Source organism: Pan troglodytes, chromosome 23 (genome assembly GCF_028858775.2).
Source record: "Pan troglodytes isolate AG18354 chromosome 23, NHGRI_mPanTro3-v2.0_pri, whole genome shotgun sequence".
In the NCBI taxonomy this organism is placed as follows: Eukaryota; Metazoa; Chordata; class Mammalia; order Primates; family Hominidae; genus Pan; species Pan troglodytes.
This window is the reverse complement of record NC_086016.1, coordinates 44,787,862-45,032,468: the sequence shown is the minus strand read 5'-3', so window position 1 is coordinate 45,032,468 and position 244,607 is coordinate 44,787,862. Positions and strand designations below refer to the sequence as shown.

The 244,607-nt window shown below is 48.3% G+C and overlaps 2 protein-coding genes and 1 pseudogene across 16 annotated transcripts; all 3 read left to right on the top strand.

The window, feature by feature from the left end:
• Positions 1-23,917: 23,917 nt before the first annotated feature.
• Positions 23,918-170,173, top strand: PACSIN2 (protein kinase C and casein kinase substrate in neurons 2). 12 transcript variants are annotated; one of them, XM_001171540.6, is made up of 11 exons: positions 23,918-24,125; positions 127,833-127,969; positions 146,373-146,529; positions 148,775-149,010; positions 151,134-151,289; positions 155,372-155,547; positions 157,630-157,750; positions 160,761-160,882; positions 162,920-163,042; positions 163,600-163,796; positions 168,477-170,173. In XM_001171540.6, the coding sequence occupies exons 2-11, from the start codon at positions 127,910-127,912 to the stop codon at positions 168,587-168,589; spliced, it is 1,461 nt and encodes a 486-aa protein (XP_001171540.1). In that variant the 5' UTR covers positions 23,918-24,125; positions 127,833-127,909; the 3' UTR covers positions 168,590-170,173. The 12 variants fall into 12 exon arrangements, with proteins under 12 accessions (XP_001171540.1, XP_054532142.1, XP_054532139.1 ...); XM_054676164.2 differs by lacking the exon at positions 23,918-24,125 and adding an exon at positions 48,639-48,696; XM_054676161.2 differs by lacking the exon at positions 23,918-24,125 and adding an exon at positions 76,331-76,528.
• Positions 170,174-182,561: 12,388 nt separating this feature from the next.
• ARFGAP3 (ADP ribosylation factor GTPase activating protein 3) lies at positions 182,562-243,535 on the top strand. Of its 4 annotated transcripts, none has more exons than XM_016938760.4 (16): positions 182,562-182,818; positions 192,488-192,606; positions 199,092-199,164; positions 204,583-204,714; positions 205,753-205,836; positions 208,444-208,531; positions 213,079-213,138; positions 216,376-216,422; positions 217,652-217,791; positions 222,188-222,316; positions 222,780-222,902; positions 229,100-229,231; positions 231,155-231,278; positions 232,900-232,990; positions 240,906-241,027; positions 241,276-243,535. In XM_016938760.4, exons 1-16 carry the CDS (start codon positions 182,750-182,752, stop codon positions 241,294-241,296), a joined length of 1,554 nt encoding a protein of 517 aa, XP_016794249.2. In that variant the 5' UTR covers positions 182,562-182,749; the 3' UTR covers positions 241,297-243,535.
• LOC134809699 (cytochrome c oxidase assembly factor 1 homolog) lies at positions 186,079-186,655 on the top strand (annotated as a pseudogene).
• Positions 243,536-244,607: the final 1,072 nt, after the last annotated feature.

Below are 244,607 nucleotides of genomic sequence, written 5' to 3'. Positions count from 1 at the left end.
CTCTTTTAGTTGCGTTTCTCTTTACTTGACTGTGATTTTTTTTTTTTTTCCCGAGACAGAGTTTTGCTCTGTCGCCCAGGCTGGAGTGCACTGGCACAATCTTGGCTCACTGCAACCTCTGCCTCCTGGGTAGTAATTCTCCCACCTCAGGCTCCCAAGTAGCTGGGATTACAGGCGTGTGCCACCACACCTGGCTAATTTTTGTATTTTTAGTAGAGATGGGGTTTCGACCATGTTGGGCAGGCTGGTCTCAAACTCCTGACCTCAGGTGATCTGCCCACCTCGGCCTCCCAAAATGCTGGGATTACAGAGGTGAGCCACCACGCCCAGCTTACTTGACTGTGATTTTGAAGAAAACAGGCAACTAGAAATATTCCTCGGTAATTTATCTTTACAAAGGCCTTTGTCTAGGTGCTCCCAGGAAGACCTGTTTTCTTTTCTTTTCTTCTCTTTTCTTTTTTTTTTTCTTTTCAGACAGGATCTCGCCCTGTCACCCAGGCTGGAGTGCCGTGGTGCCATTGTGGCTCAACTTCCTGGGCTCAAGTGATCCGCTCACCTCAGCCTCCCGAGTAACTGGGACCACACAGGCACACACCACCACCCCCAGCTACTTTTTAAGTTTTTTCTGTAGAGACAGAGTTTCACCACGTTGGCCAGGCTGTTCTCCAACTCCTGGGCTCAAGCGATCCTCCTGCCTAAGCTTCCCAAAGTGTTGGGATTACAGGCATGAGCCACCACGCCTGGCTTCAAAAAGACCTGTTTCTACCACTTCGGTTTTGTGGATGAGTCTGTTGTAAATTGAAGTAGGTGAGCACAGACAGGTCCGGCTGTGTGCCTTTTATGACGTCAGCAGCTGGGTTTGCTACAGGGAAGCGCCGTGGGCAGCCAGGAGCTGTGGGAGGAGCGATGGCTGCGGGACAGGCTGCGCGAGCGTGGTTGTTCCCGTGCAGTCTCCCGGTAGCCCGGTGACTTACAGGAGTGTATGGAGAGGACCTGAGTTGGTGGGTAGATGGACAGATGCATTTGAGTAATAACTCATGAGTTACAGTGCTGTTCTTAGGAAGGGTCTTTTTTTTTTTTTTTTTTTTGAGGTGGAGTTTCACTCTTGACACCCAGGCTGGAGTGCAATGGCACAATCTAGGCTCACTGCATCCTCCACCTCCTGGGTTCAGGCGATTCTCCTGGCTCAGCCTCCCAAGGAGGTGGGCTTACAGGCGCCTGCCACCACACCCAACTAATTTTTGTATTTTTAGTGGAGACGGGGGTTTCACCATGTTGGCCAGGCTGGTCTCGAACTCCTGACCTCAGGTGATCCTCCCGCCTCCGCCTCCCAAAGTGCTGAAATTACAGGCGTGAGCCACCGCGCCCGGCCAGGAAGGGCCTTTTACTCATGGTCGTATTAACACGTATTTGCTGAAGTTTCACTCGCTGTCTTGAGTTTATCTTTAAAGCTTGCCACCTGTTTTTGTTGCGATGCTAGTAACAGGAGTTTGTTCTCCCAAATGGCACCAAGGGTATGTCCTTCAGATAAGGGTCTTCCCTGACTTGCCCAAGCTCTCTCAGTGCCCATGCATGGACGTGTGTCAAGTGTACATGCCATATTGTGTGTGTGTATATGAGTACATATATTTAATGGTGTTTCACTGCCAATTAGGGAAAAATAGGTCTTTTCAACACAAATGGTACTTGGCTGGACTCCAAATAAACTACAGTTGGTGGGCTTTTCAGCCGTTCCTTCTTCGTGATCTTATTGGTATGTGTGTTGTGTGTGTTCCCTGGTGTTTAAGTTTTGTTTTGTTTTGTTTTGTTTTTGAGACAGAGTCTTGCTCTGTCGCCCAGCAGGCTGGAGTGCAGTGGCGCAACCTCAGCTCACTGCAATCTCTGCCTCCCGGGTTGAAGTGATTCTCGTGCCTCAGCTTCCCAAGTAGCTGGGATTACAGGTGTACACCACCATGCCCGGCTAATTTTTGTATTTTTAGTAGAGATGGGGCTTCACCATGTTGGCTAGGCTGGTCTCAAACTCCCAGCTTTAGGTGATCCGCCTGCCTCAGCCTCCCAGAGTGCTGGGAATACAGGTGTGAGCCACTGCGCCCAGCCGTGGGGTTTAGTTTTAATGTGTTTGCTGTTGATGGCGGGTGTGGGATGGAGATCCCCGAGTCAGACTTGGCCTTGTGGCCTGGCTCTGCTGTTTATTAGCTGTTTCCCAAGCCTGTCCCTGGGGTCGTTGCACCTTTGTTTCCCACTGTATAAAATGGGGAGTTCTGTGGCTGGGCGCGGTGGCTCATGCCTGTAATCCCAGCACTTTGGGAGGCCGAGGAGGGTGGATCATCTGAGGTCAGGAGTTCGAGACCAGCTTGGCCAACATGGTGAAACCTCATCTCTACTAAAAATACAAAAATTAGCCTGGAGGCTGAGGCAGGAGAATCGCTTGAACCCAGGAGGCGGAGGTTGCGGAGAGCCGAGATGGCGCCATTACACTCAAGCCTGGGCAATAAGAGCAAAACTCCGTCTCAAAAAAAAAAAAGGAGGGGAGTTCTGTTTGCCTCAGAAACAACCAGTACCACCGCACAGGGACCCTGCCCGCCCGCCTCGCTGGCTCTGGCGAGCCCTCTTACCTCCCAGGAGGGGGCGTCCTCTGCACAGCTGGCAGCTCCACCCCGGCTCCTACACACAGAAGTGAAAGACACCCCGTTAACTGTTCCCAGCTCTTCCACCGGTTTTTACAACCCGGTTCTCAGTTACATTGTGTTGTTTTTGCCTCCCTCTGGGAGAAGGGTGGAGTCCCTGGTTGGGAACATTGGCCTCTGAGGCTCCGGGGCCACGTAGTCCTAATGGAAGAGTCACACCAAGTGGTTAGTTTGCTGGTGACCCAGTTGCTAGGTGAGGGTGAGGCTCTGCCAAGTGGATTTATGTCATATAGTGACTGTCTCATTAATGATTTAGTGATGTCATGTTCTGGGCAGATGTTTCCTCTGAGCACTTCCAGGACACGGGTGGGAAGGGTGTGGTGTTGGCAGCTGGCCTCGGGAGGCTGTCGGGCCAGGAACAGCCCCATTCAGCGCTAGCCTGGGCCTAAGCAGTGAGCCCTGCTGGGAGCTGTCCAGGAGCCATTGCTGTTTTCTTGTCAGCCCCCACACACTTGATGGGGTGGGTCCCAGGCCAGAGGGTTGCATCCTGTGGTCGTTTTCACCAAGTTTGATAGGCTTGGTTTTTCCCAATATAAACCCATCCTCGACTGGGCACAGTAGCTCACGCCTGTAGTCCCAGCACTTTGGGAGGCTGAGGCGGGTGGATCACCTGAGGTCAGGAGTTTGAGACCAGCCTGGCCAACATGGTGAAACCCCGTCTCTACTAAAAATACAAACATTAGCTGGGCTTGGTGGTTCATGCCTGTAATCCCACCTACTTGGGAGGCTGAGGCAGAAGAATCACTTGAACCCAGGAGGCGGAGGTTGCAGTGAGCCGAGATCGCACCATTGCACTCCAGCCTGGACAATTGAGCAAGACTCCATCTCAAACAAAACAAAAGAAAACCACCATCCTTCACCTCCTTTGCACACGGGCTGCTCCCCGGGTATTAGTGAGGGCCTGGTGACAACCTTCTCACTGTCTCCCTTCTCCTCCTCCGCCTCCCACCTGGGCTGCCATGGAGACCCCATCAGTCTGGACCCGCATCTGGTTGCGCTCCACCAGCTGCTAGGACTTTCCTCACAGGGGGCCATTTCCCCTCCACACAGTGGTTCTTCAGGGCGCTCCATAAAGCCTCCTATGCTTGCCACCCATTGGCCTGTTGGCTCACACTGCCACACATCATGTCCACCAGTGCCAAACACACGCAGCTCCTCTCTGAGTGCCCCCAGGGGCCAGCGCACTCTCCACCCTCCCCTCTGGAGCCATTCCCAGCTGTGCTGCGGCCGCCTGGCCCTCTCCCCGCAGCAGCCCTGCAGCCCCTGTGGTCTGGGGAGGCCAAGGTCTCCTGCAGGGCCCTGCCTGCTGGTAACGGCACAGCGACTGGGCACCCTCAGGCTGTTTATGTGTCACCTAATGTGAACTGTGCCCCAGCGGAGGGCCCTGGGGCACGTGAGGACCCTTTGTGAGCAGGTGGGAGCACATCCACCTTTGATTCCAGTCTCTCATTGTGGAAAACGAGGGATTTTGATCTTCACTGATTTGCCCCAGCCTGAACCATATTAGATCTCACATCCTGTGAACAATGGCGGCCTCCTGCTTTTGTCCTGAGAAGCATTCGGAGCGCTCCTCCAGTGACAGATGCAAACCCACCTTGCTCATGCTCCTGCCCGGCCGCTGGCGCTCTGTCAGCAGGAACAAGTCTAGGGGCCCATGGCGTTCCCTCAGGCCCAGGCCCACCCTGCCTGCCACTTGGCCAACATTCCCCCACAATTCCAGTTTAACTCACCTAATCTCCCCTCCCCCTCCCACCGCTCCCCTCCCCCCTCCCCTCCCCCCCTCCTTTCTTTCCTTTTTTTTTTTTTTTTTTTTTTGAGACAGAGTCTCACTCTGTTCCCCAGGCTAGTGGCACAATCTCAGCTCACAGCAACCTTTGCCTCCTGGGTTCAAGTCATTCTCGTGCCTCAACCTCCCAAGTAGCTGGGATTACAGGCATGCGCCACCATGCCCGGCTAGTTTTGTTTTGTTTTGTTTTGAGACGGAGTCTCAGTCTGACACCCAGGCTGGAGTGCAGTGGCGTGATCTCAGCTCACTGCAAGCTCCGCCTCCCAGGTTCATGCCATTCTCCTGCCTCAGCCTCCCGAGTAGCTGGGACTACAGGCGCCCGCCACCACGCCCGGCTAATTTTTTGTATTTTTAGTAGAGACGGGGTTTCTCTACTAAACACATCTACATCCTGACGTGTTAGCCAGGATGGTCTTGATCTCCTGACCTCGTGATCCGCCCGCCTCAGCCTCCCAAAGTGCTGGGATTACAGGCATCAGCCACCGCGCCCGGCCTAGTTTTGTATTTTTAGTAGAGATGGGGTTTCACCATGTTGGCCAGGCTGGTCTTGAACTCCAGACCTCAAGTGATCCGCCGGCCTCCATCTCCCAAAGTGCTGGGATTACAGGCATGAGCTACCGTGCCCGGCTTCCAGCCAAATGTTTTTGAGTGATGGCATCAGTGTTCTTAGAGACGTGCCTCTCTAAGGATGATGGAGCTGGTGAGAGGCTAGAGGGAGATCTGGCAGTGCAGGCCAGAATGTGAACTCAGGCGGTGCCCTAGGGACGGGAGGAGGGGAGTTGCGCACAGGGAGCCTGCACACCGGGTGGAAGGGGACCTGCAGAGACGAGCAGTTCTCAGTGGCCCAGTAGGGGGCGTGTGTTAAACGGGGTTTGAGCCCTGAATGTAGAAGGAGGTAAACTGCAAAGCTGCAGTAACAAACGTGCTTTTCAGAAGCTGTTCAGAAAGGCCACGCTACTCATGGTTATGAATAATGCTGCCTCGAGGCCATGGCTGAATAGCAAGAACATCACCAGGCAGCTTCCCTTCCTGCATCTTGTACTAGTTAAAATGAAATCAGAACTTTTTGTTTTTTTGAGACGGAGTCTTGCTCTGTTGCCCAGGCTGGAGTGCAATGGCGTAATCTTGGTTCACTGCAACCTCCACCTCCCAGGTTCCAGTGATTCTCCTGTCTCAGCCGGGATTACAGGCGCCCGCCACCATGCCCAGCTAATTTTTGTATTTTTAGTAGAGATGGGGTTTCACCATCTTGGCCAGGCTGGTCTTGAACACCTGACCTGGTGGTCCACCCACCTCGGCCTCCCAAAGTGCTGGGATTACAGGCGTGAGCCACCATGTCCAGCCTGATAGCTCTTTTTTTTTGAGACAGGGTCTGGCTCTGTCATCCAGGCTGGAGCACAGTGGTATGATCACAGCTCACTGCAGCCTTGACCTCCTGGGGTGATCCTCCCACCTCAGCCTCCCAAGCAGCTGGGATTACAGGTGCATGCTACCATACCCTGCTGATTTTTATTTATTTTATTTTATTTTGTTTTTTGAAACAGAGTCTCACTCTGTCACCCAGGCTGGAGTGCAATGGTGTGGTCTCGGCTCACTGCAACTTCTGCCTTCTGGGTTCAGTCGATTCTCCCACCTCAGCCTCCTAAGTAGTTGAGATTACAGGCACGTGCCACCATGGGCGGCTAACTTTTGTATTTTTAGTAGTGACAGGGTTTCACTATGTTGGCCAGGCTGGTCTCAAACTCTTGACCTCGTGCTCCACCTGCCTCGGCCTCCCAGAGTGCTGGGATTACAGGCATGAGCCACCGTGCCTGGCTGCTAATTTTTTATTTTTTTGTAGCGACAGGGTCTCACCATGTTACCCAGGCTGGTCTTGAACTCTTGGCCTCAAGCAATTGGCCTGCCTTGGCCTCCCAAAGTGCTGGGATTACAAACGTGAACCACTGCTCCCCTGAAGTAGTATCTCATTATGGTTTTGATTTGCATTTTTTCTGACAGCTGATGATGTTGAGTATCTTTTCATGTGCTTATTGGCCATTCGTATGCCTTCCTGGGAGAAGCCGTTTTGATTGATTTATTTTTTTTTTCTTGAGACAGGGTCTTACTCCATCACCTAGGCTGGAGTGCAGTGGCACAATCACAGCTCCCTACAGCCTCAACCTCCCAGGCTCAGGCGATCCTCCCACTTCAGCCTCCTGAGCAGCTAGAACTACAGGCATGTGCCACCATGCCCAGCTAATTTTTTGTATTTTTTGTAGAGATGGGGTTTTGCCATGTTGCCCAGGCTGGTTTCAAACTCCTGGGCACGGCTGGGCGCGGTGGCTCACGCCTGTAATCCCAGCACTTTGGGAGGCCGAGGCAGATGGATCATGAAATCAAGACCATCCTGGCTAACACGGTGAAACCCCGTCTCTACTAAAAATACAAAAAATTAGCCGGGTATGGTGGCAGGCGCCTGTAGTCCCAGCTACTTGGGAGGCTGAGGCAGGAGAATGGTGTGAACCCGGGAGGCAGAGCTTGCAGTGAGCCGAGATCACGCCACTGCACTCCAGCCTGGGTGACAGAGCGAGACTCCATCTCAAAAAAAAAAAAAAAAAAGAAAAACTCCTGGGCTCACATGATCTGCCCACCTTGGCCCCCCAAAGGATTACAGGCAGGGGCCACTATGCCCAGCCACATTTTTAAAGGGGTGATTTTTGTACTGCTCATAGGAAATCATGACTCCTCTCTAATTCTGTGGTAGAAGGCATCATTGCCTCTTCTATAAAGCCTTTCCTGGTGACTCTAGTCTCCAATGGTCTCTCCTTTCTCTTACATTTTATTATTATTTTAAAAAATATTAGAGATGGGGGTCTTGTTATGTTGCATAGGGTGGTCTGGAACTCCTGGGCTCCAGGGATCCTCCCATCTCAGCCTCCTGAAGTGCTGGGATTGCAGGCATGAGTCACCACGCCCAGCCTCTCTTGCATTTTAAAGCATAAATCAGATTCTATCAGAGCCCTAATGCCCTCCAAAAGCCTCCCCTGGAACATAAATAAAATCAAGTTCCTCGCCTCTCTGGCCTCCCCCTCCACCCCCTCCCTTCTGCCCTTGCTGGTTTTGCTGGAGACACAGCAATCTTCAAGCGTCATGCCCCTCCCTGCCTCAGGGCCTTTGCACGGCAGGCCCCTCTACTAGAATTCTCTTCCCCCATCTCTGCAGGCCTGGCTCTTTTCATCACTTGGAGCAGCCTATCCTGTCTGCCACCTTCCCAGAGAGGCTCTCCTTTTTTTTTTTTTTTTTGAGACTGAGTCTCATTCTGTCACCCAGGCTGGAGTGCAGTGACATGATCTTGGGTCACTGCAACCTCTGCCTGCCGGGTTCAAGCAATTCTCCTGTTTCAGCCTCCTGAGTAGCTGGGATTACGGGCACCACCATGCCTGACTAATTTTAGTATTTCTAGTAGAAACGGGGTTTTACCATGTTGGTCAGGCTGGTCTCGAACTCCTGACCTCAGGTGCTCCACCTGCCCTCAGCCTCTCAAAGTGCTGGGATTACAGGCGTGAGCCACCATGCCCGGTCCCAGAGAGGCTCTTCTGGTGGTCCCTCTGGCCCCACTTTACTACCACCTTCTTCCGTTTTCTCCAAAGCACTCATATCCCTGAGATGATCCGGGTCAGGCATGTGCCTCTGTGCTTTCTCCCCGGCACAGCCTCCAGCTCCGCGTGCCTCTGCCTGGCCCCAGCCTGACACATGTGTGCAGCACTGATACGTGATGGCTGAACGACTGTGGGAACCAGGCCGTCTACTCATTTGGGATCGTCCTTGTCCTCCTGCTGTGTCGCTCTTATTGCCTGGGTCTTTGCTATCCACCCCCAGGCTGAGATAAGGAGGAACTGGAGGGCAAGGGCCGAGTTCTGTCCTCCACGCCCAGGCAACGCTGGTCATTTGTCGAAGCATTTATGGACAATGTCAGAGCAGCAAAAACGGAGGGAGAGCAGCAGGCGGGCGAGGGATGATTGGGAAATCAAAGACATTTAGTCTTAAGAAGGGATGATTTAGGTGTAACACAAAGGATTTCAGGGACTGTTAGGTGATGAGGGGCAATTCGTGATGTGCATGTGTTTCTGGGGGCCGAGGTGAGGAGCAGAGCACAGAAGGAATGGGCGAGGGGCGCTGTTTCCACAGAGGGAGGGAGTGCTGGAGACAGGGAAGCCCCTTTGGCCTTTTGGGGTCTTTCCAGCACAGCCGCAGAAATCACACTCAGACAGGTGTAGGTGAAGGGCTCAGTTACACTCACGGGCCCCAGAGAGGAAGGCCAGCCCCCATGTAGGGGGCTGGATGGGAGGAGCCCACAGGGAGCAGGCCCACCTAGCAGGTGCGGGGCCAGGAGAGCTTGAGGGCCTGAGGACCCACAGGCAAGTGCCTTTCCTGGGGGGTCAGGGCGGACGGCACTAGCCAGAGACGTGAGCAGATCTCACTGGTGTGTTTCAAAGTGACTGGGTGACCCTCAGGGGAAGGCTGGAAGGGAACCTGGAGCAGGGACCAGGCTTATTCCACGGGGCTGCCTGGCTGCCAGGGTGGGGTGCTGTCAGCCTGTGTGTGGGCATGTTGAGGTGTCAGGGCAATAGGAAGGGTTAAAAATGGGCTAATCTCTTGCCGGGCACGGTGGCTGACGCTTGTAATCCTAGCACTTTGGGAGGCCGAGGTGGGCGGATCACGAGGTCAGGAGATCGAGACCATCCTGGCTAACATGATGAAACCCCGTCTCTACTAAAAATACGAAAAAATTAGCCGGGCGTGGAGGTGTGTGCCTGTAGTTCCAGCTGCTGGGGGTGCTGAGGCAGGAGAATGGCGTGAACCCGGGAGTCGGAGCTTGCAGTAAGCCAAGATCGCGCCACTGCACTCCAGCCTGGGCGACAGAGCAAGACTCCATCTCAAAAAAAAAAAAAAACAAAAAGGCTAATCTCAGCCGGGCGCGGTGGCTCATGCCTATAATCCCAACATTTTGGGGGGCCGAGGCAGGTGGATCACCTGAGGTTAGGAGTACAAGAAGAGCCTGACCAAGATGGAGAAACCCCGTCTCTACTAAAAATACAAAATTAGTCAGGCGTGGTGCTGCATGTCTGTATCCCAGCTACTCGGGAGGCTGAGGCAGGAGACTCGCTTGAACCCAGGAGGCAGAGGTTGTGGTGAGCCAGGATCACACCATTGAATTCCAGCCTGGGCAACAAGAGCGAAACTCCATCTCAAAAAAAAAAAAAAAAAAAAAAGGGCTAATCTCGAACTCCTGGACTAAAGCGAATCCTCCCACCTCAACCTCCCAACGTGCTGAGATTACAGGCATGAGCCACCATGCTTAGCCGAGTGTTAGGGGCCAGGGGATGTCTCCATTAGCGTTGCCTGGGCATAGAGTGGTCCATCTTGTGAGGTAATGAGTCTCCTGTCAAGGGCAAGTTCAAGCAGAGGGCAGATTCCCCCAGGGGTGCATAGAAGGGACACATGGAAAAGATGTCCTTTCTGCCTCTGAGTGCCCTCAGCTGAAGGTATGTGCTGCACTGACCCAGCTTTCAGGGGAGACCCAGATTTTGCCCTGGGACTTCTGGGATGGGGAAAGAGCCACTTCAGGGGCAGGGAGGAAAGACAGCACCAGCCTGGGAACTGAACGGCATGGAGAAGCCAGGGCGAGGACAGGCCAAGCTCCGTGGCCCTGAGAAGGAATTTCTGCTCACTTGTTGCTTTGTTGAATGTTTCTCCCCCCAGAGCAGGGCTGCCCCATGAGGGCAGGAGCTTGTCACCACAGTCCCCTCAGTAGCCCCAGTGTGCAGAATGGTGCTGGACACCTCCAGCTAAAAAGCCTGGGCTCTGTAATTAGGAGTCCGTGGAGGCGCTCCCTGCCCACCTACTGGCTGTGTGAGCTCAGGTTGGCTCCTTCACCTCTCTATTTCCTTACAGATGGTGACACGAGGGTAATGGCTATTCCTACCTCCCAGGTGGCTGAGCTTGTGCACCTGTGCCTGGGTCTGGTTGCTTTCCTGCTATTGTTAGCAGCCATGAAGGCATACCTGCTGTTGGGTGCTGCCCCTCCCCTCCCATGGTTCCCCGGGCAGGCAGTTTTCAGACCCTGCCCACCACCTGCCGGCTTGTGGAGAACAGCCCAGCTGGTAGAGCTGGAACATGGGCCAGTGCCAAGGGAGGGTGAGCTTGGGACTAGCAGAACCCTGGGCTGGAAGAAGGCTGAGTCACAGCCATAAGGTCAGGGGTGTGTCGTGGTGACAGGACATCCACTTCCAGCCTGGAGGGTGCCATGTCTCACATTTGGCACATTTGGGCAAGTGAGCCCAAGCAGAAAGGCTTTGGCAAAGAAAGGAGACAGGAGGGCAGCTGGAAAATTTTGACTAACGGCTGTCAAGGAATCCCTTCATCGTGAGAGTCTTTGGAGTATCAGCCCCCAATCTATACCTGGCCCGGCCCCATCACTCAGCCTGGAGTGGCCTTCCCAGCTACAGGCACTGAACCTTCAGGCGTCCCCGTGCTCCTCACCATCTTGCCCCAGGGCCACAGCTCATGCCATACCTGTTCCCGGTATGTGGGTCCCCTCCCCATTCCCTCACCTGCTGAACTCCTGCTCATTCCTGAGACCCAGTTAAAACACATTTCTGACTGGGCGCGGTGGCTCACACCTGTAATCCCAGCACTTTGGGAGGCCAAGGCGGGCGGATCACGAGGTCAGGAGATCGAGATCATCCTGGCTAACACGGCGAAACCCCGTGTCTACTAAAAATACAACAAAATTAGCTGGGCGTGGTGGCGGGCGCCCGTAATCCCAGCTACTTGGGAGGCTGAGTCAGGAGAATGGCGTGAACCCGGGAGGCGGAGCCTGCAATGAGCTGAGATTGTGCCACTAGCCTGGCAACAGGGCGAGACTCCATCTCAAAAAAAAAAAAAAAACAAAACATTTCCCTGAGGCTTTTAGCCATCTTCTGATGTAGCCCCTGCCACTGTCCTCTGCCTGCCCTTGACATTTCAGGCTTTGGATAGCACCCAGGCTGGATAGGCCAGCCTGGCCAACATGGTGAAACTCTGTCTCTACAAAAAATACAAAAAGTAGCCCGATGTGGCGGTGCGTGCCTGTAGTCCCAGCTACTTGAGGGGCTGGGGAGGGAGGATTGCTTTAGTCCAGGGGTTCCAGGCTGCAGTGAGCCAAGATCGCACCCCTGCACTCCAGCCTGGGTGATAGAGCAAGACCCTGTCTCAAAAAAAGAAAAGAACTATCAAGCTGTGAAAAGACATGGAGGAGGCAGGGTGCTGTGGCTCAAGCCTGTAATCCTGGCACTTTGGGAGGGCGAGGCAAGCCGATCATTTGAGGCCAGGGGTTCGAGACCAGCCTGGCCAACATGGTAAAACACCATCTCTACTAAAAATACAAAAACTAGGCCAGGTGTGGTGGCTCATGCCTGTAATCCCAGCACTTTGGGAGGCTGAGGCAGGCCAATCATTTGAGGTCAGGGGTTTGAGACCAGCCTGGCCAACATGGTAAAACCCCATACTAAAAATACAAAAATTAGGCCGGGCGCCGTGGTTCACACCTGTAATCCCAGCACTTTGGGAGGCCGAGGTGGGTGAATCACCTGAGGTCAGGAGTTTGAGACCAGCCTGGCCAACATGGCGAAAACCTGTCTCTACAAAAAGTATAAAAATGGGCCGGGCGTGGTGGTGGGTGCCTGTAATCCCAGCTACTCAGGAGCCTGAGGCAGGAGAATCACTTAAACCCAGGAGGCGGAGGTTGCAGTGAGTTGAGATGGTGCCACTGCACTCCAGCCTGGGCGATAGAGCGAGACTCAGTCTCAAAAAGAAAAGAAAACATATGGAGGAAACTTAAATGCATATCACCAAATGAAAGAAGCAAGCTGAAAAGCTACGAATACTATGATTCCAACTCTGTGACATTTTGGAAAAGGCAAAACTACGGAGACAGTAAAAAGATCGGTGGTTGCCAGGGACTTGGGAGTGAAGAGGGAGAGGTGAAATCATGAGGCACAGGGAACTTTTAGGGTAGTTAAACTATGTATGATGTAGTTATGCATGGGTCAAAACTCACAAACTATACAACACAAACAATGAACCCTAATGTAAACTGTGGACTTGAATTCATAATAATGTATCAATATTGGCTCGTCAATTGTAAAGGTACCACCCTAATACAGTATATAAAGAATAAGAGGTGGCTGGGTGTGGTCGCTCATGCCTGTAATCCCGGCACTTCCGGAGGCCGAGGTGGGCGGATCATTTGAGGTCAGGAGTTCGAGACTAGCCTGGCCAACATGGTGAAACATCCCCTCTCCACTAAAAATACAAAAAGTAGCCGGGTGCCATGGTGCATGCCTGTAATCACAGCTACTCGGGAGCTGAGGCAGGGGAATCACTTGAACTTGGAAGGTGGAGTTTGCAGTGAGCCGAGATCATGCCACTGCACTCCAGCCTGGGCAACAGATTGAGACTCCATCTCAGAAAAAAAAAAAAAAGGGCTGGGCATGGTGGCTCACCCTTGTAATCCCAGCACTTTGGGAGGCTGAGGCAGGCGGATCACAAGGTCAGGAGATCGAGACCATGGTGAAACCCCGTCTCTACTAAAAATACAAAAAAAAATTAGCCGGGCCTGGTGGCGGGCACCTGTAGTCCCAGCTACTCGGAGAGGCTGAGGCAGGAGAATGGTGTGAACCCGGGAGGCGGAGGTTGCAGTGAGCTGAGATCGCGCCACTGAACTCCAGCCTGGGCGACAGAGGGAGACTCCGTCTCAAAAAAAAAAAAAAAAAAAAAAAGCAAAGCTACCTAACTGCAGTTTGACAAAGAGAGCAGGTCATGGGGTGCCCGTGCTCCTCAGAAAGGGGTGCTGCGTTTAGGTATCTCCAGGAAGGAGCACCGTCTGCCAGAGTGGGCATGCTGGCAGGTGGTGGAAGCTGCAGGAACTGAAACACAGAGACGGAGAGGGCATGGGGGCTCAATGGGCAAGGGCATCACAGAGCAAGCCCTGGAAACACGCTGCTGACATCCAGCCTGGCTCCAAGGCCAGTGCTCAGGGGAGTGAGGAGGGCGTGGCTTTGCAGCCACACAAGACCTACATAACCTTTACCTCTTTGAGTCTCAGTTTCCCTAACTGCAAAGTGGGGAGATTGTGAGGAAACCTGAGGTGCCGTGTATAAAACACTGAGCATGTGGCCGGCCACCGTGGAGGGAATTATTTGGGTGGCAGTCAGTGGGACCCTCCCTGCATGCCCAGCACAGGGTCTGCCCCCATAGGCAATTAACTAACCCACCAGCTGTGCAAATGAGTGGAGGGTGGCTGTGTCATAGGCCTGGTCCTAGCCTGGCTGCCCACTGCCTGGGCACACAGCAGGAATGCCGTGACCTGTAATTAACCTAGGCCAGGCTTGGCAGGCAGGCAGGCTCTCCCTGGTGCCCACATGATACTGCCATCAGCCTTAATGAGTGCACGTGCTGCAATCTGAAACCTGAGCCAGGGGCTGGAACCAGTTGCACAGAGAATAGAATTGTCACAACAGGAAGGGTGTGTTCAGAGCCTGCTGGAGGAGCGGCAGGAGGGGGCCTGGGCCTGCGCTTCCGCACCTCATGCCACCCAGAGGCTGCCAGGACCCCGATGCCTAGAGAATGGCTGCTGGCTGCTGGCTGCTGGGAGAGTGCCCAGGGCTGGGTACTTGATTCAGGCCCAAAGTACTGATTTCAGGTACTTTGGGAGGCTGAGGCAGGCAGATCACGAGGTCAGGAGATCGAGACCATCCTGGCTAATATGGTGAAACCCCGTCTCTACTAAAAATACAACAACAACAAAAAAGCCGGGCGTGGTGGCGGGTGCCTGTAGTCCCAGCTACTCGAGAGACTGAGGCAGGAGAATGGCGTGAACCCGGGAGGCGGAGCTTGCAGTGAGCCGAGATTGCGCCACTGCACTCCAGCCTGGGCGACAGAGTAGGACTGTGTCTCAAAAAAAAAAAAAAAAAAGAGGTGGTTTTCCCACAGCCTTCAGGAGCCTGTGCTCCAGCCCTTTGCTCCCAGTGTCCCCAGCACCTTTCCTTCCACTGTGCCCTGCTTATTTTCAGGACCTGCTCAAACTCCTCCCAGAAGCCTTCCAGGGCCCGCCCTGTGCGGCTCCAGTCCCTCTAGAACACTGCTTATGACCTCTCCTCTGGCCCCCCATCTAGCACGAGTTGCTTCAAGGTGGGCAGTATTTTTCATTCATGCCCAGCATGGTAGCTCGCATCATGTGCCCACTGAATTAAATAGAGGGAGAGATGGGGTTGGTAAAGAATACAGGAGCAGAACCGGGCATGGTGGCTCAGCCTGTAATTCCAGCACTTTGGGAGGCTGAAGCGGGCAGATCACTTGAGGTCAGGAGATTGAGACCAGCCTGGCCAACATGGTGAAACCCCCTCTCTACCAAAAATATAAAAAATGAGCCGGGCATGGTGGCAGGCACCTGTAATCCCAGCTACCCAGGAGGCTGAAGCAGGAGGGAGGTTGCAGTGAGCTGAGATTGTGCCACTGCACTCCAGCCTGGGTGACAGAGACTCTGTCTCAAAAAAAAAAAAAAAAAAAAAAAAAAGAATACTGGAGCAGGCGCCAGAAGGCCTGAGTTTGATTTGAGAGGGGTCTCTGACTCCTAATGGCTGGCAGACCTCGGGCCACTCGCCTGACTTCCCTGGGCCTCAGCTTCCTTCGCCTTAGAAGAGGCTAGGACTCACCTTTGGGGGTCTTCTGGCTTAGATGTTCTGTGGTCCCAAATGCTCCACAGGCTGCCCCCTGCCCTGTCTCCCACCTGCCCACTCCCTGCCCCATACTGAGCTGTGAGGTGAAGCCACCCCCCAGGCCTGTTCACCTTCTGACTGCCCATGTGGTCGGCTCTCCATCCTTCATGCACCTGTGGGTGAAAGGGAAGATTCCTTCCTCACACACTTCCAGCATCTGCCTCGTGCTGCGCACAGCTCTGGGCCAGATGACTTACAACCATCAGTCACCCATGCCAGCTTGGACCTGCCATCTGTGGCCCAGACTCAGAGAGAAGAGAACTTGATGCAGAGTTGGCCTCACCCACCCCCTGCCTCCAGAGGGGTTGCCTGGATTGGAGTGTGGGTTCCCATGGGCCTCAGACTTGCTTGGAAGCTCAGCAGAAGAAGGGGGGACAGGGAGACAGGTGGGGGTGGGAATGGAGGCTGGGAGGTGCAGAACGCTGTGGGAGTGGAATGCAGGCAGCAGGTGCCACCCCACAGGATGGGGAGATGGGGCCTCATTCTTCTGTGAGTGATAACGCCAGTGGACTGGGTGCTAGCTGAAGCCGAAAGTCAGCTCCCCAGAGACATGTCCATTCCTGGGAGGCAGCACCCCTTGGCTCCAACTCCCCTTGGGGCAGGGAGTGTGGGTGAGAGGGAGCTGGGGCCTGCCACACACCTCAGCGGCTTGCTCTCCTCTTTCACAGACTAGGAGGCGGCTCTGGGTTAGGGCCATGACAGCCCGGGCCGGGAACCAGCATTGGTGGAGCTGGTAACTTACTGTGTGCGGTGACGGGCGTGCGCACTGAGCACTTTCCCCATGTGACTGCAGTGAGTTCCAGCAGCACCCCATGAAGCAGGGGTGAGCTATCGCTCCCTGTCCAGATGAGGACATTGAGGCTGAGAAGTGAGTGGCTTGCCCAATGCTGTGTGGCTTATAAAGGATGTGTGTGTGTGTGTGTGTGTGTGTGTGTGTGTGTGTGTGTGGCAGGGGCGTGGGGGCGGTGGGATTCCAATTCCTCTCTGTCTTTGTCCCAGGATGACGGGAGGGGATGTCCTTTAAGCTCTTGGGCACAGGTTTATGGAACAACTTGCTGTTTGTGTGTGGTTTTTTTTCTTTCTTTCTTTTTTTTTTTTTGAGATGCAGTTTTGCTGTTGTCACCCAGGCTGGAGTGCAGTGGCGCGATCTCGGCTCACTGCAACCTCTGCCTCCCGAGTAGCTGGGATTATAGGCACGCACCACCATGCCCAGCTAATTTTTTTGTATTTTTAGTAGAGGTGCGGCTTCACCATGTTGGCAAGGCTGGTCTCGAACTCCTGACCTCGTGATCCACCTGCCTTGGCCTCCAAAAGTGATGGGATTACAGGCGTGAGTTTGTTTTTGAGATGGAGTCTCGCTCTGCCCCAAAGCTGAAGTGGAATGGTGCAATCTCGGCTCCCTGCATCACTGCAACCTCCGCCTCCCGGGTTCAAGTGATTCTCGTGCCTCAGCCAGGATTACAGGCGTGCGTCACCATGCCCAGCTAATTTTTGTGTTTTTACTAGAGACATGGTTTCACCATGTTGGCCAGGCTGGTCTTTTTTTTTTTTTTTTTTGAGACTGAGTCTCGTTCTGTCGCCCAGGCTGGAGTGCAGTGGCGCGATCTCGACTCACTGCAAGCTCTGCCTCCCGGGTTCACGCCATTCTTCTGCCTCAGTCTCCCGAGTAGCTGGGACCACAGGCGCCTGTCACCACACCCGGCTAATTTTTTGTATTTGTAGTGGAGACAGGGTTTCACCGTGTTAGCCAGGATGGTCTCAATCTCCTGACCTCGTGATCCACCCGCCTTGGCCTCCCAAAGTGCTGGGATTACAGGCATGAGCCACCGTGCCCCGCCTCAAGGCTGGTCTTGAACTTCTGACCTCAAGTGATCCGCCCTCCTAGGCCTCCCAAAGTGCTGGGATTATAGGCATGAGCCACTGTGCCTGGCAGGTATTTTATTTTTATTGGTATACAATTTATAATGTATGTATTGGTGTACAGGTTATTTTACAAGTTCAAGTTAATAACATTTATTTGTTATAGGGCTGGGCGCCGTGGCTTATGTCTGTAATCTCAGTACCTAGCACTTTTTTTTTTTTTTGGCAGAGTCTTGCTCTGTCGCCCAGGCTAGAGTGCAGTGGCATGATCTCAGCTCACTGCAACCTCCACCTCCTGGGTTTAAGTGATTCTCATTCCTCAGCCTCCCAAGTAGCTGGGACTACAGGCGCCCACCACCACACCCGGCTAAAATTTGTATTTTTAGTACAGATGCAGTTTTGCCATATTGTCCAGGCTTGTCTCGAACTCCTGGCCAGTGATCTGCCTGCCTCGGCCTCCCAGAGTGCTGAGGTTACAGGCATGAGCCACTGCGTTTGGCCAATCTCAGCACTTTCAAAAGCTGATGTGGGAGGATCGCTTAAGACCAGGAGTTCAAGATCAGTCTGGGCAACGTAGTGAGACCCCATCTCTGCAAAAAATATTTAAACCATTAGCCAGGTGTGGTGGGACATGCCTGTAGTCCCAGCTATTTGGGAGGCTGAGGCTGCAGTGAGGTATGATCACACCACTGCACTGCAGTCTGGGTGACAAAGCAAGACCCTGTCTCAAAAGAAAAAGAAAAAAAAAAAAAAGAATGTAAGGCACATATGTAATCTTGTACCCACATTTAAAAAGTATAAAAATTCTCGGCATGGTAGTGCCTGCCTATAGCACCAGCTACTCGGGAGGGCTGAAGTGGGAGGATCACTTGAGCCTAGGAGTTTGAATCCAGCCTGGGCTAACATAGCAAGACCCTGTCTCTCTCCAAAAAGTATAAAGAAATGGTAAAATTATTTTAAAAATTAGGAATGCAAAAGGTTTATGGAAAAAAAATAAAAAAAGAGAAAATATTTGTTATAAAGTTAATCAGGAAGGGCAATGTTACTTTTTTGATGCATTTACATTTTGAGACTGCTGCAGTGTTTTAAAAAGTAGCCTCATTCACATCTGTAATCCCAGCACTTTGGGAGGCTGAGGCAGGCGGATCACGAGGTCAGGAGATCAAGACAATCCTGGCTAACACACGGTGAAACCCTGTCTCTACTAAAAAATATAAAAAATTAGCCAGGCGTGGTGGCAGGTGCCTGTAGTCCCAGCTACTCGGGAGGCTGAGGCAGGAGAATGGCGTGAACCCGGGAGGCGGAGCTTGCAGTGAGCCGAGATCGCGCCACTGCACTCCAGCCTGGGCGACAGAGCGAGACTCCGTCTCAAAAAAAAAAAAAAAAAAAAAAGTAGCCTCAGTATCTCATTTTACCTTACACTAAGGCAATCTGGATTCACAGCAGTTGCATCCAATAACTTTTAAAAAATTTAGTTTTACAATTACAGGATGCCTTTTAATTTATCTAATTAGGAGCTGGCAAAAGGTAAGATGATTGGCTGGATTCAGAATGGAATCTGTTGGCTTCTGGGACCTCCTCATCCTCCTGCATAGCAAGGACTCAAGGAGGGACTATTGCCAGAGTTTATATCTTCATCCCAGAGTAGAAAATACTTTAAAATGTATCACATAAAGCCTGGGCATTGTTAGGTTTTCATTCCAAATTTTAAAACAGTTACTTTGAAATTGTTGACACTGGCCCACTTTGGTACAAATGGTAACACTGTAAACCCGAATCCTCCAAATGAGCTTTTCCACTTAGTAAAATAAGATAGAAGTAGAACCAACTGAAGAACTTGCAAAAAAATTGAGTGATCCCATGGCCGGGCGTGGTGGCTCACGCCTGGAATCCCAGCACTTTGGGAGGCCGAGGCAGGCGGATCACGAGGTCAGGAGATCGAGACCATCCTGGCTAACACGGTGAAACCCCGTCTTTACTAAAAAAATACAAAAAATTAGCTGGGCGCAGTGGCACGTGCTTGTAGTCCCAGCTACTCGGGAGGCTGAGGCAGGAGAATGGCGTGAACCCGGGAGGCAGAGCTTGCAGTGAGCCGAGATAGCGCCACTGCACTCCAGCCTCGGCGACTGAGTGAGACTCTGTCTCAAAAAAAAAAAAAAAAAAAAAAGAATGGAGTGATCCCAATTCAGGGCACCTGGGCAGTGCCCAGTGCCCACTTGGGAAGCCCTGTTTGTATGCTGCTCCATACCTACCTTTGTCTGGGAGCAGGCTCCAGCCGGGCATGGCAGGAGTGGAACATTGTACTTGCTGGTACAATTTGACGTGAGCAGACATGTGCAGCCAGAATGGAACAAAACAAAACAAAGCCAGGGAGATTGGGGTAATTGCCTCCTAATCAATGACACATTTACAAAGAATTCAGATCTTTACACGTACTTGGCAGGTGAGCATGTCATTCAGAGGTATGTCCAGAAATGTGTTCCTCCAGCCGCCATAGTTAGCGCTTTGATATGGCCAAAATATTAACAGTTGGTGCACAGCACGTGTTCTTAGGTTTGTTTTCCATTTATTTATTTATTTATTTATTTATTTTTGAGACAGGGTCCTGCTCTGTTGCCCAGGCTGGAGTGCAGTGGTGCTATCTTGGTTCACTGCAGCCTCAACCTCCTGGGCTCAAGTGATCCTCCCACCTCAGCCTCCTGAGTACCTGGGACTACAGGCCTGCACCACCACGTCTGTCTAATTTTTTTTTTTTTTTTTTTGAGACCAGGATCTCATGATGTTGCCCAGGCTGGTCTCCAACTCTTGGACTCAAGTGATGCTCCCGCCTTGGCCTCCCAAAGTACTGGGATTTTAGGCGTGAGCCACCACGCCCAGGCTTTTCTTTTAGACACGATTAAAAATTTAAAAAAGTGAATATAACCTGAAGCACTTTTACAAAATCAGGGGCCCTTGAACACACTGAACAATGACCTGTGCCAGGCCCCATGCTGAATATTGCAGAGCGAACTCACAAATCCTCACAGATTCTCTAAGCTAACAATCACTAGGTTTTGTGATTATCCCCGTTTTACAGTAGGGAAAACCAAGGGCTGGAGTAGTGAAGTCACTTGCCAGGGCCGCAGAGCTCCTTGCCGCTCGGCTGCCTTACTGCCTTGTTTCCCCTGGCTTCTCTTTGTGCCTGCAATGCAGCCAAGTGGAACCCTCCTCTCTTCCTGGACAGGAGGAGTTCTTGCCTCCTGATCTTTGCTCTCTGTAATCTTCCACTCATCTTGGCTCAGGTAAACAGCACTGTTTTCAATACCACTGCACCCTCTTCTGTTCTAAACTCTATGTCCTTGCCAGATCTTTCCAGGAACATCAGCAGGACCCAGGTCCACCCCGAGCCACCTTCCCTGCCTGGCACGTTCTAAATATTGGAATTATTGAGTGAGTGAATGTCTGTAACTGATTTTGATTTTTTTTCTTGAAAGACATGTATCACTGTACAATCCATAAATCACTGTACTTATCACACTGAAAATACACGTATCACTGTATTTTCAGCAATACAACTATATCTGGATGTTTTAAATTTTTTGAGAATATGATATTCTCTGTGCAAGTATGTTTTAGCCCAGACTGTCTGTTTATCCAGGCTGCTTAGTGGGAAATGGTTAATAAAGGACTAAACTAAAGCCGGTCAGTCTCAGTCCCAGGCACTCTGTGGCAATGGTCACATTTTGGGGGAAGGAAGGAGCAGCTGACAAGGCATGACCACATGTCCACCGTTCAGACACAGCATTCACAGCCGTGTGCCCGGAACAGCTCTCCATGCTTTGACTCCTTACCACAGCCCTGTTGCTCTTCCTAATCCCCATATCACGGAGGGGACACAGAGGTGCAGAGAGCTGCAGTGACTGGCCCAAGGCCCCTTGGCTGAAAAGGGGTGGAGGCAGGATTGGGCTCCAGGCCTGTTCAAATATGACTGAAGGAGGAGGCTGGATGGAATGTTGTGAAATGTTTGTGGGGAACAAAGTTGGGGTGCTCACATGTGGCAACGGGGAGCTATCTTTGGAAAAATACCCTGATAAGCTGCCAGGACAGAAGGTATAAGGCCCAAAGAGTTCAGGCAATGATGTCAAGCTGCTAGGTGCAAGACAAGGAAAGGAATTTTGTGTTTGTCCTGAGAAGGAGGAGGAGAGAAAAGAAGAGGGGGAGAGTGCAGAAAACCAAAGGCATGTGAAGTGGCCAGAGTGTGGCATGGGTCACGTGACCAGGTGGTGACTCCTGGGGCCAGGCAGCCAAAAAGGCTCACGAGGCATCCTGTCTTGTTGCTGGGCAGTGCCAGGCTTGATGCCTCTCTCCAGCTTCCAGTCTTCAGGAACCCCTGCTAGACTCAGCAGTGCTTGGAGTGCAGGGGGATTCGTGCAACTGGATAAGGGGATGATGGTGAGACCAGTGAGCATGCGGTGTGTGGAAGAGCAGGAGGCCTGATGACAGACGCTTGTTCAGAAACCTTGGGAGAGGCTGCGTACAGTGGCTCGTGCCTGTAATCCCAGCACTTTGGGAGGATGAGGCAGGAGGATTGCTTGAGCCCAGGAGTTCAAGACCAGGCTGGGCAACATGGCGAGATTCTGTCTCTACAAAGATTTAAAAAAATAATTAACTGGGCATGGTGGTGCGCACCAGTGGTCGCAGCTACTTGGGAGGCTGAGGCAGGAGGATGGCTTGAGCCTAGGAGGTCAAGGCTGCAGTGAGCCATCATTGTGCCACTGCATTCCAGCCTGGGCATCAGAGTGAGACCCTGTCTCAAACAAACCAAAACAAAAACCCCAAAAAATTTGGGAGAGGCTCTGTACTTTTTTTTTTTTTTGAGGTGGAGTCTCACTCTGTTGCCCGGGCTGGAGTGCAGTGGCGCGATATCAGCTCACTGCAAGCTCCGCCTCCCGGGTTCATGCCATTCTCCTGCCTCAGCCTCCCGAGTAGCTGGGACCACAGGCGACCGCCACCACGCCTGGCTAATTTTTTGTATTTTTAGTAGAGACAGGGTTTCACCGTGTTAGCCAGGATGGTCTTGATCTCCTGACCTCGTGATCCGCCCGTCTTGGCCTCCCAAAGTGCTAGGATTACAGGCGTGAGCCACAGCGCCCGACAAGGCTCTGTATTTTTATAGGGCATGGAATTGCGATGTAAGCGGAACTTACCCAGATATGAAGGTGCTGAGAGCTGATGGCTGAGTTCTATCTATACAAATGGTCCACAGGTATTGTGGGTGGCAAAGAGGTCCCTGTTGGCTCAGTCCTGGAGAATGAGGAGAGACTTCTTGGCAGTGGCTTGTCCTGGCACTGTGTGTTGGTTCTTTTTTTTTTTTTTTTTTTTTTTTTGAGATGGAGTCTCGCACTGTCGCCAGGGCTGGAGTACAGTGGCGTGATCTTGGCTCACTGCAACCTCCGCCTCCCAGGTTCAAGTGATTCTCCTGCCTCAGACTCCCAAGTAGCTGGGATTACAGGCACATGCCACCACACCCAGCTAATTTTTTGTATTTTTAGCAGAGACAGGCTTTCATTATGTTGGCCAGGCTGGTCTCAAACTCCTGACCTTGTGATCTGCCCGCCTCGGCCTCCCAGAGTGCTGGGATTCCAGGCGTGAGCCACCGTGCCTGGCCGGTTCTTTTGTTTCTTTCTCAATTATTGTCATAAGGACAATGCCACAGAGCAGTCTAGAAAGTAAACAACCACTAGATTTCTTTGTGGACTCTTTTCTCATACCTATCTATATGTAGCAGCAATTCTACAGTTTCTACCATTTTGTATCTAGCTTTTTCTTTTATTATTATTTTCTTTTATTTTACTTTTTAGAGAACTGGGTCTTGCTATGTGGCCCAGGTTGGCCTCAAACTCCTGGGCTGAAGCGATTCTCCTGCCTCGGCGTCCCAAGAAGCTGGGATTCCAGGTGCATGTCACCATGCCTGGCTCTATCTGGCTTTTTCTTTTAACGTTTTAGTTTAAGCATTTTCCCATAGTGCTACACAGTCATCATTATTATTCTCAAGGGTTGGGCTGACCTGGGTTTCTAATCCTGGCTCTGCCATTTACTCTCTTTACTCCACATCACCCCCAGCAAGTTACCTGGCTCACCCCTCACCTGGGGGTCCTCTCACCATCCTCTCCACCTGGATGACATGAAGCAGTGCTTGGACAGCGCGTAGGACAATGCTCAGGAAGTGCTCTCCATTTTCCTTCAAGAGTATTTCCCTCTGCAGAACGGGGCTAATACCCTATCATGCAAGGTGATTGTGAGAATTGGAAAGAATGCGTGTGCATTGCCTGGTGCCTTGCCATCCAAATATATTTTATTAGAGAGAGCAGCAACCTACGCCCCCCCAACCCCCCGTTTAAACTAAGCGGGTCCACGTGGAATGACGCTTTTGGCGCAAGTCGGAGGAGCTCCTAACGACATTAGCTTCTTTGAGTCCCTTGGGAGAGGAAACTTTCTGAAAGACTGTAGGATTACCTTCCCTGAACTTCCGGTCAGGTGCGGTGCTGCCCTGCCGCGCCCTCTTACCCCTGGATGCCGACGAAACCGCAAAACTCCAGCGCCGGGAAGCGCGTCTCAAGGACCACCACCAGCGAGCGGCTTTGGGAGAGTAATCTGCGCCACCCTCGCAGCCCATTAAATAGGCACTCCCCGTTTGATTGACAGGAGAAGTCACCAATGCGCGTCCTGGGGCTTTCCCTCGTCCTCACGCGGGGTGAGCCGCCTCTCTACTCATCTGGCCCAATCGGGGGCGCCGGGGAGGCTGTGGGGCGGGGCTCGGTGTCCGGTAGCCAATGGACAGAGCCCAGCGGGAGCGGCGAGGGCGGTGCGGTCGCGGCTGGCGGCAGAAGCGGCCGCAGGGGTCTGGGCAGGGCTGGGCAGTGCTGCCGGAGCAAAAGCGGGAGCGGGAGCCCGGCCGGAGCTGGGTCTGGAGACGCCGTGGCAGCCTGAACGGAGTGTGCGACGGATTGGGAGGTGAGTGGCCGCCGAGGTCAGGGGTCGCCGCGACGGTTGGGGCGCCGCGGGCGGGACGCGGGGGCGCTGGTCCGCGGCCGGGCCCGCGCCCCGTCAGGGCCGCCGCGCCGAGCTCCGCGCCCTGAGGGAAGCGGGTCGGGCCGCGCGGAACTTCCTGTCTCTGTGGGAGGGGGCGAGTGCTCGGGGCCCGGGGGGCGCCTGGAGAAGACATCTTGGGGAGGACAAGGGCGAGTGGGGTCGGCTCGGGGAAGGGGCGGGGGCCCATGGGGGCGGCGCTGTGGGAGCGGGGCAGTTTTCCGGGGTCCGGGGCCTGCTGGAGAGGGAAGTGCAGGAGCAGGGCCGTCGGGGGTTAAGAGCTGCTAATGAGTGGGGGAGGTGTAGACAGCTGCAGAAGGGGGAGCTGGGGCGACTTTTGGAGGGACGCGATTTGGGAGAAAGCTGGGAATCCGAGACGTGCAGAGGTTAGGCGAGGGTGCCGGAGCAACGCTGGAGGGGAGGCGTGGCTGGGACGCGCCGGTGAGAGGGCAGGGCTTAGTCCTGGGGTGGCCTGGGGGGCGACGCAGGACACACGCGGGTGCGCTGATTTGGGGCGCTTTGATGAGCGGCCTCCATTTCCTTCCTTCCCATCCTCCGTGTCCCAGCTCTGTGTGTGTGTGTGTGTGTGTGTGTGTGTGTGTGTGTGTGTGTGTCTGAGGAGGGTGGGGGGAGCAAAGCCCTTACCGCAGCACGTCCTAGGGCTGGGGCCAAGCAGGAGAGGCCGGGGAGATTTGCCCTTGTGACCCTCCTCGGAGTTTCCCCAGACTCACTGAATCAGAAATCCGAACTCCCTTACTCCTCTAGGGCTTTCAAGCCTGGCCAGGCATCCTGAGAGGTCCGCAATTGGAGAGGTAGTGATTGCTGCTGCTGTTGAATTTCATTGATTCATTGGGTTTCGGCTCCATCAGAGAAGGTCGATTTTCTTTTCAGAAGGAGTTGGTTGGTCAGGGGAGCAAGCTGTGCTACTGCTTTGGGGCCCACACGGCTGCAGCCTTTGACGTATAACAGGACCTGGGGATGCCACTCTTGGCTTGGGTGCCTGAGGGAAGGTGGCCTTTGGCTGGGTGTGTGCACCATTCCTGGATCCTGTCTTCTCTTTTTCCCTCCGCCTGTCCGATGTTTTTGTGGTTAAGGGGGTAGGCTGCTCAGAGTCTCCAGGGCTACTTGGTACACTGTTTACCAAATACTGCCTGGCTGTCTTGATGAAAATCAGGAAACCAGCTCAAAGAGTTTGAACCTCCGCTGCAGATGGTGAGCTCACACCTTCTTCCTTCCCTCCTTTTCGGTGCCTTCCTCTGCGGTTATTCCCGTGTGCTGAAGTTCTGTTTTAACCCTCCTGGGATTGCCAGGTTGGAGCCCAGGGCAAGGGAACCGACCAGGCGGGCAGTGTTGAATGCCAGCCCTCCTGTTCTTGCCCAAGATGTTGTCGTTCCACTTGATTCATGAGCCTGCCTGCATGCAGCCTCCTCATGGAGACATTGAAGCTGTGCCAGTGCAACTTGGATCTCTCTTGATTCACCTGGAAAACTTTCACTTGTGTGGACTTAAACTTAATTCTAGAGTTTGGTAGCCTCTTTGGTGAAGTTATGCTGGTTGAGATATGAGGCCACTACATCAAAAACATTGGTGTGTTTTTCTTTTGACAATAGTCTTAAAGCTTTAAAGAAAGTGGCCATTAGGCTGGTGATATTTATTACTTGGGAAAGTAACATAACACAGAGAAGTAGATGGGTGATTAGGTCTGCACTCTTTATCCACTTTTTGGGAGAAGAATAACAACTCATTTGAATGGAAATGGTATCCTTAGCTCGTGCTGCTTTGGGACTTGGAACTTTATCACTTTTAATCTCAAATGTATATGAAGTTGTGATGTGATATTTAAATAATCTAGGCTGGGCGGGGTGGCTCACGCCTGGGATCCCAGCACTTTGGAAGGCCGAGGCGGGCAGATCACCTGAGGTCAGAACTTAGAGACCAGCCTGGCTAACATGGTGAAACCCCGTCTCTACTAAAGATACAAAAATTAAGGCCGGGCGTGGTGGCTCACGCCTGTAATCCCAGCACTTTGGGAGGCCGAGGCGGGCGGATCACCAGAGGTCGGGAGTTCGAGACCAGCTTGACCAACATGGAGAAACCCCATGTCTACTAAAAATACAAAATTAGCTGGGTGTGGTGGTGCTCATACCTGTAATCCCAGCTACTTGGGAGGCTGAGGAAGGAGAATTGCTTGAACCCAGGAGGCGGAGGTTGCGGTGAGCCAAGATCCGGCCGTTGCACTCCAGCCTAGGCAACAAGAGCAAAACTCCTGTTTCAAAAAAAAAAAAAAAAAATTAGTCTGGCGTAGTGGTGCACACGTGTAATCTCAGTCTCAGCTACTTGGGAGGCTGTGGCATGATAATTGCTTGAACCCGGGAGATGGAAGTTGCAGTGCACTGAGATCACACCACTGCACTCTAGCCTGGGTGACAGAGTGAGACTCTGTTTAAAAATAAATAAATCTAAAAGTATGCATATATTTAAAAAAAGTTCTGGATTTCCACCAACATAGCATTCTGCAGGGAGATAACATGAACTTTTCCCTAATCCTGGATACCCATCCACATCTCTGATGGCCAGGCATTTCTGGAGTGGGAGCAGAGGGGCATTTGTCCTTGCTTTTTTTTTTTTTTTTTTTTTTTTGAGAGAGAGTCTCTGCCCAGGTTCAAATGATTCCTCTGCCTCAGCCTCCTCAGTAGCTGGGATTACAGGCGCCTGCCACCTTGCCTGGCTAGTTTTTGTATGTATGTATGTATGTATGTATGTATTTATTTATTTATTTTGAGACAGAGTCTCGCTCTGTCGCCCGGGCTGGAGGCAGTGGTGCGATCTCAGCTCACTGTAACCTCTGCCTCCCAGGTTCAAGTGATTCCCCTGCCTCAGCCTCCTGAGTAACTGGGACTACAGGCATCCACCATCACGCCTGGCTAATTTTTGTATTTATAGTAGAGACGGGATTTCACCGTGTTGGCCAGGATGGTCTCGATTTCCTGACCTTGTGATCCACCCGCCTCGGCCTCCCAAAATGCTGGGATTACAGGCACATGCCACCTTGCCTGGCTAGTTTTTGTATTTTTAATAGAGATGGGGTTTTACCATGTTGGCCAGGCTGATCTGGAACTCCTGACCTCAGGTGATCTGCCCACCTCAGCCTCCCAAAGTGCTGGGATTACAGGCGCCTGCCACCTTGCCTGGTTAGTTTTTGTATTTTTAATAGAGATGGGGTTTCACAGTGTTGGCCAGGCTGATCTGGAACTCCTGACCTCCAGTGATCTGCCCGCCTCGGCCTCGCAGATGTCCTTGCCTTTTGTTTCTTTTCTATACCTTGAAAGTCTGTGCTGTGTTAAGGGCGTCATGCTCAGGCTTACTGATTCTGAAGGGGTTATCAGTGGATGATTCCGGATGTTGTGGAATATCAAACAGATCGAAAAGTTTCTTTAATAATAGTGATGGCACCTTGTGTTTAGAGTTCGCAGTGGCATTTACCAGATGCTCTCTGGCCACCTTCATGTGAACCTCCCAGCTGACTCGGGCCTGCTTTATCTGCCATCAGATTGTAATGGCAGCTTTGTGGAGGCCGCCCTGTAGATTATGCGATTAATGACCACATTCATGTGAGCAATAGTGCTGGCTTAGTTTTTTTCCTGTTAGGTTGTTTGGAATGGTAGCTGCATACCTGAGGGCAGTGCAGCAATGCCTTAGTTACGAAGGCAGTTTGCATTCCACAGGTAGAGTCTTTCCTTATGGCCAGGGCACTGATCCCTCACATACCAGAAAGTATCATTCGTCCCTGCCCCAGACAGACTCCAGATGCGTCCCAGTGGTGGTTCTTGGGATAGTTTTGTAGGAATTTCTGCAGAATTTTAGTGTTCAGATGAGTATGCTCTGTCTGTGGACTGGAGACAGGCTTCAAAGAATTCTCAAATTATTCTGCACAATACATCATTTTTTGGTATCTCTGCAGTTCCAAAGGTAACTACTTGAGGGACAGTGGCCACCAAAGAGCACAATTTTTGACATTTTGATGAAAAGCACACATAAAACAAATAAAAACCACCTTTCCTTAAGTTACCTATTGAATTGTGCTTATTCCCATAAATGCATGTTCATCTGTTTGCTTAATAAAACTTAAAGCACCATAGAGTCTTTCTTGTTTCCTAGAATAAGGTCTTTTTTCTTTTCCTTTCTTGTCTTTTTTTTTTTTTTTTTTTGTTGAGACGGAGTCTCACTTTGTTGCCCAGGCTGGAAGTTCACTGTGGCGTGATCTTGGCTCACTGCAGGCTCCGCCTCCCGGGTTCATGCCATTCTCCTGCCTCAGCCTCCCAAGTAGCTGGGACTACAGGTGCCCGCCGCCACACTTGGCTAATGTTTTGTATTTTTAGTAGAGACGGGGTTTCACCATGTTAGCCAGGGTGGTCTTGATCTCCTGACCTTCGTGATCTGCCCGCCTCTGCCTCCCAAAGTGCTGGGATTACAGGCGTGAGCCACCGTGCCTGGCCGGTCTTTTTTATTTTCAATTAAAAAAAAAAAAAAATATATATATATATATATATATATGTATTTTTAAACAGAGATGGGATTCCGCCATGTTTGCCAGGCTGGTCTCAAACCCCTGGCCTCAAGTGATCCTCCCATCTCGGGTTCCCAAAGTGCTAGGATTACAGGTGTGAGCTACCGCACCCGGCCTATTTTCAATCCTAAAAAAATCATTTGCGTGTTTCTTGATTTTGGACACTGAACTAGACGGAGATGAGAATATAGAAATAATAAAATGGGGCTGGGCGCTGTGGCTCACACCTGTAATCCCAGCACTATGGGAAGTAAAGGAGCAGATCACTTCAGGTCAGGAGTTCGAGACCAGCTTGGCCAACATGGTGAAACCCCATCTCTGCTAAAAATACAAAAATTAGTCGGGTATGGTGGCGTGCGCCTATAATCCCAGCTACTCGGGAGGCTGAGGCAGGAGAATCACTAGAACCTGGGAGGCAGAGGCTGCAGTGAGCCGAGATTGTGCCACTGCACTCCAGCCTTGGGTGACAGAGCAAGACTCTGTCTCAAAAAAAAAAAAAAAAATTAGAAAAAATAAAATGATGTCTCAACTTTCAAAGACCTCGCAAGAAGCCTTAAAAATGATAAATAAGGCTAGAGATTTTGCTGTACCTTTGGAAAGTGCATGTGTGGTGGTTTATAGTACATATTCTGTGGCCAGATAAAATTTATATGATTATTTTTCCTCCCAAGAATATGAGATGACAGAGGGGGAGGAGCGTGGATGGAGACTAGGAGCCTTGGGCTCTTGTCCAGCCTTTCCCTGACCAACCCTGAGGTCTGGGACAATCAGCACAGAACTCCAGGTCTCAGTTTTCATATTTGTAAAATGAAGGACTTAGAGGACCTTCACCTTTTGCAAATCTGATAGCAACTGTGACCCCTTCCCACGAAGGGGGACAGCTTCATAGGCGTGGACCCAGATTAAGAACTGGATTATTCCATCTCTAAGCTCCCTCCCACCTGTGATATTCTGTAATCCTATTTTCCTGGTCATCTTTGAGCTAATAATAATGATGACTTGTATTTATAGAAGATGCACATTCCAAAGCACTTTCACCTCTCATTCTTTTGTCCTCAAAACATTTCTGAGTGGTACAGGTGGCAATAGATATTCCTTCCTGTGATGAAGAAAGTGGGCCAGGCTTGGTCAGCACGTTGATGGAGCAAACAGCCAGAGGCCGTCCTGGGACCAGAACTGGGGCTCCTGGTTGCCATCCTGGGGCTTTTCCATTAGGTTTTGCTTCCTTGGTGGTTGTCATTATGAGTTATGTTTGGCAGTTCAAATATCCCAGAATGTGTCACTCGTAGAGGAAACTATTTGTTCATCTGCCGGAAAGGACTGTTTTTCTCTCTGAATTTGGATCACTAAACACCTTTCTGTATACGAAAAGGCTACTTATTTGTTTTTGTTATTTTTTCTTGCCACATTTTTCATAGGGACAGTTTGTAGGGCTTGAGTGTTTTGAGCAGACTTATTTAATGCTTATTGATGAAAGAGTACATTAAAATGACTACTTCTCAGTTGCTTAGCACTTGAGAAAGTTGTGAAATAAATGTTAAGTAAAAATTCCAAATGTCTGACTTGTCCTATCCAAGTATGTCCTCACAGATGAGATGCTTTCTGCAGTCTAGGAGGCCCCTCCCTGGGCCCAGAGCCGCTGGGTGGGTTTGAAAGTTGGGTGTGGATTGTGCCAGTGGCCAGGACTGTCCAACAGTGGCTGCTTGTGGCCTTCTGGCTAGATTCCTAACATTTTATGGACTAATTTTTTTGGTTTATTGAAAGAGTACACATTCTCAGCTATATAAAGAGCTCATATATGTAAAAGAACACTGAACTTAGGCCGGGCGTGGTGGCTCACGCCTGTAATTCCAGCACTTTGGGAAGCCGAGGTGGGCAGATCACAAGGTCAGGAGTTTGAGACCAGCCTGGCCAATATGGTGAAACCCCATCTCTACTAAAAATACAAAAACTAGCTGGTCATGGTGGTGCGTGCCTGTAATCCCAGCTACTGGGGAGGCTGAGGCAGGCGAATGGCTTGAACCCAGGAGGCGGAGGTTGCAGTGAGCCGAGATTGTGCCACTGCACTCCAGCCTGGGTGACAGAGTGAGACTCTGTCTCAAAAAAAAAAAGAAGACCACTGAATTTTAGAGCCTCACAGATGTTAGGTGGCTTATTTCTGATGAAAATAATCATAATAAAGATGTTTTTTATTTTTTAAAAGAATACTTCTGATGTATTTCTGAAAGCTGTTTTGAATACTCAGACATGGAAGCTGATAGTACTGCACACAGCAGGCATCACTCAATGTGGAGTGTGTGTGGAGAATCCACCTGTCTTCCTGTTATGTCATATGTGATGTGACTATTGATAGAGTTGCAGCCAGCTGGGGCACTCCATTAAGCTGCCCATGGAAGTACCTGCTTTTTATTTTCATTTCACTCCCTGGACTGAGAGTGTTTGGAGGATATCTCAGTGGCTCATGTGGAGGGAGCATCTGTGGGTGGAAGGCAACAGGCAGGGTGGGTCAGAGGGAGTGGTCCTGGCCACTGCATGTCTGGTGCCCCTGGCCACTGCATGTCTGGTGCCCCTGGCTCTGCCTGCAGCTCTGGAATCCTGAGATAAAGATGATGGCTGCTCTGTAAAGGCAGCTCAGTATAGGCAGCAGGCCTGGAAACTTCTCGTTTCATTGTGGCGGTACCAGATAGTAGTGTGTACAAAGTACTGCACGACAGAGGAGGGCGGGTCTGACTGTCCTCAGGACACTGCAGAGAGCTGACCTTCAGGGAAGTGACTTGGGAGGGATTGTGCCAGAGCCACAGGTGCTCTCCAGGTGGGGCTGACGTGAAGGACCATTCTGGGCAGAGCTACAGAGCTCTGAAGAACAAGGAGTGGCTGGGAGAGAGGGCTCACGCCTGTAATCCCAACACTTTGGGAAGCTGAGGTGGGCGGATCACTTGAGGCCAGGAGTTTGAGACCAGCCTGGCCAACATAGCAAAACCCTGTCTCTACTAAAAGTACAAAAATTAGCTGGGCGTGGTGGTTTGACTATGAACCCAGGTACTCGGGAGGCTGAGGCAGGAGAATCGCTTGAACCTGGGGGCAGAGATTGCAGTGAGCCAAGATAGTGCCACTTCATTCCAGCCTGGGTGACAGAGCGAGACTGTCTCAAAAAAAAAAAAAAAAAAAAAAAAAAGAACAAGGGGTGTGTGTGAGAGGGGCTGCTAGGGGCAGGGAAGGCTCCAGGTTATGACCTGCCTTATATTCTCCTGGAGGACAGTTCACTGGGGAGCAGTTTCTGGGTATTTAAAATACTGGGATGAAGATCTTCAGAGAAGCAAGATGTCAGTTGAGAAGTCAGGGATGCAGATGGGGGAGGGGTGATTCAGGTGACTCAATTTCACAAAGGTCACCTCTGTCTCTGGGAGTCTCAAGGATTGCCATCTGTGTTCCTAGGAAGCAGTGGCTCCACTCTAATGAGAAGGGCTTTTCGAGTGGGAATGGCCTCAGCCTTGACTCATTCTCTTAACCTGCATTTACGTGTTTGGTTGAGAATGCAGTAGCTGTGTGGGTTCTGCTTCTCTTTCTTTTTTCTTTTTTGAGACGGAATTTTGCTCTTGTCGCCCAGGCTGGAGTACAATGGTGCGATTTCGGCTCACTGCAACCTCCACCTCCCAGGTTCCAGTGAGTCTCCTGCCTCAGCCTCCCAAGTAGCTGGGATTATAGGCATGCGCCATCATGCCGGGCTAATTTTTGTATTTTTGGTAGAGATGGGGTTTTACCATGTTGGCCAGGCTGGTCTCAAACTCCTGACCTCAAATGGCCCGCCTGCCTCTGCCTCCCAAAGTGCTGGGATTTCAGGCATGAGCCACCGTGCCTGGCTGTTTCTCTTTCCATATGGTTTATGCTTACAGATCCTTGAGGTTAATATGTCACTTTCACTGTTAGTTCCTGCAGAAGAAAGGTAATTTTGCAATAAGGTTTTGGAGGTTAGGAACATGGTTTTGGAGTCATACAGCCCTTGGGTGTGGGTTCGAGCTCCATCACTAGGTGACTGTGCGGCTTTTGGCCAAATGCTTCAATGTCTCCAAAACTTGAGTGTCTTAGTCAGTTGGGGCTGCTATAACAAAGATGCGGTGGCTTGTAAACAACAGAAATTTCCTTCTTACAGTTCTGTAGGCTGCAAGTCTGAGATCAGGGTACCAGCATGGTTGGGTTCTGAGGAGGGTCCTTTTTCGTGTTGCGGATTGCTGACTTCTTATAGCTTCACATGGCAGAAAGAAGGCGAGAGAGCTCTCAGGTACTTTTTATAAAGGCACGAGTGGCTGAGTGCAGTGGCTTATGCCTGTAATCTCAACACTTTTGGAGGCTGAGGCAGGAGGATCACTTGATGCCAGGAGTTCATGGCCAGCCTGGGTAACATAGTGAGACCCTATCTCAACAAAAACTAAAAAAAAAAAAATTGTAAGGACACTAGTCCTATTCATGAGGGCCCTGCCTAATTAGCTTCCAAAGGCCCTACTTCCTAATGCCATCAAACTGAGGGGTAGAATTTCAACATATGAATTTTGAGGGGATCCATACATGCAGTCCTTTGCACCAGGATACTGAGAGCCCTTCCTCATAGGATTTTGGCGGGGCAGCATGAGGTGATGGACCCCAGGAGCCCAGCATGTGTGCCTGGTCACAGTGCTCATTCAGTCACTCTCCTATCACTCTACGTAAGTGAATTTGCCAGCAAACTATACCTTTAAAGTGCCCAAAGTGATTTTATCCAGTTCTATTTAAAAATCCTTCCAGAACTTTTTGGACCTTTCCTTGGTGACTCGGGGTCACGGGTGTAGTCACAGGTCATTGGTGTGGGTGAGGCCTCCTGCCCTGGCCCTGCATGGACTCCCCTCATATCCTGGCACTTACAGGGCCTGTCTTTCTCCCCACCACCTTTTGTAAGCTGCTGTTGGCACCTGGCCCTTTTGTTGGGGTAAGGGCCTGATGATGGTCATATCCTCCCTGGGTTTTGAGGGCAGCCTTGCCATGCAGAGAGGCCTTGCTCTCTTCTGGGTTGGTTATTCTCTGCCTGAGTTTAATGTGATGGATTCTAGAAAGCCTGGCCCTGGGGTGAAGGGATGTTGCTTGACTACACGTAGTGACTCAGGATTGGAAGGGAGTACTGGTAATGATAGCTTATCCCTAGGTGATGGGAAATAGGACTTAGAAAGCAAATGATAAAGGTGTGAGCACTGCTCACCTGTGTGAAATTGTATTAAGATAACATGCAGCAGTGATAGTTAAGGCTTTAGAATTATAGGAAGTTTCTCCTTGTTTTCCACACAGTACCATTGCCCTTTTACTTTTAGATTAATGTTTAAGTAATAACTTTGTAATTAAAATAAGTATAAATAAAAAGAGCTTGGTTGTCTAGGCATTTGCATTTTACCAAGAAGCTTTCCATAGCCCTCATTTTGTTTTCAGGACAGCCTTGTTGATTTGTTTCCCTTTTCATCGTTTAGAGGAGAAAGAGAGTCAGAGCTAAAGGGGTCAGTGGTTTTGCCTGAGGCCACCTGCCAGGACCCCATATGGGCCTCTGAGCCCAAGCCCAGAGCGCCCAGGGAGGCCTGTGACGGGGCCTCTGCCTGGACCTGCAGGGTGGTCTTTAGATAGGATCAACTGTGTATTTTGAAGTTTCCTATTGAATGAAATGAAATCTTCTTAATGTAAAGTGATACCCAAACTGTAGTTTGTGAACATTTTCATATTTTAAACTGCATTTGTCTTTCATTATATTAAATTATGTTGTCGCCAACTGAGCGTGCCAAGATCATGAATTGTGGTCTTCAGAGGAACCACAGAGCAGGCAGTGCTCCCTGTACAGACCTCCAAGCCCGCTATTAGTGGGTTCTGTAGCTGTCTGATTGGCTGGAGCTGGCTGCCTGCTCGCCACTTAGCTCGCACGTGGTGATGCTTTAATTAAGCAATTGCGACCTTTGCTCCTGCAAATGTGTCATCAGATAAGGAGACTGGGCATGTGCCACCTAGGAGGATGTGCGTGGGGGGGTGCAGAGTCAGTGGTGAGGGGCTGTCTGCACAGGCCCCCGTGTTCTGAAGTTTCTGAGGGACCATTCAAGAAGCTTTACATTCCTGCCCATTTAATTCTTGCAACCAGATAGTGTTCTCTCCACTTGATCCATCAGTAAACCTAAGCTCAGAGAGATTCAGTGGCCTTCAGAGGGTCACCATCAGAGCTGGTGCTCTGCCTACCGAAGCCCACACTCATTTCACCTCCTCTGGCTGGCTGGAATAAGTAAGTTGTGAATCACTCTCAGATGTGAACATCTTTAAAAGATAATTAATCTTTCTCCCCCACCTCTGAGAAACATAGACATGAGGGAGATTATGTGTGTCCTTTGCTTAAGACGGGATCTATGTCTGTAACTAACTTGGTTTCAATAATCTGAAAGTTTACAACCATTTACACAGCAGGGAGATAAGGGCACAAAAGGGAGAGCTGCTGGGGTGCGGTCAAGGCCGTGGGTGACTCGCTGGTACACCCACCCCATGATGCATCCCACGTGGGACAGGAGGAAGATTCCAGAGGCCCCGGCTTGGGAGTGCCTCATCTTCGGCAGATGCATTTTGAAAGGCATCTTATGCTGTTAAAGAGCAGGTAGACAAGGGAGAAGAAATTGTGTTTCTGTAGAGCACTGCACTTTGTAAAATTGCGAAAGGTCTTCACATTTTGTCAACGTTGTGATATCACATAAGAGCATTTGCTCAGGTATATTAGAGCAGATATTTGTGTTGTTTTTTTATTTTGAGACGGAGTCTTGCTCTGTCGCCCAGGCTGGAGTGCAATGGCGCGATCTTGGCTCACTGCAAGCTCCGCCTCCTGGGTTCACACCATTCTCCTGCCTCAGCCTCCCAAGTAGCTGGGACTACAGGTGCCCGCCACCACGCCCGGCTAATTTTTTGTATTTTTAGTAGAGACGGGGTTTCACCGTGTTAGTCAGGATGGTCTCTATCTCCTGACGTGATCCGCCTGCCTTGGCCTCCCGAAGTGCTGGGATTACAGGCGTGAGCCACCGCGCCCAGCCGATATTTGTTTTTATGCTTGGGATAATCATCACTTTTGTGTCAAATGACTTCTTTTTTGCTTTCTTTAAATCTTTTAAAAATTGAAGGTTCAACATAGAAAACAATGTTCTGAGTAAAAAACTCCCTTTGTAGTTTACCTTCCACGCACAAAGCAGTTTTTGTGTATCTTGATCAAGTAACCTATTCCCTGCCAACTTTGTACCAAGCTTCAGAAGAGGCAAGAGAGGTACGTTGTCTCTGTCCTGCCTCAAGGCAACACTTCGAGGTTGTTAGTTTGAATGTGAGGAAGCTGTAGGTAGTGAGATCAGGTGCCTAGTTCAAGGCCATCCAGTTTGTAGATGGGAGAGATCTGGAGCTTGAACTGACCTCACTGTTTCCTTTTCAATAACTGACATTGTTATAATTGTATTATTCAGATTCACTTAAATATTTTCTCAAGTATTTTCCATGTTTTACCTTCATCTTCAAAAAGATTATTAATGGTTATATTATCCTGTTGACGTAATGAGATTAAAACATTCCCTAGTGCTGGGCATTTTAGGTTATTTCCACTTTTTTGCTAATGTAGATGAATTTGCAGTTTATAATTTCATCCTTTTTCATCTGTGTAATTAGTTCCTGGGGATAAATTCCCGAGAATAGAAATCTTGTATTAAAGGGTATGAACACCTTAAGAGTGTTTTGAAAGCCTGTCTTGCTGCTTGTAAGTGTATTTTTCTGATATTTTGGGTGAAAAAATGGGGATTCTTTCTCTTTAAAGTGCCTGCCTTGGCCTTTAGAACTTCCAAGTATCTGTGAGATAAGAAAGTTCTGTGAGGGTTTCTTAAATGAGTCACATTTCCTTCCTAAGTTTCTGGATATCATTTTACTTGAATTGGTTGCCTTACTTTGATGAGCAAGGAACGCTGTTTTAGAAAATCCTTACTACTTGATGATTAATCCTTGGAGCTAATGTTCCACGTTCCCAAGGTTGTGAGTGCTTATGGCCACATTCCTGCATCAGCTCAGCCATCGCGGTAGGTATCTCACAGACCTTCTCTAGCTTTCTTTTCCTCACTTAAGGGATGCATATTGGAAAGACTCTGCAGGGTTCTTTCTGCCAGGCAGCCTGGGGGTCGTGTGGTCCTTTAGAGTTCATCTCTAGCTTCTAGATGCTGCTCTCATGGGGGTTCCTGGCTCTGTTCATCTCCAGAGACAAGCATCTCAAAGGGAACCTGGGAAGTTTATAGCACTGGTGCTTGCTCGCCTTGTTTGCTTGTTTGTTTTTCTGTTCTGGTCTGCTGTGGAACTTGTCACCATGTTCCCATGGACTGACTTTCCTACCCTCCACTGTCCTTTAGGTATTCACTCTCAGACTGAGCGGTGTCCTGTTTTCCTGGTGGCTCATTTGCCAGGGTCTGCAAAGGACAAGGTGCTTAGCAGGGACAGAGAGGGGCTCCAGGTGGGGAGCAGTGGTCGGGCCAGCCGACCTTAGTGCTTACCCCTGGGTCCCCTCCCTAGAATTCCTGCGATGCCTCCACCATGTCTACCCTCTTCCCCCAGGGGCTGTTTCCCTTTTAGTTCTCTTGCCTTACTGTGGGCAAAAGCTTACTTTTCTTGGTTCCTCTTATCCCAGCTAAGAAAAGCTGATGTTCACAACAAAATGAAGAGACTTGACTACACAGGAAGGTAGACATAAGAGGAAACAGTCACAAATAGCACAGGCATACAAGTGTCTTGCTTCCCAAGCACAGGCAGGTTTTTGTGCCCACACTTCAGGGCTCGTCTGACTGCACTGGCTCTGCCAGGCGCTGCCCAGCTTCCTGCTTCCCCTCCCAGTCCTGCTGCTTCTGTCAGTAAAACAAAATTTTAGAGTGATGCTTTGCTTGATGCTTTGGGGGCTGCATTTTTATCACAAGTGTGGAAATTGTACTTTGCCCTGGTTTCTACAGATGCCTAAACATGTCTAGGTTGCTGTTGCCTTGGCAACTGGCTGAGCTGTTGGTTGTGTGTGTGGTGAAGGTTCTGGCAGGGGCTTCATGGAAGCCTCTGGTCATCCTTAGAGCTTTTCAGCTAAGCTGGCGGTTACTCCCAAGCCCAGAGCCATATGCTCTTAGCTCCCCTTTGTCGTTTGGAGCTTCCCATTTTATTTCCCTGAGAAATCCCTGCTCAGCTGCCCTAGACTTGGGTGGGTGGTATGGCATGGCATGGCATGCACTGATAGGGCTGATTTATTTCGAGACTGGATTTTTGGTAACACAAGACGTGATTCCTTAGCAGCCCTTGGCCTAAGTTTTATTTGAGGTCGGACAGGGCCCAAGGGCTGCTTGTGCTCTCCCTTCAAGTGCCTTCTGCTTTTTAGGCCTGGAGTGCTTGTTGGGGCCCAGAGCTGGGCCTTGCCTGAGAGTCCCGCAAAAGCGGGGCCTTCCAGTACTCCAGAGGGGTACTCCTGACCACCTGTAAGCCATGGGAAGAAAGTCAATGTGATTGGATCACGGCAGTGCCACACAGTATGTCTCCTTTTATGAAGACTGAGTGAAAGGATATAATCAATTCCAGTTTTATCCTTTGTTATTTTATTTAATGCTTCTTGTATTTCCTTTTGGATTTATTTCTTTTCTTCTTAGTCTTGCAAATGTGAGTCTGAAGTTGGGGCTGACTCATCACCTCCCCTTATAGCTCAGACAAGTCACCTTCCTTAAAGTTTTTTGGGTGTACGCTCATTTCCAGAATTGCTATTTTGGACCCATGCTTTTCTCTCTGCTGCCTCTACTAGGAACTTGCAGGTTCACGAAATTTAGAAATAGTTTAACATAACATGAGCTCTTACTAGTAAGTAAAGAGGTGAGTAGGGAGAGAAACCTCCAATCCTCCAAACCCTCCAGAAGCCTCATGTTAGCAGTGTGATTGGTGGAGGTGGAGACAAACTCAGTCCATTGGGAACTCGTGGGGTTACCAGGTGGGAGAGGGGAGTTCTCTCCTTGGGGTAGAGTTGGCAAATTACCAGTCCCCACGAAGGCTGCAAAGCCCTGCTACCCACTCCCTGTGCATCCTGCTGTCCAGGATGGCTGGCTTTTGGGGTCCTGACCTGGAACCCGGGTTGCTTTTCCCCATAGGAGGGCCTCTGTCTGGAGCACAGGTTCAGGGAGAAGCCTCTGGCATGTTTTGGTCTTGGGCCGGCCCCCTCCGTTGGGGCTACAAGTGCCCGCAGTGAGCTGTTATTAGTAAGGAGCTCCGCAACCAGATTGCCTGGGCTTGAATCCCAGCTCTGAGATTGGTTGTGATACCTACCTCACCTTTGAAATGGGGATCATGATAGGATTGTTGTGCAGATGGGATGCATGAATGTGTGCCCTGCACTTGTGATGGCATTGCCCTTAGAGAACTCCATTGTAGCACAGCCATCGGTGCCTCTGAGCCTGCCAACCATCTTGCCTTGGGACTCTTTGATTCCCACTTTACAGTTGAGGAAATAGGCTCAGAGAAGCTTAATATATCTTCAGATCTGGGTCTGTCTCAGGGTTCTCTCTTCAAAGCACTGGTGGTCCCCCACAGTGGCCCTGTCTCCCCAGCAAGTTAGGGAGTGACTGCCAGGGGACTGCTCCATCAGTCCTGTGCCCACCAGGCATAGTCTGTAGACAGCATTTTTTTTTTTTTTTGAGATGGAGTTTCATTCTTGTTGCCCAGGCTGGAGTGCAATGGCATGATCTTGTCTCACGGCAACCTCTGCGTCCCGGGTTCAAGCGATTCTCTTCTTCAGCCTCCCGAGTAGCTGGGATTACAGGCATGTACCACCACGCTGGGCTAATTTTGTGTTTTTAGTAGAGACAGGGTTTCTCCATCTTGGTCAGGCTGGTCTTGAATTCCCAACCTCAGGTAATCCACTGGCCTTGGCCTCCCAAAGTGCTGGGATTAGAGGCATGAGCCACCACGCCTGGCCTGTAGACAGATTTTTTAATGCCTCCATACACACACATACACACACACATTAGACATTTATATGTTACTGAAATGGGAGAGTTCCCTGGACCCCTTCGAGGTACTTGGGACAGGGGTGTGGCTGGTTTGCTTAAACCACTTACAGGAGGGGGAGCATGCAGGTGAGCAAGTACAGGGGCCGAGGCGAGCACTTTTGGGCTCCGGCCCCACAGCAGTGTCTAGGGTTGTTACAATGCTCTTTTAGCCCTCCTGTCTGAGGACGGCTTAAGTGTTAAACAGCTTAAGAGTCAGTGTGACAGCCTTTTTGGGTTCAGCATCCCGAATTATCTGGCGTCAAGGAAGAATCAGGTCACATGGACTTGAAGGATGGTGAATGCGGGATTTTATTGAGTGATGGAGGTGGCTCTCAGCAGGATGGGGAGCTGGAGATGGGATGGAGTGGGAAGGTGATCTTTTCCTGGAGTTTGGCCATTCTGCAGCCGATCTCCTCTTCAACTGCCCCCAGCTCAACTCCTCTCGACTTCCTCTCTTCTCTCCTCTGCCACTCTTCTGCTCCTGGAGTCTGGGGTTTGGGGTTTTATATGGGCACAGGATGATGGGGGACATGGTGGGCTGAAAGGCAACATTTGGGTGCGAAAACAGGAATGCTTGTTCTCATTTAGGGCCTTGGGTCCAGGCTTGAGGGTGGGGCTCTCACCAGGGACCCTGCCCTTCTGCCTCCTGTTTGTATCATTACTATATATAAATGATGCTGTGATTATGATTAACAAAATACCAGTTTACTTTAAAACTTGAATTTACAGTAGCCTTTTGTCATCTGGAGTTTCTAAATCATTGAATGTGAAAAATACTATTATTTAGGGATCTAGCAACCTTATTGATCTTTAAAAGGCTTAAGTTCAGAAAAAGTTTATTGTTGCCCTTTTCTTGCTCTGTGTTTTGGTGTCTGCCCTTCTGTCTGTCTGGCATCTGTGCGAGTCATGCGTCAGGGCATGTTGGGGAGATGGAGGCCAGTGTGGCTGGGTTGAGTTATAAACTGGAAGCAAGGTTGGGAGCCCAGAATCCAAACCAGGTTCAGACTGGGAGAATATCTGAAATCCCTGCAGCAGCAAAGAAGGTTCCTATATCCACGGTCCCTGAAGGAATTTTGCTGGGTCCCCAGGTTCTCTGGGAGCATTGATGTGTCTCACTCTCATGGTACCAAAGACTTTCTGTTTTTATTCATCAACTTCCTGTATTTCCTTCTGCTCCCTCCTTAACCTGGGGTTGGCTCTAGTTTCAAAGTTAATTCTCAAATCCAAACCTCAGACTTAAAGGCTGGTAACTGCCCTTGGATATGTTTGGGGCTGGCTCCTGAGAAACCTCTTTTCCAGGAAAGCTCTGGCCTGTTAGATTTTGCTCTGTAATTTTACTGCCTTGCTCACCTAACGGTGGTCATTGGTGTTCTGAGACACATGGGTGGAACTCAGCAATGTTTCTTCACTTGTATTTTTGTTTGTTTGTTTTTTGAGACAGAGTCTTGCCCTGTCGCCCAGGCTGGGGTGCAGTGGTGTGATCTCAGCTCACTGCATCTTCCACCTCACAGGTTCAGATGATTCTCCTGCCTCACTCTGCCTCCCGAGTGAAGTAATAGCTGGGACCACAGGCATGCGCCACCATGCCTGGCTAATTTTTGTTGACCTGTATTTGGATCTTATATTTACATGAGAATTTCATGCAAATAGATTCTTTCCCCCTAGAAATGGACTCAGACATTTTTGCATGCAATTCAATGTATTCATAAATCCCCATTCATTTTTATTTATTTATTTATTATTTATTTTTTTTTTTTTTGAGACGGAGTCTCGCTGTCGCCCAGGCTGGAGTGCAGTGGCGCCATCTCAGCTCACTGCAACCTCTGCCTCCCGGGTTCAAGCGATTCTCCTGCCTCAGCCTCCCAGGTAGCTGGGACTACAGGCGCCTGCCACCACGCCTGGCTAATTTTTTCTATTTTTAGTAGAGACAGGGTTTTACCATGTTAGCCAGGATTGTCTCAATCTCCTGACCTTGTGATCCGCCCGCCTCTGCCTCCCAAAGTCCTGGGATAACAGGCGTGAGCCACTGTGCCTGGCCAAATCCCCATTTATGTATTCAGCAAATTTTTGAATGCCTGCCATGTGCTAGGCACGGTTCTAGGCACTGGAGTTACAACAGGAACAACGTAGTCCATGATCTTACATTCTGGTCAGAGGAGGCAGAGCGTGATTAAACACCCCCAGCCTGGTGTAGAGGGAAGGCCAGCCTCAGTGGACGGGAGGGTCCAAGCCTCATCCCCTCCTGCCAGGGCTCTGCTTGTTGCCAAACCTCCCAGCCCCCTTCTAGCCTTCACTTCCCTGAACTGGTTTCTGACTTCACAATCGTTATCAGAATTATTTTTTAAAAATTTAATGTTTATTGAGGCTCATTTTGTGCCAGGTGTCCTATTTTTCCTTGCGTGATTACACTTATTCTCATGTCAACTTTGTTTTGCAAGTGAGAAAGCTGGGCCTAGGCCTCATACCTAGGAATGTGATGTGTGGTTTCGATCAGCATGCAGCTTGAGGCTGTAGAACTCAGTAAGCCAGGCCTGAGGACACCATCAGAAATACCAACAAAAAATTCAGTGTGTCCATTTTGGCCTGGACCGTCTCTATTCTCTGCTTTTTTTCCCCCTGATTGAGACAGGGCCTCACTCTGTCACCCAGGCTGGAGTGTAGTGGTGTGATTGTGGCCCACTGCAGCCTCCAACTCCAGGGCTTAATGATCCTCTCACCTCACCTTCCCAAATTACAAGTGTGTGCCATCATACCTGGCCAATTTTTTTTTTTTTTTTGAGGCAGAGTCTTGCTCTGTCACCCAGGCTGGAGTGCAGTGGCTCGATCTTGGCTCACTGCAACCTTTGCTGCCTGGGTTCAGGCAATTCTCCTGCCTCAGCCTTCCCAGTAGCTGGGATTACGGGCGTGTGCCACCATGCCCAGCTAATTTTTGTATTTTTAGTAGTGATGGGGTTTCAGCATCTTGGCCAGGCTGGTCTTGAATTCCTGACCTTGTGATCCACCCATCTTGGCCTCCCAAAGTGCTAGGATTACAGGCGTGAGCCACCGCGCCCAGTGTCATACCTGGCTAATTTTATTATTATTTTTTTTGAGACAGAGTCTCGCTCTGTCGCCCAGCCTGGAGTGCAGTGGTGCGATCTCGGCTCATTGCAAGCTCCGCTTCCCAGGTTCAAGCCATTCTCCTACCTCAGCCTCCCAAGTAGCTGGGACTACAGGCGCCCACCACCACGCCCAGCTAATTTTTTGTATTTTTAGTAGAAATGAGGTTTCACCGTGTTAGCCAGGATGGTCTTGATCTCCTGACCTTGTGATCCACCCACTTCGGCCTCCCAAAGTGCTGGGATTACAGGCGTGAGCCACCGTGCCCAGCCAATACCTGGCTAATTTTTAAATTTTTCTGGAGACTGGGGAAGGGGGCAGGTCTCACTGTGTTGCCCAGGCTGGGCTTGAACTCCTGGCTTCAAGTGATCCTCCTGTCCCGGCTTCCCAGAGCGCTAGGATTACAGGTGTGGGTCACTGTGCCTGGCCACTGTTTCTTTTAACAATCAAATTGCCTTTCTCAAGGAGGAAAACATGGGTGGAATGTGCTTTAAGGCCTCTGTCTGGTGGACATTATAGGCACTTGAAGTTACCAAATCTGTATATTTACTGTTGGCAAAATTGCATGATCCCATCCTTATTTCCAAATAATTGCCGCGTGAATGACATTGGAAATGCACATTTAGTTTTTGACTGAGTAGTTGTATACACACTCTGGTTTTTCCACACCAGACACTTGCTCTCTTGCTGTGACTGCTAAGGTCCTGCCCAGTGGACAGAGTAACTTCCTGAAAAGTTGCTTTAAAAACCTTGTCTCCTCAGTGGACGGAGGGTGCAATGAAACAACATTTGTCATCCTGACTCAGTCCCAACCAAGCAGAACCTTTATTGTGACTGGAGGTTTGCAAGCTGCCGTCCTCCTGGCACCAAAAGCAGCCTGTTCTTTAAATATTTGCATTGAATAACTTTGTAGCTCTGCTTCCTTCTAAGGCTTGCCACACTTCATGTCAGAAGCAGAGCTCCTCCTCTGGAGTTATTGTGAAACGTGACTGAATGCCAGGGTGCAGTTTCTCTGCAGTCAGCTCACTTTATAGAGGAAGAACTCGGCTGCTTCAGCTCAATGCGAGTTAAACGTTGCAGTGTCCAATCTTGCTTCCTGGCAGTTGGGGCCCGGAGCAGCCCCGAGGCTGGGAGGGGGGACATTGTCCCCTTTGACTATGTGATTGTTGGAAGCAGGGTCCTGAGAGGGAGTCCAGGAGGCAGCCTAAATGGAATTTCCAGTCTAAACAGGCAAGGCACAGTTGCGGGAGTCCTGGTGTAAAGTCCAGTGAGACAGAGACTGGGGCTTGGGGTGGGATGGGGATTGCTGACAAGAGAGAAGGATCTCTGGGCCAGGGAAGAGGCAGCTGCATTCGCTGGCTGCGAGGCTGTGGCTCTAGGTGTGGATATGCTAGGGTGCTCCCCACAGCCCCCAGACCTTTCATATGTCAGCATTCCCGTAGGTGGGGCATGTGGGACCCCTGCCCCGGGCCCTTTTTCCAGTGTGACTGTCCCTATAGGGTGAGGAATCTGAGGTATCAAGAAGTGGTATCTCCCTAAAACTTGTGCCTCTCCCTTTAGGCCATGCACAGGGACAGAGACCCTGGAATTCCCTGCCCCAGTAACCCCCAGACCCCTTACATGGCCTGCATGGGTCGCCTCCCTGGCGTGTCCTGCTGAGGGTAGGCTGTGCACTGTGTGCACGTGCCTCCAGCCAAAGGTGGCTGAATGGTGGCCATGGGCAGGGTATGTGTGGACAGAGCTTGGGTGTGCAGGCTGGGGTGTCCCCATAAGCACGCCCGAGGGTCTTTGTGGCGCAGGACACGGCTCTGGATTCATGTGTGTGCCTGGTTTCTTGAATGGTAAAGTTCATGCTTATTTTCTGGGTGTGTTTGGGGTTGTCCCTCCCTATCTGACACATGGGGCTTGGGACCATGCCTGGAGCCCCAGTTGCATGGGGAGGTGGGGTTAAGAGCAGGCCTGTCCCCCTGCTCAGCCCTTCTTACCACCAAACCAGCCACACTTGAGCAGGAGCGCACTGCACTGTCATTTTACCCAAAGTTTCCCTCTAGGGCTTTGCTGATGACATCTCTTGGCTTTTGTTAGCATTCTGGCGCAATATCAGAAGGATTCCAGTCTACATCGTGGTCTTCTTGAGAGCTCATATTTGATTTCCGCTTTAGCTCACTGGACTTTAGCCTGGAGGAATCCCACTGAAGAGTTTTTAATGTTGACTTATGGAACTTGTCCCAGCAGCAAACCACAGATACTGTGGCTTGGGGGTGAGCAGCTCTTGTGGAAACAAGGCACTTCCCTTCTTCAGCTGCATAGGAGTGCTTCAGGAACCTTTTGGGCCACATTCTTCTTGTGATTTCTTGACTTGCGGGAGGGCAGGGAAGTGATGTCTGGGTCCCACAGCGCACATGGCTGTCCCTGGTGCCACCCTTCCAGGAGGAACTGCCAGGTCGGACGTGGAGATGAACCCGGAGAGTGTCCTTCGGCTCTGGTCGGCCTTCAGGGGCATTCCTGCCAGTCTCAGAAGATGACAGTCTGCAATCGTGTTATCATCAACGTGGAAAAAATAAGGGCAATGCAGTTTTCATGTGTGTAAGGTTAGCAGCTGCCCTTTCTTGGGAAGGACTCTTTCTGTATAAAATTTTGACCATTGTATCTTTTACATTTTAAAATGTCCTATCTTTCCATGTTGATGGAAAGAGCTGGTAGTTTCTAAAGGATATTCTTACTTGGCAAAATAAGAAGTAAGCAGTCTTATGTTATTCTGCCTTCAAATTTGAAACAGTTTTATTGAGTTATAATGAACAGGCGATAAGTTTTGGCATATGAATACACTGTTAAGCCATCATTGCAAAGAAGATAGTGAGAAGTCCATCCTCTGAGGGTTCCTCTTGCTACTTGGGGTCCCTCTGCCCCCACCTCTTGCAGGCCACCACTGCTCTGCTCTTTGCCACTGTAGAATCATTTGCATTTTCTAAAATTTTATGTAAATGGAATCATACAGTATGTATTCTATGTATTCTTCTTCTTCCTTTTTTTTTTTTTTGAGATGGAGTCTTGTTCTGTTGCTAGGCTGGAGTGCAGTGGTGCAATCTCGACTCACTGCAACCTCCGCCTCCCGGGTTGAAGTGATTCTCCTGCTTCAGCCTCCGGAGTAGCTGGGACTATAAGTGCATGCTGCCATGCCCGGCCAATTTTTTTGTATTTTTAGTAGAGACGGGGCTTCACTGTGTTGCCCAGGCTGGTCTCAAACTCCTGAGCTCGGGCAATCCGCCCGCCTCAGCCTCCCAGAGTGCTAGGATTACAGGTGTGAGCCACCACTTCCGGCCAGTATATATTCTTTTTACAGTATGTGTTATTTTTAGTCTGGCTTCTTTCACTCAGTAAAATTACTTTGAGATTGTTGTAGCATTTATCAGTTAGTTTCATTTTTTAAAAAATCCAATGCATGGGCATGCTACAATTTGTTCATTCACCTATTGACAGACGTTTGGGCTGTTTCCACTTGGTGTAATCACAAATGAAGATGCTATGTTGTGAAAAGATGTTACAGAAAAATAAGGTGCTATCAACATTTGTGTGCCAGTCTCTGTGGGGACATCTGCTTTCTTTTTATCAAAAATTTAATGGAGACAGAGTCTCCCTATGTTGCCAAGACTGATCTTGAACTCCTGGGCTCAAATGATCCTCCTGCCTCAGTCTTCTAAAGTGTTGGGATTACAGGTGTGAACCACTGCACTTGGCCAACATCTGCTTCCACTTCCCTGGGGTAAATACCTAGAGTGGAATGGCTAGGTGCTTTGGTGGGTGTACGTTTAACATGTCCAGACACTGCCAAACTTTTCCAAAGTGCTTTGCACGCATCACCAGCACTGGGTTCTAGTTCCCCCACATCCTCACCAACACTTGGTACATGTAGTCTGTTTAATTTTTGCCATTCTGGTAGGTTTAATTTGCATTTCCCTAGTGATTAAGGGTGGTGACTCTCTTTTCCTGAACCTATTTGCTGTCTGTGTGTCTCCCTCAGTGAAGTATCTCTTTAAATCACTTGCCTGTTGAAAAAGCTGAGTTGTTTTATTAACTTAGTTTTGAAATTTTTAAAATATATTTTGGATACAATTCCTTGATCAATTATATAATTTGAAAATATTGACTCCCTGTCTGAGGCTGTCTTTTCATTCTTTTAACAGTATCTTTTGAAGAACAGAAGTTTTAAACATTTGCTGAAGTCAATTTGTTCTTTTACGGCTTGTGCTTTTTTGGTTGGTGTCACAGCTAAAATCTTTGCCTAATCCCAGGTCACAAATGTTTTCTCATGTCTCGTCTAGAAATTTTATAGTTTTATGTTTTACATTTAGGCCTGTGATCCATTTTGAACTTTTAAAATGTGTTGCGGTGTGTGAATTGAAGGTTTTTTTTTTTTTTTTGTCTGTGGATAGCCAGTTGTTTCAGTACCATTTGTTGAAAAGTCCCCAAAATTTGGGGGAAAATTTCTAATTGGTGAAACCCAGAGGTCTGGGAATTGTGGTTCTGGGCCCTTGGATCTCTTCATGACTGTTTACTGTTCTCAGCTTCGTATGGCATGGCTTTCTCTTTATCGCACCTGGGAGTTCCCAGCTCCTGACAGCAGGAGCTCTATCATTGGATAGGGCTGGGAAAGGGACTGGGCGATGCCCACTGGATTCCCGCACAGTCTCTCTCCTTCTTCTCTGGGCCATACAGAGGCTTCTGGTTGGTGGGTTCTGGGCAGTGTCTCATTTCCAGAGGTGACTAGAGGCTTGCCAGGACAGAGAGGTGGAGGGAGAAGAAGCCTTCTGTGCCTGGATGGGTGGGGTGGGGCTCAGGCTGAGAAAGGTGGGAGGGGCTGTTCCCCATTCTGCGAGGGCTGACAGCCTTGAGACCTGCAGCCAGCTGAGACCCAGGGAACTGGGCTCTGCTCTGAGCCACTGCTTGTCCTTGACCAGCTTTATGACTGGGGTGGATGGGGGCGGGAGGGGTTAACACAAGTTCATTCTTTTCCTTTCAGTCACAAAGTGGCTCTGAGCAGTCTCCAAGTCTATACCATTGTACAGCAGCTTCCTAGGAGGTGGTAAAGTCTCCATCTGCTTTTTGATCTGGGGGCAGTGGGTTCTGACTCATAAACTGCTGGTACTACTAGTCCTAGCACTAGCAGTTCCACCAGCACCTAAAAGTGATGGAGCTTTCTTCTGCTTTCTTCTGCTGTAAGCACTTTGTGTATAGAACCCGTTGAGTCCTCTCAACAGCTTTGTGAGGTGGCTGCTGTCCATTTTACAGATGAGGAAACTGAGGCACAGAGAAGGTGACCATCTGGAAGAAGTCTTTGGGCTGTGCTTTTTGTTATTGAACATTGAAGGATAGATATGGTTTAGCATTTTTCATTAGCTCTTGAGCCAAATAGAGTGGTTTCCATGGCCCTCTTCCACATCTTCATGTTCTTATTGGCAACGGGGAGGGGTCGGACTGTCTGAGATTAAAATTCTTGAGTGGTTCTCTGTTGTTATCACAATAAAATCCAGACTTGTGGTCTGACCCCTGCTTACCCCTTGAGTCTCATCTCTTGCCACACTCCTGAACTTCTTGCATTTCTCCCATGCAAATCTTGTCTACTGCAGATGCCATTTTTGCCGTCTTTGCCTGCTGAACTCATCCTTCAAAACTTGGCTCTAATTTCACCTTCCCCTCCCTCCAGGTGTTTTGCCCCTGGGCCTGCAGAGTGGATGGTCCACCCCCGTCCCCATACTCCTCATGTATGGTATGACCGACCTGTTTGTCTTCTGTGGGGCTAGGAGCTGGGTAGGCGGAGGGCAGGGGACTGCATTTTGTATTGTAGTGTGCAGTTCTTAGCTCTGAAATGGCACATCATAGGCAAGCAGGCTCTGTGGGATGAACAATGCAGGCATGAGTGACATGAGGATCTGCAGTCCTAAGACTGATTCATTCTTTGGGAGGAGTATCCCTTCTTACCCAAAGCCAGTTGGTTTGTGGCCGTCTGTGATTGCAAGTGCCCAGGGCTGCCCTCATGTGGAAAGTCACGTTGACTGACTGCAGAAATTAGCTGTGTTTAAAAATCATTCATTTTTAAAAATCATTCATTTTTTAAACCTGTTTAAATGCTTGAACTGGCTTACATCTTACATATATACACACACATATATACACACATATATATATGTGTGTGTGTATATATATGTGTGTGTATATATGTATATATAAATATACCTTCTTTTTTTAAACCTGTTTAAATGCTTGAACTGGCTTACATCTTACCTATATATACACACATATATATACATATATGTGTGTGTGTGTGTATATATATATATATATATATTTTTTCCCCCTCCAAGAGAATGAGTTTTCTTTTCTTTTTTTTTTCTTTCTTGTTTTGTTTTTTTGAGACAGAGTCTCACTGTGTCGCCCAGGCTGGAATGCGGTGGCGCGATCTCAGCTCACTGCTGCAATCTCTGCCTCCCAGGTTCGAATGATTCTCCTACCTCAGCCTCCCAAGTAGCTGGGACTACAGGCACCCACCACCATGCCCAGCTAATTTTTTTTGTATTTTTAGTAGAGACGGGGTTTCACTGTGTTGGCCAGGCTGGTCTTGAACTCGTGACCTCATGATCCACCCGCCTCGGCCTCCCAAGGTGCTGGGATTACAGGTGTGAACCACCACACCTGGCCTTTTTTTGGGGGGGGGGGATGGAGTTTCACTGTTATTGCCCAGGCTGGAGTGCAATCGTGTGATCTCGGCTCACTGCAACCTCCACCTCCCGGGTTCAAGCGATTCTCCTGCCTCAGCCTCCTTAGTAGCTGGGATTACAGGCATCCACCACCACACCCAGCTAATTTTTTGTATTTTTAGTAGAGATGGGGTTTCATCATGTTGGCCAGGCTGGTCTTGACCTCCTGACCTCAGGTGATCCACCCACCTCGCCTCCCAAAGTGCTGGGTTAATGGGCGTGAGCCACTGCGCCCGGCTGAGAATTGAGTTTTCTATTGTATTAAGAAACGAACTAGACCAGGTGCAGTGGCTCATACCTGTAATCCCAGCACTTTGGGAGGTCAAGGCAGGAGGATTTCGTGAGCCTAGGAGTTTGAGACCAGCCTGGGCAACATAGTGAGACCCTGTGTCTACAGAAAATTTAAAACTAGCCAGGTGTCATGGTATGTGCCTGTGGTCCCAGCTATTCAGGAGGCTGAGGTGGGAGAGTTGCTTGAGCCTAGGAAGTCAAGGCTGCCGTGAGCCATGATTGCGCCACTGCACTCCAGTCTGGATGACAGACTCACTCCCAAAAACAAAAAAAAAATTTCTTTGACCACCTTTCAGATCATGGATTTAAGTTTCTGTATTTTTTCCCAAATGCATGTGATGTCATTGTAAATTTTATGGCAAGCTAAAAAAATAATTTGAGTTTTTGAAAATGTTTCTTTGGAATGTGTGGGCTGGGGCCAACATGAATTAGATTGGATCAAGTTTGGTATCCCTTCTTGAAAGAGAAGGAAGTTTGGAGAGCAATGTTAACTGAACTGCATTTGGTACAGAGAGCTATTTAGAAATGTTTTGCTACATTTCACTGAAATCTTCATACCTGTGGCTACATTATTTTCTTCCCGAGCTGCTGTAGTTAGGAGCAGTTATACTTTTGGCCAGTGGACCCTAAGCCTGGACTTTTACAGGTTGCTGAATTTGAACCAGATTTTCAGTTCATTGCATAATGTATTTTTTTCTTTAATTACTAGGACGCAGGATTAACTAATCTTGGGAAGTAGAAGGTTGAGTTGTACCTTGATGAAGATGAGTTCAAGCTCTATTTGGTTGTGGTCCTCTCCTGCTCCGGCCATGACGTGCCCCCCACCCCTCACTCACACATCCCACAGCTGTCTGTGTCCTCGTGGGCTTTGTAACTGTGAGGGTCCTAGCAGTGCCTGTGAATGAAAAGTGTTCAGAGACTATCTTCTCCTTGTCTTTGGTGCCTGGGACAAACCTACATTTTCTAAATGGTTTTGCTTTTGTGTTCTCTGGAACAGGCATTTATGTATTTATTTATTTTGTTTTTGAGCCACAGTCTCGTTATGTTGCCCAGGCTGGAGTGCAGTGGTGCGATCTCGGCTCACAGCAACCTCCACCTCCCGAGTTCAAGTGATTCACCTCAGCCTCCCAAGTAGCTGGGACTACAGGGATGTGCCACCACACCTGGCTAATTTTTGTATCTTTAGTAGAGACGGGGTTTCACCATGTTGGCCAGGCTGGTCTTGAACTCCTGACCTCAAGTGATCTGCCCGCCTCAGCCTCCCAAAGTGCTGGGATTACAGACATAAACCACTACGTCCAGCCTGGAACAGGCATTTTAAAATGTGTTCTGGAGGTTTTATGGCTCATGCCTGTAATCCGAGCACTTTGGGAGGCGGAGGTGGGTAGATGATGAGGTCAGGAGATTGAGACCATCCTGGCTAACACGGTGATTAAACCCTGTCTCTACTAAAAATACAAAAAATTAGCCGGGTGTGGTGGTGCGCACCTGTAGTCCCAGCTACTTGGGACACTGAGGCAGGAGAATCGCTTGAACCCGGGAGGTGGAGGTTGCAGTGAGCCGAGATTGCATCACTGCACTCCAGCCTGGGCGACAGAGTGAGACTCCTGTCTCAAAAAAAAAAAAAAAAAAAAAAAGAATGAATGTACCAGTCTTCTGAACATGGTGCCATGGGTGTGTGTGTGTGTGTGTGTGTGTGTGTGTGTGTGTGTGTGTTGCTCCTGGACTCAGGGTGGGGTGTCTCAAACCACATGCTGGGTGGCCAGTGAGGTCCCTCGGGCAGAGCCACCTGCGTGTAGGGGTGTCATCTTATCTAGGGGCTGGAGATGAAATTTTTATCTGCGGGAAGCTAAGCAGCCCATATAATAACAGTGATGATCAGTGTTGGGGCACCCAAGGTTAGTGCTGTTATCACTTTTTTACACATAAATGAAATGGAGGCTCAGAGAGATAGTTAAAATATTTGTTCAGGGACACATGGGTGGTAAGTGACAGAGTCAGGGTTTGAACCCAGGTCAGTCTTGGTGTTTTGTGTATAGATTCAGACACACCCCCCAGCAAGTCATCAAAAATGTCTTCTCATTGACTACACATCAAGGGTGGGTGGAGTGGACTCTACAGGCTGTCTGAGGGGTGTTAGTTAGGGAAGGTGTCAGTGGGAATGGAGTATCTATGTATGTGTGCGTGTAGGTATGTGTGATTTACATCCAATAAACTTTACTCAAGAAGGGGATCTTAGGGGCTTTATTATATAGGCAGTGGCTATCAAAGGCTTTTAAGCAGAAGAGAAAGGTGAGACCACATCTAGGTTTCGGGAAGGTTTTTTTAGAATGGGTAGAAAAGGATAGAGATTAGATCTAGAGAGACAAGTGTTGATGCAGTAGCTGCTGCCCCTTCTTAGGGTCTTTGCACATGGGGTTCCCACTTCCTGGAATGTTCTTTGTCTTCAGGTCATAGCACAAAAGCCCCCCCTCAGTGGTCACTGATGTTGCTCTCTGCCCTGAAGTAGCCCTCTGCTGTGTCTGAAGTCATTGTGTTCCCATGTGGATTTTAGTGTGTATCTTCACCCCCCATTAGAGTGTCACTGTCATGCACGTGCACTCAGCAGCGTGCAGGGCCCCAAAAGGCCTCCGTGAACTGTGGAGGAGTGAGCCCCTGAAGTGGCGGGTGGTGAGATCGAGCCTGTCTGCTGGTAGCCATGCTGGGAAGGGGTTGTGGAGGGAGAGGGGAACCAAGGTCATTTCTTTTAGGTGTTTGATTTCGTTTGGCCGGATGAATGCTGCCCTTGATTGATACTCACGAGTGTTTTCTTTGGGGGCCGCTGCGCTTTTCCAAACAGCCAGGGTGCTTACCAGACTCGCTGACCACGCTGCAGCCCAGCGTCGTGGCTGACGCAGTGGCACGGTTTTGCTTAGCTTGAATTGCTTTTCCTTTTCTGTTGGTCAAGTTCTCTTTTGTTAGTGATCATTTACCTCTTTTAAATCTCCTAGCATAGTTCCTGGTCTTCCTTTTCTTGTTTTTCCCTTGCCTAATGCTTACTTTTTCTGTGTTAATTCTGGGAAAAGGGAATCACCTTGAGGGTGCTTGGCTAAAACTACAGAGCAAGGGGATCGTTGTTTGGAAAGTCAAGTGTGAGCCTCCTGACCTGGGGCATTGGCCCAATCAAGAAGACCTCGATGTTTCTTTGTGTTGGGGGTGTGGGGTGAAGCCAAGTGGCCGGTGGCTCTATAGTGGCCCTGTAATGGACATCAGACCTGCAGTCAGCAAGGGGTGGGCAGGGCGGGCATGGGAGGGTGGAGAATCACTTCAGTTGGAGATGAGACTGTGGAGAACCTGGGTTTTGCTCAGTGATTCCTGGATGGGGAGGGGTTAGGCGTCTGGGAGACTTATCAGATTTCCAGGACATTTTCAGACCTTAGCCCTCCCTCTGAATATAATGTGGTGAAGAGGCAGACAGAAGGTTAAAAACCAGCTGGAGCTGGATGACATGTGAATGTCTCTGTGTGTGTGTCTGTTGGAGGGGCTGTTCTTTGTCCTGTTATCTTTATGTTTTGCAAATGTTTCAAAACCAGGTGGGTCCTTCTCAGGGGTTGGCCGAGCGAGGGCTGGAGGCAGTGTCTTCAGTTGCACCTAGGTGCTGTAAAGGTGACACTCCTGGACCTGGACCTGGGCCTGCATGTGGAGAGAAGTGAGGCCAGTGGGGGGCCACAACGGAGCCTTGGAGTGTGCCCATCTGCTGCCCTTGTGGGCAGAACGTGGAGCCCATCAGGAATGGCTTATGGGAGACAGCCAGTCTCTGGGGTGAGCACCCCATCCAGAGAGGTGCACAGCTGATGGAGTCTCGCTCTGTCGCCAAAGCTGGAGTGCTGGAGTGCGGTGATGCGATCTCGGCTCACTGCAACCTCTGCCTCCCGGGTTTAAGCAGTTCTTCTGCCTCAGCCCCCAAGTAGCTGGGATTACAGGCATGTGCCACCACTCCTGGCTGAGTTTTGTATTTTTAGCAGAGATGGGGTTTCGCATGTTGGCCAGGCTGGTCTTGAACCCCTGACCTCAAGTGATCCTCTCACCTTGGCCTCCCAAAGTGCTGGGATTACAGGCGTGAGCCACCACACCCAGCCCATACACACTTACTGATTTCATTTTTTATAGAAAGCAGCCAGCTTTCCTGACCTTTGGTTGCCAAACAGGACAAGCAAATCCACATATATCCATCTCTAGGGTTTAGTTTAGAATAAGAAAAACTAGGGGTAGGGCCTACTTTTGTTTTCCAACCTCTCCCCAGCTGCTTTTTTCAGGTAAGTAGTTGCCTCTTTTGGGGTCTCATTGTTACTAAGCTGGGTGTTGATGTGCTGAGAAGGAAGACCTGTGCTCTTAGTCTTGGGGATGTTTTCTGCCCTCCTTGTGTTAAGATAATCTTGTAAGTGTCAAAGGCCACAGCTCTGCAGCCTTTTGGCACAGGTGAGGTAAGAGAAATTTCATTTTCCTTTCCTTCTGGTTTACCCTGCTCCTTATTCCCAGATGCCCTGAAGCACCGATTAAAGGGAGTAGTTTTTGCACCAGGAACCTTTGCAGCAGGTGTTGTCAACCCGCTGGCCTGGGTCAGGGCAGTGCAGATCACAGTCCTGCTTTTCTCCTGGCCATGTGGGTTTTCACCTCATCTCCAGATCCAGTCTGGGGAGATGCAAGATGGGACCAGTGTTTTACTAGGTTCACATATCAACATCAGGGAAGCTTCAGGGAGGCCGAGGGCCTAGAGCATTTCTTCTGGGTGGGAAATTGAGAATTCTGAATTCTGTACTCATTATTAACTTTTCCTGGTCTTTAAACAAATTATATAGTTGTTTCTTTTCATTGAGGGCAGGAAGAATTTTATTTAAAAAGTGCTAAGTGCTAGGCAGTGCGTGGTAGCTCACACCTGTAATCCCAGCACTGTAGGAGGCTGGGACAGGCAGATTACTTGAGTTTGGGAGTTTGAGACCAGCCTGAGCAACATGGCGAAACTCCATCTCTACAAAAAAACATAAAAATTAGCCAGGTGTGGTGGTGCACACCTATGATCCCAGCTGCTCAGGAGGCTGAAGTGGGAGGATTGCTTGAGCCCGGGAGGTTGAGGCTGCAGTGAGCCAAGGTTTCATCATTGCACTCCAGCCTTGGTGACAGAGCCAGACCCTGTCTCAAAAAAAAAAAAAAAAAAAAAAAAGTGCTAAGTGCTGTGCCCATAGCCTGTGCGTAGCTTCTTCAGCCCAGGTTTACACTAGTTTATTTCCTGACCTGACATGACATCTGATCAGTGGTCATTAAGTATCTGTCTCATGAGATGGAGACTGACCACCAGTCAGTTAACTGAAGAACAAAGACAAAGATTCTTAAAAAACAATACATAGTTTAGGGATGTAAAAAAAATGATAGGCATGATGGTGTGCTCCTATAGTCCCAGCTACTCAGGAGGCTGAGGTGGGAGGATGGCTTAAGCCCAGGAGTTCAAGACCAGCCTGGGCAACATAGCAAGACCCTATCTCTTAAAAACAAAAAATTGATATATTCTCATATGTCAATCTTTTATTGTCCTTTTCTTTTACTTTCAGTTTACTAATTAGAACTGCTGGTTATTTTTTTGCATATGCCACACCAATAATTTATTGCCTTCAATATCTGTTTTTTTTTTTTTTTTGAGATTGAGTCTCACTCTGTTGTCCAGGCTGGAGTGCAGTGGCACAATCTCGGCTCACTGCAACCTCCGCCTTCTGGGTTCAAGTGATCCTCCTGCCTCAGCCTCCCAAGTAGCTGGGATTACAAGTGTGTGCCACCACACCCAGCCAGTTTCTTTTCTTTTCTTTTTTTTTTTTTTTGAGATGGAGTCTCACTCTGTTGCCTGGGCTGGAGTGCAGTGGCACATTCTCGACTCACTGCAGCCTCCACCTCCTGGATTTGAGCAGTTCTCTTGCCTCAGCCTCCTGAGTAGCTGAGACTACAGGTGTGCGCCACCACAGCCGGCTAATTTTTGTATTTTCAGTGGAGACGAGGTTTTACCATGTTGGCCAGGCTGGTCTCGAACTCGTGACTTCAGGTAATCCACCCGCCTCAGCTTCCCAAAGTGCTGGAATTACAGTTGTAAGCCACTGTGCCCGGCCTAATTTTTGTATTTTTAGTAGAGATAGGGTTTCACCATGTTGGCCAGGCTGGTCTTGAACTCGTGACCTCAAGTGATCTGCCTGCCTAAGTCTCCCAAGTGCTGGGATTACAGGTGTGAGCCACTGCTCCTAGCCTTGTTGTTTGTTTTTTTGAGGCAGGGTCTCTCTCTGTCGCCCAGGCTGGAGTGTCGTGGTGTGATCATGCAGCCTTGACCTCCTAATGACCATGACAAGCTAGTGTTTTTGATTTTTAGTAGAGACAAGGTCCTGCCATGTTGTCCAGGCTGTTCTTGAACTCTTGGGCTCAAGCAGTCCTCCTGCCTTGGCCTCTCAAAGTGCTGGGATTATAGGCATGAGCTACTGTGTGTGGCCATTAATTAATTTAATTAATTTTCTTAATGACAATTGAGAACTTAGAAGCAACATGAATGTGGAATTATAGATTTTACAAATTTTCACCCAATACTCTATACTTGTTTTGCCATACCTATAATTTAGTTAGCAGATTGTTTCTTTCTTTCTTTTTTTTTTAATTAACAACTTGTTTTAATAGAAACTTGTTTTAATAGTTTTAATGGAAACAATGATGCGCTTATTTCATAGGTTTATATAGTTAAGTGCATGTATGTGTATTTATACTATATGTGTATTGTATGTATGTACGTATGTGTAATAAATGTGTGTATGTAAATTTACAATGACAAGTACAGTTGGCATAAGCAGGGGTTTGCAGACAAACGTGTTTCAGCACACTGGGCAACATACGAGTCTGTCGCATGTGGTCAGGATGCCAGGGGGATCCATTAATCCATTAATAACTTAGGGATTTTGTCCTCAGGAATCTCCCAGCCTAGAGGAGGCAATGTCTGTGTTTAAATAACTATAACCCAAGTTAGAAAGCGGCAGGTGCCTTAAGAGAGAGCATATACTCCCAGGAGGAAGGAGCCAGAGAATTCATAGAGAAGGAGGTATCTGACCTGGGCCAATTACTTCTTTCTTTGTTTTTTGACTGTTTTTATATTTAGTTAAATATCTGTATATTTCTTTTTTCTTTTCTTTCCTTTTTTTTTTTTTTTTTTTTTTTTTGAGAGGGAGTCTTGCTTTGTTGCCTAGGCTGGAGTGCAGTGGCATGATCTCGGCTCACTGCAACCTCCACCTCCCATGTTCAAGTGATTCTCATGCCTCAGCCTTTGGAGTAGCTGGGATTACAGATGCCTGCTACCACGCTTGGCTAATTTTTGTATTTTTAGTAGAGATGGGGTTTCACCATGTTGACCAGGCTGGTCTCAAACTCCCGATCTTAGGTGATCCACCTGCCTCTGCCTCCCAAAGTGCTGAGATTGCAGGCATGAGCCACTGCACCTGGCCAAATATCTCTATATTTCTATAACTCTATAAATAAAAACACAAACAGATGAACCATCATTGGGCCTTGGGCAGTGGTATGGACATTTGAATTGTTTTTGAAGTTCCTATGTCTCAGCCAGTACAGGTGCTGGCTGTTTCTCCTAGGCAATGGAGCTTTGTAGTACCCCTGTTGTCTGTGCTATACTGCAGGGGGATTGGTCAACAGGATGCATTCCTTTCTGTCACAGTTCATTATACTGGTCAGAGTTCTGAGGTCACCAGCTAACCTGAGCATAACCAGTTCCTTGGAAGACATTGGGTGGAGTGACCTCATAGACTCATAGGAAACCTGAAAAGAAGCCAGGGGAGAAACCATTGTTTTGAAGGAGTAGGGAGATTTCCCAAAGCCCAGCTGGAATGCTGTTGCCAGGAGGAGGAACCAGTTAAGGGGCAGGGACCAGCCTTTTTGGAAATGCTTTGTAGAATGCCCTAGGGAAGAGGAAATACATAAACCAAGGGCCAGGATGCAAACATACTTTTGAATATGTCTCAGATCTGAATCCACCTGAACGTCTGCAGGCCAAAAAGCATAGCACATCATTCATAGGAACTCCAGAAATGTTGCCCGACTGCCTCCCACAACTTACCGTCAGTGCGGGCATGGAAACCTTCCTACTTTCTGCTCTGTGTGGGTGGCTGAATGTGAGTGAGGAGAAACACTGTCATCTGGGAGTGAAGAGCCCAGCTTTGCAGTCATTCAGCAGGATGAGGGTGGACTTTTGGCTCTGCCACCAACGCAGTGTGGGCCCTGTGCTCTTCTTGTGTTGCGTGTAAACGAAGACTGATATTTTCTGTTAGATTTCTCAGCGTTATAGGTTATTGGATTTGTTACTGTGTGCTCATGCCAAGAGAAACAGAAGATGTATAAACAGCTAGGTGGTAATCAACTGTTGACTGCTTGTTGTAGCAGAGCCTTCCACAACTTTCTCCTGACCCTCACAAATGCATGTTTTAAAAAAAGGGAGGGACCTATTGTAGGCATTATTCAGCAACTTGTTATTTTCACTTCTCTTGAGCTTACACAACCCTGAATTTAAGCTCTTTTGATAACAAATAATTGAAAAAAGTGCATGGCAGGTTGTAGGTGCTCATTGTGGGATGAATGAATGAATGAGCCAGTGAGTGAATGTTGTACTCTGGATCTCTCTCCAGGTCAGTAGTTTTTAGTAGTTATGCCACACTGAATTGCTCTAGTCTTTTTCAGACTTGTACTAGCAATGTATGAGTACCCCTGTATTAGTTCGTTCTCACATTGCTATAAAGAACCACCTGAGACTGGGTGATTTATGAAGAAAAGAGGTTTAATTGACTCAGTTTCACAGGCTTAGCAGGAAGCATGGCTAGGAGGCCTCAGGAAACTACAATCATGGTGGAAGGGGAAGCAAGCGTGTCTTACCATGGCAGAGCAGGAGAGAGACAGAGAGCGTGAGGGGGGAAGTGCCACATGCTTCAGATCTCCGAGAACACACTTACTGTCATGAGAATAGCGAGGGGGAAATTCGCCTCCATGATCTAATCACCTCCCATCAGGTCCCTCCCCTGCCACACAGGGATTACAATTTGCCATGAGATTTGGGTGAGGACACAGAGCCTAACCATATCAACCCCTTTTACTGGGCATTTCCACCAGTGCTAGATGTTGTATTGTTTTTGCTAATCTCATGGCTGAAAATGGTATTATAGTCTTAATTATTTTTAACTAAAAATTGTTTTTCACCATTCTGTTTCTATGGAGCACTTTTATTTTAATTTGTGTTTTCCTGAGTACTGGTGAGGTTGAGCACCATTTCACGTGTTGATTGGTCATTTGTATTTTTTCTTCTGTGAATTCCATACCTATATCCTTTCTCCGTTTTTCCATCTACTGGATTGTTTTGAATTTTTAGGAACTCTTTGTATATTAGGGCTATAAATTATTTGTTGTGTGCATTGCAAATGTGTCCCCAGCTATTGTTTCTATAGTTTGTTTTTACATTGTTTAGGTGTGTTTTGCCATAAAATTTTAAGATTTTTTGCAAATTTCTATTTCTATTTCTTTGTAAAAATGTTTGTTTCTTCTTCCATCCATGGTCTAGATAAAATTACAGATCAGTCTCATATGAATGTAATATGTGTCTATTAATGCATATATATGTTTATATATATTTGCAACATTTTAAAGTAGGTTTCTAAATCAAATAATAATTTGAATACAGTAGTGTATTAAAAGATTAATTTTTCATGACCAAACAAGGTTTACTCTAGCAATGCAAAGATAGCATAACATGAGGTATTGTGTCGGCTAGAGAAACTTCTAGCTCAGGGATTAGAGCATGGTTTGCCCCAGTCCTGCCATTTACTAATTCTCTGACGTTAGCCAAATTAGTTAATCTCCCTGAGCTTCAGTCTCCTCATCTATAAAATTGGCAGGACAATTACAGTACTGCTGTATAGGGTTGATGGAAGGACGAAATGGGGTATCTGTGAAATGATTAGACCTGGGTTTGGTGCATAATAAGTGCTCAGTTAATGTTATACATCACAATTCACTGTATCACATTAAAAAGAAAACCCATGTGGTTATGTTAGCATATTTAAAAGGCATGTAATACAATTCTGCCTCTCATCTTAATGAAAATCTAAAACAGTCATAGAATCTACATAAATACAGAAATAGGTGCCAACACCCAGCAGCAAGCCTATTAAGTGGCCATTCTGTGACACTCCAGGCATGACGGGGAGGCCTGCATTTAGCACTGTTGCCTCAAATCTGTGAACCCCCAGATGATCCTGTGGACTTGTCAGGCTTTTGGGGAGAGGAGCCAGTCTGTCGCCTGGGCTGGCCAGTGTTGCCTCTGCTCTGTCTGGAGCAAGTGTGCATTAAGGCCTGCACTTGCCAGTGGCCTTTCACCAGGGTGTAGCTTCTGGCCTTGCTCTATAGGAACCAGGAATTCCTGGGGTTGGGCTGGGAAGAGGATCGTTAAAGTGATAAGCCTGGAGGCATTTTGAGAACTACCTGTGACATTTAGAGTGAGGAGGGTCAGCAGTGGGTGGGTTAGCCTGGCAGGTGCCAAGGTTCTGTACTCCCTCTAGGTGAAGAATTAGCACAGGCATAGTTTCTAGCCCCCTTTTCCTCTCCTACATGCAAAATAAGATGATGAATGTTCTCCAAATGAGAGAGGAGGGGAAGACCTCAATGCTGTGAACTCTGTAGGGTTTCAGCTCAGATTGGACCTTCCAGACTGGCCTGGAAAGCCATGGGGGCCAGGGTGTCTCAGCATTGGCCCGCTTTTAGCCTGGTATTTGTTGAACATCTATCAGTGGGTCTTTTTCTTGTGTCTGTCTTACAGCATTTCTCTCATCTACCCCTAGTTTAGAAATGTTTTCTTAGATAACTTAAAATGCATGTAAAATAAGAGGTGATGGATATATAAGTTTTGGAACATACTAATAAATGCCTGGGAGCCAACCTCCTAGCTGGAGAACTAAACCACTGTGCACCACAGGGAAACTCCTAGTGGGTGCTCCCTGCCAGGGGGTAAAGGCATTCTAGAATAGTTCATCATTCCTGCACCTTTTTTTTTTTTTTTTTTTTTTTTTAAGAATATTGACAAGGCTCTGGTTAGAAAAAGGAAAAAAAAAAGAATACTTATACACATGTATCTGTAAATAATATATTCTATTTTTGTTTATGAATTTTATAAAAAGAGACTCATAAGTAATCTGCAAATTTCATTTTTCATTCATTTTTACTGCTGGATAATTTTTCATTGTGTGCATGCTATATATATATATATATATTTGTATATATTTTTTATTTTTGTAGAGACAGGGTCTTGCCCGAACTCCTGAGCTCGAGCAATTCTCCTGCCTCAGCCTCCCAAAGTGCTGGGATTATAGGCATGAGCCACCATGCCCAGCCCCCTTTCTACCTTTTAATAGATATATTTTAGTTTTATTTGTCTTATGAGTAAACCACAAGAATGAGGACTTTCTCTAATGGATTTCTGTATCCTGTAAAAGTACTAAAACTTGTGGTGAATATGGTGGGAGCTTCCTCCATGCTAATAACTGAGTATTGGCATTGGGTTTAAGGGAGTCAGTAGGTTAAACTGATACAGATTGGACCTTAGAGAGGGTGATGTGAGTGTCAGAACAAGACCAAAATGCCACCCTTGTTACAATGTAGTAGAAGTGGTGGACTAGAGCTCATCTGCAGTGCAGGCAGGTGGGCTTGCTGACTCTCCCTGACCCACATTCTAGGCCCTGGCACAGTCTACTCAAAGGTCAGCTGGGTCTGCAGAGGAGATATCCTTGCTCCAGCTGGCTGCCTTGCATCAATCTGGGGTGGAGAGGAAAGGAAAAGAGGACTAATTCCCAAAGCTTATGTTGTTGTTGTTGTTCCTTCTCCTCGTCCTCCTTCTCCTTCTTTCTCTTTTCTTCCTCTCCTCCTCCTCCTCCTTCTTCTTCTCTTTTCTTTTCTTTTCCTTTTTTTTTTTTGAGACAAGATCTCACTGTGTTGCCCAGGCTGGAGTGCAGTGGCACAATCTCAACTCACTGCAACCTCCACCTCCCAGGTTTAAGCAGTTATGGTGCCTCAGCCACCCGAGTAGCTGGGATTACAGGCACACACCACCATGCCCAGCTAATGTTTGTATTTTTAATAGAGGCAGGGTTTCACCATGTTGGCCATGGCTGGTGCTTATGATCTTTTAATGGATGGTCTCTACCCAGACAAGAAGCCTGTACGTGGTACCTGCCTTCTGCCCCTACTCACCAGGAAGAGCACTCTCCTCTACTGTTCTCCAGTGGGGAGGAGTTAGGCGTGGCTTAGACCAGGAGCATTGAGGGAATGGAAATCATTGGCAAAGGGGAGCTGGCATCCTTCCCTACTGTTTAGAAGTAGATCATATCTAATTAACAGGTGAATGCTCTGGGTATGGCACCTGCTATTTGGTGCCCATGGGAAAGGGCCTTGGGTAGACGGTTCAGGCGCCAGCCCCTTGGTGGAACTGGCTTTTGTTTTTCATTGTACCTAGTCATGGTACACTGGATGGCGGATAACCGGAAGCAGAGTCGACATAGGGATACGGAGGGAAGGAGACTTACATAGATTTCAGGACAACAGTGAGCTGCCAGGCACCAGGCCAGGTGCTTTATCTCATGTAATCCACTTGGTAACATGTGAGGTGGGAGATGCTGGTCCTTTTTATACAGTTGAGGAAACAGAGGCTCTGAGGTAAATTGAATTGCGATTCCACAGCTCGTGGGCTGTGAGCTGGCATTTGTATCAGGCTACAAGTTAAGGCTACGCTTCTGTTCTTGGTACTTGGCATCCACACCTGAGCTATGTGTCCCCAAGGATGAGGCTGCCATTTCTCTCATGGGCTTTTCTCTTTTCCTCTTTTAGCATATGCTGTGCCCCTAGACCCTAAGCCCTGTGCTAGGTGCCAAGGAAACAAGGGCAATGAGGGATGATGGAGACGGGAGTGGGGGATGGGCCCAGGCCTAAGACTGGAGTGTAGCAGGCCTGTTTCTGTGTCAGTTACAGGGGAGAGCAGCCAACCCAGTCTGGGTTTATGGGGCAGGGGGCCATGCGTGGCACAAGTGTGGGGCTTGCCACACCTGGGCGGAGACAGGCAGGCATGTTGGCTGGAGAGCTTGCTTGCGAGCTTTGCAGCTATCAAACGTGTAAATTCCAAAGTGTATATGTAGAGTTTCTGATTGAATGAAACATTTGAAAAATGAATGGGGAAAGCATCTGGAGTCTTTTTCTCAATGAGAAGTTAAAGGACGAAGCTTCAGTGGAGCCTTGTTGACAAAAACAGTGTGGTACAGATTCCCAGTTGCATAATTCAGAGCACTGGGGAAGTTTTGACCTGTGTTTTGCTCGTCAATTCCTGAGCAAGTGGAAATAATGAAGTTGCTCAGGAGGGATTGCCTTGTGGGCAAGACCTGTGACAGAGTCTGTCATTTTGAACCTTCTGTTCTGGAAATACTTTTTACAGTGTCTTCTGCCTTTTTTCTTTTTAAAGATTGTTTTAAAAACACCACTTCTCGCTTTCTCTCCTTATCTTTCAGTAATTTGTTGCAGGGCATTTTGGATAGGAATATTTCACAGATATTCTTGTTTGAGCTGACGGTCATGTCCCAGATGTGTTTGCTGCAGTATGTGGGCAGATATGTGACTGCCCTGTCAAAGGTCTTACTTCCGTATTGACCCCAGCCATAAAAGTCATGATAAATCTGGTTCACAGTGAACAGTCCTCACATGCTGTTCGTAATTAGAAAATCCAGGTGTGTGCTTTTATTTCTAGAATTTTGTCCTGTCTGAAATGTAGGAAGATGCTGTTATAAAGAAGCACATTCAAAGCCATTTAAAAGCACGGTTGAGCTGGGTGCAGTGGCATGCATCTGTAATCCAGGTACACAGGAGGCTGAGGCGGGAACATGGCTTCAGCCCAGGAGTTGAAGTCCAGCCTGGGCAACATAAGAAAAAAAAAAGTAAAAGCATGGCTGACTTTTCTTAGAGTGAGGCAGTAGACTGTGTGCTTCCTGGCGTGGTGTCCAGGTCGGAAAGCCCAGAGGTGGAATTCTCCTTTGGCCACTTTGGGCCCATCCTGGTGCACAGCTACAACTTCAGGTTTCCTAGTGCACAGTTCTGATCATATCTTTTTTTTCTAGATGTATAAGGAACTATTTTTCTAAAATGGTGGTGGTTTAAAATATATATATATATATATATTTAGTATTTATTGGTCATTCTTGGGTGTTTCTCGGAGAGGGGGATTTGGCAGGGTCATAGGACAATAGTGGAGGGAAGGTCAGCAGATAAACATGTGAACAAGGGTCTCTGGTTTTCCTAGGCAGAGGACCCTGCCGCCTTCCGCAGTGTTTATGTCCCTGGGTACTGGAGATTAGGGAGTGGTGATGACTCTTAAAGAGCATGCTGCCTTCAAGCATCTGTTTAACAAAGCACATCGTGCACCGCCCTTAATCCATTTAACCCTGAGTGGACACAGCACATGTTTCAGAGAGCATGGGATTGGGGGCAAGGCCATAGATCAACAGCGTCCCAAGGCAGAAGAATCTTTCCTAGCACAGAACAAAATGGAGTCTCCTATGTCTACTTCTTTCTACACAGACACAGTAACAATCCGACTTCTCTTTCTTTTCCCCACATTTCCCCCCCTCCATTGGACAAAACCGCCATCGTCATCATGGCCTGTTCTCAATGAGCTGCTGGGTACACCTCCCAGACGGGGTGGCGGCCGGGCAGAGGGGCTCCTCACCTCCTAGACGGGGCGGCTGGGCAGAGGCACCCCCCACCTTCCAGACGGGGCGGCGGCCAGGCGGAGGCGCCCCCCACCTCCCTCCCGGATGGGGCGGCTGGCCGGACGGGGGCTGCCCCCCACCTCCCGGACGGGGTGGCTGCCGGAGAGAGATGCTCCTCACTTCCCAGACAGGGCGGCTGCCGGGCGGAGGGGCTCCTCACTTCTCAGACGATGGGCGGCCGGGCAGAGACGCTCCTCACTTCCCAGACGTGGTGGCGGTTGGGCAGAGACACTCCTCACTTCCCAGACTGGGTGGCCGGGCAGAGGGGCTCCTCACATCCCAGACGATGGGCCGCCAGGCAGAGACGCTCCTCACTTCCCAGACGGGGTGGCGGCCGGGCAGAGGCTGCACTCTTGGCACTTTGGGAGGCCAAGGCAGGCGGCTGGGAGGTGGGGATTGTAGCGAGCCGAGATCACGCCACTGCACTCCAGCCTGGGCAACATAGAGCACTGAGTGAGCGAGACTCCGTCTGCAATCCCGGCACCTCGGGAGGCCGAGGCAGGCAGATCACTCGCGGTCAGGAGCTGGAGACCAGCCCGGCCAACACGGCGAAACCCCGTCTCCACCAAAAAATACAAAAACCAGTCAGGCGTGGCGGCGCGCGCCTGCAATCCCAGGCACTCGGCAGGCTGAGGCAGGAGAATCAGGCAGGGAGGTTGCAGTGAGCCGAGATGGCGGCAGTACAGTCCAGCCTCGGCTCGGCATCAGAGGGAGACCGTGGAGGGAGAGGGAGAGGGAGACCGGGGAGAGGGAGACCAGGGAGAGGGAGAATATTTTTATCATGGTGGTTTGTAATGCCACCTCCTTTCATTGTTTTTAGCTTAGCGTTAGCCTGCAGAGCCTCAGAAACTGCTGAGTGGTGAGAGGTGGTGCAGGGGTAGGCTGGAGCAGAGAGGGCTGTGGAGAGGCTGGGGGCAGGGCAGGGTGGTGCAGGGAGCCTGGGTCGCTGTCTGACTGCACAGCTGTGGGTGGCGTGGGGAGGCGCTGCAGGCCAGCCTCCCATCTCATGGTCAGCACTGCTTGTTACCACAAGCACTCCATATCTGGTGGTGCACTGCCATGGAGCACCTCGGGTGACGTCAGCTTACACGGGGCCCTGCCTTCCTTTCCAGGTGCTTGCTTACTTAAAGATTTTAACAAATCATTTGATTTCTTTAGGCTTCATCTTCCTTGGCTAAATTTTAAAAAGAAGACCACATTGTCCCTGACTCCTTTTTGCAAAGGACGTAATGAATGTTCGTTAAACTTTTGTATTATTATTTCTATAATAAACTTTTTATTTTACAAGAATTCTATATGTGCAGAAAAGTTGCAAAACTAATAGAGTTCCTGTCTACCTTTTGCCTGACTTTCTCTAATGTTAACATTTTATGTAACCGTAGCTTATTTTTTGAAATTAAGAAATTAACATTGATGCAGTATTACTGAATAAACTATGGACTTTCTTTGGATTTCACCAGTTTTCCCACTGATGTTTTCTTGCAGTTCTAGGATCCCATCCAGGTCCTTGATGATTTTTCCTAGTATTAGATTGGTGGATGAATTTGGGGAGAGTCCCACAGAGGTGAAGTGCCCTTTTCATTACATCATCTCAGGAGTCACCTGATACTGCCATGACTCACCAACGTGATGTTAACCTTGCGGGTTTACTTTAGTCGTTCTCCTTTTTAAATGTGATTCAGGTGGCACTGGTTCCCCAAAAGATTGCTGATCCCTTCAGGCCAGGGCCCTGCTCTGCTTGCTTTGTGCCTCTTCCCAGCGTGAGGACTTGGGCTGTGGTGCCAGTGTCGAAGGGGGCATGCCAGGTCAGGTGGAGATGCATTTGGGTTCTGTGATTTTGTGAGCATTCTACAGTTTTCACATCACAGGTGAAACAGGACTGGCCATGTGTTGATACTTGTTGAAACGGGGGGTCATTCTAGTTTCTTTTCTTTTTTTTTCTTTTTCTTTTTTTTTTAAGGGCCAGCATCTCACCCTGTCACTCAGGCTAGAGTGCAGTGGTGGGATCATGATTCATTGCAGCCTCACCCTCCTGAGTAGCTGGGACCACAGCTGTGCACTATCAAGCCCAGCTAATTTAAAAAAATTTTTCGTAGAGATGGGTTCTTTCCATGTTGCCCAGGCTGGTCTCGAACACGTGGACTCGAGCGATCCTCATGCCTCGGCCTCTCAGAGTGCTGGAATTACAGGCATGAACCACTGTGCCTGACCTAGTTTCTACTTTCTACGTAGAAACTACGTAGGAGAAGGGAAAACTATTTCCAATCTACAGCGATAATCAATCCCATATTGCTTGGATAATGCCGGTGTTACAATGGTCACCGTTGCCAGAGTTATTGAGGTGGGAGGATTACTCATCTGAAATGTATTTGGTTCTTCCCCAAGGCCTCCATAAGAAGAAAAACTTGCATCTAAACCAGTGTTAAGTGGTACTGCTAATAACAGGGTAATAATAATATTCCGTAACATCTTTCAGGGAGAAAAATCACTGATGTGCCATCAGAAAAGAATTCCAATTGAAATGAGGTTACAGATTAGTTGGAATACATTTATAGAATACAAAGAAAGTTTACCATGTAATGTCATGATCATTTGTTGAAAAGAAATTTGTAAAATGAGATACACTTTTAAGTTTATAGTTGGTATTCTATTTATAATTATCTCCATATTTCAAACTGAGAATGGAAGCTTTTAGAAGTTAGTGACCATGTCTTTTAAGTTGTATTTATGTAACACTTGCCTAGAGGCTTTAGATGTATACTTACTACGTGGCTGTATTAGTCAGAGCCAATAGGGTGGATGGATGGATGGATGGATGGAGATAGATAGATAAGAAGCAGTTTATTAGGGGAATTGGCTCACATGGTTGTAGAGTCTGAGAAATTCTATGACAGGCTGCCTGCAAGCTGGAGACTCTGGGATGCCGGTAGTGGGGCTCAGTCCACATTTGAGGGCCCCAGAACTAGAGAAGCCAGTCATGTAGCTCTCAGTCCAGTGCTGAAGGCCTAAGAACCCAGGGGCCGCTGGTATAAGTCCAGGAGTCCAAAGGCTGGCAAGCTTGGGGTTCCGTGGCCCAAGGCAGGAGGTGAGTGCATCCCAGCTCCAGGACATTGATAGACACATTTGCCCTTTTCCTGTTTTTGTTCTTTTCAGGCCCCCGGCAGATTGGATGGTGCCTGCCCTTATTGATGGTGGCTCTTCCCCACCTCATCCACTCACACTAATGTGCTAGTCTCTTCTGGAAACAGCCCCATGGACACACCCCAAAATCAGGCTTTACTAGGTTTCTAGGTTTTCCTAGGTATTCCAGTCAAGTTGACACCTAAAACTCTAAAACTAACCATGACACATGCCAAGTATTGAAAATCTCGAATAAGGGTTCAAATGCTACCTATTTCTTTTCCCATCTTACCCATTTTCTTTTTCCCCAGCACTGATCCAAAATATAGAAGGAGAAGGGAGAAGATAATGGTAGCGTCCTGGAATGCTTGGCACCACGATTTCATTTTCTTACATATTTATACCCTTCCTGGTTTCACTAAGGGTTTGAGTTGGTTATTAGGGACTATGAAAAAAAAGGTGGCAGACTTGAACTCTTCCTTTGCCTTCCCCAAAACAACAACAGTGAAACAGATGTTTAGTTCTGGGAGGAGCCGTTGCAATCACCCACAGCTGTCTTGCAGTGTCACGCTGTTTGTGGAGGTCCAGGACACACTCGGCCGTCAGAGGGAGCCAGGGTTGCAGCTTCCCGCGCTACCATTGCTGTGCAACTGTGGGCAAGCCACTTCCCCAAACCTGTAGTTTTCTCATCTGAAAACTGGCGCAGTACTCCCACCTTGCAAGGTTATCATGAGTGTATATCCTGAGTATATCATTGTATATAAAGATCTGAGGAGCGTCTATAAAATGTCATAAAATATGCACTTAGTAAAGTACCTAATTTGATCATCCATTTGCAGGGTTTCTTTTTTATTTTTGAGACGGAGTCTCGCTCTGCGGCCCAGGCTGGAGTGCAGTGGCGTGATCTAGGCTCACTGCAAACTCTGCCTCCCGGGTTCATGCCATTCTCCTGCCTCAGCCTCCCAAGTAGCTGGGACTACAGGCGCCCACCCCCACGCCCGGCTAATTTTTTGTATTTTTAGTAGAGATGGGGTTTCACCATGTTAGCCAGGATGGTCTTGATCTCCTGACCTCGTGATCCGCCCGCCTCGGCCTCCCAAAGTGCTGGGATTACAGGCGTGAGCCACCACGCCCGGCCCATTTGCAGGGTTTCTAAACACCAACTCACAATGCCAGTTTCACTATCATGCTAGACGATGAAACACCAACAGTATAATTATTCTGTTACAAAGTTAAAGATCTTTAGTTTAAGGCTTTTCATTGATTCTGGGGTTGTATTACCTGTCTTTTGGTGTTAAACTGTCTGAAATGAAATAATGGGAGTGATAGGTCTTTTTCTTTTTTAAATGTCCTTAGGGGGCAAAATAAAGTTGGCGGCCTTGTGTTGGCTGCCTTTCCTGCCCTCAGGAAAAAGCCCTGATCAGTAACATTGGGATCTTCTATCTGGTCCCTGCTCTCCTTTGAGGGGGGAGGAAGCCCCAGCCAAAGAGGGGAGGCCACAGCCAGAGGTGCAGCAGGACACGGCCCTTGTTTACGTGATTCAGCTCAGAGTCCAGCCTTCCTGGGCATCTTCCCACATCTCTTCCTGGCCCCCTGTCCCAGCCCCACCTTCCACATTCCCTGCCTAGGTCTGTTACGGAGCACCTGTCACCCTGCATGGTCCTCTGGGTACTCGTCCGTCTACCCTACCAGACTCGAAGCTGCTTACGGACAAGTTCGTTTAAGTTAATTATTTAGTTTGTAACTTCCAGAGCCTGGACAGTGCTGAAAAATGTTTGTCAGATGGCTGAATTAAACTATAAATAGATGAGGGGAAAAAAGTCACACCGATAAAACATTAACATAACATGCCCCTGACTTTATTCCTGAAAATACCCACAGACTCACCAGGAACCTTGCTCACATTCCTTTTGAATTTCAGATCTTTCTTGGATCATCTTCCATTTTTAATGTGTTGCCCAGAGAAGGCTCGAGCTGTTGCCAGGACCATGAGGCTGCGTGACATCTTAACTGAGATGTGCTAGAAATCTAGATGTTGCTTCTCCTGTGGCATTTGGGGATTCTATAAAATGCATAAGAAAAAAATTAACATGTTCCCTCTATCACATTGGTGCTTTCAAGTTTTTCCTCAATTGGGCTGTCTCCATTAATTAGTCTCACTTCACTGTTAAAAAAATCTTTGGACAAGTGCCAGAGAAGCAAAGAAGCTTATGTAAAGGGTTTTAACATTTTCTCCTTTGCCAAAGATAGAACTGATACTTAGCTTTGCTTTGTCCTGGGACCTTCTTCTTTGATAGAGAATGTTAGACATTTGGCTTGGTTTATTCCTTTTTATGTACACGTGTTGGATGAGTAAAGACAAGTGGCTTTTTTTTTTTTTAGATGCAGTCTCACTCTGTCGCCAGGCCGGAGTGCAGGGGCACGATCTCATTGCAACCTCCGCCTCCCAGGTTCAAGCAATTCTCCTGCCTCAGCCTCCCAAGTAGCTGGGACTACAGGTGCACACCACCACACCCTGCTAATTTTTGTATTTTTCATAGAGACGGGGTTTCACCATTTTGGCCAAGATGGTCTCGATCTCTTGACCTCGTGATCCGCCTGCCTCGGCCTCCCAAAGTGCTGGGATTACAGGCGTAAGCCACCGCGCCCAGCCCAAGATGGCTCTATTTACATCTTGGTTCATGAAACATATGAAAGGCTAACAAGTAGGATTTGCAAATAGCCACTACCCTGTTCTCAGCCAAAAGGAAAATATGAAAAAGATTGACCTATCACATTTTCACATAATTTATGATTATTTATTTATGATTATATATTTATTTATGATTATAGTAGGTTTCTAGAATTTAAGATTTACTTATTTGAAGAGAGAAACTAACGCCTTAAATTATCATATTAAATTTTACTGGTTTACTGTCTAGCAGCCATTGGAACCTGTTGCTGACACCTGCCACTTCCAGGTCACTGAACTGTCATTGTCATGCCTTTCATCGCCGTGCTAGTGGGAAGAACCCAAGCTAGCCTGGTTAGAAAGTGGACTATTTGGATCCTCTACCAAAGTCATTGGTAGAGGATCAGTTATTCCAAGAATTGAGGCCCAAGAAATACACTTGGGCTAAAATGACACAGAACTTACTTTAATCTTTTGAATCTGAGGCACTTTGTGGTTCTTGATTAATGTCAGTCACCACTGTATTGCAGATGCAGACGCTGGGTAGGAAGGAAGCTCTGTTACTAGACTTCTGCTGGGGGCTTTTCTTCCTTTTCTCCTGTTTTCTCACCTTCTTTTCCCCTCCTTCTCCCTCCTTCTTCCTCTTTATTGAGGTATTAGTTTACATACAATTGAATGCATCCTTTTAGGAGCTTTGACAAGTGGAAACACCTGTATGACTCAGTCAAGACAGAATATTTCCATTGCTCCAAAATTTCCTTGTGTCCCTTTGAAGTCAGTCCCCCACCCTGCCCCCTGGCCCTGGCAAACATTAATCTGTCACTGTAGATTGGTTTTGCTTGGTTTCGAATTTCATCCACATAGACACACACAGTGGGTGCTATTTTGCATCTGGCTGCTTTGCTCAGCATGATGTTTTTGTGATTCATCCATGTCACATCTGTCAGTAGCTCATTCCTTTTTATTGCCGAGTGGTTTTCAGCTGTGCGCCGATGCCACACACAGTTGGGTTTTGATGTCCTCTATAGAGATGTGTGACAAACCTAGGTGCTACAGGAGTGTGTGCATGCCCTCCCCATCTTTCAGCAGCATATGAGGAAGGCAGAGGGAACTAGCAAATAAATGAACCAGATTTGGGGGAATCTTCTTTTTATCCAAGCCATGGGTCTTGCTAGTCCTTGACTAGTTTGGCTTCTCAGAACAACACTATTCTAGTTACCCCTGGCTTGGGCCAGCCTGTAGGATCTCGATGTTTGCCTTTCTGGAGATGGGGAGTTACAAATTCCTAATGGAAAAGGCTTGTGGTCAGAGCAGCTCCTTTTGGTCTTTTGTCTAACTTTGTCGTCCCTGCTGCCGATGGATCACCTGGCTCTGTGTTTGGGGCATGCAAAGTTCAGGGACCCAGGTACATAGGAACTGTAGAGCCTGCCCTGTGCCAGGCTGCCAGGTACCCCACCTCCTATGCCAGCCACCTGCCACTCAGGTCTCCTGCCTTGCCCTTGCCCTGTCCTGGCTCAGCTGTTAGTTTTAGCCTGCTAGGGAAAGACTGAGGCGAGCGCAGAACTGCAATCTGTGGTATTCTATTAACAACCCAATTACTGTGTGCCCATGATCACTTTAAGAATCACCTTTTTTTTTTTTTTTTTTTCCAGACGGAGTCTCGCTCTGTCGCCCAGGCTGGAGTGTAATGGCACGATCTTGGCTCACTGCAACCTCCACCTCCTGGGTTCAAGCAATCCTCCTGCCTCAGCCTCTCGAGTAGCTGAGATTACAGGCATGTGCCACCATGCCCAGCTAATTTTTGTACTTTTAGTGGAGACAGGGTTTCACTATGTTGGCCAGGCTGGTCTCCAACTCCTGACCTCAAGTGATCTGCGCACCTTGGCCCCACAAAGTACTGGGATTACAGGCATGGACCACCGTGCCCAGCCAAGAATCACCTTGTAAAACACAATGACTGCCGCGGGCTGGGGAAGGGGTTGGGAATAGAGGGATGATAGCTAAAGGGTACAGGGTTTCTCTTTGAGGTAATGAAAATGTCGTACCCTTGATGGTGGTGATGGTTGCACACACCTGTGAATATACTAAATAACATTGAATTGTGCCCTTTAAATGGGTGAACTGTGTGACATGTGAATTATATCTCAATAAAGCTTTTTTTTTTTTGTAAGGCAGTATAGTATTAGAGCGATGACAGACCAGTAGAGAAGTGGTGAAAAAAAAAATTGTAGAAATTTTATTGTTTCCAAATGACACGACCTTTTGCCAAATACCTTGATTTTCATAGCAGGTCCCGTTCCATGGGAGGCACGGGTGTGGTAGAGAGAGGAGGGACTTTGTATCAAGTGGACCTGACTGAATCCCATTCTGCCCTTATTAGCTGGGTGACCTTGGGCAGATTGCTTATGTTCTGTGGTGGTTTCCTTCCCTGTAAAACAGGGCTAGGAGTACCTATCTTATAGTGTTTCAAATGAGCGTGGTAAACGTGGTACAAGCAGTCATTTTTACCATGCGACAATCATATAACAAAAGGCCTCAGATAGAAGCAGCAGCCTTGCTGGATCCTGTCCTGTCTTTGAGTCCTGCTAGGCTGATAAACTGGCCTGCTGGAGCTGCACTGACCGCTGGGCGAAAGAATCCCCCTGGGAAGTGCTGCCCTGCGTGTTGTTTGCCGCCTCTGCAGGGGGCCTGAGCTGATGGGTGGCGCTGCTGGTCTTTAGTTAACTTGGTGGACTCTGTTTCTGAATTTTCTTCCGCCTTAATCCACATGGTTTGAGTAGGCTGGTTGCACACTCTTGGAGAACCAGCATGAGACGTCCCTTGTTTTATTTATTTGCACTTCTGCTCAGCCTGTACATTGTGGGCCGGGGCAGGGACCTTGGCTGCTTTGACTGTGGGACCCTAAGCACTGTGCCTGGCATTAATGTTTGTTGAATGAATGTCCAATGGTTTCCAGTCTTTGATGACAGAAGCCAGATCAGAACTGGAATTCCAGCTTAGGCTCTGCATGCCAGAGGCCAGCAGGTGAGCTTCCCTGAGCGGCGTTTCTGTCCCAGCATCACCTAAAGAGTGGTCGGGCAGCTGTATCACTGCCAGGGACAGGAGAGCTGCCTGAGTCAGTCTTGTGTTCTGCCATAGTCCACGTTTCCTGCCTGGAGTCCACTAGTGAGATGTGGCTGACATGGGCAGGGAGAGGGTGTCTTTAGCCACACTGGAGATCTGGTCTGATGACTTCCTAGTCCCACTACTATTCAGTTCAAAGTCAGTTTTCTTTTTCTGCGCCCCCCCCCCCCCCCTTGCTCTTGTGACTGGGTACTTGGGGCAGGACTCACAATGCCTCCACCCACCCCAGGCATCCAGGCTGCACTTTGCCTGAGGGCATGTGAGGGTGGCCCTGTGACCTGGACTGTGAATGGCTGCTGGGCTGGCCTTCCCTTGCCCTGTGCTGGATGTGGCCCTCACCCCCTACCCCAGACCTCACCCTCCACCCCCCACCCCCAGTTCTGCCTTGGGCCTCTTCTCCTTTTCCAAGTTCAGCTTTTCATTAAGCAGAAACTATCCAAGACCCAGTTCTGATCGTTGAGGGAAGTCAAGTTGGAGGGGCAGTGTCGTGTAGCCTGGCTTACAGGCTGGCTCTCCTTGCGCCAGCTGTGGGACACTTAGCAAGTTGCATAACCTCTCATCTGGGAAATGAAGATAACAGTGCTTACCCCCAAAGAGCTATTTTCATGATTTAGCCAGAAATAAAGTAAGTGCTGTGTAAATGTTTATTGAGCAGCCTGTGTTTGTTGGATTTAAAAGAAGAGAGTGAGTCTCTTAAACAAAAAGCCCTCCCATAACCAGCAGCCCTAAGTGGGGCTCTGGGACAAAAAAAAAAAAAAAGTTTTCTGGTATCCTGACTTGGGGGAGGGAACAGGTAGACAATTTTTGTATTTTTTAGTACAGACGGGGTTTCACCACGTTGGCCAGGCTGGTCTCAAACTCGCTTCCCCAGAACTCAGGTGCTGCTTCTGTCTTAGTGGACTGAGTGCTTGCCAGCTGTGGCGGGCGTGGCACTCTGCTGTTCATCTTCTGTGATGGTGCCGTGGATTTAACTAAGCCAACCACAGGATATAGTGAAATATGTGTTGACTTCTCTGCTTTTTTGGTGACGGGCTGTGTGGGGAGGGGTGGTAAATAATTTCTCAAGTAGTGTACATTATTATCATATGTCAAGTAATAGAGTCTCATGTTATGTGGTCTTTGCTTTTATTGGTATTTTTCCATTAAGGAATTTCTTTTTCTCTTTTTTTTGAGACAGGATCTCGCTCTGTCACCCAGGCTAGAGTGCAGTGACGTGATCTCAGCTCACTGCAACCTCTGCTCCCTGGGGTCAAGCGATTCTCGTGCCTCAGCCTCCTGAGTAGCTGGGATTACAGGCATGTGCCACTACACCTGGCCAATTTTTGTATTTTTTAGTAGAGATGAGGTTTCACCATATTGGCTAGGCTGATCTCAAACTCCTGGCTTCAAGCAATCCATTTGCCTCAGCCTACCAAAGTGCTGGGACTACAAGTGTGAGCCACTGGCCCAGCCTAAGGAATTTCTAAACACAAGATTTTCTTTTTCTTTCTTTTTTTTTTTTAATTGATCATTCTTGGGTGTTTCTCACAGAGGGGGATTTGGCAGGGTCATAGGACAATAGTGGAGGGAAGGTCAGCAGATAAACAAGTGAACAAAGGTCTCTGGTTTTCCTAGGCAGAGGACCCTGCGGCCTTCCGCAGTGTTTGTCTAAACACAAGATTTTCAAAAGAGATTTTTAACCTACTTCGTTTTGTGTTATAAGGTAAGACTAGATGGCTGTTTTTAACTGAACATTTTTGAATGAATATGAGTAGCAAGAACACTGGTAAATAGTGTATATCCACTTAGCACAGTTTCCCCTTGCAGTATGTTCTTTTACCAATTACGTATTTTCCCATCCCTACATACATCCGCTTGGGCCATGTTGAAAGGAGGAACCGCCCTGAACTGGCCCCGCCCTGGCCATTACCACTTAGATCCTGGCTTGCCAAGGGGAATGGGGGAGTGTGCATGTGTATCTTCTAGGAGGGCACCTGGCGGAAATTGATCCCTTGAAATATTTGTTTCCTGTCTGTTTTTGCAGGTTGGTTTCCATATCTACTCTTTCCTGTAGTGTCTGTATTTTTTGTTACTGTATGAGATTTTAAAAAGTGTTATTGAATAATATGCATACCTAAAGTGCACAGATCTCAAGTGTACATATCAGTGAATTTTCACAAGCGCAGCACACCCATAGCCAGTTTAAGAGCCATAGCACAGCTCCAGAACCCTCCTGGCACCCCTTCCTGCCTGCCTCCTCTTTCTCTTCCCTGTCCTGGCTTCGAAGGGTGTAGATTAGTTACGCCTTTTCTTGTGCTGGATCCAAAGGGAACCGTACAGCATGTATTCTTGTAGGCACAAGCATTTTAAAATCTTTCTCTCCTCACCTAAAGCTTTATTGTTTTTTTCTTCACTTTAAATTCTTTGTAAAAATTGAAGAAGCGAGGTGTTTTTATTTCCATGTAATCACACTTGCGTATTTGAGTGTCCTAGTTCTTAGGAGACAGTCGTGCTGCTGAGAGACCATGGGGTCCCCTGCCTGTCTCCAGGGGACTCCGTGTCCCCAGTCCTGTCTCCTGCATGAGGCTTCCTGTTCATCTGCTGACAGGCATTGCCTTGTTGTGTGTAGTCACAGAAGGAAGTTGACTTCCACATGTAGGGACAATGTAAGATTATCCTGTGCAAGCAAGTCCCTGTCCCACTGACTGCTGTGACGCCCCTCAGATGCAGAGAGAGCATGCTGTCTTTTTTCTCTTGTAAGCAGGAGGATCCCAAATACAAGAAGATATTAGAAGACTCATGTATGGTGTAAGTTAGTTTGTATATAATTTGATTTTTTGTGTGTGGGGGAGGGGGTAGTATGAATTTTGTTCTCAGACCTCTTCTCCCTGATTTTCCGTGGAAATACTGAAATTTCTCTTTGGCCACTTACTGAAAAGAGAGCTCTTCTGTGATGGCCACAGCAGGCAGGAGCGTGCAGTCTGGGAACCTGGGACTGTACAGCGAATGCAGCAGTGTAGGGGAATGACCTTATCTCGGCAGCCAACAGGAAATGATTAAATGTGCTGGGAGAATTCAGCTGAGAGACAGAGGTCAGACATGCCAGCAGGGTTGGAAAGAGGCAGGTACGGAAGCTGAGCTGCAGAGTTAGCCGGGATCTGACAGAAAAATGTGAGTGTGCTGTGGAAGGCTTGCATTTCCTTTAAGGTAGACCTCTTTGAAAGTAGAATTTTCACGGAATTGTTTTCTTTCTCACTGAGTGACTGATTTAACAGAACTCTCACCTTCTATGCAAGCGCACCTAGTTTTAGAGCTCCTTGACGGAAATGTTCAATTAGTTCATTATTAACTGAGCAATGCAGAATGCTTTATCCAGGGTGCTTGGAGAAAATGTCAGAGTAAGTGTTTGATTTTCTTGGAGAATAGATTTCGGCTTAAACAAATGAAGGATTGTGTTTTATAATTTTTGACTCTGGTTTTAGAACATACGTGCGTGTTTCCTTTCAAAATAGATGCAATAACTTTGCACCTTTGCTTTGGCATGTTTTAGAATAGCTGACATACTTTAGCTGTATTTTTTTCTTACCGAGTAGCTAAATGAGTTACTTGAGTTAGCTGTTAATAGAGGGCTTTTCCCCCTACTTTAAGGCCTTAATGTTTATTACATGCTGCCATTTTCTTTCTTTACAGCCAAATCTAATCTACAAACACATAAGTGGGACTTGAGAGAGAAAACAAATTATCTTTTCCAGGAGACTGTAATTGCTGTTTCATGACTGTTTACTGCAGTCTCTGATCACCTGCCACCGCTCCAGGACCCCTCCCGACCCCCTTCCCATCCTCCCCCTCAGTTCTTCTCATTTCTCATCCCAGCTGGACCCTGTGCCCTCGTCCCCCTCTGAGGGCTGTCACTAGACACTGTTTATATTTTTGTCGGGTAACAAAATGTAAAAGTCTTATTGTTTTAATAACTGAGCAGCCTTATGTACGTATTTAATTGTTTCTTAGAAGTCATATTCTGGAATTTTTGAAAAACAGTGGCTCCCCTTTATGGCTGTGGTGCTGTAATTTTATTAGATTTTTAAAATCCTGATACTTAAGTGACCCATCACTCAGTGAATTATACTTACTGGATTACTGATTGCCATTAAAAAGGCAGCATCCTTTCTCCATCCTCCAGAAAATACTGTGCTGGTGCAGCCTGTGCCTCACAGGAAAACATGCTTTCTTGTTAGGATGTTACTTACTGTGAAGTGTGTGTTTCAAATACTTTTAAGATTGCATAGGAAAGGTTTCTAGAAACCCCCAAGGTATATAGTATGTCTGTCCGACCTTAATCGGGCCCATCAGTTTTGTCTTTGCTCTTGTAGCTCTGAATATCTCTTTCTTCAGATCCCTTCCTTCTTGTCAGTAAAACATCCTACTGAATTCTGGATGAATTTTAAATGCTGTATTTATGAAAACAGCAAAGAGGTTTCATAACTTCAAACCAAAGCATTTTTACAGGTATGAGATTTATGCCAATAAGTAAAAATACGCCTTCCTTTTTTCTTTTTAAACAGTGTTAGTCCTTTCAGACCGTTTGCCCACCCACACAATTCTGTTATTCATTTGGTGGCATAATGCAGAAGGTGGGAACGCAATATTTAGAGCTGTAATGGCTCTTGGACTTAATATTCCAGGATCCTCACTTTACCAAAGGAATTGGGATCCAGAGGTGACAACTTGTCCAAGGTCACTCGTCTCGTTGGTAGCCGAGTGAGTCTGAAACCCTGGTCATGAGACCAGGGTCATTACTCTTTCCATTACAGTAATCTGCTTTCTTCGCATTATTATCTTAAGATGAGTATCACTTAGCTAAGAGTGTTTTTTTTTTTCTACTGATGAGTCCATTTATATTTGTTTCACTTTCAAACACTCAGCTTTTATTCAATAACTTTTTTGCTGTAAGTACCATTTGCATAGATGTATAGTGAATTACCTCAAGTACAAAGAGCATTGACATTTCTTAAAAATCAACAATTCTCTATATTATAAAGTTTTGCTTGCCTCTCCCCTAGCTCAGGGGAGAGACAGTCAATTGTTACTGATAGAAGCGGGCCTCACGATGGGATTGCTTGCCAGATGAGAATGCCAAACTTAATACAATCACAACTAATACAAGAAACAGACAAGCACTCAATTCTTCTTTGAAACAGGATTCTTCAGGGTGTGAAAGGGAAACCCCAAACCTTTAGCATTTCTGTCTTTCAGCCCCTATAAGGGAATACTGACTCTGTCTTGAGCTGAACTGAAGAGGTATTGGAATATGAAAGACTTTAAAATAATACAACATAATATAAATAAAGGAGAAAATGATTTAATTTATAAAAATGGAATTTACTCACAATTTTCCAGAATCATTAAAAATGGTCTCTGCTAAAAATTCAGTTTGAATCCTCTGAAATTCAGGTGTGGGAGTTAGTTATAAACAGGTATGCTGAGAACAGTGGGTGACTGTTCCTAGACCTCGGTGTGCCATCACTGTCTGTCCAAAGTCACCTTAAAATACCTTGGGGAGGTTCACAGGATAGCGCTTATTTGTATTTTCTAAAGTATTTAGAATATATGCCTTGAAGAATTTCTGAAACAAAAGCACTTCAGGAAAACAGGCACTTTCATAAATATGTTAATTGTATTTGAAGTTGAATTTAATAACTTTACAACTATTTTAATTTATGAAACTGAAGAATGAAGTGGAATACATAAGCAATATTTTTATGCAGTGTGTCAGAACTGTCTTCCCTCCTGGTGTTCTAGTGGGCACTTTCTGTCAGTCTCCTTAAAGAGGTGCTGCTTTCATTTGGTGAGCCAGGCGACATTATCCTGGGGCCTGGAGAAGAAGTGGGGCTGCAGGCTCAGGAGCCGCAGTGGCTTAGTTCGCTTCTCCCATAATTTAGTTACCTTTGTTCCCCAATTAGCATTTTATACTTACTATTATATTTTCAGTATATATTAAGTATAGACTATTCCAATCGGCTTCCTTTTCTTAGTGTATAATTGACCTTCTTATCTTCTGCAGTCTATAAGTAACATTTGATATGCTTCCCTCCCTGGCCTCTAGCTTCTGCCCACATTAGTATAAATGTTGCTGTGTTTGTGAGATTTAAAGATGAGAAAGAGATACCAGACTGTTGCAGTGCTGGCATTGCTCCAAACTGAGAAGGGGTTAAACGGCAGCCCCCTGGGGCTGCTGTTGGCTTAGAAATCTCAGAGTTTGTGTTGTTGGTGTTTGGGCCTTTTTCATGTCCACCTCTGCCCAGGGCAGCTCTCCAGACCAGATTCTAGAAGTGGCCTCAGAACCTTCTCTAAGACTATGAAGAAACGTCCCCCAGTATCCTAGGCCCTTAGAGTTTGGTAAAGAGGAGCATGTATGTGTGTGTCAGTATGGTGAGATAGTAATTAGACAAGGGTTATTGATTTGAATGAATGAATGAATGAATGACATTGTTTGCTTTTCCTTAGTGATTACTTTTGAAGGCACTATAGTCACATTTCACTAGGTGGTCTAAATGCATTTGCATGTCACAGTTCTGCCTTGACACCAAGTAACAGGTTGTGTCTACCTGACGTCTCCTCCAGCCCTGGGGCTCTGGCCTAAGTTTTTTCTTATTTGACTCTGTCATATATGAATCATAAGACATAAATCTTTATGTGGGCTCATGGTACATATTTTATTTTGAGAAACTTAAAGAATCTAATAGGAAGTTAGAATTAATTTGAAATGTGTGCCAGTGGTCATCACAATAGTATGGCATTTAGATTATCTTTTTGTTAATGTGAAGGGTGCTATGAATTTCATACTCAGTCATGTTTCCCATCAGGATTTGTTCTACAGTGGAGTCCTTGAAGGAGAACGAGGAAGAATGATTTTGCTGGAAAATGCTTACTTGACGAAATGTTGATGTAATTAACAGGACAAAATGTTGAACTTCCCAATTTGGAACTCTCTCTTTGACTCTTAAATTCCTAACATAGATTGGTAGTGCTAGTTTAACAAAATAAATGAAGCACATGACAGTTTTGGGGATAATGAAATGACTTCTCTATCTTCTCTGCTATGAACTGACACATGAAGAAAAAATAGCACAGGGCGTAGTAGACTGATCACCAGTATCTATTGATTTGGAAGACAGAAACATTTGTTACTACTTTCCCATCTATAGGGATGGTCACCTCAGGTTCACTTAGTCAGATCCTACCATTACTGTGCAGGAAGAATGTTAGAAAGCAAGACTGTAAAGCCATGAAGGAAAGCGGCAAGACCACTTTTGGTGGATAAATCTTTCATACTTCACATTGAACTCGAAGACATTAAATTGAATCTTAGGTGTACCCAGTGAACTTCTGAGGTTGAAGAGTTTGCATTTGGGATGGTGGAAGTTGTCATGATGATGAAAAGTCATGATGTGAGGCTATGTAAACTGTACTTGTCCCAGCACCTGACAGCCTTTTTTTTTTTCCCCCTGATGCTATCTCCAGGTATGACAGCTTTTATTGGTAGACATGCAGGCACCTGAGTGAGCTCTGGGCTTATTTCCAGCCGTCCGTTAGATCACTGCCTGGAGGGACAGTTCACCTGGATGCTGGCTGGCTGGATCAGTTGATTTGTTTTTTCGTTCGTTCGTTTGTTCGTTTGTTCATTCATTCATTCATTCATTCATTCAGTTTACCTTCTTGGTCTCTTGTCCACGCAGTTCACATCAGGCACTGTGCTAGACTCTAGGGATCCATAGACAGTTAGGATTGAGTTCTGGTCTCTGAGGACCTCACAGTCCAGCAAGGTAAAGAGACTTCTAAGCAGCAGGGTGGTGAGTCTTAAAGAGCTATTGGGACCTTATTCTGCCATGAAGAATGGAGGAGACTGGGGGAAACTCCAGTTTGATGATGAGTTTTAGAGGGAGTGGTTTGTCAGGTACCCAAGAGAAGCAGCGGGAGCAATATATGCAAAGGCAAGGAGGTCAGAATCTGCCAGACTTAGGAGCTTGTTGTGGCTGGAGTGCCGTTTATATGTGGACATGCTTCAGGAACATCATATTTATCAGATCCAAACCAGTTATTTTTCATCCCAAACCAGTTTGTTCTTAATTCTATTTTTCTCTTTGTGGCATTATCACCTACCATGCCTCCGAAATTTGAGACTTTGAATCCCTGCCCCCATCCCCCATTCCCTGGCATCATCCATCACTATGTCCTGTCTGTTTTTCCTCTTGGATATATTCCTCTTTCCTGGTCTTCTTTTTATTTTTTTTATTTTTTTATTTTTTAAAGTAGTCTTTTTTTTTTTCTTTTTTATTGATCATTCTTGGGTGTTTCTCGCAGAGGGGGACTTGGCAGGGTCACAGGACAACAGTGGAGGGAAGGTCAGCAGACAAACAAGCGAACAAAGTTCTCTGGTTTTCCTAGGCAGAGGACCCTGCGGCCCTCCGCAGCGTCCGTGTCCCTGGGCACCCGAGATTAAGGAGTGGTGATGACTCTCAACGAACATGCTGCCTTCAAGCATCTGTTCAACAAAGCACATCCTGCACCGCCCTCAATCCATTCAACCCTGAGTGGATACAGCACATGTTTCAGAGAGCACAGGGTTGGGGGCAAGGTCACAGATCAACAGGATCCCAAGGCAGAAGAACTCTTCCCAGCACAGAACAAAATGAAAAGTCTCCCATGTCTACCTCTCTCCACACAGACACAGCAACCATCCGACTCCTCAATCCTTTCCCCACCCTTCCCCCCCCTCCACTCCACAAAACCGCCACCGTCCTCATGGCCCGCTCCCAATGAGCTGTTGAGTACACCTCCCAGATGGGGTGGTGGCCGGGCAGAGGAGCTCCTCACTTCCCAGTAGGGGCGGCCGGGCAGAAGCGCCCCTCACCTCCCGGACGGGGCGGCTGGCCGGGCGGGGGGCTGACCCCCCCCACCTCCCTCCCGGACGGGGCGGCTGGCCGGGTGGGGGGCTGACCCCCCACCTCCCTCCCGGACAGGGCGGCTGGCCGGGCAGAGGGGCTCCTCACTTCCCAGTAGGGGCGGCCGGGCAGAGGCGCCCCTCACTTCCCCGATGGGGCGGCTGGCCCGGCGGGGGGCTGACCCCCCCACCTCCCTCCCGGAGGGGGCGGCTGGCCGGGCAGAGGGGCTCCTCACTTCCCGGTAGGGGCAGCCGGGCAGAGGCGCCCCTCACCTCCCGGACAGGGCGGCTGGCCGGGCGGGGGGCTGATCCCCCCACCTCCCTCCCGGACGGGGCGGCTGGCCGGGCGGGGGGCTGACCCCCCCACCTCCCTCCCGGACGGGGTGGCTGGCCGGGCGGGGGGCTGACCCCCCACCTCCCTCCCGGACGGGGCGGCTGGCCGGGCGGGGGGCTGACCCCCCCACCTCCCTCCCGGACGGGGCGGCTGGCCGGGCGGGGGGCTGACCCCCCCACCTCCCTCCCGGACGGGGCGGCTGGCCGGGCGGGGGGCTGACCCCCCCACCTCCCTCCCGGACGGGGCGGCTGGCCGGGCGGGGGGCTGACCCCCCCACCTCCCTCCCGGACGGGGCGGCTGGCCGGGCGGGGGGCTGACCCCCCCACCTCCCTCCCGGACGGGGCGGCTGGCCGGGCGGGGGGCTGACCCCCCCACCTCCCTCCCGGACGGGGCGGCTGGCCGGGCAGAGGGGCTCCTCACTTCCCAGAAGGGGCGGCCGGGCAGAGGCGCCCCTCACCTCCCGGATGGGGCGGCTGGCCAGGCGGGGGGCTAACCCCCCCACCTCCCTCCCGGACGGGGCGGCTGGCCAGGCCGGGGGCTGACCCCCCCACCTCCCTCCCAGACAGAGCGGCTGGCCGGGCAGAGGGGCTCCTCACTTCCCAGTAGGGGCGGCCGGGCAGAGGCGCCCCCCCCCCACCTCCTGGACAGGGCGGCTGGCCGGGCAGGGGGCTGATCCCCCCACCTCCCTCCCGGACGGGGCGGCTGGCCAGGCAGGGGGCTGATCCCCCCACCTCCCTCCCGGACGGGGCGGCTGGCCGGGCAGGGGGCTGACCCCCCCCACCTCCCTCCCAGATGGGGCGGCTGGCCGGGAGGGGGGCTGACCCCCCCACCTCCCTCCCGGACGAGGCGGCTGGCCGGGCAGAGGGGCTCCTCACTTCCCGGTAGGGGCGGCCGGGCAGAGGTGCCCCTCACCTCCCGGACGGGGCGGCTGGCTGGGCGGGGGGCTGACCCCCCCACCTCCCTCCCAGACGAGGAGGGAGGACGCTCCTCACTTCTCAGACGGGGTGGCTGCCGGGCGGAGGGGCTCCTCACTTCTCAGACGGGGCGGTTGCCAGGCAGAGGGTCTCCTCACTTCTCAGACAGGGCGGCCGGGCAGAGACGCTCCTCACATCCCGGACGGGGCGGCAGGGCAGAGGTGCTCCCCACATCTCAGACGATGGGCGGCCGGGCAGAGACGCTCCTCACTTCCCAGATGTGATGGCGGCCGGGAAGAGGCGCTCCTCACTTCCTAGATGGGATGGCGGCCGGGCAGAGACGCTCCTCACTTTCCAGACTGGGCAGCCAGGCAGAGGGGCTCCTCACATCCCAGACGATGGGCGGTCAGGTGGAGACGCTCCTCACTTCCCAGACGGGGTGGCTGCCAGGCAGAGGCTGCAATCTCGGCACTTAGGGAGGCCAAGGCAGGCGGCTGGGAGGTGGTTGTAGCGAGCCGAGATCACGCCACTGCACTCCAGCCTGGGCGCCATTGAGCACTGAGTTAACGAGACTCCGTCTGCAATCCCGGCACCTCGGGAGGCCGAGGCTGGCGGATCACTCGCGGTTAGGAGCTGGAGACCAGCCCAGCCGACACATCGAAACCCCGTCTCCACCAAAAAAACACGAAAACCAGTCAGGCGTGGCGGCGCACGCCTGCAATCGCAGGCACTCGGCAGGCTGAGGCAGGAGAACCGGGCGGGGAGGTTGCAGTGAGCCGAGATGGCAGCAGTACCGTCCAGCTTCGGCTCGGCATCAGAGGGAGACCGTGGAAAGAGGGGAGAGGGGAGAGGGGAGAGGAGGGAGGGGGGAGGGGAGAGGGGAGAGGGGAGAGGGGAGAGGGAGCTCTATCTACCACACAGTCCTTCTCTCCTGGTCTTCTAACCATTTCCCTTTCTCCAGACTTGAACCTCCAGAACTGCGATGTCCAGTGTGGTAGCCACTAACCACATGTGACTGTTTACATTAAAATTGACTAAAATTAAAAAGTCATTGAGACCAGTCTGGGCAACATAGTGAGTCCTCTGTCTCTATAAAAAATAAAAAATTAGCCAGGTGCAGTGGCACATACTTGTAGTCCAAGCTTCAGAAGGCTCAAGTGGGAGGATCGCTTACACCCAGGAGGTTGAGGCTGCAATGAGCTGTGATAGTGCCACTGCACTCAGCGTGAATGACAGAGGGACACCCTGTCTCAAAACAAAAAGTCAGTTTCTCACTTGGACTAACTACATTTTAAGTGTTAATAGCTGGTGGCTGCCATACTGGACAGCCCAAGACTAGAGGCTCGATGGGCTGTTCTCCACTCTCTGTCCAAGGGAACCTTCCTTTATGCGCTTTTTGCTTTCAAGATAGGGTCTTGCCCAGTCGCCTAGGCTGGAGTGCAGTGGCATGATCTCGGCTCACTGCAACCTCCGCCTCCCAGGTTCAAGTGATTCTCATGCCTCAGCCTCCCAAGTAGCTGGGACTATAGGCACATGTCACCATGCCTGGCTAATTTTTTGAGTTTTTTGGTAGAGACAGGGTTTCACTATGTTGGCTAGGCTGGTTTCGAACTCCTGACCTCAAGTGATCTGCCTGCCTCAGCCTCCCAAAGTGCTAGGATTACAGGCATGAGCCACCGCACCCAGCCTCATGCCTTTTAACCTTTGTACGTGCTGTTCTTATTCTCTCCAGAATACCATTCTTGCTCTAAGCATTCCCCTCTTCCCTGGCTTTCCTTAGGTGAATTTCGTCTCTTTTTTCCTCCAGTGTCCTTGTAATCACACAATCACGCTTGCCTCTGAGAGGGCACATATATGTTTATCGTGTGTCGAGACATCATAGTATAGTGGTTAAGCCTTGGGGACAGATTGTCTTAATTTCAAAACTAGCCGGTTACTTGCCAGGTGGCTTTGAACACATTACTTAACCTCTCTGAGTTTTAGTTTCTTCAGCTATAAAATGAAGACAATGGTTTTTTCCTCATGTTAAATGAAACCCTTAGCACTGCATTTAAATATATAGCTCTCAAATTGTAGCTGAGAGCTCTCATTCTAGATAAATTCCCTTCCTCTGTTCATCAGCCATGCTAAAACCATATAATGGTTTGTTAATGCTAATAATGCTGTTACGTTTCTTCTTTTCTGATTGTTACACCTTTTAGTTATTTTTCTTATTGCAGTGGCTAGGCCCTTCAATGCAATTTGCATAGACATGTAATTTTTTATTATTCCTGTAATTTCTATTGGCTATAGTTCTTCTGGTGAGATTTTTATTCTCTCTTGTTTTGATTGCATTTCATCATGCCCATTTTCCATTGCATTTTTTTTTCACTCTTAGTTTAGAAATTAAATTCTCAGCCTGCTCCTTTAGTGGTTATCCTAGATATTTTTGTGTACTTAACAAAATCTTAAGTAATATCTTTACCCTTCTCTTGAACAATGGAAGGATAGAAAACATTTTAACTCCATATGCCCTCTCAACTTGTCCAGTTTTTTTTTTTCTGATTTTTTTAAATCCTGCAAATTTGCCGTTGTCTTTTATACAGTTAATGCTATTTAGATTTATCCAATATATTTATGTGCATATTTGCTTACCATTCCTTCTTGTGCTTCAGGGCTTTCCATCTGAAATAATTTCCTTCTTTTAAAAGTATATCCTTTAAGGGCTGGGCATGGTGGTTCACGCCTGTAATCCCAACACTGTGGGAGGCCGAGGCCAGTGGATCACTTGAGGTCAGGAGTTCAAGACCAGCCTGTCCAATATGGAGAAACCCCGTCTCTACTAAAAACACACAAAAATTAGCTGGGCCTGGTGGCACACACCTGTAATCCCAGCTACTCGGGAGGCTGAGGCAGGAGAATTGCTTGAACCTGGGAGGCAGAGATTGTAGTGAGCCGAGATCGCTCCACTGCACTCCAGCCGGGGCGACAGAGCGAGACTCCATCTCAAAAAAAAAAAAAAAAAAAAATAGGCCGGGTGTGGTGGCTCAACGTCTGTAATCCCAGCACTTTGGGAGGCCAAGGTGGGCGGATCACGAGGTCAGGAGATTGAGACCATCCTGGCCAATGTGGTGAAAACCCGTCTCTACTAAAAATACAAAACAAATTAGCCAGGCGTGGTGGTGCGCGCCTGAAGTCCCAGCTAATCAGGAGGCTGAGGCAGGAGAATCGCTTGAACCAAGGAGGCAGAGGCTGCTGCAGTGAGCCAAGATCGTGCCACTGCACTCCAGCCTGGGTGACAGAATGAGACTCTGTCTCAAAAAAAAGATAAACTTAAAAATAAAAAAAATAAATAAAATAATAAATAAATAAATAAATTTCTTCAACAGGAGAGTCATTAAGATACCTGGTTTGCTGTGCTGCTGAAAACAGAATTATGCTCTGTCATTCCTTGACTCATTCATTCCAGTTGTGTTTATTATGTGCCTGTTACGTATCAGTGGTAGGAACACGGGCAAACAAGGCAAAATCCTGGTGCATAAGGAACTTACATTCTCGTGAGTGGAGAGAGAAAATAGATAATTTGGCAGGTGAGGTTGAGTGTTAAGAAAATAAAACAGAGTTAGGGCTGGAGTATCAGGGCTGGGGGAAGGCTTTCTTAAGAAGAGGGTAATGTTTGAGCAAATATCTGATGCTGGGAGGCAGCAGATCCTACAGATGTGGGAGGCAGGTATTCCCGGCAGAGGGGAGGCAGGTGCAAAGGTAAGCCGAGTCTGGTGCATTTGGAGAACCACATGGAGGTCACTGTAGCCAGAGTCCAGGGTGGGGATTGGAAGGAGCGAGACTGGCGCTGGAAGCAGGGGCTAGAATCACATGGGACCTTGTAATCAGGGTGGGGAGTATCAATAACTATGACAGTTGACAATAGCTGTTAGCAAGATTTGAGTTTAGTAGATTGAACCAGGGTAACTGAGACAGAGGTGGTGTGAAGCGGCCACATTCTGGCTCTGTTTTGAGGTAGAGGTGATGTTATGTGGACATGAGAGGAGGAGAGGAGTCAGGGATGACACTGGGGCATTTGTCCTGAGCAGCTGTGTCCTGGAGGAGCCCAACCGGGGGATGCAGGAGCAAGAGGTGGGTTTCGGCCAGTGTGTCGGAGAGGCCCGTGAGCCTCCCAGGGGGAGATGCTGAGCCAGCAGCTCAGGCCGTGCCGGATCTGGAGCTCAGGGAGAGGCTGAGTGAGGAGGCATCAGCACGTGGATGGAATTTTAGGTCACAGGAGGGAGAGGGTCACCCAGGAAACTAGTGTGCACAGAGAAGAAGAGGCTGAGCCCTGGGCACCATGGGTGTGCACAGGGTGATAAGGGCACCAATTGGGTGCTTTGCAGGACTGTCCGGAATTACTTGTCTTGAGAGAATGCAGTTAATACTGCAGGCCGGTTATCGTGACTAGAAGATAAGGCTCGTGGATTCCTTTACCAGAAAAGCTTGGATTTCATGCTTACCTAAAGGGAAGGTGCCCACGTGCTGCCTTATTTTGCTTTTGAATTTTCAAAAGCAACTCAATCAGTATATTCTTACGGCAGAACAATTAAGTGATACAGATATGCAAAAGCCCAGACTTTCATGTTCCACCACCCAGAGATGTTCATTCAAGACTCAGGACAACCTTCCCTGACCACCATCTGTCCAGGTAGACCCTGTCACTCTCTGTCCCCCACTTGGCTTCATGCTTTCCCCCAGCCCTTAATGCTGTCTGCCGCTACATTACCTACTGGTGTGGCTTTGAAATCTCCTGACCCCTACTGGAATATATACAGGGGCCTTGTCACTTCTACCCATCCCGGGACCCCACAGGCCCAGCGAGGTGCCTGGCATACGGTAAGTAAGGCTGCATTACATTTCATTGAATGGAAGAATTCACATTTTTGGTACATAGCCATCTGGACTTTTTTTCTAGGTAATTACCCACTCTTAAACATATATTTTTAGATAAAGCCCAAGTGTTCAGCTTTTTAGACGTAAGAATGCTACTTATGGCTTTGAATGTTACTGTAAGCTAACTTTGCACTAGTTGGCTGGGGCTGCTGTTTTCAGTCAGTTTCAGCAATGGTGGCTGCACAGGCCTTCAGAGCCCGTCCTGAGCCTGTGCCTGGACAGCAGCGTCAATCGTCAGTCCACCTCATGCTGTCTCCTAGGAGGCTGTGCAGCTGCAGGCCTTCTTTCCTCAACCAAAATGCTGTGCCTGCCCACCTGCCCACTCCCTTCCCTCCCCCACTCCCCTCCCCTCCCCTCCCCTCCCCTCCCCTCCAGGTCCCCTCTCTCCCTCTCTCCTTCCCTCCCTCCCTCTCAGCCTAATCTGGTATGACTTTGTCTTATCTTTCCTAGTATTTAGACAATTTGTTCCTTTGTATCTTGGAGGATTGTTCCAGGACCCTCCAAAGGATACCAAAATCCATGGATGCTCGTCTCTGATATAAAATAGTGTTGTATTTGCATATAACTTATGTATACTCTTCAGTATTCTTTAAATCATCTCTAGATTACTTATAATACCTAATAGAATATAAATACAATGTAAATAGTTATACCGTATTGTTTAGGGAATAATGACAAGCAAAAAAAGTCTGTACATGTTTAGTACAGATGCAGCTACCCACTTCTTTCCCCCGTATATTTTCGATTCCTGACTGGTTGAATCCACAGATGTGGAACCCTTGGGTATGAAGGGCTGAGTGTGCTGTGAGCTCCTGGACCGCAGGGCCTGCATGGTGTTATTCACTTGTTTTCATTTCCATCCCCTAGCTCTTAGCAAGGTTTCTGGCACTCAGAAAGTAAATGTTTTTAGAATATTGGGAGAGATAGATGTAAAATAATTTGTAAAATCAATTTCCTTGGCTTGATATTTACTCCGTTTATTAGAATAAATTAAACATTTTATTGAAAATATTTAAGAATTTGGGACACAGGCTATGTCTTGAGACAGCCAAACTGACAAATTTTTATGAAGGACAGGCTCTTTCTGCCTGTGTGTGTGTGTGTGAGAGTGTGTGTGTGAGAGAGTGTGTGTGAGTGTATGTGTGTGTGTAGTGGGGGTATTGGGTATTGTAATGAAGTCAAGAGAGTAACCAAGACATTTTCTTCAGGGCTTCTCAGATAATATTATTGTATATTGTAATTCGGCATTTTATCATAAATAAGAATTGTCATTAATTTTTCCCCTTTATAAGTGGTCACTGGAAATGTTTATTAGGCAGCTAGCATCACAAAATGTGTGTGTGTGTGCATGCACGCGCGCGTGTGTGTATGAGGCTTAACGTTGAAGGTCTTTGTTTTGTGTTTCTAGAGTTCTCAGTGGCACAGCTGAGAATGGGTGTGTAAGTCCTGCTTGCCAAAGCCATATCCTCCCTGTGTGGGGTGGAAGTTGCCAGAGAGGCCAGGAGGAGTCAGACTAGGAGCAAGAAGGCTGGGAAGGCTGGAGACTGACATTTTCAGGCACTCACATATAATGTGTCATTTAAATTCCTACTCTGTGTAGGTCAGCCACCTTTATTCCCATTTTGCTGGTAAGAAGGTAGCTTAGAAGTTAAAATGTGCACCTATTATTTAAGAAATGTTTTGTCCTTATAGAGACAGGATCCCACCTTGTTGCTCAGGCTGGTTTGTAACTCCTGGGCTCAAGCAATCCTTCCACCTCCGCCTCCCAAAGTGCTGGGATTACAGGCGTGAGCCACTATGCCTGGCCCACTCCCCTTGTTTAAGGGAAACTTTTGCTATTAATTTTATGCTTGATTTAAGCCTATTAGTTTCAGATTGTTGCCTGACAATTGAGTTCCCTGTTTGTTTTTCCAAATTACTGGCTAGTTCATTTTATGTGAACTTTTTTTAGAAATAAAAGCACTGTCAAGTTAGAATTCATTTATCAGTTTGTCACACGAAACTGGCTCCATATTCTTCTCTACAGTAGAGTGCTTTGGCTCTAGCTGATACCTTTGAATGAAATAGAATATTTTCTTGAGAAAGCGGCACCATAGTTGAGTGCATAGATGCCCAGAAAATATTTGAAAACCAAATCCTCTCGTGGTTTGTACTTAAAATTTTTTTTTTAGAGATGGGATCTCACTGTGTTGCCCAGGCTGGAGTACAGTGGCTACTCACAGGCACTATCATAGCTCACTGCAGCCTCAAACTCTTGGGCTCAAGTGATCTTCCTGCCTCAGCTTCCCAAGTATCTGGGACTATAGATAGTCATGTGCCACCACACCCAGCTCGTGTGGCTTTTTAAACTTCAAAGGCACATATTTATAGTACTGGTTGAGAAGGTATTTAGGTAGTTCATTTCTAGATAGCGCTTCTGATGGGTGTGACCTCTTCTTGTCCATGCTTACCTAGCATTCTTATGGTGGGCTTTTATCAGGACATTCTACTTTTTATTGCTGGTAGGTAAATGGAGCAGAAGTCACTCTCGTGGTGGAGTAACTAGTGACTTGGGCTGGTGTCTGATCTTCAGCGCCCTGCCATTTGTCAGTCCCCTCTCCCCTCCTTCACAGCCACAGCAGCTTCCCAGGGTTTGCCCTCCAGGACCAGCGGGACCCTGCACTGGGCTGGTTTCTACCTCCCCTTTGTCACACAGGTTCCTCTACCTGGGATGCCTTTCCTTGCTGCTCCTGCTGAAGAATTCCCACTGAAACATCAGCCCTGGGCACCCTCTCTGGACCCTCTATGTGTCCCCGTAGCATGTTGTGCAGAACTGTTTCCTAGCTCTTGGCCACTGTGTTGGAGGAGGTTGTTCAAGTGTCCATCGACCCTGTGAGAATGGAGTGCCCCAATGTGGGGGCACCTGGCTTACGGGCTCAGGAGCTGGGCTGCCGTGGAGCCTGGCCCCAGTCACCTTCTCCCTGGCCGATGGTTGTGGAAGGTCCCCATACTCCAGGCACTGTGCCAGGTCCCAGCCGGATGCCATTTGATCCATGCAACCTGTCAGGCAGATTGGATTCTATTTTACCGATGAGCAGTGTCAGGCGCAGAGCTCTTAGGTATTTTGCCTGAGGCAGCTGGATCATTAAGAGGTCCCCCCCCCCACCCCCAGGGTCTTGTGAAGACTCATAGATGCAGATTTCAGAGACCTTCCAGATTTGTGCATCCAGGCTAGCGTGTTCTTTGGTGTTGTCCCCTCTTGCTGTTTCTCATATTCAGCTTGTTCAGACCAGGGCTTCAGCTCCTCTTGAGGATTCCACTCATCAGACTGTTGGGTAGGGAAGAGCCTCTGAAACTGCCGCCTCCAAGCATGGGAAGAGGCCGCTCCTCTTTTGTGGACAAAGGGCCACAGAGGCCCTTTGTGTGACAGGAAGTCCTGCTTCTAGAAGGGGCTGCCTGAAAGTGGAGGGGTTGAAAGAAGCTGAAGCGTTGACCTGGGGCCACTCTGACTCATGAATGTTGTCAATAATGCCCTTTGTCTGTCTTGGGAACCTGGCACAGCAGACCTCGAAGGTGGCCTGGAGCATTCCTCTTCTCCCTCCTTCCTGCTCACTCTGCCCCCTGTGAATGCCTCTATTTTCTGACCTGAACAAAGGGCAGCCTCCTGACCCATTCTATATTTTTTCCTTCTATTTATGCCAGGAGAATCTTTCTGTCTCATCTGGGCCTGTGTGAGTTTTCTTTTTTAGGGTTTAAGTGCGTCTCTTGAGTTGGAAAACTTGCAGCTTAAGGGAGAGCTGTCCCACTGGGCAGGTGCCTCTGACGGAGAGGAGGCGTCGTCGGGAAGTATGTGGCCGTGGCTGCTCTGGCATGATCCTGAAGACTGACACGAAGGGGAATGGAGCCGCACAGAGAATTTCAGGCATCAGAGGGGAAGCGCAGGCACCCGGACCCACGGCCCAGCTCCCTGCAACATGGTCCACATGTCTCCTGTATTTGTGGCCATCTGTCAGTTGTTAAATACTGTGGTTAGGATGTGAGGACACCAGAAGCGAGGGAAGTGGTGGCAGAGATGAGCTGACACGTCCTCATGTGCTCTGAAGTCCTGATCCCCAGCTGGACGAGAGAGGATCATGTGTGTGCGCATGCCTGTGTGCAGGGATCCTAAGATTATGTTGGAATAACACTGCATCAGTCCTGGGCAGGCAGCTTTGTGTGTTGTGTAACTGGGGCTTCTTGCTGTGGGGACATGGTGGCAAATCAGTGAGCACTTGTTCTTTTTGTTTTTTTTTTTTTTTTTTTTTTTTTTTTTGAGACGGAGTCTCGCTCTGTCGCCCAGGCTGGAGTGCAGTGGCGCGATCTCGGCTCACTGCAAGCTCCGCCTCCCGGGTTCACGCCATTCTCCTGCCTCAGCCTCCCGAGTAGCTGGGACTACAGGCGCCCGCTACCACGCCCGGCTAATTTTTTGTATTTTTAGTAGAGACAGGGTTTCACCGTGTTAGCCAGGATGGTCTCGATCTCCTGACCTCGTGATCCGCCCGCCTCGGCCTCCCAAAGTGCTGGGATTACAGGCGTGAGCCACCGCGCCCGGCCTCTTTTTGTTTTTTGAGACAGAGTTTTGCTCTGTCTCCCAGGCTGGAGTGCAGTGGTGCGATCTCACTGCAACCTCCATCACCTGGGTTCAAGTGATTCTTGTGCCTCAGCCTCCCAAGTAGTGGGTGAGCCCGTGGTGCATTGCTGCTCTCGCCAGGCTCAGAGGCCAATGTGTGCCTCCTTCCTGGATGCAGTGGCACTCAGTGAGTGCTTCCACTCCTGCCCCCAGGGACAAATCCTTTGGCTTTATTAGCTTTGTCCTTACTTCCCCCTTAGACTGTGGCGGGTTTTGGGTACCCATACTTCTGGAGACCCTACCCTGGATTAGATTAGGTATGTTATGCTCACATGCAGTTTAAACACTTCTTTATGTTATAAAAGTAATTGGAAGGATTCTTATTATTTTGCTTTTGAAACTATTTGGCTATGAGAAGTTGATTTCTCCTCCACCTCCTCTAATTCATTTGTGCATTTGTTCAGAGGGAACAGTGTGCGTGAAGGGGTGGAGCTGATAGGAGTGTGGTGCTTGTGTTGGTAGACACAGGTGATTAACGGTGGCCAGAGCGTGTATAGTGTGGCCAGGAGTGTGGTGTGAGTGGTGAGGCTGGAGGAGCAGTAGTTACATCCTGGAGGCCCTGCTGGCTTCGGGAGGAAGTAGGGGGAGGAGTTTGAGTAGAGGCAAAACCTGATCTTTCCAGAAGACATTCCAACCACCATGGTAGAGTGACAGTAATGTCATGGAGAATGAAGGGAGTCGGGGACTAAACAAGTGGCTGCAGGTTAGTTAGGACGTTGTTAAGGATTAGGCAGGAGGCAATGGTGGCCTTAGTGAAGGTAGCTATCATCATGGGGACAGAGCCAAGTGGGAGGATTCAAGAGATATTGAAGAGCTGATGTAGTCTGGTCTTGGAAGCTGATTGAATGTGGTAGTGGTGAGGGGGGTTGGGTGTGGGAAGAAGAGGAGTTTCTGGCTTGAGAAGCTGGGTGAATGAATGGTGGGACCATTTCTGACGTAGAAAACCCAGGAACAGGAGTGGGCTCATAGGGAAGGGGATAGTTTGCAAGGACTGTGTGATGGCCAAGTGGAGGCATCCAGTAGGCAGAGATGCGGGTCTGGGCCAGACAGCAGATCAGGGGCTTGAGGTTAAAGGTGGTTTGGTGTGTGGGAACAGAAGAGGTAAGAGAGAGGGCCTGGGACAGAACCTGGGGAGCGCCAGCAGCCAAGAAACAGGCAGAGGAGGTTGGGAGAAGGCACACTGCAGCCACTACAGAAATGAGCTGGTGAGTGTCAGCTCCCTCCCCAAAGACTCCTCTTGCCCTCGTCCCCCACTGATTTGCTTCTGTGAGTTTGGTAATTGCCAGTGCGTACATCTAGTCACTGTGCAGACTCATTTGAGCATCTACCTCATGCTAAGCACTGGGGATACGGAGATGACACAGCCCTTGCCTCTTTTTTTTTTTTTTTTTTTTTTGAGACGAGTCTTGCCCTGTCGTCCAGGCTAGAGTACAGTAGTATGATCTTGGCTCACCGCAACCTCTGCCTCCCAGGTTCAAGTGATTCTCCTGCCTCAGCCTCCTGAGTAGCTGAAACTACAGGGGCATACCACCACACCTGGCTAATTTTTGTATTTTTAGTAGAGATAGGGTTTCACTGTGTTGGCCCGGCTGGTCTTGAACTCCTGACCTCAGGTGATCCACCCATCTTGGTCTCCCAAAGTGCTGAGATTATAGGCGTGAGCCACTGCGCCCAGCTACAGTCCTCGCCTTATAAGTTGATGTGTAGTGGATGCGCTGTGCCACTCTGCCTTTTTTGCTTATACCCAATTTCGGATGGAAAATAGCTCACCTGCTAGTTCTCTGTAACGGATGTGTTGTGTCCTTTCTGTCAACTCGTCATTGTTTTCTTAGCTTTGAGCAGCTGACTTGTTTCCAATTTTTGCTGTTATAAATATTGCAGTGATGAACATTTTGTCCAAGCTATTTTTTCTTTGAGTTTTTTTGCTTGGGGCATGTTCCCCAGAGTGGGACTTAAGGGTCAGAGGTTGGTAACTGTTATCTGCCTTGTTCTGTATTTTCAGATTTTTCCATGAAGCCTATTAGCAATGTTAGAGTACATTTCTGTTTTCCTGTAGCCCCACCAAAACTGGCATTGTCATATTAATTTTCCTTATTTTACAAGTTATTTCCATATTTTAAAGGAAGTTGTGCTTTTTCTTCCTGCATGGGAATTTGTTGCATTATATTTAGCTAGGTTACATTGCAGTAACAAGCAAACCCCAAGTCTCAGAGACTTAACCTAACACAAATGTCTTTCTCACTTGATCTGTGTGTCCCTTGTAGGATGGCTGGGGGTGCGGTTCCACAGAGTCCCTCAGGCCAGGCTGATTCAGGAGACAGCACTCTCTGAGAGCTGCCACTCGAGGCCTGCTCAGTGGACAACACAGTAGACAGGAGAGGCTGGGGGCTTTGTGTGGACTTTTCACTACTGATGTGGCCAGGACTACCAACACAGTCTGGCTTAGCAGGTAGAACTTAGTGAGCATTCCTGTCTCTGCCCAGCCATCTCCTCTTCTGTTTGTTCCTCTCCAGCAACTTCTTTGTCCAGTGGAATTGGATCCTCTGTCTTCATATCGGCTCTTAATGTATTTTAGGTAATAAGATTTTTATCAATTGTGTCTTTTTCTTTCTTTGCTTTCCATATTGTATTGTGCAAAAGTTTAACGTGAGTTTTGGACACATTCATGTTTTCCTCTGATACCTTATTATCACAAATTTATCTTTTCTCAAAGCCAGAGAATAAGCTGTTTTTCTTTGAGTTGCTTAAAATGGATTTTATTTGGCTCCTTATGACACTTGAAATTCATCAAAATATATAATGTCAGGTGGTTTTAATCTAAGTTAATTAGGTCCTTGGTGATGCCTGTTCTGCAACATTAAAACAAAACAAAAGAAACAAAAAACACCCAACCCCAAGCAACACCTCTTCATGACAGAAACACTCAGCAAACCAGGAACAGAAGGGAACTTGACTGGATAAAGGGTATTAATCAAAACTTCCAGGGCTGGCAGTGAAAGACTGAAAGCTTTCTTCCTACAATCCAGAAGAATAGGACCTTGATGTCTGTTCTCACTCTTTCTGCTCAATATTGTACTGGAGAGTCTAACCAGGAACTTCGAAGTTAGACAAGAAAACAAAAGGCATACAGATTGGAAAGGAAAAGGTAAAACACTCTCTGTTCAAAGATGGCATGATCTTATATAAAGAAAATCATAAGGAATCACCAAAAAAACTCTTAGAATTAATATACAGGTTCAGCAAGGTTGTAGGATACAAGATCAATATACAAAAATAACGATATTTCTATAATCTAGCAAGGAATAATTCAAAAAATGGAATTAAGAAAACAGTTTCATTTATTATAGTATATAAAGAATAAAATAGGAGTAAATTTATGAAGAGAAGTGTAAGACTTATATTCTGAAAATTACAAAACATTGTTGAAATAAATTTAAAAGGACCTGAATAAATGGAAAGAGATCCTACATCCATGGACTGGAAGACTTCACATAGTTCAGATGGCAGTACTCCTCAAATTGAGCTACAGAGTCACAGCAGTCCCTTTCAAAATCCCAAAGCAACAAGCCAATTCTAAAATCCCTGTGGAAATGCAAGGGACCAAGAATAGTCAGAACAGTTTTGAAAAGTCAGAGAACAAAGTTGGAGGGCTCACACTTCCCGATTTACAAAAATGTATAAATCTACAGTATTCAAGAAACAGTGTGGTGCGGGCATAAGGATAGACATGGAAAAATGAGATAGAGTCAAGAAAACAAAACTAAACCCCTACATTTATGGTCAGTTGACTTTGGACAAGGATGCTAAGCCAGTTCAATGGGGGAAAGAAAAATCTTTTCAACAAGTGACGCTGGGACAACTGGATATCTGCTTGCAGAAGCATGAATTTGGATCTCTGCCTCATGCCACATATAAAACTTAACTCCAGATGGATCAGAGACCTAAATGTAAGAGCTAAATCTGTAAAGCTTTTTTAATTAAAAAAAACTTTTAAAAAAATTAGTCATAATAAGTGATGTAAAACTCTTAAAACATAGCATAAGTCTTTGTCACCTTGGATTAGGCAGTGTTTTCCTAGATATGACACCAAAACAATCAACAAAAGAAAAAAGTGGGTAAATTGAACTTCATAAAAATTAAGAACTTTTGTGCTTCAGAGGATGTTATCAAGAAAGTAAAAAGACAACTCAGAATGGAAGAAAATAGTTTCAAATCATATATCTGATAAAGATACCTTGAATACATAAAGAACTCTTGGCTGGGTGCATTGGCTCACATCTGTAATCCCATTACTTTGGAGGATCACTTGAGGCCAAGAGTTTGAGACCAGCCTGAGCAACATGAGACCCTGTCTCTACCAAAAAAATCGAAAGAATTAAAAAAAAAAAAAAAAGAACTCTTAAAATTCAATAATAAAGGCCGGACACAGTGGCTCACACCTGTAATCCCAGCACTTTGGGAGGCAGAGGCGGGCAGATCACCTGAGGTCAAGAGTTCAAGACCAGCCTGGCCAACATGGTAAAACCCTGTCTCTACTAAAAATACAAAAATTAGCTGGGCGTGTTGGCCCATGCCTGTAATCCCAGCTACTCAGGAGGCTGAGGCAGGAGAATCGCTCGAACCCAGGAGGCGGAGGTTGCAGTGAGCCGAGACTGCGCCACTGCACTCCAGCCTGGGTGACAGTGACAGAGTGAGACTCTGTCTCAAACAAAACAAAACAAAACAAAAACCCCAAACTCAGCAATAAGAAGACACACCAGTTTAAAAAATGAGCAAAGGATCTAAACCGACGTTTCTTCAAAGATAGTATACAAATGGCCAATAAGCACATGAAAAGATACCCAACATCACTAGTCATTAGGGAAACACGAATCAAAATCACAATGAGATATCACTTCCCACCCACTAAGATGGTTACAATAAAAAAGACAACATGTGTTGGTGAGGATATGGGAAATTGGAACTGTCACACACTGCTGGTGGGATTGTCAAATGATGCACCTGCTTTGGAAAGCAGTCTGGCTGAATGTTGGAAACTCCTGACTTTGGAAGTTTCTCATTATGACCCAGCAGTTCTACTCCTAGGTATCTACTCAAAAGAAATGAAAACATCTGTCCATACAAAGGCTTGTACACAAATGGTAATAGCAGCACTATTAATAGCGGAAAAGTGGCAAACAACCCAAATGTCCAGTCACTTGGTAATGGGCAAACAAATTGTGGTATATTCATACAGTGGAATATTACTTAGCAACAAAAAGGAGTGAAATACTGACACATGCTGCAACGTGGACGAACCTTGAACCTGAAGACATTCTGGAAAAAGTGAAGGAAGCCAATCACCAGAGCCACATGTTATGATCCCATTTATCTGAAATGTCCAGCATAGGCAAATCCATAGAGACAGAAAGTAGATTAGTGATTGCCAGGATTGGGAGTAGAGGAGGTGGGGGATGACTGGGGAAGGGTGTGGGGTTTCTTTTTGGGGTGATGAAAATGTTCTAAAATGATTGTCATGATGTGGCACAACTCTGTGAACACACTCAAAATCATTGTGTACATTTTAGATGGGTGAACTGTGTGAATTATTATCTTAATAAAACTGTTAGAAAAATAGCAAGAATCTCAAGTACTTCACCCATCATCCCTCCCACAGCCTCTCCTGGCTAAATAATCCCATCCCTTTGGCTATTCTTGACAGACACATTTGGGTCTTTTCCATTTGTATACCCAGAATTTTATTCTTTTTGAGCCTCCTAAATTGTGACTTCCAGGATTAAACACAAAATCCCAAGGTAGGGGAGGAGGTGGTGGCGGTGGCAGGGGCTTCACCAGCTTGAAGAGAAGCAGCTGGGTATAGGGAAACCCAGGACCTGGGGTGGCCCCTCTCCAGCATGTTAGTGAGGGCTCTGTGCCCTGTCCCAGGGCGGGGCTCATATTCTGGTGGCACTGCTTCTGGTGTAACTGGCTGACCTTGGAGACTGGGCTTCTTTCCCCCTCCCTTTCCATGAATGTAAAAGAAGGAGTGGATTGAGGAGGAAGTTTGAGAGCTACCTGGTGTAATCCGTATTCCTGTTGACAGGAACAGTGTTACTCATTCAGCAAACACATGCTGACCCCCTGCTTTGCACAGCGTCTGAGATTCAGAGATGAAGACAGTATAAGGTCACGATCTAATGACTCACTCTGCACTACATTTCTTTCCTTCTATTGTATAAAATATAAAAATCTATTTTTGGTGTAAAATGACATCCTAATTACTGAGTAGTTAAGGAGTTTGAGTTTTTAAGCCCGTGCATGCTTTCCACTTGGTTTTACTGTTTGTTCTGTAAGGCGCTGTGTAGGAATAGTACTAGGTAACATCTGTGGAGCTGATAGCAAGCATTGTCCCGCTCCTGCCTACAGCCTTCGGAGGAGCTTCCCTGCAGCAGGCTGCTGGATGCAGGGGGCCGGGGGAATAATTCCATTTTAGAAACCCAGTAATTGTGTCTGGTGCTAGGTAGAATTTTCCTTCATTCAGTAGTTTATTGAAGGCCGGGTAGACGCCGATTGCCACTAACATGCAGTCTCTAGAAGTCAGGGACTTTATCTTGCACACTGCCATCTCCTGTTCCTGGAACATCGCAGGTGCTCAAGATGTGTTAATTAGCGAAGAAGCAAATGACTAGAGGATGCAGTGATAATGACCTTTCGTTCACCCTGAGAACTAGGCTGGCCAGGGAGTGTCTCTCCCTCTTGTAGGTAAGGAAACAGGCTGGCAGGAAGTGACTGCATAGAGTTAGGCAGACTGTAAAAGCCAGAGCGGGCACAAGAATCCAGGTCTCCTGACTCCATCCTTCCATTGTGTGTTCTAGTCCCACCCAACTTTGAAAGCAAAAGTTGTTATATATTTCTGTTAAAAACGTTGCCCTGTGGGAGTGCTTCCCATTCCCTCTGTGGGGTTGGCTCCACTGGAACGGGGAGGGGAGGAGCTGTGGAGTTGCATCGTTCTGGTTCAGTTAGGCCTGCTCTAACTGCGTCACTTCCAATCATTCTTCTTTCAAATCTTTAGACTCTTGTACATCTTCTTACACTACTGTTTGAATTCTCATGTTAATATCAAATTTGAAAAAGTGTCATTTTTGTCCTTTTTAAAGTAAGTTTTTCTGTTTTAAACCTCTGGAACATCAACTGAGTATTTAGGTTAGGGAAGTGTTCAGCCTCCATCTCCACATTCCCAGGGTGCTTGCCAACCAGAGGCTAAAAAAATATTGCTGTAAAAATCAGTCCAAGGCAAGTCTGGATCTGTCAGCTGATGTGTTCCCATTGCATAAGATAAATGAGTTTTGGGGACACATCTAATTACACGCTGTTAGCTCCAGCTCTTCATTAAGTTGCATAGGTGAGCTAAGAGCTGATGGGCTGGACTGGGACGGGTGACCTTGGGGCCTGTCCTACCTTTGCTGCTGATTCTGATAGCCCAGGTGGTTGTCAGCTGGAGCAAGCGGTCTGAATGCCACCAGGATGGCTGGTCATCAGCTTGTTTCCTTTGACCTATAAAGATGTTGGGGAAAACATGGTCATTTTAAGGGTTACTATATGAATCTGCATATAGGATTTTTAAAAAATACGAATTTGTCACAGACAGCATTTTTACCTTCTCCACCTCGGGATCCAGCACAAACAGCACCTCCTCTCTTCCCTTCCCTTGTTGTCTTCTCTTGTTTCTTGAGCACTTGCTTTGGGTTAGATAAAAAGGGTCAAGCCCTTCCCTCGTGGAGCTCCAGGTGGAGTGGGAGAAAGGCTCTTCACCAGCCAGGCACGGGTAGCACACACCGGAATGCCACTGTGCCAGGCTGTCGAGAGGGAGATGGTGCAACCTAAATGGTCCTGTGGAACATGCAGTTGGCCTGTGCAGAGGCATTCTTCATGTTTGGACAGCCTCTGCTTGCTGTGGTCCTTGGCACACAGCACACACCTGGTGAGCTCTTCCCATAGAAAAAGATTGCCTACCTGCTTCTGAGCCACTGCTGCTGTGACTGACCTTCCTTTCCTCTAAGGTCATGGGAAAGGGAGAAGGTCAGGCTTCTTTCTGACGCTTCCTGTGTGTTCCAGAGGGGAGGCTTCCTTATGCAGTTTCTGCATCAGGGGCTTCCCTTTCTTCTTCAGGCCAATTTTAAGAATAAGATTAATTGGCATATCTTTCTGTGGGATCTTCAGAACCGTCTGTGTTTTCATCCTCGGGTTTTAGGAATTCACTGCCTAGCATTCTCTATTCATACCTTCTGCTGCTTCGCGAGCCCAGGAAACAACTTGGAAACTGGATCTCCAGTGGAGAGAGTGATTGATTTCAAAAGACCTTCCCCAAACTTACCTCAAGTGATTGCTTGGTTTGTTTCAAAAAGATTTTAAATTTTGCTCGACTTAAATGGCAGTCGTTTTTAGGGCTGTCATCTAGAATCTAGTATTTAACATGATGATTTTGTTTTACTCTGTACAACTGTGGGTAGAGGGCAGGGAGCAAGTTAGCTGGGAAAAATCAACCAGGCAGGCGCAGGTGAGACTTCTACCGCTGTCATTCCAGAGTTCTCCAGTGGGAGATTGAAGTCTTCTGGAGATGGGGTCCAGACTGCTCGAGCCAGGAGAAGGGTCCCCCTGCGGGGCTCCATGTCTGTGTGGCTGGTCTTCAGATCGTGTGACCCCCTAGGGATGCTGGACTTTGCTGTTCTCGGAGCTGCATGGGTGCCATGGAAAGGGCTGGGAGCCAGTGTCCCTGCTCCTCACCCACAGTGGGGCCTTGGTCGAGTCTGAGGGAGAGCCGAGTTAGGGGAAGTGCAGGATTTGTGGCCAGGCAAGGGGTGTGGTAAGTGAAAGCACCTCGTATGCTGACTCACATGCCTGACTGCTTGCACAGGGCTCCTTGAGAATGAGGCCGTGTGGAGATTCAGTGTGTGGTAGTCACTGCACACAACCTTGGTGATCGAGCCGGGACATCTAGGCAGGGGCTCAGAGGTGGACTTTGGTGGTGGGGCTAGAAGTTGAACAAAGAGGTCATTTTGTTTTGTCTTCGGTGCCCATTTAAGCTCACGCATCATCATTTCTACTGCCGCCTGCCTGGGCTCACCCACAGCCATCTCACCAGGAACTGCTGCCACACCTGTCTTTCTGTGCCTCAGACATGCCAGGTGGGCCTCTCTTGCCTTTTGCTGGGGCTGCCTGTGCTCTGGGGGCCCATATGGCTTACTTCTTCCCATGTTGTCTCAGGTGTCACCTTCTTTGGGGACCTTCTCTGGTCACTCTGTTTAGAAGCAGTCTCCTTTCTGTCTCCTCCCTATCTCATCCTCGCTTATTTCTCTGCATAGCACCTGCTGGGTCAGTCACCTGTGCCAGAACACAGACCCATGAGGGCAGGAGTTTTGGTCTGTTCTGTCCGCTGTTAGATTCCCAGCATTCAGAACACTGTGTGGCTGCACAGGCACCCAATATACAGGTGTTGAAAGAATGGAAAGTAGGCATTGGTGGGTAGATTACTAATGCATTCACAATGGGTGTAAATAGGTATATGCTAATTTAATTTACTGCCCCTGCCCCCCACTTTTTTTTGAGGCAGAGTCTTGCTGTGTTGCCCAGGCTGGAGTGCTATGGCATGATCTCGGCTCACTGCAACCTCCGTCTCGCAGGTTCAGGTGATTCTCTTGCCTCAGCCTCCTGAGTAGCTGGAATTGCAGATGTGTGCTGCCACACCTGGCTAATTTTTGTATTTTTAGTGGAGATGGGGTTTCACCATGTTGGCCAGGCTGGTCTTGAACCCCTCATCTTAGGTGATCCACCCAGTTGGACCTTCCAAAGTGCTGGGATTACAGGCATGAGCCACCATGCCCAGCCATAACCCCATCTTTATTTCTGCTTTGATATATGTAAAAGTCTTTTTTCTTTTTTTGCTTTGATACAAAATACATACTACATATTTTCACTTAAACCAGTCCATCCTCTGCCTTTGCCTATGCTTCATGTCCCCTTAGAATGTTTGAGTCTTCATAGGACTTAAAGATCACCTGCTCCATGAACAAGGGAACTGAAGGTCAGAGGGGAGGAGTCTTGTGCTAAGTCCGGGGTCATTCTGCTCCATCTCCTTCCACTGATACTGGAGCCAGGGAAGGGAACCAACATGGATTGTTCGCCAGATGAGAGACAGGTATTTCCCCGCATGATCTAAGTGAATCCTCAGAAGTCACAGGGTGTGCATTGTCATCCCTGTTTCATGAGTGGAATTCTGTAGGTTTTTTTTTTTTTTTTTTTTTTTTTTGAGATGGAGTCTCACTCTGCCGCCCAGGCTGGAGTGCAGTGGCGCAATCTTGGCTCACTGCAAGCTCCGCCTCCCGGGTTCACGCCATTCTCCTGCCTCTGCCTCCCGAGTAGCTGGGACTACAGGCACCCGCCACCATGTTCGGCTAATTTTTTGTATTTTTTTTAGTAGAGACGGGGTTTCACCGTGTTAGCCAGGATGGTCTCGATCTCCTGACCTTGTGATTCACCCACCTCGGCCTCCCAGAGTGCTGGGATTACAGGCGTGAGCCACCGTGCCCGGCTGGAATTCAGTAGTTTTCAACAGGAAGAATGAAGTGATAGAATGTACCTGGGTAACGTGGCCAGTAAGACTTGATGGCTAGGTCATCTCTCAGGGGTGCCATGGAGCCCCTGGGATGCCTGGGACTCTCTGAGCTCTCCAGGTCTCATGCTGTCTGAGGGTGCTGCTTGTGGGGCCACCTGTGTTCCCTCGGGACCAGTGTGTTTCAGTGTCTGGCCCGTGAACCTGTTCTCAAGTTGACCTTGTCTCTGTGGAAACACTTTTTCCTCGAAGCCAGTGTTTGGGATTTTGGTAACAAGCCAAATTGAAATCTCAGTGATTATAGGACTTGATGAATAATTTGTGTTGCAAAAGATTGAAAAATCATCCCTCACGAAGTCCATTTTAAGTGTTGCCTAAGTACAGTTACTTCATTAAAACTGCTCACCAGCTGGTGGCAAAGCTTATGTGGAAACAAGTTTTTCTGGTGCTCTGACTCTAGACAAGACCATGAGTCTGGAGCATGTCCACAGTAGGTCTCTGCACATGTGGAAGAGGGGCAGTCTGTGCAGGAGAGCCTTCTTCCCCCCACCCCGCCCCATGGGAAAAGGAGAGAAATGGTGAGTTAGGTCAGGGGAAAGGGGAACAGGGAGGAGGCAGGTCCTCGATAATCAGGAATATGGCACAGACACTGCTGGACTCTGAGGTTTCCTAAAAAATTCATGCCCTGGGCTGGGCACGGTGGCTCATGCCTATAATCCCAGCACTTTGGGAGGCCGAGACGGACAGATCATGAGGTCAGGAGATTGAGACCATCCTGGCTAAAACAGTGAAACCCCGACTCTACTGAAAATACAAAAAAAAAAAAAAAAAAAATTAGCCGGGCGCGGTGGCGGGCACCTGTAGTCCCAGCTACTCAGGAGGCTGAGGCAGGAGAATGGCGTGAACCTGGGAGGTGGAGCTTGCAGTGAGCCGAGATTGCGCCACTGCACTCCAGCCTGGGCGATAAAGCGAAACTCTGTCTCAAAAAAAAAAAAAGAAAAAGAAAAAGGAAGAAAGAAAGAAAAGAAAAGAAAGAGAAAAGAAAGAAAAGAAATCCATGCCCTGGCTCCATTTTTTCTTTCAGTGACCCTCACTGAGGAGCTGTGGGTACCGTGATAGGCACTAGGGAAGGCAGGTGACTCGAGTATGATCTGATCTACCAGGGTTAACAACTTGGTTGGGGAAAGAGGAATGGGGGCCAAATAATGGCACCATAGAGGAACTATAACGGGACAGTGGTGGGCAAAGGGTCACTAGAACGGTGGGGGGCTCCTTGGAGGAGATGACACTCAAACTGGGCCTTGCAGGGTAGGTGGGAGTTGACCAGCAAGGCGGCAGTCTCAGGTGGCAGTGTGCTGCACGTGTGGCTATCAGGGCCAGCCCATGAGGGGCAAGGCTGCTGGGCAGGCTGGGAAGCCAGAGTGGGGAGGCCCCAGGAGGTGTTCTGTGTGCAGCTGCCACATTGAAAGGTGTGTAAGTGTAGTTGGAGGATGTGCAGCTGAGGCAGCGCCCAAAGGAGGTGGTGTACACAGAAGCCAAGAAGGGAAAAGAAGGGAAAAGGCGATCTGCACACACACAGTGCCTTGAAGGTCTTGCGTTTCCCGTAGAAATTGTGCTGTAGCTCTTTACCAGATTGACTGGTATTTGGGCACACAGTTGAGCATACTCTGGGCCTCGGTTGTATGTTTTGAATTTAGTGTGGTTTTTATTCAAAGCCTCAGTGCTCTCTGCACGTTTCCATACTCCCATCTCAACTCTAAAACTTATAAGTTGTTATTCAGATCAACTTGCTGGTAAAATTAGAGAAAATTTCAAAGCTTCTTTTTACTCTCTTTGTCTCACATTTCTCCAATGGGGAAAAAGCCTGGAAGACAAGTGTGTTAAAGAACTGGCTGTTCTTGTAAGTATTTGAGGAGAACAGTGTGAGTCATTGTAGCTTTTCACTGGTATTTGAGTATCCGGTTTATTTTTAAACAGTTCTGTGAACTGGAGTTTCTTCCATGGTTTCTGTTACCATGGCGCCATAATATTTCCTCGTCTGCTTGTTCATACTTTCACACACTTCAGCATCACATTTACAATTCCTTACAATCAGAATATCTTATTCATAATTTCCAAGAATGTTTCTCCAGCTGCAATAGCATTTTTCTCCAAATGGGAAAAGTCCGTTGTTCTGCCACTTGCAGATGCTGGGAAGAAAGAGGGTCTGGTTCTGTGAAGGACGGTGCAGGGTGCGGGGGCTGTGAGGGCCCCGTCGGGGTTTGAGTGGGTGGACCTATGTCATCTGTGTGGAGCCACTTCCCCTTTAGGCGCCACGGTTGAGAGTATAGGACGGACAGGCTGCTGCTTTTGCTTGGGAGGAGTTGGTGTTATACATTTTGGTCTAGACATCTAACAGACCACCCTTGGTTCTTTGGTCCCCTCAAACATGAACATGGGTGTGTTCTGTTGCTCTTATTTATTTTGTCATTTATTTTTGGACTTGAATTGAGGCTTCCACTTTGGGCAGGTCTCTTGTTTTGAGAATCTGCAGTCCAGAGAAAAACAATGCTGGGCTTGGCAGTCACTGGTGAAGTCGGCTTTGCCCGCCCTCCAGGCATGCAGGATTATTCAGAGAGGTACCTTTCTACATCTCATTGCTTTGAGAAATATATATTTCTTAAAGAGTTGTTCAGGATTTAAGGAAAGTTGGGGAGGTATATGGAACCATAGAGATAGTTTGTTTCCAATCTCTTAAAGTCTTAGACCTCAACTTTTCAGGGATAACAAGGTTTTCCTCTGACACATAAAGATAATAATAGACTAGGTTCTGAATATGTGCTTTGGACTTAATTATGGGAACTTGGCTTTGCCAGGTGTTTTCAAATTCTGCTGTAAATATAAATGCTGATTCAATGATACAGCAACTCTTGATACTTGAGAATTTAAAGTGCTGCGTAACTGATTGGACATTTCGTCTCCTAACACAGTTGGTTCCTCTGATTCAGAGAGGACCCCTTTTTGAAGATCAAAAGCAAAATAAAAGTGTGGAAAGTGTGGACTTCTAGTGGCATGTGGACAGAGGGGTGTCCTGGGGGCTGCCCAGGAGGCTCCAGGTGGGAAGTGCTTCTGACTTAGTGGCTCTACAAGCTGGCCATTGTGGAAGAATTGGCTTTTTCCTTTTTTTTTTTTTAGAATTGACTTTGTAAGAATCATCAAAAAATTGTTTTGCTCTCAGCTCAATAAACATTTGTAGTTAATAATCCGAGTAACTAATCTTTTTTCTCTCCTGTGTAATCCAAGATATGTCAGTATATGGTCTTCGTGAGTAAAATTGATACCAATAGTACATTATCCTAAAGGTCTTATTTGATATCCTTTTATCAAGTCAACACTTTACTGTCCCACCATTTCACTTGTAAAGATCCCCAAGTGTGTCGCTGTCAGTTTCAACAAATGTTAGAAAGGACCTGTTGTCATATGTGAGATACGCTTCTGGAATTCACTGTCTAGAGGGGAAAGCAGACTGTACACAGGTAAAAACTGAGGTAGTGGTATGTGCTTTGAGGAAATATAAAAAGAGTTAGAAGGTAACAGGCTAGAGTTGGTGGTGGTGGGAGGTGTGGCTAGATTCTCTAAGGGATGCCCCAAATGGTGTGAGGGAGCCGGCCATACGCTTGTCTCAGGGAAGAACATTCCTGGCAGAGGGAACAGCATGTGCAAAGGCTCTGAGGCAGGGTTGAGCTTATTATGTTGAAGAAACAGAGAGAAGATCCTGTGCTGGGACAGAGAAGGGCCAGCAGGTAAGGGAGAGTAGTGGGGGAATGGGTGGAAGGGCCGGCAGGGGCCGGGTCATGACGGGATTTGCAGTACAGCGGAGGAGTTAGGGTTGAAGTGATGTGATGGTTTAGAGAAGGGAAGTGACATGATTTGAGTATTTACAAATATTGCCCTGAAGAGGCTAGAAACTGGAAGTGAGGATAGATTTTCTGTTCTCTTTAACGTTGAGTTTCCATGGGAAAACATTAAACGTTTTCATTTTAGCTTTGAAAATTTAGGGTTATTAATACCACCTGTGTTCCTTATAATTGGGGGTTTTGTGACATTTTCTGGGCTGTTTTGGAAGAGGGATTGTGTAAGTGAATATACCCTGGTTGTTAACCATAATAATAACAACGTGATCTCTGCATGGCTCTGTTAAATTAAAAAATGTAACTATTAATAGTGTGTGAAATAGTTCTCAGCCTAGCCAGCAGCTGGAAGATTACATATTATGAGAAACTCATCAAGTTTAAACCACATGGGGATTTCTGTGTAGAAATATACCAGTTCCTCCTTCCTTCCTCGCTGTTCCTGTTTCAGGGCAGGCATCGGCTTTGTGGAGCCCTCTGAACCCTGGCTGGTTCCATTGACGCTGACTATGTTCCTCCACTACCTTCCCATCACCTAAGGTCTCTTCTATCTCGGACACCTCCTGCCTCTCCCACTCTGCACCTGCCCCATTCCCATCCAAGGTTCACCTTGGTGTCGCTGGCTTGGAAGCCATTTCCTCACTTCCCTGGGTGGAAAGCAGCTACTTCAGTCCTCCAACAATCCCAAGGAGTGGTAGGCAGTGTTAGTTTTGTTTTCTAGATGAGGAAACTAAGGTTCAGGAAGGTTAAGTAACGTGACCCTGGTTACCCAGCTGGTTTGCAGCAAGGCTGGGATTCATTCATTGCTGCTTCTCACATATCATTGCCTCGTGTAAGCCAGGTGCTGTGCCCAGCCGTGGGATACAACTGTGAACAAGGCAGGTGTGAGTTAGGTGTCTGCCTCCCTCAACACCTTGAGCTGTTTGAGCAGGCAGGCTTCTGGAATAGGCATGCAGTGAACACTGAGCGAATGAATGAGTGAATGAAAGAATTCCTGTAAACATTCTACTCTTGTTGGACCCGGGTTGGCATGCTGCCTCCCTTAGCATCCAGCCTGTCACTCTTCAGAGTCACACACACGTGACTCACCTCTGCCTTTCCTTGGTGTCTTTTGTTGCCTGTGTCTCATGCAGGAGGCAGCACAGCCTGGTGGCTCAGGGAGGCTCTGGAGCACCTGGTCTAGATTTGAATCCAAGCTCTGCCACTTACTAGTTGTGTGACTTGGGCAAGTTATTTAAACACTCTTCTGCCTCTGTTTCTTCATCTATAAATTTACTTTTGAACTTGAACTGTCAAAAACTTTCATTTTTTAATTCTTAAACTTTCCCACTGACCCAAACCAGATTGAGAAATTGGATAACCAAAACCATGGAGGTATTTTTGCTTTTTATGAGCGTGCCTTTTGTTATTTCAAAATGACCTACTTTCATACTTCAAATGCATTTTAGAAACATTTTGATTAATTTAAAAGACAATCATTTTCAAAATTAGTTTATTGAATAACGTTTTCCCTTGTTTATGTGGTGTGAACGTGGGTATCCATGTACTTCTTGGGTCAGGTTTGAGTGGGTGCCTCATCTGTGCTAGGCTCTGCGTGAGACACGAGGACAGGAGGGTCCAGAGAAGGTCTGAGAGCTGAGACAAAGGTGCTGAGTGTGTCCAGGGCCCAAACCCAGAGGTCCTGGTGCTGCTGCATGTTGTGGCTGTGGAATTGGGGCAGAGAGCACAGGTAGCAGGAAAGTGTATGAGTTAGGCTGCAAGTCACAGAGACCCTCAAAATAATAGTGGCTTAAAGAGAAGTTTATTCCTCTCATCTGCAGAGTCCAGAGGTGGCATGGCTGGTGGGCACACCACACTGTCAGAGACCCAGACTTCCTCTGTCTCGTTTTGTGCATGGCTCTGTTCCCAAGTCACCTCATGGTTCATGATGAGAAAAGCATGGCATTCATATTTAACACAGCGAACTTTGTGCTAGGATTGGGACACAAAAATAAACTCCATGTGGTTCCTGCCCTCAAGGATCTTAGTTCTCTTGGGAGAGACAGATGCCTGGATGACCGCCCTCCATCTGAGGTTAATTGGAAGGAGCCCTGTGTGAGAGGAACACAGGCAGGCAGGCCAGGCAGCAGAGCTGACATTTGGGAATAAAGGAAGTCTTTATGAAAGAGGTGGCATCTGATCTTGATCTTAAAGAATAATTAGTATCTTGACAGTCATCTGGAAGGCTGTTTGAGGGAGAAGGGTACTGTGAAGGGAGGTATGAAGACCTGAAAGGGCAGGGCTCTGTTTGGAGCCCCGGGTGGCGGGTCACTCTCCTGCCTTGTCCGAGTTGAAGTAGACCATCATTCTAGAGCAGACGTCACACAATTGGAAAGATGTCCCCAGCTGTGTGATTAGTATGACATCCATTCTAAAAGGTGAACAAAAGAACCTGGAAAGAAACCAGACAGGATCGTTTTGGAGTTCTGAGATACTCATTCTTTTGCCTGTACTTTGGAAGCAGGATCAAGCCATTCGTAGGCACGCCACTCCCACTGAACATTTCACAATCCACTGAGCCCAGTGCTGTCACTGTGTTTCAGTTCTCAGAAGCCATTGACAGCATCTTCAATGAGAAGTCCTGGGACCCAGAGTCAGAGCACTTTTTACTGGTTTTTTGCAAGATACAAATATTAATTGCTGTTGACTTTCCCTTTAAATTTTAGCCTCTGTGTGTGGGCAGGACTTGTAGCATAGATGAGACCTTGTGTTACCAACATTGTAAGTAATTTATGTGATGTGGACGTGCTTGGGAAGCATGGACTTTCTTTATGCTGACTGTGGCTTGTTTCACAGTGAGACCCTGATAATGAGCTCAAGCCCGGACACTGGGGTCCTGGTGCGTATAGTTGCACAGGGCGGCCGTCAGGCCTGGATCTGATGAAGTAGGGAGGATCTTTGCAGCCATGCTCACTGCACATACACACTCTTATAATTACTCGGCTTTAATTCACGTTTATTCTTCCATAATCTCCTGCTTATAGGAGGCTGTCTTAAAACATTTTAAACTCAGAGAACTCTAAGAGCTTGTTCAATCCCACTCTCTTCTTTTCATGTGAAAGTAGTTGGATGCTGAGAAGATAAGGGACTTGCCCAATGTCCCATTGCTGTTTAATGGCAAATTTGGGATGAGGCTTCTAAATTTTGGTACTGAGAGCTCTTTGTAAGTGTAAAAAATGACTTCAGAATTATCAAAAATGAAATTATGTTCAGTGTAGCTTTATTGATTTTGTTTGTTTAGAGGTATATGTATTTGTGTGTATTTTTCCTTAAATTTGGTGTTCCAGGTAGGGTATACCCAGTGATTCCCTTCACCAGCCTGATTACCTACAAGTGCCTCCACCACTATTTTGGGGTGTACTTCATTGTCTTCAGACATTAACACCATCTACTGAGTTTAATGAGCATCAGTCCATCAGGCCCAGTGAAACACTCTGACAACTTATATATTAAAGGAGTTTCACATCTAAAATTTCACAAATGAGGCTTATGTATTTGAAGTTTCTTAAAAATAAAAACAAAACCAACCTGATTTCTGTACTCTGATGCATGAAATTAGAAGCTATGTGAGGCTCACCTGCCTCCACAGCAACTGAAGTCTTGTTTTATGTGAACACCTTCTTTTCTTTCCTTCTTCTGTCCATTTCTGATGCATGTGTAAGATGGCAGGTGATATTTCATCGCCTACAGCACTCTCAGATTCAGCACGTGAAGAGACAGTGAATCACTTTAAGGACTTCAGAGGCAGCAACATTTTTTAGCCAAGGTGTTTCTTTGGGCCATTTTCCTCCTATGCCTCTCCGGGTGTGTTCCCGTCCTTTCTCAAGGGTTTATGGTTTGCCCCTTAAGTGTAGATTGAGGACATCAGATTGAAATCTTGCTCTTTAAACTGTATCCAGAGGTTCATCAACTCTCTTTGGAATGTGTGAGCCAGAGAGCCTCAGGGAAACAGTGGGACAGAAGTGGAAGCTGCATGTGCCATGACATCCCCAACCTGGGCTCCGCCTGAGGACTACCTGAAAACCCAAACATCTGGACATGAGGGCTCGGCTCAGTGGAGTATGGGACCATGACATGACGTTTTACAGCCATTAAAAATGACTGGGGCCGGGCACGGTGGCTCACGCCTGTAATTGTAGCACTTTGGGAGGCTGAGGCAGGCGGATCACCTGAGGTCTGGAATTCGAGACCAGCCTGACCAACATGGCAAAACCCCATCTCTACTAAAAATACAAAATTAGCCAGACGTGGTGGTGCATGCTTCTAATCCCAGCTACTCGGGAGGCTGAGGCAGGAGAATCGCTTGAACCTGGGAGGCAGAGGTTGCAGTGAGCCAAGATCACGCCATTGCACTCCAACTTGGGCAAGAAGAGCAAAACTCAGTCTCAAAAATAACTAACTAAATAACTAACTAAATAAATAAATAAAAGACTGGGGCCAGGCGTGGTGGCTCACGCCTGTAATCCCAGCACTTTGGGAGGCCAAGATGGGTGGATCACTTGAGGCCAGAAGTTTGAGACCAGCCTGGCCAACATGGCGAAACCCTGTCTCTACTAAAAATATTTTTAAAAATTAGCTGGGCATGGTGGCGGGCACCTGTAGTCCCAGCTACTCGGGAAGCTGAGACATGAAAGTTGCTTGAACTCGGGGGCAGAGGTTGCAGTTAGCTAAGATTGTGCCACTGTGCTCCAGTCTGGGCAACAGAGCGAGACTCTGTCTCAAAAAAAAAAAAAGTAACTGGAAGATACCCAGACAACAGGGAGAAATGCTGCTTATGCAGCTGAGGAAAGCAGACCACAGGATGGCTTGTTGGCTGCAAGGACAGTGAAGTCAGGCCATAGATGATGGGAGAAGCAAGGGCTAAATGAGGAGAGCGGAGGCTGGTGGGACAGAACTGGCCATGAGGAGCCCCTGTTGGCCTTGACAGCTCTGTGCTAGTCAACATTTGGACTTAAAATCATCATGGGCTTGGCAGTGTGGGGAGGGTGGAAAGAGGAGAGCCAGAGGTTCTCTTGAACAGGAATCGTGAGCTTCAGAGCTGCCGAGGAGCCCAGCCAGGTGTGGTAAGCAGAAGAACTGCACTGAGGTTGCTCTGTTGTTTGTTTTTCCTTAACCTCCTCCGAGCATTTTTTTTTTTTTTAAGAGATAGAGTCTCTCTATGTTGCCCAGGCAGGAGTGCAGTGGCTATTCACAGGCGTGATCATAGCTCACTGCAGCCTTGAACTCCTAGGCTCAAGCAGTCCTCCCACCTCAGCCTCCTGAGGAGCTGGGACCACAGGTGCACTCAGCTCCAGAATGATTTTTTTTTTTTCCTGTGGGAAGAAGAGGGCTGGTCTGTCATGTTGAGTGAAACAAGATGTGTTTTCCCCCCTCTCTTTTTCTCTTTTCTTCTTAACAGAGATATTGGAGAGTCTGTGCTGTGTTTCTTTGAAGTGGTTCTGTGTCCTCGTGGAGTTCCTAAGATTCCCCTTCCTCCCACTGTTTTTCTTCAGTTTGCAGTGGATAGTTCTGTGCCATGAGGTGGTTTGAAATCCTCTGGTTTTCGGTGATGGTTTCTATAGCAACAGTGAGTTGTGTCTGCCTGGAGATGCTGGCTGTTTTTTTAATCTCTGGAAGCACCTTTGAGTGTGTTCTGCCCCACCCTGCCCAGGCTGATGGGTGCTTCTGGAGGGCCTAGGACCTGCTGAGCTCTAGGCCTCAGTGTGATTCCCTTGAGGGAGGGGCCAGCCTTTAAGCCCAAGCATCTTGCAGTGCGCAAGCTGTTTCCCGTTGTTGAATCAAATGTACTACACCATGTTCCAGAGAGATATAAGTCACTTTATTTGCTGATTTCTTATCTCTTCCTTTGAGGAATGTTCACTTTTCCAGATGAGATCACTGGAAACAAAATGAGTTGTGCCAGATAGTTGAGCTCTTAAAAAACATCCCAGCTTTGCTAATGGTGCAAAGCACTATCTTAATGTGGGCCTTACTGCCTGAGCGCCCACTGGCTTATAGGGGGTGACCTGGGTGGTAGAGACAAGCAAGAGACCCCATTCTTCCAGGAGACTGACTGGACATACATGAATAGCCCGAGCTGAGCCAAGGCTGGTGACATAGAGGGCCCAGGGACCCATGGGCCGCAGCTGGGTTGTCAGGCAGCAGGAGGGCCTCCCGTGAGGCCGGTGGTAGACAGGCAGGGTTGAACCACACAGCCCCCAACCGTGGTTGCTAAACCCATGTGTGGTTTAGATTAACATGTGCAGTAGTGTTTACGAAAGAATTCTAACCATTAGAGTTATAGCACCTTCACATAAATGCTCTCATTATTTTCCATCTTTGAATCCTCAGTCTCCATAAATCAAAATTACCCAGGCTCTTCAACTTTTCTTGTCCTGAATTCATCCAGCAATTTACAAAGCAACTGCTTTGTGTTTGACACTGGATGCTGGGGCTGTAGCAGTGATCACAACTGACATTTGTCCCTGCCCTCCTAGAGCTGATACTTTTTTGTTTGTTTGTTTAAAGACGGAGTCTTGCTCTGTCGCCCAGGCTGGAGTGCTGTGGCGCGATCTTGGCTCACTGCAACCTCTGCCTGCCAGGTTCAAGTGATTCTCCTGCCTCAGCTTCCCAAGTAGCTGGAACTACAGGCATGCGCCACCACACACAGCTAATTTTTGTATTTTTAGTAGAAATGGGGTTTCACCATGTTGGCCAGGCTGGTCTTAAACTCCTGACCTCAAGTGATCCGCCAGCCTCGGCCGCCCAAAGTGCTGGGATTACAGACGTGAGCCACCGCCCTGGCCCTAGAGCTGACTTTCTAGAGGGTCAGACAGACAAGAAATAAAACATTTAAGTAAATTATGTAGCTCGTTAGGAGGTGGTAAGTGCTTGGGAGAGAAAAATAAAGCAGGGAGGGGGTCTGAGGGGGCTGGGGCAGGGTTAGAAAAGATCTCACTGGGGCCGGGCGCAGTGGCTCACGCCTGTAATCCCAGCACTTTGGGAGGCCAAGGCGGGCCGATCACGAGGTCAGGAGATCGAGATCATCCTGGCTAACACAGGTGAAACCCCGTCTCTACCAAAAATATAAAAAATTAGCTGGGCTTAGTGGCAGGCACCTGTAGTCCCAGCTACTTGGGAGGCTGAGGCAGGAGAATGGCGTGTACCCGGGAGGCAGAGCTTGCAGTGAGCTGAGATCGCACCACTGTGCTTCAGCCTGGGCGACAGAGCTAGACACTGTGTCGAAAAAAAGAAAAAAAGAAAAAAAAACATCACTGGGGTGGGGGCTGATACAGGCCTGTGGGGCAGGAGGGAGACCATTTCAGGGAGGAGACGAGCACATTCACTGTGCCTGGCAGTGCCCGGACCAGCAGAGGAGCCAAGTGGAGCTTGGTGTAGGGTGGACAGCAGTGGTGGCGGGTTGGAGAGCAGGGTCTAAGGACAAAGTAGCTGGGTGGAGGTGAGCAGATGCGGGCTGGGAGGACCTGGGCTTTTACTCTGCATGGGGGGCTTAAGAGCAGCAATGTGGTCTGCCTTGCATTTTGAGAGGGTCACACTGTTCAGAGTGGACTGAAGTCAGATTGTTAAATATATCATGCATTGAGAAAGCATGCAACAGTGCATACAACTACAGTTGTATGTACAAGTATGAAATTAATATGTTCTAATTTTTAAAAACAGTAGCACAGATACAAAACATTAAGTTACTGTGGGAAGCTGGGAGCCCTGTTAGAGGGAAGACGACTGCAGCCACACAAAGGAGAGGTGATAGTGGCACTGACAGTGGAGAGATGCAGGGGGTCTGGTCATCTCCTTGGCTTTTTGGAGGCAAGGCCGGTCCAGGAGGTGCTCATGGACCTCCCCCGCTCCCTAAAGCTGGGGCCTGGGGGTCTTGTGGGAACCTCCCTTCCTTCTAGTATGGGGCCATTCATGAAACAAAGTCGGGTATTCTCCAGGATTTTTTTTTTTTTTTTTTTAAAGAGACCATGTCTCGCTTTGTCACCCAGATTGAAGTGCAGTGGCACAATCGTAACTCACTGCTGCCTCAAATTCCTGGGCTCAAGCAGTCCTCCTGCCTCAGCCCCCTGAGTAGCTGGGAGTACAGGCATGCACTACCACACCTGGCTAATTTTATTTTTTAATTTATTTTAGAGATGGGATCTCACCATCTTGCCGAGGCTGGTCTTGAATTCCTGGCTTCAAGCAGACCTCCTGCCTCAGCTTCTCAAAGTGCTAGGATTACAGGCATGAACCACCATGCCCAGTCAGGATAAATTTTTAGAGGAAATAGTTGAGGCCGGGCGCAGTGGCTCACGCCTGTAATCCCAGCACTTTGGGAGGCCGAGGCAGGCGGATCACGAGGTCAGGAGATCGAGACCATCCTGGCTGACACGGTGAAACCCCGTCTCTACTAAAAATACAAAAAATTAGCCAGGCATGGTGCGGGCGCCTGTAGTCCCAGCTACTCAGGAGGCTGAGGCAGGAGAATGGCGTGAACCTGGGAGGCGGAGCTTACAGTGAGCCGAGATCATGCCACTGCACTCCAGCCTGGGCAACAGAGTGAAACTCTGTCTCAAAAAAATAAAAAAAAAGAAGAAGAAGGAGAAATAGTTGAAGATGAAGTAGCTTAGTGGAGGTGAGCAGATGCGGGCCTGCGGGCCAGGAGGACCTGGGCTTTTACTCTGCACAAGGGACTTAAGACCAGCAATGTGGTCTGCCTTGCATTTTGAGAGGGTCACCGTGTTGAGAATAGACTGAAGTCGGATTGTTAAATATATCATGCATTGAGAAGACATGCAACAGTGCATACAGCTACAGTTCTGCGGCCAATTATGAAATGAATATGTTCTCATTTTTAAAACCAGTAGCATGGGTACAAAACTCTGAGTTACCATGCAGCTTATCTATGATGCCAGATTAGTCCTTTCTAAAGTGCACCCTGCCCCACAGAAGCATGTGAGCTTCCGCTTTGTTGGGTGCTGGGACAGCCACAACACTCACTCCCTCTGCCTCTGCCGGAAAGACCCCTCCCCTGTCCTTCTCATGCCCACTGCCCATCTTCCTGCAGTCCTCAGAGAGGTCGCATTCTATCTCAGTAAGCCCGCCCCCACCCCCAGGTCTTTTAGAGTGCCCTACTTCTCTGTGTCCTGGTGCTTTTCACATCATATAGCTGTTTTTACTTTGCTGTGTGCCAATCTGCCCTAGTAGGATGTCAGCCCCAGGAGGGCAGGGACCCAGTCTGCCTTGTTCACTGCCCCTCCCCAAGTTTAGAAGAGTGCCTGGCACATGGTAGATGTTCAAATGGTAAATATGTCCCTTATCAAAGGATCCTCCCACCTTGGGCCCAAACATTGGCTTAGAATAAATCGTTATTTCCCAACCACTGAAGAATCTCCCCCCAGATAATGAAGAGGAAACGAGCTGCAGGTCAGCCTGTGCTCAGTGCAAGGCCTGTGGAGCAGCCAGAACCCAGCCAGCCAGGTGTGCTCGGGCCGTGGCAGTGAGGATGTCCCCCTCTGCCTACCTCTGCAGTTAGAGGATTAGAGCGGGGTAGCGGGGGCTTTCTCCCGAGGCCAGCTTTCAGGAGAGATGAGCAACATGGTCTTTTTACTGAGAATGTTCTTGCTTTATGAAAATAGCCTTTTGGCCTAAAAAATGACCTGTTCTTTTGTCTGGTTGTGGAATAAATTAAGGGTATTAAGGGGGAGCTGGATGTCCTTGTGAATACATCATTTGTTTACCTGATATCTGTTATCAAGCCCAAAGGGGAGGAAGGAGGTTATGCCAGCTTCCAGCCTGTGCCACGGTCACCTTAGCAACCTCTGTTAACCTCTGAGACTCTGCACACCATCTAAGGAATGGCTCTGACTCACTGTACTTACATACATTGTTGGCAGAAGTCACTGGAATCTGAGATCTGGAACTGTTTTCAATACCTCAGTCATTCCCGGATTCCCAGATTCCTGAGAAGTGCCCCTTAGAACAAAAGGGTTGGGTGGCTCACACCTGTAATCCCAGCACTTTGGGAGGCTGAGGCAGGTGGATCACCTGAGTTCAGGAGTTCGAGACCAGCCTGGCCAACATGGCGAAACCCCGTCTCTACTAAAAATACAAAAATTAGCCTGGCATGGTGGTGAGCGCCTGTAATCCCAGCTACTCGGGAGGCTGAGGCAGGAGAATCGCCTGAACCCGGGAGACGGAGGTTGCAGTGAGCTGAGATCGCGCCACTGCACTCCAGCCTGGGCAATGACAAAGCAAGATTCTGTCTTAAAAAAAAAAAAAAAGCTTCTAAATGAAGTTTCCAAAAGTTAGAAAAGCTATTTTCTGGTTCCTGATTGCTCCCTTTTCATAGCAGCCTGTTTGTGTTTTATGGGTACATAACCCTTGAGTCTCTCCAAGAATTTTCATCAGATTTCATTAGAATTTCTCTCTTGTTCCCTCAAGTATTTGTTTTCCCCTGATGTCAGTTTGAACTTTATGAAAGGATAGGGCTGATGGCATAGGAAGCTGAGCTGGTTCCCTCTTGGCCCTTCCCCTAAATGGGAGAGTGGCCACATCTCTGTAAGAGTCTGGGCAATGCCCCAGGTGGGTTTCCCTGAAAGTCATCTGTACTTGATGGCTTGGCTCCAAATGCAGCTTTTTTTTTTTTTCTTTTTCTTTTTTTGAGATGGAGTCTCACACTGTCGCCCAGGGTGGGCGACAGTGACACAATCTCGGCTCACTGCAACCTCCACCTCCTGGGTTCAAATGATTCTCCTGGCTCAGCCTCCCGAGCAGCTAGAACTACAGGCGTGTGCCACCATGCCTGGCTAAGTTTTTGTATTTTTAGTAGAGACAGGGTTTCACCGTGTTAGCCAAGATGGTCTCTATCTCCTGACCTCATGATCTGCCCTTCTCGGCCTCCCAAAGTGCTGGGATTACAGGCGTGAGCCACCGCACCTGGCCCAAATACATTTTTAAAAATGACCCTGGACCAGGCACAGTGGATCAGTTGAGCCCAAGAGTTCAAGACCAGCTTGGGCAATACGACGAAACCCCGTCTCTACTGGAAAATACAAAAATTAGCTGGGCGCATGCCTGTGGTTCTAGCTACTGGGGAGGCCGAGGTGGGAGGATCACTTGAGCTGAGGAGGTTGAGGCTGCAGTGAGCTGTGATCACACCACTGCACTTCAGCCTGGGCGGCAGACCGAGACCCTGTCTCAAAAAAAAAAAAAAAAAAGTGTGATAATTCATGATAATTGACCCTCACCCCTGCCACTCACAACTTTGCATTTCTCAACCCTGAGCTTGGCGTTCCTACCCTGCCAAGGCCTGTCTCCAGCACTGGCGTTTTTAGGTGGTTTTCTTCTCCCGGTGCACACCTGGCTGCTCTCTTCCAGCACGTCTTTCACCATGGGCGGTGCGGCCTTGTTTCTGCGTTGTTACAGCTTCCACCTCTTAATTCAGCAGGCCTTTGGGAGGAAGGAGAAGGAGGTATGTTTGCCTCCCTTGAATTTGTTTCTTTCCAAAAAGTGACACTAAAATAGCCATGCTGTAATGTCATTATTTTGGAAAAGAAATAAATTCAGAGGAACTACATGGGAAACATATTTTCTTACATGTTTTTGCCATTGTGATGGGAAAGAATCCAGAATAACTCAGCACACACCACCCCATCCTAAAAGTTTATTTCAAAATCACTTGTTGGAATTCGGATGGCATGCTTCTGATTCATCTTGCATGGCACCCAGGGTAGCCCATGAGAGTGAGTTCAGGTCTGGAGTGTGTGCAGGAACAGTCTCCCTCATGTGTAGCCCTTGTTCAGAGTTCACAGAACTCATTCAGCATTGAATTCCAGTATTGGAGCTCAGTTTCTTTTTTTCTTTTTTAGATTTTTTCTTATTTTTAATTTTTAAAGTTCTTTTAGAGACCAGGTCTCACTCTGTCACCCAGCCTGGAGTGCAGCAGTATGATCGTAGCTCACTGCAGCCTCCAGCTCCTGGGCTCAAGTGATCCTCCCACCTCAGCTTCTTGAGTAGCTGGGACTACAGGTGTGTACCACCACCCCTGGCTAATTTTTCTTTTTTTTTTTTTAGAGATGGTGGTCTCACTGTGTTGCCCAGGGTGGCCTCAAGTGATCCACCTGCTTTGGCCTTTCAAAGTGTTGAGATTTCCAGGCGTGAACCACCGTGCCTGGCTGAGCTCAGTTTCTTTTTCTTTCTTTCTTTCTTTCTTTCTTTCTTTCTTTCTTTCTTTCTTTCTTTCTTTTTTTTTTTGAGACAGATTCTTGCTCTGTGGCCCAGGCTGGAGTACAGTCGTGCAATCTCGGCTCACTACAACCTCCACTTCCCGGGTTCAAGTGATTCTCCTGCCTCAGCCTCCTGAGTAGCTGAGATTACAGGCGCATGCTACCACACCCAGCTAATTTTTGTATTTTTAGTAGAGACACAGTTTCACCATGTTGGCCAGGCTGGTCTTAAACTCCTGACCTCATGATCTGCCTGCCTCAGCCTCCCGAAGTGCTGGAATTACAGGCGTGAGCCACCACGCCCAGCCTGAGTTCAGTTTCTTTAGGAAGAAATAATCAGTCAACCACTGGGTGCCAGACAGTCTGAAATGTGCAAAAGAAGTGCCAGATGAGTCCCTGTCCTTGGAAAGACCGGGGATGACTCATTTGTCTGTCACTTTGCACTTTCTCAAAATTCTTTCACAGCTGTCGCCCCGAGCCTCTTAATACCCTGGGAGGTAATGAGAGCCCATGTTGTACTGCCTTACAGACAAGGACAGTGGCTCTCATAGGGGACAAATAGCTGAATTACAGAGGTGGAGCTGAGACTCATTTTCGACTCAATATCACACTGTCTTCCCAGGAACTTTACCTTCCAGATGAGAAGCCCCCAATTAATTATTAAATACACATTTTACATATTTTTTGCATTAATAAATTGATTTCCAAAGGCTCCAGCACTGTTTGGCATTAAAGAGCAGCTTGTCCCATACGTGTGCACAAGTATGGTAAAGGTCGTTGTAGTCGGCTCAACCTGGAAGAATGAATGAAGCAGAGCCAGGAAACATGCCCTACCTGACCTCCTTTTGAAGAAACAATCGCTCTCAGAAGCCTCTCAGTCTCCTCAGCTTATGTGTTTCGTCAGCTGAGAGGGTGCTGCAAGCAGATTCATTTTTATGGTTAAGGACATGTGTGTGTCAAAAAAAAAATTATAGTAGTACTTCCTGACAGGCCCAGCGCCTTTGGGGATGTGGTAGAGATCAGGGTCAATGTGGAAGCCCTGAGGCTCCAGCCTCCCTGGCAGGTAGTGGGACTCTGGAGAATCCTCCTGCCCTTTCTTCTTTTCGCTGCCAGGGATTGCCGGATTCTGGAAATGCCTGGTAGCTGGGCATGTGGTGTCTTGTTGGAGTTGGGCAGCGTGGAGTCTGATGGTCTGGGTTGAGTCCCAGCCTAGCACTTAAGAGCTGTGGGTCTGTGACCAGTGATTTGAATTATCTGTATCTTGGTTGCCTTTTCATCAAATGGAAACAATAATACATCTTTTATAGGATTTTTGAGATACAAAAATAATATATCTGAAGTTCACCTCACCCATCTGTTGGTGCTGAGAGGTACTGAGTAGCTGGTAGCTGCTTGGATGGTGGTTTATCCCACTTCTAGAAAATTTGTAGCTTGGGCTCCCAGGTGGAGCAGTCTTGCTTGGTTTGATGCAAACATGGCAGACTCCAGGCAATATAGCTGTCTTTGGGGGATGTAATTCAGTCATCAAATAGCTTTTGAACACTGCATGGTGCCATGAGGCAGCTCTTCTAGCTCCTTGGACTCCCTATGAGGTTGAGCATGGCTATTCTAGGGTGTGGCCTGTCTGCAGTGGCCCTGGTGTGCAGCTGGTTCCTACTCAGGATGGGGTCATGCCCACCGTAGCAACTGTTACCTGCAAAGGACATTTTTACTTTACAAAGCATTTTCACATCCTTCTCAGTTGACCCTCACCACGATTCTGCCAGGCAAGTGGGGATAATATTGGTGCAGTAAACATTATATTTAAATACAGTTGCCCTGGGACTGAGTGTTCCCGTGCAACAAGTGGCACCATTAAGGCATAAAAAGATAGAGCATAGCCAGGCAGTGGCACACACCCTGTAGTCCTAGCTACTTGGGAGGCTGAGGCAGGAGGATCCCTTGAGCCCAGGAGTTAAAGGCCAGCCTGGGCAACATAGTGAGATCCCATCTCTAAAAAGAAAAAGAAAAGAGTACCAATCAGTGAGGGAAATGCAGATTAAACCACCATGGCTTACTAACATCTTCTGAAAGGCCGAGATCGACAGACTGTGCCTGGAAATAGGACTATAGCAGTAGTTCATCACGGCACACTGCAGAGCAGTGCGTGTTCACTTTTTTTGGTTTGGTTGGTTTTTTTGAGATAGAGTCTTGCTCTGTTGCCCAGGCAGGAGTGCAGTGGCACAATAATAGCTCACTGCAGCCTTGACCTACTGGGCTCAAGCAATCCTCTCGCCTCAGCCTCCTGAGTAGCTGGGACCACAGGTGCGTGCCACCATGCTTGGCTAATTTTTTTAAATTTCTACTTTTTGTAGAGATGGGATCTCACTATGTTGCCCAGGCTGGTCTTGAGCTCCTGGGCTTAGGCATTCCTTCTGCCTTGTCCTCTCAAAGTGCTGGGATTATAGGTGTGAGCCACCGTGTCTGACCGATATTTAGTTTTTCATGTTATATGTTCTAGAAGATTTGAACTCAGCACTGAGGTGGTTAAGATCAGTGGTTAAGAGCATGACTGCTGTCAGCCTGCCTTTATTAAGGTCTCAACTCCGCTGCTTGGGCAAGCTCCTAACCCTTTGTATGCCCCAGGTTCCTTGCTTTGACAATGCCCATGGCGAAACCGCTACCCCATAGAGTTGTTAGGACTAAATGGAGTGCACGCATGTAGTGCATGGGGCGCAGTGTCTGGCACATGAGGAGTCGCCATGGGGGTGGGTATGACTGGCTTCTTTGCTGTTGAAGAAGGGAGGGCTGGTGGCAAGGTCACAGTGGCAGGTGGCAGCGTCACCAAAAGTGCTTATCCCAGTAGCAACAATGACAGGAAAACAAAAATCAAACCCAGCCCCAGTCACCAACATTTCCGAGTACCTTTGGGTGGCTTGTTGTGGTGATTCTAAGAACAATGGCTATCACTTTTAGGGTGTCAGATGTATGCCAGGTGACTTCGTCACTGCTGGGCCTTCTCCATGCCTGCGAGGAAATCGCCTTATTGGGTTGAGAGGCTGCCTCTTGAGAGCTGCTGGTGTGTCCCTGCACATGGATGCCGTTTGAAGTCATGGGAGTTCCAGAGATCAGTGCTGGGAGGGATGGGAGGAGCCATAGAGTGGACTGCAGGGTGTGCAAGCAGTTGGGGGAGGAAAGGGAGGCTTATCAGGGTGAGAGCGGGGAGCCAGGAGAGTCCCATACGCTGAGGCTGGTGCGGCGTGCCGTGGGAGGGGTGAGGCGGTTGGACAGGGCCCCTGCTGCTCATGTCCCGGAGCAGGGGCAGGAGAGAGGGGACTTGGGAGTTGTCATTGAGAACTCAGCTCGGTGCCTGCCCTCAAGGCCCCCCTTCCCCACCCCCCATCCCCACCCCCACCCCAGATTGTTGCTCTGTGAACATCAGAAATGAGTTCCCAGATTGGCCATGGTTGTACAATCAGTTGGGTTTTCTTTGTGGTGCAGATTCTTGTCCCCCAGGTCCTCCCCTTTACCTGCATTCCTTGTGACTGTGGAGCTGAAGGAAGTAGCAAGGACACTTTGAAGCCCAGGGTGCCGGCCAAGAACAATGCTCCCATTGAGGTAGGCCGTGCCACGGCCTGTGACCTGGGGGTACTGAGACCTTCATCTCATTTAACCTTCACTGAAACCTGGTAAAGCACAGCTCAGGAACTGGGGTTCAGAGAAATGACATGGCTTTCTGCGGTCACCCAGCTGGCCAGTGGTAGAGCTCGGATTTCCCGCCTTCCACCGTCCCAGGCCTTCCCCATAGGCACCTCGTCTGCATTACCTCACTGACTCTTCGGGCAGGAGACTTTCATTTCTTCCCCTCACAGTCTCTGTCTTTTTGGGTTTTCTATATCTTGCCTCAGTGTCGCCTTAGGGCTTCGGATATCTTTGCTAGATTCTGACTGCACAGTTCAGTGAGACCTTGTATAAGATGTGCTTAGAGGGTTCAGATGAAAGTGTAGTTGATTGTGAATTATTCCAGCTCAAGAACTGAAGTGGTGGTGCAGAGCTTCCTAAAGTAATTTCTGTTGGGTCTGAAATGCCTTGTGCATTTTATAAAAAGATTTGTCTTCCTAATTCTGTTTTACTTAATAAAGATGTATATAATCTTGGAGAATGTCTAAGTTGGAAGGTGACAGATTTGTGGCAGGGAGGAGCTGGCTGAGCATTAAGATGAACTCTTAAGTAATGCACATGGGGATAGTTGAGCTGATGTTATTACAGATTGAGCTGTGGCCACAGGGGATGCCCGTGGGGTACGCTTGTCCCTCATTGCACCTGAAGGCATTCTACAGGATGTCACTGTTGCTGAGTGCAGTGCTATGATGAGATCCTGGTCCCAGACAGAAGGAAAGTGAATAAGTATGGGCCTTTCCCAGCTCTGCCACCATGTAACCGGAGAATGTCCCTTCCCCTTGCTGGTTGCTCCTTGTTCCTTTTGGTCAGCTAAGAGCATATGTCCTGTCTGATGCCCTTGGCAGACCCAGAATCTTGGTTATATTACCTCTCTCCTCAGTGATTCAGGCTCTTACTCCTAAAGGCTGCCCACTGTGCTGAGCCTCTCCTTGGCTCCTGGCACTTAGTGGGCTCTTAAATCTTAGGCCCGGTGTGGTGGCTCATCCATGTAATCTCAGCAATTTGGGAGGCCAAGGCAGGAGGAACGCTTGAGCCCAGGAGTTTGAGACCAGTCTGGGCAACAGTGAGACCCCAGTTTCCACACATAAATTTTTTTTTTAATTAGCTGGGCCTGGCAGCACGTGCCTATAGTCCCAGCTACTCAGGAGGCTGAGGCGAGAGGATTGCTTGAGCCCATGAGTTCGAGGCTGCAGTGAGCTGTGTGATCATGCCACTGCACTCCAGCTTGGATGACAGACAAGACGCTTTGTCAATCAGTCAACCACCAGTCAGTCAATCAGTCAATCTTGTGCAGAACTGTGTCAAGACCACAGCTGCATCCAGACAGAATCTGAATTCCTCTGCCCAAGTGGCTCAGGTGTCAAGCTGCCTCTCAGTCCGGAGCAGGGGCCTGCTCTTCCCTGCAGCTGCTCCCATGGCTGGCCAGGCAGCCCAGCTGGTGGCTTGATTGGGCCACTTTGAGACTCACCTGAGCCCAAAGCCCTGATATTCCCTGAGAAGCCTAGAGCAGAGACCAGCTGCTCTGGGTAGAAAACTTTCTCCTGCTGAAACATGGGGTGAGGCGACTCCAGGAGGGCCCTGGCTAGCAGCATAGGATTCCATAGAAAAAAGGCTCACACCTGTAATCCCAGCACTTTGGGAGGGCAAGGTGGGTGGATCACTTGAGGTCAGGAGTTTGAGACCAGCCTAGCCAACATGGTGGAAACCCCATCTCTACTAAAAAAATACAAAAATTAGCCGAGCGTGGTGGCACATGCCTGTAATCCCAGCTACTGGGGAGGCTGAGGCACTAGAGTTGCTTGAACCTGGGAAGCAGAGGTTTTAGTGAGCTGAGATTGCACTACTGCACTCCAGCCCGGGCAACAGAGCCAGATTCCACCTAAAAAAAAAAAAAAAAATTACTGTGAGAGGTGGCATCAGGGCCCAGGCCAGGTGGCCTGTCCAGCCTCTGTGAATCCTAGTGGTTCAGATGACACGCTGCCCCTATGATTATGGAGCAGAGCCCTAACCAGTGTGGGAGAACCCCTCACTGGAGTTCTCTCCATGAGAGCCTGGTTAGGAGCGTGCATGCATCTTAGTCCTGCAACTGTCTCCTCACAGCGGCAATGTCTTTGGAGGACTTGGCTTTGAAGTACCGTTATCTGTTGTGGACTTTGTCTCTGTTGCTGCACAGCAGTGTGTTTACCTTTAGGAGCTCTGCAATCCACCAGATTAAGCCCTTTTAATTAGCAATCCAATTTTAGGTTGTAGGAAGCCTGATTTACTTAACTTTGAGATTGTTTTTGGAAAACATCTTGGTGTAATGGAGAGAATATTACCTTAGCAAGCAGGCAGAGCTGGTGTCAAATACTAGTCTCCACCAGCCATTACTTGGATAACCGTGGGCAAATTACTGAACATCAATTGTCTTGACTTTAAAATAGAGACAGAAGTAATGATAGTAATCATTTACTATGCAATAATAATAGTGGCAACAATAATTCATTATTTACTATGTTCGTAGCACTTACTAAGGGTGTATAACAGTACTTAGTAAGTTCGTAGCACTTACTAAGGGCCAAGTATTGTTCTAAGCTCTTGTATATATTTGACTTGCAGCAATTCTGTGTTGTAGGTTCCATTAGTGTCTCTCTTTTTTTTTTTTTTTTTTTTGGAGACAGAGTTTCGCTCTTGTTGCCCAGGCTGGAGTGCAATGGCACGATCTTGGCTCACCGCAACCTCCACCTCCCAGGTTCAAGCGATTCTCCTGCCTCAGCCTCCTGAGTAGCTGGGATTATAGGCACATGCCACCACGCTTGGCTAATTTTGTATTTTTAGTAGAGACGGGGTTTCTCCGTCTTGGTCAGGCTGGTCTTGAACTCCTGACCTCAGGTGATCCGCCTGCCTTGGCCTCCCAAAGTGCTGGGATTACAGGCATGAGCCACTGTGCCCGGCCTATTGTCTCTTTTTTCCAGATAAGGCAAGCGAGGCACAGAGAGGGTAGGTAACTTGCCCACTGTTGCCCACCTCATAAGTAATGGGTCTGGGATTTAAGCCTAGGTAGTCTGACTCTGGAGTCTGTGTTTCTTGCTCCAATTCCAGGCTGTGTCACAGAGAATCTTGAAGATTCATGTGATAACATATGAAACAGGACCTAGAACAAAGTCTTGTGCCTTGTTGGTGCTCAAAACAAGTTGACCATTCTGTCTCACCCCTTCCTGTTGCTAAGCTAAGGCTTTAGACTGTTGACTGTGGCAGTGAGGAAGGTCTTGGATCTCTGGCTGTGTGATCTGAACACAGGGTAAGGTTAAGAAAGGTGGGGTCACCTTTTTACCAAAAAGTCAGACAGTTTCATCTCGGCTGCGGACAGGTCATCACACTAGCAAGGTGTGGTTTGTGCTTATGGGAGTCCTTCAGTTTCTTCCCTCCAACAGGGGAAATAATTGCCGCCTTTACCCTTGCCTGGATTGTAGATTGCTGAGTCTGTTATTCAGCAGTGATCCATTTAGCTTTCCAGCTGAGCCACACACAGACAGTGTCAGAACAAACTGGTCTGAATTTGTGGCTTCAGTGGCGGAGTCAGTAAAGGTGGAGTTGAGTGGGGACAGTGCTCACACAAGTGGAATGTGGTAGACACTCTGGAGAGGGGAGTAGGGTGTCAAAGGTGGGATTACCTCCACTCACGTTTTATCCTGGGTCCTAGCCCTACCAGTTAGGTAGAGTAGGTCGGGATGGGCAAGCCCAGAGATCCAAGGACTCTGCCTTTTACGCACATGCATCCCTCGCCCCCATCACCCACCATGCACACACACAGACATACACATATGTGCCCAGAGTTGATTAGAGTCTACTGGCTTTCTGCCACCTAAAGGAAATATTATAGACCGCCCTGTACTGAAGGCAGTGATTAGAAACGGGAAGTTGTGAAATAGAGATGACTTGTTTCTTTACCTTGGGAATTTAAAAACCACTATGTTATATGTTTTTCATTTATAGGTTTGTCTACAGATTTTGAGCGTTCGAAGTTGACCCCTGACTAAGTATACTTTGCTGCTTCCTCAGCCTTTGAAGAAATGTCTGTCACATATGATGATTCCGTTGGAGTAGAAGTGTCCAGCGACAGCTTCTGGGAGGTAATGCACCTGCTTTCTTCCAGTGAATGAAGTGGCCAGGCCAATAGTGTCTGGCAGGCCCTTTGGTTTTTTTGGTGGAGGTTGGGAAATGAGGTGAACATACCCCCAAACCAGCCATGCATTTGTAGTCAGACCTAGATAGCAGCAGAAAAGGTTTGGACACTTGTTTTTAGGCAGTTCAGGTATGCCTTAGCCATCATCGAAGGCAGTGAACTTACCTACCTTGCTAGGAAAGGCTGATACTTAAAGAGGTTAGGGGTGTTTATGAAAGGTCTTGGGGATCACCTTCCTTTTTATGTTTGCCATGGTGTGAGTGGGAGAGACAGACACTAATTGCTCAGCTTATCCTACGAGGCACTTTACTGTTGAGTTTTATGTAGAAACAAGGAGGGCTGTGATTTGACATCATGCTGGACAGCACAGGCAAGTGGCCAGAGGGCCAAATGCCTTCAAACTTGCTGGAGCATCTGCCGCCAGTCTGTACCCATGAGTGGCCCTCTTCCTGATTGGATTATTTTTGTTTTTTTGTGGAGGCGGAGGGTGTTGTTCCTGAGTCCCACTTACTTTTCCTTCCTGCTAGTTAATGGAAAGTCCATCTTTTTTTTTTTTTTTTAACAGTTGAGGTCTCGAGAGCGCAGGCTGGAGTGCAATGGCACCATCATGGCTCACTGAAGCCTTGATCTCCTGGGCTCAAGCCATCCTCCCACCTCAGCCTACTGAGTAGCTGAGACTATAGGAAGTCAATTTTTGGTCTAATTTTGTCCCTGTGGCAAAACCCCTGGAGCTTTCTTGGCCTTCATGGAAAGAGGCTTTGCATGGCCGGGCGCAGTGGCTCATGTCTGTAACCCCAGCACTTTGGGAGGCCGAGGCGGGTGGATCATGAGGTCAGGAGTTCAAGACCAGCCTGGCCAACATGGTGAAACCCCATCTCTACTAAAAATACAAAAAATTAGCTGGGCATGGTGGTGGGCACCTGTAACCCCAGCTATTTGGGAGGCTGAGGCAGGAGAATGGCATGAACCCGGGAGGCGGAGCTTGCAGTGAGCCAAGACAGCGCCACTGCACTCCAGCCTGGGCGACAGAGCAAGACTCCGTCTCAAAAAAAAAAAATTATGTGTTAACTGAGTACCTGTAGTGTGCTAGGCAAGGGATGTGACAGACTGAGTTCCTGCCCTCCAGGAGCTGGCTTCTGCCACAGCAGAAGTAAATGTGGAAAGGCACAGAGCATGCAGGTCCTCTCTGCTGCCACCCCTTGGCTGGTGGCATCCTTCTGGAGGGGTGAGGGGGGCACCCAGCTCAAATTTCAGCAGCCGGAGAGGCACATCTGCCTGGGAAATATTTCACTTAAGACAGCAAGAGTGACAGGAGCAGTGACAGCCAAACAGGTCACCAGCCACATCTCACAGCATGGCAGGAGGTTGGCCGTGAAACTAGATGAAGCAGGACCAGCAGTTACACGACGTGGTTTGGAGGTGCCCCTGGAACAGTGCTAGAATTCAGGACTGCCTTTGCCCCCGCTTGCAGGTACAGGTTCACAGTAATCAGGTCCCACTGGCTGGCCCCCCCAGAGAGGCTGTGGCCTTATTAGTGCAGGAGCGCTTATGGAGCTGGCAGCAGCTGTAAGAGCCTTCCTGTGAGCTCTCCAGCCTTTAGAAGTGCAGGCCCTTGTTCTCAACACTGAACCAAAACTATAGATAGAAACCTTTCCAGTTATGGGGAGCCTCTTTTTTGTAACTGTAGTGACATTGCTGGCTGGCACCAATCATTCCCTGCCTTGAGCTTGGTGGTGGTGCAGACAGGACAAGCACACTCAAAAGGCCCTTCCTTGTGAGGGATAGGCCAGGAGAGGCAATGGGGACAGGTGAAGACATTGCTTTGGAGCCAGGAGGTCTGGGTTTGACTGCTGACCTGATCACTTACTCCTGTGTATGGCTTTGGGCAAGTTACTGATTTTTCTTTGCCTTCATTTCCCAATCTATAAGATGGGGGTAATAACGGTACCTATATCCTAGTATTGTGAGGGTTAAAAGAATGAATAAACGTTAAGTGTTTTAGGGCATCAGGGCAAGGCTGGTGGGGGCCCTTCCCTCTGACACGGGAGCTGAGGGAGTCGGTGTGCTCAGTCAATGTCTGTTCCTGCGGTGCCTTTGGCGACATTGTCTTCATTACCCACTTGGTGGCAGAAACTGCTGGGAAAATTATGTAGCTAAATATAGTGCTATTACAGAATTCTTCAGCTGCTTGTTAAAAAACATTCAGGTGAACGTTGCCAGTGTATATTGTCAGCATATATTAAATCAACTAGCTTTAACAAGTCCAGTAATTAAGCTCTTATGCTCCCTGTTAAATTCTCAACTGCAATAATGTCAGTAGACAAGAACATCTCCTTTTGCCTGAAAATGCTCAGGCGGGCTCTGCTCAGCTTGTGATGCTGTCCCTGAAATTACTCTCCAGCTGGTATCAACTCCGCAGTGCTGTGGTCGTCCGCCTTCTCCATGACGGATGGTCGTTGAGTGGCGGAGTGACTGCTCAGTGATGGCCTGCTGGGATCTGAGAGACTCAGGTGCACACTGCCAACTGCACATCTTCCCAGGCAGGTAGCAAGTTCCTCTTTCGCATGGAAGGACACTTTTCCAAAGAAAGCCTTGTGGTCTTGAGGTGGAAAAGTTTTTTGTGTTTAATTTTACTCCTTCCCACCAAAAGATACTAACTGGAATATGTCATTCCAGAGGCATCTTCTGTGTGGCCCTGTCCTCCAGGAGCCTTTGGCTGTGACATTTGGAGGAATAAGGTAGACACTAGGCAGGTCATCATGCCAGGTGCCGTAGGATTTGCTGGGTTTGCCCAGGGGGAAGGGAGGAAAGGCAGCATGGGGTAGTGGACGTTGCTGCACTTGGATGCTTGCTGGACGAATGAAGGAACCCATACTGACCTGTGGGAGGAGAGGTTACCCACAGGGACATGATACTGAATAGAGCTATTTAATGCATATTCGGAAGGAGTACCTCCTGCATTCCCCCAACCCTGTAGATATAGGGGAAAAATAAAAAGAGGAAGAGGGGAGAGGGGATCCAGTTCCCACAAAGAAGATGCTTATGGAGTATGAGAGCAGGAGGGACCACCCCCAGCTCTGCCTCTCAGTAACATGGTCTGCTGAGCAGAGTCAGCAGAGGAGGCCTGTGGCTGAGTAGGGTTGGGCCAAGAATTGGGAACAAGTAGAAGGGATGGCATTCCAGGTTGGAACCAAGTCTGGAGCCTGAATGAGTGTGGTCTTACAGAGTGCTGAGGACCTTGACCTTTTTGGAGCTAAGGGCCAGTTTTGGAGCAAAATGGGAAGTCGTGTGGGATTACAGTGGCGGGGGCCAAGTGGAGGCATTTCCCCAGGTGGGTCGCTCCCTCAGCAAGTCAGAGCCTGGTCTGGCCCGCCCACAGGCTTCACAGCAGGGCATGGGGCAGCTTGGCTACTTCTGGCAAGTTTTCCTGACTTGTTGCAGGAGCCCAGGGGCCCTCCTCCTGCCTCTCCACTTCTGGGCACTGCTTCCAGGCCTTCTCTTTGGTTCTGGGAGCTGGTGTACAAAGGGCCTGGGCTGTGAGCCTTGGGGCTTTTCACGTGTCACCAGTGCTTCCTGGCCTCCCCTACCTTCAGTAGGCTCTGGGAACAGGATGGCAGGTCTGTCCCTAGCCGGGCTGAGAGCCGCTGCCTGCATCTCTGAGGGCTCCTTGGGGGCCAGGCTAGGAGGGCAGACGCCACTTATTTTAGGAACTGGAGCCTGAGTCTGCCTCAACAAAAGCTCCCCGGAGGCGGGATTTCTGCACAGCTGTCAGCTGTCTGTGCATTTAGAGCTCAGATCTTCTGGATGAACACAGGCTGAGTCTGACCTCTGTGCACTATCTTGTGGGTACAAAGAGCCCCTGAGAAGAGTATTTGGGGAGATGAAGAGAACATAAGTATCTTGTGTCAAATATTCTGGGAATGTTAGTCCTGAAGAGTTGGCACGTGACTCTCAACATTTACCGTTCCCTGCCAGGAAGGTGCTCCCTGTAGGTTGTTGCAACTTGCTCTGAGTCGGGCTGGTTTCTCTCAGACTCTAGCACTGCAGGACAGCTCATCACGTGAGAACGCCTTCATATTCATCATCCATGTGGAGTGATACTTTCCCCATCCTTCCATACCAATTCTATAGGACACATATTTAGAAGCTGCCATGACCCAGGCCCTGGGCTAAGTCCTGGGCACCCCATATGAGAGCCCAGCCTTGGGCCTCCTAGAGCCAGCGTTGTATGGAGAGCAGTTAGGAGGCGGCAGAGCAGTGCCCTGAGCGCAAGCATGAAGCGAGCGAATGTCAATACCACCTCATGCTCAGCAGCAGTGACCGGCTCTGTCTGCTGCCCAGCCGCCTCCACGCACGCCGACCCCAACGGACTTTTCCGTGTGATGGCCTGCCTGTGTCAGCCTTGCAGGAGCAGTGTGCCCACATCCATGGGCTCCTCGGGACAGGGTGCGCATCAGCTTAATTATCACCCCACCGTGCTCACATATGGCTCCTAGAAGGTTAGTGGCCCACATTAGTTTCACTAAAGTTTCTAAAAATTACCATTAATTCTTTCTTTTCACTGAACTAGTATCTGCTGAACCATGAGCAAGGATTAAGGCATCAACTCCTCAGTCTCCACCCCACTGCCAGATAGCCCATCTAGAAAAGCAGATTGGATGGCTCCCTGCCCTGCTGGGAAGCTTCAGTTTTCTGCATCACCTTCAAAATAGAAGCATACTCTTTAGCATGGCCAAGACACGAGCACGTGTTGACAGCCAGCTGGACTCCCTGGCTCTTCCTGAGAAGCTCTGCCCTGGGCTCCAGCCAAGCTGAGCCACCCCAGGCTCCCATCCACAAAGATCTGTGACCCTGCCTGGTGTGGCTCGGAGGATCCTTTCCTCCATCCAGACTTCCTTCTCCTTCCTGGGGAGCTGCTCTGGGAAAGGAAGAGCCTTCCCTGACTGCTCCGGGCAGGCTTGGGCAGTCTTCCTCTGTGCTCTCCAGCATTTCCTAGGCTGTAACATGGCATTGCTCATTTCCTGCTTCCAGGATGGTTGTAAGAATTACAGAGAACACCCACAAAGAGGCTAAAATTGTGTGTGGTACTTTTTTCCTCTTTTGGCAAAAACTCTTTTTCCTACCCCGATGTTACACACAAAATGTAGACATGGTGTATATTGCGTAATCTTCGTTTAAGGTTCTTATGCTTATTTTGGGGAGAGTTGTGTTTCTGATGGTATTTGGCTGTTCTGGGATTTCTGAACAGGCTGCTGCAGCCTGCTCTTCAGAGCACTGTATACCTACCTTTTTCAGGAATGAGTTATATTCATGTGAATTTCTTCTAAGCCAGTGAGAAAATAGTTTTCCTAAGATCCTGCCCTTCTTTGGTGGGTGACCCTCCCCCTGAGCTATAGTGGACATTTCCATTGTGGTTCAGATAGACTTTGTCGTCCTATGGGGCAGATCAGGGCCCTCGACGTGTGGGCTGCCTTTGTCTTGGCCATGTTTGGCTGACCCTGAATCTCGTGACTCTTCAGAATTATGTGTTTTTAAATGGGTGTTTTTCACAGTTTAGAATACACAACCTAAGCAATGCTTGGACGCTTATGAAAACAGACGTCAACATTGGACAGACTTTGACGTTGAGATTAGAGCAGAAAGCAGCCTTTGCTGCCCAATCTCTACCCAGTAATGGAGGTTTTTCTCATGATGTGATGGGTTTTAACCAAGCTGTCCTTTGTCCCCCTTGGTCAGTCAGTCAGGCTCATGCCTGGCCTGAGCTTGGGGCTGGGACACAGAGGTGAGTGTGACAGGGACAGTCCCTTGTCCTCTTGGAGCTCACAGGCCAGCAGCAGCACAAGACAGTTCCACAAGTGACTGCCATTTCCCTTGGACAGTTTTCAGCACTGCTGCCATCTCTGTCCATGGCCACTGTCCTCTAGCTTGGCAGGTGCTGCTTGGCTGGTGTTGCCAGGGCCTGGTGCCATGCACAGCACATGGGAGGGACTTACATACTTGAAGGAGTGGGTGGCGGTGGGTGGTCAGGTAGATATGACTGAAGGTCTCACAGGAGCCTCTCCTGCTGGGTTCCAGCAGCTGCAGAATTGGCCTGGTTCCCACAGGCGGCTTCCTGCTTTTAGGGCAAACAGGGCAGGGACCAGCCCTGGCCAGCACCAATCCCTTTTACCCATCCACCCACCAGGAGCACTGCAGGGAGCCAGCCGGGCAGTTTATTTTGGCTGGCTGCTGCAGGCCGTCGAATCTGTCATTTTTGTTTTCAGCTCTTTCATGCCCTTTGGTGTATGACATCTACAACATTGTCTTCGGCCTGCGTGCTCAGCCATTCCCGATACTGGGAAAAATCAAATTCCACTTTTAGTGGAGGAAGAGAAAGCAGGATTTGGGGTGCACCGTCGCAGGTCAGGCTCAGCCAGCAGTGATGGCCTGCTGCTGTTCTGTGATGGGCTGCCCAGGCCAGGGACAGCACTTGCTGGTAGTTGGGCACTGGGCCAGCGGCACCAATGAGCCTGTTGACACCCAGAGTTTATTTTGTCTGAGGTCACAGGACACCTGCATGGCAAGGCCAAGTCTAAATGACTCCCGAGCCCGAGTGGTCTCTGAGCGTCCTCTCTACACTTACCGTTTCTGCAGCCACACGCGGGAGCATCGCACACGCGGAGACAGGAAAAGGTGGATGAATGAGGTCACCTTTCCTTCTGTTGTGCAGACAGACCTGTCTTCCCCCCGTGTGAATGCCATCATTCTGAATGCAGAGAAAGAGTTCTTTGGTTTTTGCGTTGAGGGAATTTAGCACTTCGGGGTTTTGTGCTGTCAAGAAGCTTGTCTTCTGAAGATAAAAATTTTTAAATTTTTTTTGTGCATTTCTGTAGATGAAGATAAAATTTTATTTTCTTATTTGATCTCAGTGATGTCAGAATAACTTTTTAAAACTGTTTAAGAGACACATTTTTCCTTTCTATTCAGTAACAAATCTCCTTTCATTTTAGAGCCGGTGGGGTCCGTAGTGCTCATTAGACTGTGGTGGGCTTAGCTCCATGGAGACATTTGTGGATAAACGATTGTTTGAGCTGGGCACAGTGCAGGGGGGCGGAGCTGGGGTTCCCAGGCACAGAGATGGGGAGAGGAGCCCACATTCCAGTAGTGGGGACTGGTAGGGTAACAGGAGTCATAAAGTAAACCAGGATTCGGGTGCAGGGGGCTAGGGCCAGGGTGGAGGTAGACTGGAGTGCAGTATAGGGGGCTGTGGAAGCACCAAACTGGGAAGAGGAGGGAACGGAAGGAGGCGGGGAGGCTTCCTGGAAGAATTGATCCTCCAGCTTTTCCCAGCTGGCGTTTCCCCACTAGATCATCGGCTTTGGACCTTAGGGGTCGAGCCAGTTTTGGATGTCTCTCACACTCCCTGTCAGTCAGGGGGTGCCTCGGGAATTCTGCCAAAAGCCTCAGGTCTTCAGCGAGCTTAGGGACCGGGCAGGTGATCTCGCCATGGCAGCTCTTCCAGCAAGGTGATGCCTACATCAGTGGGGGCGCCTCCCTGAGGAGTGAGGGAGAGCAAAAACGGCAGCCACATACCAAATTCCTGCCACTTGCTGGGTGCTCGGCTGAAGGCAAGTGAGCAGTGCATGTCTTCCCAGAGACCCAGGGCTCCAGGATGGGAGATGGCACACAGGGCGGCATATGCTGTGCATGTGAACGCCATGTAGGGTGTCGCGGGGCCTTCTCGACATCTGTGTAACACGCACCAAGGGAGCAGAGCATGGGGAGCCTGGCCGACGGCCTTGAGGAAGAGTTAGTTCAACACAGCTTTGCGTAAACACATCCTTTCTCTCTATGTTGTCTATCTTATGTGTTCTGCCTTTGGACTTAGGATCTGAAAATTGCAATTTCTGGGTTTCTGTGTCATCTATTTTTTATTTTGTCATTTTGAACATTTCAGTTAAAGATTCGTACTCAGTGTGTCTTTATGATTGTTGAAATCTGGGATTCATGCTTTTAAATGATCAAACAGCAAGGGGTGCTTTCAGGGTAGTGAGCTCCATTTTCTTCACCTTCGTACTTGAGGATACAGGTTTCAGGAACAGAGGATACGGCCAGTCAGTGTTGGGAGCAAGAACTGAAAACCCCAAGTTGAGACAGAATTGAGGCCCCGAGGAAAGGACAGGACTAGTGCTGGGTCAGAATCGAGTCTGGATTGTAGATCAGACTCAAGGCGATTCTGAATCTCTAACCCTCTTGGGCCCTGCAAGGTAAATAGCGTCACCTCATTTGCAGATGGGGAGCCCCAGTGAGGTTAGGTATTAGTCTGAGCTTGTGGTTCAAGGTAGCACCGAAGTGTGGAACTTCCAGGGCCTACATTCCAGGGCTGAGACAAGTTGGGAGCCCAGTGGTGGATGAGCTGGTGGGAAGTTTGGGGACCAGGACGAGTGGAATCCCATAGAAATGAGGATGTGGAAATTGCAGTTTGGCACCTGAAAGCAAGGCACGGACTAGATGGTTTTTCAAGGACCCCTGTTACTCTTTGGTGTTTTCAACACACATCACAGATTTCACAACCCTAATATCAACAGTCATCCCCGTTTGGAAAGGAAGATTCAGCATAGGGGTTAGGATAGGTTGGAAGAAAGTTGCCTGAAGCTGTCACCATGGGGACATCTGGCAGGTGTGTACAGGATACAACATCTGCCAGGCACACGCACACCCTCCCCAGCGAAGGTGGGTGAGAGGTAGTGACTCTGCAGGGCACAGTCCTGAGGAGAAGGGACTCAGTCCTGGAGCCCCCTCTAGCTGCCTGGGACGCGGGTTGGCTTAGGGATAAACTAACTCAGGCCCTGGATTTCCCTGAAAGCTTTGTAGCTGCAGTGAAGGCCCGGTGAGGCCCTGCAGCTGGCTGTGCTTATGTGACTCTCTCAGGAATGCGGCAGAAGCGCCGGGAGTTGCTCTTCTGCCGGCCATGAAGTTACTGGCTGATGACGTGCTAAGAGTTGATTCCTTTTAGCTACCATGGAGAGAGCTCGTGTAACTCGCAGGATTGAGAACTGATAAATAGGCCAGGCGCGGTGGCTCACACCTGTATTCCCAACACTTTGGGAGGCTGAGGTGGGTGGATCACTTGAGGTCAGGAGTTCAAGACCAGCCTGGCCAACATGGCGAAGCCCTGTCTCTACTAAAAATACAAAAATTAGCCAGGCGTGGTGGTGCATGTCTGTAATCCCAGCTACTTGGGAGGCTGAGGCAGGAGAATCGCTTGAACCCAGGAGGCAGAGGTTGCGGTGAGCCGAGATCATGCCACTGCTGAGATGCACCACTGTCCAGCCTGGACGACAGAGCGAGACTCCATCTCAAAAAAAAAAGAACTGATAGATAAAGGATCATGAGTTGTTTGGTTGACCATGCCTCTGAGATCTCAGCGACTTCTCAGTCCCTTCCTTTCCAGGGGGAATGGAAATCCCAGCTCCCAGCACTGTTTGGGCTCTGAGAAGATAGGGTGTCCTCTCTCTGCCTGGCATGGATGATGGAGACATATAGAGGCATAGTAGTTGCCCTCAGAACCCACTATTTTGATGCATTTTGGCATGTGACGGCACATGTCCACCAGGGGGAGGGGTGATCTGTGGGGGAAGCGTCCCGGGGCAGCAGAGCCCCCAGCTCACTCTCCGTGGGCCTCATGGCATTTTCCTCAGCTGTGAGAAAGCGGCCTTGCCTCAGAGCTGTCTTCAGCTACCGCCTCAAACATCACTTCCTCCAGGCAGCCCTGACCACCCAGAGTGTTCCTTCTCACAATGTGTCACTGTCTCATTGCATTATTTTTCTGGCCATAAGTTCCATGAGGGACAGTCGCATGGCAGTTTGTTCACCACTATATCCCTAGGGCCTCGTGGCCCTTCACACACAGTGGATGTTCCTTACATACCTCTCAGTGGCAAGAGAGTGTTGCCAGACGCTCAGAAATGGAGTGATGAATGCTTCAGTGGGGAGCCAGCCAGCTGGTGGCATCAGCAGACTGGAAACTGCTCCCTCTGCACCCTGGAGAGGAAGGGCCAGGGGCGAGCCAGCTGGTCCGAGCTGAACCACGGAAGGAAGACGCCCTGGTGGTGCCCCTGCAGGCAAAGCCCATGGAACCAGAGTCAAATGTCTGACCCAAAGCTGGTCAGGTATGCCAGGAAGCACCAACATCGTCTTCAACCAGAAACCCTGGAATCCTGAAGGCTCACCTCACCCCCCACCCTGACCCCCAGACAGGGTGAAGAAATGGCTTAGCAAGAAGTTAGGCCTTGTCAGGCAATCGCCGTGGCAGGCGGAGAGCACAGCTGGCTGGGAAGAAACCTACCCTGCAGTGTAAACCCCTCCTATCCTGGGCCATTTGGTCCTCACAGGAATAGCTCTGACTCTACCTGACAACTGAAAGGGCAGAAATATATGGAGAGGGACTTGTACAAAGTTACACATTTTGGGGCAGGGCCAGATCTGTGCTGCTCCCCTCATGAGAGCAGGTGAAGGGAAGGAGGTCTTGTTAGGGCTGGGAAATCAGATGGATTTGAACAAGATATCGAAAGCATTTTGCCCGTCTCGTTGCCAACTGCAGACTTGGAATTAAGGAATCCCTAAAGAGTTGCCTCATCCTTGTCTGCCAGGCTGACAGAGGAGATGCTAGAGCTTCTTGGCATATTTGATCAGCTTTGGATAAAACATTTGACTCTGGTTCCATGGGCTTGCCTGGCGAGGGGTACGCCAGGAGCTCTTCTGTAGGTCAGCTTGGGATAGCTGGCTCACCCTTGACCCTTCCTCTCCAGGGTGCAGAGGGAGCGGTTGTGGTGCTTGGGCCTTCAGGGCCACAGATTAAAGGGGAAGATCATCCTGAGGTTAAAATCAGGGTCATCCTTGGCAACCGGTCCTAGAAGTTTACAGGCTTGGGGTTCCTGGGAACTTCGCTGGCATATGGTGGGGACAGGAGCAGGGCCTGTGTGCTGCATGGAGTCTGGAATTCTGTTTGTGACTTGCTGGCACCCACAGGGCTGGCTGGAATCACACGCATCATCTCATGTTGACTTGGTAAGTCTCAGTTTACACCAGCTCTGATCCCGGCCTGAGGGATGTTTGGGCAGGTGGCCTCTCTTTCTGTTGCATGACCATGAGTGACTGCATCTCTTCAAACTTCAGTTTCCTTTTCTCTAAAATAGGGACACTAGGTCGGGTGCGGTGGCTCATGCCTGTAATCCCAGCACTTTGGGAGGCCAAGTTGGGAGGATTGCTTGAGCCTAGGAGTTTGAAATCAGCCCTGGCAACATAGTAAGAACCTGTCTCTACAAAAAATATAAAAAATTAGCCAGGTGTAGTGGTACATACCTGTGGTCCCAGCTACTCGGAGGCTGAGGCAGGAGGATCGCTTCGGACGGGAAGGTTGCGCCTCTGTGATTGTGCCACTGCACTCCAGCCTGGGCAATACAGTGAGACCCTTCTCGCAAATAAAATAGTAAAATTTAATTTAATTTTTAAAAATAGACATTAATAGTATCCCCTGGCTAGCATTCTCACAAGATTAAGTGGGGTGGCATGTAAAACTGTCAGTACCCTGCCTGGCCAAGTATGGGATGCTCTATTATGACGCCGTCGCTAGTGAAAATCACTCAGTGTGTGGCACCTGTTGCCGGGAGGCTTACAGTCTAGCTAGGGAAGTGAGGCTAATGTGCTCGAGGCAATTTTGAGACGAGCTGTGACCCGAGGGGCATGGGGACAGTGTTCACAAGGGCCATCATGGCCCCCAGCTGGACCAGATGGCAGGAGTCCTCAGATGAGTCTCCCCTGTCTGTGGGTGCAGGTGGTGTAGACTGGGTCGGTGCTCCACGCTGGTGCTCCAGCAAGGACGGGCTGCATCAGGGAAGCCTGCGTGGGGAAAAGGAGCCAAGACTTCACAGAGAGCTGAGATGGGGGCAGGTAGGAGGGGGACTCGCTCATCAGTAACCGTTCCTGTCTCTATTTCTCCACCTGCAGTTGATACCTAGGCCCCCTCCCCATTTCTAATGTTACAGCTTTTGTTAGCATCTGCTCTCATAAACTTCACACCCCTACTTCATGTGCACGCATTCTTAATTGATGTAAATGGCATCATGCCCCACATCATTCTGTTTCTGTTCTGGGTCAGTGTGTCGGCGTAGTCGCACACATCCTTCCTCCCGCTGCACTGCTGGGCCCCGTGCTTACCTGTGCATTCCCCAGGGAGAGGCCCCCTACCTGTCCTGGGACCAAAGGGAACACTTCTATGGGAATCTAAGCCCAGAATGAAGCTGCTGGGTCATCGTAGGGCACTTGCATGCTTTATGATTTAATGACTGCCTAGTTGTGCACAGAGGCCTGCCCAGTCTGTTTCCACCAGTATATCTAGTAAAGGGTGCTGTACACCCACCTCTGCCCACACTTGGCCTTTCCCACTCTCTGGTGGTTGCCAGTCCACAGGCGTAGAGCTGCCTTGCTGTTCTCAGGCACATCCCTCTGGGCACCCACATACAGAGGCGTCTCTGTGTGCTCTGCCTGCTGTCATCCCAGCTACTCGGGAGGCCGAGGCAGGAAAATCGCTTAAACCCGGGAGGCAGAGGTTGCAGTGAGCCGAGATGGCACCACTGCACTTCAGCTTGGGCAACAGAGCTAGACTCCGTCTCAAAAAAAAAGAAAAAGAAAAATTTTGTTTAAGGAGCCATACCGTAAGTCACAAAGGTATTCGCGTTCATTTTCTTCTGGTCATGTTATGGTTTTACCTCACATTTTTATGGAGTGCCTGCTGTGCGGTAGACCCTGTGGAAAGCAATGGAGAAAGAGTGGTGGATTAGGAAGACACAGGTCCACACCCTCTTAGGGCCCAGAGTCTGAAGGTATTAGGGGTTGGGAGCACCACAGAGCTTGGCATGGTCCTGTGTCTGCACAGCAGACCTTCTCCAGCGTCCTTGTGAAAGGCACCTCTGGACTGTTTACAACACATGCATGCAGGATGGAGGAGGAGCTGACGTGGCCTCTTTGGATAGTCCCCCCAGCACGCCTGTGACAATAAGCTGCTGGGTTTCAGGTAGAGCCCCTTTCTCTGCTCCTGATTGCACGGATGTTTCTGCACAGGGATGGTTGAGATTCCAGCTGCCACTTCATCCTAGCTGACTTTAAAACTGAGGCTTGGCTGACATTGGGTTCTCAGAGGAACGATTAGAAGCCTGGCTCACTGAGAGGGAGTAAGTGCGGCCTGGAGGAGGGCAGGCGGCAGGGCGAGTCCTGGGCTCGGGGAAGGGCATGGGGAAGGGAGTGGATTCCCTGGAGGCAGAGCTTGATTGTGAGGGATGTGGCCCCCAAGGTCCATCCCTGGGAGGCAGGAGAGCGGCCTCCAGAGGACCCTAGAAAGGAGGTTCTCAGCCGGGCACAGTGGCTCACGCCTGTAATCCCAGCACTTTGGGAGGCTGAGGTGGGCAGATCACCTGAGTTCGGGAGTTCGAGACCAGCCTGACCAACATGCAGAAAACCCGTCTCTACTAAAAATACAAAATTAGCTGGGCGTGGTGGTGCATGTCTGTAATCCCAGCTACTCGGGAGGCTGAGGCAAGAGAATTGCTTGAACCAAGGAGGCAGAGGTTGTGGTGAGCCGAGATCGCACCATTGCACTCCAGCCTGGACAACAAGAGCGAAACTGTCTCAAAAAAAAAAAAGGAAGGAGGTTCTCTTTCCCAAGGTGGGCACAGCCTGGAGAAGGCAGGGGTGCTGTATGCAGAGAAACCTGTCTGGGAGCCAGGGATTCCCACGACCTTTGTCCCTGCATCCTCCACCTGGAGGATGGGCAGCTCCCTTTTTTGGCTCGCATGCCCTGGGTTCCACTGAGCAGCCCCATTCTCTGGAGGCTGCTCTCAATTCTTCCTTCCAGGATGTCCCCACCCCCGCCAGCCTTCTGAGCCCCACCAGTCCCCAAGCCTGACACCCTTCAGGATGCAGGCCTAGCCTTCCCAGTTTCTCAGCATCTGCCCTCCCTCATTGCCATTTGCTCCCTGTGTTCTGTGTTCCATTCCCAGCTGACTTCTCTCAGGGCCCCAGGGTCGCCATGTGGACACACCTTCCTTTTGCCAGTGCTGTTCCCTGTGCCTGGAATTATTTTCCTGGCCTCACCTTTAATCTGGCCAGCCTCCTACCTGTCCTTGAAGATGCCCTTTGGATATTGCCTTCAGGATACCTCTCACCCCCTCCTCCTAGTGCCCCAGTTCCAGTGCCCTGTGCCCAAGCGCTGAGTCCCTCAGTAGGTACATGCTTGGCCCTCCGTCTGCCAGGCAGTCCCTCAGGGGAGTGAAGGGATGTCCAGGCACATGTATGCTGAGCATTTGTCTTTGGTAGCTTAGTTTCTGAGTGGAGTGAGCCTGAATTTAGAGGAAGTTAGGAACATAGCTTCATACCTGGTTCAAAAATGAGGATTTTGTGAATGAAGCAATTAATATGTTTGGAAGAAAGCATGCTTATATTCAGTTTCTACCTAAAGTTTTCTGCCATTTGGCTATCCCAAAACAACCTCATGTTTTGAAGTAGAAGAGAGGTTTTTAATTACAAAACTGATAGAGCAGAAATAGTTAACTGTATCTGTGCTGATTTTAATGTATGATCTATTTGTCAAATATTTGAAAATTAATTTTCTTGCATTGTAAAAACTAGTCATTATTATACGTTTGATTTTTTAAAAAATATATTAAAAAGGGAACAGGCCAGGCGCTGTGGCTTATACATGTAATCCCAACACTTTGGGAGGCCAAGGTGGGAGGATCGCTTGAGCCCAGGAATTCAAGACCAGCCTAGGCAACATGGCAAAACCCTGTCTCTGCAAAAAATACAAAAATTAGCCAGGTGTGGTGGTGCGTACCTGTAGTTCCAGCTACTCTGGAGGCTGAGGTGGGAGGATCACTTGAGCCTGGGAGGTTAAGGCCACAGTGAGCCATGATTGTGGCACTGCACTCTAGCCTGGGCAACAAAGCGAGACCCTATCTCAAAAAGAAAAAAAAGGAACAAACTTTACTCAAGAAGGCATACAGATGGCAAATAGTCATAAGAAAAGATTTTCAGTATTATTAGACTTTAGAAAGATGCAAATTAAAATCACAATGCAATATTGCTACACTAAGTAGAATGGCTTAAAATAACAAAACAGAACACCCTGGCAATACTAAGTGCTGGGAGCATGCAGGACAGGGAAGTCTCATACGTTGCTGATGGCAATGCACAGCTGTCCAGTCACTTTGGGTAGCAGTTCGGCAGTTTTGTTAAACGTACAGTTAACATTTCCATTCCTAGGTATTCACCGAAGAGTCATGAAAGCTTATGTCCCCACAAAAGACCAATAGATGAACATTATAGCTTCTTTATTCATAATTCCCCCAAACTGAAAATGACCCAAGCAACCTTCAGCAGGAAGAATATGGATAAACAAAAGAGTGGTATAACTACCCAATCGAATACTACTTAGCAGTAAGAAAGAGTGAACTTCTGATAGTGGTATACCTACACAGTCGAATACTACTTAGCAGTAAGAAAGAGTGAACTTCTGATAGTGGCATAACTACACAATCAAATACTACTTAGCAGTAAGAAAGAGTGACCTTCTGACGTAGATAGCAACATGGATCAGTCTCAGAAACATTATGGTGGGTGACAGAAGCCAGTCTCAAAAGCCAGGCTGCATACTGTATATTCCATATATCCTTGCCATCCTGGAAAAGGGGCAGAAATCATGTCTGTGGTTGCTGGGGGCTGTATGGGGAGGGGATGGGCTGCAAGGGGGCACAAAGGCACTTCATGAGAGATGGAAGTGTCCTGTTCCTTGCTGTGGAGGCGGTAGACAGTGGTATATGTTTGTCCACACTCAGATCTAAGTGTACCCTGTAGTGGGCAGTTTTGCCTGTGTGTAGATTCCATCTCGACCAAGAGAAGCAGCCAGCAGTAGCTCTGCTCCTGGGACGACTGCAGTGCTTTGCCCAGGGAAGTGGGAAGGCCACATTGCTCTGTCCCTGGTGGTTTATGGCGATAGAGACTTCCAGTGATGGCCTGTCACCGGCCACCGCACAACCGTTTCATTAAAGGGACAGCAGGGCCGATGTTGCTGGGGTGCCTCGGTCCCAACTGTTTGACATACTGCCCTTCTCCCGTTGGCTCTGTGCTCAGCCAACTTGCCTCTTGTCCCCAGCAGTGGTCACAGGACCAGCACAGGCTCCTCTGCAGCCTCTAGGACCAACTGGGAGCTTATTTGGAAACCTGAAATGTGTACTTATGGAAACACTCTTCCTGTATTCATCGCGGATTTCCACATTTCAAGAATTGTCCTGTAAATGTGTATTTGCAGCTCCTGTGTGTGCCGATAGGTGGTACCAACATGTGACTTGTTAAGAAATATCCTTTTCTTTTCCCTAAACCTTTAACCAGTGGTTCTGAAAATCACAGAGATAAGCAGGTTTCAAGAGAGCCAAAATACATGATTTGATGGTGATTACCAATTTGAATACTGTTGGTAATAGGCAGATGAAAACCAGCTCTGGGTTGTGGCTTCATGTCGACTGTCAAGGCTAAGTTAGGGCCGTGTTACCTCAGCTCCTCCTACCACCAGCTCAGCGATACTGAGTTGCTTGTTGGGTATTTTTTTCATCCTGCTGTAAATTTCAAAATGACAGTAAGGCCTCATTTTAAGGGAAGCAACCACATAATGTCACTTCCAGTGAGCTGTGAAAATGCTCACTTTCGACTTCCTCACAGGAGCTGCTCTAGTTTGGAGTGGATGCTCAGGTTCAGCTCATGTTTTGACGAGCTGCCGAGCTGCCAGCCTTGCTGGGGGAGGTCTTTGGAGGGAATGAGTAGAGCGGGAAGTCTCATCTGCCTCTGGAGAAGGCTGCCCAGGCTAACCACCTTCCAGGGGTCTTTGCTTTTCACCAGGATTCTGGTTCTCATAGGAGTGGAGTCATCTCAGCCCATGTAGCTCAGCCTCAGAGACAGCCCTTCCTCCAGGTGCTGCAGCCCCCTTCCCTCCCCTTGCCCATCTCTGTGCAGGGCCAGGCAAAGAGATTTTAGAAAAGGTAAAACTGACAAGGGGTTGACTAAGATTTTTGAAGGCATTGGGAGAAAAAGGCTGAAAAGAGATCGTTTTTCTGTCATATTTCCTCTGGGTGCTCAAGTTATCAGCGACTGTAGCCTTTCAAGCCAGCAGCTAAAAGAATGAAACATATCGAACATTTTCGTTTTCACCCCAAATTAGCCATTAACATTTCCTCAGTTACTCTTTTATTACTTATAACTTTGATGAACTAGTTTTTCTTTTCGTATACGAAAAAAGGCAGTCAAAACTCAGCTTAGCCCTGACAAAGCTTTGCCATCAAGACAGTCCTACCTGGAACCCTTTGAAAAACTGCCTTTGGGCTGGGCGCGGTGCCTCACGCCTGTAATCCCAGCACTTTGGGAGGCTGATGTGGGTGGATCACAAGGTCAGGAGATTGAGACCATCCTGGCCAACATGGTGAAACCCTGTCTCCACTAAAAATACAAAAACTAGCTGGGTGTGATGGCATGCGTGCCTGTAGTCCAAGCTACTGAGGAGGCTGAGGCAGAAGAATCACTTGAACCTGGGAGGCGGAGGTTGCAGTGAGCCGAGATCGTGCCACTGCACTCCAGCCTGACGACAGCGAGACTGTGTCTCAAAAAAAAAAAAACAATTGCCTTCAGCTCCAGCCTAGCCACTGTGGCTGCAGGATCTTGACAAACCACGTAACTTCTCTAAGCCTTTGTTTCCTCATCTGTAAAATGGGGACACTTATTCCTACTAGGTAGGGGAGACAGTATTTGGAGGTGTAAAACACCTAGCAGGTCGCCTGGCACATGGTAGGTGCTCAGGAAGTGGAAAAGTTTTTACAGCTATGATTGGGAAGTAATAACCCAGCACATGATGGATGACATCAAAGCAGAAGGCTTTGGTTAGATGTCACCTACTCCAGGAAGCCAGCTCCAGCCCCTCAGTCTGCGTGAGGTGCCCGTTTAGGCATCCTCAGCCCCACCCCTTCCTCCATGGTAGCCCTTCCTGAGCCAGTCAGCCTCCCTTCCTGACCCACAGCCCAGTTTCTACTTGGTACCCAACCTAAAGAACATTGAGAAGCCCCCGTTCACTGATGTGTATGATCTTATTAATAATAAAAATAGAGAGGCTCATTATCTAACTACACGGAGTGCCTTTCAAACTCTTGGAGAGGGGTGTGGTAAACATGACCCCAGGGGCGCATCAGGGCCTGGTTGGCATGGAGGCCATTTGTGCCACAGCCAAGGACAGGCTGCCCCAAGCCCCCTGCCTCCCGGCTGGTTCTCTCTCCTAGGTTGGGAACTACAAGCGGACTGTGAAGCGGATCGACGATGGCCACCGCCTGTGCAGCGACCTCATGAACTGCCTGCATGAGCGGGCACGCATCGAGAAGGCGTATGCGCAGCAGCTCACTGAGTGGGCCCGGCGCTGGAGGCAGCTCGTGGAGAAGGGTACGGGGCCCTGGCACAGAGCCGGGGGCTCTGGGCACGTTGTGACCCTCTCTATGCAAGTTTTATGTCTTTTAAGATTGGGGCAAGAGTGCATTTCCCAGTTCCAGAGCGGGGTGTGATTTTTATGGGGAGCATTAGTGCCCATCACCAGAAGGCACAGGCTCCGTGAGCTTTTGTCCACTTTCCTTGGGGACACAGGACTATCACCCTTGTCATCCATAGGACACACTTGCACTTGCCGAGTTAACTCAGAACTCAGGTAAGTTCCTATCACGTGGAAGGCCTTGCCGCTTGGCACCTTAGTTTCTAACACTGAGAGCTGTTTATTTTTAAACTTGGCCATGTAGCAGGTCAGATAAGACTAGCTGGCAACACCTGGCAGTCTTTCTGAGTTTATATTTTAAGGGAATAATTACAGGTGTTGTATGGCAGAGGTTTCACCCCCTTCTGTCCCCACCGAAAAGCTCAGAAGATTCTGCAGCTTTATTAGTGCCACTGTTGTGTGGACAGGGGCCATGCTTAGAACACACTTCCCAGCAGGGAAGGGGAACTTGACTGATTACAGCCTTTCCGGCACAGAAGCAGAGCAGTGTGGGTTTCTCAAGGTGTGTTTTGGGGCAGGCTTTCCTGTGCTGACCAGCTGTCCTCAGCCCCAGCTGTCCTCAGCCAATCAAGGGACCCAGGTCCCAAGCAAGCCAGGTCTAGTCCAGCTGCCTGTCCTTTCCCGTGATGGTGACATGGGTTGTTTGTGTGGGCTTAGCACAGTCCTTAGGGCAGGGTATGTGCCCAGGCTGTGGAGCAGGCACGTGGCAGAGGAGGGGCCTAGGATAGGTCAGCTCCCTTGGTCGGTGGCAGTGTCGTCATTTCATTTCCACCTGCTGCAGCCCCTCTCCCAGGATCAAGCTGTCAGTCAGAGCTTGAGGTTTACAGAGCACCCTTACCACCCTCACCTTGTGGGTCTGGCTGTAACGTTGTGGACAGGACAGGAATGTGCTCATTTTGTAGACACGAAGGCACAGAGAGGTCCAACTTCCGGGGCTGTTCTCTGTTGTCTCCAAGCCCCAGAGTCACGTGTCCCCCTCTGGGTTCTCACAGCCTGCCCTCCCCTCAGCCCACCTCTGTCATGACTCAGCGCACTTGGTCACTGTCCCTGTGACCACCTTGAAGACCAGCCATGGATCTTCTCGATTTCTGCCCCAGCTCCGTTGTGGCTCTCCCTCCCTCCAGCCTCACGCCACCCCACCCTACCCCCTGAATAGAAATGCCAGCCTGGATTAGGGCTTCCTTCCTGAGCCTCGGGGACTGAGAACAGTGAGCAGGGAGAGGCGACTCAGCCCCTCCTGCCATACTGGTCCAGAGCAGGCTCCTGCTTCCTCCTCTCCTTCCTTCTGCAGGATGGGCTTCCATTCTGCTGAGGGGACAGTCCTCATTCCACAGTGTTCTCGAGCTTGTGCTCAGAGCCAGGCTCTTTCTGGGAGTGAATGAACACGGTCCTGCAGAGGAAGGCAGTGCAGGGCTAGCCAGGGGCCAAGCAGGGCTGATAGGAGCCATGCCAGGAGAAGCGTTGGCATGGTGTGGGTGGGTGCCCAACACCTGGGAGAAGCGTCTGCTCACTTCAGAAGGTCCCCCCTTCTCTGGCCACCTTTAAGTAAATTAAGACTTCTAAGATGTGGAAATTTGAGTTTTTATAGAGTTCAGTGGCTTTAAATAAAGGAAAGGCATGGCCGGGCGCGGTGGCTCACGCCTGTAATCCCTGCACTTTGGGAGGCCGAGGCGAATGGATCACCTGAGGTCAGGAGATCGAGATCAGCCAGCCTGGCCAACATGGTGAAACCCCGTCTCTACTAAAAATACAAAAATTTAGCCAGGCGTGGTGGCGGGCACCTGTAATCCCAGCTACTCGGGAGGCTGAGGCAGGAGAATCTCTTGAACCTGGGAGACAGAGTTTGCAGTGAGCCAAGATCGCGTCTCTGCACTCCAGCCAGGACAATAAGAGTGAAACTCCATCCCAAAAATAAAAATAAAGGAAAGGCATGTAATCCCCCAATTTTCCTAACACGAGGGGCAGAGCAAATTCAGCTTTGGGAACTGAAAAAGACACAGAGTCCCTGAGAGAAAAATATCTGAAACCCTGAAAGGAAACCCTCTGTGGTCTAAATGGCCACATTGAACAGCCGAGGTGTGAGCAGAGCAGACCCCACCATGGCCGGCGCTGAGTGACCCGCAGCTTCTCTCCCCTGCACAGGGCCCCAGTACGGGACCGTGGAGAAGGCCTGGATGGCCTTCATGTCCGAGGCAGAGAGGGTGAGCGAGCTGCACCTCGAGGTGAAGGCCTCACTGATGAACGATGACTTCGAGAAGATCAAGAACTGGCAGAAGGAAGCCTTTCACAAGCAGATGATGGGCGGCTTCAAGGAGACCAAGGAAGCTGAGGACGGCTTTCGGAAGGCACAGAAGCCCTGGGCCAAGAAGCTGAAAGAGGTACATCTGTCCTGCAGGCTTCCCTGCCCGGCCTCGCTCTGCCTGGCACCCCACTAGCAGCACCACCTCCTGCACCCAGGACTTCCTGCCACTGGCTGTAGGCACAGGAGGCCAGACCTGGTAGAGATAAAGCCACTTCTCAGGCTAGAAGCCCATGGTAGTTGACATTTACTCAGGTTGAAGATGCTGAATGCTCTATGTGCATTCTTTAAATTTTTTATTTTTATTTTTTGAGACAAAGTCTCTCTCTCCCAGGCTGGAGTGCAGTGGTGCAATCTCAGCTCACTGCAACCTGTGCCTCCTGGGTTCAAGCAATTCTGCCTCAGCCCTCCGAGTAGCTGGGACTACCGGCACATGCCACCACACCCTGCTAATTTTTGTATTTTTAGTAGAGACGGGGTTTCACCATGTTGGCCAGGCTGGTCTCGAACTCTTGACCTCAGGTGATCCACCCACCTTGGCCTCCCAAAGTGCTGGAATTACAGGGCATTCTTTAAATTTGATCCTACCAACACATTTTACAGATTTGGTAACTGAGGATCAGAACCATACATTGGTGGTAGAGCTCAAAGCCCAAGCTCTTAACCACTAACAGTACTTCTCCCAACCCTGGGGAAGTGTCTGCTGGAGACTTAAAAGTCCTTGCCGGGCGCGGTGGCTCACGCCTGTAATCTCAGCACTTTGGGAGGCTGAGGCAGGCGGATCACGAGGTCAGGAGATTGAGACCATCCTGGCCAACATGATGAAACCCCATCTCTACTAAAAGTACAAAAATTAGCAGGGCGTGGTGGCGGGCGCCTGTAGTTCCAGCTACTCAGGAGGCTGAGGGAGGAGAATCACTTGAACCCGGGAGGTGGAAGTTGCAGTGAGCTGAGATCACGCCACTGCACTCCAGCCTGGTGACAGAGGGAGACTCTGTCTCAAAAAAAAAAAAAAAGTCACTTTGGCTGCTCTGCGTGTGGAGTAGCCTTTCTTTATTCCTTTACTTTCTCAATAAACTTGCTTTCACTTTATTTTTTTTTCAAGTCCCTTTGACGATAGAACTAGTTTACATTTTTCTTTCTCTTGCATGGGTTTTTCTCCCAAAATTTCAAACATTGATACCTGTTTTTCTAAAAGTAGCAACCAAAGCCATTGAGTTTTGTCGAGCCTTGGCTAGTTGGAGGCTGTCATCTGTCCACCCCAGCCCTCAGCTTGTGTGCCCCGCCCCTGCCTGCAGCCTCGCCCCCCATTCCTTGCTGGAATGGAGTAGACGGTAGATGTGCCACCCCCAACACCCAGATGTTCTCTGGCCTTGCGCTGCCTTCCTCCGCCTCAGAATCATCCAGAACATGCCTCTGTCCTTCCGGATGGTTTTCTCTGTGTCTCCTTTTCTCTGTGTCTTAGCTTTTGTCACATCTCCTTTCTCTTCTGTTTTGTCCCTGGCCCCATTCATAATGAAACTGTCTGTGTCTCATGAGGCCTTTGCTAATAAACTCCTCCTTCCCTCTAGAATGAAATTTGTGGCTTTGGCTCAAATAAGGAAGGATCTGTTAAGAGTGTGTGTGTGTGTGTGTGTGTGTGTGTGTGTGTGTGTGTGTGTGTGTGTGTGTAAAAACCATTAAAACCAGAGGAAATGTGGCCGATGGTCCTCTCTCTCATGCTAGGTTCCTCCTTGGAACTTTCTTTGTATTTGCTGATCCTGCGGCCTGGCATGGTCTTCCTGGGATGCCCATAACCCCTCCATGTGCGTGTTCCATGTCATCTCAGTAGCTTTCTCCACCCACCCCATGCTCCGTCTCAGTTGTCCTCCCCCACACTTAATGCCCTCTAATTGACTCTGGCATGTAACTTTTCCTATACTGTATCTGCCTCCTGCAACTCAAATGAAAGCTTCACAAAGGCCTTGTGTTTCTTGCTGTGTTCCTGGTGCCTCGAACCATGCACAGGACAAGCAAGTACTCCATGAATATGTGTTGAGTGCGTTCCTGTTGTGACTGGTTGCTATGATAGTATACATACAATTTTGTACCTGCCTTTTTCTCCCCTCTTGGTAGCACAAGCATTCCCATGGTCTGTGTGACTTCTAGTGAGGATCCTGAACTCCCAGTGACATGGCATTCAGGAACTCATTCTCCCTGTAGGTAGAAGCAGCAAAGAAAGCCCACCATGCAGCGTGCAAAGAGGAGAAGCTGGCTATCTCACGAGAAGCCAACAGCAAGGCAGACCCATCCCTCAACCCTGAACAGCTCAAGAAATTGCAAGACAAAATAGAAAAGTGCAAGCAAGATGTTCTTAAGGTAAACTGTACACTTGTTTTTACACGTCGAGTGTCACCGTGTCAGTTGTTGACGTGTCTGGCATATAGCCTTCTGTAACTGCTTGGGTGAATGGGTGGATAGAGGGATAAATAACCAATAAAACACACCCCTGTCCTCAAGAAGGCCACAGGTGAGTGCCCTAGCACCTCGCCTCACCATAGCCACTGTACCTGCTCAGTCAAGGGACAGAGCCAGGCTCTGGGCAAGCCAGGGGTAAGAGACAGCTCTTGGTGCTCAGAGACACAAGGACAACTGGGATTGCTGCAGGGAGCTGCTTGTGCCAACATGGGCGTCGCCAGTGGTGGGTGTGAATGGGTGTGGCTGGTGGCAGGTGTGAATGGTTGTGACCAGTGGTGGGTGTGAATGGGTGTGGTGTGAGCTGGTATGGAGGGTTATAAGGACCAAATCACCAGTGGCCTGGACAGCCAGGCTGAGTAAGGAGCTTAGGATGCTGCTGACCAGGAGCCACTCAGGAAGGCCTGAGCCTGGGTGGAGTCAGGGAGGAGGTGAGGAGGGTGAGATGGTTTAGAAGGATTGCTCTGCTTGTGTAGGGAGAGGGGCTGGGGGCAGAGACCTGGGGGAGGGACTGCAGGCTGGGAGCGTTTGTCTGGGGGAGCCAGGTGGGAGGGAGGATGGAGGGGCCCTGCAGTCTCCACAGTGACAGGCCCCGAAAGTGAGGCAGAGGCTGTGGAGCCAGGGGTGGCAGAAGGGTGGTCTTTGGCCAAGGAGAGACCGTGACCAGGCACTGTGGCATCATGGGTGCCCTTCCATTTCTGTTGTGAAGCGGAGATTTTCTGCCCCATGGGTTAATGAGAAATCATTGTGTAAACTATTACATGCTCCGCAGGTGTAGATAAGTGATTCTGCCTGGAAGGTCCTGGAGTCACAGGACTTAAAACCAGACAGCGTCATCGTCTTGTGATTTAAAAGTTCACAGGAAGGGAGGGGCTCAGCCCTCGGCCCCACCTCCCCTCCTTTGGTCAGCCATGAGGGGTGAGGGCTGGGGGGTATGATTGCCGAGGGCCTGCCCTGCCTCGGTGTTTGGAGAGGAGATTCCCAACCAGGATTTGCAGAGAGAGACGGAATGAGGTAGAGAGAGACTGCACTCCAGGAAGAGGACATGGGCAGAGGGGAGGCAGGAGGCCTAAGCTGGTTTCACTACCCACCAGCCTTTCCTGGCCCCTGTCAGTTAGGTGGTGGCATCCCTGTTTTGTGAATGAGGAAACCAAGATCAGAGAGGTTAAGTCACGTGCCATCCAGCAGGTGAGAGCAGGAACTTCTGACCTCAAGCCCATACATACGCCCTTTCTCCACTGTTCCTCACTGCTATGCCGTCGGTGTAGCAAGGGGAACACGTCATCTACACGAGAGTTCGTCACTCAGACTAAGTGTCAGAATCCTCTGGGAAACCCCTCTCACTCCCATTGCTGGAGCCAGGAATCTGGGCTTTTGAAGCAGCCCAGGTGCCTCCACGGTGGGATCAGGTGAGGAGCCTGGAACCAACTACTGAGTGGGAGGCACCTGGGCTCAAGAAGCACAAGGTCCGGGAGAACTCTAGGGCCTTTGCCAGAATCCCTGGGAATCAGGTGCCCAAAAAGGTGCCTAGAGGAAAGATGGGGCTTCTCCATGTTGGGCGGGGGCGTGCCTGTGTGAGAGAAAGGCAAACGGAGATGGAGAGGAAGAGAGGCCTTTCATGTTTGACAGCCACCCAGAACATCAACTCAGGCTTTTGCAGAACAGGCCCAGGGCTCGAGGTTGGACATAAGCGCCTGGCAGGATGACTGGGACAGTTTGTAGTGGGTTCCCTCCTGGGACCCTCCCTGCCTCTGTGGTCTGGCCAGTGACTGCAGGATATGAGAGGTCCTTGTGTGCCTAGAGCTCTGGAGAGGAGGCCAGTCCCTCCCCACCACCCTTCTTGACGCAGTTTCCAAAATCCAGCACACAGCCTGGGAAACATAGTGAGACCTCATCTCTACAAAAAATTTAAAAATTTAGTTGGGTGTGGTAGCACGTGCCTGTAGTCCCAGCTACTTCGGAGGCTGAGGCGGGAGGATTGCTTGAGCCCAGGAGTTCAGGGCTGCTGCAAGCTGTGGTCACACCACTGCACTCCAGCCTGGGTGACAGAGTGAGACCTCATCTCTAAAGTAGGTAAGTAGGTAGGTACATACATACCTACCTACCTACCTACCTACCTACCTACCTACATACATACATACCATTGCTGACTGGTTGCACATGTACTTTCATGTTTCTTATCAGCCATCAACTACATCTTGTAGCATCCATCATAAAAGAACTTTTTGCATTTAGTGCTAAAATATTACAATCCACCTAAGGGTGAAGGCCGCCTCTTGTTTTACTCCATGGGTGTTCGCTGAGAACTTTCTATGCCCTGCAAGGGGATTTCCAGAACAGTGATGACCCTGCTGAGTACCTGGCCTGTGCTGGGGGCAGGACTTGGGGCTAGCAGGGTCGGCACAGGCTGAGGGCAGGGGCAGCCCAGAGGTGGAGCATCTTGTTGCCACTGAGTACCCTGAGAGCTCCCGGGAGGCTATTGTGTCTTGAAGGCTCCTGAGATGGGGCTGCTCTGTGTCACTTCAGCAGTATCCTCCAGATGCTGGGCGCTGAACCCACAGCTATGTGTCTTGGGCTTCTGAGCTAGGCTCCCATGCAGGGCTGCCAGGTAGTGGGCACGGGCAGTGTGGATGGCTGTGGGGAATAGGGGAATAGCCACAGAGCTGTGGAGCTCTCTCTCTGCTGGGCATGCCCCAGCCCTGGCAGGGGTGGCCTTTTCCTGGCACAGAGGACCCAAGCCCAGCCATCTTAGGAGGCTGAGAAGCAGAGCAAGGACCCGGATACCAGGAGAGGAGAAAGGGGCAGGAGTCAGGGCCCTAGAGGGCGGGGTGGAACCTGGTCTCACGAGGCTGGGGAAGGCTTCAAGAAGAGGAGTTGCTTTGGAGCCTGAAGCAGAGTCTCCCAGGGCTCTGAGCCACGTGAGTCAGAGGAGAGCATCTGGGAGGGGAGCCGCATGGGCAGGGTAGACTCAGTCCCAGCTGGGGGCAGAGAGGGTGCCCGATAGGCCTGCAGTGTCTCGGGAAGCGCTCCATCCTTCCTCAGAAGGCCCTGCACATGTTGTTAGGGACAGCAAAGCTTAGACCTGAGTGGAGCCCGTGACTACCCCCATAGTAGAAAGAATTGCAATAAATAGGTGGCCCCAGCCCTGCTATCTCTCACCCACCCCAGGGGGACAACACGACCATGATCCCACCAACTAACAAAACCACCTGGCCACCAAACTGGTGGCCCTGCATGCTGAGATGAGGGGGTACGGGGAAGTGTGTACCAGTGTGAGGTCATTGACCTCGAGGCACATCCCCACCAGATGAATGTGCCCACTTTAGCCATGTCTTAGGAATTTCACACATTTTCTAGCTGCCCCTGGATATTCTTGAGATAGGCCACACCTGCTTTTAACATTTCCTGCCTTGTAAAACCCCTTCTTGGGACAATCTGGGAGGGAGCAGCTGTGTGAGGGGGATGGAGTGGGCTGAAAGACAAGAGAAGGAGGACTTTTTTTGAATGCCTTCTTCCTGCACCCCATCATGTACCTATCAGAACACTGTGAAGGAGAGATGTCCTCATCTGATAAAGGACAGTGAGGCTCCAAGAGAGCTGCAGGATTCAGCCCCAGCCCCACCTTTGCTGTGGGCCAGATCTGAGGCTTGAGGGTAGCCAGGCACAGCCCTTCCCCACAGGGAGAAGAGGACATGGGCGTGTGGCACGCTCAAGACCATACACACTGAGTTCTGGGGAGACTGCCCTTTGCCGGCATCTACCTGTCTGGGCCTTGCTCCAGCTGAGAGACAGGGCAGATGGCAGGAGTGTGATTCACCTTGCAGGAGTGGAGGGACTGGGACTTGAATTTGAAGTCTGTCAGAATCCAGAACTCCTGTTTTTTCTTTGCATTTGGAATCTGGGGAGGCCTGAGACACTCCAGGGGCGGGGTGAGCCAAGGGCTAAATGGAAATGAACCTCTGTCTTGTGCCTGGATTTTCCTTTAGACCAAAGAGAAGTATGAGAAGTCCCTGAAGGAACTCGACCAGGGCACACCCCAGTACATGGAGAACATGGAGCAGGTGTTTGAGCAGTGCCAGCAGTTCGAGGAGAAACGCCTTCACTTCTTCCGGGAGGTTCTGCTGGAGGTTCAGAAGCACCTAGACCTGTCCAATGTGGCTGGGTAAGTTTCCTTTGAGCTAAAACACACACGTCATTGAAGTCAACGGAAAGTGCTTTTGAAGCAAACTCAGATGCTGCTCCCAGGTTTGGGATGGCGCGTTCATCAGGAGGTCTCCTCACCGCCCTCAGGGCCTCCTGCTTCTTTGTAATCTGGATGGCAGGGAGGGCCCCTCTGCTGAGTGTTTCTGCAGCTGCAGGCATGGCCGGCTGGACCTCTGGAAGGCCTGGTTGACCCAGCCAGTTGCTGGCCCAAGCAGATAAGGCCGGGCCCACTCTGCCAACTCCATGTACAGGTCGGGGTGGGAATGGAGATTGCCCATTCTGGGGCCACAGCTAGGACCAAGGCAGCTGGCATATCTTTTCTTTTCTTTTTTTTTTTTTTTTTTTGAGACGGAGTCTTGCTTTGTCCCCAGGCTGGAGTGCAGTGGCGTGATCTCAGTTCACTGCAACCTCCTCCACCTTCTGGTTTCAAGCAGTTCTCCTGCCTCAGCCTCCCAAGTAGCTGGGATTACAGGCATGCGCCACCACACCCAGCTAATTTCTGTATTTTTAGTAGAGATGGGGTTTCACCATGTTGTCCAGGATGGTCTCGATCTCTTGACCTTGTGATCCGCCCACCTCGGCCTTCCAAAGTGCTGGGATTACAGGCGTGAGCCACCGCACCTGGCCGCAGCTGGCATATTTAAGATCCACTGGAGGTGAATCTGGCATTTCTGGGCTGGTCGTGCCTGGGACAGTCTTTCTTTGAGGCCCTTTGTGATCAGGTGACTGCTTAGTGGCTCTCAGCCCCCAGGACAGCACATACCCTCTGAGACTTGGTTCTGAATTGTGATATGGAAGCTGTGCTGTTTCTTCTGTGCTTTCCTCATCTTTGGTTCTGTGATGCCTTCACCAGGGCAGAGGTCCCAGCTAAGTCAAGGACGTGGATTACTGTCATCCATCTCGCAGAACCGTGTAGGGATGCGTCACAGGTCAAGGCTTGCTGTTAACAGGAGACACATTCCGTTTGTCTCCCTCTGTATAAAAATCATCAAAAGCAACAGTTACTGCACCGCTGCTGCTCTGCCACCATTCCATTTTTATGATAGTCTTGTAAAGTGGGTGGCACTGACCCCATCTTATTGATGAGGAAGCTGAGGCTGGGTGAGATTAAATGACTTGCCCGAGGCTGCTCGCAGGAGCAGGGTGAGGCTGGCCTGTGTCAGGCTCTTCTGCATGTGGAGTGACTTCCATCGTGTGGATGCTTGTCTGTCTCTGTGTCTGGATTTCCCCCTTTTAATACAGGCACCAGTCATATGGATTAGGGCCCCTGCTAGTGACCTCATTTTAGCTTGATTACTTCTATAAAGACCTTATTTCCAAATAAGGCCACATTCCAAGGCACTGGGGTTTGGACTCCAGCATGTCTCCTATGAAGGACACAATTCAACCCTTGATAGAGGGGATCATGCCCACTCAACAGAGGAGGAAACCGAGGCCCAGAGAAAGTACATGACTCACCAGCCATAAAGATTATAAGTGAAAATATCAGGTCCAGCAGTGATCCATACTCTTCCCTGGCAGGGCAGCTTCCTAGGAAGGTGAGCCGATGATGGCTGCCAGGCGGAAGGCAGCCCCCACCCCGTCTTGGTGGTGGGTGTGTTCAGCACCGGGTCATCTTCACACTCTGCATTTGCAAGTCTGGGTATAAAGCTTTTCTGGACAGAGATGAGGAAGGAGGGGTACTTTCTAACACCCTCCAGTTTTCTCTTCCTCAACTCTGGGCCTGGTGAAATGGGACCACACAGAGTGGTGGCCCACACAGCCCACCTGCTGGTGCCTTTTGCATATGTGACACAGAGCAGGGCTTAGTCATTGCCACCTGCTTGGCTGGTTTGATTTAAAGCTCATTTGTCAGGAGCCATCTGTGCACGTGGCGGCCCGTGACCTTCCACCTGAGCCAAGGGAGGAGTGTTCTGGCTCTGTCTGTGAAACCAACTCACAGAGGGCAGAGACCACAGGACCTGCTGTGGCTGGCACTGGGCTGGGACAAAGGGTAGCTGGCCCCTGCCTTCTAAAAGAGCCATGTTTCTCTCTGATTTAGCTACAAAGCCATTTACCATGACCTGGAGCAGAGCATCAGAGTGGCTGATGCAGTGGAGGACCTGAGGTGGTTCCGAGCCAATCACGGGCCGGGCATGGCCATGAACTGGCCGCAGTTTGAGGTAAGAGGAGGGTGTGCCCATGAGCTCGTCAGCCTGGAAGAGGACCTGGGCCCACAGAGTTGCTAGATGATGTCTTTCTCATTCCAGACTCTATGTTAGTGTTTGCCCTGTTTATCAGGCAGCCTTTAGGCATAGCTATAGTACAGACCAAGTTCTGGCATAGAGTCCTGGGGGGCTGCAGGCATTACCGAAGGCCTTCTGAACCTCTCCTGAAGTCGCGGTTATGTCCTCTCTAGTTGGGAATGTTTGACTGTCACTTTTTGGCCACTGGCATTCCCTTCCTTCCTAGTCAGTCTCAGGAGCCGTAGGCACACAGGACCTCAGGTCCCTGACCCACCCTGTGGGATGGCCAGGAAGGGAGCAGCCACAGTGCTCCCCTCACGGTGGGCCAGGGGAGGGGAGGTGGTCTCAGTCGGCAGCCCTCCTTACCCTTCCAACAAAGGACTTTTCCCTACTCCAGGCAGTAAATTCAGTGAATCCTGATTCAAAATGAATGTTCTTCTTTTCCCATCATGTGGGTCTAAGCTTTCATTATCTTTACATTCGAAATGCAAGGGCCTGGGGATCTCAGGACTCACCTAGCCCTTGGATTGGTCACTAGGCCCCACCTGGCACCCTGAAGGCAGGGGGCAAAGGTCCTGGTGCCCCTGAGGCTTAAGCACGTGGCGTCAGCTGCCCCAGCAGGGATGCTGAGGGCGACTACCTCTGCTGTGGGCGTGGGCCTCGTGGCTTCCCCGACTCAGCAGCGGCCAGAGCCCGGGCTGCATTCAGATTCTGCTCACCTCTGACCACCTGTGGGAAGCTGAGCAAACTATTCACCCTTTTTGTGACTCAGTTTTCCCACGTGTGGAATGGGAATGACAAGAGCACCCATCTCCTGTCGGGGGCTGTTAGGGAACATGGTGACTTTGTCCATGCAGGGCTATTGACCCAGGCCCACCACTCAGAAACCTCCTGGGTGCCTCGTAGCCTGCAGTTTTGTCAGTCCTTACTCCTGCACTTCTTTTATGGCCCTTAACAGGAAGGTTTTTCCAAATGACAGCATGGGCCCTGCTGCCGAGCACTCCCCTGCGCCAGCCCCAGGACTTGCTCCCAGTAGGAGGCAGTAGAGCAGCTGTGCCCCTTCCACAGAGGCACTGAGAGAGCGTGGAGGGCCAGAGCCGTCCTGAGTGGAAGCGGCCCTAGAGGGGACAGCACAAAGCCCAGCCTCTCCTCTGGAGCCACACACCAGGAAGTCTTGGCTGACGTGTTTTGTGCACAGCTGGGGTTTCAGACACAGCGAGGATTTGCTGCTCCCGGAGTGGCACAGGAAACCACCTGTGAAATTCGCCTGGGTCCCTTAGAGGTGCCCATTATACCCAAAGAGGGGCACAGTGGGGAGGACTATTTGACAGTCTGTCTCCTGGAGGGTGTCCCAGCCAGAGCCTAGGGGGTCCTTCTCTCTGTGGGTCCATGGGCTGGGAACCAGCCCCTGTGCGTTCATTCTGCGCACGTTTGCAGCTGTTACGGGACCATGCCTTTCTCTAATGCAATTCTTTGTTTTTATTTTTCATGCCACAAGGATGAAGTAAGTGTCTGCGTTCGGCTACCTCATAGAGTGCCATACGCCATGCAGGGTGTCTGTGGCCCGCATGGGTGGGTGTGCTGCCCCCGCTAGGCTCCTAGCAGTTCAGCTAAGGCTGCGCTGCTGTCAGGGGTATTGAGAGCCGGCCCTTCCCATCAGTGCCGGCTTGGTGTTGATCCCATTGGCCTTTGGAAGCCACCCAATCAGGATGAATTTATATTCAGTGGTCACTGTGGAGAACTCTGAGGTTCCAATTGAGTTCTCAGTCAATCTATTTTGGTCAGAAAATAATTAATAGATGAAAAGGTGACCCAGATTTGGGGTCGGGCCCAAGTCTGCCACCCACACTGCGTGGGCAAGTCACATTGCCTTTCTGGGCCTCAGTTTCCTAATCTGACAAATGGACAGGTTAGACAGGATGCTTCTGAGTTGGCTTCCAACCCAAAAGTTCTGTGAGTACGTGTGAGCAGAGCCGTGGACTCAGCCACACCAAGTTTTAATCAGAGTTGTCTGGTAACTGGTGGAGATGGGGGGAAGGAGAGCTCATTAAACACCTGCGGGCATGCACTCAGACACACGCGGTCATGCACAGACTCTTCTAGAAAATCAAGACACAGTCTCCATTCATGGTTTTGCCCTAGTCCATTTTCAGTGCGGTTGGTGAAGCCAGTTCGCCACCCGAGAACTCGTGAGGCTTCCAGGAGGAGCGTACTCTGCTTTGCTTCGTTAGCCCCAGCATGTGCTCAGATCACAGAGGAAAAGTCCCAGGGCAGCAAAACACTGGGGAGGGCCCTGCGCTTTGGAGACTGAGAGTCTGCTTGCCTGCCCCTTCTGTCAGCGGGTAGCCACCTAGCCCTGGTTTTATTTGCAGTCCAGGGCCAATTTTTCCGCATGGCAGGCTTGCTCAGGTCTCCGAAGCCAACTGTCTTGACCCTGTGGCCCAGGGACAATTTAGGGCATCGACGCAAAGGATCTTCAGCACTTCAGGACAGGTGCCTCAGAGGCTGGCTCCTGTCTACTTTGGGAGGCTCAGCAGACATCTGGGGAGGCCACAGGGGCCCATGCTGGCCTGAGGGGGCTGGGACTGAGAACCTTGGTGGGTGGGGTCAGGAACAGGAGGCCCGGACCTTGCCCTGGTCCTCGCCACCCCTGCTGGTCCTCTGGGAGGTGGGCAGCATGGCCTGGGGGTGGTTGTAGAGGTGCAAGCCTCCAGATCCCCTGATGAGCCCCTGCTTTGAACAGTGAGGAGGGGCTCAGGTCGTTTGGGTTCATAAGTGGGGCATGGGGAGCCTGAGGTCTTCTGGGAAACCAGGGAGAGCTGGGGCCCTGAGTCTACACATCAGATGCACAGAGCCAACTGCGCTCGCTGGGTAGGAACTGAGGACAGACGTGGCTTCCAGCAAGTAGTGAACCTTTGGTTTCTCTCCCTCGGCACCTGTTGCCTAGGAGTGGTCCGCAGACCTGAATCGAACCCTCAGCCGGAGAGAGAAGAAGAAGGCCACTGACGGCGTCACCCTGACGGGCATCAACCAGACAGGCGACCAGTCTCTGCCGAGTAAGCCCAGCAGGTGAGTGGGCGCCACCTCCATCCAAAAGAGGCCGTCCCATGGTGGGGGCCCTGGGCAATCTGCATGGTCCAGGGCAGCCCTGGCCTGGACACCTGGGAGGTTCCTGGGCTCCTGAGCTCTGTGGGCTGTGGCCCGGCCTGGACACCTGGGAGGTTCCTGGGCTCCTGAGCTCTGTGGGCCATGGCCCAGGGGCATCTCCAGGGAAGGTCGTCTTCCTGCCTGGTGCCAGAGCTGCTGACAGATCCAGAGAGGGAGGCTTGGCCCTGAGCTTCAGACCCGAGCGGGGAGGAGCTGATGACAGGGCTGGCATTCATGTCCCCAGGGATAGCACCACCCTGCCCGGACACTGGTGGAGGTGCCACCCTGGTTCCCTCAGGCAGCTGAGGTCCTGCCGAGGTTCATGCTCACTCTGTATTGTGTGCAGGCGCCAGTCGAGGGAGGGACAGGAGAGGACTGCCAGGCATCTCCTTTCCAAACTACCTCTTCACTAGGAGCAATGGTTATTTCTGACTTAGTCATTGGCTGAAAATGAGAGATGTAAGGGTGGCACTGTGGTCATTAGAACCTTCTGGAAAGTGTGTGCTAGAGGAGGTCTTCCTACAGGACCTGCCCACAGGCCTCCATGTGACACTCAGTAATAGTCATTTCATACGGGGGCTTCCTAAGAAGGCTTAGCCCAGGTTCCCATGGCCTTCCTGCAGCCCCAGGCACTGAAGCCCCCACCCAGGCTCCCCAGCAGGTGTGGCTGTCGTCATTCCGCTGCTGTGCACACTGTCTGGGCAGGTGGGCTCGGCAGTAAGTGCCTGTCCCAGGGATCAGGCCAGCACCTGTATGCTTGGGGGTGGGAATGGGAAAGAAACACTGCCTCAGAGGAGACCCTGCGGGCCCTGGGCTGGCCAGGGTTGCTGCACAATCCAGCCGCCCCCACCAGTGCCGTCTAACAGTCTGCTAGAAAAAGGTGCCAAGGAGGGAGGAGGGCCGGTGAGCTCAGACATGTGGCCTGGATATTGGCCTCCAGCAGGCCTAGGTCAAGTACCACTTGCCAGGCTGAAGTGGATGAGGCAGTTACTGGCCACTCAGGATCACCCTGGTGGCATTGGAGGCATGTCCTCGCCTCCCTTCCTTGGTTCTGGGGTGGTGGGTGCTCAGGCTGAGCCGTCCATCCAGTGCTTTGGGGGCCTGTGCCCTGAGGCCCTGGTCTTGGAAGTAGAAGGTGCTGCTGGCCAGGGTAGCCCGGTCCTAGGATCAGTTACTTGGTGGGGTGCCAGGGCCCTTGGTGCCTGTCTGATTGGATTGCTTGATGGTCTCCCTGTGGTCTTCGTAGTGTGTAACTCAGCTCCCGGCTCCCAGCCCTCAGGCAGAGCTTGGCCCAGATCTCTCTGGTTCCCACACTGGGCCTGGCAAACAGTAGGCAGTTGCACGACTGGATTTTCCCTCTGGAGCACCAAAGGAATCCTTCTTTCTATCTAGAAAAGACTGTGCAGCAGGCCCTGGCCCTGATTTTGGAAGCTTCAGCTCCACAGAGCAGAAGAGCGAGCCCTGAACCCCTTAGTAGTCAGGAGGAGGCCGTGTGGTCTGAAGAGCTCAGAGCCCTCTCCCACTCATCCATGGGAGCCGGCCCCTCCCAGACTGTCACTCTCAGAGGAGACCCTGAGGGGCTTTTTGACCCCCCCCCCCCAGCTCACATTGGTGGGAGTCAGGACAGAGGAGAAGCCCTGAACCTGGAAACGACTTTTGCTCCAGCTGTGGCTTGTCACCTGCCCCTGGGCCACCCCAGGGCCCCTGTTCTGGACGGACTGTCTCCAGGTGCAAGGAAGGAAAAGGGAAACCAAGTCCTCTCCTAGGCTCCTGGACCGTGTTTCACAGCTGAAGTATTGCCCGCATTCTGCCATAGTAACCTTTCTGTTGAAACACCACGGTCCCCTCCGGTCACAGGAGGAGCTGATTTGTCTCTTGAGATCCTGCAGCTAGGAGTTGCCAGGACCCTCACGGGCCCCTGCAGAGCTGGGATCCCCTGAAAGCTCTCTCTCTCCATAGCACCCTTAATGTCCCGAGCAACCCCGCCCAGTCTGCGCAGTCACAGTCCAGCTACAACCCCTTCGAGGATGAGGACGACACGGGCAGCACCGTCAGTGAGAAGGAGGACACTAAGGCCAAAAAGTTGGTGAACAAATGCTTCCTCTGGTCCCACCTTGCTCACTCTGTCTCTCTTCCTCTCTCTCTCTGTCCAGGGGTCTCACCCCTCGGCACTCAGCAATGCACGAAGCTCTGCAGGAAGTGGGCACCTGGCGTGCTGCACCCTGGCCCACTACCTGCTCTCTGGCACAGGCTCTCTGGCACCCCCATTCCTCGGGGAGGGCACAGCTAACAATCTTAAGTTGCTTTTTCTCTGTCCTCTGTTAACCCTTCAAGGCCCTAGCAGCACCATGACAGGAAAACAGACAACACGCAGTCTGTACTGGGGACTAGAGAGTGAGGCCCCAGGTTGGCCTCTGCTGTGGGCATCTCCAGCCGCCTGCCCCTGGAAAGCCTGTTGATGGCTCAGGATGAGTGTGGATGGCATGAACTCACACTAGCACTGGCTCCACCTGTGCTCCTTCGGAAGGAGCCCTCAGCCCTGAGCCCCAAGGCTCCAGTGCCCTCCCCTTGCGGGGCGGGGGCCTCACAGCCTCTGCCAGCCCTGTGCTGAGGGCCCTGTGGCCTCCCCTTTCTTGCAGTGTGAGCAGCTACGAGAAGACTCAGAGCTATCCCACCGACTGGTCAGACGATGAGTCTAACAACCCCTTCTCCTCCACGGATGCCAATGGGGACTCGAATCCATTCGACGACGACGTCACCTCGGGGACGGAAGTGCGAGTCCGGGCCCTGTATGACTATGAGGGGCAGGAGCATGATGAGCTGAGCTTCAAGGCTGGTAGGTGGGCTCCCCCAGCATCCAGGGGAGGAGGGCTTCCAACCTGCAGGCTGGGGGGGTCTTTTTTGTTTTTTAAGTCTGGAAAAGTTCTTGCTAGTTTCACTTGTGAGTCACTGCAGGCCCTTCCCCAGTGCCCTGGCTTCATTGTCAAAAGCAGCCAATTGGCTGGATGTGGTGGCTCATGCCTATAGTCCCAGAGCTTTGGGAGGCCGAGGTGGAAGGATCGCTTGAGCCCAGGAGTATGAGACCAACCTGGGCAAAATGGCAAAACCTGTCTCTACAAAAAATACAAAAAATTAGGCCAGGCATGGTGGCTCACGCCTGTAATCCCAGCACTTTGGGAGGCCAAGGCAGGCAGATCACTTGAGGTCAGGAGTTCGAGACCAGCCTAACCAACATGGTGAAACCCTGTCTCTACTAAAAATACAAAAATGAGCCAGGCGTGTGGCGGGGCATCTATAATCGCAGTTACTCAGGAGGCTGCGGCAGGAGAATCACTTGAACCTGGGAGGTGGAGGTTGCAGTGAGCCGAGGTCACACCACTGTACCCCAGGCTGGGTGACAGAGCAAGACTTTGTGTCAAAAAAAAAAAAAAATTAGCTGGGCTAATTTTAGTGGCACATGCCTGTAGTCCCAGCTATCTGGGAGGCTGAGGTGGGAGGATCACCTGAGCCCAGTAGATTGAGGTTGCAATGAATCATGATTGTACCACTATACTCCAACCTGGACAACAGAGCGAGACCCTGTCGCAAACAAACAAACAAACAAATAAATAAATAACCTGGGCAACAGAGCGAGATCCTGTCTCAAATAAATAAACAAACAAAAGTAGCAGATTAGCTGGGCGTGGTGTTGCATACCTATAGTCCCAGCTGCTTGGGAGGCTGAGGCAGAGGATCACTTAAACCCAAGAGGATACAGTGAGCCATGTTCATACCACGTACTCTAGCCTAGAAGAGAGAGCAAGACCCCATCTCTTAAAAAAAAAAAGTAGGCTGGGCATGGTGGCTCACGCCTGTAATCCCAGCACTTTGGGAGGCCGAGGCACACAGATCACGAGGTCAGGAGATCGAGACCATCCTGGCTAAGAGTGTGAAACCCCGTCTCTACTAAAAATACAAAAAATTAGCCGGGCGTGGTGGCGGCTGCCTGTAGTCCCAGCTACTCGGGAGGCTGACGCAGGAAAATCGCTTGAACCCGGGAGGCGGAGCTTGCAGTGAGCCGAGATTGCGCCACTGCACTCCAGCCTGGGCGACAGAGCAAAACTCTGTCTCAAAAAAAAAAAAAAAAAAAAAGCGGATGCCCAATGCCAAGACTCAGAAATAGTGAGGTGCCGCCAAGCCAGTGCCCGGACTCCTCACCTTGCTGGGCCAAGGCTGTGAATTGCAGGGCACTGGCTAGTCAGACAGAAGGGCATCTGGAGAAGCTGTTGGCCAGGACCACCAGGTTCCCCCATATGTAGTCTGGGAGCTGCTAGCCCCGCAGGGCCATGAGAGAAGCCTTTCTCTAGGGGTCCCCAACTGCCAGAGAAGCCCTCAGGAGAGCCACAGCTTTGCCCAGACCCCAGAGTAGCACTTGGCATGCCCCCTGGCCAGGTGGGGCCTTGTCTCAGGCAGCAACTTGTGTGTGTGCACACCTACCTGCCCACACCTACCATGCACACACCAACCCACACACATATCTGTGTTGCTAGGAGCAGAAACCATAGTTTTATAAAACAGCCTGGATCCTGATTACATGTGCTCTGCCTGTGAAGACTTTCTGTGCAATGTCTTTTTCTTCTTTGAATGGTCTTCAATGATAATCTTTTTTTTTTTTTTTTTTTTTTTGATAGAGACACGGTCTCACTCTGTTAGCCCAGCTGGGGTACAGTGGTGCGATCATAGCTCACAGCAGCTGCAGCCTTGATCTCCTGGGCTCAAGCAGTCCTCCCACCTCAGCCTCCTACGTAGCTGGGACCACAGATGTGTGCTACCACCCCACCCACTATAGGAATCTTTTTTAATGCATTTGCAGTTTACCAAAATGGCTTTTCACATCTTCAATTTGAAAAGTGTTATCTTGTCCGGGCACGATGGCTCACACCTGTAATCCCAGCACTTTGAGAGGCCAAGGCCGAAGGATCACTTGAGGTCAGGAGTTTGAGACCAGCCTGGCCAACATGGTGAAACCCTGCCTCTATTAAAAAATAAAAAAATTATTCAGGCGTGGTGGCACACACCTGTAATCCCAGCTACTGGGGAGGCCAAGAGAATCACTTGAACCTGGGAGGTGGAGGTTGCAGTGAGCTGAGATCATACCACTGCACTCCAGCCTGGGTGATGGAGTGACACTCTGTCTCAAAAAAAAAAAGAAAATTGCTATCTTAGCACCTAAGGAAGCTGGAGTGGCCTAGGGCCAAAGTGGACCCACAGCAACCCAGATTCTTCCCTCTCTTGCCCTCTTTGTGAAGCTCCCCCAGAAGCAGCATCTACCACTCCAAGAGGGAAGCTGGGCCAGAACTCAACCCACACAGGCTGAAGTGTGCCCTTGCCCCTAGGCTACACTTGTGGGAAAGGCTGCCTTACCACCACCACCCCAACCCCTGACTCAGCAGGGAAGCCAGGGCCTGGGGGCTGTGCCCAATGGCCTAGCTTCTAACCAGTCTTCAGCCTCCTCCCCTCAGCACCCAGAGTGCCAGCCTGCTGTCCCCAGACACTCTTCCCCTGGGCTGGTTATCAGCTGCCTCTGCCCAGTTTGAGAAGTTGGGTTTTTTTGTTTTTTTGGATTTTTTTTTTAATGTGCCTTTAAGCCATCTTCATCCAGTTTCTGATATCTTTGGTTGGGGTTGTTACCCCCGACTTTGTTGGTTTATTTGTTTATAATTTCTAACTCCTTTTCAATCCTGCCTATTGGGTTTGACAGTAATTTTGTAGATTTAAAATGTTTCTTCCAGATCCAAGTAAATTGTCAAAAAGCAAACTGATTGAAATGAACCTTCTAATCACCAGTTCACATTTGCACAATGTGAAAGCTTTCCTGTCCGTTCTATTTTCTGTGTTATCCTGCTTTTTAACAATGCAAAATTAGCTCCCAGCCAGTGTGGCTTGACTTACGTCTCTTGCGGTGTTCTGGCTGTTTGCCACATGGTAGTGTGGGGTTACAGGCCTCATCCTAGCCTCGGTAGCCTGGATCCAGGCCTGTGAGAGCACAGCAACCAATGAAGGCAGGACAAAAGAAACGCCAGGGGCCCGAGGCACGAAGCGGTGGAAAGAGATGGTGGTTCATCGTGGCTGCTGCCCTGTGGCCCCTGCATCTGCTCCTGATGCCTCTGGGTTAGATCTGCAGGCGCACTGGTCTGGCAGAAGCGGCACGACAGTGGGAGGCTGAGCCAGTGCTTACACATGTCCCGCCCTCCCAGGGTTCTTTAGTGTCTTAACACTTAATCTTCACAGTACCCCCAGTCCACAGATGAGGGCCACAGGCCCAGGGAGTGGACGCAGTTGGTCCAGGTCTCCCAGCCAGTGAGTGGTGGCTCTGGGATTTGAGCCCAGGCAGTCCGGGGAGCACTGGAAGCCCCAGGTATTAGCTCCGCAGGCATCTTGACCAGCATTGCTGCCATACAAAATCCAAAGCATCAGGGAAATGCTAAACCAGGGGGAAAACTGCATCTAATTCTGAAAAATGGACCAAAAAATGCCAAAGAGAGTTACAAAACTTCAAACTTAGCAATAAAGGCAAAACAGCACTGGGACTATTTCCTTCCCACCAATTGCTTGCTCCTGACGAGGTCCGAGCCAGCAGGCCCAACTGGCCTTCCCTGCAGTGAGTTACCAACCAGAAGCACACAGGCCCCTGCCCACCCCTGGGCTCTGAGCTGCTCTGCTTCCCTAACCTGGCAAATGCCAGACCTTGGGCCCTACCCTAGTGCCACCTCCCCCTCACCACCCTAGTCTGCCTCCTTGAGACCAGGATCCATCAGTTCCTCTCATCTCTGTATCTCCTCCTCTACCCAAGGCCTGGCCAGAAGTAGGAGGTCCTTCAGGTTGGAACAACCAAAGATAAATGGAACCACGTTAATACATTAGAGCCACAGGGAGATTCCAGAACAGCGCCAGGGGCTCCTTCTCAGGGTGTCAGGAAGGGTTGACACATGGCACCGTGCACAAGTCATCAGCCAGGTGCTGGGGATAGAATGACAGGTATGACTGTCAGACATGGTCCCTTCCCCTCTCGCAGCCTGGAAGTTGCAGAGGAGAGGGATTAGCAAAGGCAGAGAGACCCCAGAGACAGCTGCTGGGAGAAAGGCGGCCGGGGCCCTGGGGAGGGGACAGAAGAGGCCCAACGTGAGGGAGGGGCACAACCGAGGGAGGATTCCTGCCACCTGGCCAGGGTGGTGAGGAAGGCACAGCCCTATGGAGCTGGATGCCGCAGTCTCAGTGGGAGCCACTGTGGCAGCTGAGAGCAGCTTGTTCCAAATTACTGTGTGAGACTGTCATCTCTAGATCTGTCAGAGGCCCATGACCAAAGAGGCAACTTAAAATGAATGCATTTAGTAGAGAAATGACCAGGCCCTCGGCCTGCCCGCCACAGAATGCCTGGCCCTCCACCCTCTGTGGGCTCAAAGCTCGTGAATGCGGCTCTGTAGCCCACCGTCGGTGTCATACCTCTCATGGCGACGGCTCCCTCTTTGTCTTGCAGGGGATGAGCTGACCAAGATGGAGGACGAGGATGAGCAGGGCTGGTGCAAGGGACGCTTGGACAACGGGCAAGTTGGCCTATACCCAGCAAATTATGTGGAGGCGATCCAGTGATGAGTCGGGGACAGGCCAGCGGGGGGACGGAGGCGGCGGGCCCAGGAGCCTCAGCCAGCCACGTGGGCATCCACTCCTTTTCCTGCAAGAGATGATGGTTCCATTGCTCTTGGCTTCATGGTGTTCCTGGAAGGCAGATGAGCTGGTCATTTCGCCTGGGACCCGGCACCTTTCCAAGTGCAGCTGGAGGGATCTGAGCGCAGGAAGACGCAGAACAACAGAAATAGCCGCCCCTCCCCGCCCACTGTGCCTGTTGGCCTATCATAGATCTCTATGTTCTTGACTTTGTCTCTCCTTTCTGAGTCAATGGTGGGTTACACTGATCTTGTTCCACTGATTACTCTCTCTGACAAGTCCATCACCTGCAACTTAAATGAACAAGCTTACATCCCATTTTGAGTGAAGATTTTGAGGTTTTTAATTTAAAGGCTGTGTACAGTTATACTTTTTTATACACCTGTTCATTTCTACTTAAATTATGGCACAGATTGATGCGCACCAGTCTTGAGGAAACGATCTCCCTATTCCCTTGCCCTGTTACTCAGCCACGCCGTGTGTAGGCTTAGCCTCAGGTGGCAGATGTTTGAGGAAAGGAATTATGCCAGGAAGGTGGGACCGGGTTATGGTCGGGTTTCTATTGGGAATGCTCTTTGTGCTTTTGGGCATCTGAATGGAAGCTTTACATAGAACCTTAGGTAGAACTCCCCCAAATCTCCATATTTAAAAATTATTTTCACTCTATTCTTGCTTAAAACTGTACTCTTTTGCAAATTAACAATTTTATCACTGATTCAGAGTTAAAAAGAAGACTAACTTTTCAAGCAAATGCATCTGTAAAGATGCTTTAGATTAGATTGTCATGTCTCAGTGTCTATCTGTATATATTATTTGATATTCAGAGAATCTAAAGCACTCGTCTACTGTTTTAATGAGATTTAACAGCTTTTAACAGTGAGTTTCGTTTGTAAACTGCTTGAAGTCTGTGGCATTCAGGCACACGTCTGGCTGGCCGGCTGGGTCTCCTCCCGGGCTCAGTGGGCCTGGGGCCTCTCTGACGTGGTGCCTGCTGGAGGGAGGCTCGTCGTCACCAGCTGACTGCTGGTCCGGCTTCTGACCGGCCTTTGTCCTGGCTCCGTAGCAGAACACTGTAAAAGTGCCCGCGTCTTTGCAGTAGTTGCAGATTTCAGTCGTCGTGTTACTTGTGCACAAACAGAAGCTGGGTCTTACCCGCAGCACGAGTGTCTCGGGCTGCCCGGAGTCGCCCGGGAGCAGGTGCTGCAGCCAGAGTTACGCGGGGGCCACGCGGGCCGGCGGGGGTGGGGGGAACGTGGGGGAACCTGTGTTTCATGTGGCTCAGCAGTGCCCGCCGCCGTCACCAGCTATGCATTCACTCCGTTTCCAGTGAGCAGATGTCTTGCTTGGAAAGTGGACCTGTGTCTGTGTCTGTCCTGAGAACTTACCAGCAGAAATCCTCATTTCTGTGCTACGGATTTACCAAAAATTGTCAAGTCTTTTTCAGTTTAACAGTTCCTTTAAATGTGTAGTATTTGAGGAAAAAAATCAATAAACAGTTGATCTCGTGCATATGGAAGTCCCTTCGCCATCATCTGTCTTCACGCCCACTTCACTTGGTGGGGGTGGCCTCCCTGGGGCTTACTAGCTTTGGAGCTGGGCAAGATCCAGGGCACAGGACCCCTGCCCAAAAGGCCACGGCCCACTGCCCCTGCCAAACTGGAGGTTGGGGATTTGAGGCACCTGAGCCCCTTGGGGTTCCCTTCTCCCCGAGACCTGCTGCTGTTTGACCTGGGCTTCCACATGGTGCGGGCATCGGCTGGCGCCTCTCTATTGCCCCAGCCCAAACAGCAGGACAAGACTGACATCACCCATAACTCTCCTATGAGCACATTTTCCTGAGCACCTACTGTGTGCTGTCCACTTTTTACTTACATTATCTGCGTCTCCAAACATCTCCACAGGGTATGGGCAAGTCTCCCCATTTCCATTCTACCGAGGAGGAAACAGAGGCTCCAAGAGCCAGCCAGGGTTTCTTGAGGAGTCTCAGCCAGCCCAAAGCACTGAGCGAAATCCCTGAGGAACCACCCCCTCCCTCGCTGGTGAAACTGAGGAGGGAGGAGGCTTGGACTGGCTTGAAGACAGGAGAGAAGCAAGACGTGAGGGCGGCTGTGGCCACGCTCACCGAGCCCTGGGAAGGCTGCCCAGAAAAGCACGCCAGCTGGGCATGGGGCCTCACAGAGCACCTGGGAGGAGCAAGGCAGGCAGCTGCCCCTGCAGTGTGGCTTTGTCCCAGCTCAGCAAGGGTATGGGACAGATCCTTGTCACGCAGCTCCTTGTCTGAGGGGTGGCGGGTCCCCTGCTCCCAGCTTCTGAGGAGTTGGAGCCCTACAGCGCAGGGCGGACACCCAGCTTGGCCCACAGCCCCAGGCTGCAGAGAAACAGGCAGAACGGGGTTGGGAGGGAAGGTGGGGGGTCAGAAGCAGGCTCCTGGTGCCGGTGGCCTCAGTCACTGCCCAAACACCGTGGCAAGACCACAGTCCCCGCTGAGCTGGATGAAGCAACCTCCACTCTGAGGCCAGATCACACGGCCCCACCGTGAGGGATCTGGCAGGGCCTCTAACTGCCCATCTTCCCTCTCCTGCCCTGCCCTCAGGGGCCAGCTTGGAAACTTCAGCTTGTCTCTAGGCCTCAGTTTCCCCAAGTAGAAGTGATACTTTTCCAGTTGGAGAGTTAGAGCAAGACGAAAAGGTGGCCTGGGCAACATAGTGAGACCCTGTCTCTACAAAAAGTTTAAAAATTGGTCGAGTGTGGTGGTGCATGCATCTAGTCCCAACTACTTGGGAGACTGAGGCAGGAGGATTGCTTGAGCCCAGGAATTTGAGGCTGCAGTGAGCCATGATTGCACCACTGCACTCCAGCCTGGACGACAGAGCTCTCGAGACAGTCTCAAAAAAAGAAAAAGGCTGGGCACGGTCGCTCACACCTGTAATCCCAGCACTTTCGGAGGCCGAGGCGGGTGGATCACGAGGTCAGGAGATCGAGACAATCCTGGCTAACACGATGAAACCCCGTTTCTACTAAAAATACAAAAAATTAGCTGGGCGTGGTGCCTGGCACCTGTAGTCCCAGCTACTCAGGAGGCTGAGGCAGGAGAATGGCATGAACCCGGGAGGTGGAGCTTGCAGTGAGCCGAGATGGCGCCACTGCACTCCAGCCTGGGTGACAGAGCAAGACTCCATCTCAAAAAAAAAAAAAAGAAAAACGCCACAGGCACTCAGGAGCTGGTCATTGTCACGATTATGAGTGACACCATAGGCAGGGGCCCAGGGTTCTCTGCTGTCCATGGCTGCCCTTCGCTCCTCCCACAGCCACCACCCTGGATCAGTGCTGCCACCAACTGTCCACACCTCTTCGTGTCCCCAAGGCCCCTGAGTTGACACTAGGGGGAGTGTTAGCCCCAGAGCCCTCTCCTGGGCCAAAGCTATCTGGAGCTCAGGACAGGGGTATTTCATCATCTCTCTCCATCCTTCCCACAACCCAGAAATGTCGGGAGGGTGAGCAAGTGCTGCCAAGTGACCGGAGTAGGGATCTGGCTTTGCTGCAGCCTGAGCTAAAACTGGGCCTTCGGAGGTCCCTGCAGATGGAGAACAGGGCTGGCCTCTGCTCTGGGCTCTGACGCCAGATCCTGGTCCACTCAGAAGCATGTAGTGAAGGCCCGACTGGGCAGCCTGGGCTGTGTCAAGGCCTCAGGCACTGGATAGGCCTGGAGGGAACCCGCTCACAAGCCATCGGGATAGGGATGGGGGAGGTTGGGAAGGACTTGTGTGGACCACCTGACCAACCCCCTCATAGTTCATGGGGAAACAGGATAAGTGAGAGGAAGCAGTGACTTCCCCGTGGGCACAGACCACGTGGTTTGGGAAGCTGAGCAAGGCCTGACCCCTGAGTGGCCCAACCTGGTGAGGGATCAGCTGGCTCTCCTTATGTATCCATTGCGCAGTCATTCATTCACCATGCATCTATTGAGCACATACTGTGTGTGAGACTCAGTGGTGCCAGGACAAACATGAAGAGAAGCCAATCTTGCCCTTGGGAAACTCTGGTAGGCTCAGAGAAGGACCTGTGTTATTCTGACACCATGATGGGACAGCCAGAGACAAAGGGCCAGAGTTGTCTTCTGAGAATGTGTGTGCTGGGTTTCAGAAGTCTCAGGCCTCCCAACCCAGGCTCCAAGGCCTCAGAGATCAGAGCACTGCTCAGTCCTTGAGCCGTTCCCCAACTTCCTGTAGGAAGTGTCCCTGAGTCCCCACCTGGGCAGGAGGCTGGACCACAGACAAATGGAAAATGCCTGAGCTTCATTTGCTGAAAAGTAGGGATGACTGGCGGGCACAGTGGCTCATGCCTGTAATCCCAGCAGTTTGGGAGGCTGAGGCGGGTGGAGCACCTGAGATCAGGAGTTCGAGACCAGCCTGGCCAACATGGTAAAACCCTGTTTCTACTAAAAATACAAAAAATTAGCCGGGCATGGTGGTGGGCACCTGTAATCACAGCTACTTGGGAGGCTGAGGCAGGAGAATCGCGTGAACCCGGGAGGCGGAGGTTGCAGTAAGTCAAGATTGCGCCATTGCACTCCAGTCTGGGAAATAAGAGCAAAACTCTGTCTCAAAACAATGACAACAAAAAAACAGGGGTGATGAAGTGAGGATAACTTAAGGGGTGCTCAGAAGCCAAAGACCCTGCCAGGTGGGCACCCCAGCCTGTGGGTGCCCTGTAAGCTTTCCTTCCCCCACCCCTTTTCACAGTCCAAGGTCTCCCCAGAGTGGTGGCTGCCCGCTCTGCTCCCCTCCCTTGTCCACCCTTCCTGAAGCCTCCTCTGAGGCAGGGAAGGTCTGCGCCCCTCCCCAGCCCTTCCACAGACACCTGTGGAAGACAAAGGCCACTCTCTGGGCCTCAGTTTTCCAAATAAATGGGCTGCATCTCTGTGGCCCCTGTGGTGGCAGCAAGCAGAGGGGCCCTCAGGCCAGGACGGAGTCAGCTCCAGGTGCCAGCCAGTGAAAAGAACCAGGGTCAGGATGGAGGTGGCTCCACCACACCTGGGAGGATGTGCCCAAACTGAGCTAAATCTGGCCTCGCCTGCAGTTGAGGTACGAGGCTCATTTCTGGCCAGGCATGACCACCACCAGGCACAGGGTCGGAGGAACCACAGTGCTCATCTTCCCTCTAGCCCGGGTGTGTGGCGCTAAACCAAAAAGAAAAAAGAAAACGCAACAAATCGAGGACCATCCTATGAAACCCAGATTATATTGTTTTAGGCATCTACAAATCCTTTGTGGAAAGGGCTAGGAAAGGAAGGAAGGAAGAAATGAACTAAATAAGTGATGTCACTCTTTTAGGGGAAAGGATACCAGCACCAACGGCCGGTGGACCAAAACTCAGACGCCAGAGGAATACTAGGTGCTAGACCTCCCGAAGGTTGCAGAAACCCAGAGCGCCTTAGGGTTAGGGTTAGGGTTAGGGTTAGGGTACGAGGACCTAAAAGACCCTGAGCTCAACAGCATTCGGATCACCAAGGCAGCCGCCTCAGGGCATGTGAACTACATACAGTCACTGGCCGCTTCTGGGCAAAGACAGCCAGGTGGCCCTGCCCCTTTATGGTATTTTCCAATAGTAATCTTAATTATTTTTTCCTGATTGTAAAAAGAACAAAGGCTGAGATGAAAATTTGGAAATTTAGTAAAGGTATTCAGAAAAACATTAGTTATCTGTGATCCTGACTTCCAGAGGTTACATTGCTAACATTGGGGTGTATTTTTTTCTGGTATTTTTCCTAACATATATGCACATGAGCCGTTTTCTTTTTCTTTTCTTTTCTTGAGGTGGAATTTCACTCTTGTTGCCCAAGGCTGGAGTGCAATGGCACAATCTCGGCTCCCTGTGCCCTCCACCTCTCAGGTTCAACAATTCTCCTGCCTCAGCCTCCCGAGTAGCTGGGATTACAGGTGTGAGCCACCACGCCCAGCCACATGTGCTGTTTTCTTGTCGTCATCATCATCATCAATGTGTGTATGTGTCTTACAAAATTGGGATCGTACTGTAAATGTAGTTTCGTACCCTACTTCATTCTCCTACCATTTGATCATGAGCATTTTCTCATGTCCCTAAATATACTTCAATTAAAAATAAACACCAGACATAGTGGCTCATACGTGTAATGCCAGCACTTTGGGAGGCCGAGGTGGGAGGATCACTTGAGCCCAGGAATTCTAATCCAGCTTGGGTAACACAGGGACACCCTGTCTCTACCAAAAATAAAAAAAAAATTAGCCAGACATGGTAGCGCACACCTGTAGTTCCAGCTACTCAGGAGGCTGAGGTGGGAGGATCACTATAGCCTGAGAGGTCAAGGCTGCCGTGAGCCATGATTGCACCACTGCACTCCCGCCTGGGAAACAGAGCAAGACCCTGTCTCAAAAAAAGAAGTGAAAGAAGTAGAGGAGGTGGAAGGAGCAACAGGAAAGGCTGGCACACTCAAGTGTAACTTTTATTGAAAAAAATCTGGCTGGGCATGGTGGGTCATACCTGTAATCCCAGCACTTTGGGAGGCCGAGGTGGGAGGATGAGGTCAGGAGTTGGAGACCAGCCTGGCCAACATGGAGAAACCCCACCTCTACTAAAAATACAAACATTAGCCAGGCATGGTGGCACACACCTGTAATCCCAGCTACTTGGGAGGCTGAGGCAGGAGAATTGCTTGAACCTGGGAGGTAGAGGTTGCAGTGAGCTGAGATCGTGCTACCACACTCCAGCCTGGGTGACAGAGCAAGACTCCATCTCAGAAAAAAAAAAAAAAAAATCCACATGTAAGTGGACCCATGTAGTTCAAGCTCAAGTTGTTCATGCGTGAAGTGTACTGTTTAGTGGCTGAATGATACTCACGCTGTAAGTCCCATGTTGCTGAGCATTTGCTTTGTTTCCCATTTTTCTCAGTTCTTAAGGTATAATTTATGTATATACTTTTTTTTTTTTTTTTTGAGATGGAGTCTCCCTCTGTTGCCCAGGCTGGAGTACAGTGGTACCATCTTGGCTCACTGCAACCTCTGCCTCCTGGGTTCAAGCGATTCTCCTGCCTCAGCCTCTTGAGTAGCTGGGACTACAGGCACCCACCACCATGCCCAGCTAATTTTTGTATTTTTAGTAGAGGGGGGTTTCACCATGTTGGTCAGACTGGTCTCGAACTCCTGACCTCATGATCCACCCACCTCAGCCTCCCAAAATGCTGGGATTACAAGCGTGAGCAACTGCGCCAGGCCAAATACACTCCTTTTAGTGTACAGTTCTTGAAGTTTTGATGAATGTATACAGTTATGTAATGTACTAGTCCATTCTCATGCTGCCACAAAGAACTTGCTCAAGACTGGGTAATTTATAAAGGAAAAAGGTTTAATTGACTCACACATCTGCATGGCTGGGGAAGCCTCAGGAAACTTATAATCATGGCAGAAGGGGCAGCAAACACATCCTTCTTCACATGGCAGCAGGAAAGAGACATGCTGAGCAAAGGGGAAAACCCCTTATAAAACCATAAGAACTCATGAGAATTTACTCACTATCATGAGAACAGCATGGGGGTAACTGCCCCCATGATTCAGTTACCTCCCACCAGGTTCCTTTCCTGACACATGAGGATTATGGGAACTACAATTCAAGATGAGATTTGAGTGGGACACAGCCAAACCGTATCACATAACCATCACCACAATCAAGATATAGAACTCTTCCATCACCTCCCCAACAGGTGGATCTTTGTAGTCAACCCCTCCTTACACCCCCAGTCCCTAGAAACCACTTAGATGTTTTCTGTTTCTACCTTTTCCAGAATGCCATAAGAATGGAACTGTGCAATATGTAGCCTTGTCTTTTTTCACTTCACATGACTCATCTGACATTCATCTGTGTGGTTTCATATGTCAGTATTTTGTTTCTTCTTCTTCCTTCTTCTTTCTTCTTCTTCTTTTTTTTTTTTTTTTGAAACGGAGTCTTGCTCTGTTGCCCAGGCTGGAGTGCAGTGGCACGATCTTGGCTCACTGCAAGCTCCGCCTCCCGGGTTCATGCCATTCTCCTGCCTCAGCCTCCCGAGTAGCTGGGACTACAGGCGCCCGCCACCACACCCGGCTAATTTTTTGAATTTTTAGTACAGACGGGGTTTCACCGTGTTAGCCAGGATGGTCTCGATCTCCTGACCTCGTGATCCGCCCGCCTCGGCCTCCCAAAGTGCTGGGATTACAGGCGTGAGCCACCACGCCCGGCTTTTTTTTTTTTTTTTTTGAGACAGGGTCTCCCTCTGTCACCCAGGGTGGAGTGCAGTGGTGCAATCTCTCCTCACTGCAACCTCTGCCTCCTGGGTTCATGCGATTCTCATGCCTCAGCTACGTGAGTAGCTGGAATTACAGCCACACGCCACCACCCCCGGCTAATTTTTGTATTTTTAGTAGAGACGGGGTTCTCCCATGATGGCCAGGCTGGTCTCAAACTCCTGGCTTCAAGTGATCTGCCCACTTTGGTCTCCCAAAGTGCTGGGATTCCAGGTGTAAGCCACTATGCCTGGCCTTCTTTTTTTTTATTTATTTTTATTTTTTTACTGACAGTGTCTCGTTCTGTCACCCAGGCTGGAGTGCAGTGATGCAATCATAGCTCACTGCAGCCTTGAACTCCTGAGCTCAAGTGATCCTCCTGCCTCAGCCTCCTGATTAGCTGGGACTACAGGCACGTGCCATCATGCCCCGCTAATTTTTTAATTTTTTGTAGAAGCGGGATCTTGCTATGTGGCCCAGGGTGGTCTCAAACTCCTGGCCAAAAGCCATCCTTCTGCCTCAGCCTCCCAAAGTGCTGAGATGACAGGCATGAGCCACCACACCTGGCCCCAGTAAGTTCATTTCAAATGTATCTGGCCTATACAGAAAGAATATGTCAAAGAGATAGCATTCACTTGTTTTCGCTTGGCACTAAGCAAAGTCCACAGGTGTTGTCTTCCAGGGGCAAGGGACAGGATCTGTGCGTATTCTCACTTGTGATTCATCATATGACTATGTAGCCATGTCTGGTTTCTCTTTAGGGTGGGATTTGGCTTTCAGCAAGCTCCTATTAAACAGTAAATGAACTAAATAAACACAATGCTGCTTCATTTGGCCATAGCTATGCCAGGATCTCTTCATGAAAGGCGAACAGCAAAGAGAGTTAGAATGCAAATACTCTACAAGAGGGACAATACTGGGCTGGGTGGCTCACCCCTGTAATCCCAGCACAGTGGGAGGCCGAGGCAGGCGGATCACTTGAGGTCAGGAGTTCGAGACCAGCCTGGGCAACATGGTGAAACCCCATCTCTACTAAAAATAGAAAAATCAGCTGGGTGTGGTGGCGGGTGCCTGTTAATCCCAGCTACTTGGGAGGCTGAGGCAGGAGCATTGCTTGAACCTGGGAAGCAGAGGTTGCAGTGAGTCAAGATCATACCACTGCACTGGGTGACAGAGCCAGACTCCGTCTCGAGAAAAAAAAAAAATGTGTAGCCCAGGATGCTCAAGGGTGGGGCCTTCTCAACATTCCCACCATCCTCATGGCAAACCCCTGGATTGTAGAGGGATTCTGCTTCTCTTCCCCCTCCTTTTTTGCATTTGAATTTGGATTACTGGGTTTTATTTCTACCCCTCCCCTGGCAGCAACAGATCTTTGCCCATTCCCTGAGACAGAATTTACTGCTTTTGCTTTTTTTCTTTCTCTTTTCTTTCTTTCTTTTTTTTTTTTTTTTTTTTTTTTTTTTTGTGACGAGTCTCCCTCTGTCGCTCAGGCTGGAGTGCACTGGCTTGATCCTGGCTCACTGCAGCCTTCCCCTCCCAGGTTCAAGCAATTCTCCTGCCTCAGTCCCCAAGTAGCTGGGACTACGGGTGTGCGCCACCACGCCGAGCTAATTTTGTATTTTTAGTAGAGACAGAGTTTCACCATGTTGGCCAGGCTGGTCTCGAATTCCTGACCTCAGATGATCTGCCCGCCTTGGCCTCCCAAAGTGCTGGGATTACAGCCATGAGCCACTGCGCCCAGCCTGCTTTTTTAGAAGAGAAGAGTCCAGAGGAAGCAGGTGGGGTCTGTGCCTGTTCCTGAGCAGCTGGATGCCCACCCCACAGAGAGGTCTCTCTCCGGGCTCTTTGCCAGTCCCCATCTTCCTTGTGAAGTACGGTTTCTGATGGAGGTTTATTAAAAAGGGCTTATGAATGAATGTGAACTCCCTTTGTATCTGAGGCCCCCAGCTAGTCCAAACTCACATGCCAACCTACACTTGGCCTTTAAGACTTCATTAAAATTATAGCCGATTTCCTGTTGCCAACTAGTTTGGCAGTAACCTCTTTCTCCTGCGCTCTGCCAAAGGTGAAGGGGTTCTTGTGTTCTGTCTTTGGAGAGGCTTCTGTTGTCTCTCTTTGGCGCTGAGGTTACTTGGTTGCCTTGCAACCTCAGCTTTCTGATGGGCTCAACAGAAGTTACAATTTGGTAGATTATCCAGCTTTTCTCATTATGATATTGGGAGGGAGAGCCTTTGTAGCTTTCTACATTCTAAGCCCATTCCACAAATCTTTATTGAATGCATACTATATGCCAGGCATTATTCTAGGTGCTGGGGATAAAGTAGTAGAAAAAACAGGCTGAGCACAGTGGCTCACACCTGTAATCCCAGCACACTGGGAGGCCAAGGCGGGCGGATCACTTGAAGGAGTTTGACACCAGCCTGGCCAGCATGGTAAAACCCCATCTCTACTAAAAATACAAAAATTAGCCAGGCGTGGCGGCAGCTGCCTACAGACAGCTACTCGGGAGGCTGAGGCAGGATAATTGCTTGAATCCACGAGGCAGAGGTTGCAGTGAGCTGAGGTTGCGCCACTGCACTCCAGCCTGGGTGACAAAGCGAGACTCTGTCTCCAAAAAAAAAAAAAAAAAAAGTAGAAAAATAGATCTGATTTCAAGAAATTTATATTCAATTGAGGAGAGGCAGATACAGATAGATAGAATATTATATATCATAATATTAGATGCCAATAAGTTCTATGAAAAACACTTAAGCAACTGACAGATAAGACAACCATAGTGTATTGGCCGGGTGCTGTGGCTCACGCCTGTAATCCCAGCTCTTTGGGAGGCCGAGGTGGGCAGACCACCTGAGGTCAGGAGTTCGAGACCAGCCTGGACAACATGGTGAAACTCCATCTCTACTAAAAATATAAAAATTAGCCACGCGTGGTGGCATGCACCTGTAATCCCAGCTACTCGGGAGGATGAGGCAGGAGAATTACTTGAACCCAGGAGGCAGAGGTTGCAGTGAGCCAAGATGGCACCACTGTACTCCAGCCTGGGCAACAGAGGGAGACTCCATCTCAAAAAAAAAAAAAAAAAAAAAAATTAGCCAGGTATGGTTGCGGGCGCCTATAATCCCAGCTACTCAGGAGGCTGAGGCAGGAGACTCGGCTGAACCTGGGAGGCAGAGGTTGCAGTGCGTCAGGATCACACCACTGCACTCTAGCGAGACTCCTCAAAAGAGAAAGGAGAAAAAACATTTGATTTCAAGAAATATATATATATATATATATTTTTTTTTTTTTTTTTTTTTGAGACAGAGCCCTGCTCTGTCGCCTAGGCTGGAGTGCAGTGGTGTGATCTCGGCTCGCTGCAACCTCTGCTTCCCGGATTCAAGCGATTCTCCTGCCTCAGCCTCCGAGTAGTTGGGATTACAGGTGCCCACCACCATGCCTGGCTAATTTTTGTATTTTTAGTAGAGATGGGGTTTCACCATGTTGGTCAGGCTGGTCTCGAACTCCTGACCTCATGATCCACCCACCTCAGCTTCCCAAAGTGCTGGGATTACAGGTGTGAGGCACCGCCCCCGGCCAGAAATATATATTTTTGTATTCAATTAGAGCCAGATACATATAGATAGAATATTATATATTATAGTATTAGATGCTAAGTTCTATGAAGAACACTTAAGCAACCATAGTGTATAAATGGTACCTCCTACTCCTTCCTCCCCTATTCGTGTAGATACTGTCTATAATTTACTGCTTTTGTTTCCCTCTCCTCAATCTCTATGGTGGAGAATGGGCTAGACTGCCCTACTCTGATAATATAACTTAGTAAGATTTCAGCTCCAAGTAGTAAATGGGACCATCATTCCCATTCCCATCAGGAAGGATAAAACTGCTCATAAACATGCCCGGTATTCTGCGTAAGGCCAAACTAGTACCTGGTGGACACAAAGCACAGGTGTTATACTTCGACTCAATACAGGAAGAACTTTTAAACCATCAGAGCTACCTGCAAAAGTAATGTACTTTTCTGGAAGATAATCAATTTCCCTTTCTTGGAAAAGTTGCAGCTTTGGGTTTATAAGTTACATTGTCTGCAAGCTCCCAACTGCCACCGAGGGTCTCCAAGCAGATAGGTGGAGTGTACATTTCCTGACTTCTAACAGTAGAAAGCCTCCACCAAAGGCTCTTCAGGATATCCCTAGGAAGCTGCTCACCTGTGCTACTCAGCACTGATTCTTTAATTTCTTTGTACAGATGAATAAACCATGGTTTATTTTATTTTACTTTTTGAGACAGGGTCTTGGTCTGTCGCCCATGCTGGAGTGCAGTGGTGCGATCTTGGCTCACTGCAGCCTCGACCTCCTGGGCTAAAGCGATCCTCCCACCTCAGCCTCCCAAGTAGCTAGGACTACAGGCCCATGCCAGCATGCCCGGCTAATTTTTGCATTTTTTGTAGAGACGGGGTTTCACCATATTATCCAGTCTGGTCTTGAACTCCTGAGCTCAAGTGATCCTCCCGCCTCAGCCTCCCAAAGTGCTGGGATCACAGGCATGAGCCCCTGAGACTGCAAATAAACCATGCTTTAGAGAAGGTAAGTGTCTTGATCAAGGCCACAGAGCTAGGAAGCAGCTGGCTGAACTGGGATTGAGGCCAAAGTAGTGCCTTTGATGCCAAAACCTGCTGTCCTTCCTCACTATCACCCAACCTCTTTCCAGTGGCTCCACACCCATTGTGGTGACAGAGGCACCTTCTGCTGAGTGTAAACTCTTCTGGCTGGAATTGTTTCCCAGAGGGTAGGGTGCAGCCCCGAGGGCTGGGGTTAAAAGTCAAGCTTCTCATCTGGACTCATCAGTTCTGACTGAGCACTTCTGCCTCAACCCGCACTGCCATCTCTCCATGAACGTGACACAAAAGCCCTTGGTTTCAGAAAGCCAGTTTCCGGGCAAAGAAAGCTTTCCACCCAGGGCCTGGCGTGAGCTGAGGGCAAGAATTAAAAAAAGAGTCGGGTGCGTCGGCTCACGTCTGTAATCCCAGCAATTTGGAAGACCGAGGTGGGTGGATCACCTGAAGTCAGGAGTTCGAGACCAGCCTGGGCAACATGGTGAAACCCTCGTCTCTACTAAAAATACAAAAATTAGCTGGGCGTGGTGATGTACGCCTGTAATCCCACCTACTCGGGAGGCTGAGGCAGGAGAATCGCTTGAACCAGGGAGGTTGCAGGGAGCCGCAATCGCGCCATTACACTCCAGCCTGGAGGACAGAGCGAGGCTCCGTCTCAAAAAAAAAAAAAAAAAAAAAGGGACGGCAACCAGCTAAGGTCCGGCGTCAAGGCACGGGCTCTCCGTCCGTCTCGTGCCGAAGGAGGGCGCGTGCGCCCCTTCCCCTGCCTCTGACCGTTCCATGGAAGCAGCCCGTTAGGCGAAATGGCGATCGACCAGGCGAAACGTTGGTGGATCCTATGGCAGCGCGCGTGGCAGGCAGCCACACCGGGGCCCGGCTTCGCCCAGCGCTAAGGGCGTGGAGCCGCGCCGCAAATGGCGCGCGAGCCTCCTGCGCACGCGCGTGCTGCGTCTGGGGTCGGGCCAGCGGCGCGGCTGAAGCGAGGGCGGGGAGGGAAAGCGAGCGGCGCCTGCGCCCCGGCGGTGGGCGGGCCCCGTCGTGGGCGGGGATTGGGGCGGAGCCTGACCGTTACGCGCAGCCCCGCCCCCGCGGCCTCGTCGCTCCTGCTGAGGCGGTAGCCGCTTTTCGTCGGCTCTTACCGGTTGGCTGGGCCCACTGCGCCGCGGCTCACAGCTGACGATGGGGGACCCCAGCAAGCAGGACATCTTGACCATCTTCAAGCGCCTCCGCTCGGTGCCCACTAACAAGGTAGCGGCCGCGGGCGAGTGCGGGCCTGCCTGGCATCCCTGCGGGAACCGGCGGGAGGCCCCTGCGGGCGCCAGTGGCCGTGGCTTGGGAGGCGGGGCCGGCGCGGCCTGTGACACGTCGCACTGTGGGGCCGCGGCAGCCTGGCCGGGACGGGGCGGGCGGGGCCGGGCAGCTGAGGGGCCCGGGCGGGAGGCCGCAGCGCGGGGGTCCTCACGCGAGCCGGGGAGCGTTCCCGGGGGCGGCGGCGCGGGCACACCCCCCAGCGAGCTCTTGGGGCGGGGGGCGAGCACCGGCGGCTCTGAGCGGGGGCGGGGGCATCCTCGGGGGCGCTGCGAGGAGGGAGCTCCCGGCTCGGAAACCCCGGCTGCTGGCGCCGGATGCGGGGAAAGCGCGGCTCCCCCAGCGCCACCCTGGAGCTCGACCCCGCCTGTTGGAGCCGGCTTGGCTCCTCGGGCCTTGCGGTGCCTGCCTCAGTTTCTCTTCCGATAAAGTTGCCGAGTGGTCTACGCTTTGGCTTCCGGCTTTTGTCGCTTTGGCCAGGGAGGCTCACCACAGCCTCCTCCCTCTCCTCGGTTCTCTTTGGAGATGGAGGTTTCCTTTTTTTTTTTTTTTTTTTGTCTCCAGAGGCTGTTCCCTCCGTGGAACTTTTACAGCTTTGCGCAGCTGGCTGGAGGCGTTGGGGTGACGCAGGGGGCTAAGGTGACACGTCGGGTCGGAGAGGGACTTGGAGAGTGCAAAGGGCTGTCGCGTCAGCGTGGACTCTCCCCGCCCCTCCTGTGACACGAGTTTTGTCTGGTCCCCACTGTCACTTCCCGAAGGGAACAGCTGTTATTGAGCATGGTCATGAACCTCGACATGCTGGCATAGAACGTTCCCGAGTGTTACAAAATAGGTTGTTTCTGTTGGTTTTAAGTCTTGATGGTACAGGGGAGCCCATATTTTTTCCAGCCTAGGTGAGGAAGGAAACAGTTTATTGGAGGTGATGTCTGATGGATGTGGGAAAGTTAAGAGAAAGGCTCCAGGAATTCTCCAGTGCCCGTTTCTTTACTGTTCTCTTGATTTCACATTTTTATTTATTTATTTTTTTAGAGACAGGGTCTCACCCCGTCACCCAGGCTGAAGTGTAGTGCCTTGATCCTAGCTCACTGCAACCTTGACCTATCCAGCCCAAGCCATCCTTCCTTCCCAGCCTCCTGATGAGGCTGACACCACAGGGCTGTACCACCACGCCCAGCTAATTGTTATTAATTAATTAATTAATTAATTTTTGTAGAGACAGGGTCTTGCTATGTTGCCCATGCTGGTGTCAAATTCCTGGGCTCAAGCAGTCCTCCTGCCTCCTCCTGCCTTGGCCTCCCAGAATGCTAGGATTACAGGCATGAGCCACCATGCTGGCCTTAATGTTCTTTTTTTTTTTTTTTTTTTAACGTTTTAATTTTAATTTTTTTGAGACAGAGCCTTGCTCTGTCGCCCAGGCTGGAGTGCAGTGGTGCGATCTCAGCTCACTGCAACCTCTGCCTCCTGGGTTCGAGCAATTCTGCCTCAGCCTCCTGAGTCGCCAGGATTACAGGCATCCACCACTACACTCAAATAATTTTTATATTTTTAGTAGAGACGAGGTTTCACCATGTCAGTCACTCTGGTCTCAAACTCCTGGCCTCAAGTGATCCACCCGCCTCGGCCTCCTAAAGTGCTGGGATTACAGGCGTGAGCCACCGCGCCCAGCCTTGATTTTTAAATTTAGATTGATGTGTTGATAAAGAGTGGGTCCTGTGTAACTTAGTCAAGATTGGGATCTGCGGTTAGCAATGTGTAAACTATATTTTTTTGTCACCTTTATCTCAGAAACATCAACATGTATTCTCTTTGATTTAATTCAAAGATAATTTTAAATTAGAAATCAATGTCTTTATATCAAGAGGCTTTTGAGAGACAGGCTTGTATTGTCCAAACTGCTACTTTCTAGGTATGTCACCCTTGGACAGGTTACTTGACCACTTTGTCCCTTTCTTCCTCCTCTGAAAATGGGGCATGAACTAGACCTAACTCAGAGGGTTATTGTGAAGATTAAATGGAATAATCCAAGAAAAACACTTAGAGTAGGAACTGCATATAATAGTCTTCAATAAATGGCAGCTGTTTTTATGATGAAGAACACACCTGTGAAAAATTTTATATTCTGTAATAAGATTAATAAAAGCAATGAGCAAAAATGTTTTCTGGTAATGTTTAACAGTAATGTGCTATATTTCTTGGTTGAGACCTTTTATTTGATCATTGGTTTGAAACCCTTACCTAAACGAAGATAACAATAGCATTTTAAAATTGGGGTCATAAAAGACAGCTCTAAGATACATGAGCCAGGAAAGGTAATCAAAGAAAAACAAGTCGGCTTACTTTTAGAACATGGTATCCAATTTCTTCGTCTCATGTATGATGATTTACTCTAGATCAAAGGTCATGAGGGTCAATTCTCTTTTTTCTTTTCCTTTCTTTTTTTTTTTTTTGAGACAGTCTAGCTCTGTTGTCCAGTCTGGAGTGCAGTGGTGCGATCTTGGCACACTGCAACCTCCTCCTCCCAGGTTCAAGCGATTCTCTTGCATCAGCCTCCTGAGTAGCTGGGACTACAGGCGTGTGCCATCACGCATGGCTAATTTTTGTATTTTTAGTAGTAATGGAGTTTCACCATATTGGCCAGGCTGGTCTCAAACTCCTGACCTAAAGTGATCCGCCTGTCTCAGCCTCCCAAAGTGCTGTGATTACAGGCGTGAGCCACCGCACCTGGCCAAGGGTGAATTTTCTTGTTTGTGAAATCCTTCTTTGTTGCTATACCATTCCTTACTTTTATATGGGTTGGGTTATTCATTCAACAAGTATTCATTAAGCACCTATGCTATGCTGGGCACTGTGTAGAGCATGAAAGGTATGTACACTGATGGTATGTTCCTGTCCTCAGGGAACTTATAGTCTAGTGGACAGATGAAGGGCAGATGCAGGACGGCAGGTGGTATGTTTTCTGCTCTGAAGCACAGTGTGGTGGAGCGGGAAGAGTGGCTCTGGGAACAGACTGCATGGGATCCAGTCCCCATTGTGGGCATTTCCACTAAGGAATTACTAAGAAGTGGCCACTTCTTATCTGTCATACTTAATTCAGTAATTCCTTAGTTTTCTTTAAAATGGAGATGAAGATTTACCACCACCATCCCACGCCCAGAAGGGCTCTTCATGCTCTCTGCAGCATGGTGCTTCTGTCGCTTACAGAACAACTTGCCTTTGATGATTTTCAAGAGAGTTGTGCTGTGAGGTGGCAAAAGTATCCAGGCAGCAGGATGCCAGTGCCTCAAGGAAAAAATGGTCCTTTTCGGCAATGTGTTCGGTACTGGGGGTTTGGCCCTTGTGTATTACTGCATACAAAAGACTTTTTCCAGGGCTTTGTATTACCAGTTGGCATTGGAGCAGGTGCATAGCCATCCCAAGGCACAGGGAGCTCTGGGCCCTCTTCTCAACATTCACTGTCTCAGACTCACCAAGCACAACTTTGTGGACATTGCTGATGCCAAGTTGAAGATTCCTAGCTCTGGATCCAAGTCAGAGGGCCATCTCCATGTCAGCTCATCCAGAAGTGCCCCTTTCAGAGGTGGCACCTTGATGAGGTCTTCCTAGAGCCCAAGGATGGCCAGCAGATTCCCATGTTCAAGCTCAGTGGGGAGAATGGTGAAGAAGTGAAAAAGGAGTAGAAACGATCCAAAAGACCCAGCTTTCTTCTAGTCTGGCCTTCCCTTATCTCCACCATGTGCCCACCAGGGGTGATGGCCCATCTGAGTGACAGACACTCCCGTAAGCTAATTTTCCAGCCACCAGTGGAATGATTGTATGTGCTGGCATATGGTAATTTTGGTATAATTCTAACTTGGGCACAACGAATGCTATTGTCATTTTTAAACTGAATCAGAAAGAAACTCTTATTATAAGATAATTTATGTGAAAGTTCTTTGTTTAAGAAAGCACATGATAAAAGGAATCAGAATTAAGAAAACATTCGTTGATTTAAAAAACAAATAAATAGGCCGGGCGCGGTGGCTCACGCCTGTAACCCCAGCACCTTGGGAGGCTGAGGCGGGTGGATCACCTGAGGTCAGGAGTTCAAGACCAGCCTGGCCAACATGATGAAACCCCGTCTCTACAAAAATACAAAAATTAGCTGGGCATGATGGCGAGTGCCTGTAATCTCAGCTGTTCGGGAGGCTGAGGCAGGAGAATCGCTTGAATCCAGGAAGCAGAGGTTGCAGTGAACCAAGGTCACGCCACTGCACTCCAGCCTGGGCGACAGAGAGCGACTCCATCTCACACGCACACACAAATAAAATAAAATTAAATAAATAAAATGGAGATCAAGACTAGCTACATAATTTGTGAAATGTACAAAATGAAAAATGCAGGGCCCTTGTTTGAACAGTATTAAGAATTTCGGCCAGACACAGTGGCTCACACCTGTAATCCTAGCACTTTGGGAGGCCAAGGTGGGTGGATCATCTGAGCTCAGGAGTTCGAGACCAGCCTGGGCAACATGGTGAAACCCCATCTCTACTAAAAATACAAAAAATTAGCCAGGCGTGGTGGCATGTGCCTGTAATCCCAACTACTCGGGAGGCTGAGACAGGAGAGTTGCTTGAACCCAGGAGGCGGAGGTTGCAGTGAATCAAGATCACGCCATTGCACTCAAGCGTGGGCGACAGAGCGAGACCCTATCTCAAAAAAAAAGAATTTCAAGATGAGGCTAGGCGCGGTGGCGCCTGTAATCCCAGCACTTTGAGAGGCCGAGGCAGATGAATAGCTTGAGCTCAGGAGTTTGACACCAGCCTGGGCAACATGGTGAAACCTCATCTCTACCAAAAAAAAAATAAAATTAGCCATGCATGGTGGCTCATGCCTGTGGTCCCAGCTGCTCGGGAGGCTGAGGTGGGAGGATTGCTTGAGCTCGGGAGGCAGAGGTTGAAGTGAGTCGAAATCATATCATATACTCCAGCGTGAGACCCTATCTCAAAAAAAAAAAAATTTTTCAAGATGAGACAGCAGAGCATTAAGCCAATCACACACTCTTTTATTCTAAGTGTGGGGCCCTCTGCGACTGCGTAGATCACACACATGCCCAGGAAGCTGGCCCTGATGGGGATGATCATAGTACCTTCTACTAGTACCCTACTAATGAAAGCGTTGTTAGGAAGATGAAATTGGCTAAAGTGCCAACAATAGTGCCTGAATTAAACACTCAATATTAGCTGTTATTATTATTTGTATACTAATTATTCTCATCATTAAACAAAACAAATTGTCAGTGAAAAGCTATTTCTTGCTCATCACCATAAGAACTGATGTTCTGCTTTAAAAGCCACATCTTGACTTTGGTTTGGGATTGCATATCAAATCAAAGCGCAGTCCCTGCTTCCAAAGCATAGCCTCCTGGTATAGCAGGAGGATCAAGGCAGCATTTATGGGAGCCAGACCTGTATTTCTCACCACTTCTGACCTCCACATGTCCCAGTCTCCACTTGTTAGCTCCTCTACCCCTATAAACTGCTCCATCATGTGCATTTGCATTTAGTGAGCACCTGTGTTGTGCCAGGCATGGTGCCAAGCTCAGGTGAATAAGGTAGACATGCCCCCCCCCTCCTCATGGGGCTACATTTTAGCAATCCCTTAGCTTAGGTGATGGGTCCGGAGGATGCCAAAGCTGCCTGCCTCATTAGGAACCTCACTGCTCTCTTCTTGTAGCCAGTCTGGTGACCACCTCAGAAGTGATTCTCAAACTTGGCCTGCTCTGGGCTGTGTACCCAAAATCTCTGCCATCACCTCTACCAAAAACCCTTTGCATCCTGTCCTTGCTTACTAGGAAACAATCTTGTAACTAATTGTCTTGCCCACTGGACTGCTAGACTGTGGGCTCCATGTGGGCAGACTTCCTGAACCACGCTAGTATGTCCACTTGGTATGTGCCAGGTACACTTGATAGTAAGTGCACAGCAACTGGTAGTTGAGTGACTAGGTGAGAAATTACACACAGCCTGACGGGGAAGAACAGCACCTTTTGGCAGAGTCTGTCGTTTTGTTTGATGCCCCACAGAAGAGGGTTCCCCAATGGCCATCACCACAGGGCGTTTGAATTTGCGCGTCTGTCTTCCCCACTTCTCAGTGAGCTCTTTAAAGACTAGCACCAATAAGCGTTCAGCTAGTGTTTGTGCTGCTACTTTTTCATACCTCATCACCTGTCACATGTCTGACATACAGCAGGTGATCAGTAAACACCAAAGTAAATCCCCTGGCCTCTTTTTGTGTCAGTTGTCACTCCACCCCGATTATTCAGTGTGCGATCAGTGTGAGCATATTGTGGTGAGGGGCTTTAGAAAACCCACTCGTGTTTCCTCTCTTGTATTGCCCTTGTATTGCCCTGAAAAGACCAGAAGCCAGATCTTGCTTGATAATGATAGGTTGGACAACCTTCACATAAGTGATTCTGCCTATAAAGTATACCTTTTTTTTTTTTTTTTTTTTTTTTTTTTTTGATAGCAGGGTCTCACTGTTGCTGAGGCTGGAGTGCAGTGGAATGGTCTCCGCTCATTGCATCCTCCGCCTCCCAGGCTCAAGCGATCCTCTCACCTCAAACTCCTGAGTAGCTGAGACTACAGGCACGTTCTACCACGCCGGCTAATGTTTTTAATTTTTTGGTAGAGATAGGGTTTCGCCATGTTGCCCAGGCTGGTCTCAAACTCTTGAGTTCAAGCGATCTACCTGCCTTGGCCTCCCAAAGTGCTAGGATTACAGGTGTGAGCCACTGCACCCAGCCTATATATCTAATATGTATTTTTTTTCCTGCAAAAAGATTAAAAACAATTCTATTAGAGGAATTTTTTCCCTATTCGGAGTTTAATGAGTTATAAATACTACTTTCCACAACAAGCACTGTGTATTTTATGGGCCCAGCACACTTCCGATGCGTGACTCTGCTAGTTAGCACTGTGTATTTTAAAGTACTTTTATGCTCCTGTTGGGCTTCAGTGTCAGTGTTGAAGGGGCTAGTAATTTTTGAGCTGGCAATACATTTTTAAAGTTATTCTTTTGAGTAACAAATATTTACTGAATGCTTACCATGGGTAAGCCTATTTTTCAGGCTGTGTGTGAGATTTAAAAGTACACAACTATTCAGCAAACACTTATTGTGCATTTACCATGTGCAGGTTCTGTGCTAGTGGACAGGAAAGCAAGGTGACAGGAGCCGGACGTGGTGGCTCACACCTGTAATCCTAGCATTTTGGGAGGCCGAGAGGGCCCAAATTGCTTGAGCCCAGGCGTTCAAGACCAGCTTAGGCAACATAGCAAGATCCCCATCTCTACAAAAGAAAAAAAAAAAATCTGGGCACGGTGGCATACACTTGTCCTAACTGCTTAGGAGGCTGAGGGGGGTGGATGGCTCGAGCTCAAGAGTTCGAGACTGCAGTGAGCTAGGACCGTGCCACTGCACTCCAACCTAGGTGACAGAGCCAGATCTTGTCTCTTTAAAAAAAAAAAAAAAAAAAAGCCATAAAGCAGCGAGCTAGGACCATGCCACTGCACTCCAGCCTAGGTGACAGAGCCAGACCTTGTCTCTAAAAAAAAAAAAAAAAAAAGGCCATAAAGCAGCGAGCTAGGACCGTGCCACTGCACTCCAGCCTAGGTGACAGAGCCAGACCTTGTCTCTTTAAAAAAAAAAAAAAAAAGCCATAAAGCAGCGAGCTAGGACCGTGCCACTGCACTCCAGCCTAGGTGAGAGCCAGACCTTGTCTCCTTAAAAAAAAGAAAAAAAGCCATAAAGATTAGCAAAAGGGAAAGATTCTACCCCTGTAAGAGCTCTCAGTGCCCTCAGTGGGCAGGGAACGTAGTCCTCGGTTATGAACCTCCATCTAAGAGTTATCAAAGTGACCTGGACAGAGTGAGGCGGTGGAGGTAGAGAAGGGCACAGCATCTCGTAAAGGAATATCTCTCTGTATTAGTCATCTATTGCTGTGTATCAGATCACCCCCAACTTGGCATCGTAAAACAACAGATAGTTCTGAGGGTCAGGAATTTGGGGGTGACTTAGCTGGCTGCTTCTGACCCAGGGTCTTTCATGAGGCTGCAGTCAAGCTGTTGGCCCAGGGCTGAGGTCATCTGGGAGCTTACTCACATGGTGGTTGGCAGGCCTCCTCTCCTCGCTGGCAGTTGGACTGAGGGCCTCAACTCCTCAGCACTTCACCCTCTCCACAGGGCAACCTGAGTGTCCTCAAGACATGGCACCTGGCTTCCCCTAGAGCTAGTGATCCAAGGTGGGGAGGGAGAGAGAAAAAGAGAGTGGGGGAGACAGGAAAAGGCCATAGTGTCATTTGTAACCCAATCTCAAAAATGACATGGTCATTTCTGCCATACACACATAGACACACAGATCACCTTGGTAAAGTGAGGGTGGAGATTACACGGGATGCAAATACCAGGAGGTGGGTTTCATTGGGGCCATCTTGGAGTCTGGCTGCCACAACCTCTTCCTCTGGCTGAGGAGAGAAGCAATATGCGCAACAGCCTGCCATCTGGTATAGCCACTGCCAGGAAGGATGGTAGGGCTGGAGTGTTTCTAGGCAGGGCTGCTTCCCTCACTAGCATTCCTTTACATGACTGGTAGGATCCCTGCTGATGCTTCAAGGATAAGGCATGTTTGAGATGGTACACAAACCTAAATTCTCTTCACTATGTATAGTGTGCATTGTTAAAATATATACATGATAGCCCGGGCGCAGTGGCTCACGCCTGTAATCCCAGCACTTTGGGAGTCCAAGGCGGGTGGATCACGAGGTCAGGAGATCGAGACTATCCTGGCTAACACGGTGAAACCCCATCTGTACTAAATATACAAAAAATTAGCTGGGCCTGGTGGCGGGCGCCTGTAGTCCCAGCTACTCAGGAGGCTGAGGCAGGAGAATGGCATGAACCTGGGACGCGGAGCTTGCGGTGAGATGAAATCGTGCCGCCGCACTCCAGCCTGGGCGACAGAGCGAGACTCCGTCTCAAAAATAAATAAATAAATATATATATAACACAATCTGTAATATACTATATAAATCATGTAGTAAACTGGGCACAGTGGCTCGTGCCTGTAATCCCAACACTATGGGAGGCCGAGGCTGCCGGATCACCTGAGGTCAGGAGTTCGAGACCAGCCTGTCCAACATGGTAAAACCCCATCTCTACTAAAAGTACTAAATTAGTTGGGTATAGTGGTGTGAGCCTGTAGTCCCAGCTACTCCGGAGGCTGAGGCAGGAGAATCAATGGAACCTGGAAAGCGGAGGTTACAGTGAGCCGAGATCGCACCATTGCACTCCAGCCTGGGTGACAGAGCGAAACTCTGTCTCAGAATAAAAAAATACATAATATAGTAATTAACTATACTAATTTATAATTAATATAATTATATATAATATAATAATAAAAGAGCATGAAATTTGAGGCTTTTAAAAAAACCTAGGTGAGATATTTTCTAGTAATACAATCCCAAAGTTTACATTGTAAAGGTTAAACAGTTTTCAAGCTAAGTCATTTACTGTATCTTACAGGATAATTTATTTGGCTAACATAAATTAGTAACTGAATTTAACATTTTTTTTCAGGTGTGTTTTGATTGTGGTGCCAAAAATCCCAGCTGGGCAAGCATAACCTATGGAGTGTTCCTTTGCATTGATTGCTCAGGGTCCCACCGGTCACTTGGTGTTCACTTGAGTTTTATTCGGTAAGTGAATCTTCTCTCATTGGGGTGAGATTGATTACATTGTTACATGGGTGTTTTTTTCCCTTTTTTCTTTTCTTTTTTTGAGACAGTGTCTTGCCTTGTCACCTGTCACCTTGGCTGCAGTAGTGCCATCATAGCTCACTGGGCTCAAGCGAACTCAGCCTCTACAAAAAATAAAAAATGTTGTGGTGTGATGATGTATAACTGTAGTCCTAGTTACTCAGGAGGCTGAAGTGGGAGGATCACTTAAGCCCAGGAGTCAAGGCTGCAGTGAACTATGATCTTGCCGCTGCATTCCAGCCTGGGCGACAGAGTAAGACCCTGCCTCTTAAAAAAAAAAAAAAGAAAGAAAGAAATGTGATTTTCAGTGTTGCCATACAGTATTAAAAGGTGAGGCCTTTAAGAATTGATTGAGCTCTCATTGGTATGGGTTAATGGGTTATCATGTAAGCGGCTTTATAGGAAGAGGAGGAGAGACCTGAGCTAGCACACTCAGCGTTCTCACTAGGCGATGCTGCCTCTGGACTCTACAGAGTCCAACCAGTAAGAAGGTTCTTACCAGATGTAGCCCCTTGACCTTGGTCTTCTCAGCCTCCTTAACTGTAAGAAATCAACTTCTTTTCTTTATAAATTACCCAGTTTCAGGAATTCTGTTACAAGCTATGAAAAACCGATTTATGTCAATCATCTTCTAATAATTCGGCAGTACAAAGTACAGACTCATGGGAGAAGGGGAATCAGGTGCTGTGGGTCTGTCCTATGTCCTCCAAAGTGGAGAGTTTATGTCAATGATGAGACACTCTCCTTGTATCAGGGCTTCACTTCCAGCGTAATCTTATAGCTCTGGCTTCCAAGGACACTAATATCACAAAGCCTGAGTGAATGATTTTTAGTGGCAGTTTCAAATGTTTATAACATGAAGGTCTTTTTTCTCCTTTTATCTGAAGACTTGGGCTGCATTGGCCCCTCTGGTGAGTAAACCGTCTTCTACTTCTGATACTCTATGGCAATAGCCCATATGGGGCCTTTTGCATCAGAAGAAGACACCACCTTTGGACTGACAGTCTGATGGGATAACCCCACAGTCCAGTGGGAGGCAGGACTATTTGTGAAGTGAAATAAATTGAAATAATAAAAGAAATAATGGAAAGATCTCCAGGGCTTGGAAGCTAAGCAAGGCCTGCCTGTCACCTGCCACAGGCCCTTGCCAGGACAACTTGTGCAGAGCACCCTCAAACAGCCATGGCTTAGTCATTGCTGCCTCCCCCAGACAATTTCCAGAGATTTCCCTACTCCATCTTTTCTAGGGAAGGAACCAGCTAGGCTGCCCATCTGGAATTGTGGCAAGCAATCTTATATTATGACTTAAGGAATATTGAAATATTGATAGAACGTGATTATTAAAAAGGAGCATTTGTTTCTATAGGATAAAATCTATTATAATTCTTTGTCTTTTTTTTTTTTTTTTGAGATGGAGTTTTGCTCTTGTCGCCCAAGCTGGAGTGCAATGGCGCGATCTCTGCTCACTGCAACCTCCACCTCCTGGGTTCAAGCGATTCTCCTGCCTCAGCCTCCCAAGTAGCTGGGATTACAAGTGCGCGCCACCACACCCAGCTAATTTTTGTATTTTTAGTAGAGATGGGCTTTCACCTTGTTGGCCAGGATGGTCTTGATCTCCTGACCTTGTGATCCACCCCCCTCGTCCTCCCAAAGTGTTGGGATTACAGGCGTGAGCCACTGTGCCTGGCCTTGCCTTCTGTTTTCTTCTAAGAGTTTTATAGTTTTAGGTCTTACCTTTAAGTCTTTGATTCATTTTGAATTAATTTTTGTTCACAATGTCAGGTAAGAGTTCAACTTCATTCTTTTGTATGCGGATACCTAGTTTTTCCATCACCATTTGTTGAAAAGACTGTCTTTTCCCCATTGAATCAAACTTGGGGTTTTTGTTGTTGTTGTTTTGGGTTTTTTTTTTTTTTTTGAGATGGAGTCTTGCTTTGTCACCCAGGCTGGGGTGCAGTGGCACGATCTTGGCTCACCTCAACTTCCGCCTCCCAGGTTCAAATGATTCTCCTGCCCTCAGTCTCCTAAGTAGCTGGGATTACAGGCATGTGCCACCACGTCCAGCTAATTTTTGTACTTTTAGTAGAGACAGAGTTTCGCCGTGTTGGCCAGGTTGGTCTTGAACTCCTGACCTCAGGTGATCCGCCCGCCTCGGCCTCCCAAAGTGCTGGGATTACCCCGGCTAAAGCTTGTTTTTAATGTACTTTGTTTTCCAGATTGATCATTACCGGTTAACTTATGGTAACCTACTCTGCCCAGAGCAGATGAAGACTAGACTCAAGGCAATACCTAGTTACTTCTCTTCCTTCTGTCTTTACTGTGTTCTTTCCCTCTTTCTTTCTGCTAAGTCTCGCCCATTATAACCTCTCCTTCTTCCTCATCGCTAAAGAATACTTCCAGTTTAAGCCATTCCAGGAAATCGGGTGGTTTTATGATGTGTTCCTCCCTGAGGGAAGGAGTGACCTAGAGCCTGAGGGGCAGTACAGCAGGATCTGTTTGGGCCATTGCAGGTTTAATCACTGACCTTTTAAAAGTCAGATAAATAGAACTATATGAGTCACGATGCTTGTAAATGATTCAAAAACAACAATTAAAATTCATGATACAACCTTAGGGCAGGAGTCTAGGATTTGGGCAAGAAAAAGTCAAGGATGAGAAGGTACTCAGTATTGTTTTTGCTGTTATTTTTAAGGCAGAGAAGAGCTATTCTTTAAACATTTTTGTTCCTTAAAAAAAACTGGGGGGCCGGACATAGTGGTTCACACCTGTAATCCCAGCACTTTGGGAGGCCAAGGTGGAAAGATCACTTGAGCTTGGGAGTTTTTTGGGTTTTTTATTTGTTTTTTGTTTTTTTTTTCTTTGAGACAGAGTCTCACTCTATCCCCTCGGCTGGAGTGCAATGGCATGATCTCAGCTCACTGCAACCTCCGCCTCCCGGGTTCAAGCAATTCTCCTGCTTCAGCCTCCGAAGTAGCTGGGATTACAGGTGTGCGCCACCACACCCAGCTAATTTTTGTATTTTTAGTAGAGACGGGGTTTCACCATGTTGGCCAGGCTGGTCTTGAACTCCTGACCTCATGTGATCCACCCACCTCAGCTTCCCAAAGTGCTGGGTTTACAGGCATGAGCCACAGCACCTAGCCGAGCGTGGGAGTTTGAGGCTGCAGTGAGCTATGATCTCACCACTTCACTTCAGTCTGGGTGACAGAACAAAGACCCTGACTCAAACAACAACAACAACAACCACCAAAAAAAAAAACAAAAAAAACCACTAGCTAATTGGGAAAAAATCCAAGCAGCCCCAAAATATATAAAGTCTCTCCTCTAGAATACTTTTCCCCTCTTCTTCCCCTCCCACTGCCAGACACACACACATGCACTGCTTCCTGTGTGGCATGGGTGGTGTGCATATTTAAGTGGAGTTTTTTTTCTTTAACTAGAATTTCAAGTCAACAAATTTACAGAGGAAAAATAATTTATAAGTTATGGCTTTTGCCAAGCAAAGGGGGGAAGGCAGATTAAGAGTATGTGGAGAAGGCAAACTGCATTGGTTGCTGACTGCTCCCAGAGTGGACCTGATTGAACTGACCTCTGCCCCTTTTCACCTCCATTACTGGGATCTCCATGTTTCAGGCTGCTCCTCCCCTCTAGCTCTGTTTCTTCTCAAGTTTGCCGTTACGTATTTCATGAGCTTATTAAAGGTGAATGGGATCCCTGCATCGATCTTGTTGGCCTGGGGTTAGGGACAGGCTTAAATACAACGTAAATAAGAAGATAGACTGCAAAGTTATGCATGAGAGATGGAAACTAAGTCCTGTGCCCACTTCTGGTTGGAAAATAAGGCAAAGTTTAAAAGAGGTAACATTTGCAGTGAACTTGGAAGGTTTGGTGAGGTTTTGATAATGGAGACAAGGCCGGGCATGGTGGCTTGCGCCTGTAATCCCAGCACTTGGGAGGCCGGGGTGGGAGGATAGCTTGAGCCCAGGAGTTTAAGACCAACCTGGGCAACATAGTGAGACCTCATCTCCAAAACAACAAAAAGATAATGGAGACAAGGGAGGGAAAATTGAGGTCAGCACTCGGACCTTCAGATATAAAAGCAGGAAAAAGCGAAATGCTTTGTAGCGACTTTTTGTATGCATAGGAAAATAAAGAGAAGTAAGGGTGAAAGGAGAGGATCTGTGTCATATTGTGGAGCGCTTTAGCTGCCACACTGGGAGCTAAAAGTTCACTCCTGAGGCCCTGGGGGGGTGAGGCATGTGGGGAGGCTGACTCAGCCTGGGCAGAGCAGGAGACAGCATCAGGAAGAGGTGAGGACCGAGGCTGAGGATGCAGGAGCGGGGATGTGGTTGGGGGGTCGGGGGGAGGCAAATCTGAGCTGTCCTTTCCTGGCCTTGGGTGTGTTCCTTACCTCTGAATGTCTTACTTTCCTTCTCTTGAAAGTGAGGGTGAGAATACTAGGACCTGCCATACAGGGTGTTGGCAGGAGCGAGCAAGAGAGCCCGATACAGCCTGGCACATAGTGAGCCCTAGAACATGTTGATGATGACCAGGGCAGAATCTGGGCTCCTGCTCGGTGGACACTGGGGAGAACCTTTTTATGATGTTGGTGTAGAAAGGCAACGCTTTTTATGACCTTATAGAGGTAATCAAACAAGTTATAAACAAAGGGCGGCTGGGAAATTACTGAGATTGTCTATAAGTAAAACTCTAGATTAATAATGGTATGCACTTTGGGAGGCTGAGATGGGGGGATTGCTTGAGGCCAGGAGTTCGAGACTAGCCTGGCGAACATGGCAAAACCCCGTCTCTACTAAAATTACGAAAATTAGCCAGGTGTGGTTCCGCACGCCTCTAATCCCAGCTACCTCTGGAGGCTGGGGCACAAGAATTGCTTGAATCCAGAAGGCAGAGATTACCATGAGCTGAGATCGCCTCACTGTACTCTAGCCTGGGCAACAGAACGAGGCTGTGTCTCAAAAAAAAAAAGGTATGGTTCACTGGGCATGGTGGCTCACACCTGTAATCCCAACACTGAGAGGCTGAGGTGGGAGGATTGCCTGAGCCCAGGAGTTCTAGACCATCTTGGGCAACATAACAAGACCCTATCTCTATTAAAAAAAAAAAAAAAAAAAGGCTGGGCACGGTGGCTCATGCCTGTAATAACAGTACTTTGGGAGGCCAAGGTGGGTGGATCACCTAAGGTCGGGAGTTTGAGACCAACCTGACCAACATGAAGAAACCCTGTCTCTGCTAAAAATACAAAAATTAGCCGGGCGTAGTGACACCTGCCTGTTATCCCAGCTACCCAGGAGGCTGAGGCAGGAGAATCACTTGAAGCCAGGAGGCAGAGGTTGCGGTGAGTCAAGATCGCACCATTGCACTCCAGCCTGGGCAACTCCGTCTCAAACAAACAAACAAAAAAAAGCCCGGCATGGTAGCTACCATCTACTTGGGAGGTTGAGACAGGAGGATTGCTTGAGCAATCCTGGTTGAGGCTGCAATGAGCTGTGATCACACCACTCCATTCCTGGGTGATGGAGTGAGACCCTGTCTCAAAAAAAAAAAAAAAGAAAGAAATTAGTAAATATAAGGGCAGCACAAAGGAAAGTTTTGGTGGACCTAAAGCTTCTTTTCTTTTCTTTCTTCCTTGCCCATTTTGTAAAAGGTATTCTGCCTATACTCATGCTAAAATATCCACATTCCTTTACAGTTAGTGTAGGGCAAGCTATTACTGAATAACAACCTCTGCTTTTTGCTCATTTCTGTGGATTCAGTATAAAGATTCTAACATTGTTGCTTTACCGTCGACCCCTTGGTGAATGTGCATTGTTGAGGCTATACTCACTGCCTTTACTTGTTTCAGATTTGATCTTACAGTGGAGAGAAGTTAGGCATAAGGTGTGGAAGGGGCAGGAAGTGCTTGTAGCTTTCACTTCAGGAGCATGAAATCTTGTGTTTTTTCCTCTCCCTGCTGGTCGTGATGTTGGGTAGGTCTCTTCTACCTTGTGATAAGAGAATGAGCATCCTCCAAGCTTCTGGTAGCGATCAAACTGGACAAGTAGATCACCGACCTGAAAACATCCAAACAGTGCATCTGTTTCAAGTACAGACACATTACCAAATTTCAAATCATATCCAACCAAGGATGGGAGGCAAAGAGTTGGTGTTGTTCCAGCAGCCCGCTGACACTTGTCATGTCCCTGTGCCCTGCATTCCAGGAAGGACGAGAGGAGCCAGGGGTTGCTCACGCCAACCATCATCCACTCTGGAGTCCTAGCATCCCAAAAGTGTGGGTCCTTGTTGACACAAACTTAGAATTCTTTAGGATCCTAAAGCCTAAGGAAACCTTGTTCTCAAAAGCTCACTGATTTTGCTCCTGGGGATAAAAAATATTAACAGTTAGTAATATTCTTTCCATTTAGATCTACAGAGTTGGATTCCAACTGGTCATGGTTTCAGTTGCGATGCATGCAAGTCGGAGGAAACGCTAGTGCAGTAAGTTCATCTCAAACTCATCATTTTCCTTCTTGTTTAAATATTTGTTATGCTATAATAGTAAAGAAGCTCAGGCTAGGTGCAGTGGCTCATGCCTGTAATCTCAGCCATTTGGGAGGCTGAAATTACAGGCGTTTGGGAGGATCACTGGAGCCCAGGAGTTCAAGACCACCCTGGGCAACATGGCAAGACCCTCTGTTTATAAAAAACAAACAGGTCAGGTGTGGTGGCTCACGCCTGTAATTCCAACACTTTGGGAGGCTGAGGCGGGCGGATCACTTGAGGTCAAGAGTTCGAGACCAGCCTGGCCAACATGGTGGAACCCCATCTCTACTAAAAAAAAAAAATAATAACAAAAATTAGCTGGGTATGGTGGCGCACACCTGTAATCCCAGCTACTCGGGAGGCTGAGGCGGGAGAGTTGCATGAACCTGGGAGGCAGAGGTTGCAGTGAGCCGAGATCACACCACTGCACTCCAGCCTGGGTGACAGAGCGAGACTCCATCCCAAAAAACAAACAAACAAACAAAAAGAGTTCAATACTTGAAAGTTTGGGAGGCCCTATGAGAAGAAGCAGAGAGCCTGATGGGTTTTGGAGTTGGACAGACCCAGTTGACTTGTTTATTCAAAAATCTGTTAAACACCTAATAAACAGGAAGCGTTGGCTAGCTGCTGGGGATATAGTGACAGACAAGACAAACAAGATCCCCAGCTGGGCACGGTGGCTCATGCTTGTAATCCTAGAACTTTGGGAGGCTGAGGCAGGCAGATCGCCTTGAGCCCATGAATGTAAGACTGACCTGGACAACATGGCAAAACCCCGTTTCTGCAAAAAATGCAAAAATTAGCAAATCATGGTGGTGCATACCTGTAGTCCCAGCTACTCGGGAGGCTGAGGTGGGAGGATCTCTTGAGCCTGGGAGGTAGAGGTTGCAGTGAGCTGAGATTGCACCATTGTGCTCCAGCCTGGTTGATAGAGTGAGATCAGTGATAGATAGAGTGAGTTGATAGATTATCAAAATAATAAATTAAAATAACCAATATCCCCTCTTATAGGGGATATTTTATTATAAATAAAAATAATCAAGATCCCCTCTTATAGACAGGGGCAGTCAGAGAGTAATCAAAGAAATATGTTCACAGGAAAATAACAGGCAGTGATAAGTGCTTTAAGAAAATTAAAACAGGAAGTGAGGGTACAGAGAAACTGGAGGCTTCTTTATGATAATTTTTAATAACTGGGGTGACTTTTGTGGTTAGGATGGAATGCTTGTATTTAAATTAATATTTAACTTCTTAAATCTACAAATTAAAAAACCCATTCTTTTTTTTTTTTTTTTGAGACAGAGTTTGACTCTGTTGCCCAGGCTGGAGTGCAGTGGTGCCATCTCAGCTCACTGCAACCTCCACCTCCCGGGTTCAAGAGATTCTCCTGCCTCAGCCTCCTGAGTAGCTGGGACTACAGGTGCACGTCACCATGCCTGGATTTTTTGGTATTTTTAGTAGAGACGAGGTTTCACCATGTTGGCCGAGCTGGTCTCAAACTCCTGACCTCAAGTGATCCGCCTTCCTTGGCCTCTCAAAGTGCTGGAATTACAGGCATGAGCCACAGCGCCCGACCAAAAAACCCATTCTTCATGTCTTTAAATATAGCAAATATTGTGTGTTAATTTCTAAACACAAACATAAATATTGTGTGTTAAGTTCTGTGAAAAAATAACCTTAAAATATTCAATTAATTTATAATTTTAAAGAACTGATTTCCTTAACCCCATTTACAAACCTAATTAAGGATTTTCTTTTTTTTTTTTTTTTTGAGACGGAATCTTGCTCTGTCACCCAGGCTGGAGTGCAGTGGCCCAATCTCAGCTCTCTGCAACCTCTGCCTCCCAGATTCATGCCATTCTCCTGCCTCAGCCTCCCAAGTAGCTGGGACTACAGGCGCCCGCCACCACGCCCAGCTAATTTTTTGTATTTTTAGTAGAGACGGGGTTTCACCATGTTAGCTAGGATGGTCTTGATCGCCTGACCTCGTGATCCGCCCGCCTCAGCCTCCCAGAGTGCTGGGATTACAGGCATGAGCCACCGCGCCTGGCCTAATTAAGGATTTTCAAACATTTTAAACTTTATTTACAAATTCAGTATATTTGATTATCTCAAACACTGAACTGGCAGCCTTACAAATCTAGCCAGCCAAATCTTGCACAGCACTGGTAACCTATTTATCAGGCCAAAATGGTGTAGATGGAGTAAATGGAATTCCTTTAGGCGTTTCTTATATGCTAAAGTATAAGAAATCAAATTTGTATGCATTTCAAATAAAAATTATGGCCAGGCATGGTGGCTCATGCCTGGAATCCCAACACTTCGGGAGGCTGAGGCGAGAGGATCACTTGAGTCCAGGAGTGTAAGACCAGCCTGGGCAACATAGTGAGACCTCATCGTACAAAAGACTTAAAAATTAGCAAGGCATAGTGGAACCTGCCTATAGCCTCAGCTACTCAGGAGGCTGAGGTGGGAGGATCACTTGAGCCCAGGAGTTCAAGGCTGCACTGAGCTGTGATCATGCCATTACACTCCAGCCTGGGTGACAGAGCAAGACCCTGTCTCAGGAAAAAAAAAAAAAAAAATATATATATATATATATATATATATATCAATTAAATAGTTAAAGTCAGAGGTCTAAAATAGCAGTTTCCAAAATGCTAGTTTCTCAATCTTTTTTCTTCGTTGTCCCTAAGCATAAAAATCAATTAATTAGATAATTTTCCATTTAAATTGGATCCAATGTTTCCCTAATGAGATAAATTAAATACTAAGGAATACAATTTTGTCAGGTAGCGGTGACCTTTGGAAGGCCATAAACCATTGTAATAACTAAGATTTTTTTTCACTTTTCAAGAAACAATTTTTGCCCCTCTTAATTAAAAATATATGCCTGGCCAGGCATGGTTGCTCCTACCTGTAATCCCAGAACTTTGGGAGGCCGAGGCAGGAGGACCACTTGAGCCCATGAGTTCAAGACCAGCCTGGACAACAAAGTCTACAAAAAAAAAATTTTAAATTAGCCAGGCATAGTGGTGCATGCCTGTAGTCCTAGCCACTTGGGAGTCTGAGGCAGAAGAATCACTTGAATCCAGGGGGTTGACGCTACAGTGAGCAGTGTTCACCGTGCCACTGCACTCCAGCCTGGGTAATCAAGCAAGACCGTCTCAAAAAAAAAAAAAAAAAAAAAAAAAAAAAAAAGAAGTATGCCTTAGATGTTTCAAGGTTTGTTTGTTTTTTGTTTTTTTTTTTTTGAGATAGAGTCTCACTCCTATTGCCTAGGCTGGAGTGCAGTGGCAAAATCATAGCTCACTGCAGCCTCAACTTCCTGGGCTCAGGTGATTCTCTCACTCAGCCTCCCAAGTAGCTGGGACTACAGGCAAGTACCACCACGCATAACAAGTTTTTTACATTTTTAGTAGAGACAGGGTTTTGCCATGTTGCCAGGCTGGTCTCGAACTCCGAGGCTCAAGTGATCTGCCTACCTCTGCCACCCAAAATGCTGGGATTGCAGGCATGAGCCGCCGGGCCCAGCCAGTGTTTCTTATTAATTTTTTATTGATTTTCTGTTTTTTTGTAGAGGCGTGGTCTCACTTTGGTTCCCAGGTTGGTCTCAAATTCCTGGCCTCAAGCAATCCTCCTGCTTTGGCTTCCCAAAGTGCTAGGATTACAGGCATGAGCCACTGTGCCCAGCCTCAAGCATCTTTTTAGAAACCTTTGCCCATTATCATGATGTTCACAAACTTGTTCCTAAACTTAGCACTGTTGGTTTGACTTACCTGTTCTTATTTCTAAGCCTTCCCAAGGTTGCAGAGTCACCCTCCAAACTCCAGAAAGGAGCTTTCTCATCTCAAGCCATCAGGGGTTGGGGGACATGGGGAGGGAAGGCTCAGATGAGTGGTCATTCAGTTTAGCCAGTGGAGCTGTGAGTTATGTGCTTGGAACCATCCTTTTTGTATTTGAATCCTAACTCTGTCCCTTGCTACCCATGTGACTTGGGGCATGTTGTTGAACCTCTCTGTGCTTCATTTTCCCCATCTGTAAAGTGTAGACAGCAGTAGTGACTGTCTGATAGTGTTGCTATGAGGGTTGAATGAGATGATGCCCATGAAGCACTCACAACAGGATCCGGAACATGTGGGTGACCAATATCATTATCAGTTAAATTAGGTTCATCAAAGGATCACTCATATAGGTTTTTAGAAGACCTGTTTTAATTAAGATATGAATTCTATAATTCATGTCTATACATGGATCCTCATGAAGTGGGTAAAAGCAGTTTCTTTTAATTGTTTAAATACTTGTTTTATCATCTTACCTATATTGTAGTATCTGTTAATGATAAAATAGTGCTGAACAAGGTAAACATTAATGTAGCTCCTCACTAATTTGTCAAAAATTCTGATTTACTGGAATCCATTTTGAGATTGATTGTGGACGAAGTGTAGTGGTTCACACTTCTAATGCCAGCACTTTGGGAAGCCACGGTGAGAGGATTGCTTGAATCCAGGAGTTGGAGGCTGCAGTGAGCCATGATCATGCCACACTACCCTCCAGCCTAGGTGACAGAGTCAGACCATCTCAAAAAACAAAGAAAAGGGCCAGGAGCGGTGGCTCACGCCTGTAATCCAGCACTTTGTGAGGCCAAGGCAAGTGGATTCCTTGAGCTCAGGAGTTCAAGACTAGCAACATAACAAGACCCCACCTCTACAAAAAATACAAAAATTAGCCAGGCGTGGTGGCACACACCTGTAGTCCCAGCTATTTGGGAGGCTGAGGTGGTGGGATCACTTGAGCCCAGGAGGTGGAGTTTGCAGTGAACCGAGATGGAGCCACTGCATTGCAGCCTGGGTAATAGAGCAAGACTCTCTCAAAAAAAAAAAAAAAGAAAGAAATGGATTGCTCATGAATTAAAAGTAGTCCTGAGTAGAAAGCTTCTCCCCAAATAAAGTTCACAATGACAGAGATGGTTTAATGGACAAATGAGGACTAGTTATTTCATTTTGTAATGCAAGTCTCATAGCTAGTTTTTGTTGTTGTTGTTGTTTTGAGATGGAGTCTTGCTCTGTTGCCCAGGCTGGAGTGCAGTGACACGATCTCAGCTCACTGCAAGCTCCGCCTCCCGGGTTCGCCATTCTCCTGCCTCAGCCTCCCAAGTAGCTGGGATTACAGGCGCCCGCCACCACGCCTGGCTATTTTTTGTATTTTTAGTAAAGGCAAGGTTTCACCGTGTTAGCCAGGATGGTATTGATGTCCCGACCTCGTGATCTGCCTGCCTCGGCCTCCCAGAGTGCTGGGATTACAGGCATGAGCCACTGTGCCTGGCCATACATAGTTTTACGAAAATATTAATGTGCATGCTTTTCTCTGTAGTCTTCCTTTTTTCATCAACATGGGTGTTCCACCAATGACACCAATGCCAAGTACAACAGTCGTGCTGCTCAGCTCTATAGGGAGAAAATCAAATCGCTCGCCTCTCAAGCAACACGGAAGCATGGCACTGATGTAAGTCACTGGAGGCTGGATTGTTTCCTTTAGATACATGTTCACTTCATAGAAAAAGTGATTTTTATCCTGAATAGTAAAACTTTTCTACCTGAGTTGTCTTACAAGGAATTAGTGTACAGTAGATTCTTACTATTGAAGTAGTTATGTTCTGTAAATGCATCATGAGTACTGGATTAGTGAATACTAAAACATTGCTCTTAGGAGAAATACAGGATTAGGTTCCTATAAGCTCTGGTCTCATTTTCATCAACTGATCAATACATAACCTTATTTAACATGTGTTTCTATTTAAAGACACCTTTTAAAATATATATTGATGGCTCATGAATATTGAACTCACAGCCAAGGACTATAACTCAGCCCTGAATGAAGCTTATTTAATGCCTGAATTTTCTCCATGAGGCACATCACAGCCTTCATGTGCTTCAGAACATTAGATAGCCCTTCAGTACTGCACTTGAGAGGCATCTTAAAAAATGACATCCTCAATAAAAAGCATGGAAATATGAAGAACATAGCACAAAATAAACTGCAGAAAGGACATTTGTTATGAGAACTGAAACAAGAAGGCAGAGTAGTGTGTCTTGTTCTACCTCAGCTGAGAACGTGCTTCTCGGGCAACTCATTTTTTGCTGCACTATTCTCCAAATGACTGAAAACACCACGAGGACTGATTTTGGGTTAAAAGTAAATTTTAGCAAGTAGGTAGATTCATAAATATGGAATCCATGAATAACGAGGATTGATTATCATTTGGAACCTGCATTTAGATATGAAGTCTTTGATCTTTCCTTTTCAGAAATGGTTTATGTGTTTGAGGTACTTGACTTCCTCAAGGTTTGGAAGCAAAATTTACTGGATGATAGATTACTAAAGTGCACGCAGAGGTCCTCTGTAGGGATGTTACTGATTTTATAAGAATGGAAAGCACCAATCCTTAGGAAACAGGTCTCTATAAGGGAAGTGAAAGGTATCAAATAAAATCCTTTACAGGCCGAATGAAATGCTCAGCCCTGTGTTGTTTTTTTGTTCTAGCTGTGGCTTGATAGTTGTGTGGTTCCACCTTTGTCCCCTCCACCAAAGGAGGAAGATTTTTTTGCCTCTCACGTTTCTGCTGAGGTATGTATTATGCTTCACATCATTTTAAAGTGTGCTTACTCTGACAGTTAACAAAAGGTGCATATTTAAAATGTTAGGATGTAGGCTAAGCTCTTGTAACAAGAAGTCCTGAAACATAACTACTGAAGAGAGAAATGACATTATCAACAATTCCAAGGTTAGGATATCTGCCGTTGACTGATGGACTTACTTTGCTGTTCTCAACATGTGGCTTCCATCTCAGGGTCTAAAGCAGCTGCTCCAGTTTAAGACTCTCCCAGATTAAGAGAAAAGGACAAGCATCCTTGAGAGCTAATGCCCTATTCTTTTATTTATTTATTTTTGGGGGGACTGAATCTGGCTCTGTTTCCCAGGCTGGAGTGCAGTGGCACGATCTCAGCTCATTACAACCTCTGCCCCCTGGGTTCAAGTGATTCTCCAGCCTCAGCCTCCCGAGTAGCTGGGACTACAGGTGCGCACCAACACACCCAGCTAATTTTTTTTTTGAGATGGAGTTTCGCTCTTGTCACCTAGGGTGGAGTGCAATGGTGTGATCTTGGCTCACTGCAATCTCCGCCTCCTGGGTTCAAGCGATTCTCTTGCCTCAGCCTCCCGAGTAGCTGGGACTACAGGTGCACGCCACCACACCTGGCTAATTTTTGTATTTGTAGTAGAGACGAGGTTTCACCATATTGGCCAGGCTGGTCTCGAACTCCTGACCTCAGGTGATACCCCCGCCTTGGCCACCCAAAGTTCTGGGATTATAGGTGTGAGCCACCATACCCCACCACAAATGCCCTATTCTTTTACAGAAAAAGTCTAGAGGGAGCTCCCATCCCTTCTACTTATGTCCTATGAGCTGGAATTTAGTTGCATGTCTTATCTAGCTGCCAGGGAGAACTGAGAATTTATTACTAGTAGTGTGCCACAGTTCAGTTCAGAGCTCTGAAACTGACTAAAAATGAAAACATTTTTAATAGGGGTTTCATTCTCAGTGCCCCAGTTTTGCTGTTTATGTAGTATTATCTCAAAGCTATTGGATGAGTTAATGCAGGTAAAAGTACTTAGTACCTGGCACAAAGTAAGCCTTCAGTAAGTGCTCTAAATATCACTATCTTCATCTTTGTGACCTGATAGCAACAGTGACAGCAATCCATAGTACTTCTGTGGCCTCTCCTCAGATCACTTAGATCTAGGGAAAGTAAAGCCTAAAAGGCCACAATATTTACTATTTGGCCCTTTCTTTTCTTTCTTCCTTTCTTTTTTTTTTTTTTAAAGACGGAGTTTTCCCTCTTGTTGCCCAGGCTGTAGCGCAATGGCGCAATCTCGGCTCACTGCAACATCCACCTCCCGGGTTCAAGCGATTCTCCTGCCTCAGCCTCCCAACTAGCTGGGATTATAGGCATGCGCCACCACACCTGGCTAATTTTGTATTTTTAGTGGAGACGGGGTTTCGCCATGTTGGTCAGGCTTGTCTCGAACTCCTGACCTCAGGTGATCCACCTGCTTCAGCCTCCTAAAGTGCTGGGATTATAGGCATGAGCCACCACACCGGGCCTACTATTTAGCCCTTTAAGGTAACGTGTGCCTACCTCTGTCTTGGACCATCATATGTTCTGCCAGCTACTCTAGCTCCTCCCAGTCCCACTGGGTAAGGAGCACGATTTGTTGAACTCTTGCTCAATCTATTCTTTAATTTTCTTTTTTTCTTTCTTTTTTTTTTTTTTTTTTTGAGATGGAGTCTTACTCTTCTGTCACCCACGTTGGAGTGCACTGGCACAATCTTGGCTCACTGCAGCCTCTGCCTCCCAGGTTCAGGTGATTCTCCTGCCTCAGCCTCCCAAGTAGTTGGGATTACAGGCCCACACCACCACGCCTGGCTAATTTTTTTTGTAATTTTAGTAGAGACAGGGTTTCACCATATTGACCAGTCTGGTCTTGAACTCCTGACCTCAGGTGATCTGCCTGCCGCAGCCTCCCAAAATGCTGGGATTACAGATGTGAGCCACTGTGCCCAGCTTATTCCTTAATTTTCAATTTAAAACTATGTAAAGTTGTACACAGGTTGTTAAAGCTTGTTTTTTCGTTTTTTTTTTTTTTTTTCTATTATAATTTGCACATACTTATTAGCATTGTCACAGTCAATAGTTACCAAAAATGGTTATCAAGAAAGAGGAGAACAGGCCAGGCATGTTGGCTCATGCCTGTAATCTCAGCAGTTTGGGAGGCCGAGGTGGGAGGATAACTTGAGCCCAGGCGTTTGAGACGAGCCTGGGCAGCATAGTGAGACTCCTTCTCTACAAAAAATTTAAACTTTAGCTGGGTGTGGTGGCACATGCCTGCAATCTCAGCTACTCAGGAGGCTGAGGTGGAAGCACTGCTTGAGCCTGGGAGGTCAAGGCTGCAGTGAGCTGTGATTGTGCTTCTGCACTCTAGCCTGGGCAACAGAGCAAGACCCCGTTTCTAAAAAAAAAAGAAAGCAAGAAAAAAATAGATATGCCTTCCTTTCCATTAACAGGGACTCAGAATGTGGCTGTTTAAATTGTTAGGTTTTTCCCGTGCTTTGATTTGTTTTTTATGGCTGTTTTCTTGCTTTGTCTGCTAATGACTTTTCTCGCCTTGTTTCAGGTGAGTGACACAGCGTGGGCATCAGCAATAGCAGAACCATCTTCTTTAACATCAAGGCCTGTGGAAACCACTTTGGAAAATAATGAAGGTGGAGTCCTTAGAACTGTCATGTAATACTATTCTATGGTTCAGTGGCATGCTATGAAACTATTAAAAATTAAGATGGGCCAGGCACAGTGGCTCATGCCTGTAATCCCAGCACTTTGCGAGGCTGAGGCGGGAGGATCGCCTGAGCCCAGCAGTCAGAGACCAGCGTGGGCAACATAGTCCCCATCTCTATCAAAAAAAAAAAAAAACTGAAACCTAAAAATATTAAAATGTAGACCCTTCTGTCTTTTTTTTTTTTTTTTTGGGACTAAGTCTTGCTCTGTCGCCGAGGCTGGAGTGCGATGGCGCGATCTCGGCTCACTGCAACCTCCGCCTCCTGGGTTCAAGCAATTCTCCTGCCTCAGCCTCCCTAGAAACTGGGATTACAGACATGCACCGCACATCTGGCTAATTTTTGCAACATGGTTTCACCATGTTGGCCATGCTGGTCTCGAACTCCTGACCTCAGGTGATCCACCCGCCTTGGCCTCCCAAAGTGCTGGGATTACAGGCGTGAGCCACCACACCCGGCCAACCCTTCTGTCTTAACAGGAAGAAATATTCATAATAGACTATAAAGTGGGGGAAAAATATTACTGAACATGGAATATAATAATCATTTTTGTAAAAAAAGAAAAACATACCAAAAACGTTCTGGAAAGCACATAGCAAATTGTTAAATAGAGAGTGAAATTACTGAGGATTTTTAGTTCTCACTTGATATAGTGTTGAAGTGTCTGAACTTTTATAATGAGTATGGGTTACTTTTATCATCAAAAACAAAATTTCAATTTAAAAACTTATAAAAACAGTTGATACATAATGATTCACATTTGGTGACTTTCTTACAGGATTACATTTATTGTAAATATATCAGTTGCTTACATATTAAAAATCACTTGTGACATGAGTAGTCAGCTCTTTCTGTTTTAAAGTTGTGCATCCTTTGTTAGGCCAGAATGTTAGTGTAAATTAACAACAAAAATGTAACTTTGGACAACTAAGCAGTGAGTTCATGGGTTATGATACCTTAAGAAGTGCTGGCTTATATAAACTGAGCCTTGAACTACTCTAAGGAACATAGCGTAAAAGGAAAGACGAAGCAGTCACCAACCGCGGGTTGGGTGATGGTATTGAGAAAATTTCTGGCAAGGATTTTGCTGGAGGGTAGGAGAGTAAATGGTATTTATCAAGAAAGTAGTCCTAGGAGAGAGAGGCACTCAGCTGTGTCCCAGAGTGGAGTCATGTTGTAATGAAAAGGAGTCGCATAGCCAGGCATGGTTGTGCACGCCTGTGATCCCAGCTACTAGGGAGACTGAGGCAGGCAGATCTCTTAAGCCTATGAGTTTGAGACTGCAGTGAGCTATGATTGCACCACTGCACTCTCCAGCGTGGGTGACAGAGAGAGACCCTGACTCTAAAAAAAAATAATAAGAAAAAGAAAGAAAAGGAGTCGCTTCCTTTGTATTGAGTTATAGGTATAAGGGTGGGAATGTCTGAGATTTCCATCAAACCGTAGAATGCTGATTTTTCATTTTGCTGGTATAGGAGTAGACATATCAGTGAATCAGGATAAGAACATTGCATATCCTAGGTAACAATGGGTTATTTGATGAATGGAATTTGGACAAGTGTCTGGCATTTTAGAAACAAATAATAAAACAAAGTAGAATTTCTTCTTTACTCTTTATACCAGGCTAAATTCAGGTAGTTCAAAGATTTACATGAAAATATGATTATCCTAGAAGAAAACATGGGTAAAGCTTTTTTATTATCCTGAATTGAGGAAGCCCTTCTATGCATATTCAAATCTCATAAAAGGAAAAGGTTAATAAATCTGATGACATAAAAATAGAACATTTCTGTTTTGAAAAAGTACTTTAAAGTGAAGACAAATGATAAACTTATATTTGCAATTCATATGTAGACAAAAACGGCTTGTTTCCTTACTATGCAAAGAACTCTGATGTGGTTGTTTTGTGGATGATTTGCACCCTGTGATTTTTTTTTCACATTCTTTTTTTAGGCATATGACCGTAGATGCCTGCAAAGAAGACATTTATACACCTCTAACTGGAGTTTAGTTTTTTGATTTCTTAGCCTTACACTATACTGCAGCCACATTTGCCCTTGGGTGTTTTTCTGCCTGTGTTTGCTTTTTGTTTTGCTTGGAGTGTGGCTCTGCCTTGATTGGCATGGGTTGCCTCCTTGTTGAGGTTCAGCTTTAAGACCAGCCAACGAGCACTCCCAGTCACAACTGCATTTGTACATTTTTTCTTCCTCATAGCATAGCAAACACCAGTTCTGGAAATTACTGCATTTCTTAGTTTGCATGTCCACTGTGTGTCCCCTCTGCTGAGCTGTGAGCTCTTCCAGAGAGAGATTGTTTTTTAAGATGAGAAATCTACCTGAGCCATTGATTGATTTACCATTATCAATCAGAGAGAAGAGAAGAAAGAATTCCCACAATCTCCTAACAAACAGGAACAGTGCGTTATATATCTTTTGTGAAAGTACAGATGATAATTTAACTATTTTCACTATTATAATTTATTAACATAAAAGGGCTTTGAGGCCAGGCGCAGTGGCTCACGCCTATAATCCCAACACTTTGGATGGCTGAGGCGGGTGGATCACTAGAGGCCAGGGGTTCAAGGCCAGCCTGGCCAACATTGCAGGACCCTATCTCTACTAAAAATACAAAAATTAGCCAGGCATGGTGGTGCATGCCTGTAATCCCAGCTACTCAGGAGGCTGAGGCAGGAGAATCCCTTGAACCTGGGAGGCGGAGGTTGCAGTGAGCCGAGTTCGCACCACTACACTCCAGCCTGGGCAACAGAACAGTACTCTGTCTCGAAAAAAAAAAAAAAAAAAACGCCGGGGGCTTTGAGATTGAGGGTTAGCCACAGGATGATATGTGTAACCTCTGAAGTCCAGATGTCACAGTTTGTTTTAACAGAAACCTCAGTAACTAACACAGAACAAGATTTTTTTTTTTTTTTTTTGAGACAGAGTTTCACTCTTGTTGCCCAGGCTGGAATGCAATGGTGTGATCTCAGGTCACCACAACCTCTGCATCCCGGGTTCAAGCGATTCTCCTGTCTCAGCCTCCCAAGTAGCTGGGATTACAGGCATGTGCCACCACGCCTGGCTAATTTTTGTATTTTTAGTAGAGACGGGTTTCACCATGTTGACCAGGCTGGTCTTGAACACTTGACCTCATGATGCGTCCCCCTTGGCCTCCAAAGTGCCGGGATTACAGGTGTGAGCTACCGCGCCTGGCCCTCATCTTTGTATTTTTTAGTAGATACAGGGTTTCACCATGTTGGCCAGGCTGGTCTTGAACTCTTGACCTCATGATGCGTCCCCCTTGGCCTCCCGAAGTGCTGGGATTACAGGGGTGAGCCACCACGCCTGGCCCTCATCTTTGTATTTTTTAGTAGATATGGGGTTTCGCCATGTTGGTCAGGCTGGTCTCAAACTCCTGACCTCAAGTGATCTGCCCGCCTCGACCTCCCAAAGTGCTGGGATTACAGGCATAAGCCACCACAAGCCCAGCCTACACTTTATCTATTTTTAAAGTAATAAATAAAATAAAATTAAAATAACAAAGTATGGTTGGGCGCGGTAGCTCACGCCTGTAATACCAACACTTTGGGAGGCCAAGGTGGGAGGTCTCGAACTCCTGAGCTCACGCAGTCTGCCCAACTTGGCCTCCGAAAGTTCTGGGATTACAGGTGTGAGCCACTGTGCCTGGCTTTTAATGATGGCGTCATAGAGTTGCTTTTAGGTAAAATAGAATAAACAAGGCAGATTTCTTGGCAACTGAAAATTTAGATTTCTATCACTGATGTAATTGGTATTAGAATTTCCACATATTAGGCCGGGTTCAGTGGCTCATGCCTGTAATCCCAGCACTTCGGGAGGCCAAGGCGGGTGGATCACCTGAGGTCAGGAGTTTGAGACCAGCCTGACCAACATGGAGAAACCCCATCTCTACTAAAAATACAAAATTAGCTGGGCATGATGGCGCATGCCTGTAATCCCAGCTACTCGGGTGGCTGAGGCAGGATAATGGCTTGAACCCGGGAGGTGAAGGTTGCAGTGAGCCGAGATCGTGCCATTGCACTCCAGCTTGGGTAAGAAGGGTGAAATTCCGTCTCCAAAAGAAAAAAAACAAAACAAAACAAGGATTTCCACATATTAACATACATTGGGTGTGTATAGTCCACAGAGGTACTAAGTATCTTTTGACAGGTCACATTAAATCACCAGATCATAAGGTAGAATTTTGAATCGTATTAGTTGAAGAGACCACTAACATTTTTATTTGATAAAGCCATTGGATTAAAAATAAACTTCTACTTTAATGGACTTTTAAGTCAAAATTCTTATAACGTTAAAATAGAATATACAGCTAAAAAGGTAGGTGATCATTGACAAAATTGGATAAGATATGTAGCACTGAGCAAGTTGAATTATTATACATTCAAAAGCAAGTTAGCTGAGTATATTTTCTGCACTAATATCAATGTTTTGAATTTTCAGGTGGACAAGAGCAAGGACCAAGTGTGGAAGGTCTTAATGTACCAACAAAGGCTACTTTAGGTAATATGCTTAAAATCCTACATTCTGATTTAAAGTGTATGACTCATTAAGAAAAAAATAAATCCTCTTGCATTTGGCCTAGGCATCTCACCTGATGGAGTAGTATAATCATGACCGAATCTGTTAATAAGATTTTATTAAACAAAAGATACTATATATATATGTTTTTTATTCATCTCTCAAGCTTCCAAGAAAGATGCTACATTTTAACCAGCTTGATAATATAAAATGCAGCATTGTGGCTGGGGGCAGTGGCTCACACCTGTAATCCTAATGCTTTATGAAGCCAAGGTGGTCGGATCGCTTGAGCCCAGGAGTTCGAGACCAGCTTGGGAAACATAGCGAAACCTTAGCTCTACAAAACAACAACAACAAAAATTACCTGAGTGTGGTGGCACACATCTCTAGTCCCAGCTACTTGGGAGACTGAGGCAGGAGGATCACCTGAGCCTGGGAGGTTGAGGCTGCAGTGAGCCATGATCACACCACTGCACTCTGCCCTGGGTGACAGAGTGATACCTTGTCTCAAAAAAAAAAAAAAAAGCAGCAGTGTGCACATTTAGCCAATATGGCTGCTGATGGTTTTGATTCGTGGGTTTATGTTGGGCTGGCTCACCTTACGGAAATAAGCAGTGGTCAGAACATCTACACCATTCCATTTTACTCAAGAACTCATTTTCTTCTCTTTCTAATTTTATTATAGGTGAACTTAATCTTAAATTTTTCATTATCAAGGAATTATAATTTGTAATTGTTATATATTCCATTGCATTAGTTGGAAAGCAGCTGCTTTGGTGAAAAATAACTAAACTGTTAGAAATGCTCCTGACATTTTCATCATGTATTAGACTCGTCAGAGTTTGGGAGCAGGTTATGTGACTACTACAATACAAATCTGAAAGAAAGTAACGAAAAGGAAAACTCCCACAAGCATCTTTTTCACACTTGAAATGTAATGACGTTATTCTCTACTCACGGCTAAAGATTGTAATCTTTTGCTGGTTGTGGCTTTATGCTATCTTTTCCTATCAAAGCACATTCTTATCTTTATATGAAAAAATTAAGACTTTAATTTTGCTGGGTTTCTTAGACATAATTCTAAAGACAATATATAACCTATAAGTAAAATGTACTCAGAAAATGATTTTTAAGAAACTCTCTAAAAGTATTTTTGTGCAATTTAGAAAGTACTGTTATTAAAATAAGAGAATGCTTTATGTTTCTTTTTTTTTTTTTTTTTTTTGGAGACAGAGTCTCACTCTGTCACCCAGGCTGGAGTACACTGGCATGATCTCAGCTCACTGCAACCTCTGCCTCCCGGTGCCTCCTGGGTTCAAGCGATTCTTGTGCCTCAGCCTCCCAAGTAGCTGGGATTACAGGTGTGTGCCACCATGCCCAGCAAACTTTTTGTATTTTTAGTGGAGACGGGGTTTCACCATATTGTCCAGGCTGTTCTCAAACTCCTGACCTCAGGTGATCTGCCCGCCTTGGCCTCCCAAAGTGCTGGGATTACAGGCATGAGCCACCATGCCTGGCCGAGGATGCTTTATATTTATTTTGGCTAATATGATAAAATCTATATATAAGCCAAGGTGAAAAAGCACGTCACTGGCTGCTTTAGTTGTATACATAATGCCTAGCTAACTTTATTTTTATTATTGTTATTACTGTTTTGAGCTAGAGTCTCGCTTTATTGCCCATGCTGGAGGGCAGTGGGTGCAATCACAGTTCACTGCAGCCTGGCCCAAGGGATTCTCCCACCTCAGCCTCCCAAGTAGCTGGGACCACAGGCGCACGCCATCACACTGGGCTAATGTTTTTTGTTTGTTTGTTTGTGGAGATGGAGTCTCCCTATGTTGTCCAGGCTGCGAACTTTATATTTTCAAATAAGTTTTATGCAGCCATAAAAAAGAACAGTCATGTCCTTTGCAGCAACATGGCTGGAGGCCATTATCCTAAACAAACTAATGCAGAAACAAAACCAAATATCACATGTTTTCACTTATAAGTGGGGGCTAAATCTTGGGTTCATACGAACATAAAGATGGGAAGAGTAGACACTGAGGACTCCAAAAAGAGGGAGGGAGAGAGGGGAGCAAGAGCTGAAACACTTCCTGTTGGATACTGTGCTCACTGTCTGGGTGATGGGATCAAGAGAAGCCCAAACCTCAGCACCACACAATATACCCTTGTAACAAAACTGCACATGTACTCCCTGAATCTAAAATAAAAATGGAAAATTATAATGATTTTTAAAGTTTTTGGGCTGGGCATGATAGTTCATACCTGTAATCCCAGCACTTTAGAAAGCCAAGGCAGGAGGATCACTTGAGGCCAGGAGTTCGAGACCAGACTGGGCAACATAGTGAGCTCCCCTGATCTCTACAAAAAAAAAAAAAAAAGAGAGAGAAAACCAGGCATGGTGGCATATGCCTGTAGTCCCAGCTACTAGGGAGGCTGAGATGAGAGGATCACTTGAGTACAGGAGTTCAATGCTGCAGTGAGCTCTGATCACACTACTACACTCCAGCCTAGGTAATGGAGTGAGACCATCTCTAAAAAATTGTTAGATTTTTAAAAGTGTTTTAAAGTTTTTGAAGAGTAGTGCTTAATAAAAGAGTTGTGGCATGGTGGCTCATACTCATAATTTCAGCACTTTAAGAGGCTGAGGCAGGAGCATCACTTGAGCCCAGGAGTCCAAGACCAGTCTGGGCAACATAGCGAGACACCCATCTCTTAAAAAAAAAAAAAAAAAAAATAGCCAGATGTGGTGTTGCGCACCTGTGATCCCAACTACTCAGGAGGCTGAAGTGGAAGGCTCACTTGATCTGGGAGGTAATGCCACTGCACTCAGCTAAGGTGACAGAGCGAGGCCCTGTCTCAAAAAAAAAAAAAAAAGAAGTTGTTGTAATATATATTTTTAAATGCTCCTGAAGAAAGTACTGAGAGGGGCAAGCTCAGGCTCTATTTCTCTTCAGTGTGCTGTTAAAAAAAAAAAAAAAAAAATATTTTCTCTGAGTTTGGAGACTGCATGGAAATACTGAGGACACCATTTTGACAAAGTTCTGTTAATCCAAAATATGCTTATCAACTTGAGTCTTCTGGATGACAAACTAATGTGAAAAATGTTATCATCTCTTAAATAATAAAGTGCAGTATCTTAGAATTTTAAAAGACACACTAAAAAAGAAAAATTATTTCTATTGGTCTTACTTTTTAATTTTTATTTTTTGGCAGAGGTATCCTCTATCATAAAAAAGAAACCAAATCAAGCTAAAAAAGGCGTGAGTATTATGTACTTTATATATAAAAATCTGGTAGTTAAGCTTTGAAACTAAAAAGCCGCTTTGTCATTTTAGTTTTATTCTTTTGAACCATCTTGTAATAAATGTAGCTTTGATATAAGGAGTCTATGTTTTGTTCAAAGAGATTAATGTTATACTTACTGAATTTTTTCTAGAATGATTATTTAACATTTTTTCTGTCTGTGACAAAATTCTGAAAAAAATTAGCAAAGGTCCCCTGGGAATTTGTCTCCTGCTTGTGTAGATCAATAAGCAATGACATCTTGTGAGGCTTAGAGGGTAGTCGTCTGGTGAGTTTTCAGATACAGTGATGCATTGCAGAGCACCAGCTCTGGAGGCAGGTGCAGGGTTTGAATCCTGGCCTTGCCATGTATTGGCTGTGTGATCTTGGCCACATTCCTTAACTTATATGAGCTTCACTTTCCTCAGCCCTCTGTATCCAGGGGTTCTGCATCCATGGATTCAACCAATTGCAGATCAAAAATATTTGGGGGGAAAAAAAAACAACAGGCCAGGCGTAGTGACTCACGCCTGTAATCCCAGCACTTTGGGAGGCCGGGGCAGGTGGATCACTTGAGCCCCGGAGTTCAAGACCAGCCTGGGCAAAATGGTGAAATCTCGTCTCTTCAAAAAATACAAAAAGTAGCCGGATTTGGTGGCCCGTGCCTGTAGTCCCAGCTACTCGGGATACTAAGGTGGGAGGATCACTTTACCCCAGGAGGCAGAGGTTGCAGTGAGCTGAGATTGTGCCACTGTACTCCAGCCTGGTCAACAGCATGAGAGCCTGTCTCAAAAAAAGTAAAAAAAATAAAAAGTAAGAATACAACAGTAAAAACAATACAAATAAAAACACAGAATTAGTAACTATTTTCATAGCATTTACATTATTTAGGCATAATAAGTAATCTAGAGATGATTGAAAGTATACTGGAGGCTACGCGTGGGTTAAATGCAGATACCACGCCCTTTTACGTAAAGGACTTGATCATCGCAGATTTTGTTATCCACAGGGTCGTGAAACCAATTCCCCCATGCTGAGGGACTCCTGGAATAATACTAACTTCACAGAGTTCTGAGGACTAAGCCACAGAACAAATGTAGAGTGCTTGTCACAGTGCCTGGCAGGTCCTAACCCTTAGGAAATGTTAGCTGTAGTCACAAAAGCTTTCAAACAGCTCGTGTAGACTATAGTCTTATATATGTTCTAGCTTGGGGCCAAAAAAGGAAGTTTGGGAGCTCAGAAACTGGCAAACACATGCTTTAATGAAATTGAAAAACAAGCTCAAGCTGCGGATAAAATGAAGGAGCAGGAAGACCTGGCCAAGGCGGTACCTAAAGAAGAATCAATGTAAGTTTAATTTCATTATATTAATACATTTTCAGGGAATAAAACTATTAACTCCAAGATTTTGCTTTCCAAATGCCATGTATTTTTGTGGGGGAGGGGAAGGGAGGGTACTGCAAAATTCAGTTTTATGAAAACTGATATTGCATTGGCATGTGGATTGGAAGGGAAAGAGACGATGGGGGCAGCAACACTTTCTGCTGAGGCTGTAAGGGCAAGACTGGAGTGACGTCAGTGAGAAGGGAAAGACAGAGATGCATGGAGGTGTTTACACATGAAACATGCTTCACATTATTAGAGTTGGGGAAATGCAAATCAAGGCCACAATAAGATACCACTGTGTACTCTCTAGGGAAGCTATAATAAAAAAATCAGTAACAGGTGTTGGCTAGGATGTGGAGAAATTTGAACCCTTGTACATTGCTGATGGCAATGTGAAATGGTGCCACTATTGTGAAAAACAGTTTGGCAGTCCTTCAGAAAGTTAAATGTAAAGTTTCCATGGGACCCAGCAAATCTACTCCTAAGTATATACTCAAGAGAAATTAACACACAAACTCGTGCATGAATGTTCATAGTGGCGTTAATCCTAATAGCCAAAAAGTAGAAATAACCTAAATGTCTACCAACTGATAAATGAGAAAGAAAATGTGGTATGTCCATACAATGGACTATTACTCAGCCACAAAAAGGAATATAGTCCTGATAACGTGCCACAACATGGATAAACCTTGAAAAGTTTATGCTAAGAAAGAAGCCAGTCATAAAAGATCACATGATATGATTCTGTCTAAATGCAATGTCCAGAATAGGTAAATCCGTAGAGACAGAAAGCAACTTACTGGTTGCCAGGGCCTGGGGGGAGGAGAGAATGGAGAGTGGCTGCTAATGGTCCAGGCCTGCTTTTTGGACTGCTGAAAGTGTTCTGGAGTTAGTGGTGATGATGGTACAGCTTTGTGAATGTGCTGAAACCACTGAATCATGTACTTTAACAGGGTGAGTTTTACGGTATGTGAATTATATCTCCATAATGAAAAAAGTATTTATAATCTGAAGCCCTGTTGGACTCTGTGACTAAATTCTAAATACATGATGGAAGACTATGGCTCTGGTGGTGTCTCCAGAGGTTCTGAGCCTGGATCTTGGAGAGGGAGAAGGAAGAGTTTCAGAGAATGAAGAAGGTGGAATGATCGTGTGTGTCGGGGGCCTGCCTGAAGTGGAGGAGTTGGAACGATAATGTGGAGCACCTTAAAGTCAGGCTGTGGTTGTCCACTTACCCAAGAGAAACAGCTCCTTCAGCAGTGCTGTGATGAAGGGGCGTCTCAGGAAAATGAGTTCGGTAGTGATACCCAGGTCAGGAAGAGGGGAGGAGACTGGAAGCCAGGAGGCCAGTGAAGAGACCGGTTTTCCATAGACATTTGTAAGGCTCTTGAGAGGTTTTCATTTGTGTTGAAATCAGAAGAGAAAGATGGCCTTCTGGAAACCGTGACTGTACCAAAGATCAGGAGAGAAGGGCGGAGGGTGCATGCCACACAGAAAGGAAAAGTAACCTGGATCCCTATTTTTTATGTGTGTGTTTTTTAATGGTGTTTCCTCTTACTTTCATGTGTATTTTATCTGTTTTAGCTTGAGTTACTATAGACTGTATGATGAAGAAAATAACACCTATTTTATGAGGTGGTTTTAAGGATTAGTTTAATAGCTTAAATGCTCATTGAAGTGCATCAAACAGTACCTGGCACATAGTAGGTGCTCAGTAAATGCAACTACTTTTCGTACTGTCTTACTGTTCATACTGACGGTTCGCTAAGATGGAGTTTATAAGGTAAACCCAAATAATTTGAAGTTGATAGTTGTTTCTCCTTGTCATTTAATTCACAGAACATAGGGGGCAGCACTGAACTGTATTTAGGTCGAATATGGTTTGAAATGCTTTGTGTACAAAAATTTACGTTGACTTGTCACAGACTTTAATTTCTTTTACTAAGCTAAGTTTTTGACCCTGGCAAAGGGAAAGGTTAGATTTGAGTGTTTCGATGGCTTCTCTTGGTATTTGGGAGTAGGCTCTGTCCAGATTACTCATGCTTGAGGTTTTCCCAGAGCGTGTGTAAAATCGGGCCCTGATCAGCTTCCTTCCTGCAAGTAAGCTGGATGGAGAAGCTGCAGGTAAGCTGGATGGAGTGAAGTCTGGTTGTTACTTCTAATATTAACATGCTAATCTTCCTGAAAACAGGAAGCAATAGCCAGACTTCACTTGTATCTTTCATTAGGAGTGTTTAATACATCACAAAAACAAAGATGCAGATCGGAAGATTTATGAATTTGATTTGAGAAGCCAGTTTGGCAACTTCATGGCCTTGTTCAGAACAACCACACCACTGTGCCTTAATGACCACCACTGCCACTCAAACCCGTAGAAAGTACAGGTGTTTTATCCTTAATACATGAGTGTTATGTTGCAAGTTAGTTTGTTTAATGGCTGTAAATAAAGATATTTCAGCTCAGTAAACTGTCAGAACAGTGTTGTTCTTGTACTGTCAGAGTGTGAAACTAAACAGCCCCTGCAGCATCCTGGTCTCCTTCTAGCAGTTTCCCAGCCCGTCCTCAGAGGCTCTCTGTGTGCCCACTTGGTAGGAAGGAAGGAAGAGGCAGAGCTGCCTTGAGCTGCTCCGCTTGTTTGATCTGTGTCCTGCAGTCCTCCCTTGAGCCAGTACCCGTAAGCGCTCCTGAAGTTCTGAGAAACGCGGTGTTCTGACTTCTTAACTCTGTTGGTGCTTCCAGAGAGATGTTCTCGTAAGCATCAAAGTGCACGCTTTTAGTGAGTGACCCAGTCCATGTCAGATTACCTAGGAAGGAAAACTTTTCCATCTCATCTTTCTAGTAGAACCTTTTCATCCCCATGCGTCTTCTCCAGAAGAATCTGTTGCTGTAATTATATGTATTCATGATTTTAAACAGAGCTATTGTTTTCCTCCAAAAGAAAAAGTAGTATTTATTTGTTAAGGAATAAAATAGCCATAACCTGTTCTGTAGGAAGAGTAAGGAAAACAAACTGCCATGTGAAAACCAAAGAAATCTTGCTTGACTCATTAAAGAAAAGAAACAGCAAAAGCAAGATTACTTTTTCCTAATAAGAAATTCTTCACCGGGCGCAGTGGCTCACGCCTGTAATCCCAGGACTCTTTGAGGCAGAGGCAGGCAGATCGCCTGAGGTCAGGAGTTCGAGACCAGCCTGGCCAACATGGTGAAACCTCGTCTCTACTAAAAATAGAAAAATTAGCTGGATATGGTGGCAGGTGCCTGTAATCCCAGCTACTCGGGAGGCTGAGGCAGGAGAATTGCTTGAACCTGGTGGGTGGAGGTTGCAGTGAGCCAAGATTGCACCACTACACTCCAGCCTGGGCGACAGAGCAAGACTCCATTTCAAAAAACAGAAAGAAATTCTGTTGTCTTTCCCTATTACTATGCAGAACTTTATTTATATTACTAGGAATTTATACAATGCCTCTTTTGCCAGGAATTCATGGTATTTTACATGTTTTTATAAAGTGGATGATAACTTAGAAATCCTTGTAAGTTAGATAGATCATTTTTCAGGGCCCTGAAATGTTGTGCTGTCTCACTAAAATATGATGCAAACTGCTATTCTTGCTATATAGGCATAGTTTTCTTTATGAAAAATTAAGTCATTTATTACATTTTTAGAAATCTGAGAGCAAGGACAATGTTTTGTACACCTTTTTACCCCTCTGGTGTCCTGCTTGTAGCAGATATTTGATTTTAAATAGAAGAGTGGTATTTGACTGACTAGTAGTGCCAAAGAGTCTATTAGCTGATGAGTGACTATCCCATTTTAAATGCTCTCAGAAGCCTGATTGCATAAAGATGTATCTACAAGAAATTATTTTGTAAATGGAAGGATCCTGTTACAATTAAGTAATAGCCCCTTAGTTGATCTATTTGTAAAGTCAAATTTATATATTTATTTATTTATCTTAAATCAAGATAGACTAGTGAGACTAACCTCATGCTTTGTTATGTAATGTGGAAGTGTAATAAAATATTAATCCAAGTAAGAAATCTTGCTTTTCACTATCCCATATGGAAGTGATTTGGGTATACATTATGTTATTATACAATAATAGGTAACGTGAACTAAACTTGAACAGTGGTATAGGTTGAGCAGCAATGAGAAAGTGGCTGTAAGCTCATTCAACTTTTCTTAAACGTCTGTTCAAAAAAGGCAGGTAGAAAAAACACCAGCTTGCCTTCATAATTGTTAATTATGGAAAGAATCATGAAGCTAAAAGTATAAATTACATGTTTAATTTTGCTTGCTATTTTAATATAAGAACAAAGGATTAAAGCTAAATTAAGGAGTATTTGGTTTTTCTGGCAGTGTTTCATCATTACGATTAGCCTATAAGGATCTTGAAATTCAAATGAAGAAAGACGAAAAGATGAACATTAGTGGCAAAAAAAATGTTGACTCAGACAGACTCGGCATGGGATTTGGAAATTGCAGAAGGTATGTGAGACTGCTTTCTTGGAGTTAGAATTTAAAACAGTTTGCCAATCATCAGTGGATTTTTCTTGGACTGTGTTAGTTTCAACTTTAGAGATTTTTTTTGTTATTCATTAACTTCTCTAATTATTTTTGCTTTGCTCTGGTATTCAGTATAACATGAAAATTTTCAAATTTGGCTCTTTAAAAGAAGGAAAAAGGTCTGGCTCTTTACATGAAGCACCTACCAGAGAGGAAACCATGGACATAACCAATATTTGTGACTGCATTTGGTGTAGACACAGTCCTCACAAAATTTTAACATTTTTGAAAGCTTGCACCAGAAAAAAAAATGGTTTTATTGCTTATGTTTTTAACCCCTCGAATACATTTGTCTTTGTTCAAAATATAAATTAAAGCTTTGTTTATTTTGGTGAAACAAAAGTTTGTGAACTTACTGATACATATATTTTTCTGTTTTCTCAAGTGGTATTTCACATTCAGTGACTTCAGATATGCAGACCATAGAGCAGGAATCACCCATCATGGCAAAACCAAGAAAAAAGTATAATGATGACAGTGACGATTCATATTTTACTTCCAGCTCAAGGTACTGTATTACAAATCATCGTTGAAGTGTCATTTTGAAAAGTAGTGACTAGTATGGATTTATTAGTTTATTTGCATTAGGAGAAATTACAAATCAATTTACTTCACTGTTTTTAAAAGCTCTGGCTGGAGCCAGAGCTGTTCTTTGGAGTAAAAATTAGAAACGTTTGTAAAAGGACAATGTTGGCTAATATTAAAATGTTTGGCAATAAAATCAGCAACTGTGAGTTAAAATTAGAGGTAGGAGAGATGTGCTTATTTAAATTATGAAATTGGAGAAAACTGCAAAATCCTGAAGGTATGTGTTGTTTAGTCCAGCAGTGGGAATATTTCACAGCTCTTTCTCAGGGCTTCAGCAGGTTTCTGTGCTTCAGAATGCCAGCTTCAGAAAACTCCAGTTGGTACAATAGTGCATTAAATAAACTCTATGTGTGTGTGTATTTATTAATGAGGAAGATGGTTGCACTTTGAGGGGATCCCAGAGTAAAGCCTAGGTTTCTCTCCTTCAGCACTCACTATCTGATTGAGACAAAATGCATAACTCTAGTGTGAAGCTGACTGTGGAGAGCAGTGCATGGTCAAGTAGCCTGCCAGAGCAAAGAGAACAAGTTTAAACTTGAGTCAGTTCACTTTGTAAGGACCTGCTCGGCCCAGGGAGAGGTCTGCTAAAAAGGCACAAAATGAACCTGTGATTTCACTGGAGAGGGCACAGCTCAGGAACAGAGGGGTAAGAATATGGGCCCAGGGGCCAGATGGCATGGATTTGAATCCTGGCTTTCACTTACTTGTCACCTAGGCCAAGTTATTTAACTTCTTTGTGCTATAGCTTCCTCAGCTGTAAATTAGGGACCCTAGTAGTACCTACCCGATAGGGTTGTGTGAGGATCAAATGAGATACTGCGAATGCTATAGCACGTTTAGAATGGTGCTTGGCTCTTACTGTGTTTAGCTGCTATATGATAATATAGAAACTCAGTTTAAGAGATGTGATTCAGTCTAAATGTTTTTTGTTTGTTTGTTTATGAGATAGAGTCTCACTCTGTCACTCAGGCTGGAGTACAGTAGCATGATCTCGGCTCACTGCAACCTCCACCTCCCAGGTTCAAGCAATTCTTGTGCCTCAGCCTCCTGAGTAGCTGGGACTACAGGCGTGTGCCACCATACCCGGCTAATTTTTTGTATTTTTAGTAGAGATGGAGTTTCGCCATGTTGGCCAGGCTGGTCTCAAACCCCTGACTTTAAGTGATCTGCTGGCCTCAGCCTCCCAAAGTGCTGAGATTACAGGCATGAGCCTCCACGCCCAGCCTAAATGTTTGATTACTATTGTTAGGTAGTTAAACTAACCACATTGAGGACCACCTTTGGGTTAGCAGTTCATGAAAACTGAAGGTGTTCCTGTCGGAAATGGGCAGTGCTTACTGGAAGGCTCCATCACTTATGTCTCTGAGGGCATTAGAGTTGTCTGGCAATTTATAGGTTTGAAGCGTTTTCATATGTATAAAAGATATATATGTGTGTGTGTATATATACACACCCACACACATGCAGTTCATATATAGAACAGATATAAATATATTACCTAGGATCTAATTGTGAAATTGTATGTTTTCCTATCAATGTTTATAGACAAGGAATTGTATAAAGAATACTATCCTTAAAAATGTCTCTAAGTTAGCTCTAAATTATTTCAAGTCCAGGGATTTTACCAAAAAAAAAAAAAAAAAAGTAGTAGTTTATTGGTGTTCCGTGGTGGTATTTTCAGAGACTTGGGTGGTTTTATATTTTTGCCTATCCCTTGCAGCCTCTATAATGCACCAAGTTTCACTTTACTCAGAAGTGATACCCAAATCATGCCTTTTAAAGGTATGTAAATAGATTTTACACAGAGTAAAATTAAATGTGTAATTTGATTTGGAAACTGCATACGTGTCAGATCATTTCAGATATGAATATTAAATGGTGGACTAAGTCTGGGTCAGAGGAAACTCTTGGCAGTACGGGTCTGTATTAGCCTATGTGGCTTCTCACAACATCTTTGATTATTTCACTGCTTATTAGCAACTTCTGCAGATGATAGTGTAGGAAGGTAAAGAAAGTTTAGGCTGGGCATGATGGCTCACACTTACAATCCCAGCACTTTGGGAAGCCAAGGCAGGAGGATCACTCGAGCCCAGGAATTCAGGACCAGACTGGGAAATATAGTGAGACCTCATCTTTACAAAAAATTTCAAAAATATTAGCCTAGCATGGTGGACATGCCTGTAGTCCCAGCTGCTTGGGAGGCTGAGGTGGAGGATCACTTGAGCCTGGGAGGCAGAGGTTACAGTGAGATTAGATTGCACCACTGCACTCCAGCCTGGGCAACAGAGCAAGACCCTCTCTCAAAAAAAAGAGAAAGTTTCAGTTAAATCAGTACTGTTGCTTGGTAGCCGGGTTGGTAAGAGAGCTGTAAGTGAGGTTGCCTAATGGGAACTTCAGAGACCCTCACTGGCTCCAGGTCACTGACAGGCCCCTGTGGGGCCTTTCTGCCTTGTAAGGGCTTCAGGGATCTTTCAGACTTCCCCTTCTTCAAAGGCTTAATCAAAAGAGTTAGCCCCAGAAGCCACTGTTGCTATGAAACTGTTACTTATGGTTTGAAACCTGGGAGCAGATGGCATATTTATATAGACCACTCCTCCTGGACTCTTGCCAGAGAGACCTTGGTGTATTGTTTATCACGACCTGCAGATTGTCTAATAGGAACATAAATGCCTTCTCTAGTCCTCCTTGGCATGGTGACCACCACTAGTAGAACGAGGATACTATTAGGTACTTTGGCAACTGAGGTAAAATAAACATGGACTCTGAAAGCAAATATATTAGTTCGATGAAGAGCTCTTACTGCTTTCAAATTATTCATTAGCCCATTAGAACTTGAACATTATGAATTATGAAAGAGTTCTGTTTCTGTTAAAAATAAGATAAAACCTGTCCTTGTTTTTTTTTATTATTGAGTTCCATTATTTCTAGGATATAAACAGTATAATTATATATTGAGTGCAAGATAATGAAACTAGAACAATTTGCTCAGCCTTATAAAGCCAGCATGGCCTTAATTAGAATAGACACCTGTCTATAGCTCTAAATCAGAGCAAATGTGATATTAGGGTGCTCTTATCAAGGGATTTTAAGGAATGTTTTCAAGATTGGGTAAAGACAGAGTGGGAGGGGAAAAATAAAAGTAAAAAAGCATTGAGAGCTATACAATCAAAACATTAGAAAGCCAATAAAGGTTTGGAGATGAGGAAGGAAAGTCTGTGTGTTTCTGAGCAGGGACTAGTGGCCGTTAGTTGTCCCACTCACCCCATCCTTCCAAAGGTCAGCTGGAGTCCTGGCTGGTGGTCTGTCGGTCCTCTTAGTGAGTTGCCGGTCCTCCTACTGAGTTGCTCCTGCTTAGCATGAGCACAGAGAGCCTCTCGTGGATGACTGGAAGACAGAGAAGCCGCCAGCCAGCCCACGCATGGACTGCTGCCTCACAGGCTCATGCTGGTCAGGGGGACCCAAGCCGATGGCTGTCTCTCTTCTTTGACTTCTGAATAGTTCAGTCACTTAAAAGTAATCTGATTCCTCTACATTTCAGGATAAGTACATTGGCTTATAAGAATGAAGAATGTTATTTCCTTAGAGTGTTGCTAAATCTACAAAATTTAGTATCACAGAGTCATGAAGAACCTGGAAGTTCCACCCCACCCTCATCCTGCACCAGTCCAGTGCTGACCCCCCTCTTCCCACTCCAGGGCAGTCCAGCCTCTACTGCACCCTTCCTTCTCCTCAAGGCAGCCATTTGGTCCCAGGTCAGCTCTGTGAGAAACTCTGCCTTTCATTAATGCAGCTTCTGAGGCTTCTGCATTCAAGTCAGCCTCCCTTCCATAAGCCAGTTCCCAAGCCTCATGAGGGCAGGAGCTGAATGTGTCTTCTTGCCCTTTGTCTTCCCCTAGCAGAGTGCCTGACTCCTCGTAGGTGCTTATTAAGTAGTTTTAAAATTCCTCACTGAACTGATCTTAGTTCTTTCATGGTGCCTTAAAATAAGTCCCTCAAACATGTGACTATCACCTTCCAGGCCAGCACACATCCCACATCTTTTGAACCTTCCTCTGATTTAACTTCCAGTTCCTTCAATGTCCTGATCTCTCTTCTCTGAAAGGGGATCGGTCATCTCTCTTCCTCCAGGCAGAGCCTGGGTGCAGTACAGATCCACTCATCCGCCATAGGGAGAGCCTGGTCGGTTTCTAGCTGAAATCCAGATACACTTTGAACACCACGTTTTCCTTCCTAAGGAGAAGATGCTAGTGTCATGAGATTTGTTCTTAATGACCTTCTTGCCAGAGAAGGCAGAAGCCACATTTAGAAATTCTACTTTCTGTCTATTAAGGATGTAATATCATACCATCTGCTCCAACAGCAGTTTATCCTCTGTCCCTTTTTTGTTTTGTTTTGTTTTGTTTTCTGCCAAGAAAGAGTAAATGTGTTCTTAGCATTTCCCCCACCCAGATCTTAGCTCACCGAGGTCCCTGGCCTCTTTGCTCTTATGGGTTCTTGCTTCCCTCTTATATTGGCCTTTGGTTACTGGCCCCTCTGACCTCCTGTGATCTGCATCTTCTGTGCAACTCCTTATAGCACGGAGCTTGGTGCTCATCTTATTTCCAGTGTGCTTCCTGTCCTTACTCTCTGGAGAAAACCTGGATGATGTCTGTTAAGGCCTCTGCATTCTCTTCTGTCACCCTTCCTTTCCTAAGACCTCCCTGGGATCTGCCTCTCTCCTCTGAACTTCTTGGACTGCCTTAATGAGGTGTGTATATCTGGCCAGACTGCTTTTCCATCCTAAGCTATCGTGAATTCTGGCATGGCACAGTCCCTTTTTTTTTTTTTTTTTTTTTTTGAGACAGTATCCCACTCTGTCACCCAGGCTGGAGTGTAGTGGCATGATCATGGCTCACTGCAGTCTCGGCCTCCCAGGCTTAGGTGAGCCTCCCAAGTAGCTGGGACTATAGGCGTGCCACCATGCCCCATTAATTTTTTCTTTTAATCCCCGGAGATGGTCAGGAAACGGTTATTTTATTTGTTTATTTATTTTTTATTTTGCATTTTTTGTAGAGATGGGGCTTTGCCATGTTGCCCAGGCTGGTCTGGAACTCCCAGGCTCAAGCAATCCACCTGCCTTGGCCTCCCAAAGTGCTGGGATTACAGGTGTGAGCCACCGTGCCTGGCTGGTCGATGGTCACTTTTTCTCAAGGCTTTGGCACATCCACCTCGCCTGTCAGTCTCTCCTGTTCCAGGCAGACCTTGCTGCTCTTGGTCAAAGATTTTTCTCTAATCACACAGGACCAAAAGCCAACACTGAGTGCTGCTCTCTGAGCAATGCCCTGCTCAGTGACAATTGGCTAATTAAAGTGTAAACTGATCTGAAGGCCAGGCTCTCCTGGGATGCTTGCAAATCAGATCAAGTTTACTGCAGGCTCCAGGCTGAAAGACTATCCCCAGAATGGTCCAGTGATCATGATCCATAGCTTTGTATCCAACTCCAGGAGGAGGTTAATGAGCATCATTTACATCATTTTCATTGAATGTGCTTAACACGGAAGGGATTGCCAACAAGAAGCTCCTTGTATGGAGTCAGTTCTCTAGGCCCAGCAGTGTTATTTGTGACTGCCTAACCAGGCGGAATGAGACCTAAAGACAGTGAAATGTGTAACCTGTGGTAGATAACATTTAAAGATGCCCTGTGTTGTCTGGATAGGCCAGGTTATACTAAGGTTATAAACATCCCCCAGATCTCAAGGGCTGAACACAATGGCAATTGATTTCTTTTTCACATAAAATCAGCTAAGGGTTCAGGTGGTTCTCTAGAGTACCTGTCCTGCATGTGTCATCTTGATTGTCCAGACTGATGGAGGTTTCACCTACCTGAGACTGTAGCACCTGGAACACAATCTCTTCCATGTAGCTTGGGAAGAGAGGACTGGGCAAGGTTGAACACAGGTACTTGAAAGGCCTTGGAAATGACACACCTCGTGTCTGCTCCTGTCTCCTTGGCTAGACCTAGTTATGTGACTGCCATTAACTTCAAGGAGGCATCCCCCACATCCGTGGAAGTGAGAGAGCCCAGGACAAGTGTCAGCAAGGACCTCCAAAGTCACTGTTGTACTCTTGCTCCTACAGGTACTTTGACGAGCCAGTGGAGTTAAGGAGCAGTTCTTTCTCTAGCTGGGATGACAGTTCAGATTCCTATTGGAAAAAAGAGACCAGCAAAGATACTGAAACAGTTCTGAAAACTACAGGCTATTCAGACAGGTATGAATGCAAAACTGTAGGGTTGTAGTAGTGAATCCATGCATTTCTGGGAAAAAATAGCTGATAACACGATGACATGAAAACCCTTGTAAGGGGCTGGGCACGGCGGCTCATTCCCATAATCCCAGCACTTTAAGAGGCCGAGGTCAAAGGATCACTTGAGCCCAGGAGTACAAGGTTGCAGTGAGCTGTGATCACGCCAGTGTACTCTAGCCTGGTCAACAGAGTAAGACCTTGCCCCCCTCAAAAAGGAAAACCTTTTGAAACCTTTTGTAAGACTAGTAAATGATTTTGTTCTACTATTTCAGGAATATTGTTTTGATTTTGTTTTTGTTTTGTTTTGTTTTGTTTTTGAGACAGAGTCTCACTCTGTTGCCCAGGCTGGAGTGCAGTGGTGCAATCTCAGCTTACTGCAGCCTCCGTCTCCCAGGTTCAAGCGATTCTCCTGCCTCAGCCTCCCGAGTAGCTGAGACTACAGGTGCACACCATCATGCCAGGCTAATTTTTGTACTTTTAGTAGAGATGGTTGCCTCACCAGCCAGGCTGGTCTCAAACTCCTGACCTCAAATGATCCGCCTGCCTCGGCCTCCCAAAGTGCTGGGATTACAGGTGTGAGCCACCATGCCCAGCCTGTTTTGATTTTAAATTACTGATTCTAAATAGGAAGTGCACATCAGAATCCTCTGTGGATCTTGAAAGAAATGTGTGTGTGGAGTCCTCTTCTCTGAAGATTCTGATCCATGGGTCAGGGGTGGCCTAGGTCAGGAAGGTTTCACCTTTTTCCCCAATTTTTTTTTTTTTTTTTTTTTTAGATGGAGTCTTGCTCTGTCACCCAGGCTGGAGTGCAGTGGTGCAATCTCGGCTCACTGCAAGCTCCGCCTCCTGGGTTCACACCATTCTGCTGCCTCAGCCTCCCAAGTAGCTGGGACTACAGGCGCCCACCACCACGCCTGGCTAATGTTTTTGTATTTTTAATAGAGACGGGGTTTCACTGTGTTAGCAAGGATGGTCTCGATCTCCTGACCTCATGATCCACCCGTCTTGGCCTCCCACAGTGCTGGGATTACAGGCGTGAGCCACCGCACCCGGCCTTTTTTCCCCCAATTTTAAGGTATTATTTACATATAGTAAAATTCATCTTTTTAAACTTACAGTTCTGACAAGCACATACATTCATGTAATTACCACCAAAACCAAGAAACAGAACAGTTCCCATCACCCCCAAATTTTCCCCATGCCCTTTGTAGTCCCCCCTCCCCTGCCCCTGGCCCCTGGTCACCCCAGGTCTGTTTTCTGGCCTTACAATTTTGCCTTTCCCAGATATCATATAAATGGAGTCATGTAGCAGTTGGCCTTCCTACTCTGGTTTAACTTGTCTTAGCACACTTGGTGAAGACTCATTCATTCTTGTGTTCATTCCTCTTACTTGCCAAGTTTATGCATTCACCTGCTGAAGGGCTGTCTCCAGTTTTTGGTGATTATGAATGAATTTATTTTCCAACCAGAGAACTTCTGAGAGTGCAAGGGGGTACTACTAATATGTTGGGACAACAGGTGTGACTTGAAATTGTCCCAGGTAACTGGGACATTTTATAACCTATACAATGTAGAGAGATCAGTGTCCTATGGACATTCCAAACAATGTATTCAGTGTTTACCCAGTTGATCTGAAATGTGATATAACATATTTGAACTGAAATGTGAAATAACAGACCCCGTTTTAAACAGAAATTCCTTCAAATGTTGCATTGTTTGGATATTTATTCTTTTTTTTTTAAATTAGAATTTTCAGGCTTTTAAAAACAGCCTAAAATCCTTTTACAAAATGTACTGCTGTTGGCATTTTAAAAAATAAAATGAGTATGAAACACATTTGCTTCACCTCAAATTAGTTTAACCTAATTTGGCTGTTTTTAATTGCAGACCTACTGCTCGCCGCAAGCCAGATTATGAGCCAGTTGAAAATACAGATGAGGCCCAGAAGAAGTTTGGCAATGTCAAGGCCATTTCATCAGATATGTATTTTGGAAGACAAGCCCAGGCTGATGTAAGGGTCCAGAGAGTTTCTTTGGGTGCCCCATAATGCAGGAGGGAAGTGTGGGTGTGGGCGTTGTCGGGGAGGAGATCCTGAGTGAGCTGGGCTCAGGCTGCCAGATGCCCTCCGGCCTGAAAGTGCTGGAGTCAGGACTTGAACCCAGGTCTGTATAACTGATCATGTGCTTGCTACCTCAGCAAGAGGAGTGTTTACAAGACAAGGACTTATCTCACAGTTCTCTTATTCCTCTCTTGGTGTTTTGAATAGCCATTATCCAGTATCTTTTGAATATATTTCAATTGTTGCTGTAGCTGTAATTTACTTAATAACTTTTAAACATAGTGAAATGAAGCACATAGATATGTTTCTTTTTTTTTTTTCTTTTTTTTTTTTTTTTTGGAGACGGAGCCTCCTTCTGTCACCCAGGCTGGAGTGCAGTGGCATGATTTCAGCTTACTGCAACCTCTGCCTCCCAAGTTTAAGCGATTCTCCTGCCTCAGCCTCCCAAGTAGCTGGGACTACGGCCGTGCACCACTACACTTGGCTAATTTTTGTATTTTTAGTAGAGATGAGGTTTCACCATATTGGCTAGGCTGGTCTTGAACTCCTGACCTCAGGTGATCTGGCTGCCTCGGCCTCCCAAAGTGCTGGTATTACAGGTGTGAGCCACCACGCCCAGCCAGATATGTTTCTGAGGAGTGCATATATTTATTTTCAGGTTGTTGGCTTTTCTCAGAAATATTAATGAACTTGGCCAGGCACTGTGGCTCACACCTATAATCCTAGCACTTTGGGAGGCTGAGGCAGGTGGATCACTTGAGGCCAGGAGTTCGAGACCAGCCTGGCCAACATGATGAAACTCCGTCTCTACAAAAAATACAAAAATTAGCTCGGTATGGTGGTACGCGCTTCTAGTTCAGCTACTTGGGAGGCTGAGGCAGAGAATCGCTTGAACCCAGAAGCAGAGTGAGACTCTGTCTCAAAAAAAAAAAGAAAGAAAGAAAGAAATGTTAATGAACTCATCATAGTGAAGTCTTGCTAAGCTGTAAGACTCAAGTGGAAGTGGGGAGGTTTACGTCTTTCCTCTCATCCTGAACTGCTAGCGTGCCTCTGACTATTTGGATGATGGTTTCCTAAAATGTGCTGAATGTATTTTGCAGAAATTTAAACTTCTGCAAGTGTAACATTTCGCCATCATTTCGAAAGTAGAATTGCCCCTTGCTGTTCCCACAGTCCATAAAATCTGCCTTGCTTCAAAGTTGACATTCAAGTTCAGTTTTAAAATAGTGTCATGGGGCTTGGAAAAGAGACTCTTAGAGTGGCCTTTGCTGACAGCTGGCTAGAAGCAGCACCAGGAGAGAGATGCCGCTCTCCCTCCCTCACTCCGACGGCCTCCGCACTGGCCATCGTGGCTGAGGTGTTGTATGTTGATCAGTCTGCCTGTGACCTGCCTCCCATGCAGAACATGAGCTTTGTGCTGTCCCGCAGGACCTGGCCTTGGCAGTGGCATTCAGTAACTGTTGGAAAGAAAGAGCCTGGGGGTCACTTTCAAATGACAGCTCTTCAGTGATTCTTTTTGCAAAACTGCCCACAATCTTCGGAGCCTAACATTTCCTTTCCTTGTCTTCTCTAGTATGAGACCAGGGCCCGCCTAGAGAGGCTGTCGGCAAGTTCCTCCATAAGCTCAGCTGATCTGTTCGAGGAGCAGAGGAAGCAGCCAGCAGGTAGGGGGCACTAAACAAGAGCTGGTCTCTGTCATGTCTACGGTATGAACACATTTCATCTGGATAGGACTGTTTCCTTTTCCAAGATATTTTAGCAACCATTATTCGATGCTCTGATCTCTGCTATAAGTCAGGTAGAGCAGAAGTTACTATTCCAGGCTTCACACGTAAGGAGACCAAGTCATGAAATTAAAGCAACATCCCCATCATTGCCTGGCAAGTCATCCTTCTGAACACTGTCATAGAGGAGTGTTTCTAGCTGAGTGCGGCTGTGCTATGAAATACCATATGCTATCTTAGCCTTAGAGGTGGACAGCGCCGGGCTCCCGTGTGATCCTCACCACCCTCTAGCTGTGAGCTCTTGAGTATGTCATGGTGTCTTTAGCCTCAGTCTCCTCCTCTGTAATGGGGGTGGATAAAACCACCTCACAAGGTTGTCATGCGGCTTAAATGAGCAATGTGAAGTGCCACCAAGTGTCTGGCACACAGCAGGCCCCAGGGGTGGGCAGAGGCAGATAGAAACATGTGGCTCTAACAGCATCTGTCTTCCAGGGAAGACACAACACAGCTTTGGGAGTGAGCAGGTGGAGAGGAATTGCCTGTCTCCCATATCCCTCTTCAGGGTTCAGACCCCAGCGAGGAGGTGTCTGGTCCTCCCAGGGCTGGGATGGCCTAGGATGGGGCGGCCTGTGAGCCCAGTGGTGGGCCTCAGAGTGCCGGCCCCTCTGCTTCAACTTCTGCATCCCCCTGACTGAGGGATGCCTTGCGAGAGTACCCTACAAAGGCCTCTGCCAGGCCACAGTGGGGAGGAGGGGCCCTGTGGTTAACATGAAAGGGGCAGCGTCCTCTGAGGTCATTTCAGGAAGCCATTTATCAGCAGGAGAGCCAAGGGGAGGGACGACTCTCAGGAGCCAGGCATTCCAAGCCTGGCACCCTCAGCACCCCTCATTTCTAGGCCTAGAGGAGCTGGGTGTGGCTCTAAGTGACCAACCTGGGCGACCACTTGGCCTTACAGCCACAGAGAACAGCTGTTTTCCGAGTCCAAAAAGAAACAGCTCGAGAGAGGTCTGAGTGTTGGACATTGTGGGTTGTGGTTTGGGGATGTTATAGAGTCACACTGTGGCCCTCAGGGTGCAGTGGGCACTGCCAAGTTGCTGTGCTGCAGTGGAGGGAGAGTCCTAGCCAGGTGGCAGCAAGTGAGACAAGGGTTGTGCTGGCAGAGCAGCTGGCAGAGAGCCAGGCAGCCCAAGGAGCCAGAGGCCAGGGCCAGAGTGGACAAGCCCCGGCACATCCGCTGCCAGTGAGAGTGTGAGGGTGCCTGGGGGTGCGCAGCCAAGGCCACGGCTCCCCTGAGCCACTCTTTGGGCAGGAGCACACCCTGTGCCTCACCCCAGACTTGAGCAGAGGGGCCTCGTTTCCCTTGGGCAGTCAGTTACTTGCTGACTGGGCATTTCCTGGCAGTTAGTCTTGGTGGGGGCAGGTGAGGCTCATTGGCTTGTTCCATCTCCAAACTTTCAGTGTCCTGGCCTTTTGTCAGGGCAACTTCCTTTTGTGACCACCCCTGGCAGAGAGGCACTCCGGCCACCTTTGGAGACCTCCAGCAGCCCCACAGGTCAGTGCTGGGTCGCCTTGTAGGGGCCCTGGCACAGCCAGCAGCCAGTCCAGAGACCTGCATTGTTCAGTCCCCCGACTCCCTGCAATGGATGCCTTTGTAATTTAAATCAATAGAAGTTTTACTCTGAAGCACTGTTTGTTTTTTTAAAAAAATATTTGGAGATCAAATGAGAGCAGCCTTTCCAGTTACTGAACAAAAATAGTGGCAGCCTGTGTTTACCTTCCTGTTCCCTTTCAGAGAACAAAGATCCATTAAATTTTTTTGACCCTGTGTGGATGCCAAACCAACCCTGGATCCTGGCACCTCGTGGTCATTGTAAGGTGCACCCTGGGGTGAGAGGCCACCCAGAAACTCACTCCCCTGCCCCCGCCAGGGTCTAACTGTGTTGCCCAGGCTGGTCTCAAACTCCGGGCCTTGAGCAAACCTCCCTCCTCAGCCTCCCAAGAAGCTGGAATTACAGGCACCAGCAACTTTTATTAAATATTTACTTTTTATTATTCAGAGCATATTTCAACAAAGAGCTTTGTGTGTTCTGCCTCCATAAAGCTTGTTTTATTTTATAAATTTTTTTTTCTTTTATTTTGTCTTTAATACTTTCCTATTGAAGTAAAAGCTTGTTTTAAGAAAACAAGTTCTTAAAACTTGTTCTGGGGAAGGCACGGTGACTCACACCTGTAATCCCAACACTTTGGGAGGCCGAGGTAGGCAGATCACCTGAGATCGAGAGTTCAAGAGCAGCCTGGCTAACATGGTGAAACCCCATCCCTTCTAAAAATACAAAAATTAGGCCAGTCACAGTGGCTCACGCCTGTAATCCCAGTACTTTGGGAGGCCGAGGCGGGTGGATCACGAGGTCAAGAGATCGAGACCAGCCTGGCCAACATGGTGAAGCCCCATCTCTACTAAAAATACAAAAACTAGCTGGGCATGGTGGCATGTGCCTGTAGTCCCAGCTACTCCGGAGGCTGAGGCAGGAGTATCGCTTGAACCTGGGAGGCGGGAGTTGCAGTGTGCCGAGATCACGCCGCTGCACTCCAGCCTGGAGCGAGACTCCATCTCAAAAAAAAAAAAAAAAAAAAAATTAGCCGGGTGTGGTGGTGGGCGTCTGTAATCCCAACCACTCAGGCGGCTGAGGCACAAGAATTGCTTGAACCTGGGAGGGGGAAGTTGCAGTGGCTGAGATCGCACCACTACACTCCAGCCTGGGCAATAGAATGAGATTCTGTTTCAAAAAAAAGAAAAGAAAAAAAGAAACTATTCTGCTTGGTGGCTCACCCCTATAATCCAGCACTTTGGGAGGCTGAGGAAGACGTATCGCTTGAGCTCAGGAGTTCCAGACCAGCCTGGGCAACATGGCAAAACCGTGTCTCTACAAAAAATACAAAAATTAGCCAGGCATGGTGGTGCACACCTGTAGTCCCAGCTACTCTGGAGGCTAAGGTGGGAGGATGACCTGAGCCCAGGAGGCAGAGGTTACAGTGATCTGAGATCGTGCCACTGCACTCCAGCCTGGGCGATAGAGCCAGGCCTTGTATCAAAAAAAAAAAAAAAAAAAAAGAGGAAGGAGGGAGGGAAGGAAGGAAGGAAGGAAACAATCAGTTCTGTGTTCCTTATCTTAATTTCCAAATGTGAAATGCTTCTGGTGAGGTAAGCTGCTTTCTGGGGGTGTTTCTAGCCCAGGAGCCCTGCGGCCGTTCTTACGGGCACTCTCTTTCACTGTAGCTGAAGGATTGAGTGGGAAGCGCATGTAAGTGCCTGCAGCCAACCTGACCTGGCACAGCAACAGTCCCTGTGGTCACACCCATGGGACAGGGTCATTGGAGCTGGGGGACTGCCATCAGCTGGGCACTGCCTCAGGCAGGCGTGAGGCACTCAGACACCAGATGACAGAGTGGAGGCAGCTGTGTGAGAGCCAGGATACAACAAAAAGCTTAAAACCCAGCTGCCCCCTCAGCATGTTTCCCCCCAGAAAGCCAATTCTGATTGTTTGAATGAGAGCACGTCTGCATGGGAGTGCAGACACCTGCACCCCTTCCTTGTGTGCATTGTGGGGTCAAGTGGTAGGTTGTTTGTGAGGTCCCTTAACCACTGTCTCCTTTTCTCTTTGCTCCGGCCCAGGGTCTAGGAGTGTGACCTCGAAAGCACTGCCCTCAGTCTGCATCAGGCAGTCTAGTTTGGTTATTGCCATGTGTGCTTGTCAGACAGTATAGCTGTGCAGTGGCCCCAGGAGTTCCAGACCAGCCTGGACAACATAGTGGGACCCCCATCTCTACAGAAAATTTAAAAAATAAAAAAATTAGCTAGGTGCGATGGCTAATGCCTATAGTTCCAATTACTCGGAGGCTAAGGCAGGAGGATCACTTGAACCCAAAAGATTGAGGCTGCAGTCAGCTGTGATCACACCACTGTACTCCAGCCTGGGCAACAGAGGGAGTCCCTGTCTCAAACAAACAATGCCCAAACTTGTTCTTATAATCTTGGAAATACTTTTTCTCTTCATTTGTCTGCATGAAGCAGAGAAATTAATACATGGTATTCTATTAAAAATTTTTATTTTGGGCCAGGTGTGGTGGCTCACGCCTGTAATCCCAGCACTTTGGGAGGCCGAGGCGGGCAGATCACGGGTCAGGAGATCGAGACCATCCTGGCTAACATGGTGAAACCCCATCTCTACTAAAAATACAAAAAATTAGCCAGGCGTGGTGGTGGGCGCCTGTAGTCCCAGCAACTCGGGAGGCTGAGGCAGGAGAATGGTGTGAACCTGGGAGGCGGAGCTTGCAGTGAGCCGAGATCGCACCACTGCACTCCAGCCTGGGCAACAGAGCAAGACTCCATCTCAAAAAAAAAAAAAAATTCTTATTTTGGGCCAGGCACGGTGGCTCTCGCCTGTAATCCCAGCACTTTGGGAGGCTGAGGCGGGTGGATCACAAGGTCAGGAGATTGAGACCATCCTGGCTAACACGGTGAAACCCCATCTCTACTAAAAAATACAAAAAAAAAAAAAAAATTATCTGGGCGTGGTGGCGGGCACCTGTAGTCCCAGCTACTCGGAGAGGCTGAGGCAGGAGAATGGCGTGAACCTGGGAGGCGGAGCTTGCAGTGAGCTAAGATCGCGCCACTACATTCCAGTCTGGGTGACACAGCGAGACTCTGTCTCAAAAAAAAAAAAAAAAAAATTGTTATTTTGAGGAGCCTGGGAGTTGTCCTGGAACCTTCCACCTCCCTCGTCACACCATAGACCCATATGATCAGAATCTCTCCTAGGTGACTCCAGACCTGAAACGTGGCCACAACCCGCTGCTTGGTCCTCCTGCCTCCAGTCTTGGCTGCTGCTCACCCCTCTCCTCACTCTTCCCACAGGGATCTTTCAGAACACAGTCATCTGTGCTGAAAATCCTGCCCTCAGCTTGAAGCACAGCTCCCCACCCAATGCCCACCTCCAGGACCATGGTTCCCACTGGCCTTTCCAGCCTCATTTCTCATGATTCACTGTTGTGGCTCACTCCAGCTGTGTTGAGCCTGTGGAGCCCCCAGCCCAGAATGCTCTTCTTCCCCATTCCCCCAGACAGCCTCCCAACCCGTATTTACCCTGGGGGCCTGGTTAGGCCCCCCTGCACCACTCTTGTGCCTTACACTGAGGGCAAGACCATGCGAAGACCGTCTCCCCCAGTGGACTGTCAGTTCTCATTTCTGTGCCCTTGGCGCCTGACAGCCTGGCAGAGGAAGCCCTCTGCAGGTGTTTGAGGATGAATGGGTGGAGGGGTGATGAATGACCCCAGGAGCTTGCTGAGCCTGCCCACCGGCCAACATAGGCTGGAACACGCCTCCCCCTACCTCCCATGTCCCATGGCCAGTGCCAGGCTGCAGGGGCGATGTGTTCCGCCTCCAGCACAAGCCTTAAGGGCTGTGTGCATGTTGCCATGTTTCTTTCCCTGTCATAGTAGGCAAGGAAGCTGGAATTAAGAGGTGGCCCCATGGGCTTGGACCGCAAGTGACTGTGATGCACAGAACCCCCTGCCCACCTGCACTGGGCACAGCAAACATCAGTTGTGGGTGGTTGTTAGCTCAGAGTCACCTGGCCTGTCCTGACCCATCCAGGGCATTTGCCCCAACCACAGACCACTGTGTAGCTCAGTGACCCCTCTGTCTCAGAGAGGGGAGCGGCTGTCTTCTTCCTGGCTGCTCAAGCAGAAACCTGGGAAACATCCTTAATCCGCCTTCCTCTCAGCCTGCCTAGGCCAGTCAGTCAGTGTGCCTCTTGACACCTGCCTCCTGAGTACGCTCAGCCCGTTCCCTCCTGATCCCCACTGCCGCCTCCTCATGCTCAGGCACCGCCCCATGCCCCTGGACCCCTGCAGCCACCTCCCAGCTGTCTACCTGAGTTTGCTCTGTGTCCCCTCCAGATGACACAGGTCACACTTTAGTGATATTATCAGTTAATTGTCTGCTTTCCCCAGTAGGTGGTGAGCTGTGGAAAAGCAGGTCTGTGGCGGTGTCCTCAGTACACACTGTGGGTGTTCTGGGAAAAGATAGGGAGGAGAGATTCCCTGGGTCAAGGACGCTCTTCCTGAGCAGGTGGCTGGAACTGTCATTTCCTGGAGCTCATTGTGTAACCTGAGCACACTGGGGCTGTCTTTGACCATGGCCACCTGGCCCCTCCAGCCTGCCCAGGCAGCCCTCAGAGGAGACACAGCACCCCAGTCCCATCACTGTGTTGGAATTACACTCTGTCATTGGTGAAGGCCTACAAGATTTTAGACAGTCAGCTGGAGGTGGAGATGGGAGGACCTGCATCTGTGGTGGGCATGGGAACAGTGCTGGGGGCAAATGCAGTGTCTCTTCCAAGGGACACGTTGCAGGGTAACTTGTCAGTTCTGTTTTATTCTCAGAGAGGGACTTGACCAAGGCTTTCTGTTTTGTTTTTGTTTTTGAGATGGGGTCTCGCTCTGTCACCCAGGCTGGAGTGGGGTGACACAGTCTTGGCTCACTGCAACCTCTACCTCCCAGGTTCAAGTGATTCTCCTGCCTCAGCCTCCCAAGTAGCTAGGGTTACAGGTGTGTGCCACCATGCCCAGCTAATTTTTTGTATTTTTAGTAGAGATGGGGTTTCACCATGTTGGCCAGGCTGGTCTTGAACTCCTGACCTCAAGTGATCCTCCCACCTCAGCCTCCCAGAGTGCTGGGATTACAGGCGTGAGCCACTGCGTCTGGTGGGTTTCTGTTTTGTAAGGAGCAGGTGGTGTCATGTGGGGCTTAGGGAGTAGCTGGGCGTGGCTACTCCTGAGGACCTGCAGGGTTTGCGTTGAGCTCACTGAGCCCCTCCAGCGTCTTATTACAATTGTGACACAGAAGTTTATGAACCCCTGATTGTCAGCTCTAGGAGTGTGGTCAGACCTCCTTGATGTGTGATAACCCTGATGAACTTCACCCAGATTGGTAGCAATTATGGTGATGTTTACATCAGGGCAACCAAAACTTAAGCAACTAACACTTAACAAAACTAACAACTAACAAAACTTAGGGCCACTAACACCGGCCCTAGCAAAGAGGGTGGAAGTGTGAACTTCTGTACCTGGGAAGACTGGCAGTGGAGCTTGGCTTCTAAGTCACAGTCAGACAGCATCAGTGATGCATCTATTTGGCTCACCTCCTTGGGGGAGGTAACAAGCTTCCTCCATACCCCAAGCGAGTGGGAGGGGCAGTCGTAGTCACAGATGGCTGCTGCTTTGCTTTGTCCCTGCCAATAACCCCAGAGCAAGCAAATGGCTCCTCTCATTTGAGGATACATGAATCCCAGGGAAGGCTCTGATTGGTCAGGCCTGGGTCATGTGCCCATGCCTGTGGACAGGGTGGAAGGGAGAGGTGGTTCCTGGAGGAAGAGAGGAGTACTGTTACCAAAAGAGGGAGGAGGTGATGAGAAACAGGCCATCCGTGTTGGCCCATCTGCCTTTTGCTGGGTACTTACCTGCCAGGGCTATGTTAAGCACCTTGAGGAAATGGGCCCAGAGAGAGCAAGGAACTTCTCTAGAGGCACACAGCCTAGAAGTGACAGTGCCAGGATTTGAACTCATAGTGGTGTTAAGTCCCCCATACTACATTTTCTGTTGTGTGGATTCTCTCATGTGGATCATGGCAGGGCTGCCACTTCAGCCCGAGTCTCCATCCCACTGCTGGGCCCCTTGTGAGGCAGCAGGAGGGGAGAGATCCGGGTTCTCTGGAGCCGTTGAGCACTCTGGGTACTGGGTTTGCCGCAGCTGTGGCCAGGGCAGTGATGAGACAGTGTCTGCTGTGTGTGTGCAGGGAACTACAGCCTGTCCAGCGTGCTGCCCAACGCCCCCGACATGGCGCAGTTCAAGCAGGGAGTGAGGTCGGTTGCTGGAAAACTCTCCATCTTTGCTAATGGAGTCGTGACTTCAATTCAGGTCAGTGGAATGGGGCAGTGCTCACTGGCTATGACGGTAGGTTCAGCAGTTTGAAAATGAGACCTGCTTCAATCTTCAACTGCTGGAAAATTCAATTATATATTATTGGATCGATATGTTTGCTACACTATAACCCAGAACATTATGAAAACCAGAAATTATAATTTTATATTTAATATTTTCTAATGGATGACTCTAGGGGAATTATTAGAGGAATTGTCATGACCATTGTCCATTTTTTTTCCTAGATTGGAACAGAGAAGTATTAAGAAGAAAACTGAAATTATCTGTAATGCCACATGACAGGGATAACCTGTGTTAATATTTTGGTATATTTTTAGCTGTAGATTTCTAAGGATATTTTTCTATACGTAGATTAAAAAGATATACATATCTATCTTTTTAAAGTTAAAAAGGGATTATATTGTATAGAGGGTTTTATATCTTGCTTTTTCTCTGTGATGCTAGGAGCATTTCCTTGTAATGAAAAGTTTTCCTAAAACCACATTCTATTGAGTGAAAACATAAGCCAAGGATGGCGCATACTTGCGCATGAGAGTCGAGGCCATCTCTGACGATATGAGTGGCTCGTTTCTTTGCACCTTCTTGTTTACGTCAGGCTATTGAAGAAGGATTGTATTAATGTAAAACGCTGCTAAAGGAAGTAGGACTGAAACCGTGTGGACTCTGGTGCCTCCAAAGGAGATTCCTGGTCCCCAGGCAGATGCTGCTCTAGCTGCAGTTCAAGGAGGGCGTGGAGGTGCCTCCCATTCCGGAGAGTTCCCTCAGCCCCAGGACTCTGGATGTAGCCGTTTTCATGCTGTGAATAGCACAGTCTTCCCTTTCATGTGGCACTGAAGTTAAAATGCATAGAGCTCTTTCATGTCCCTTAGGTCAGCTAAGCCCACATCAGTGTCCAAATAGGTAACATCCCTATTTTATAGATGGTCATCCCCATTTTAGAGATGGCTCCCTTTTATATCCCCATTTTACAGGTGAAGGAATTGAGGCACAGAAGGTTAGGTCACTTCTGCAAGATGACCAGCTGAACCAAAATTTCAGGGCTTCAAACAACAAATGTGTTCCTTTGTCTTCCGTTTCCCACTTGCTTCCCAGAGGGCTCAGCAAGTAGCCTCTTGCCCACTGAGCATCCTCCCGCCCACTTTGCTTCCTGCCTCCTGATCCCAGGACTGTGGCCGTGGATGCCAGAGGCAGGATGTGAATCCTGTTGGGTTCTGAAGCCCACACCTACCCTCAGCCTTGAAGCTGCAGCAATGGCTGCTTCCAGATGAGCACACCCTCGGGGTGCAGTGTCCATGTCACATGCCTGACACGGGCTGCAGTGTCAATTTTGGTGATGCTGAATATTCAGGGCGCGGGAGTCAGGGATCGCTGCTGAATGGTCGTGAACTTCCATTTTGGTTCTCTCTTCAGGATCGCTACGGTTCTTAATACTGAAGTCATGATGTGTATTTCCTGGAGAAATTCCTCTTTAAATGAACAAGTAACCACATCTCAGGCGGCAGTGAAGTCCAGATAGTTTTGCAGATTGTTTTGCTACTTTTTCATATGGTATATGTTTCTGATTTTTAATATTTCTTTTGAGAAATTCTGAGTTCTGATGTAGGAGCTTTCCTGTGATTTCTGTTTCGCGTTCCTTCCTGTCACACCCTCCTTTTGGCGTCTCTGTGTATATCCTTGCTTTATTTTCTTGGAACCTTTGGTTTCAACACTGAGGGCCTGGAGACCTCGGCTCCTCCTGCTCCTGAACCAGGAGGCTTCATGTGGGGGAAGAGGAGAGGTCTCCATGTGACACATGGGCTCAGGGCTGCCAGAATCAGCGGATGCTGGATGGGCCTGCAGAAACAACACTCACCACACACACTTCCTTCAAAAGACCAAAAGTGACTGGTGTCTCATGTGGCAGATTGCTTCGTTTATGTTTCTACATAGTAAGGTGACTGCCAAATAATATTTGAAGTCATCTATCTCTTTGTAAATTATTTTATATGACCTATAAATTTAAAAATGTTTTTCAGTGAGTGCTTTTAACAAACTTAAGCTTCTGCCCTGCCAAGGGAATTAATGTTATCTTGTGAAAGGTGTTGCTGTTTGAATTGATGAGAAATGGAAGATGAGAACTCCCTAAGAGTTCTCATAATAAATCATCTCATCACAAATCAATACGGTATACAGAGTTAAAGTGGAATGAGGTAAGAAGATACAGCTACAGAAAATAGTTGCGTGTATGGGAGAACAGTCATTGTAATTGGGTAGTTTTGTTAATATTTTTAAATCTTGCTTTTCAGAAATTACCGAATGTGTATAAACGAATAAAGAAAAATAATTTAGCTGTGTTTTAGACAGCATTAGAATATATTGTTCAGCACAGTAAAATATATTTGAAATTTGATAAGCCAAAAATGTGGTTTTGAATGAATATTTTGTGAATCTTTCTTAAAAGCTCAAATTTGTAGACTTCTAAATAGAATAAACACTTGCAGCAGATGGCATTGCCTACATTTTTCCCTGAAAGCTTTCGTAATAAGTCATTGTAAGTCGGGGTTTTTGGTGTGACATTGATGAACGTTTGAATTGTGGTGACTGTAGGTGGACGTGGATTTAGCGTGCGTGCGGGGCCTGCTGTGCAGTTGTGATGAATTTGGGATGTTGTTTGTAGCACAGGAGCAAGGCGGGGTGTCCCGGTTGAAAATGGGGATGTTGGGCCAGGTGAGGCGGCTCACACCTGTAATCCTAGCGCCTTAGGAGGCTGGGGCGGGAGGACTGCCTGAGCCCAGGAGTTTGAAACCAGCCTGGACAACACAGCAAGACCCCGCCTCTACCAAAAAAGAAAAAATTCAGCCGGGTGCAGTGGCATGTGCCTGTAATTCCAGCTACTCGGGAAGCTGCAGCAGGAGGATCCCTTGAGCCCAGGAGGTCAAGGCTGCAATGAGCTATGACCTGGACACTGCACTGCAGCCTGGATGACAGAGCAAGATCCTGTCTCAAAAAAAAAAAAAAAAAGGAAGGGAGGGGATTGACTCCCCACTCCCAGAGCCTTAGCTGAAGGTGCCTGTCATGTGCCTTCCATGCCCCTCCCGACTGCCCCTCCCCTTCCCCTCGGTCTCCCCCCTGCCCCTCAGTCTCCCCCCAGCCCCTCCCCACTGCCCCCTCGGTCTCCCCCCGCCCCTCAGTCTCCCCACCTGCCTCTCGATCTCCCCTACCCCGTCTCTTAGTCCTCCCCTTTTCCCCTCAGTCCTCCCATCTTTGACACTCAGTGTCCTCAGGGTCTCAGAATCAGGAATCTGAGATAGATAGAGACATTTGAGCATTCCTTAAAATGCTATTAAGATGGCAAAATGGAAACTGGAGAACTCGGCAGATACCTTCCAGAGAGCTAGGAAACCCATTTCATCTACTACCGGTGTCTTTAAATAGAGGTGAAGACTGACAGATACGTTGGAAGCACCAGACATTTTGGGAGTCGTCTTTCAGCAAATTGGCTTCACAGGTGGACCACTGAAGAGTGTATGCAGAGACTGGTCCCTGTGGGGGCCGGAGCAGACGGGTTATTGTCGCA

Excerpts from the sequence above, each read along its gene's own strand:
- ARFGAP3 (XM_016938760.4), top strand. The coding sequence starts at position 182,750 with ATGGGGGACCCCAGCAAGCAGGACATCTTGACCATCTTCAAGCGCCTC. Across the intron at positions 208,532-213,078 it reads CACTTTGGAAAATAATGAAG|GTGGACAAGAGCAAGGACCA; the intron begins GTGGAGTCCTTA and ends TTGAATTTTCAG. Across the intron at positions 229,232-231,154 it reads ACTACAGGCTATTCAGACAG|ACCTACTGCTCGCCGCAAGC; the intron begins GTATGAATGCAA and ends TTTTAATTGCAG.
- PACSIN2 (XM_001171540.6), top strand. The coding sequence starts at position 127,910 with ATGTCTGTCACATATGATGATTCCGTTGGAGTAGAAGTGTCCAGCGAC. Across the intron at positions 157,751-160,760 it reads TGAACTGGCCGCAGTTTGAG|GAGTGGTCCGCAGACCTGAA; the intron begins GTAAGAGGAGGG and ends CCTGTTGCCTAG. Across the intron at positions 160,883-162,919 it reads CTGCCGAGTAAGCCCAGCAG|CACCCTTAATGTCCCGAGCA; the intron begins GTGAGTGGGCGC and ends CTCTCTCCATAG.